Source organism: Triturus cristatus, chromosome 7 (assembly GCF_964204655.1).
Source record: "Triturus cristatus chromosome 7, aTriCri1.1, whole genome shotgun sequence".
Taxonomy (NCBI): domain Eukaryota; kingdom Metazoa; phylum Chordata; class Amphibia; order Caudata; family Salamandridae; genus Triturus; species Triturus cristatus.
In genome coordinates, this window is record NC_140590.1 from 967,762,586 (window position 1) to 968,050,943 (window position 288,358).

General features: G+C 43.7%; 1 protein-coding gene across 1 annotated transcript; it reads left to right on the forward strand.

The window, feature by feature from the left end:
- Nucleotides 1–3,378: 3,378 nt before the first annotated feature.
- Nucleotides 3,379–237,455, forward strand: TGFBI (transforming growth factor beta induced). Its single transcript, XM_085618009.1, has 17 exons — nt 3,379–3,701; nt 28,050–28,148; nt 100,926–100,990; nt 109,209–109,366; nt 143,219–143,383; nt 155,896–156,042; nt 161,133–161,274; nt 165,899–166,111; nt 172,612–172,749; nt 176,982–177,127; nt 185,055–185,191; nt 192,910–193,040; nt 211,110–211,234; nt 215,846–215,948; nt 227,321–227,400; nt 235,771–235,795; nt 236,853–237,455. Exons 1-17 carry the CDS (start codon nt 3,583–3,585, stop codon nt 236,891–236,893), a joined length of 2,034 nt encoding a protein of 677 aa, XP_085474135.1. The 5' UTR covers nt 3,379–3,582; the 3' UTR covers nt 236,894–237,455.
- Nucleotides 237,456–288,358: the final 50,903 nt, after the last annotated feature.

Below are 288,358 nucleotides of genomic sequence, written 5' to 3' on the forward strand. Positions count from 1 at the left end.
TAAGCAACATAAGCCATATGGGTGGGGGTGGCAGGGGTGATGGGCAACAGGTCCCCTGTATGTGGGGGTGGCAGGGGTGATGGGCAACATCAGCCCTATGGGTGGGGGTGGCAGGGGTGATGGGCAACAGGTCCCCTATGGGTGTGGGTGGCAGGGGTGATGGGCAACATAAGCCCTATGGCTGAGGGTGGCAGTAGTGATGGGCAACATAAGCCCTATGGGTGGGGGTGGCAGGGGTGATGGGCAACAGGTCCCCTGTGAGTGGGGGTGGCAGGAGGGATGGGCAACATCAGCCCTATGGCTGGGGGTGGCAGTAGTGATGGGCAACATAAGCCCTATGGCTGGGGGTGGCAGTAGTGATGGGCAACATATGACTTATGAGTGGGGGTGTTAGTGGTGCTGGCCATGCAACCCCTATGGTGGGCTGTTGTTAGTGGCCAGGATGTGGATCCCCTGTGTGTGTGCCATTTTGCGGGTATGTGTCGTTTGTTTATGTGGTAGGTGTCTGACTTACCGCATGTGCAGTCGGCGTCAGTTCCTGAACTGGTCATAGATGTAGAGTACTGGTATGACCTGCGCGATGGGATTCATGATGTGTTCGTGTCGTACACGTTGCTTGTTGCTCCGTCTCGTACCCGCTGCAAGCTGGTCCGTCTCGTAGCCGTGTATTGAGTTGTGGCACGAATCGTAGCTGATATGCTTGTTTTCCGGATGCTGTGACGTGCCGTACGTGGCGACCCGTCCGGCGCTTAGGAAGTACGCATCGTACTTGTCATGCCGGAAACTGCTATGGATACTGCTTCAGGGCGACTCGGTTCATCGTTAGAAGTCACGGCTCGGACGGAGAATGGAGCTTAAAACACAACCTATGTGTCGGTCTGGTTTTTGGCAGTTATGCGCATCGTACTTACTCTACAGGACGGACCGGCTCCGGGTACGTTTCGGTCGCATGGTAAGGCTAGGGACAGCTGTCCGACTGGCTATCGGAATCAGCCCCTAAGTGTTTATTAGTACCCAAACAATCATTTTTAGTATCTTTAGAACAATGAAAAATTGAGAAATTAAAAACAAGGTTTTAAATGTATGCATTTGATTTGCATGCTACCAATCCATGACTAACTAGGCTCACTAAGCCATATTACAAGAAGTGTCTTTTGTGGCCTGCAGGAAACAAAAGATCTCTGCAACAAAAGAAGTAACCCACTAGAGCTGTCAATATAATTGACAAACCAGTGACATGCATGTTACACACTGTGCTTTGCTGCAGGCACACTAAATCTCCATGCTGTTTTATGATGAGTCAAATCTCTGACTAGACTACACTGGGATCTTCTGCTTTAAGTGTATTTACCACCAAGATTATCCTACTGCTATTCGACCCTAGAACTTGCTGGGTGCACAAAGATCTTTGTAGCTGGTACCTTAGACCTGAAAGATGTTTTGATATGCAGTCTGTCGGAGACCAATTAAAGAAGTGAGAACAGATATGCTAACATGTTTACCCTCGTTGCCAATTTCTTCCGAGTTTTAAAAAATAAATATAAAGGTAGACGGCCAGTCCCTGCTCCTCATAAATCCGCCCTCTTTCAGCTGCCAGACCATTTCTCCCAATTTTTGGAATCCCAGAGTAAATGTTTCCATATCGAGGACTGGTGATCTGCATGCATGAACTGTCAGACCTCAGCCCCCATATGCACCATGGTCCGCACAATACAGATGAGGCCTCAAGAAGAGACACTGGTACACAGCAGTATGGGACAGATCTTCATTAATCTGGGTAGAAAGAAAGACTGTAAGTAGTTATTTGCTTGGGTGAAAGTAGTGTAAAACAGTCATGATTACTTTTTCTGAGAAATAACTAGTATGTTTTATGGTATGTCAAAATAAACTCCCTAACCAACCGCACTAATTTGTACTGTCATGCATCTCTGTTCCCCCATTGCGAAGCAAAATAATACCTGGACTAGAAATACCTGTCGCTCAGTGTCTGCACACTTTTTCACACTATTACTCTTAAGAGGCCGAAAGGTAAAGTCAAATAAAATTCCACACAGAAGTTATCCCTTTATATTGGGGGTGGGCAAAAAATTCCACTCCGCTGGCGAAGTGATGGGGAGCGGAGTTTTTTCTCTCGAGCAGCTTACCAACATTAAGTTAGGGAGTGCTCGTGAGAAAAAATTGCGTTCTCGACCCCCTCCTGGCGAGATTTCTCAATGCAGGCGGTCGAAGCAGGTCGCGACAGCTTGCGTTTGGGAAATGTACCTCTCGGGTGGCGGAAGCTGATGATCGTGGAATGTCTATTCCAGCGTCAGAAAGCAGCAATGCCCTCTGGCGGGATGCCAAGTACCGTTTGACTGATTTTACAGCACGGGACAAACTCCTGGTGCTAAAGATCAGTGCGAGGTGCGCGACTTAACAGACTCTGCTGCTAGAGGAACTCTGCGGAGTTTGGCTGAGTTTTTCCAGCACTTCACAGGGTGGAACTCCACCCAGGCCTACTTTACAGGACTAATAAACGTTGCCACTGTTTTCGCTGCTCTTCAAACAGTCAGCCAAACACGAAGTATTTCAACTCGGAAATCTTGGCAACAGTTATCTGGAATGGGATGAAATCACAAGATCTGGGTCAAATATTTCAACAGCTGCATACCAAGCATCCATGGAGACTTACGGGGGATTCAGGGGCACGAGTACCTGTCTCTACTTCTATGAATCTTAGACTACGGCGAGTTTTGGAATTTCAAATGTGTCTTTACAAATGATTTTTTTCAGCAAAACGGTGTAAACCAGAATACAGTACTTTTATTATTGAATCTACTAATGTGGTGATATATTGTACAAGGACAGAGGAGCGCTGTTACCACAAGCGCCACAGAAAGATTCAGCAGTATTTGAAAAATCACAACATTATAGTTTTCGTTTAAAAAAATATAAAAACAAAGAAGAATCTCCTTAAAGAAGTGATTTGCTTTATGTGCGTCTGCATTGATGGAAGATGTCGCAAGCTTACTAATATGCACATGCTCCCACGGCCGTGTTGGCGCTGTTTTTACTTGCCCTGTCCTGTTGTAGATTCTTTTTCAGACAGTGCTCAGCAGTCTGTGCCTGATTCCTTTTGTAAAGAAGTGATAAGCGCTCGGTGACCCGCTGTTATTTTCTAAAGCAGTATGAACAATTCAGGCTCAGACCCTCCTTGCTGTTAGCTTTGCAGTCTGCTTTAGAATGACGGAGCATTCTTGCGAGCGCCTTGTTTATTTTGTGGTTTTTCGGTTCAATCTGCAGGAGTTTCTGGTAGTTTCCTCGATACAGAGAAAGCTCGCAGGGCTCGGCTGAAGAGAAGTGCTCTCTGTTCGCTCTGAAGTTTTCAGAAGCGGTTTTAGACTCGCCAAGAGCTGAGGGGTAAGGAAGCCCCCACGGGTGCAGCCTCGGAAGGCAGTCTCGGATTGCACCGTCGCCGCTTTGCCCCGCCCCCTTGGGCATCTGCGCCTATTTAACACACGGCTCCACTTTTATTGTCTGACTTTGCCTCTGAAGCCCTCCTGGAGATAGATCAGAGGCTGCAAACCACGCGGTACCTTCAAAATGAGTCGCTTCATTTTGCTCAGCTGTGTGGTCGTCCTTCTGGGGGCCTTTGTGTCCTCTGCAAGGTCTCCCTACCAGCAGGTCCTGCAGCACAGTAGAATTCGAGGCAGACAACACGGGTAAGCTTCGAACTGTGTGAAAAATGTATTTATTGGGCATTTACCATGATAGTCATTGAAAGAGTGCATAAAGTTGTCCAGCTGTGCTTGTTGGGTATACATGCACCCTCGGCAAGGTTAAATGAACTACTAAATAGTATATGGTGATAACATTATATGGTGAAGCGCGAGCATTTGGGTGCCAGTGCACTGATATGCAAGAATGAAGTAGCTAATGAAATAACAGGTGGTTATTGCATAGTGCGAACTTTATATGCTGAAGCGCGAGCATTTGTGTGCAACTGTACTGACATGCAAGAATGAAATATCTCATGAAATATCAAGTGATTAATGAATACTGAGAAATGAATATTCTGTGGTGTGATCATTTGTGTGCAACTGCACTGACCTGCAAGAATGACATGTCTCATGAAATATCAAGTGGTTATTGCATAGTGAGAAATGTATATTTTGTGGTGTGAGCATTTGTGTGCAACTGCACTAACCTGCACGAATGAAGTAGCTAATATGTGGAACTACCATTTTTAAAGTAGACGAACATTTATTGTGTGTGTTATATGATATGCTGTTCAGCAGCATATCATATAATACCCCATTATATCATAACGCAATGCTACCGACATATCCACGAAAGACTGTGGTGGTGCCAATGAGTAGCCCGAGTTCTGTCTGTTGGTTTGAGAGGGCCGCTGCGTGAGACGGGTCTTTCTGTCTACACCACACGGGCACTGCGCCGCAGAAGGCATGTCTAATTTTAGGCACTTGCTTCCACTTCAGTGAGTTCCGAGGTGAAGGTCAAGGAGAGTTGGGTCAGAGGACGGAGCTGGGAGAGTTGGAGCCATCTGTGATAGTTTATCGAGAGTTGAACAGCTGGCATTATTCAGTATCCGCAGGGGTAGAAAGACCGACTTACACCACCTCTCATTTCAGAAACGAGGATGGGAGAGAAAAAAAAATCAGAGAACAAAATGCAGTCACGTTATTCTGCTTAGTCTTGAAAACTGCAGCAAGTTTGTTCGTCTGACTCTTGATTGGCGGAGGTGTGACATCGGAAAAAATGACGCATTTTCATTTGCTGTTAGCAAAGATTAAATGCTCCATTGGCTTTGCACATTACTAGGTAGAGCGATTAGTGCACACTGGTAAAGGATGAACACACTCAATGTGCAGATTAACTCTGTGGTCAGACATCTGAGATAACCCGAGGAATTATGTTTCATAATTTCCTTTCATTTTAGTGCAGCTTTACTTTGGCATGCCTATTTAATGTTTTTTTTTTTTTTAAATGAGACAGTTCAAACGGTACTCTGTAGGATGAATGATTAGAAAAAGTCACCCCAGCAGGTACCTTTGAAAATTAACTGTACGTGCTTTTGTCTTTTCCCCGTTAATCATATTGCCTGCCTGATAACAGCAATGCCAAAGATGGACACTTGTGTGGCGATGAATGGACACTTTGTCTTAATGACAACACTTTCTGTTAAAATGCTTGGCATGTTTTATGCGTCCAATTATTTCTTTTTATATCTATGAACACTCTGTAAAATCAGTAAAAACATTATTTGGCCAAGAAGAGAACTAGAAGTTCTTGTCAGTAGCTCTGCCGCTGGCACATTCTTCTCTCCTCATGAAATGGGCTTGAAGACCGTTAAATGGTCACAGATCTGGGATGAGTTGAGGCATGCTGGCAGCCCAGCTCTGTGCTTCCTTTCTAACACGAAAAGCATAATTTAACGAGCTAGTTAGTTTAAGAGTTGGCACAGTATGCTCAACTTGTAATTGAGTAGTCCTTACTCATTAATATTTACCATCACTGGTTAGTGCCTGCATGGATTAACTACTAACCCTGGGTTTCCAGAATAGCATGCTGCTTGGCATGAAGCGCTTCAACACCTTGTCAGAGAGTCATAAGCACTGTATAAATGAAATTAAATAATGCAATAATGCCCCATACTTCAGAACTTAACTCTTAAATGCCGTCTCTCTCCTCCATAGCTCTGCCAAAATAACGATTTATTCTTTGACGTTAGCGGTTTTCTAGTACGAAAGACTGCTTTCTACCAGTGCTTAATTTGAGCCGGTGGTTACTAGTGCTCGGCAGCGGCTCTCAATTGTCAACACCTTTTGACAGTGTTTCACAAGGTGGCGCTGTCTCAGATGACCACAAGAACAGTCAATTATTAATTCAGTATACATTAAATATGACAATTACCTGCCACTCAAGCCATTCTTATAGCTTTCGGGGCCTGGAATAGTTTGAATTGTCCCACTTGTAGGAGTGTGATGGTTATTAGTTTTGTTGATACTGTCACTGGCAGCATGGCAGGGGTCATGTGTGATGTAAGCTGCAGTGTTTTCCTGACGAGAGCCCTAGCACTTATTTATTTACATATTAAGCACTGCTTTATACCATATTCTCCTTTGGTCAGGTGTGCTGTGTGCTTTAATTTAGGAGTTTGTATCGCTCCAGTAACTTTGCATAAGCAATGTCTACGGTTCAGGAGAATCAAATGTTAACACCATACATCTTAGAATCAGGACCACTGGAATTATGAGATTCTGCAGCCATAGTGTTTTCCACATAAGAATGGATTTACTGCATTTGCCACATAATCCGTTATCAGATGCGCAATCCGCATATTGTAGCCCCCAAAATATTTCTAGCTCAAACAAACAAAAGGTTGCTAAAAATGTAGCAACATGTGTTGCCATGTAGTGGAAGACCCTTTGCAAAAGTTGATTGGTTACCTTTTAATTTCTTTTTGCTGTTATTGAATGTCAAACTGGTACTAATGAGATAAAACCGTGCCTGGATAGTGTTAAAGTGGAAAATAATTAAGTAATACTAGCATAAAAGATGCTGCATTTCATCACATACTTTGTTTTTCCTTGCCGCATAATTTGGAAAACCCTGCCACAAAATGTGGTCCTCCTCTGCCGAATAATTCCAGTGGCCCTGCACATAATGACTCCAATTTATTTAATTTTTAATGTTCTACGGTTGCCTGAAGGTGTCCTGCAAGGTAGTGAAGGGTAATGAATTTCTGCATGTGGAAGGATTCAGAATTTTGGCAACCATATAAAGAAGTTTGGGTGGACAAGGATCTAAGGGGTATCCACAAGAAATTTAAAGTAATCTGTTTGTGACATGTTCAAGAGAAATTGAGACGAAGGAATCTAGGTGAATAAGACAAATTGCAAGGAAGCATGGTCTATTTTAGAAATGAACAAGTCTAACGATGGAATAACAATAGTTTTGGTGCAGGGAGGATTGTTGAGCTTTTTACCATCACAAAAAATAATCTTAGTAGAATTTGTGGTGGAACATTTGTGAGTTTGATGATAATAAATACTGCGAGCTTTAACCCCTTCGGCGCTCATGACGGAACGGTTCCGTCATGAGCGTCGGTTGAGCTGTGCTCATGACGGAACCGTTCCGTCATGACCACGCCCGCGCAAGCAGCGCTCAGCACAGCGGGGGAATCCGCCCCGCATGGAAGGGGTTAAAGACAGCCTGCTAGTAATCAACATAGGAGTTATATATATACTGGGTATGTATTGTTAGGTAAGCTGTTCCATAGGAAAAGCATTTTTTTGAGTTGCTAATAACTTTGGCCCCATTTAACGGATCTCCAAGGTGGTATTTTTTGCCTAGTTTGTGCATGGTAGGTTCCGGGGTGAACTTTCTAGTGCGGACCAAGAAAAAAGGGGGTCCCAAAACACAAAATCCTCGTGCATTTTCCCTAGACTTCTTTAAGACGGCTACAGGAAAAACTGTTGAACAGAATTACACCAAATTTGGTAGAAATGTAGATCTTGATGGGCAGATTGGTCATTTAAGATTTAGTGTAATTTTGTTCAGTGTTTTTTAAACATGAAGGGTTAAAAATATTCGTGTATCTGGATGGTTGGGTCCACAAGAGGCTTGAGAGACTCTCTCATGAATGCCAAATCAAAAATAGAGCATTCTGATTTGCCCAGGGAGCTTTATTTTCCTCGGGCCAATTTGCTCCTGCGGGGGCGAGTGCTTTGATTGGCTGCCAGCAACATCGGAAAATGATGCTGGCAGCCATTATATGACTCGGAGACTTAATCCCCTGTTCATAAGTATGGGAAAAAAAGATAAAAGGGGGCCAGATAGGGATACCCTGCCCCCTAGGCTGGATTGGGGGACCAAGAGGGACCCCTCCAGGGCTAAAGCCGGCAAAAAAAGGCAGTAATGTCTGCCAATCTCCATTGGAATTCCCACGGGATCGTAAAAAATAAATAGTGACATGGGGCCGCAATCTTCAATTATAGACTCCAGGGAGCCCACCTCTGGGGACGCATTTCATAAGGGTAGCGGGCCGATTTATTTAAAGAAGAGGGGGCTGCTGGTCCCCTTCCTTGAGCCATTATAGGCCCCAGGAATCTCACCTCTGGGCCAAAACGTCCAGAAAAGGTGTGTGCGGGTCACACAGCCCTCTCCCAGAGCCTTTAAAAGGCCTTGGGGACCCCCATTAGCTGGGGCCGATAACTTTTTTTAAAGGGAGGGTGCAACATAGCCCCCCTCACTGAGCCACTAATGGCTCTGGCTACCCCATCCACTGGGGCCGGCTCACAAACTGTGTCTCGAGGATCGCACCCCTGGGACACAGTCATTTCCCTGCCCGAACCGGTGCAGGAATGGAAAATTGTGTTTGCTTCCCCCTGGCAGGACCATTTTCAAAACTCTCGCCGAAAGCAAGAAAACGCAAAGGGCTTGATTATGAGATCGGTCAGAAAGGCTCCGAATGGCAGTTGCATTCTCCTAAACCATGTCAGAACCTATGTTTCCGATAGACTCTAAAACATTTCTGACCGACCAAGTACGATAGAAGGTAACCGTTCGGACTTTTCGACTCAGTTCCAACCGGCATTCAGAGACTCAGAATCAGTCGGAGCTGATTCCTACAGCTCTATGGACTGCGTTTACGACCGACTTATTACGATGTTGGATTTCAACAGCCTTTGCAAATCAGTTTGTCCAACACAGAATGGCTGTCGGAAACTGACTTTGGGGGCCCATAGCAGGCCCCCCTTCACCGGAGGCCTCCGGTTGGGGCCCGTGGTGGTACCCATGGGACACCTCTTTACAACTATGCACAGTGTGGCAGGGACCATAGGGTGCCCGCCACAGGGTGCAAGGATATCGCAACCACCCATTTTTTCAATCGAGCCTGTGATGTTGGTCGGAACACAGGCTCCCATTGAAGTTAATGGGAGTCCGACTAAACGGTGTTCAGAAACATCGTAATTGGTCAGTCGGACTCGCCGAACCCGAGTTGGTCGGAACCGATTCTGGCAAAGAGTAGGTCAGAATGCTTTCCGATCGACATCGTAATGAAGCCCAAAGTCTGCTACCAGCGGGCAGGAGCTTTGAAAATGCTCCCGCGAGCCGACTTTTCATCTGTTTCCCTGCAAGCAGTTATGTGGGTAGGGAACAGATCAAAATAGTTGCTGCCTGTTGGCGTGAGCAATGCCGGATGCCCTGGGTGGGCACCAGGGTACCAACCATTAATCAATTTGGTCCCCAGGGTCAAAAACAGCCCCTCTCTCTTTAAACAAAAGTAGTGGGCCTGGGGAATGGGGACCCCAGGGCCTGTTAAGGCTTGGGAAAGGGGGCCACATTGTCCTGTCCCATTAAAAAAATGGCCTAGGGTCCCCAGGGCCTAATAATGCTCAGGAAAGGGAGCCAAATAGTACCCCATTAAAAAAAAAGTTTTTGGAGATAGGGTCCCCAGGGCTTAATGAGGCTTAGGGAGGGGCCTATGTGGCACCCCTCCCGTTTAAAATGCACAGGATTCTGGTGTATTATGTCCCCAGGGCCTTATAAGGCTCGGCAAAGAGTGGCATATGATGACCATCCCCTTAAAAAAAAAAAACAGCCTTGGGGGATGGTGTTCCCAGGGTCTAATAATTATCGGGAAAGGGAGCCATGCCGACCTCCCCTTTAAAAAAAAAGGCCCTGGGAGATGGTGTAGTGTAGTTCCTATATTCCTGATAGGCTCTGCGCATTGGAATAATATACACTATAGTTTTGACATAGGACTGAGGTCAGTATGTCACTATTGAGTACATTAAACTTAATTACTTGTGTGTGCCAGCTAACTCAGAGGTCACTACAAACTTCTCAAATAAACAAGCAGGAATTAGTTTCTGACAACCGCATAAACATGACAACTTTGTTTCCCTTAGAATCGGAACAATCTCAGAATCGTGGAAACAATAGATAATAGTTTCACTCAGTCAATCGTGCATGCTTCGTTTCTTCAGAGTTACACAGAAATAGATAGACAGGCGTTTCAATAAAAAGGGTTTATTGAACAGTCTTATTTCTCGTGCAAGAGATATGAACTGCTACAATCGTAAGACAGAATGCGAAGTATAATACGTACAGCGTTAGCAGTAAGATAAAATAATACTGCAATAGCATGGTTTGTAGCTATGACAGATATTCATAAAAATACATACATAAATAACACAGGCGAAAATGTTAATACTCATCTGATGCTTCTAGCTAGTTCTACCCCAGTGTACCTAACCTAAGTGTAGTATGAGGTAAAAAGTAGGTGCTGTTTGTCTATAGTCTAGTTTAGCTATAGTTGCCAAGATTTGCCAAAAGTCCCTCTAGGTTCTAGTCCGCTCCATACCTTAGAATGAGTGAGGTTGGAATCTCTTTTCGAGTCTCGATCTCTAACATCCCACAAGGGGAGTCAGAAACACTGGAGCTGGATTCTCTGCGAGGAGGATGACAGCGTCTGGTCAGTGCGTCAGGCGGGGACCAGTCGGGGGCTTGACTTCCTTCCAAACTTTCCGTGGCGAGCCGCGTCGTGCAAGTAGGCAGCCGAACCGTGGTTTGTCATGGCAAGTGAAGGTATATTTATACCTTGAAGGTGTTTAGGAATGCCAGTATTGACGTAAAAGTTGGGCAGAAGAATGTCATGAATGAACCCCTAAGGAATAGATGTTCATGCATGATAAATGATTTCATGGAGAAATCAATATCCAAGCAAGGGGAAGTCCTAAAGGCTTAAGAGTCTGGTTTTCCAAGAACTCGTTGTGGCGTAGATGAACGGATGTAGGTGGCCATGCCTGTATTTGGTGAGCATGGATAATGCCTAAATAAGGGTAGGATTTCTATGCCTAAATATGGGAAATGCAAATTGTGCCTATATAAGGACATACATCGGGAAACCTATGTACGATATCTAAATCGACACACAACAATGGGGTCCCCAGGGCCTAATAAGGTTCAGGAAGGAGTCCACAGCGCCCCCTTGTCTTTAAAATAAAAGGCCCTGGGGAATGGGATTCCCAGGGCCTAATAAGGCCCTGGGAATCCCAAGAAGAAGAATGACCCCCCCAGTGGTTGAGCAGTGACAGGATATACACAGGATGATGGGACATCAGGAGACTACTCTCAGCTGGTGGCTTTGGACTTCCAAGAGACTAGGGTAGAGGGAGACCCCAGTCCAATCAGGGGTGCCAGAGCACTGTAGGCAAGCTGCACTCCCTTGGTTGGTCCAGGGCTTCCAGCATAGTAAATAAAGCGGGTAACTTTGAGGGCCGGTGATTCTGATACAGTGCCGGGCTGAGCTTGACCAGGACAGAGGGCAACGGCAATCCAAGTTGCAGCTAGGAGGTTCACAGAGTGGAGCAGGTTGCACCAAGCACCGCGGTTTGGATCAGTTAGGTGAGCTGTGAGGCCAGTCATAGGAGACAAGGCAGCACTGGCCACACCTCGCACACGGGCCCAATAATCAGCCAGCACATGACAGGTGCTCACCTTCATATAAGTCCCATGGAGGAGCAGGGATTCGGCACCACCAGCTGACCTGAGCCTAATCCTCCGGCAATGCACATCCAAAGGCACGCCTCATTAAGTGGCCGCCATCTTTTGGGTGAAATGGGAGCACTGGCCAGTACTCTCTCTGCTGTATTCGAGTTACTCAGTCTCCCCCGGTCTCGTCAGAGGGGTCCCTCCACTTCCCGCACTTATCACAGCTGAATACTGTAGCCGGATGGGTCCCTAATCACTAGAATTACAGAGATTTCTTGGGCTAGTGGGAGCACTCTCTCAATCCGCTCCATCCAGTATGGTGGTTAGCTCCGCTCCGTGTGCAGATAACAGTTGATGACTTCTGTCCAGCATATTCCACACACTTTCTTTGCTTCTGCAGCATTGTAAACAGCCTTGAATTATTAAACTGACTTGTCTTAGCATGACAATTCTACATATCCTAGAAGTCTGTGTGCATCAGGTACTAACCATATGTACATGTGCTTCTTTTGTTTTAGAGGATGGGCTATTCATAATGTCTTGACCAGAGCCTGAAGGTTGCAGGTAGTATAGTCTTTATCACCTGTAGATCTTGCCTATTTTAGTTGAATAGTGTCTTTTTGACAAGTTTTGCATAGAGTGTATACTATACTTAGCATAAAACTCTGTGGTGTATTTCTCATGAGAGTTTCACTGTCTGCAATCAGTGGATTACAGAGTAAACTCTCTCCATAGAGTAAACACCTTTTACAGTACCCATTTTTCTTCTCATACCAAATTCATTTCTCAGTGTAGATTCGGTGACTGTAAGGTATTTGCTACAGATACAATCTGTCCGTAATAGGGCATTAATTTTGGAACAGATGTTGAGTATCTTGATGAACTTGGCTTTCTCTGAAAGGCTATATGCAGATTGAAGGCCATGTGCAATAATGGTTTCCATATGTCTGTGGTTGATAGTCAAAGTCAACTAGGTTACCAGTGAAGTGTATGGTATGCGGTCAATGTTACACATAACCCATCTTTGCTACACCCAAATGAGTTGGATCTGTGATGGGATTAATGATGCTTCATATTATGCTAACTTTCAGGCCTCTAATGCTATGGCAGTTTATAAAGCAATGTGTGCAAAAGATGCTTAGATGATGTCATCAGTGAGATCATCAGTGATGTCATCAATTATGTACTTTAAGATGTCATCAGTGATATCCTAAATAATGTCACAGAGCAAGTCATCAGGGATATAATATGTGAGGCCATAAAGATTGCTTGGCAGAGACGCAAGTTATCGTTAGCTCTGCTGACTTTAACTGGTGAATTTATGTGGTTCCAAATTTTAATGTTGTCACTTACATATTCACCAAATAATAATATTACTTTAACCTTTGTTTTTTTTAGTGCATGGCAGCCGCCAGTAGGCAGTTATAGTTAGGGCGTTTTCGTTGACGAATCTCACAAAAGTTTCAGAACTAGTACGCAACTCGCAACAGCTGCTGTGTAGAAAGTTTCAGGGTGATTCATGAAGCACATGCTGAGAAAAAGGGGGATCCCAAAATGCGTTTTCCCCATGCAATTTCCAATAGGGATTTTAGACATGACTACAGCCTAAACTGCTGAACGGAATTACACATATTTGGCACAAAGCTAGATATTTGTCCTGAAAGACTGCTTTTTGTAATTTGGGGCAAAACTCTTCAGTAGTTTTGTAACTTCTAATGGAAAAAGAAATTTGTAGATCTAGGGACACGGATCCACCATGGATCCACCACCATGGGCCCGCAGATCCATTCGCCAACAGCAATGCCATGATTGCCTGGGAGTAACCTGGCAGAAAAGTTGCAGCCACCATTTTATGTATCTGGACACAGTCCCAGTGCCTCAAAATGGAAGTGGAAAGTGATTGAAGCGGTCAGAGTAGAGGTACCTTGGCCCCATGGGTGTGATAGAGGGGTGGTAGAGGGATCTTTGATAGGAAAGACATTATCCAAAAAGGGATTTTTTCACATGTGCCGATCCTTGGATCCACCGCAGCACTCAGCGTGCCCCCCCTTGTGAATTTGCAATGGATACTTGGATCCAGCGCCCAATAAAAAAAATACACCCATTTACAGACCCACTTACATACACTCTATCATACCCCCACACTACCACTCATACACCCAGTCATATACCCATACAGGCACACACACACCCACTCACAGACCCATACATCCATTCACATACCCACCTATCGACCCATACAGCCACTCAAACACCAACTCATAGACCCATACAGTCAGTCTCACACCCACTCACAAACCCATATATCCACTTGCACATACACTTAGAGATCCACACAGCCCCTCACACACCCATTCACCAACCCAGATAGCCACTCACACACTCACTCAAGTACCCACAAAACCCCTCACACACCCACTTTCACACATAGAACCACTCACACACCGGTTCACAGACCCATACTGCCACCCTCACACCACCTCATCAACTCATACTGTCATTCCAACAGTCACTCACAAACCCATATAACCACTTTCACACCTACTCACACACCCATAGAATCTCTCACACACTGACTCACATACCCATAGAACCATTCACACACCAATTCACAGACCTATACATCTACTCACACACCCACTCACAGACCATACAACCACTCTCACACCCACTTTCACATCCATAAAGCCATTCACACATCCACTCACAAACCCATACTTGAACTCAAATACCCACTCACAGATCCATACAGACACTCACATACCCTCAAAACTACCCACACACCTACTTAAACATACAAAACCACTCAGACACCCACTCACAGACCCATAAGTCACTCGCACACCCTCTCACCAATGCATACAGAAACTCAGACACCCACTCACTGATGCATACAGCCACTCACTCATCCACTCCCAGACCCGTACATCCACTCACATACCCTCACATCCACAAAACAATTCACACACCTACTCACAAAACCACTCACACACCCAGTCATATACCCATAAAGGTACTCACACACCTACTCATACACCCACAAATTCTCTACCTCACCCACTCACACATCCACAAACCACTCACACATTCATTCACAGTCCCATACAGGTACTCAAACACCCACTCACTGACTTATATAGCCACTCCCACACCCATTCACATACCCACACAGCCACTTCCACACCGGCTTCCACTATAAAATCCTGTAACCTGTGGTTTTGTAAGTGAATTTCAATGGTTTTTTAACTAGTAGTCACATTTGCAGAGTGGTTGAGAAAGGGAGCGGGCCTTTGACCAGCTCTCAAGTATTCCTCTGTATGGGACTTACTGAAGGTAACAGGAGGGCCTCTTGGCTCCCAAAGTACCTCAGTATCCAAGAGGAATTCATCCCCCTTTCAGTCAGCGGCGTGGTTCCAGAGTGTTGGAGAGGGGCATGGGCTCAGAAGGACTCTCAGCAATCCCATGGTGTGGGACCTACAGGAGGTAACAGGAGGAGCAGTGGACCCCAAGGACAATCAGCAGCCAAGGGGGGGTTCATCCCCCAACCATTTGTGCACCAGCAGGTGCATTTTCAGAGTGGTGGACAAAGGGGGTGTGGCTTACAAGCACCACTCACCAATCTAGCGGTGTGGGACCTACTGCAGGTAGCTGGAGGGGTAGTTGGCCCACAAGGCTCCACAAGAGCAAATTAGACTTCACCCCCCAACCAGTACTGTGCCAGAAGGCACATTTGCAGAGTGTTGGAGAAAGTGAGCAGGGCCTCCAGCGACTGGCCAGTTCAGCTTTCATTTTTTTGTGAGGGGGCCACGTGGCCCCCATTTTCAGGGCCTATTTTGGCACCGGGGACCATATCCATTAGGGCCTGGCCTTTACATTTAAATAAATAAATAAAGGGAGGTGGACAATTTCGGAATCAGGGACCCCACCTCATGCTGCTTAGCCTTTTTATTTATTTTTCTTTTAAAAACAAATAAGGGGAAGGGGCTGCGCTCCCCCCTCTCATGCTGCTTTGAACCTTGGGGACCACATCCCCTGGGCCCAGGTTCTATTGTGTGTACCTTGGTCCCACCCAGTGCACCCACTCACAACTGTTGGGGACTGCGGGGAAAGACTCATGACCTCCACAGTCCCTGTCGGCTTCCCTCCTTTCAAATTTGTAGGACTTTCTCCTGGGAGTTGGTGGTCCCCAGGGCTGTGAACAGAACAGGAAGGGGGCCGCGGCCCCCCTCTCATTAAAAAAAACCACACTTGGCCCCGTGGAGGTGGTGATCCCTGGGGCCGGGGGGGTCCTTTCGGCACCCCCACAATAACTTGTTTATGGCCCCGGAGAGGCGGTGGTCCCAGTGGCCAGGGGAGGTCTGAACTCCCCCATGGAATGCATAAGTCTCGGGGAGATGGTGGTCCTCGAGGCCCCCAATTAGTTGTTTGTGTATGGGCCTGGATAGGTGGTGGTCCCTGGGGTATAGTAAGCCCCAGGAGGGCTGTGCGCCCAACTCCTATATTTGGAAATTGCCTCTGGAACCAGTCCCACCTGGGGAATGGTAAATTAATGAATTGCAGGAGCCCACGCTTCATTTTTAAAAACCTTTTCAGCGGGATCCACCGTTCGAGTCGAAAACTTTTAACAAATGCTTTTTTGGTCCTGCATGGTACCTGTGGAACCCCCAGGAGGCCTAGGGGGTCAGGTTATTTCTACCCTGCCCATTTTTTCTGGGGCTCAGCTCAAGCCAAGTCCCAGGTTGGCTGGCAACACTGCCTGGTTTGAAGTGTTGGCAGCCAGTCAGATCTCAGCACAAGATCGGAGGGGTCGCAGATCTTCCACATCTGTATATATACAATTGGAAATTTCTTTAAATAACTCTGCAACTACTTAACGGATTTACATCAAATCACAAAAAATTCCTTTGCACAACATCAACATTTCTGCCAAATTCGGTGTAATTCCCTTCAGCAGTTCAAGCTGTAGCCATGTCTAATTTCCTATGGAAATTATAATGGGGAAAATGCGTTTTGGATCCCCCTTTTCATGGCCCTCACTTGACGGATCACTTCAAAACGTTCGAGACAGCAGCTAAAGTAAGCATCAAACTAATTTTGAAAATTTCACAAGGATTCACCAAACGATGCCAAAGTTATTGGCAAATGAAAAAACACTCTTCCTATGGAAACTACTTCCAAACTATAACTACCAATTGGTATGTTTCACAAATTTATTTATCTTATTTTCATTTCATTTCTCAAAAGTGCTCCATGCTCATAATTTCCGACCGACGTGTTTCAGCAAAAAGCCTTCTATTGGGCCATCAAGTTTTCTTTGTGCAGAGTGTCAATTTAAAGGGATACTCACCTCCTTTTTCTCATCTCTCAACCAATTAAAATCAATCTCCAACCTCTCTCCAGCCTACACATTCTGGTAAAGTACAGTTCATTATAGAACCACTTTTCTAATCATTGGAGGATAGTAACCACATATAGACGTCACATTTAGCAATATTAACTTATAGTGCTAAATTTGTTTTTACACTTTCCTTTGTTTTCTTGTATTTAATTTAATTATTTTTTTATTTTCTTGGGGATAAAGTACCCATCTCTTTTGCTTTATATCCTCCAACTTCGCTTTCAACAATAGAACTCATTTCAAATTTTTTTCCACATATCTCCATATATATGTATATATTTATATACATATATATATTCACTTAAAAAACCATAGGTTTCACACATGTTATAGTTAGGTGGATATTTCACTCGTAAAAAACCAATGAAATTCCCCCGTTATAGTTAGTTCAGATAACTATAACTCTCATGCCCGCAATCCACTGCTCATGACGTCACACATTACATCACTCATGACATGGTCAATGGCATCACTCATGACATCACTGATGACATCATCCTTGTCATAGAGTGGCGGTCGCGCGAGTTATAGTTATCTGAACTAACTATAACGGGCGAATTTCATTGGTTTTTTACCAGTGAAATATCCACCTAACTATAACATGTGTGAACCCTATGGTTTTTTAAGTGAATTTGCAAGGTTTTTTAAATGCTAATTCCTAACTATAACGTGTGTGAAACCTATGTTTTTTTCAGTGAATTTGTACGGTTTTTTAAATGCTAATTTATTTATGTATTATTTTTTTTTTAATATATTTATTTTACAATAAACTACGTATTAAAAAAAAAAATTTCACCGTGCGCGCACGGTGCGCGCACCCCCGTGATTTTTTTTTTTTTTTAAATATTTTTTATTTTTTGGTTTTTCACTGTGCGCGCACGGTGCGCGCACACCCGCGATTAAAAAAAAATAAAAAAAATTCCGCCTTCGGGGTCCTTCAGGGACCCCCTGACAAAGGCTAGGGGGTCAGGAACTCTCTACCCTGCCCCCTTTCCACATTCGCCACCTTCCTTTTTCACTCTCGCACTGAAAACAAACAAAATGGCGGCCGACACTTCCTGATTTCAACCGATTCGAATGTTGACTAACATGTAACCACCAATCAGAATTGCGCTCGCGCACGGCAGGGTGCGCGCAAGGTGCGCGCACCCTGCGCGCGTATAGATATTTATATGCTTTTAAATGCTATTTTCTCAGGAAATACTGAACAGATTTACACCAGACCTGCAAAAGGCACTTCCTTGACTTTATGGCTACCTCTCTGCCAAATTTCAAGTAATTCTGTTCAGCCGTTCGGGCTGTAGCTGTGTCTAAAGGTCCTATGAAAAAATGCATGGGGAAAACGCGTTTTGGGACCCCCCTTTTTTCTCGGCCCCCGCTTGACGGATCACCCCGAGACTTTCAGGGTAGGAGCTGAACGGAGCGCCCCATTAGTTTTGAAAATTTCGCGAGGATTCGTCAACCGGCGCCAAAGTTATTCAAAATAGAATTTTGAGATTTCCTATGGAAACACGGTCCTAACTATAACTATCTACTGGCGACCGCCAGTAGATAATATATATATACATGGAAAGAATTTTTCAGTGTAAAGCCCTCAGAAATGATTACCAAGTCCCGGAGGGTCACAGAAAGGCAGCACACCAAACAGCAGATCCAGGTTAGTTTTGAGTTGCTCACTTCATGTTTATTTGCTTTTTTCTCTTCTTAGATTTTCAACATGCAAAGTGCAAAGTGCATCAGGTAACAACAAAACGACCTACGCGTTTCGGCCAACGGCCTTCGTCCGGGTCACTAGTAGGTAGTTATAGTTAGGATCTCGTTTCTATTCAAAAAGCGTTTTTTCTTTTGCCAATATCTTTGGCGTCGTTTGATGAATTTTTTGCGAAATTTTCAAAACTAATGGCTTGCTCAGGTCAACTCCTGTCTTGAAAGTTTCAGGGTGATTCGTCAATCAGGGGCCGAGAAAAAAGGGGATTCCCATGTTAATTTCCATTGGAAAAATTGGAACAGGCTACAGCCTAAACTGCTGAATGGAATTACACCAAATTTGGCAAAAAGTTAGCCCTTGGTTCAGAAAGAGAACTTTTTTTTTTTTAAATGGTGTAAATCTGTTCAGTAGTTCCTGAGAGTTTAGAAAAAGAAACGTTTTGATATTTGAGCACCAGAGAGGGTTCGCAAACCCTCCCGGGCATGAGCTCCACTCTGATTGGCTGCCAACACTCTAATCCAGAATGTGTTGGCAGCCATCTTGTGACTCTGTTACTGAGTCACAAGAAAAGAGTAAAAAAAAAGTGAAAAACAAGAAAAGGGGGCAGGGTAGAAACACCCTGAGACCCTAGGCCAGCTCAGGGGGTCCCACAAGGGACTCGGCAAAATTTGCGTTGGGGTCGCGGTTGCGAATCCTGCCATGAAAAAAACCTAAAAATGAAGCGTGGGCTCCTGTGCTGCGTTTTTGAAAGCCCCGGGTGGGCCAGGTCCTGGGGGCCCCCGCAGCCCTGGGGACCGCCACCTCCCAGGGGCTTATTTAATAAACTGTGAGGGGGCACTGCACCTCCCCCACCCCTGGGGTCCGCCACCTCCCCGGGGCTGTAAAAATAAATGCGTGGGGGGTCCCAAAACCCCCACGCTGCCTCGGGGACTGCCACTTCCCGAGGCTAAATTAAAAAAGGGTGGGCTCCCCCACGGCCCTCAACAGAGAGGCCAGGCACCGAGGGATGGGGTCCCCGGGGCCAGAAGTGGCCCGGAAGAAAATTAATTTTTTTCCCAAACCTGAAAAGGCCGGCCCCGGGGGATGGGTTCCCCCGGGGCCATAATTGGCCTGAGGAGGGGGTCCATGCTGCCCCCCTCCCAAAACAAAAATGTAAATAAAAGGCTGGCCAGGCCCTGGGGCCATAATTGGCATCTGGAGGGGGGCCACGCGGTCTCTCTCCCCAAAATTATAAAAAAAAGAAACCAGGCTGCCAGGCCCTGGGGAATGGGGTTCCAGGGGCCAAAAGTGGCCCAGGGAAGGGGGCCACGCAGCCCTCCCTCCGATAACAAAAAAAGGAACAGGCAACTCACCGGAGGCCCTGCCCCCTCCCTGCACCACTCTGGCGTGTTGTAAGGTGGGAAATTAATTCCCCTTCAATCCTGAGGGTCTCTGGGGGCCCAACTAACCCACCAGGTACCGCCAGTAAGTGCCACAGAGCTGCGTTGCAGAGAGTTGGTCTGAGGCCATGCCCCTTTTTACACCACTCTGTAAACGCGACTTCTGGTGCACTGGTGGTGGGGCGATGAGGTCCTCTTGTGTCCTGAGTAGCTCAGGACACAAGTGGACTTCATCATCCAATCAGCAGTGCGCCAGAAGCCGCATTTGCAGCGTGGTGTAAAAAGGGGCGTGGCCTCTGAACTCCTCTCTGCAACGCAGCTGTGTGGTGCTTACTGGAGGAACCTGGTGGGCTAGTTGGCCCCAGGGACCCTTAGGATTCAAGGGGTCTTAATCCCCCAATTTACAACGCACCAGGGGGCGCGTTTGCACAGTGGTGCAGGGAGGGGGCAATCCTGCTGTGTGAGACTTACTGGAGGTAATAGGAAGGGTAGTTGGACAGCCCCAAGATTGACATTGGGGGCTAACTATCCGTCCTGTTACCTCCAGTAAATCTCAGACAGTTGGATTGCTAAAAGGTGTTCGGAGGCCACGCTCACCTTTCTCCAACACTTTGTAAACGTGACTGCTATGTTATAGTTAGTAATTAGCTTTTAAAAAACCCTTGAAATTCACTGAAAAAACCATAAGTGTCAGGGATGTTATAGTTAGAAATTAGCATTTAAAAAAACCTTTGAAATTTACTGAAAAAAATCATAGGTTTCAGGAACGGTTAGTTAGAAATTAGCATTTAAAAAACCTTAGAAATTCACAGAAAAAAACACAGGTATCAGGGACGTTATAGTTAGTTGGACATTTCACTCGTAAAAACCAGAGCAATTCAGCCGGTATAGTTAGCTGTGCTAACTATAACTCACGCCCCCGCAATGCACTGCTGATGACATCACATATTACATCATTCATGACATGTTCAGTGCATCTCAAATGACATCACTGATGACATCATCCATGTGATAATCTGATGCACCTCTTCACACCCTAATATAACCTTTGATACACCCACTCTAAAATGTAGACTACCATTTTCGAAACCATAGGCACACCAATATCAGTTACTACATACCCACTCACTAATTCCTAGGTGTACAGTGTACACACACATCCACTCATTCACACATACAATCACTCATATATGCAGTCACTCATGAATATAGCACTATCATATGCACTCATGCACATATACAAACACTCACACACTGCCACTCATCCATAGAGTTGTTCACACACCTAGTCAGTCATTCAAAGAATCAATCACACTCCCATTTACTCACCTATACAGTTATACACACACCACCTCACTTATTCATACAGATACTAAAACATACTTACTCTCTTATACAATCACTGATACAAGCACACACTCATCCATACAGCCACTCTCACAATCTCTCACTCTCACGTATAGTCATTTATATACTCCAACACTCACATATACTGCCTTTCACATATGTAAGTACTCACACATGTACCACTGAGACATCCATTCACTCACCAACACACCCATACACACACTCACCCACCCATACAGTCCTTCACAGACGTACTCTTGAACACATACTTCCAGTGAATCACCCATTCACACATCTATCCACAGAGTTACATACCCCCCACTCACCCACACAGACACTCAGGCACTCATACAGATACTCAGACAACCAATCAACCCATATAGACACTCATGTAGCTACTCACAAAACCATGCAGCTGCTTACACACCAACTGACAGACTGATACGGACATTCACACAGTTTAGTCACTAACCCATGCATTCAGTAAGACACATTTAATCACTCACTTATGCAGTCAGTCACACACCTACTAAATCATCCATTCACTTAAACACACACTCATTCTTCAATACACCTTAGCATATATCTATATAAAACATATTTAAACTTTACAGAAACACACATTCACTGGATGATATAATCAGTGATGTCATCAGTGATGCCATTTGAGATGTCATGAGTAATGTCATCAGTCATGTCACTGACCATGTCATGAGTGCTGTAATATGTGAAGTCATCAGCAGTGCATTGCGGAGGCACGAGTTTTAGTTATCTCTACTAACTATAACGGCAGAATTTCTCTGGTTTTCTACAAGTGAAATGTCCAACTAACTATAATTGATACCTGTGTTTTTTTCAGTGAATATATATATATATATATATTATCTACTGGCAGTCGCCAGTAGATAGTTATAGTTAGGACCGTGTTTCCATCGGAAATCTGAAAATTCTATTTTGAATAACTTTGGCACCGGTTGACGAATTCTCGCGAAATTTTCAAAACTAATGGGGTGCTCCGCTCAGCTCCTACCCTAAAAGTCTCGGGGTGATTCATCAAGGGGGGGCCGAGAAAAAAGGGGGGTCCCAAAACACTTTTTCCCCATGCATTTTTCCATAGGACCTTTAGTCGAAGGTACAGCCCGAACGGCTGAACAGAATTGCTTGAAATTTGGCAGAGAGGTAGTCCTCAGGTCAGGGAAGTGCCTTTTGCAGGTCTGGTGTCAATCTGTTCAGCATTTCCTGAGAAAATAGCATTTAAAAGCATATAAATATCTATACGCACGCACTGTGCGCGCACAGTGCACGCACGGTGCCGTGCGCGAGCGAAATTCTGATTGGTTGATAGATGTCAGTAAACATTCGAATCGGTCGAAATTAGGGAGTGTCGGCCGCCATTTTGTCTGTCGCACTGAAAAGGAAAGGTGGAAAACGTGAAAAGGGGGCAGGGAAGAGAGTTCCTGACCCCCTAGCGTGTGTCAGGGGGTCACAGAAGGACCCCCAAGGGTGAAAAAAACATTTTATTATTTTTGAAAAAAATCGCGGGGGGCGCGCACGGTGAAAAACCTTGAAAAAAAATAAATAAATAATAAATACATAACTTAGCATTTAAAAAAACGTACAAATTCACTTAAAAAACCATAGGTTTCACACACGTTATAGTTAGGAATTAGCATTTAAAAAACCTTGCAAATTCACTTAAAAAACCATAGGTTTCACACAGGTTATAGTTAGGTGGACATTTCACTCGTAAAAAACCAATGAAATTCCCCCGTTATAGTTAGTTCAGATAACTATAACTCGCGCGACCGCCACTCTATCACAAGGATGATGTCATCAGTGATGTCATGAGTGATGCCATTGACCATGTCATGAGTGATGTAATGTGTGACGTCATGAGCAGTGGATTGCGGGCATGCGAGTTATAGTTATCTGAACTAACTATAACGGGGGAATTTCATTGGTTTTTTACGAGTGAAATGTCCACCTAACTATAACCTGTGTGAAACCTATGGTTTTTTAAGTGAATATATATATATATATATATATATATATATAGAGAGAGAGAGAGAGAGAGATAGATACATAGATACAGATATATATGTATGTGTATATATATATATATATATATATATATATATATATATATATATATATTCACTGAAAAAACCATAGGTTTCACACATGTTATAGTTAGCGGAAATTTTACTGATAAAAAACCAATGAAATTCCCCCGTTATAGTTAGTGCAGGCAACTATAACTCACGCGACCGCAATCCTCTGCTGATGCTAATACTGTATTTAGACACTTATTTGCCCATGTCTTCTTCCATACATTTTTAGCTATACATATATTACAAATATTTTTTTTTCATAAAGACACATATGTCATCAGCAGAAGATTGCGGTCGCGTGAGTTATAGTTGCCTGCACTAACTATAACGGGGGAATTTCATTGGTTTTTTATCAGTAAAATTTCCGCTAACTATAACATGTGTGAAACCTATGGTTTTTTCAGTGAATTTGCAAGGTTTTTTAAATGCTAATTCCTAACTATAACGTGTGTGAAACCTATGGTTTTTTCAGTGAATTTGTACGTTTTTTTAAATGCTAAGTTACTTTACGCCATTCGTGGCGTGCGCGCCCACTTAACGCAGTTCGTTCCGTGCGCGCACCGTGCGCGCACAGTGAGCAAGCGGTGCGCTTCGCGCACCGCGCGCCCACTTTACGCAGTTAGTGCAGTGCACGCACGGTGGGCACGCGGTGCGCTACGCGCACCGCGTGCCCACGTTACGCTAGATGGGCCATGTACGCACGATGCATATGATGCACTTCGATTTGAAAGGTAATATTGTAATTTTTCGTACATTTTATAAGCCATGCACAAATGGTGCCCTTCGGGCACCATTTGCACACGGGGTGGAGAGAGTGTGGATAATTTTTTTTTTTATTATTTTTTTTTTTATATTTTAGTTTATCTCATTTGGAATAAGCCATGCTCAATTGGTGCCCTTCGGGCACCAATTGCACACGGGGTGGAGAGAGTGTGGATAATTTTTTCTTTTTTAAATTTTTTACCGTACGCGTACGGTAAGCGTAATCGGCAAAATTACCGAAAAAATAAAAATTCCGTTTTTGGCCTTGGGGGATCTTTGGGGACTCCCTCAACATGGCTATGTGTGTGGGAGCTGTCTAAACAGCCCCTTTACATGTTTTTGGGCTTTAGATTTTAAAAATCACTCTCAGTGCGAGAGAGAAAATGGCGGCCGACGCTTCCTGGTTTCGGCCGATTCGAATGTTTACTTAGATCTAAGAGCCAATCAGAATTGCGCTCACGCACGCCACCGTACGCGTACGGTAAGCGTACCGTAAGCGCACCGTAAGCTGGCTCAGATATATATATTGATTTAAAGGCTATTTTCTCAGAATCTACTGAACAGATTTACACCAAACCTACAAAAGGCACTTCCTTGACCTGAGGACTACCTCTCTGCCAAATTTCTAGTAATTCTGTTCAGCCGTTCGGGCTGTAGCCCTGTCTAAAGGTCCTATGGAAAAATGCATGGGAAAAACGCGTTTTGGGACCCCCCTTTTATCTCAGCCCCCGCTTGACGAATCCCCCCGAGACTTTCAGGGTAGGAGCGGAGCGTAGCGCCCCACCTATTTTGAAAAATTCGCGAGGATTCGTTGACCGGCGCCAAAGTTATTCAAAATAGAATGTTGCGGATTTCCTATGGAAACGTGGTCCTAACTATAACTACCTACTGGCGACCGCCAGTAGGTAATATATATATATATATATATATATATATATATTCACTGAAAAAACTTAGGTTTCAGGGACGTTATAGTTAGAAATTAGCATTTAACCCCTTCGCTGCTGCGGACATTCCGCTGCAGTGCTGGGGGGGGCAGGGGGGCAGCGCGGCGGGCCTGTGCTCATGACGGAGCCGCTCCGTCATGAGCCACAGTTGAGCTGTGCTCATGACGGAACGGTTCCGTCATGACTCCGCCCATTTGCGTTGTCGCCCCGCACAGGCGGGGAAACAGCGCCGCGCAGGCGGAGCGGCCGCCGATAGGATTGTCATGACGGAACCGTTCCGTCATGAGCACACGGCAACCGTGGCTCATGACGGAACGGTTCCGTCATGAGCAGGGAAGGGGTTAAAAAACCTTAGAAATTCACTGAAAAAAACACAAATGCTTCTTCAACTGTCAAGATCAATATAAGTGTCAGGCTAACCCAATACCTTTTTTTCTTATACTAATATCTCAGAAACTGCTGAACAGGTCTACACAACATTACATAACGAAAGCTTTCTGAGTAACATTCTATATTCATGCCAAGTTTAGCATAAATATTAGGCCTGGGTGGTAAATTCCGTTCCGCTTGCGGAATTTGTGTAATTTCGTATTCCGCGGAGAACGCGGAATTGGCAAAAATTCTGCGATCCGCGGCTTCGCGGAATGTTTTGCTTGTTCACGCTTTCAAAATGCGTGTTCGCGAGATATTTACCCCTGAGCACGCAAACAGTATTCACAAACAGGAAAAAAGCATCGAGAACAGGCGGAACAAGCAATTCCGCGTGTTCACGGTACTCTACGTGCTCGCGGAGATTTTTTACCATTTCGCGGAGCTTTGCGTAGCGCGACTTAGCAAATTCAGCCCACCCCTAATAAACATGTGCAGCTACTGAGCCATGTTTCAATTGGAGCAAAACAGGAAAACAAATTTTTTTACTTTTCCCTTAACTTTTATCCCCTACACAGAACTGCACAAAACAAACCAGAATGGCACCCAGACTTTATTTGCATCAAATGAGTGCCAAAATTGGTGGAAATCTGTTGATGGGGAATAACGTTATAGGCAAATTCAAAAATAGCTATTACAATAAACAGTGGAGATGAACCGATCAACTATGTACATTTGTACAGTAATAAGAGACAAATTGGCAAAATGTTAAAGTAGGCATCCTTCAGTGCTCCTCATTCCATATCACAAACAGTGTTTGACCAACATGTTTTCAGCAAACATACAAAAAAGTAAGATAACGATTTGTATTTTAACCATAGATCCAGAGTTGTGACTAAACAAAGGACATGTTTGCAAAATTGCACCAAAAAGAAACTCTTCCAATTCAGCCTTCCATGAGCTCCACACAAAAAATATAACTGGATGTACTTGGCGAAAAAGCACTTTTACCATTCAAGGTGTGCCAGAATTAAACAACCGATTAGGCTTCAGAAGGAGCCCAAAAGAATATTTACAAAGCTGAATGGTTAGATTTTTTTCATAGAGTATGCATACACTTACTGCATACAGGCACCCACAAAACAAATATCTACAAAGATTTGTATCAAGAAAACAGCATTTTACAGACAGCCATGTACACAAATAACAACACACATATAGCTATCCGTTACAGTAATCTTCATAAATGCAGGTATTCATCTACATAGGACAACAGACATATAGGACATATGAATATGAAAGCACTCTGTAACTCACAGATAACAAACACTGAGATATCTTATACACCTGCATAAATGTATGTATGCAAGAGTCTGTAGATTTATAGGTGTGTAGATGGCTGGACGGCTGTGTGAATGAATGGATAAGTATTGCTGGTTAAATGGATTGGGTGTCTGCACAATTTGGGGATGGGTAAATCTGCTGCAAGTGAGTAAAGGAAGAAAATACTGATGAAGGGATGTGTGTCTGTGGACGTATGTATGTATATGTGGGTAGATGTCTGTGTGTTTATGATGTGCAGATTTTGATGGTTGTATTGGTGGCTGGCTATCTGATTGAATGTGTATGTGTGTGCTTGGTTGGATGAGTGTTCTGTGGGTGTGTGTGAATGAAACAATACAGAAATTAATGAAAATTCAATAGTGGTGGCTGGCATGCATCGAGAGTAGTGGGGCAGGCACAATATGGGTGGTACTAAAAATATAAAAAGAAGGTGCACTTACCTTCCTGGCTTGCCCTACGACATACTCCTCGCTCGAGTGTTCCAGTGTTCTCTCCTCGAGGTTCCAATGTGGGACCCAGGATACTCCATTAACCAATCCTGGTGCTGCTCTCATGCTGTTAACCAGCATGAGAGAAGCGCCTGGATTGTAGCGAGCTGCCTCCCTTAATGCTCTTAGAGAGGTTTAAAATGCGCATGTCTGGCTGGTCGTTGCAAAACAGCCAGCCAAAGAGACATGCACACTTTGAACTTAAGTTCGGAGCTTGATGCTGCCATTCAGCAGCAAAGGCCCCGCCCTGACACTCTGTTCAGGATTGGTTGCTGAAAAATCAAATGGTAATAAATAAACGTTATTACCATTTCATTTTTCAGCTCTGTTTTTTTAGGGGGGGCAGTATTTAGTGAGGCGACTCTCCTTCGCTCTAATGCAGGAGCCGCTCCCGAATTTACATAGGTATGTGTGGACATGGGGTCCAGAGAAGACATTTTTCCCAGTTCAATGTATGATTAGCTTGGTCAGTTCAAGTTTCACTTTTTTAAAATCTTACATGCAGTCCATGTTGGGTTGGAAGTGAATTTTGTAGAAGAAAATGATAAAGGGCTGAGACTCAAGTGCATTATGTCACTGGTGTAATATCAAATATTCAATGCTTGTCCTGAAAATTAATATAGACAATATTTGAATTTATTGACGACCAAAATTGTTATACTTACCTGCCTTCTTTTATTTTCCCTTTCCTCAGCCCTAACGTGTGCGCTGTGCAGAAACTTATTGGAACGAACAAACAATACTATACTAACTGCAAACAGTGGTACCAGAGGAAAATATGTGGGAAATCCACGTAAGTAACGGCAGTGCATCTACTCATTGTTTTACCACATAACCTGGACATCTGAAGCACTGGAATCTGATTTACAAACATTATTTAGCTTGCTAAAAAATTTAAATGTTCTAAAATGCATAAATAAGCCTTTGAAACAAACCAACGTTGCAGTGCTTCGACAATCAATCTCTTTAGTATTCATTGACACGTGAAAAGCAGAAAAGCTATTTTTACGAAAATGAACTCAATAATTAATAATCACAAACACAGTGTTCATGAATTGCTTTTCTTCACTACAGACAAATTGGGTATTTAATGTGTCTGAAAGGCCTTCAGATTAATTTCCTCCAACCTATCCCACTCGAAAAAGCACAGCTTTCTCCATAATTGCGCACTACACACCATTTATTCTGAAAGAATTCACACATTTATTAAAGTGTGTTTCAAACATCAGAGCGATGAGATAGAGTAAGATCAAAAGGGGAAACATCTAGCTAATAATTTGACGTTCCTTTCTAATTTAGAGATTAATATGCAGGTAATGCTGCTTTAAGAACAGATAATTACCGTTTTTGAAAATTAAGATTCAATTAGCCATACATAACACTTTTTCACCAGAATGTTTCACAGCATTAATATTATTTTCCTGCCCAATAGGGCATGCCTAATGAGCACGAGTTTGAGAAATAAACTGCAAACTTTGTGCTTGTGATGATCACCAAACCGAGCATACTAATCGATTTTTAGAGAGGACATAGTTTGCAAAGACCTAAAGTTTACATTCCTGATAAGATCTGCTTTATTTCTGCAATTTACCAAGGAATCAAAATTGTGTCAGATGGCTCAATTGTATTATTAATATGTTTTTTAATTGTCCAGATTTGTTACTGTTCTGTTGTCTTCCTTATGATGCCTCCCTATGGCTCGTGGAGTTTGGGTACTACTGTAAAACCTGGGTACAGGAAGGCAAAGGTATTAACTCAGCAAAGGGTGAGCAGAGGCACATCCTAGTAACTAAGACAGGACGTTTAGCGGCTACTCTAGTTACTTCTTAAGTCACATGAGCACTTCTGGGTGGTGGAAGAGGCTACAGTAAAGAGAAAGAGGATCCGCGGACACATGCTTGGAATGCATGTGAACCACAAATAAGGACTCCTACAAATGGAATGTTGAGCAAGTTTCAACGTGGCTACTTTTATTACTGAAGCAATGTCAAAAGGTGTCATATTAAGTGAGTGGCATTGTTTTTCGTATTTATATAGGATTGATATTTATACAGTTGTGTACTTTGCAAGGAAAATGGAGACAATAAATTACATTTTCAATTCTTCCAAAAGTGTGATGTACATGTACCAAAAGATTGAGACACAGCGAGGGACATACATTGAAAAACATCTGTATTCCATTGCTTACAAAATTGTAGAAGGCTGTGGATGGTCAATACCTAGTAAATTTGAGGATCTAAGTGGATGTTAAAATGTCTGATAACGGCTGTGCATATTTTTTAGCAAGAGATGTATGTTATGTTCACCACTTGATATAGTGCAACAAATCGTCCCCGGAGGAATAAATCAGCAGACGAAGTATAGGACTAGCTTAGCTAACTAAAACAGACATGTTTTTATGAGATCCTCAAAGTTTTCCAGTTCTGTACATATGCAGATTGTTAGGGGAAGTTTATTCCAGTTAAAGTTGGCCAGGTAGGAGAAACACCTCCCACCAAATCTGGAGGTATGGATCCATGTAAATGTAAGTAGAGCTTTATCTGTGGATCTCAGCAATCTGGGCGGGTGATAGTATCTGAGTCTATTTTTTTAGGTAGGTTGGGGCGTTGCAATTCAGGGTTTTAAAGGTAAGGTAGCACATTTTAAAGATAAGCCTTTTCCTCATAGGTAGCCGTTAGACCTGGCATTTGTAGCATGTTTCCCCCCTGTCTTTTTTTGCTTCTGACCTCCTGTTTTTTACTCTGCTGCATTTCGTTTTTGCTGGTTTTAGAACTCTGGGCACTTTACCACTGCTGATCAGTGCTAAAGTGCAAGTGCTCCCTGTGTAAATTGTGATTATGATTGGTTATTCATGATTTGCATATTTAATTTACTGGTAAAACCCTAGTAAAGTGCACTGTGTGTGCCTAGGGCCTGCAAATCAAATGCTACTAGTGGGCCTACACAGCAAAACCAAAGGAAATGATGGACGGAGTGTTGAACATTGCAAGCACTCACCCCCAGTCAACTGATCTGGGTTTAATCCATCACCGTTCTTTAGCCCACTCTGCCACCCCAGTTCAGACATGGCCATATGCAAATCAGTCTGACCCTGTGCCTCATGGGAACAGTCCAGCCCGAACTGCCAAGCCATGTCTTCCCTGGACCGGAAACAAGCTTCCTAGGACCGGTTTCTGGCATTTCAGCCGTCTTCAGCCAGGCTTGCTTGAATCCAGTGGCAAAGTGAGCAAGGGACTCCCGTCTGAGCATACCCTGCCAACTTATGGCGAACACAGCAAAACCAAAGGAAATGATGGACGGAGTGTTGAACATTGCAAGCACTCACCCCCAGTCAACTGATCTGGGTTTAATCCATCACCGTTCTTTAGCCCACTCTGCCACCCCAGTTCAGACATGGCCATATGCAAATCAGTCTGACCCTGTGCCTCATGGGAACAGTCCAGCCCGAACTGCCAAGCCATGTCTTCCCTGGACCGGAAACAAGCTTCCTAGGACCGGTTTCTGGCATTTCAGCCGTCTTCAGCCAGGCTTGCTTGAATCCAGTGGCAATTCGGGCTGGACTGTTCCCATGAGGCACAGGTTCAGACTGATTTGCATATGGCCAGGTCTGAACTGGGGTGGCAGAGTGGGCTAAAGAATGGTGATGGATTAAACCCAGATCAGTTGACTGGGGGTGAGTGCTTGCAATGTTCAACACTCCGTCCATCATTTCCTTTGGTTTTGCTTTGTTCGCCATAAGTTGGCAGGGTATGCTCAGACGTGAGTCCCTTGCTCACTGTGCCACTGGATTCAAGCAAGCCTGGCTGAAGACGGCTGAAATGCCAGAAACTGGTCTTAGGAAGCTTGTTTCCGGTCCAGGGAAGACATGGCTTGGCAGTTCGGGCTGGACTGTTCCCATGAGGCACAGGGTCAGACTGATTTGCATATGGTCAGGTCTGAACTGGCGTGGCAGAGTGGGCTAAAGAATGGTGATGGATTAAACCCAGATCAGTTGACTGGGGGTGAGTGCTTGCAATGTTCAACACTCCGTCCATCATTTCCTTTGGTTTTGCTTTGTTCGCCATAAGTTGGCAGGGTATGCTCAGACGTGAGTCCCTTGCTCACTGTGCCACTGGATTCAAGCAAGCCTGGCTGAAGACGGCTGAAATGCCAGAAACTGGTCTTAGGAAGCTTGTTTCCGGTCCAGGGAAGACATGGCTTGGCAGTTCGGGCTGGACTGTTCCCATGAGGCACAGGGTCAGACTGATTTGCATATGGCCAGGTCTGAACTGGGGTGGCAGAGTGGGCTAAAGAATGGTGATGGATTAAACCCAGATCAGTTGACTGGGGGTGAGTGCTTGCAATGTTCAACACTCCGTCCATCATTTCCTTTGGTTTTGCTTTGTTCGCCATAAGTTGGCAGGGTATGCTCAGACGTGAGTCCCTTGCTCACTGTGCCACTGGATTCAAGCAAGCCTGGCTGAAGACGGCTGAAATGCCAGAAACTGGTCTTAGGAAGCTTGTTTCCGGTCCAGGGAAGACATGGCTTGGCAGTTCGGGCTGGACTGTTCCCATGAGGCACAGGGTCAGACTGATTTGCATATGGCCAGGTCTGAACTGGGGTGGCAGAGTGGGCTAAAGAATGGTGATGGATTAAACCCAGATCAGTTGACTGGGGGTGAGTGCTTGCAATGTTCAACACTCCGTCCATCATTTCCTTTGGTTTTGCTTTGTTCGCCATAAGTTGGCAGGGTATGCTCAGACGTGAGTCCCTTGCTCACTGTGCCACTGGATTCAAGCAAGCCTGGCTGAAGACGGCTGAAATGCCAGAAACTGGTCTTAGGAAGCTTGTTTCCGGTCCAGGGAAGACATGGCTTGGCAGTTCGGGCTGGACTGTTCCCATGAGGCACAGGGTCAGACTGATTTGCATATGGCCAGGTCTGAACTGGGGTGGCAGAGTGGGCTAAAGAATGGTGATGGATTAAACCCAGATCAGTTGACTGGGGGTGAGTGCTTGCAATGTTCAACACTCCGTCCATCATTTCCTTTGGTTTTGCTTTGTTCGCCATAAGTTGGCAGGGTATGCTCAGACGTGAGTCCCTTGCTCACTGTGCCTCTGGATTCAAGCAAGCCTGGCTGAAGACGGCTGAAATGCCAGAAACTGGTCTTAGGAAGCTTGTTTCCGGTCCAGGGAAGACATGGCTTGGCAGTTCGGGCTGGACTGTTCCCATGAGGCACAGGGTCAGACTGATTTGCATATGGCCAGGTCTGAACTGGGGTGGCAGAGTGGGCTAAAGAATGGTGATGGATTAAACCCAGATCAGTTGACTGGGGGTGAGTGCTTGCAATGTTCAACACTCCGTCCATCATTTCCTTTGGTTTTGCTTTGTTCGCCATAAGTTGGCAGGGTATGCTCAGACGTGAGTCCCTTGCTCACTGTGCCACTGGATTCAAGCAAGCCTGGCTGAAGACGGCTGAAATGCCAGAAACTGGTCTTAGGAAGCTTGTTTCCGGTCCAGGGAAGACATGGCTTGGCAGTTCGGGCTGGACTGTTCCCATGAGGCACAGGGTCAGACTGATTTGCATATGGCCAGGTCTGAACTGGGGTGGCAGAGTGGGCTAAAGAATGGTGATGTATTAAACCCAGATCAGTTGACTGGGGGTGAGTGCTTGCAATGTTCAACACTCCGTCCATCATTTCCTTTGGTTTTGCTTTGTTCGCCATAAGTTGGCAGGGTATGCTCAGACGTGAGTCCCTTGCTCACTGTGCCACTGGATTCAAGCAAGCCTGGCTGAAGACGGCTGAAATGCCAGAAACTGGTCTTAGGAAGCTTGTTTCCGGTCCAGGGAAGACATGGCTTGGCAGTTCGGGCTGGACTGTTCCCATGAGGCACAGGGTCAGACTGATTTGCATATGGCCAGGTCTGAACTGGGGTGGCAGAGTGGGCTAAAGAATGGTGATGGATTAAACCCAGATCAGTTGACTGGGGGTGAGTGCTTGCAATGTTCAACACTCCGTCCATCATTTCCTTTGGTTTTGCTTTGTTCGCCATAAGTTGGCAGGGTATGCTCAGACGTGAGTCCCTTGCTCACTGTGCCACTGGATTCAAGCAAGCTTGGCTGAAGACGGCTGAAATGCCAGAAACTGGTCTTAGGAAGCTTGTTTCTGGTCCAGGGAAGACATGGCTTGGCAGTTCGGGCTGGACTGTTCCCATGAGGCACAGGGTCAGACTGATTTGCATATGGCCAGGTCTGAACTGGGGTGGCAGAGTGGGCTAAAGAATGGTGATGGATTAAACCCAGATCAGTTGACTGGGGGTGAGTGCTTGCAATGTTCAACACTCCGTCCATCATTTCCTTTGGTTTTGCTTTGTTCGCCATAAGTTGGCAGGGTATGCTCAGACGTGAGTCCCTTGCTCACTGTGCCACTGGATTCAAGCAAGCCTGGCTGAAGACGGCTGAAATGCCAGAAACTGGTCTTAGGAAGCTTGTTTCCGGTCCAGGGAAGACATGGCTTGGCAGTTCGGGCTGGACTGTTCCCATGAGGCACAGGGTCAGACTGATTTGCATATGGCTAGGTCTGAACTGGGGTGGCAGAGTGGGCTAAAGAATGGTTATGGATTAAACCCAGATCAGTTGACTGGGGGTGAGTGCTTGCAATGTTCAACACTCCGTCCATCATTTCCTTTGGTTTTGCTTTGTTCGCCATAAGTTGGCAGGGTATGCTCAGACGTGAGTCCCTTGCTCACTGTGCCACTGGATTCAAGCAAGCCTGGCTGAAGACGGCTGAAATGCCAGAAAATGGTCTTAGGAAGCTTGTTTCCGGTCCAGGGAAGACATGGCTTGGCAGTTCGGGCTGGACTGTTCCCATGAGGCACAGGGTCAGACTGATTTGCATATGGCCAGGTCTGAACTGGGGTGGCAGAGTGGGCTAAAGAATGGTGATGGATTAAACCCAGATCAGTGGACTGGGGGTGAGTGCTTGCAATGTTCAACACTCCGTCCATCATTTCCTTTGGTTTTGCTTTGTTCGCCATAAGTTGGCAGGGTATGCTCAGACGTGAGTGCCTTGCTCACTGTGCCACTGGATTCAAGCAAGCCTGGCTGAAGACGGCTGAAATGCCAGAAACTGGTCTTAGGAAGCTTGTTTCCGGTCCAGGGAAGACATGGCTTGGCAGTTCGGGCTGGACTGTTCCCATGAGGCACAGGGTCAGACTGATTTGCATATGGTCAGGTCTGAACTGGGTTGGCAGAGTGGGCTAAAGAATGGTGATGGATTAAACCCAGATCAGTTGACTGGGGGTGAGTGCTTGCAATGTTCAACACTCCGTCCATCATTTCCTTTGGTTTTGCTTTGTTCGCCATAAGTTGGCAGGGTATGCTCAGACGTGAGTCCCTTGCTCACTGTGCCACTGGATTCAAGCAAGCCTGGCTGAAGACGGCTGAAATGCCAGAAACTGGTCTTAGGAAGCTTGTTTCCGGTCCAGGGAAGACATGGCTTGGCAGTTCGGGCTGGACTGTTCCCATGAGGCACAGGGTCAGACTGATTTGCATATGGCCAGGTCTGAACTGGGGTGGCAGAGTGGGCTAAAGAATGGTGATGGATTAAACCCAGATCAGTTGACTGGGGGTGAGTGCTTGCAATGTTCAACACTCCGTCCATCATTTCCTTTGGTTTTGCTTTGTTCGCCATAAGTTGGCAGGGTATGCTCAGACGTGAGTCCCTTGCTCACTGTGCCACTGGATTCAAGCAAGCCTGGCTGAAGACGGCTGAAATGCCAGAAACTGGTCTTAGGAAGCTTGTTTCCGGTCCAGGGAAGACATGGCTTGGCAGTTCGGGCTGGACTGTTCCCATGAGGCACAGGGTCAGACTGATTTGCATATGGCCAGGTCTGAACTGGGGTGGCAGAGTGAGCTAAAGAATGGTGATGGATTAAACCCAGATCAGTTGACTGGGGGTGAGTGCTTGCAATGTTCAACACTCCGTCCATCATTTCCTTTGGTTTTGCTTTGTTCGCCATAAGTTGGCAGGGTATGCTCAGACGTGAGTCCCTTGCTCACTGTGCCACTGGATTCAAGCAAGCCTGGCTGAAGACGGCTGAAATGCCAGAAACTGGTCTTAGGAAGCTTGTTTCCGGTCCAGGGAAGACATGGCTTGGCAGTTCGGGCTGGACTGTTCCCATGAGGCACAGGGTCAAACTGATTTGCATATGGCCAGGTCTGAACTGGGTTGGCAGAGTGGGCTAAAGAATGGTGATGGATTAAACCCAGATCAGTTGACTGGGGGTGAGTGCTTGCAATGTTCAACACTCCGTCCATCATTTCCTTTGGTTTTGCTTTGTTCGCCATAAGTTGGCAGGGTATGCTCAGACGTGAGTCCCTTGCTCACTGTGCCACTGGATTCAAGCAAGCCTGGCTGAAGACGGCTGAAATGCCAGAAACTGGTCTTAGGAAGCTTGTTTCCGGTCCAGGGAAGACATGGCTTGGCAGTTCGGGCTGGACTGTTCCCATGAGGCACAGGGTCAGACTGATTTGCATATGGCTAGGTCTGAACTGGGGTGGCAGAGTGGGCTAAAGAATGGTGATGGATTAAACCCAGATCAGTTGACTGGGGGTGAGTGCTTGCAATGTTCAACACTCCGTCCATCATTTCCTTTGGTTTTGCTTTGTTCGCCATAAGTTGGCAGGGTATGCTCAGACGTGAGTCCCTTGCTCACTGTGCCACTGGATTCAAGCAAGCCTGGCTGAAGACGGCTGAAATGCCAGAAACTGGTCTTAGGAAGCTTGTTTCCGGTCCAGGGAAGACATGGCTTGGCAGTTCGGGCTGGACTGTTCCCATGAGGCACAGGGTCAGACTGATTTGCATATGGCCAGGTCTGAACTGGGGTGGCAGAGTGGGCTAAAGAATGGTGATGGATTAAACCCAGATCAGTTGACTGGGGGTGAGTGCTTGCAATGTTCAACACTCCGTCCATCATTTCCTTTGGTTTTGCTTTGTTCGCCATAAGTTGGCAGGGTATGCTCAGACGTGAGTCCCTTGCTCACTGTGCCACTGGATTCAAGCAAGCCTGGCTGAAGATAGCTGAAATGCCAGAAACTGGTCTTAGGAAGCTTGTTTCCGGTCCAGGGAAGACATGGCTTGGCAGTTCGGGCTGGACTGTTCCCATGAGGCACAGGGTCAGACTGATTTGCATATGGCCAGGTCTGAACTGGGGTGGCAGAGTGGGCTAAAGAATGGTGATGGATTAAACCCAGATCAGTTGACTGGGGGTGAGTGCTTGCAATGTTCAACACTCCGCCCATCATTTCCTTTGGTTTTGCTTTGTTCGCCATAAGTTGGCAGGGTATGCTCAGACGTGAGTCCCTTGCTCACTGTGCCACTGGAATCAAGCAAGCCTGGCTGAAGACGGCTGAAATGCCAGAAACTGGTCTTAGGAAGCTTGTTTCCGGTCCAGGGAAGACATGGCTTGGCAGTTCGGGCTGGACTGTTCCCATGAGGCACAGGGTCAGACTGATTTGCATATGGCCAGGTCTGAACTGGGGTGGCAGAGTGGGCTAAAGAATGGTGATGGATTAAACCCAGATCAGTTGACTGGGGGTGAGTGCTTGCAATGTTCAACACTCCGTCCATCATTTCCTTTGGTTTTGCTTTGTTCGCCATAAGTTGGCAGGGTATGCTCAGACGTGAGTCCCTTGCTCACTGTGCCACTGGATTCAAGCAAGCCTGGCTGAAGACGGCTGAAATGCCAGAAACTGGTCTTAGGAAGCTTGTTTCCGGTCCAGGGAAGACATGGCTTGGCAGTTCGGGCTGGACTGTTCCCATGAGGCACAGGGTCAGACTGATTTGCATATGGTCAGGTCTGAACTGGGTTGGCAGAGTGGGCTAAAGAATGGTGATGGATTAAACCCAGATCAGTTGACTGGGGGTGAGTGCTTGCAATGTTCAACACTCCGTCCATCATTTCCTTTGGTTTTGCTTTGTTCGCCATAAGTTGGCAGGGTATGCTCAGACGTGAGTCCCTTGCTCACTGTGCCACTGGATTCAAGCAAGCCTGGCTGAAGACGGCTGAAATGCCAGAAACTGGTCTTAGGAAGCTTGTTTCCGGTCCAGGGAAGACATGGCTTGGCAGTTCGGGCTGGACTGTTCCCATGAGGCACAGGGTCAGACTGATTTGCATATGGCCAGGTCTGAACTGGGGTGGCAGAGTGGGCTAAAGAATGGTGATGGATTAAACCCAGATCAGTTGACTGGGGGTGAGTGCTTGCAATGTTCAACACTCCGTCCATCATTTCCTTTGGTTTTGCTTTGTTCGTCATAAGTTGGCAGGGTATGCTCAGACGTGAGTCCCTTGCTCACTGTGCCACTGGATTCAAGCAAGCCTGGCTGAAGACGGCTGAAATGCCAGAAACTGGTCTTAGGAAGCTTGTTTCCGGTCCAGGGAAGACATGGCTTGGCAGTTCGGGCTGGACTGTTCCCATGAGGCACAGGGTCAGACTGATTTGCATATGGCCAGGTCTGAACTGGGGTGGCAGAGTGGGCTAAAGAATGGTGATGGATTAAACCCAGATCAGTTGACTGGGGGTGAGTGCTTGCAATGTTCAACACTCCGTCCATCATTTCCTTTGGTTTTGCTTTGTTCGCCATAAGTTGGCAGGGTATGCTCAGACGTGAGTCCCTTGCTCACTGTGCCACTGGATTCAAGCAAGCCTGGCTGAAGACGGCTGAAATGCCAGAAACTGGTCTTAGGAAGCTTGTTTCCGGTCCAGGGAAGACATGGCTTGGCAGTTCGGGCTGGACTGTTCCCATGAGGCACAGGGTCAGACTGATTTGCATATGGCCAGGTCTGAACTGGGGTGGCAGAGTGGGCTAAAGAATGGTGATGGATTAAACCCAGATCAGTTGACTGGGGGTGAGTGCTTGCAATGTTCAACACTCCGTCCATCATTTCCTTTGGTTTTGCTTTGTTCGCCATAAGTTGGCAGGGTATGCTCAGACGTGAGTCCCTTGCTCACTGTGCCACTGGATTCAAGCAAGCCTGGCTGAAGACGGCTGAAATGCCAGAAACTGGTCTCAGGAAGCTTGTTTCCGGTCCAGGGAAGACATGGCTTGGCAGTTCGGGCTGGACTGTTCCCATGAGGCACAGGGTCAGACTGATTTGCATATGGCCAGGTCTGAACTGGGGTGGCAGAGTGGGCTAAAGAATGGTGATGGATTAAACCCAGATCAGTTGACTGGGGGTGAGTGCTTGCAATGTTCAACACTCCGTCCATCATTTCCTTTGGTTTTGCTTTGTTCGCCATAAGTTGGCAGGTCTATGCTCAGACGTGAGTCCCTTGCTCACTGTGCCACTGGATTCAAGCAAGCCTGGCTGAAGACGGCTGAAATGCCAGAAACTGGTCTTAGGAAGCTTGTTTCCGGTCCAGGGAAGACATGGCTTGGCAGTTCGGGCTGGACTGTTCCCATGAGGCACAGGGTCAGACTGATTTGCATATGGCCAGGTCTGAACTGGGGTGGCAGAGTGGGCTAAAGAATGGTGATGGATTAAACCCAGATCAGTTGACTGGGGGTGAGTGCTTGCAATGTTCAACACTCCGTCCATCATTTCCTTTGGTTTTGCTTTGTTCGCCATAAGTTGGCAGGGTATGCTCAGACGTGAGTCCGTTGCTCACTGTGCCACTGGATTCAAGCAAGCCTGGCTGAAGACGGCTGAAATGCCAGAAACTGGTCTTAGGAAGCTTGTTTCCGGTCCAGGGAAGACATGGCTTGGCAGTTCGGGCTGGACTGTTCCCATGAGGCACAGGGTCAGACTGATTTGCATATGGCCAGGTCTGAACTGGGGTGGCAGAGTGGGCTAAAGAATGGTGATGGATTAAACCCAGATCAGTTGACTGGGGGGTGAGTGCTTGAAATGTTCAACACTCCGTCCATCATTTCCTTTGGTTTTGCTTTGTTCGCCATAAGTTGGCAGGGTATGCTCAGACGTGAGTCCCTTGCTCACTGTGCCACTGGATTCAAGCAAGCCTGGCTGAAGACGGCTGAAATGCCAGAAACTGGTCTTAGGAAGCTTGTTTCCGGTCCAGGGAAGACATGGCTTGGCAGTTCGGGCTGGACTGTTCCCATGAGGCACAGGGTCAGACTGATTTGCATATGGCCAGGTCTGAACTGGGGTGGCAGAGTGGGCTAAAGAATGGTGATGGATTAAACCCAGATCAGTTGACTGGGGGTGAGTGCTTGCAATGTTCAACACTCCGTCCATCATTTCCTTTGGTTTTGCTTTGTTCGCCATAAGTTGGCAGGGTATGCTCAGACGTGAGTCCCTTGCTCACTGTGCCACTGGATTCAAGCAAGCCTGGCTGAAGACGGCTGAAATGCCAGAAACTGGTCTTAGGAAGCTTGTTTCCGGTCCAGGGAAGACATGGCTTGGCAGTTCGGGCTGGACTGTTCCCATGAGGCACAGGGTCAGACTGATTTGCATATGGCCAGGTCTGAACTGGGGTGGCAGAGTGGGCTAAAGAATGGTGATGGATTAAACCCAGATCAGTTGACTGGGGGTGAGTGCTTGCAATGTTCAACACTCCGTCCATCATTTCCTTTGGTTTTGCTTTGTTCGCCATAAGTTGGCAGGGTATGCTCAGACGTGAGTCCCTTGCTCACTGTGCCACTGGATTCAAGCAAGCCTGGCTGAAGACGGCTGAAATGCCAGAAACTGGTCTTAGGAAGCTTGTTTCCGGTCCAGGGAAGACATGGCTTGGCAGTTCGGGCTGGACTGTTCCCATGAGGCACAGGGTCAGACTGATTTGCATATGGCCAGGTCTGAACTGGGGTGGCCGAGTGGGCTAAAGAATGGTGATGGATTAAACCCAGATGAGTTGACTGGGGGTGAGTGCTTGCAATGTTCAACACTCCGTCCATCATTTCCTTTGGTTTTGCTTTGTTCGCCATAAGTTGGCAGGGTATGCTCAGACGTGAGTCCCTTGCTCACTGTGCCACTGGATTCAAGCAAGCCTGGCTGAAGACGGCTGAAATGCCAGAAACTGGTCTTAGGAAGCTTGTTTCCGGTCCAGGGAAGACATGGCTTGGCAGTTCGGGCTGGACTGTTCCCATGAGGCACAGGGTCAGACTGATTTGCATATGGCCAGGTCTGAACTGGGGTGGCAGAGTGGGCTAAAGAATGGTGATGGATTAAACCCAGATCAGTTGACTGGGGGTGAGTGCTTGCAATGTTCAACACTCCGCCCATCATTTCCTTTGGTTTTGCTTTGTTCGCCATAAGTTGGCAGGGTATGCTCAGACGTGAGTCCCTTGCTCACTGTGCCACTGGATTCAAGCAAGCCTGGCTGAAGACGGCTGAAATGCCAGAAACTGGTCTTAGGAAGCTTGTTTCCGGTCCAGGGAAGACATGGCTTGGCAGTTCGGGCTGGACTGTTCCCATGAGGCACAGGGTCAGACTGATTTGCATATGGCCAGGTCTGAACTGGGGTGGCAGAGTGGGCTAAAGAATGGTGATGGATTAAACCCAGATCAGTTGACTGGGGGTGAGTGCTTGCAATGTTCAACACTCCGTCCATCATTTCCTTTGGTTTTGCTTTGTTCGCCATAAGTTGGCAGGGTATGCTCAGACGTGAGTCCCTTGCTCACTGTGCCACTGGATTCAAGCAAGCCTGGCTGAAGACGGCTGAAATGCCAGAAACTGGTCTTAGGAAGCTTGTTTCCGGTCCAGGGAAGACATGGCTTGGCAGTTCGGGCTGGACTGTTCCCATGAGGCACAGGGTCAGACTGATTTGCATATGGTCAGGTCTGAACTGGGTTGGCAGAGTGGGCTAAAGAATGGTGATGGATTAAACCCAGATCAGTTGACTGGGGGTGAGTGCTTGCAATGTTCAACACTCCGTCCATCATTTCCTTTGGTTTTGCTTTGTTCGCCATAAGTTGGCAGGGTATGCTCAGACGTGAGTCCCTTGCTCACTGTGCCACTGGATTCAAGCAAGCCTGGCTGAAGACGGCTGAAATGCCAGAAACTGGTCTTAGGAAGCTTGTTTCCGGTCCAGGGAAGACATGGCTTGGCAGTTCGGGCTGGACTGTTCCCATGAGGCACAGGGTCAGACTGATTTGCATATGGCCAGGTCTGAACTGGGGTGGCAGAGTGGGCTAAAGAATGGTGATGGATTAAACCCAGATCAGTTGACTGGGGGTGAGTGCTTGCAATGTTCAACACTCCGTCCATCATTTCCTTTGGTTTTGCTTTGTTCGTCATAAGTTGGCAGGGTATGCTCAGACGTGAGTCCCTTGCTCACTGTGCCACTGGATTCAAGCAAGCCTGGCTGAAGACGGCTGAAATGCCAGAAACTGGTCTTAGGAAGCTTGTTTCCGGTCCAGGGAAGACATGGCTTGGCAGTTCGGGCTGGACTGTTCCCATGAGGCACAGGGTCAGACTGATTTGCATATGGCCAGGTCTGAACTGGGGTGGCAGAGTGGGCTAAAGAATGGTGATGGATTAAACCCAGATCAGTTGACTGGGGGTGAGTGCTTGCAATGTTCAACACTCCGTCCATCATTTCCTTTGGTTTTGCTTTGTTCGCCATAAATTGGCAGGGTATGCTCAGACGTGAGTCCCTTGCTCACTGTGCCACTGGATTCAAGCAAGCCTGGCTGAAGACGGCTGAAATGCCAGAAACTGGTCTTAGGAAGCTTGTTTCCGGTCCAGGGAAGACATGGCTTGGCAGTTCGGGCTGGACTGTTCCCATGAGGCACAGGGTCAGACTGATTTGCATATGGCCAGGTCTGAACTGGGGTGGCAGAGTGGGCTAAAGAATGGTGATGGATTAAACCCAGATCAGTTGACTGGGGGTGAGTGCTTGCAATGTTCAACACTCCGTCCATCATTTCCTTTGGTTTTGCTTTGTTCGCCATAAGTTGGCAGGGTATGCTCAGACGTGAGTCCCTTGCTCACTGTGCCACTGGATTCAAGCAAGCCTGGCTGAAGACGGCTGAAATGCCAGAAACTGGTCTCAGGAAGCTTGTTTCCGGTCCAGGGAAGACATGGCTTGGCAGTTCGGGCTGGACTGTTCCCATGAGGCACAGGGTCAGACTGATTTGCATATGGCCAGGTCTGAACTGGGGTGGCAGAGTGGGCTAAAGAATGGTGATGGATTAAACCCAGATCAGTTGACTGGGGGTGAGTGCTTGCAATGTTCAACACTCCGTCCATCATTTCCTTTGGTTTTGCTTTGTTCGCCATAAGTTGGCAGGTCTATGCTCAGACGTGAGTCCCTTGCTCACTGTGCCACTGGATTCAAGCAAGCCTGGCTGAAGACGGCTGAAATGCCAGAAACTGGTCTTAGGAAGCTTGTTTCCGGTCCAGGGAAGACATGGCTTGGCAGTTCGGGCTGGACTGTTCCCATGAGGCACAGGGTCAGACTGATTTGCATATGGCCAGGTCTGAACTGGGGTGGCAGAGTGGGCTAAAGAATGGTGATGGATTAAACCCAGATCAGTTGACTGGGGGTGAGTGCTTGCAATGTTCAACACTCCGTCCATCATTTCCTTTGGTTTTGCTTTGTTCGCCATAAGTTGGCAGGGTATGCTCAGACGTGAGTCCGTTGCTCACTGTGCCACTGGATTCAAGCAAGCCTGGCTGAAGACGGCTGAAATGCCAGAAACTGGTCTTAGGAAGCTTGTTTCCGGTCCAGGGAAGACATGGCTTGGCAGTTCGGGCTGGACTGTTCCCATGAGGCACAGGGTCAGACTGATTTGCATATGGCCAGGTCTGAACTGGGGTGGCAGAGTGGGCTAAAGAATGGTGATGGATTAAACCCAGATCAGTTGACTGGGGGGTGAGTGCTTGAAATGTTCAACACTCCGTCCATCATTTCCTTTGGTTTTGCTTTGTTCGCCATAAGTTGGCAGGGTATGCTCAGACGTGAGTCCCTTGCTCACTGTGCCACTGGATTCAAGCAAGCCTGGCTGAAGACGGCTGAAATGCCAGAAACTGGTCTTAGGAAGCTTGTTTCCGGTCCAGGGAAGACATGGCTTGGCAGTTCGGGCTGGACTGTTCCCATGAGGCACAGGGTCAGACTGATTTGCATATGGCCAGGTCTGAACTGGGGTGGCAGAGTGGGCTAAAGAATGGTGATGGATTAAACCCAGATCAGTTGACTGGGGGTGAGTGCTTGCAATGTTCAACACTCCGTCCATCATTTCCTTTGGTTTTGCTTTGTTCGCCATAAGTTGGCAGGGTATGCTCAGACGTGAGTCCCTTGCTCACTGTGCCACTGGATTCAAGCAAGCCTGGCTGAAGACGGCTGAAATGCCAGAAACTGGTCTTAGGAAGCTTGTTTCCGGTCCAGGGAAGACATGGCTTGGCAGTTCGGGCTGGACTGTTCCCATGAGGCACAGGGTCAGACTGATTTGCATATGGCCAGGTCTGAACTGGGGTGGCAGAGTGGGCTAAAGAATGGTGATGGATTAAACCCAGATCAGTTGACTGGGGGTGAGTGCTTGCAATGTTCAACACTCCGTCCATCATTTCCTTTGGTTTTGCTTTGTTCGCCATAAGTTGGCAGGGTATGCTCAGACGTGAGTCCCTTGCTCACTGTGCCACTGGATTCAAGCAAGCCTGGCTGAAGACGGCTGAAATGCCAGAAACTGGTCTTAGGAAGCTTGTTTCCGGTCCAGGGAAGACATGGCTTGGCAGTTCGGGCTGGACTGTTCCCATGAGGCACAGGGTCAGACTGATTTGCATATGGCCAGGTCTGAACTGGGGTGGCCGAGTGGGCTAAAGAATGGTGATGGATTAAACCCAGATGAGTTGACTGGGGGTGAGTGCTTGCAATGTTCAACACTCCGTCCATCATTTCCTTTGGTTTTGCTTTGTTCGCCATAAGTTGGCAGGGTATGCTCAGACGTGAGTCCCTTGCTCACTGTGCCACTGGATTCAAGCAAGCCTGGCTGAAGACGGCTGAAATGCCAGAAACTGGTCTTAGGAAGCTTGTTTCCGGTCCAGGGAAGACATGGCTTGGCAGTTCGGGCTGGACTGTTCCCATGAGGCACAGGGTCAGACTGATTTGCATATGGCCAGGTCTGAACTGGGGTGGCAGAGTGGGCTAAAGAATGGTGATGGATTAAACCCAGATCAGTTGACTGGGGGTGAGTGCTTGCAATGTTCAACACTCCGTCCATCATTTCCTTTGGATTTGCTTTGTTTGCCATAAGTTGGCAGGGTATGCTCACACGTGAGTCCCTTGCTCACTGTGCCACTGTATTCAAGCAAGCCTGGCTGAAGACGGCTGAAATGCCAGAAACTGGTCTTAGGAAGCTTGTTTCCGGTCCAGGGAAGACATGGCTTGGCAGTTCGGGCTGGACTGTTCTCATGAGGCACAGGGTCAGACTGATTTGCATATGGCCAGGTCTGAACTGGGGTGGCAGAGTGGGCTAAAGAATGGTGATGGATTAAACCCAGATCAGTTGACTGGGGGTGAGTGCTTGCAATGTTCAACACTCCGTCCATCATTTCCTTTGGTTTTGCTTTGTTCGCCATAAGTTGGCAGGGTATGCTCAGACGTGAGTCCCTTGCTCACTGTGCCACTGGATTTAAGCAAGCCTGGCTGAAGACGGCTGAAATGCCAGAAACTGGTCTTAGGAAGCTTGTTTCCGGTCCAGGGAAGACATGGCTTGGAAGTTCGGGCTGGACTGTTCCCATGAGGCACAGGGTCAGACTGATTTGCATATGGCCAGGTCTGAACTGGGGTGGCAGAGTGGGCTAAAGAATGGTGATGGATTAAACCCAGATCAGTTGACTGGGGGTGAGTGCTTGCAATGTTCAACACTCCGTCCATCATTTCCTTTGGTTTTGCTTTGTTCGCCATAAGTTGGCAGGGTATGCTCAGACGTGAGTCCCTTGCTCACTGTGCCACTGGATTCAAGCAAGCCTGGCTGAAGACGGCTGAAATGCCAGAAACTGGTCTTAGGAAGCTTGTTTTCGGTCCAGGGAAGACATGGCTTGGCAGTTCGGGCTGGACTGTTCCCATGAGGCACAGGGTCAGACTGATTTGCATATGGCCAGGTCTGAGCTGGGGTGGCAGAGTGGGCTAAAGAATGGTGATGGATTAAACCCAGATCAGTTGACTGGGGGTGAGTGCTTGCAATGTTCAACACTCCGTCCATCATTTCCTTTGGTTTTGCTTTGTTTGCCATAAGTTGGCAGGGTATGCTCAGACGTGAGTCCCTTGCTCACTGTGCCACTGGATTCAAGCAAGCCTGGCTGAAGACGGCTGAAATGCCAGAAACTGGTCTTAGGAAGCTTGTTTCCGGTCCAGGGAAGACATGGCTTGGCAGTTCGGGCTGGACTGTTCCCATGAGGCACAGGGTCAGACTGATTTGCATATGGCCAGGTCTGAACTGGGGTGGCAGAGTGGGCTAAAGAATGGTGATGGATTAAACCCAGATCAGTTGACTAGGGGTGAGTGCTTGCAATGTTCAACACTCCGTCCATCATTTCCTTTGGTTTTGCTTTGTTCGCCATAAGTTGGCAGGGTATGCTCAGACGTGAGTCCCTTGCTCACTGTGCCACTGGATTCAAGCAAGCCTGGCTGAAGACGGCTGAAATGCCAGAAACTGGTCTTAGGAAGCTTGTTTCCGGTTCAGGGAAGACATGGCTTGGCAGTTCGGGCTGGACTGTTCCCATGAGGCACAGGGTCAGACTGATTTGCATATGGCCAGGTCTGAACTGGGGTGGCAGAGTGGGCTAAAGAATGGTGATGGATTAAACCCAGATCAGTTGACTGGGGGTGAGTGCTTGCAATGTTCAACACTCCGTCCATCATTTCCTTTGGTTTTGCTTTGTTCGCCATAAGTTGGCAGGGTATGCTCAGACGTGAGTCCCTTGCTCACTGTGCCACTGGATTCAAGCAAGCCTGGCTGAAGACGGCTGAAATGCCAGAAACTGGTCTTAGGAAGCTTGTTTCCGGTCCAGGGAAGACATGGCTTGGCAGTTCGGGCTGGACTGTTCCCATGAGGCACAGGGTCAGACTGATTTGCATATGGCCAGGTCTGAACTGGGGTGGCAGAGTGGGCTAAAGAATGGTGATGGATTAAACCCAGATCAGTTGACTGGGGGTGAGTGCTTGCAATGTTCAACACTCCGTCCATCATTTCCTTTGGTTTTGCTTTGTTCGCCATAAATTGGCAGGGTATGCTCAGACGTGAGTCCCTTGCTCACTGTGCCACTGGATTCAAGCAAGCCTGGCTGAAGACGGCTGAAATGCCAGAAACTGGTCTTAAGAAGCTTGATTCCGGTTCAGGGAAGACATGGCTTGGCAGTTCGGGCTGGACTGTTCCCATGAGGCACAGGGTCAGACTGATTTGCATATGGCCAGGTCTGAACTGGGGTGGCAGAGTGGGCTAAAGAATGGTGATGGATTAAACCCAGATCAGTTGACTAGGGGTGAGTGCTTGCAATGTTCAACACTCCGTCCATCATTTCCTTTGGTTTTGCTTTGTTCGCCATAAGTTGGCAGGGTATGCTCAGACGTGAGTCCCTTGCTCACTGTGCCACTGGATTCAAGCAAGCCTGGCTGAAGACGGCTGAAATGCCAGAAACTGGTCTTAGGAAGCTTGTTTCCGGTTCAGGGAAGACATGGCTTGGCAGTTCGGGCTGGACTGTTCCCATGAGGCACAGGGTCAGACTGATTTGCATATGGCCAGGACTGAACTGGGGTGGCAGAGTGGGCTAAAGAATGGTGATGGATTAAACCCAGATCAGTTGACTGGGGGTGAGTGCTTGCAATGTTCAACACTCTGTCCATCATTTCCTTTGGTTTTGCTTTGTTCGCCATAAGTTGGCAGGGTATGCTCAGACGTGAGTCCCTTGCTCACTGTGCCACTGGATTCAAGCAAGCCTGGCTGAAGACGGCTGAAATGCCAGAAACTGGTCTTAGGAAGCTTGTTTCCGGTCCAGGGAAGACATGGCTTGGCAGTTCGGGCTGGACTGTTCCCATGAGGCACAGGGTCAGACTGATTTGCATATGGCCAGGTCTGAACTGGGGTGGCAGAGTGGGCTAAAGAATGGTGATGGATTAAACCCAGATCAGTTGACTGGGGGTGAGTGCTTGCAATGTTCAACACTCCGTCCATCATTTCCTTTGGTTTTACTAGTGGGCCTACAGCAGTTATTGTGCCAACAACGTGAGTAGCCCTGTAACCATGTCTCAAGCCTGCCACTGCAGTGTCTGTGTGTGCAGTGTTGAACTGCCATGTTGACCTGGCAAGTGCACCCACTTGCCAGGCCCAAACCTTCCCTTTTACTACATGTAAGGCACCTCAAAGGTAGGACCAAGTTTGAACCATGGGCAAGGTGCAGTGTATTTGGAAGATAGGACAAGTGCTGGTGTGGTTTACATGTCCTGATAGTGAAAAACTGCAAATTTCATTGTTCACTATTGCAAGGACTATCTCTCCCATAGGTTATCATTGCAGCTGCCTTGTAAAATCTTACAAATGTATCTTCCAATTGGGAAGAGATAGAGATTTGGAGTTTGGGGTCCCTGAACTCACAATTTAAAAGTATATCTTTCAGTGAAGTTGGTTTTTAAAATGCGTGTTTGAAATTGCCACTTTTAGAAACAGGGCATTTTTTTGCTTAACCATACTGTGCCTCTGCCTGCCTGTGGAATCCATGTCTGAGGGAGGGTGACAGGCATTCTAGACAGTCACACAAAGGCAGCTGAAGTGTGCCATGCATATCCTAATGGCCCATCACCACGCTGATGGGTCTTCCTGAGCTAGAGTGGAGGAGGAGTTGTCGCTGACATCTGAATAGGACTGTGCCTGTCCTCACACAAAGCTGTCTCCACCTCCCCTGTAGTGTGTCTGGATGCAGGTCAGGGAAAGGTAGGGTCTTAGGCATTAGAAAGGCTTTTCTTTGACGTTTGCCTACTTTAAAGGCAGAAACTGGTATAAGTACTGAAGCTGTGACACCATAACTTTAGAACACTTCTCGACTAAGAGGAGAATCTGCCTAGAAGAAGAGCTGGATGCTGAAGGAGGGGAACTACCACTCTGCTTGTTGCTTTGCTGTGCTGGCCTACTACTTGCTGCTTCTGCCTTGGACAGTGAAAAGACTGGAGTTTGCTTTCTATATCCTGCTCCAAGGTTCTCCAAGGGTTGTGTGTGCTTGCCCCCTGTTAAGTAGTCTCAGGGCGATCAAAGATGTCATCTGCAGCCCCTGAATTCCTCTGTTGGGCATTCTGACCTGTCAAGGGGTGCCAATTCCAGTTCTGGGCCCTTAGAGGTGGTTTTGTAACAAAGGACTATGGAAATCCATGCATCAACCTCCAGCGCCTGTTTTTCCTGAGGCAGCAGCACCATGCGGCTGAAAACCAAAGCATCGCCGTGGTGCGGCCAAAGAATCGACACAGCGCCTGTCATGCGGCTGAAAGATCATCGTAGCCCAAACAACGTGCCCTCATGGTACCCTCTCCGACTCTGATCCAGGCCCTGCTGTCCGGCTGAAGAAATCGACGCATCACCTGCTTCATGGCTAGTAAATCGACACAGTGCCTGTTCCGCTGCATCAACCCAACGCATCTGGATTTTCCACGCATTGCAACTGTGCGCCAAGTTCTTCATTGGCGTTGCCCAGCAGTAAGGAACTGAGGCAGCGTGTCCAGAAAGCAACACATCACCTCCCGTCACAGTAAGGAACCGACTTATCACCTCCCCTGACAGTAAGGAACCAATGCATCACCTCCCCTGTGCTGCAGTAAGGAACCAAAGCATCACCTCTCCTAGAAGTAAGGAACTGGTCCATTGCTTTGCTTTTCCAGCGCCTCACCCCCACAGCACCTGTTTTAGTCTTTGATTCCTACGCTTCCCAGGTACTTCATGATAAAAGTGGTACATACATAGTTTCTTATGGACTGAACTATTTTTAACCTTTTTAAAAGTGATATCTTGATTTCTGTATGTTGGATTTTTGTTGTGTTGGTCTTGTTTTATTCAGATAAATATTGCTTATTTTTCTGAACTAGTGTGGTGTCCTTTAATAGTGTTTTCACTGTGTTACTGCTTGTGTTTGTACATATGCTTTACAACTTCCATCTGAGATAAGTCTGACTCCTCATGCCAAGATACCAATGGGGTAATCACTTTACCCTGACTACTTGAAAAGGGGCAAACTACTGACAACTAGAGACCCCCATTTCTAACAGTAGCCAATGCAAAGGCTGTAGTATTGGAGCAGAGGGAGAACCAGATGAGAGATTGATGCAGTATTCTGCACTACCTGCAGTTTAGACAATAGGGTCTCATTGGCATCGACAAGTAGGTATCCAATCTGTTCCAAGATTTGTCCTGGAGGTGCAAATAAAACCTGCGTAATTGCCATTTTCAACGAATACAGCACCCCTGATAATACATTGGTGCTTTCAATTGAAAGCTCTGCAAGAAGAATGAAACTGATATATGATCACTTTTTAAGCCACAGGACAAGACAAATAGTCGAATTCTTAGAATCTCTCTTCTAAGTAAGGTTACACATTTTGAACAAGAAACTTGAATGGGGAAATCTATAAATAATAAAAATATGTAATAGTTGGCGTCTAAAGTTAACTGGAAGAACGAAGAATGAACTTGCAAAGGACCAACAGAGAAATAAAGAAGCTTGATCTTGAACTAATTGTATGATTACAGGAGGCAGTGCAGTTTCTAATCTGCAAGTTGATTAGCATTTCACTACTAGTTTGGGTTAATTCTCTTGCCATTTCGATTTCTAGTAACTTCATCTAAAGGCAAAATAAACTGAACTGTATCAGAGTTTATTCATTTGATATATTAGTTGACGTAGGATTTCACAGAAAGCATGTTTACCAGTGGCATCATAGCACAAGAAGTTGTAGCCACAATTAAATGAACTCAAGTGTGGGTGAGATACTGGAGATGCTAGAAGCATGTAGGTGGCCACCATTCCATCAGATGTTGGAGGGGGGACAACAGATTATGACAACCCTCCAGAATGAAAAGTGATATTGATATTTCTAGGTGCATACACAGAGTGAATCTGAACACAACATGTACTGCAGAGCCACACCACTGCCTTAGTGTAAGCAAGTCACTCTTAAGGTCGTCCTCCTAAACCCAGGAGGTAGAGTGCATTACATTAAAGGTGTGGATAAGTATGTTTTACTGTAAGTGACCAGCGGTCCATAGAGTGGGCTATCTATCTAGAAAACTCGAGGTAGCCAGCTCCATAATGGAATGACTGGATTGTGTCATGTTTTGTGTCAAACACTGTTCTTTTTCACCCCGACTCTTGTGTCGAGGGTGAGCTAGCATGCACAGGGGGGCCACCTGAGTGGGTGCCTCCCCGGGATACAGTGACACAGTGCTTTGGGAGGCTTTTGTGAGTCGTTTGCTTCCAAGACAAGAGCCCACACACCTGGTGGGATGTGCTAGCTCTTCCCCAGGATGAAGACAAAGGCCAGGGCAATAAGGAGGCCACACCTCCTCCCTCCCAGGATGGCTTGTGTTTACAGTCATCAAGGCGGTGAGCCTCAAAGGCTTTCACTGCCCTTGATGCTCTAATTTCTTGTCCCCCACTCAAGGACAAAGCCCTTACCACCCTGTCCAGCCCAACAGGTGAAAAATTATTTATTCAGGAGGCTTACACTTCCAAAAGATGAGCCACACCTTTAGGGTGGGCAAGGAGTTCTGTACAGCCAAGGAAGGGTTTTGACTTGTTGAAAGACCCTAACATCTTCCTACTAGCATTAATAAAACTAGTGAACAGTTTTCATTCATTTCACTGTAGCCCGCAGACAGTTGAGAAATAACTCGCCTGTGCGCTTTTCGGGCAGTTTGTGCATACACCATACTGACTGACTGTCATCATATTGACAGACAGATAGAAAGTTGTTGAGATCAGGATACAGGGAGAACAATACTAGGAAACATATCAAGACAGAGAATACACAGAAATATCTGTAACAAAAAGTACTATTGAGGATATGTGGAGGCATAGTGCCAGTACTTAAAACATGCTGTGTGACAAAGACATTCACATAGGATATAAAAATCATTTCTCATACCCGGTTTGGGTGAAGGATTTCAAAGCCTTACCCCATCCCCTTTTAGTGAAGAGCCCATTACCATCCAGACTTAGGCCAAGACTCATAAACTCTCTCTGCTGATTGCTCTAACGAGAAGTCTCGCTTCCCAAATCCGGATCCATTTGCAAATGAAAATATGACTGCACGTTTGCTAGGGGCATTTTACCTCTGGTCGATGCGCTGCTACGGATTTGCGACACAGTACCCTGCAAACCAAGGACTGGAAGAAAGGGACTTCACATTGCAACTGAAACACAATCCCATTTATGACAGTCATACAGGTTAGGCCACAGACTGCAAGTCACGTCCCACAGGGAGCCCCTGCTGTGGGAAAATCCATCATTATTGAATACAGAATGCACCCCAAGGACTGAAAGACACTTACTCATATACTCAAACCGAAGGTTTCAACTCTCTAGTGAAGGATGACAGCATCTACTCAGTTTGGCATCAGAATATCATAAGCAGAACGTTGCCTGACAGAAATATTGGGGCAGATTTATGTTTCCTGGCACATCCCTGCAAATCAGCAGGGATGCGCCAGGAAAGATGCGTCACGCAAATTTACCCCTGCGCCACCACAGATGCGCTGCATTTACAATGCAGCGCATCATGGGGCAAGGATAAACAGATGCGTGACGCATCTGATGGCATAAGGGCGGCGCATTGCTGGAGTCATGTCGCAAGCACGACGCAACTCCAGCAATGCTCAGGGGCTGCCCATACCGAACATGCTGCGTCATGCCTTACGCCTGCTTCAAGCAGCCGCAGGGTTTTGACGCAGCAGCGTCGGAAAAGTGACTCAGTGACATCTTGTTGATTTCACTGCGTCACTTTTCCGAGGCTTTTTACGACGGAACGCCCACCCTGCATACATTAAACCTGACGCAGGTTTAATGTAGCGCAGGGCTTTACAACGTGACGCATCTCCCTAGATTCGTCACGTTGTAAATAAGGCGCAACATGGCGCATGGTTTACGCTGCCGCTGCGTCACAGAAGTGACGCAACGGCGGCGTAAATGTCTCGCAAGGGGCTTGTAAATCTGCCCCATTGAGTCTTAAGTATCCTTTGCCTTGGAATTAATATTGGAAAATATACACCCAATGGACCAGACAAGCGATTATTTTGCTAACATATTCGGACATGAACCCATTTAAGGGCACCTTGCGGAACTTGTTGCTACTGCTATGTTGCTGCTTTACATTCTTGCAACTGTCTTTTAAAATGTGATTACATTGTTTGTGCGAGGGTTAGTAGTTGTTTGAAACTTTTATCTATCGTTTTTTTCATCCTTATGTGTGTCAAGGACTACATGGTATTAGCTCTCGCTATAGAATCAATAGCCCGCGCAGTGATTGTTTGAAACCCAAGATGTCAGTTAATTTTATGACTCTTTGTGCTTTATTTCATCTCATTTACCAGACTTAACCTTACACCACTCTGCAGTTGTGACCTTTTGTAGAGAAGCCTTGCTACAAAACCGTATTGGGCATGTGTGTTTTTTTTAACATGTTGACACAGATGTACACGTGACATTGTGAATGATGGCCTCATGACTGGACCGGTTGTGACTCACTTAGCTTCTTGGAATGACAGATGTTAAATAAATGGATATCCGAATAGGGCAGACTTGTTTTTATAAATATTCATCTATTTCCCGTATATTAGCCACTGTCCCTGAGCACAAGCGAAATAAAATGCTTTTAAAACTGCTTGTTTCCACAATGATGTGGTATTTTGTAGCATAAAGGAGACCTTTCTGCTCTCTGATTCACTTTCAAAGAAGCCACAAAAATAGTCCAAATTGGTAGTCATTGTCAAAGATCATTAATCCTTCAGCCTTTAGATTCCTTTTCTCTGAGTGATCATATTTCTTAAGTGTGACTCAACCCATATGGTGCTGTTTAGTCAAGTCTCACAACACATGCCTGGATCTCCAGCAGTGTCAGTCTGTTTGGAACGATGATGCACTCTTCTTTCTCGCTACTCAAAAGTACCAAAATATGGAGAGGATTCCATTTTATACTGGATTATATATATACAATTATAATGTATTATAATTCAAATATGCATTTTTGCAATTCCCGAGTGTTTGTTGAATGGTAATATTAACATTCATACACCAGGTTTAGAAGATGTTGCAGCGGAAGCTCTTTTCGGGTTTCTAGCACTGGGCCCATGCAGTTTGTTTTTACTAACTTAGTCTTTTCACTCAGATTCTATACTTCACCCACAGACTCATTGGCAGGGCCGGCTCGAGGGCCGTGCGACCGGTGCCACCGCACCAGGTGCTGACTTCACATGGGGGCGCCTGCTTGCTAGTTTATATTGTGCTTAAAAGCACCTGCTGCCGCGTTCCTGTACCATGCAGATCACAAAGTGAATGTAATGTAAACAGGTCAGTGGGTTACTGCTTTTGTCAGAGACTTCCTTTTGTTAGTTTCAGTTTACAGTGAGCTATAAACTGTCAGTTCAGTTCACTTCAAAACAAAGTTTATTTGGACTCAACAGTCCTTAAACATATCAAATCATCATAAATACAGTTCCTGAGATCATAACATTTTACTTAAACTCATCATCTTAAAATTCATGATTTAATCCTGTTCCATGTTTCAGCCGACTCCCCTCAGGCACAGGCAATTAATACATCAACTTGCTATTCTGGATTAGAACCATTAAACCTTCCTTTGAATCATGTATCTTAACCCAAAATGTGCAAACAGGAGGGCATATTAATACTAAACACATTTCAAGTTTTCTTTTACTCTTTGGATAAACCTTCCCAGGGCACAAACTGTATCCAAATTATTCATTTCAGTTAAAAGTTCTGCTGCCTGTGTCCTCTTAGTTATACTATACTTTTTAAAAATTGGACATAAAATGTCCTTCCGTACCTCTAAAACCATATAACTATCCAGAAAAATATGTAAAATATCACATGTTGTCCCCAGGATACAGTTGCACTTCCCATTATTACCAATCAATACTCTTTTTACCTCATTATTCAGATAGTAAGGGTTGACACCGATTCTCAGCCTTAATGCTTCTCTTCTCAGACGTCGACAGGGCAACCTATCAATGATGGGGAAATGAGCAGCATTATGCCACGACAAAGCCATAAAGCATACAGATTTTTTTCCCCATGAGGTACTCCTGGTCCTGGACTCTGGATAATTATTTTCCCAGGCACTTAAGTTCCCTCCTCTCAACTTCAATTTGTAATGTCGAGGGGCTAATCTTGAGTCTCAACAATCTACCTGCTTTAATAAGACAGTCTCTAACCCCTTTGGCCCATGATAAATCGCTCTTCAAGATCTCGTTTCTGCACCATTGGGAAACTTTATATTCCTCATCTAATCTCTGGCCCTGCCAACATCTTTCTAGAGCCATACAGGCTGCTATGCTCCATGAAGTAATGCCTGTTTCAAGCCTCACTGCCTGCACCATTGAGGTCTTTGGCAGCGAAAATAGGTTTTTCAGGGCTTTTCTTTCCTCAGCATCCCAGCCACATCTACCACTCATTAACTGTTATCAAAGAACTTGGTGGAGACTTCAAGGTATAGATTAGAGAGTATGGATTTTTTACCCAGACTTTCATTATTCTAATGTTGCAAAAAGGGTTCTTTTGGGTACAAATCAGTTCTTGTTATTAAAGAGAGCCCAAATCAATTGTGTTACATTTTAAATTCAGAGTTTGTGCTTCTCCAGATCAAGTACTCTTCAACTATACTGCCTACCTGTATGGATATGTGACTCCACCCCTTTTTGTCCTCTTTGTTATGTAACATTTCCTATGTACTGATTTACACACATGATTAATAGTCTCTGTGAAATGTGTGTGTTATGCAAAGTGCTCTGACACCCTTCACTTTTATGAGTGACGCTATAAAATTAATTAAATGCATCTGAGAGGGAGTGGTTATAGAGACTGTTAAAGGGTGGTAGGGAGGGAATCCGTGGCAGAGGTGGTCATTGGGGGGCGCCAAATGAATTGTCGCACTGGGCGCCACCAGTGTTAAAGCCGTCCCTGGTCATTGGCCCTCTGATGGACCTTTCTACATCATAGTTTGAGGGGAGAAATCAGGGTTTTGAACTGTTGGACACCCAATGAGGACCATCAATTGGTAGCCAACTCACAAATTAGAGATCAGGTTTAAGCACACTAATCCAAGAACAATGCTATAGAAATAGAGTATTCCAAGTGGAAGACCCAGCCCTTTAAAGAAGTTCAATCCAATCAGATGCTCTGTTGTTTCTCCACAGAATAAGAGCAAAGGAACCTGATGTTCTGAAAATAACCTATTACTTCCTCTATCATGCATTTAGAAATCAGATAGTTGTAAGTACGGTTTCTGCAGCAAGAACATTAAGACACAAAGACTCAGACAATTTTAGATAATTTAGTTAATGTATTATAGATCCAAAATCAATGCATTTGAGTAACATTTTAAGTAATTCTGTCATGAGTCTTACAGCTCGTAGTATAAAACTGCATATTTAGTCAAAGTAAATCAATTGTTAAATAAAGAAATTCATAAGAGAATGGTTACGGTCAGAGATTCCTTCCACCAACAAAGGCAGAAGTATAGTTCAGAAGAGTTGAGCCAGCATGGGCAAAACAATCAAGTTAGAGTCCACTAGGGAAAATTCCATGGGTATGGATAAGGGGAGTGGGGCAATAATCAGGAAAGTTCAGGCCTGACTTTCACCAGACAGCTCTAAAAGCGTCCAGGAGGTAAGTTTATCAGCAAAGCAAAAAATACAACAAGGGGCATGTAAATATTGTCTGGCAAGCAGGCTGAAGGAAATGGAAGAGAAGCGGCTCCCTTCTCCTAGGAAAGTCACTTTTTATACAACAAATCGTCCATTGGTGACATCAGATGTCACCATACGATGGTCTAACCATCATGTGACCATTCTTCCATTCACCAGGTACACAATTGATATTCCAATATATGTTCTCATTTCGCTCATGAGAAACAACTGTTCTCATTTCGCTCATGAGAAACGACTGTTCATTCCGACCTCACAAGTTAGTTAACAAATAACTTATATACTTTGGGAGGAAGTGGCGGAGCGTGGCATTAGCCTCCTTGGCATAAAACCATGCTCCGCCACTTCTGAAACGTAGGGCTGCACCATATTAATATGATGCAGCCCTGCCTTTCCCCCTGCACTGGTACTAAATTTAGCTGCCTATCGCCAACGCACACACCCTTGCACTATAGTGCAAGTGTGCCTGCGTTGAGGGGAATGATTGTTTATGTGCAGGAAGGGAGCCCTTCCTGCACATAAACAATGAAAGGGCTTTTGCTGTTTCTATGTGTGCTGCACAACGCAGCACACATGAAAACAGCAAAAACGAGGAGAAATTAATAATTCCTCCTTGTTGTGCCTGTTTAAGACCAGGTTTTCCCCGGTCTTAATTTTGACGCTGCCCCATATTTACGCCACCCTTGTAAATATGAGGCAGCGTTAAAACCAATGGGTGTTGCAGTGGAACGCCCACCTTAACACCCATTGGCCACCCCTTTCACACTAAGTATAACGTGAAAGGGGGCTTTATTTACAAGGCAACCTTAAGCTACGTAAGGTGGCTCAACACGGCCTTGTAAATAAGGCAAAGCACATATCGCCACAGGAACATCACTAAAAGTGACGTTCTTGTGGTGATGGGGGATTGTAAATATGCCCCTTTGTTTCTCTTCATGGACTACGTTGAGAGGTCGAGTTCCCACCGTTACACATACAATGAAGTGTTTGAAAAAGTGTCTTGCTGATTAAAGATTGACAAGATGCTGGAGGAAGTTTCAACCTACAAATACCTAGGAGTTTACCTAGACAACAGTTTCAAACAACACTCTCAGGAGAACTACATGGAAAAAAGGGCTGGTGCATTAACTTTCACCTTCAGAATCTTAGCAAACAAATTGGAATGCCTGTCTTTTAAACCTCTATTAGCAGTGATGCCTGCAAGGCTCCTGCCACCACTATCCCATGGTAGTGTCACTCAACATGGGAAAGACTCCACACTTTTAAATACATTGCTAGTCACCATCTATAAACAAACCTTCCAGTTGCCAAAAAAGCATCCCCAGCACAAGTACTGCTGGAATTTGGACTAATCAATAAATCAGTAGGAAGGATGTACTCAACAGTAAAAAGCTGGTACAAAATAAAACTTAATTGCGAACACTCACAAAATCAGTGAAGCTCTTTGGACAGAAGTTGAAACCGATAAAAAATAATCATACAACAAATATCTACACAACGCCCTCCAAATCACCAAGACAGGAGACCTGTGGGACAAAACCCTGCCTTTTTTTAGCTTTTAGATGAATCACTAACAAAATGGCACAACTTCAATCGCTGGTAGAAGATACAAAACACATTCAGCAGGTGAACACATGCATGGATGATAATCGTTAATTATAATTCGTTAAAACAATCACCCTACCTAATCTTCACCTTCTCCATTTCCTTAAAGAAACAACTCAGTTTGGTGAGTTACCGACATTAGCAGACCTACCTAGTTGGGAATCAAATGGTCCAACAACATGTAGATTTTTTTGCCAACCAAAAGAGGATTTCATTAATCTGATTTGCATCTGTGCACATTGTCACATAGCACAAGTCACCTTATTGCTGCCGGACTTTAAAAAGAGAAAAATCAGGTCATGCAGGGCCGCCATCACCCAGTGTCTCAACCCATTGGATACCCAACTGAACTGTAAGCTGCTAACGTTTTTTAAGTATCTCACATTAGCTTTAAAAAATATTTCGGTAGAACTTATAACACAAACTAAACCATTGCATAATACTGAAGAGTAATTTTACATTTTATACTTATGTAATAACTACATTGTGGTGGTTACATGTAGCCACAATTTTATTTCACATATGAGAATGTTTTATGTGTAACATTGTTACGGTTTTAATTAACCAAACAATAAAGTTATTTCATTTCATGATTAAAGATGGTGCATACAATGAACAGATAAAGCAACATTTAAGGAAACCTAACAAAGGTCCATTACACCAGGCTATGAAATAATGCAGCCTAAGGAAAAAGGCAATTCAATGCATTTAAAAGTTAGCATTTCTTATTTAGTAAAATAAACTCATAATTAAGTTCGAGCATAACAAATTAATCGAACAGATCATATATGGAAATCAAATGTTTTACTCTAATTATGACCTTAATAACTTCAAGCACAAGTCATATAACACATTGATTACATGTTTTGGATCACTTTTATTTTGTTATGGTGCATTATAATGAAAATTTCAGCATTAATATTTCATAGTGACTGTCAAAAATATAAGGTAATCTGTTAATAAACATGTTAAATGCATTGTGTTTTATAATCTTGCTATTTCTACATATCCAAGCACACTTTTACGGTGCTGGAACTACAACTGTTCTCAGTTTCAGCGTTGTTTGTCTAAACCTGTGCAAAGTACACATTAGTGTTTTGTTGTCATAATCAGTTTTTGTGTTGTGTTTGAAATAATCAGCTTCTACACTGTAACAATGATATGTGTCAATGGGCTATTCATTATAGAACATACTAAAAGTTACAAACCCTTAACCACTAATCCTGAATCTGATAAATCAATACAGACTTATTTGCTTCATTTTAATTTAACAATTATTAATATTGTGGTTCTCATAAGATACAATAGCCTTTAAGATATGTCAGTTTTAACCTTACCATCAGTCAACAAAATATACACCTGAAATCATCTTGTATTCATCTGTTATGCAAGGCCTTGACCATGTTGTAAAAGCTGCAGTGCCCTCATCAACATTTGTACAGGTCACCTCCCAGATATATAAAATGTTACTCTTTGGTCATGGTTGGATGTTGGAAAGCGGCTTTACCATGGACTCGATGACCAGCAAGTCAGAAAAGTACAATAGTTGAGGGATCTTTCTTACAAGGCTTTGGCTGAATGTACATTTTCAACACACTTTATTTGTGCTCTGGGTTGTAGCAAACGTAGTAAGTACACATACTGTTAAGATGGTAGTTGTTGAATGGGCAAGTGTCTGCAATGAGGGAAAAGCGTGGGCAGCAGAGCAGGCTAAGCCACATGAAGGCTCAGCTCGTTTTGGGCTCTGGGGCCCAAGAAGTCCTCAAGCTGAGCCAGAGCTATTCATCTGGCTGTGGCTCTAGGATGGGCCAAGCCATCAGTGGCTCTTCCACCTCTAACCAGTGGTCAAAAACATGAGAAACTTTAATTGTGCACCACATACTTTTGTGTTCCTAAGTGTCGGATGTTACAGTATTGATTCTTGGACATGTACATTTGGTTCAGAATCACAAAATGAGTATATCTCAATGCAGATCTGTGCATCTCACATTGAATTTATTACACCTTGCTTAGACAGAACACAAGTTTATAAACTGATTATCCATAGACAGCGCCTAAGTACATTCCAACATTGTTTACATCAGATTTAAGGTGGAGCACCTACTCGAAGTGTTGTGCTGCTGTATGGACATAGTGGACAAAATAATTACTGGAATCTGCCCAAGAGTATCTACCAATTGCTGGGATTCATTCAGGCATTCCATCTATCTATTTCTTCTTGGTGGTTGTAGGGTTCCTATCTGTTTGGTGAGGAACACTCAAGTTCTAAACAGGATGACCTTTGTGTTCCCTCTTTTGATGAAACCTAAAATAGTTTATACAATTTCATTTCTATGTGTCAAACAGTATTTATCATTGATTTGTGTGAAAAAGATATTTCTAGATCAACTGATGATTGTATATGAAGTCCATAAGTTGTTTGATATTACAGTTGAGGCACAAGGTGGAAAATGAGGTTATTCCTGCAAATGATCAAATAAATATATGTACAGATACGGATGATATACGAGTGATACAAAGAAAAGCAGTACATAATTATGGCATGGTTTTATCACATAAGTGATACCAATGTAAAACCTTGGCTCAATGAGGCTCAGCCTGAGTTTTGGGCATTCCAATTCTTTCAGTAATAGCAGCAGCAGTTACAAATAGAATTGGCATTCCATGTTTCCATGTTGCCTGATTTTTATCCTCACATACATTCCCCATCCCCAAAATACCAGGTGAAATAAGCTTGTGGAAAGTGTTTGGAATGTGAAAATGTATGCATGAATTGATATGCAAACACCACGTCTCATGGCTAATCCCTACTCCTAAAGGGATCAATTTGTAATGATGCATAAATACCCCATCCTGAAATGTAGGCACCCTGCGTTGTCATGATTTACTGGGTGTAAAATTACCTCAAAGTGATCCTGCCAAGGGGGTCTTCAAAAATGTTGGAATCTTTTTGAATGCATATTGAAATTAAAGATTGATTCAAAAAGCAGCTAATTATGTTAGTGCAACTATATTAACATCATTTCAGAATGAAATTTAATGTTACTTATTATAACATAATGCTATTGGACACAGCTCTTTCACCTGTACATTATAGGATTCCCAAAAATGACCTTCCCTGCCATGCATCCAGTCCTTTAAAGATAATATATAATTCCAAGAAGATTGAACTAACACAGTGACTGTGGGAGCCATTGCCAACAGCATTCATCCTGGAATATCCATTGCCAGCATTAAACTGACAAATAGTTCTAGAGTAAAATATTGATTATTTATTTCCGTTAGTACTGGGAAGGCAAATCGTGTAGACCTTTTTTACCTATGCCGATTTGGCAGGGGTGATGTATGATATCAACGCTTCTGCTAGTCCATTAACATATAAAAGCACCCAATAATTAAATCGGACCATAACCCAACATGACTTTAAAATGCTTATTCAGGCTAGAGAAGCAAATACTTTAATGGAGCCTTCCAGTTGAGTTGTGAATGGAACTGGAAACGTCTTTGGATCATATGCTATAAGTACTTGATTGACATTCTTAGAGTGGCTTCCTCTGTCGGTTCCCTGTAGATTTTTAAGAGGTTGGTTGTCTATTTTCTCCTCAATTCAGGCTGCAAAAATATTATTATTGGCTCATTCTGTTCACCAAGTTTGTTAAAGTTTTCTTCATTTTGTTTGAAAGGATGAGAACACTTAATTTTAGGTATACTCTTGTATTTCGCAGAATGTACCTTTTACACGTGTTATGTCTAAATAGTTCAATTAGTCAAGGAGGTTCCTGGGGCTTTCAAGTGAGGAGCAACTTCCATCGATTGTATGTCGGAACCATGCATTCCTTTGCCATGCATGCCGATATATTGCGGGTATTACAACAAATGTGTCTTTACCACTCATTCCTTTTTCACACATATCGTTACTACAGCATGCCTTGGTGAAAGTGTTGGACTTTTGAGAGGTATAATTTTCAATTCCAACTCCAGTCTATGCAAAAGTAGGGAGAGCATTCGATTTCGAAGTTTAACGCTGCTTTCCCTAAAGCATGTTGTTTTAATGATATGTGTGGTAAAGATTCGCTGTAGCGCTTGTGATGTAAGGACATGCATTATTCATGCGATGTTGTAAATGCTGTTTCCCACCACCATCAATGGTTACAGGCACACTAGCTGCAAACAGGGTGGTGTGACCATTGTCACCACACCGGGTGACGACTTTGAGTGTTTGACTGTTTGCAATATATTATGTTTTTTAAAGCACCTGATGCTAAATTCCTTGCCTCCAGCACTTTTCCAGCAGCACTCAAAATTTCAAGATAACTATGGTGATTAATGTTCTTGCTGGAGAGAAATTTGAGTTTTGTCTAGTGGGAGTTTTGACTCATTGCAAGGTAGCGCAGAGGGTTATTATGCCTGCTTCAAAGAATGTGTACCATACAGATCACAAAGTGCATATAATGTAAATAGGTCAGTGGGTTACTGCTTTTGTCACAGAGATCCTTTTCTTACTTGCAGATTATACGTTAAAATCCTAACATAAAATAGTGAGCTATTATCTGTCATCAAAAGAGCTACATGCAAACTGCATGGTATAGATTTGAGTGTTATGATATTTTTCTGTCTTTCATTATCCAAATGTTGCAAAAACGGTTCATTTGGGTAGAAATCAATTCTTAATATTAAAGGAAACCTCCAACCATGGTGTTATGTTTTAAATGCAACCATGGTGTTATGTGCTTCTCCAGACCTAGCACTGTAAACTAAACTGCCTACCGGTATGGATGACATATGACCCTTACACTTTGTAGTCCTCTGTCTTGTGTAACATTTCCTATACACTGATTTATACACATATGATTGATTGTCTCTGTGTAAAGTGTGTGTGATGTAAAGTGCTCTGTGACCTTACACTGGTATGAGCGGCACTATAAAACTAATTAAATGTATCTGAGAGAGAGTGGTTATGGAGACTTGAGGGTGGAGGTTTAAGGGTGGTACTGAGGGAATCTGTGGCAGAGGTGACCATTGGAGGGCACCAACAAACATTGTTGCACTGGGCACTACCAGTTAGGTCCATCAATGTAAAATACTGCATATCACCATAAAAACTTTTCTATTCCAATGTCTTGCGTTTAACATCAAGAACCTGTTTCGAATCACAACTTGTGACCTGGATTCTGAATCATTTTGCTGAAGGAACCTGATTATAAAATACAGAATCGAATTTAAGTGTGATTATTGTACATCAACATCGCCACATTCATTTCTCCCAGTTACCTTTAACCAATATTTGAAAAAGGTTTGCTCGTTCAAGAACGTATTATCTCATTACTTTTGTACTTAAGCTGACAGTCTCAGTAAACATATTTTAAGTCCTGGCAAGTCAACCAATCCAAACTACCATTCCCTCCATCTGAGTCTCCCGAGTAACGCTGCTAAACAGCAGCAGGCTTCCTTTAGCACAGTTCATCAGACCCCAGAAAAAGTGAAGTATACTTCTTTGTTAGCCCACCACAATAACAGTCCACAAAATGTATTCCAAGGTAGAAGCCAGCACTCACAGTTTGGGACACCACAGAGCGATTGTGATGGAAAACAAGTGTGACACGGATAAATACACCGCTGCTCCAAGAGTTGAGATGCTGCAGGAATCCAAGAAGTGTGCAGCATTCTATCCCACAGGGTCAAGGAGTTCCGGCTACAAGCATCCTTTTTGTCATAAGCATTACCTAAATAGTGCCTGATGTCCAAGTTTCGCTCATCTTGGAAGTCATTTTCTTCAATAATGTCGGAGTCGGGTAAATTTCCGCTGCAACGCAACCACTATCCTTTCTTTGGCACTCATCAACTCGATGAGGCTTTTTAACAGTAACATTTTTATAACTTTTTCCAAGGTCAGGACAATGCCTTTATATTTCCATCAATTTGATCAGGATATAATGAGTGCAGGAGGAGGGGATCTTTTACCTGACTAGTACTAACTATCATGCATGACTGAGCCTTAACTTCTTCAGCATCAAAAGAGACTCTTGTGTGTGTTGCTGTCCCGGTGTTTGCGCAGCATATCCTGAATACTGGTGTGTGTTGTTTCCATGTACAGTTTTACTAGGCAAGTACTTCGGGCTAGTGCATGCCTGGCTCACGTGCTGCAGTCAAATTTTGGTATGCAGAAGAACTTTGCCGCATGCATTATCAAAAACCCTCGACAGCTCAGGTTTGTGACACAAGCATTGGATCTATGATGTGGAACAACAGCCTCATGTCGGTCCTTCTCTACTGAGTAACGGCCCTTGAATAACTGTTTTCATAACATGATAGCTAGCAATTTTTGTTTGCGCGTTGACACTTCTGTGCCGGAAGAAGGCACTTTCTGGTCTGGTTGTCAGAAAGTGCTGCTCTTACATAGCACGAACAATTCTAGTTTTCTTAGGTCTATTGTCTGTTTTGATAGATAATTTTCATGTATATGAGAAACTGTTTAATTATTTCAGGGTATTCAATAGGTACTGGTTTAAGCTCATAAATCACTAGATGCATTTAGAATTGTTTCTAACCCTGCTTCCTTTTTGTTTTGAAACACCATTTGGTTGGCTCAAATCCCACGCCCTCTGTTGCCCCCTCACAATAGCTGTACATTTTTATGTTTCCTCTTTTTGGCAACTTTACTTGCAATGTCTAACTTAACACTGATACTGGGTATGCCTTTTTCCCCAATCTACAACTTAATTTTCAACATGGCCAGCAAATCTCATATTTCGTATCTTAGTGTATTTCACGTAGCTTCTAAATTGGAGAACATACCCAAAACAGAAGGATAGACTGTAGCACTAAAATACATTGGTGGGTCTGGCAAATCTCATCTTTAATTTTCTACCCACAATTTTATAAATGTAAATTTCCAAAATCAGTGTGAATTAATGTTGAACTGATACCAATGACTAATTACAAATGTATGCGATTAAAAAAATAAATCCTATGTGCAAAGCATAAATGGAGCATTTAACTTTTTCTTTTTTCATTTAAACTTGATTATTGCAGTTTGAGAATATAAATAAAGCAGGGTATGTGTTCTTCTTGATCACAGATTTTCTGTGGCTGAAAGAGAAAAGCAGGAAAAGAAAATGATTTTAATAAGATCGGGGATATATGTAATCGTTGTGTGACTAGATGAAAGTTATTTAAATTCCCTAATCAACCTCATGCAGGAAATAGTTTGATAAAAATAGCATTAGTGAACGTCGTTCATTGTGGTCCTGCGACCTTGAGATAAGCAAATATTACTAAACTGTGAAATGTCAAAATTAGTAGCCAAAAAACGCCCTCTTGTAAGAAGTTTAATGCAAACTGGTAATAAAAACTGATTTCACTGAAAACTGTTGTGCACACCCACAACATATTCCTGACAAAAAATGACCAATATTCATGAAGGAAACACATCCTAAAACTTTTGAGGAAGTCAATCATGCTGAGTAGACTTAATGAGTTTTCCGAAGTCAATTTGAAAGGAGCGTTCTGCAGAGAGAGGAAAATGGACTGGTTGGTTAGCCAGAGGTCAGTGAAAGATCTCTCTGTGCAGGTGAATTCCCACATGGAATAGGTTCACGTCTAGACCGAACCAGCCTGGCTCTACTTTGCAGCTTTAGCCAGTCAGACATAAGGCGCAATCTGTTTTGTTTTGTGACTTAGGGGCAAGTATTTATTATGTTTTCCAACTTGTAATGACCTAAAGGTTAATGCCGGCATTCAATTACATCCTCCCAAGGCCAGGAGGATGACATATATGTGCGTTCTTAATTTGGCCTTTCAGCCTTCTTGAAACCAAGGACCCCAGTCAAAAGACTAGTTTGTCCTGTGCCCAACACTCAATATACGGTCTGTTTAAAGGCATGCTTTCAAATAGAAGTAGCCTTTGTGATAAGTATGAGCTTGAAAAACTGCCTCTTTTACAGTCAGTAAAACACCTAAAAATACAACATAAGAAGGAAAATCGGTCATGTTTAGAGTCCCATTGGATTTTATTTGTGGGTTTGGGCATAGTAGTAGAAAGAACACATGATCAGAAATGTCTTTCGTTTCAGTATATCCGAAACAGAGTCGCAGTAATGAAACTAAAGAAACAGCACACGTTTATTAACACTTGATGTTAGGTTAACTTTCACAAAAAGCTGGAACTCGTTGCTCACAGCAGATCTAAGGCCTCATACACTAAATCTATTTGTGGTAACAAAACACCATTTCAAAATATACAAAGCCACTTTTATGAATTAGAAAGAAAGTCTTTCTGATTTGTAAAGGAAGTTTGGCATGCCCTTTCCCTTTGCGAGTAGAAAGGGCCATGAAAGATGGCTCCCTCTCTTCTTTGCTATTTGGAAGCGAATGTATCAGTGATCTGTGGCCTCAATTGCTGTCTGTTAGACCTGGCATCCTTGGTGTGGTTTTCCCTTAATTTCATTCTGCCTTCAACCCTCCTGTTTTGCTGACACACGTTTGCTGGCTTTAGGACTCTACACACTTTACCACTTCTATCCAGTGCTTAAGTGCTTGTGGAATCTCCTTAAAACGTGGCAGGATTGACTTAAACCCAATTGGTACATTTCATTTACTTTTAAGTCCCTAGTAAAGTGGTACTACATGTATCCAGGGCCTGTAAATTAAATGCTACTAATGAGTCTACAGCACTGATTGTGCCACCCATTTAATTAGCCCCTCAAGCATGTCTCAGGACTGCCATTACAACCTCTGTGTGTAATTTTAAACTGTAATTTCAACCAGGGAAAGTGAAACGTTTGCCCGGACCAACCCTCACATACTTAATACAGATAAGTCACTCCTAGAGTAGGCCTTGACAGCTCAAACAACAGGTTGCTGTGTATTTAAAAAGGACATCAACTTTTAAGTTTTACATGTCTTGTAGTGAAAAACACATACATTTGTTTTTCACTATTGCAAGGCCTACCTCTCCCATATCAATCAATCAATCAATCAATCAATCAGTGTACTTGTAGAGCGCACTACCTACCCGTGAGGGTCTCAAGGCGCTGAGGGAGGGGGTGCTGCTACTGCTCGAAGAGCCAGGTCTTGAGGAGTCTTCTGAAGGTGAGCAGGTCTTGGGTCTGTTGAAGGTGGGTAGGGAGGGTGTTCCAGGTTTTGGCGGCGAGGAAGGAGAAGGATCTTCTGCCGGAGGTCGTTCGTTGGATGCGGGGGACAGCGGTGAGGGTGAGGCTGGCAGAGCGGAGCTGGCGGGTGGGGGTGTAGAAACTGAGTCTGCTGTTGAGGTAGGCTGGTCCAGTGTTGTGGAGTGATTTGTGTGCGTAGGTGAGGAGCTTGAAGGTGATCCTCTTGTTGACGGGGAGCCAGTGTAGGTATCTCAGGTGGGGGGTGATGTGGCTACGGCAAGGGACATTGAGGATCAGTCAGGCGGAGGTGTTTTGGATGCGTTGCAGTCGTTGGTGGTGTTTGGCCGGGATTGCTGCATAGAGTGCGTTGCCATAGTCCAGCCTGCTGCTGACGAGGGCCTGTGTCACCGTTCTTCTTGTTTTGATAGGGATCCACTTGTAGATCCTGCGGAGCATGCAGAGGGTGTTGTAGCAGGAGGAGGAGATGGCATTGACCTGCTTCGACATGGAGAGGGAGGAGTCGAGGATGATTCCTAGGTTGCGTGCGTGGTTGGTGGGTGTTGGTGCTGTTCCCAGCGTGGTCGGCCACCAGGAGTTGTCCCAGGCTGAGGGGGTGGGTCGGAGGATGAGGACCTCCATCTTGTCCGAGTTCAGTTTTAGTCGGCTGCTCCTCATCCATTCGGCGACGGCCTTCATTCCCTCGTGGAGGTTGGTTTTGGCGGTGTGCGGGTCCTTGGTGAGGGAGAGGATGAGCTGGGTGTCGTCGGCGTAGGATTTGATGTTGAGGTCGTGCTGGCAGGTGACGTGTTCGAGGGGGGCCATGTAGATATTGAATAGCGTCGGGCTGAGGGATGATCCTTGGGGTACGCCGCAGATGATGTCAGTGGCTTCGGATCGGAAGGGTGGGAGGCGGACGCTCTGGGTTCTGCCGCAGAGGAAGGACGTGGCCCAGTCCAGGTCCTTCTCTTGGATTCTGGTTTCTTGGAGGCGTGTCTTTAGTGTGCGGTGGCAGACCGCGTCGAAGGCGGCTGACAGGTCCAGGAGGATGAGGGCTGATGTTTCGCCGTTGTCTAGTTGGAGCCTGATGTCGTCTGTGGCAGCGATAAGGGCCGTTTTGGTGCTGTGGTTTCTTCTGAATCCGGACTGGGACGGGTCTAGGATGTTGTTGTCCTTGAGGTAGCTGTACAGTTGCATGTTGACGATTTTCTCGATGACCTTCGCCGGGATCGGGAGTAGGGAGATGGGCTGGAAGTTCTTGAGGTCCTCAGGGTCTGCCTTCGGCTTCTTGAGAAGGGCGTTGATTTCGGCGTGCTTCCAGCGTTCCGGGAATGTAGCTGTCTCGAAGGAGGTGTTGATAACCTTCCGTAGTTGGGGTGCGATGGTTGCGTCTGCATTGTTGAATATGCGGTGTGGGCAGGGGTCTGACGGTGATCCTGAGTGGATGGAGTTCATGACCTTGCGTGTCTCGTCGTCGTTGACGTTTGTCCAGGAGGTCAGGCCATTGATGCGGGTGGTGTTCGTAGGGCCGGTGGGCTTTGGCATTGTCGGGGCAGTCATGGTGTTGAAGCTTTCGTGGATGTCAGCAATCTTGCGGTGGAAGAAGGCGGCCAGCGAGTCGCAGAGTTCTTGTGAGGGCGGGATGTCGTTGGCGTTGGCGCTGGAGTTGGAGAGTTCCTTCACAATGCTGAAGAGCTCTTTGCTGTCGTGTGCGTTGTTGTCCAGGCGAGCTTTGAAGGATGATCTCTTGGCTAATCTGATGAGGTGGTGATGTCTGTGGGTGGTGTCCTTGTGGGCTGCGTGGCAGTCCGGTGTCTGTTTGTGGAGCCATTTCTTCTCTAGTTTCCGGCAGGCTTGTTTGGAGGTCTGGAGCTCTTCGGTGAACCAGGTGGCTTTCTTGCTGGTGCGGCTGTTGGAGGGCTTCTTGAGCGGGGCGAGGGTGTTGGTGCAGTCGTTGAGCCATTGTCTGAGGTTGCGGGCAGCGGCGTCTGGGTCGGTGGCATCGGTGGGTGGGTTCTGGTCGAGGGTGATGGTCAGCTGGTCTTCGGTGACTCTGCTCCAGCAGCAGCGGGGCAGCTGTTGGGTGCGTGGTGGGTTTCTTGTAGGTGAAGTGGATGCAGCGGTGGTCGGTCCAGTAGAGTTCGGTGGTGTGGTTGAAGGAGACGTGGGCGCAGGTGGAGAAGGTGGGGTCGAACGTGTGTCTGGCGGCATGGGTGGAAGCGGTGATGAGTTGTTTGAGGCCGAGGTTGGCGAGGTTGGCGATCAGGGTGGCGGAGATGGCATTGTTGTTGTTCTCGAGGTGGAAGTTCAGGTCCCCGAGGAGGATGTAGTCCGTGGAGGCGAAGGCGTGCGTGCTGGTGAGGTCGGCGATGGAGTTGCTGAACTGTGCCTGGGGTCCGGGGGGTCTGTAGACGAGGGTCCCTCGGAGGGTGGTGTTGGGGTCAGTGTGGATCCGGAAGTGCAGGTGTTCGGCGATGCTGAGTCTAAGTGGGTGGAGACCTTGAGGGTGGACTTGTGGATGATGGCTATTCCTCCTACGATTCTGTTGGGTCGGTCCCTGCGGGTGATCTTGTATCCGTCCGGGATGGCTATGGCGATGTCGGGGGTCGAGGATTCATTCCACCAGGTCTCGGTCAGAAAGGCAACGTCTGGGGCGAAGGTGTCGAGCAGGTCCCAGAGCTTGACGGCATGTTTGCGTGCGGAGTGTGTGTTTAGAAGTATGCAGCGGAGGTGGTTGGGTCCGGTCCTTGGTGGTTTGGTGGCTCTGTCGCAGGTGAAGCTTCAGGTGCGGCAGGAGAATGGTCCGTGGGTGCGTTTCGGGGTGGCCTGGAAGCAGCTGTGGTCTCGGCCGGCGTTGAGTGCGTGGAGAGTGCTGGTGTTGTATTGGAGTCTGGCGTTGTGGTGTTCGTGGAGTCCAGGGGGTCTGGCACTGGGCAAGGTCCAGGCGCGGACAGGCACTGACGGGCTTGCCTCTGGCAGGCCTCTGGCACACCAGCGGCGCGGCCGCGCAGTAGCCGCCATTTAAGGTGGTGAGGGAGGGAGGAGCAGCTGGGAGGCGCGAGCGGGGCGGCGAATGGATGGCAAGGGGGCGGGGCCGCAGGGGAGCAGCGGCAGGAAGGAGCGACGGATACAGAAGAGAAAAGGGGGGGAGGGGAGAGAACGAGCTGGGCGCGGGGCAAAACGAGGGCACAACGAAGCAGAATACAGAACTACAAACGAGGGCGCAACAGTACAGAAGCCAAAAAACAGAGAGACAGTGAAATTAACAACTGGGCGCAGCACACAGTCAGCAAACAGTCAGGGGACAGCAGGATCGAACTCACGTTTGGGATCTGGCAGCTGGGGGAAGGCGCTGGCACACAGGATAACCCAGAAGTTTCCTTATTACATTTAGTCAGCTGTAACTTCCAATTGGAAGTAAGTGGACAGTTCAAGTTTGGTGTCTTCAGAATTGTAATTAAAAGTCCTATTGAATGCTAAAGTTGAATTTCTAATCACAGTTCTGAAAATGCCAGTTTTAGAAAGTTCCAAACAACACCAAAATTGCCAGTACTGACACACACTCACAAACTCACTTATATCCACGATCACACAACTAAATCACTTTGATCACCATTTATTTGAACAATTATCACCATTTATTTGAACAATAATTGTTCAAATAAATGGTGATCACAGTGATTTGAGATTTGAGTGGCCCAGCCTTACTAATTGAGGGCCCAACCCTGTTTTGTTTACGAAGTTTTAGAAAGTTGCCATTTTTTTTCCCTAAGCATTTAGTGTCTGCAGCCTGATTCTGGGTCAAATGACTAGGTGTAGCTGACAGTTGGTCTTTGTGCATTGCCTGCATACACCTACCACACCTACACACCACAAAAGCTCTGCCTGAGCACTCTCACAAAGGAGACCTCACTAGTCCTTTGTGACCCCAGACAAGCAGGGGCCAGGACAAGGAAGACAGGGATGCCTGGCACCTCATGAGGTGGAAGTTTTCTGCACTTCAAAGTGGGCACCAGGTATACATTTTGGACCTCAGACCCGAACTCTTCAATACACTTTTGGTCCTGTGGACTCTGCCAGGAGAAAGGACTGCTGTGCTGCTGAAAGGACTGCCTTTCGCCTGGACTGTTGTTCTGAAAGACTGCTGCCCTTGTGTGCTGACCTACTGCCTGCTACCCTCTTGCCTGGGTAAGAAAGACTGGACCTGCATCTGTGGAACCCAGGACCCCAGAGTGACACCAACGGCTAGTTGGCTGGACTCCCGACTAGAGCCTCTGGGACAGAAGCCTCCAACAAAATAATAACCAGCACCAGGACACTGCTATCTGTGTGTCCAACACTGCCAAGTGGTGCCACCCCAGTCCGGGACCCTTGAAAGTGTTCCTGAAGTTGCTCTGACAGGCTATCTGTAGCTTCAGTAAAACCAACGCATCTCCTCTGCTGCATGGACTTCACATTGTCGCCTGCAGCCTCCCAAAACCTGCCACTGCATGTCGAATCCTTAACAAAGATCTTCGCAATGCAAGCCCCTCATCGTTGGCATCCTCAACGACATTGCAGGGGTCAGCATCGAAAGCACCACAGCCTCCTCAGAACCAGCCAGTGATTTTTGTCATTTTGTTCTTCATTTTTTCTATTAATATTGATTATTTTTTTCTAGATTAGTGAGAGATTTTTCTTGCTTTGTGTTTTTACTCTATTACTGTTTGAAGAGCTGCATTAATACGTTCCACATTACCTTTAAGTTAAGCCCGACTGCTCTCTACCAAGCTACCAGAGGGTTGAGCACAGGCTAATTTAGGGTTTGCTTGTGACTTCCCCCTGTTAAGGATTGTGGTTGTTGCTTGAGTAGGGGTTCACCCTCCGCCCCACCTCAACCAGTAAGTAAACCAATTTTCTACACTGTTTTAAAGCATTAAAAAGATATCACACGTCAAGCTGGGCTGTTAATTGCCTAACAAAGAGTAAGCTCCTCCTTCCCCATTCTGATGTGTCCCTTACTGGGAAACAACTTCTCTAAAAACAGCACCTGTCTCTTTAAGGATTATGGACTACTCCCATCTGAAAAACATATGCAGTGATGATGGTCTGCTGTCCCATGCAGATGACCATAAATGTATTTGAAGGCATTCATAGGGGGGCGCAATTGGAACTAACCTAATGAATATTCTTTAGGCGGGCCATTTTGGGACCTCATGCAAATTTACAATTTTGCAATGCAACCTATTAGTATATAGGCCACATTGCAATGTACATCTCCATTCACGAACCAGTCAATATGTAATTTGCCCTTTATTGTTTTGTGAATGATAATATCAAATCAGCCACCTAGAACCTGATGAAATATTCCCATTTGCAAGTCAGAGATGTGCAGTTTGCACACTTGCAGGTTTGTGAGTGGGAATGAAATATGCATGTGATCTAATTACAAATGGGGTGTCCAAAATGCCCTGCCTAATGAATATTAATTAAGCACATCACAATTTGCAACACCATGTGAATGGCTGCAGTACTGGGATGGAGACCTGCAAGAGACAGCATACTTCCATCCCTTCATTTGTATTCCCACATGAGATACATTTAAAAACAAAAAAAAAAGGCTTTGTCCATTGTCCATCTAAGCTTTAAGTGGGCCGGGTCCTTCTGTGTCTCAGTAGTAATTTAAAAAAGACATTAAAAAGGGTACTTTTTGGGCCCTATATTCATGTCCTTAACAATTCATGCAAAAATACTGATCGATTTCTGCACAATGAGTGTACAAAACGTTAAGGTAATCCATGCCGTTACTGCTTATATTTCACATGCTTAACTTAATATTGCATTACCTGTGAGTGTTTTTCCAGGATGTTGTGCTATGTGTTTTTTTCAGGCAACATACTACTTTTGTCTAGTGCATAATTTGAATTGAGTAACATCCAGGTGTTTTTAAGGCTATACAATTGAGGTGTGGCTGAATGCAGTGCGGGTTTCTCTAAGTGCTGGCAGTCGGGCAAAAATGTGCTCAGAATGCATGGTCATCCAATCCTTGGCCTCTCTGCAAAACGCACAGAGAAATGGTTACCCATGTCACTTATAGTTGTGATTCTATGCAAATGTGTGGGTAGAATGGCTCTCTGTGGGACATTTCTCGTATATGTTTCAGACAGAGTCTTAATTATATAGGCCGCATCCCTTTCTGGAACCACCACTGTTTTCATCCCACTTAAAGCCCTGCCCCTCTCTTATTCGTGATTTGGACAGTGATGCAAAATCCCTTTGAGGAGTCAGAAAGACTTTTCTGACTTGTGAAAGGGCTTTTTTAAATGGTAAGAAGGTATTGTGCAGCCACCTACACTGATTTTGTGAATCACAGGTTTTGCGGACGAACAATACCTTTACACATCAGACCTCTAGTGTTGTACTTGGAAACCTGATAGCAGATTCACTGATTTAGGCATCATCAGTGACTGGACGTTTGAATTGCATAATATTAGCCAATTTTTTAGTTTTTGTTTCGTCAAGCTATTATTATGCACACATGAACTCATCAAATATTTATTTAACAAAAAAAACATTAAATCAAACTTTGCTGTTTGCTCAAAGTTGTTCAAGAATTAATAGTAGCGTTCAGGTAACAGCAATGATTTTTAAGTGCTGTTCAGCCAATCATATTTGAAGTTATGGATTTCAAATTATATTGCAGTTCCATATATATTTACAAATATTAATTCCATAATCTTGGGGTTATCTGAAAATGATTTGCTGCATATTTTGTACGTAGTTGTTTTGTCATATGCACAATGTCTAACTGGCCGCTACAGTGCCAGGCACAGGTTTTCGGTGAAGGTGTGAGTCTGGGTTCAGCGAGGTACAAGCACATTTCAGTTCCTAATGCAAGCTATTACATTTTTTTTTGGAGGACTGTACATTCCTAGTTTGAATCAACTCAAGGCATCACTTTATTTCTAAGCTGGGCGTAGTAAAAACATCTTGCCATTGGTAAACATAAACTATTCACTTGCTTACTGTTTCTCTGCATTTCTTTTTATTCCCACAATATTTTGACACTTTGGTGAAGGTTTCCAAACACAGCTCTGAACACGAATAAAATTCCCTGAAGAGGCTATGGTTAGGGCTCCACTGCAGACCTTATGGAGGGTGTGGTTTTTTTGGGCCATGGACACTTAAATTGAACTCCCACTCACCCCATATAATATCTAACTTATGGATAGCGCAAACAGTACCTCCCCTCTCTTCATATCCAAATGCTCTCCAACACGTTGCATCTCTATTCATTTAGTAGCAAGACTAAGGGGTTATTAGAAGTTTGGCGGTCCATCGGACCACCAAACTTGCGGTGGTGTGTTCGGAACTGCTGCACTGGTTGTCTGACTGCCGCAATTATGAGTGCGGCGCTCCCACCACCACCACAGGACTGCTTCAACCGCCGGGGATACACAATCCCTCGGTGGTGGTGTGGCGTCTGGGGCAGCAATATGCTGGTTGTGCCGCTGCAGCACTGGCAAGTGTATTATCACTTTCAAGACCTCCACACATTTCATGGCAGATAGCCCACCATGAAAAGTGTGGCAGTCTTGAAAGTAAGGGCGCCCTACAGGGGCCCTGCATGGGTGTGCATGCAGGGGGGCATATGTTATGCCCTCCAGTCTGTATGCACCCCTGTTCCTGCATGGCATGGACCGCACAGTCCTTGTCGTGCAGGAATGGGCTTTGGCATTCCTTGGTGCTCCAGTTCTAAGGCTCATATGTGAGCCTTAAAACTGCACTGCTGCTGGACCACCTAAGCACCTCCCGCCAGACCATGAGAAACCTGTAATCTGGCGGGCAGTGTGTGGACAGCTTTGGGGGGGTGCGAGTAGGGCACTGGCGTTGCAGCTTGCTCCTACTGCTCTAAAGTTGTATTCAGGCCTTAAATACTAATGCTTGTCAGTAACCAGGAATACTAAGGTGGAGCAGGGCCTTACAATCATCGGAGTTCCATCTGATCAATACAGGTCCATGTCTTCCTGTGCCCTGAAGTAAGAATGAGGAGACAGCACTGTATAAAACTATTATTAAAAAAATACAAACATAAATATAAATGTGGTGTGACTTAGGATCATTTTCTTGTTTTCTTACATGATCCATCGGCAAATGGAGATAGCTTGGTATGCAGAGGGACTGAATATTTTCTGAAGTAGTTAGGATTTAATGTAAGCATACTTGTTTTTTTTTTTATATGAAATGTACACAATTCTACAAATATCCTCTATTAAAGATTTGTGCCTACTCCATGCAGATGAGCATTACATGTGTCCAAACCTCATAGGTCATATATTTTTTACATTTGAAAAATAACTCTACAAAGCCCTTTGCAAGAACCTGTTAACACTTTAACATATGTAACGCTGAGCCTGGTGTGCATAGACACAAACAACCATATAAAGCATACATGCATACCCTTCATTAACAAAATATTCTATACCTATTGTGCAATCCAACAATGAACTTGAGAGCAGATAGTAAAGGTGACAGGATACTGGGTTTGTCCACCTCTTCCTGCCTGTGTGCTTTCCTTCTCCTGAGTAGACTCACCACCTTCAGGGATGCAGGGTGTGTCTGCGCATAACCTGCTGATGTGCCAAGGAATGACCACACAGCTGAGGCCAGCCACTCGAGCAGCCTCCATACACCGAGGGGACGGTGCCAACCTCCCATGTGATAATTGATCCACGACTGTCTCTGTGAATAGAAAGCTCTTGTTTTGCCTAATGTCAGACATGGAGAGTACGTGCCTGATCATTATATTTTGACTAACTATCAAACTTGGAGAATGCCGAACTTGGTGGGGATACATACTATAAGATTGGAGGAGGGTGTGTGCTCTGCATGTCAAGAGAGTTGGAGAAATTCCAACAAATCCCTGTGTTCCTGTATCCCATAGAAGGGGATTCCTTAATATCCATTGGTCCCCATGGTTTCTTATCAAGAAAGGACCTAGTCCCTCACCTAAACTAGGTGCACGTTGCATCATAGAGGCCCCCTGTGCCAGCACTGGAATGGTGCAAGGCGGTCTCATCCTGACATCTTTTGGTTGTTTTCAGGGGGAGTAATATTTCGGAGAGAAGAGTAAAGATTAACATTTTTTTGAGTTAGGATAAACTGTGATGCTTTAGTTCATGCTAAACCCGGTCTCAAACAAGGTTAATAGAAGTAAGGAATGGAGTAGAAAGGAGGACACAGGAACAGAGAGGATTTTTGAAATGTCTCCAATCTTTTGACATAAAGAACCCTGGATTTACAATATCAAATCGCAAGAGTATTGAAAGCTGGAATTGATGGTGGCTCGATAAAATACATCTCTTTTCTCAAGGGTGAATGCAAAAGTTGTTGGGGAGGCAGATTATATTAAAAATAACATTAACAAGCTATAACACCTGGTCAGAAAAGGATAAATACAATTGATTGAACTGTTTTTTATTCGAAATATAGTTGAACTTGTCTGAAAAAACAGAGGTTAATTAGAAAATAGGGCAAGAATTTTTTTTGGATTTAAATATATATATATATCGCTGATGTAAAGTACACAAAGTACAGCACTACCGGGAAACTGATCACCCAGTTTTTATTGGGTATTACAACACAAAAAGACGCGTTTCGGCATCTGCCTTTGTCAATTTCTATATATATACACTTAAAACTTATTGCAGGGGATGACAGCAGTATTTTAAATTATTTATACATTAATTCCTGGCTTGGCGTGAAGAGCTGAAGACACTAGTAGCAGCATTCAGCAACATCATGGAAGGTAAAGAGGCAAGATAGCAGGGTCCAAGGGCCAGACGTGGGCATTGGTTCCATTTCCGAGTGATGGTCTGTCTGAGTTAAGGACAATTCCTTCTTGAAGCCACAGTGCCTTTCCACAATACGTATTATGTGTAAAAGACAGCTGTGCACAGGAAGGGTGGAGGAAAAGCCAGCAGCGCAAAACTTCCAGAAAGTAGAATGGGTGGAGACTGTAATCCTTGAACCCAGAGAAAGAGATGGTTGCAGGATGAAGATGATTCCAATTCTCCCCAAAAAGTTGGGACAAGAAAATATAGGATAAGGAGGCGTTGAACCCACTGTAAAATACTGCAGCTGCATTTACGATGCTTTGAAAAGGACGGGAGGATGTCCTTAAATAGTGTAAAAATAGGAAAAGAAAATGACAAGGAAATCACATGATAATAGCAGTTCCAGATAGAGAAAAAGAAAGATAAAATATTGTGCGCCCCCATCTTGGAACTATATGGCAAAATGCAAACCCAGGACTGGAAGTTACTTCCTTAAAAGACACCTGCAAGCACCAAGGCATGTGATAGCCCTGCCCATCTAGGAAGGCCATGAGGCAGCTGGTCTGCCTTGAGTCAGTGCTCCAGTGTGTCCTACTCAGTAGGCTGACACAAGGAAGTTCAGTCAAGGACCATGGGCCAGATTCACAAAGGTAAACTTAGACCTAAATTCCAAGTTTAGACATGAAATCTAAGCTTAGACCTGAAGTCCAAGTTTACCTTTGTGAATTGGACCCTTAGACCTCAGGTCTAAACTTGGACTTCAGGTCTAAATTTACGAATCAGGCGCCTTGTGTTCAGAATTACGAGTTGTGTGATGATTATGGCGTCCTCGCGGTTATCTCCTGATAAATTCTGGAAGTTCAAACCTGCCAAAATTTATCAGTGGGAGGCGGTTCAGAATAAAGGTAAAAGACGCTGAATTTTAATGTTTTAAAAAACAAATGCTGCAATCAATGCCTCATTTTCCAGTTGAAAACTCGGAACAAGAGGTATTTACCACACGTGGTAAATACCTCACCATAGGATAATGCTATTTACCACGTAGTAAAATACCTCACTGTAGTCCACAAGACTTGTAATTCAGATCTGGATGGGTGCATCAGCACCAGGGTAAAACATTTCTCAATGACCTGTCAAAACTGATATTCATTGAACAATCTACCTTCATGGTGACGACATTATGCTATTATGCACTTTATTTGTACTCGGTTTATTCAAAGAAAGCTCGCCATTGAATGACCGGCGGCAATAGGCAACGATGCAAGTCATTCTTCACATTTGAGAATAGTTCTTGGCTTCTGTGCACTGTGTATCTATATATGAACTTATATAATTTTCTGAGTAAGGCTGGGCTGGCCCACAGAATGTGCAAAATGCTTCTGAATTTCGTTGGTTCTATGCTATTTTATTTGCAAATATGGGTTAAGTAATTGGGTTTCAGAACTCAAAGTATTTTTCACATTGATGGTAACTTTGTTGGAGAGAGCGATGGGGACCTTTAGGAATATCTTGGAAATAAAAAAATAAATGAAGAAATGTATGAAAGACCAGGGGAAGACAAGAGGTAACACAGAAGAGTGAACCGGCAAGAGAAGTAAAGGAGAAGTGAAGAGAGTGTGGGTACAATTGTCTGATTAAACAAAGAAAAACTAAGGAACTAAGATGACAAGGTGAAAGGAGGAAGATGAAAGAAGGCAGCATGAAAGAGTAAGTGCAGCAAGAAGGTCATGGAAATAGGACGGGGAACAGGGAAAGGGTTAAAACAAGGAATAGAAAGCATAGTAAGGAGTCCTACTAAAAATATATAAAGAAATGGCTTAATCTTAAAGATTCATATGAAAACTCACCTTGATGAGAATAAGAGAATTTTCAACATGAAGAATATTCTCCAGGATGGAATCATCAACCTGAAAAATACCATTTATCCTAAAGATAGTAAGGAAAATGGGTGAACAATGAGGATACTTCAGAACTGGTTCCCCCCAAAGCTCCTCACCTGGGACCAAGTAAATATGCTAAATGTCTACCATATTGTGGGAGGCTTAAAATCAGCATGGCAGAGAGGAGTCTCTCATTTGCATGAGCCCTTCCTATTTGGAAATGACGGAATGAACTCTTTTAAATCGGTATAGTCTGATATATTTGGCCATGCCTTTAATATCGTGAAAAGGACCTTGAGTTGCATTCTGTCTTTGGAATATGCTTCCTCCTCCCCACAGATAAATGAACACAGAGCTGAGTCAGCAATCTTTTTGCTCGTCATCTTCATTAATGGGATAGCATTACAAGATTGCCATCACAGCAGAACCCCCTTTTTCAGCACACTTACAATCTATAAATTCATACTTCTCAGCTGTGCAGTTGCTAATGATTATTGAATTTCAAAAGAGAATATAACCTTTCTTCTTGGAAAAACTATCCAATGCATATTTAAAAATTGTCTGATGTCTGCCAACTATGAAATATTGATTGCATATCCTGCTGTATGCAGACATTTTGTGAACCATAATGCACCTTTTCAGTAGTGTTTGATACCCTGAACATCACAAATAATGCTAAAATTGTATTGATTACTTGCAGCTGCTGTGGACTGTGATTTAGTTTAATCCATAAATTATTTACTAGTGATGCAGAAAACTAACTGTGCATACATTTGTGTTATGGATTGCACACAACATTTTTAGTCAAATTTGCATTTTAATTGAAGAAATAGCAGATTGCTATTCCAATAGTTTCAGAGTGCAAGTGAATAGAAACGTTCGTCGAAACTGCAGTGTACTCAGTGTCTTTTTATATTAAAACGGTATCTCTAACTCAAAAAAGAAATTAAAGTCCCCAAATTTCACCTAAACCATTAGGAATTTGGTGAAGGTAAAATGAAGTAGATCCCAGTACTTGGATTTTCGCTTTTAACCAGGAAAAGCGCTCAATCTCTGATGTTGTAAGGGATTACTTTGAACCCTTGGCACAGTCAGTGTTTTGTGATTTGCTGTCAGCTGCTTTGCTTTTACCATTCAGGGTCATATTACAGAATGGGCAGATGACTTTCGCTGAATGCTAACTTAGCAGTGGCGGCTGCCAGCTATAGAGAGTGGTAAGGCAGGTAAATGGGTGGTGGGCGCATGCATGCGCAAAACTATTTTAACTATATTCATGCCAACATGCATTGCTTTATCGTTTTAAGGTTAAAATATTTACCTTTAAAACAGTAATGTAATACATGTCGGCAATTTAGGGCGTACACACACTCATAAAATACGTTAAAAAAAGCAAATAAAAGTCACTCGCTCCGGTGTTCTCTCCTCCAGCACAGGCCCAGCCAACTCCCCTAACCAATCCTGTTAAGCAGCATGAGAGAAGCACCAGGATTGACTGCAGTGGGCTCTCTCAGGGCACTGGAGGCCTGTGCTTGCTCTCAACCCAGCTGTCAAAGATAGACGGGTTGAGAGGTTTAAAGTGCATATGTCTGGCTGGCCATTGCAAGACGGCTAGCCAAAGACACATACACACTTTAAACTTAAAAATGCCCAGCCCATCATCACTCCTCTCTGCTGCTGTCACTCAGCAGCAGCCCCTTCTCGTCCTAACATTCAGCACGGGACGTGGGTTTGCAGAGTTAATGAAAAATAAAATTGAATAATGTTTATTAACATTTTAGTTTTTTTGGGCCGGCGCGATGGAGATCCACGCCTCCACACGCACCTGAGGACTCCCGGCTCCTGACTCCTCCCTTCCTCCTCGAGGCAGTGCAGGTTTTCAGCGGCGGCTGTGGCTGGCGTTTTCGAGATGACTGTTGGATTTGTGTTTGAGGCATGAAGGCGGGAAGCAGTGCAGCACTTTCAGCTTGAGGGAAGCAGCTTCTTCTTTCATTGTGTTCCGGGCGTTTGGAGGCACGAAGGCGGGAAGCAGTGCGGCGCGTTTAGCCTGAGGGAGCAGCTTCTTCTATCACTGTACTTCGGGCGCTTTCGGCATTCTTTCAGCCCTGTGCCTCGCATTGCTGCTCATGTCTGGGGGTCTGTGGATGCGGCGGTAGCGGTAAGAGCAAGCTGGGCTGCAAGCGGCAGTGGCGTACCGGAAAGCACTAAAAATTCCTCTCTCAGCCGCTACGGATCAGCTTTTCTATTCAGTATCCGTTCACAGCAGCATGGCGCAGGCGAAGCTCAAGCTGTCGGCTTACCTGAGGTCCTGGGATTACGTATGAACAATACTTGGTGACAAGGATTAAGGCTTCTTTCTGTTCTACTGAACGCTGAATGTTGGACGCTCAGAGACTTTGAGGTATCTGAGGCTCATAATTTAAGAGAGCCATTATCAATATCGGTCAAAACAGGGAAGAAAAAAGAGGGAAGGAGGGAAGGAAGGGAAGGAAAAAAAAAAGGAAAAAAAAAAAAAAAATTTGTTTTTTGTTTTTTTCAAGATGGGGAAATTATTGAACACCCGTAAGGCGAAGGCTTCGCGTATCCAGGCTAAAGAGGCGCGGAACGCCGCCAAATTATTAAATAAGGGGGCCCTTGGTGATGGTAAGGCAAAGGAGAAAAGTGATAGTGCGGGAAGTTCGGAAGAGCTCGAGGAATCTATCCGTGAGACCCCATCTCCAGTCTTGAAGGCCTCTCATCGTGTAGGAATCGAGGGTTCCTCGCCCATCAAGGATTGGTCATCTACGCAGGCCAGCCCAGTGGAGGTGCTTAAAGGGACTAAATCATTTCCTCTCTTTGAAAAGAAAAGTGCTGCACCCGGCCAAAGGCATTCCGCCCAAGTTTCTCCTTCTCTTTCTTCTTCAATTATTCACCCTCCCAACTCTCTGCTTAAATCCAACACAGGGGCACCTTCTACACCATCTATGCCTTCTACGCCTTCGCCTAAAGATATCCCCTTAGTACACTCCTTAACAACTACGGAGGATGTATGGACTCTGGGAGGGATAGACACAGTGACATCATCTATTGACAAGTCTTTAATTTCCCCCGCTAAATCTGTCTCTAATGTGAATCACTTCAGTCCTTTGCTTGATGTAGATACTGAGACCGTCGGGGAGATTAAGATGTCAGTCAAGGATATGTTAAATTTAATCCTCGACGAGGTCAGAGAGCTGAAGAGGTTTCAGAAATCCGAACTTGCTTTAATCCATCAACGCCTGGACAAAATGGAGGATCTTTTCTCCACATTCCCTGCTCGACTTCAAGAAGCTGAGACCCGCATCTCTAATTTGGAGGATCAAATGATTAAGGTCAAAGAGGATGCAAATCAGCTCTCCCTCACTTCACGTGCACTTGAATCTAAATTGGACGATTTAGAGAATTATAATCGTCGGTCTAACCTACGCATAGTGGGGGTTCCTGAGGGTCTTGAAGGGCCCAGCACGCTGCAGTGGGTCACCTCTTTTTTAAAATCTAAAGTGATTCCCAATCACGAGGGTGACCTGACTATTACACGAGCACATCGCGTTCCCGCTCAACCTTTCCCAAATTCTTCTCTCCCTCAAACAATTCTATAAAATTTTTCTGACACACGGATTAAGGAGATTATTCTCTCAACGGCAATTCAGAAAAGACAATTTTTTGTCAATGAAACTGTGAAATGTCGCATTTTTTCAGACATGTCTGTGTCTGCTGCTCGGAGAAGAAAAGAGTTTGTCCAGATGCTACAATTATTTAAAGCTAAAGGAGCTCAAGCCACAATAGCGCAGCAATCCAAGCTTAAAGTTTTAGTGAAAGGCAAATTCTTTATGTTATCTGATATTGCAGCAGCACAGGACTTGCTTCGGGACATTTCCAACTCTTCATGAGGTTAAATTTGGGAAATTTATGGACTTCTTCTTCTGTGATTTTTGCTTCAAGATATAGGGTGATAGATGTGACATATGTGCTAAGTTGGGAAAGCTTCCCTTTGTCCCCCCCCCCCTTCTTTTTTTTTTTTTTTTTTGTGCTGGCGGGTATGAGTAGGGGGAGGGGAGGATCAGTTGAGCAAGGTGGAGGGCGGAATCCAAGGGGCCCAGGGGGTGCAATATGTCACCCGAATGGCAGGGGGTTGGAACCGATGGTCAGCGTGGGCTGGGGAATCTCGGCCATTGGTGGGGTTGGGGGTGGGGGCCACGGGGGTGCTGCGGGGGTTGTTTGGGGATGGGGGAGAGTGGGGGGGAGTGTTTTGAGTGTGTGGGAAGGGGAGATAACAAAAATGAAGTTGAAGATGTCAGGTTTTTTTGGTTATTATGTATGGGTAGGACGAGGTCTGAAGATGATTACTTATACTCAGTTAATTTAAGATGTTAATGCCAAATAAGGAAAGTTTGAAATTGTTTTCTCTGAATGTTAATGGCTTAAACAATATTAAGAAAAGGCGAGCGGTTGAAATCTGGATTAAGGCAAAAAATCCGTCTGTAGTTTTATTTCAGGAGACCCATATCTCATCTTTCAAGATAGATCAATTTTCAATGTTTAAGTCATGGGCCTCATAATGAATCTAAACGGGGGTGGCGATATTTATAAACAAGAATATACATGCGGAAGTTATCCACTCAGAAATTGGGGGGTCAGGGCGGTGGTGCTGGGTTTCTTGTAAAGTTAAAAATAGACTGCGACCTCTTACTTTTCTCAGTTGCTATGGCCCATTAAATGATGATTGCAATGTTTTTTGAAGAGATGTTTCAATCCCTATTGACCGTGTCAGGGGATATTGTAATTGCCGGTGACTTTAATGTCCTAATGAATCCCAATTTGGACTCATCGTCCCAACAAAAAAAACAACTTAAACCTAAAGTTTTTCAGACCATTTCCAACTATAAAAAATTATTAGATCTTTTGGATCATTGGCGTCAAGATAATCCCTCTAAAAGAGAATATACTTGTTGGTCGAGTAGATTTAAGTCCTCATCTCGGATAGACTTTGTCCTTGCTTCACGTAATCTTAGGTTAGGCCACTCTAATACGGTTCATAATGTTTTTTCTGACCACGTTATGCTTATCAGGGAATTTATCTTGGGGGATACTGCGAGATCTCCCAAAAGATGGGTATTTAATAAATCATATCTCAATGACAAAATATGGGTCCATGAACTAAAAGATTTTATTAGAGAATTTATAAGTCGTAACACTGGCACTGCCCCTATTAGTATTATTTGGGACGCTTTAAAAGCTTTTATTCGTGGTTTAATCATTACAAAAGATGCTGCTATGTCCATTGCCGCTAGGGCTATAAAAAACTCTTTTGAACAACGTATTCAGGCTCTTAGTGAGTTACGGCAACAACATTCTTCTAGAAATATTAAAAATCAACTAGATGAGGCTAAACGGGAATATCGTACATACTTATTTGAGCAAGGAGAGCCGTTTTTTTGTAGTCAATATCAGAAAATCTACGAAGAGAGCAACTTTACGGGCAGATTTCTGGCCTGGCAGGCTAAAGAACAAGCTGCTTCCAATTTAATTTCTGGCCTAATCTGTCCCGTCACTGATCAATATGTTACTGATTCAGAGGGGATAGGTAAGATAATGTATTCTCATTATCACGAAATATATAGTCATCAGCATGAAATTGATCACTCAAAATTAAATGCATTTTTGAGACAAGAGGAGATTCTTTCCCTCTCCGTATCTGAACAATCAAACATGGTTAGGGAATTCTCTCTTCAAGAAGTACAACTGGTAGTGAAAGAACTCCCTTCAGGGAAAGCTCCCGGCCCAGACGGATTACCTGCCGAATTCTTTAAAGTTTTTTTTCCCGCCTTCTCGGATCTTTTTTTACAACTCGTTAACTCGATGCTCACCGGAGCGTCTACTCCAGATTCGTTTCATGAGGGCACGGTGGTCAGCTTTCTGAAGAAAGGGAAGGACGCTAAGGATCCTAATTCATATCGCCCCATTACTCTTCTAAATTCTGACTATAAGATCGTTACTAAACTACTTGCTATCCGGTTCAATTATATTGCTTCCGATCTGATCCATGAAGATCAAAATGGGTTTATCGCTGGCAGACAATTGATGACTAATACTCATTTTCTAGCAGAAGTTTTGGATTATTTTCAGACACTGACGATTCCAGCCCTAATCATGTTATTCGATGCGGAAAAAGCTTTTGATTTGGTGGTTTGGGAAACTCTTTTTATTATTTTGCAATATTTTCACATCCCATTAATTATTATTAATTTTATTCGTAATCTTTACACGGGTGCTAAAGCTAATATTATTATTAATTCATCAACAGTGGGATCAGTATCAGTCAACCGGGGTACACGCCAGGGTTGCCCCTTATCACCAATTCTTTTTGCTTTTTTTATTGAACCCCTTGCAATCGTAATTCGACAATGTGCTGAGATTTCGCCTCCGATTCCATTAATGTCAAAAATAAAACTTTACGCTGACGACATTATGCTCCTTATTAAACCCGATTTGCAGTCTCAAGTTCGTGTATTCCAGCTTTTTGAGGAATTCGAGACTTTCGGGGGATATCATATAAACAAAAAAAAGACTGAAATAATGATCTGTGGCAACTACAAACCTGAATTATATCCGGATCTAAGGAGCTGTATTAATAATAAACCCAAAAGATATTTAGGGATTTTTTTCTCAACCACAGTTAAAGATCTTTTTAGTCTTAATTTTGACCCCCTCCTTCAGAAAGTTGGCTCCATGCTTACTCGTTGGAATAAATTACCACTATCAATCCTGGGCCGGGTCGCTTTGATTAAAATGTCTATTTTACCGCTGTTTAACTTTTTGTTTTCAACGATTCCTTGCTTCCTCTCGGGTAGTTTTTTTTCTAAAGTCGAATCTTTATTTTTGCGTTTTCTGTGGGCACACAAAACGCCTCGTATCGCGCTGAATACTCTTTATGAGGATTTGGACAATGGTGGTCTGGCACTACCCAATGTTAGAGATTACTATAATGCTTACTTTGCTCAGTATTTGACTCGCTTTAAATTTCCAATGTCAAACCCCAATGTATTTATTAGTTTTTTTGTCGATTTAATTTTGTCAGAAAGTCAAATCTTTCCCCCCCTCCAAATTACTAAATCCCCTAAATTGGTTAGGTACAAAATATTTGCTTGGTTTTTTAGGAAACGCACGGCTATGTTAAAAAGATATTCTCTATCTCTCTTTCATTCTTCGTCCCCATTGTTTAATTTACTTTTATCTGATGGACAGCCGTTTGACTCTGAGTTAATAGGTCAATGGAAAAGTGCTGGATTTAGTAAAGTGGGCGATTTTTTACAAAATACGAGATGGATTACTCCAATGGAGATGCGATTAGCTATCCCAAGAAATTTTTTGTTAGTTGGCTCCTATACTTACATTTATCAACTTTTGCAGCGACACGCCCCCACAGCATTAACTCAGACTTCCTCTTTAAACAATGATCTTTTCTTTAATAATAACCTGGTAAGAAAACCTGGAGAGTGGAAACGCTGTCTTGCTCAATCAAGACAAAGGGATCTGTGGGTCAAAGCTGTAAAAAAATGGAGGGAACAAGAAAACCACATTCTGACACTGTCTACATGGAGAACTATTAATAAACTGAATTTTTCTACATTAAGGGGCGCCAACTGGCGTAGAATGATATTTTTTGGAAAGTGGCTTTTGTATCGCACCCCGGCGGGAATAGCCAAATTGTATAGTAGCTATCCATCAAATTGCTTTCGATGCTCAAATTTCTCCCCTGCAAACTGGACTCATGTAATCGCTGATTGTTGTTTGGTTAAAATATTCTGGGATTACATTTTTGCTTTTTTAAGCTCTAATTGCCATACTCATATATCTTTAAATGTAAATCTGATGCTTTATGGCTTTGATTCGCATCTTAATTTATCTGTATCATTTGTTAAACTAGTCTTCATTTGCATGGCCGTTGCTAGATCTTTGTTACTTCAAAATTGGCGTACAAATCAAATTCCATCCTTTTACGAATGGCTTTTCAAAATGCGTAGAGTAAAGAGGAGTGAACGAAGTTACGCTCTGAGGATTGGGGGGGGAGGAAATTCGAAAAAATTTGGGGGACTTTTTTTGATTAACTTTTTTAAATACTTTGTTCGATTGATCAGTATGGGTAACTGTAATATTCATTATTTGTACTTGTTTAGTGATGACAGCAGGATATGTTTTTTGAGAAGATTTTCATGCTTTATCTTAGTCCTCATTGTATGTATATTATAATTCATATTCTGTATATGTATGCCATCATTCAACTTCAATAAAAAAAAAAAAAAAAAAAAAACATTTTAGTTTTTTTGTGGGGGCATTTTCATTAGTGGGGCGATGCTCCTCTGCCTTAACGGAGGAGCTGCCTTTGTAACTTCGATCACTGCAAGAAATTGAACCCACTACTCAGTGTGCCTAGTCTGCAAGAACTTTCTTCTGTCTGAGTACTTTACTCGGCGTTCTCCAGCAAGGGGCCAAATTTGAATTAGGGTGAGGCAAATACTACGCTCTCTTCTAACACTGTCAAAACGCGTTGAAAATAATTCCTCCAATAGTTTATTATGGGAGAGGGAGTAGAGGTTTCTATGTCTCGTCTGACAGCTGGTATTGGCTGTTGCTGGTAAGGGTTTTGTTTATGGTAAAGTGGTTGGAGCCCGCCTATTGTTTTGTTGGCTTCTTTGGCACTCTTCTTTGTTGCTTCCTAATTTGCCAGCACAGGCCAGGTGTCACTTTCTTTTAGTTATGTGGAGCATGGACCAAGCACAGATTGATTCATTCTAATTAGTGTCCTTTGGCTGGTCGTGTTGTTGATACCAGTAAAATATCCCACCTCTCATTGTCCATGTTTCTTCCCTCTCCAACTCCACATTCCTGATGCCCCTCCCACCCTCTCATTGTCTGTGTCCCCCCATACACCATAAGAAAAAGAAAAGCCCTAAGTCGCTGCCAGCGCGGGATGCACCTTAGCATTTATTTTTTACTCTACCACCCTCCCTCCTATTGTTCGTTTACTCCCAGCATTATAATTTGTAATTTATTTCCCGCTGCATACTCATGGGCACCATGTTATAGATGCACTTATTTCTCTATAAAGCACCCTGACACTCCTTTCAGCCTTGTTAGTTGCATGCCCAATTATCTAGATAAGTAAGTAAATACAGCAACTAAATGCGTTTATTTTGTAGACTAGAGCTACTGTCCATACTGGAAGATGATTTGGCTGCTTTTCCATCTTTGTGACCTCTGCTCAATTTCAGTGAATGCATCATTATGTTTCTTGATAGGCGCTGTGTCCCAAAAATACCACATGAGAACAATTTATGCAAAGCAGTTGCTGCTGCTTTTGCTTTCTGTGTTTTTTGCCCTTTTGATCAATGAGTGCTCTGTTCTTGAGACACTTCTAGATGGCGCAGCACCATTTTCTTTTGTTTTTTGCGTCAGTCATGCTCTGAGGCGGATATCACTTTACAAATGAGGAGCGACTTGGGATGGGGGAATCAGAGCAGAAACTGAAGCGAGGGGTTGATTGGTGCCGGTACTCTCAGCATAAGGAGGGGGTGCTGCTGATCGTGACTGGTGCATTGAGTGTGATGCAAGCACAGCTGCTTTTGTGTTTGGAACAGAGAGCTACTCCACGTTTCAGCACAACATGAGGAGACAGACACTATACACTCAGATGCACCTAAAAGCTGAAGGGTACACTACAAATTCTCAACTAATATCTAGGATATCATCATTTACCAGGTTCCTCACCACCTGCCACAAGCCCTCAGAACCCACCACAAGCCCCTAGCACCCACCGCTTGTCCGGAGCACCCACCACATGCCCTCTGCACTTACAAGCTCACTCAAGCATCCAGCTCCAACTGCAAGCCCTCAGCACCCACCACAAGCACCCAACATCCACCACAAGACCACATATGCACCGGCACCCACCACAAGCTCCCTGCACCCTCTTCTGCTCTACCCCCCTTCAGAGAATGCGTCCTGAGATACAATTGGCAGATTTCCCTCTCATATGACAGGCTCTGTCTCAGCCATGGTAGACTCTCAAATGCACTTCGTCGGCCTATGATTGGCATACTTCTGTTTCTTTTTTCCAAGGCGATCCAGGCTTTATGACCCTTTAGAGGCACAAGTGTGTCTCAGTACTAACAATCATTGGAAAACCCAATAGGCTACATCTATGTGATAGCTTTTGGCTTTACCAATGTCTTTTAGCCATGTTGTCGAGCACAGCTTTACAAAGTCGGTCCTAGAGGGTCGGATCCATGCCAGATTATTAGAAATCCCCATTTAGATAAATGTAGTTGTCTTAAAATCTGATATGGTTCTGGTCCTCCAGGAATGATTCTGGAGACCCCTGTTGTAGAGCAGTATGGCTGCTGTGCTCCATGGCTAAAAGTAATTTTGAAAAGTGCTATAAAAGTTATAAAAAAAAGGTGCGAATGCACTGGAAGGTAAAAATAAAAAACGCTTATGTAACATTTAAAAAATAATCCTCAAATCTAAAGATGTCAAGTTTTAACCGTAATCTATATTTGTTGGGTACAGTGAATATATACATGCAGATAGCACAAACCGGATTTATTGAAATTCCATAGCAAGATACACTAAGCGGGGGGTCCTTTGGAGTTTGGCTGAGCGAGAGCATTGCTCTAAGCACCCTGGCACTTTATTTAGAGTCAGGATAAGCCCTGGATTTCAGAACTCAGAATTTCAGGATTTCAGTCCTTTGTGCCAAGGATACTTTGCCAAGTGGGCACATCAGACATTGGCCTCATTGAGCAAAACTTCACTGCCTTCCATGAAGCCGCTGAAGTGGTGGCTTCACTGAAAGACAGGAGATCTTTGTCTGTTGGGGATTTCTAAGTGTGGCAGTCCTCCACCATGGGCCATAGACTCCGCTGACCTGTAGGGCCAGCAGATCACCCCCCATAATCTAAATCAGACCCTGAGTGGGAATTTCCATCTCTTCACTTCCTACTGATATGGAAAACTCCCTGATCCGCACCATGTCAAATTCCACAGCATTGATGATAATAACCCAGAGCGTTTTGTGAGCGTTGTGGAAGAACCAGAATACCGCCTTGTACACACGCACAGATGATGTATGTCCGAGGGACTCTCCTCCCTCGGTCTCCATATTGGAGACTCCATTCAGCCGATTGCAGATGAGGAGTGCATTACAAGCAATATAGCTCGATCCTTTTTACTGGTGGGACTGAGGACAGCATCGCGCATCAAGCAACCTCCAGGTGTTGGCACTAGCTTCATTACTGGCAGTAGTGGTCAAAGAAGTTATGGTCCAGGACTCATAATACTCCATAAAAATCCGGAAGAATCTCGTCTTGGGGTCGTTTGCCTGTTACATTTTTGAATTTCTTTGCATCTAGCAATAGCTGATCACACCGAAGCCACGGTAATTACTCCTAACTTTTTGTTACAAGTGTAAGTGTTACATCATTGCAAGACCTGTGATATATTTAGACTGTTTTCTTCACACTTAAAGACAGATATGTCATTCATCATGTACCTGCAGTTTAATTATAACTTAGAACCCGCATCTTGTCTTCCCCCAACACATGTACCTTCCCGCTGCATTCATTACAGGAAGACAACTCTGCGAAACATTTCAGCAAGGAACGTCTTATATGCTTTGAAACATCTGACAGCATTTCAGTATAATTTGGATTTTTTTTCTATTTTATCGTAAAAAAATCCAAACATGGTAATAATATTATGCCATGAATGACACCGTGTACATGCTTTACATTTTCCTTTCGCTTAATAGGCATTTTTCCATGCAGCAGACACTGCGGCATCTCTGTCTTCCTCTGAGCTAGCAAACCTCGATTCTGGGGAAATCATCGAACGTCCAACCAGAAGTGACATGTTTATGACCAGAAGCAATCCTTCGTACTGCTGGAGTAAGATGCCATCAGCGTTCGTTCGCCATCAACAAATGCTTCATTTGTTTGAAACTTTGAAGTTATGCATTATTTATACCAGTTTCAAATGCCTACTTATATACAGATTGGCAAATGCATTCCGTTGCCTATAATAGAAGAAATGTTTTAAATATCTAAATATACAAGCCCATTTTTTGAAAAATAATTCATACTGAATTGCCGTTGTTTTCCTCGGCACCATGCAATTTAATATTTAGGATTCTGGGGCTTTGTACCCTCTACCTTGTAAACAGGTTGACAAAGTTACCATATTTTCAGGCTCCGAATGAGAAACAGCGTGAAGATCCTAAAAACACCGGGATCTTTCCTGCATCTGTTTTTTGTAAATTGCGAACCTGTTTCAGCTTGCAAATACCTCCTGCCTTTAACAGTTACATTTGTGACCGGATTACAAGGGGTGTTTTTTGGGAGCAAGTCTGGCTAGTGGCGACACAGTGCCCCAACTGAAATTGTCCTGCCCATCCACCCCTTGTGTACCAGATGACAGCTGCAGACAGCAAAAACAGACACTGGCCTCTCAACCTGGCAACAGTGATGGCGTTCCCATTTACTTTTCAAATTTTAGTCAACTAACACTATTTGATTTCATCAGGAATTGGCATTTCTGTTTTTTTTCATGCCACATATGACTCATGCATTGTTCACACTGTGAAACGACCCGCCTCTTTATAATTAAGCTTGTGGCTAAGTGTTTATAAAGGGCCACGATTGTGAGCTGTGGAATCAGGCGACAGTAGAGAGAATTTCTCACATTGCCAGTAAGTGGTTCATAAGATGGTTCTGAATACATGCTCATCCGGTCCTTGGCCTCCCTGCAGAGTGCACAGAGCAATGGTTATATGGGCCAATTGTAAATTCTATTCTATGCCAGAGTGTGTGAGGAAAGTACACAACTGTTGAAATATTCAAAGGGCAGAAGATAAAGAAAAGACAGTGCTTACAGATTAGTGCATTTATGTATGAGGGTAAAGTGAGGGAAAGGAGATGCAAAGAGGGATGTGTAGGAGAGTGCAAAGAGAGTGTGGCAGAGGTAAGAGATGAGGTATGAGATATGAAGATGGGGGATTCTGGAAGATACCAGAAGATAAAGGGCATACAATTCTAACTGAGATAGTGCATATTAAAATAGGCCTAGATTTACTACCGTTTGCATTACAAAAGTGACATAAACCCTGCGGAAAGATTTGGAGTGAGATTTACTATTGAATGCAAATCAATATTTGAATTTGAATGTTCCTGTAAGTTAACACAAAGATGTGGTATGTGCATGTGCTTCTTTGAGTCATGGAGACATTCCATGGATGGTACGGGGCATTCCCATACAACCTCCCATGGGTTTTGACACAAATCTTTATCTACTAACATTCAATGTGCACCAAAGTCTTATGCCTCTTTGAGGTAGGCAAAATGAGGTGAATAGTTTACAATTCTTCTTATTTTTCCAACTTTGCATGTGTGCTGCATTTTACAGCAAACATATAAAGGGGGTCCCCTTCATTACAAAACCTATCCATTTGAGAAAACACCCACCCATAGACTATGGTACAAGAATATGCCCCTTGGCACACAGCTGTCAAAAGTGCGCCAGAGCTGGGGGAGGGAAAAATGTGCCATAACTTAAAGATATAGCACATTTTTTTAACACTACCGTTGACCCAAGGCAGCACAGCAGATTTAGTTACTGTGCTGCCTTGTGATCTATATTAGTAAATATGGGCCAATGTGTTTTGAGGAGAACTGGAGTGGTTTAGGCACTGTGAAGACCTCTACCCATTCCAAAGATCTTAGTAATGTTTAGTTCCTAGTCTGCTTAAAATATTGAAATGTTTTTGTATGTGTTTGTAAATAATGTTATAGTTAGGTGAGAATTTCACTGACAACATTACATTTTAAACAAAATCACTGAAATGCACCTGTTATAGTTAAGTAACTATAACTCATGCTCTAAGGTAACTATAACTTGTGCAGCCAACATGCACTGTTTTCTCATCAACAACTTAATTGCAAGTGTTACAGTGATATTATCATTGATGTCATACAAGATGTCATGAGTGATGTAATATGTAGGGTATTTAGGAGTGCAGAGCTAGGGTGAGAGTTATAGTTACCTTAGGACACGAGATATAGTTACTTGAGGTGACTATAACTGGTTAATTTCAGTTGTTTTGTGCAGTTAAAACATAACATTGTCACTGAAATCACCGGCGGAAGATTTAAAAATGCTCCCACCATGTTGCAGCTCACATATGTTTCCCTACCTGAGCAGATACGGGCAACTTCTATGCCACGGGCTGAGCTCATTAGGATACAGTCTGTGAGCCTGCCGTGAGGAATGTGTTCCCCTTAAACTTAAGAGGCTTAGGAAGAGGTGCTCACTCCCTCTTAACTCCAGTTTGACCCCATGAGATGGGGTCCCCGGTGACTTTTAAGGCTTAGGGATTGGTGCCATGCAGCTTCCCTCCTCTTTTTTATGGAATTCTGCCCCAGGGGATGGGGTCCTCACCTTACAAGGCTCGGGGAGGGGTTGCCACATGCCCCCTCCCCTAAATAAATATTTTGCGCTGGGCCCTGGCGCAGCCTGGGTTTTTTTTATGAGTAGCAGAGGAGCACAAAGTTTTGAAAACATTTTGCCGTGAACTCATAAATCCTCTGCAAAAAACTCTTTTTGCCCCAGGTGGGGTCCTTCTGGAACGCCACCACCAAGCCTAAGAGGTCATGGTATCCATACCCTGCCCATTATACTTTTTGTTACCTTCTTTGTAGGACTCAGGACTGTTTCATTAGTCCTAAGATGGCTGCCGCCACTTTCTGGCGGCCAATCAGATATCTCAATTAGATCTGTTGGCTCTGTGGATCCTCCCTTGCCAACCCCATCCCGTGCAGGTAAGAGCGGTGGGGCTAGGTGGGGGAGATTTCAATGGGTGATGATGAGGGAAAATTAAATAAATTATTTATTTTCCCCAAAATCCTCCCCACCGCCCGCCTCTCTTACCTGCACTGGCCGAGGCTGTCACCGGCATGATATATACAAAGGGCCTCATTTACAAGAAAGTGCAGCAGCGCTGCTCTGCAAGCCCGTTGGCCGCGCCACGTGCGGCACTTTCAAAGCCCAGGTATGCGTCATATCTACAAGGATATGATGGATCCCTTTGCTCTCCCCTGCACTGGTCCACAATTAGCTGTCATGCGCCGACGCAGGCACCCTTGCACCATGGTGCAAGGATGCCTGTGTCATGGGGATGATTGTTTATGTGCAGGTAGGTGTCCCTTACTGCACATAAACAATTTGAAATTGTGTTTTTCAACTTCTATGTGTTCTGCATTAGCACACAAAGAACTTATACATTGTCATTTTTCTTTTAATGATTGTTTATGTGGAGGAAGGGGACACCTTCCTGCACATAAACAATCATAAGAGGTGATTTTGTCGCTCTATGTGTGCTGCAGAATGCAGCACGCATAGAAAAAGGAAAAATACGAGGAGAAATCAATACATTTCTCCTTGTTTTGCCTCCCTACGCATCCTCTGGCGAGGCGTAATAATAAGACACTTTTCCAGGTTTACGATTTTTCGTAAATCTGGAAATGTGTCCGGTTCCATGGGTGTTGCGTGGGAACACCCACAGCAACACCCATGGAACGCCCCTTTCACGCAAAGTGCTACATGTAAAGGGGCCATATTTACAAGGACAGGTAAAGTCACGCAGGGTGGCTTTTAGTGTCCTTGTAAGTAAGGTGCAGGTGTTTTTAGACTGCTCTCAAACACTGCTTACTATACATGGATCTTTCTGTTCTCAGTCTGACTCCTCACTTTTCCATTCAGCTTGCGAGATTCCTGATGAAAAGACCTGGCTTTGAATAGGGCTGTGCAAAGGCAAATAAATCATGCATCGATTACCAACCCTGCTGCTGGGAGAACAATAAAGGTGTTGTTGGGTGTCGTTGCTTCAATTGAGTACAGGCACAGACATACCAGTGCAAATCAAGTCAGGGCCTCTACTTTTCTCTGTTCACAAGGATAAACTGTTAGCTTGCTTGTAGTGGGGTGGAAGCATGACCATGTAATTGTGGTCATCTGTGTGCAAGGAAAAGATGAAAGCGTATGCTAAGATTTTTGGGGGTTAAAACGTATTGTAATCAAGTTTTGGAAGAACACCTGCATAGGTGTTGCTTACGCAGATACCTCACATCCCGCTTGCTTAACTCTGTCCTTAATGTTCAGTTGGATTCATTGTCTGAGACAAGAACCTAAAGGTTAATCCATTTTTGTGTCATTAGCTCTAGTGATGTAAATAGGAATGGCCAAGATTTTCCCACCCAACTGGAGACATGGGCGACAATCAAATCCTTACAACTCCCATTTCTATTTTACAGCCATCTCAGTCTCCTTTGCTTCCATCCAAGGCAAATAGGGTCAAATAATGCACCTGGGGAGTTTCAAGTTCAGGTAGAGCATAAGGATGATGACTCAAAACCCTGATAGACAGGCAAATGTTTTAAGGCTACATAACTCTGCACAAAAAATGAATTCAAGTGTGTGACACTGGTATACGTGATTACTCGTGGTTTCCCTACACATATGCAAAGAATACTGACTGAGCGCATGAATAAGATACAGCAGTGCCTTTGGGATTAGCAAGGTAATTCTTGACTTCCTTCTTATATTGCAGAGCATAAGAGGTCAGCGGTCTTGGAGGTAGACTACCACACATGGTCTCCAAGCCAGGGGAAGCACGGGCATATATCTATTGCTGAAAATAGCTGTCCACTCATCGGAAAGATGTATAGAGGACAGACACAGAGACTTGGTTTTGGTTTCTCTGCACAGATACAAAATGGGTTTTTGAGACCAGCATTTTGAGATCAGCTAGAATCACTGTGAAGCCTACTAGAAGATAGTTAGTCATTGTTAAAAGATGGTGTAGATCTCACAGCTTTGCTAATATAAAACCTGCACAGACAATGAAGCATAGAAGATACAGTAAATCATCCAGTTTAATAATATCTTTTGCCTCCAAGAGGGGGCAAACTAAAGAAAACCTCGGAGTGAAGTGCTGCATCCTGACCAGAAGTCTTATGAGGAAAGGTACAGCAGAATCTATCCAGTTCACGATGAAACTATAAAGTCGAAGTCTGGGAAATCATTCACACTCTCTTTGAGGGATCAGGTGCTCAATTCTCACAAATAGCATATTGGAAAGAAAGAAAAAGTTCTATAGGGAGCAAGATAACCTGAATCCCCAATTCTCCACATCAGATGTCAGGCATGTTCAACAGAGGGAGCAAGCATTGTTCCTTTTGCACTATTGTATGACCATTATATGATTGTTGTTATAATAAGATGGTTGAATTCCAATAAAACTTTTTTCCTGGTACATTCCATGTCATAAACAAAAGGAAAAAAGAGAAGCAATAGAGGGACAAGAAGACACTGGGGTGCCCTCCACTGAAAAGTAACTAAACAAGAACCACCCCCCTGTGTCACACACCCCACATAGAAAGTTCATGTTAGCTCAATGATATGTGGTCCCTGTGGTGAAACTAGTTGTTAGACCTTTCAGCCTTAGGGTGTCTTCCCCCAATCGTTTTGCCTTCCTCAGTTAAAACCCTGCAAAGCCTATTCAGCTTTCCGTCTTTGTGAAGTCAGTAGGTTGAGCACCATTAATGTAAATATTATTAATACTTTTTATATAAAACATCCAGAAATGGCTAAAGTGAGATATAAGGCAATATAAAATTCTTGTTTTTACAAATAAACAAAACGAAAAAGTAAACTCTTGCTAGATGGTCAAGATAGCTAATATAAAATATCAGCTAAACAGTCATTCTCAATCATTACCGTGAACTTCTGATAGCAGTAGTAGAATGATTTTCGACCATTTGCCATCACTTGAAGTTTCAACAAAATGACTTGGTTATCACTATCATTTATCAAATTTCAAGTCAAGATGATGGGAGCATTGCCGTCTTCATGTTTATCCATTATCTACTGGTGTTATCTGTTTTTCCCTGACAAGCAGACGTGTAGCGTGTTCACAACGAACTCTGCTATTAACAATCCTGGTAAAGTTTATCAATAATTTGGTCCTGATCCTGGACATGATGATAAGGTTGCTCTGTACCATATTGTGTACATGTTACCCTCACTCTCCCATGCCCAGGAACATGTCCTATCATAAAGTGGTCTGCTGGCAACATTTCAATATGCGACCTCACAATAAGGTGAATAGTAGAACTGTCACAACGTCATTACTTCCTCGTCTGTCAAGGAGACAGAAAATGGTCTTTAATTGTCCTTCTTTCCTCCTCTGACCCTACCTCAGAGAAGGGTTCCAGGCTTTCATTCTCCGTAAAAGGCAAATGTATCATCCTTACATCCTGAGTCCTACCAAGGTCCTCCTGTCGTGGGGACCTGTTTGAGCTCAAGAAGAAGGCGATGCAGGAGTTGTGACAAGGACGAAGTAGACTTTGAGTGATGGCGATTGCCAATAATTTATCACAACCTTCTTATTTTTAACCATAAGGGAAGAGCAGTTGCGTCATCTTTTTGGTATCTGTTTACGACGCGTTTATGTGATTTTTGTTTTTCATGGATCATCTCTTGCATTATACATTTTAAAAGTAATACATGTTCAATAACTTGCATATTTCCTCATTTATGACAATATTAATGGGAAACAAGATCCTCTCCCATCTATGTGCACAGGATGAAAGATCAACGGGCGGCCTGGCGATGAGCTATTGCTTCTTTATAGTTAGTCCTCCCGTCTCAACATGTGGAACACTCTAGTGATGAACATCACATGAACATCACACTCACCTTGGTGCTGTGACAGTCATGGTACCTGTCAATCCGTGGTTCTAAAACTGTCGCTCAGTTGTAGTTTACAATAAAAATCTTTCCTGATGGGGTGATATTTTTGTAAAAGAAGTTCAGGATAAGATTTTTCTGTCAGATGATATTTTTGCTAATGATATTCTGACATAAAACCAGTGTCATTTCTCATGATCACATCTGACTCAGCAATGACACTAAACATAGGCAGTGCATAGGCACAGAAGCAGAACTGATCTCTGCCAAGTCAGCAAATATTCAGCCGTAATTTATCATTATCAAGCATTTGTATCAGTCACCAAGACCATTACACAGACCGATCGGGTTGTTGGAGAATGAAAACCTATGTGTTAGTCTCTTCTTGGGTGGCTTGCCCTCCTCCTGTGAAATGGAAAAATGATACGCCACATTCGGTTTGTATCATTCAGATCTCAAATGTCTTACAAAGGTAGTTTTATTGTATCAAGCAATATATTTTTGTAAGAAAACTAAATTAGTACATGACTGTGTGTGGGCTTTAAATGATTAAGAAATACATATGCATCAGTATGGTATGGGTATCATGTGTTAGAACAGAAGTCTTATTTTAAAATATCTATTTGACTATTTCATACTTTTCGAAGTTCCTTTTAAATGTACTGTAAACTACTGCTAATTGAATATTTTTTCTGCAAGAAATAAATCTGTATATCTTTCAAATGCTCTCTTTTGTCTTTCAGATTATATTTTTTTGCTCGGCATTTATAATTAAATCAGTTAATATAATTTTAACCTGTACTTATACTCCAGTATTTGACATGTGCGCTTTCAACATAACTTAGTTAGAAGTTAAGACTTTGACATACATATGAACTCAACCCCTTGCCTTAGGAATAGTTACTGTTTTCTAAATGTACAGTAATACAAAAATAGAATGTGTTGTTTTGCATTCTGGACAAAGAGCATGGTATGATAAAAGATATTAGTATATATATATATATATATATATATATATATATATATATATATATATATATATATATATATAATGTTCCACAATGCGCCAAAGCATTAGATGCACTCCTTCCCAAAGAAAGTCCAAACACGATCACAGGGCTTGAAAGTGGTTTATTCGGCAAAAACCAAGCCACACATACCCAACGCGTTTCGGCGTGACCGCCTTGATCAAGGCGTTCACGCCGAAACGCGTTGGGTATGTGTGGCTTGGTTTTTGCCGAATAAACCACTTTCAAGCCCTGTGATCGTGTTTGGACTTTCTTTGGGAAGGAGTGCATCTAATGCTTTGGCGCATTGTGGAACATTATTGAATACAGGGAGCCTTGGACCCTGAGATGGCACCGCGGTACAAGTGTCCCGGTAATTTCTGAGGATGTGGTTTGTCATATATATATATATATATATATATATATATATATGTTATCTACTGGCGGTCGCCAGTAGATAGTTATAGTTACAACCTAGTTTCCATAGGAAATCTCAAAATTCTATTTTGAATAACTTTGGCGCCGGTTGACGAATCCTCGCGAAATTTTCAAAACTAATGGGGCGCTCCGTTCAGCTCCTACCCTGAAAGTCTCGGGGTGATTCGTCAAGCGGGGGCCGAGAAAAAGGGGGGGTCCCAAAACGCGTTTTCCCCATGCATTTTTCCATAGGACCTTTAGTCGCAGCTACAGCCCGAACGGCTGAACAGAATTACGTGAAATTTGGCAGAGAGGTAGCCATAAGGTCAAGAAAGTGCCTTTTGCAGGTCTGGTGTAAATCTGTTCAGTATTTCCTGAGAAAATAGCATTTAAAAGCATATCAATATCTATACGCGCGCACCGTGCGCGCACTTTGCGCGCACCCTGCCGTGCGTGAGCGCAATTCTGATTGGTTGTTAGATGTCGGTAAATATTCGAATCGGTCGAAACCAGGAGGTGTCGGCCGCCATTTTGTCTCTCGCAGTCTGAGGGGGTGAAAAAAAAAGGTGGAGAACGTGAAAAGGGGGCAGAGTGGACAGTTCCTGACCCCCTAGCCTTGGTCAGTGGGTCACAGAAGGACCCCCAAGGGCGAAAAAACCAATTTTTATTTTTTTTAAAAATCTCGAGGTGCGCACACGGTGCGCGCACGGCGAACCGTGGGTGCTCGGTGCGTGAAGCGCTTCGAGCGCCCACTGCGTGCGCACGGTGCGTGAAGCGCACGGTGCGCGCACCGTGAAAAACCTGAAAAATAAATAAATTAATAAATACATAACTTAGCATTTAAAAAAACGTACAAATTCACTGAAAAAACCATAGGTTTCACACACGTTATAGTTACGAATTAGCATTTAAAAAACCTTGCAAATTCACTTAAAAAACCATAGGTTTCACACATGTTATAGTTAGCTGGACATTTCACTCGTAAAAAACCAATGAAATTCCCCCGTTATAGTTAGTGCAGGCAACTATAACTCACGCGACCGCAATCCTCTGCTGATGACGTCAGATATTACATCACTGATGACATATGTGTCTTTATGAAAAATAAATATTTGTAATATATGTATAGCTAAAGATTAATGGAAGAAGACATGGGTAAATAAGTGTCTAAATACAGTGATGTAATATCTGACGTCATCAGCAGAGGATTGCGGTCGCGTGAGTTATAGTTGCCTGCACTAACTATAACGGGGGAATTTCATTGGTTTTTTACGAGTGAAATGTCCAGCTAACTATAACATGTGTGAAACCTATGGTTTTTAAGTGAATTTGCAAGGTTTTTTAAATGCTAATTCGTAACTATAACGTGTGTGAAACCTATGGTTTTTTCAGTGAATATATATATATATATATATCGTAAGAGAATGCATAAGTGATGATTTAGAAACTCAATTTGTGACGTCCCTCTTAGAAGTTGTGAACCCACCCTGCTCATTCAGTGATGTTAGTTTTTCATGAAGATGGGAGTGATATCTAAGGAGAGCCTTGGTATCACCAATAGGGCTTCCGAAAAGAGGACAGTGTGGTGCCCGTGGGTGAGACAAGTCCTTCTGTTTTCTATTCAAGATTCCAGCTCTTTCTAATCCCCCTCAATCCCCCCCTCTGCCACCCGCAGTGTTCATTAGTGGCTGTTGGCATATTAGCAGTGGAAAAGGGCTCAAAAACAACCTGGCAGACTGTAAGATTTAGGAGAAGGGGGTGCAGTGTAGGGCCATGTCTCCCTTTTTCATTGGGCAGGTGGAAGTGTGCAAGGAAGGCTCAGTTACAAGTTTGTGCCATACCTTTTATAAACCATGATCATATATATAATTCTGTTTCTGAAAAAGTAGATTGTGAGATAATATTTCTCTATCATTGGTGCGGAAATGTGTTTACATGTCTTTCAGATGATAAACATATTTAGTAAAATAATATCAATAAATAAAATGTAGCTGAATAATATAACAAATGTGTATCGAGTGTTTCAATGTAGATAATGCATTTACAAAATTTTAATTGTTCTTCTTTACAGAGTTATCAGCTATGAATGTTGCCCTGGATATGAAAAGGTGCCTGGTCAAAAAGGATGCCCAGCTGGTAAATATTTAGATTCTGATTTTTCGTAAGATTGTATGTTTTTGCCACTTTAATGAGTGAGTTGATATGTATTGTGTCTAAAATGTGTCATGAAAATCACAAAATTACCCAAAGGTATCACATAACAATTTTTATACCTTAAAACCAATAGCTTTGGGCCAGCACTTAATGCATTCCCTATGCAAGACCTTTAGTTTCAAGGTGCCACAACACAATTACAAACCAAACAAATCCAGCAAATTCATCCTATTCCCGGTCCTCTTGTAGTTGGTTCGCCTAGAAGGGAATGGGCGTATCCTCTGTCTCTCTTGCCGTTCTTGCTCCTATTGTAAAAATCTGATAAACCAGTTTACTCACGTTTGTGAAGTTGGTATGTTTCCGATTTCTGTGTTTTCACAACATCCCCCATTAGCCCATCCTGATCTAGGTCTGTTGCAAAAGTTAATACAATTGTGAAGGCATGCTGTTGATATCTGTTGCGTTACTGAAAGGGGTTGGCTCCTATTACTGACGACTAGGTAGGGCCTATCAAAATCAGAGCAGCAAATTACCTAGCCATCATTTAAACTGCTGCTTTTTACTTAAACTAAGTCCGGCCATTCAATCATTTGTCTTTTGTGTCAGAATAAGGGATAGACCTCATACTTCCCATAATAAACATACATTTAAATCACATTTTTACAAATTAAAACGTAACAAACAATACATTACATTCAATACATTTGTGTGGAATGGATTACATTCATTAATGAACCAGTCATCATTCCGAATTACCAGCAACCATTATCCCGATTTGTTTATCAGATAGTCATTTTTTAAAGTAAGATTGCTAACCACTGGGAACACTATTTAAGGTTGTCCGGACAGTAATTTATGAGAAGCTCTTCCCTTCTAGAAAGTACAAATCAATTATTGTTTCCCCTGGTGGAAATGATCCCTCGTAGACATCAATCTAGATGGTTTGTTGTTACAATTCCTAGGGAATTATTTGGATCCAGCCGTTTGGATGCAACAAACGAAGCAAGTCAGGAAAGAGTTTGTGGAAAACACCAACAGTATGACAAATAATTCCCTTGGAATTGTAATAATAGACCATCTAGATTGATGTCTACGAGGGATCGTTTCAAAGTAGACAGCAATTTGAGTGATTAGAAACGGAGAACTCAATAATAAGGACAATAACTTGCATGACTAGAGACACAGGTGGCAAAGGGAAACGCAAAGCCATAACAGATTGTACTCAGTATAAGAGAACCCCACGAATTGTACCGGGGCTCGAAATGCGTCGGCAATATTCACCACCAGGGAAAACACTTAATTGATTTGTAGTTTCTCGTAGGGAAGAGCTTCTCATAAATTACTGTCCAGAAAAGCTTAAATAGTGTTCCCAGTGGTTAGCAACCTTATTTAAAAAATGACTATTTGATAAACAAATCAGGATAATGGTTGCTGCTTATTCAGAATGATGACTGGTTCAATAATGAATGTAATCCATTCCACACAAATGTATTGTATGTAATGTATTGTTTGTTACGTTTTATTTTGTAAAAATATGATTTAATTGTATGTTTATTATGGGAAGTATGAGATCTATCCCTTATTCTGACACAAAAGACAAATGATTTAAATGCCAAAAAAAAGGTAAAATGATAAGTAAATAAAAACTACAGACCATTGAAATGATTAAATGGCCTGAGTCTGTTGATATCTGTAGGGCATTGAGATAAGCCTCCTTTAGATGTCTATACTTCAAATTTCTTTTATTAGGCAAAGAACCATGTCACTGAGATTGTTGTTTTTGTTAAGAAATATTTCGTTTTGTCTTCTCCATTGAAGTGCTTTCCAGGCACATGGAACTCGCACATTTTAAGTACTTAATACCCTGATGTTCAATATACAACTTCATCCTCTTCAAATACCATCCTGGACAGGCCTTCTGATTTGCATCAACTTTCATTTGGTTCAGGTGGTTATTTCTGTGAATAGCCACCACAGTTCGAGAGGCCATCTCTGAGGCCCTCAACCCATGAATCTCTCCATCAGAAAGGAACCTACCCTGATCTTTCTTGTTTGCCAGTAATTCTGTCTAATTCTGTCACTGAAGGTGCCTGACAATTTTTGACCAATGACTGGGATAAATTGGCTACACAGGTGCCAGCCTGGGTAAGGCGAGACACTACCTCATCTGCACTGATAATAAATTAGACAACTATGCAGCAGGACCAGCCAAACTTTTCGGCCAATAATGTAACTTCTGGAACTGAGTGCATTTCGATCCCCCTTAGTAAGAAGAGACTGTCTGGCCATGAAGCATGGCATGCAACTATCTCTGGGCCTTTTCCTTCCCATAGAAACATGTCTTTAACTGCTGAATTTACCAGATGCATGAAATTTAAGAAAGATGAGGTTTCTGGAAAAGGTGCACACCCTACTTACTGGGTTGATTACCCGTCTCTATACATCACAAATTATTCCATACATTTCTGGCAGCACTGCACTGTAAATGGGCTTCCTCATATCGTTTGACTCTGCACTGTATACTCCTCCTCGTCTTTATCATCATGCAAAAAGTCCAAAATGATTTTGAGAATGTGGGAGATGAAAAGGATCACTGAGAAGTCACTGAAGGAGGGGAATAGACCACAATCCCTCTCCTCCTCATTTCAAGATATGTCCAAGTCTTCTGGCAGTGCATGTACTAGAGCCTGAAGCAGCACAAGATTATTGTGCTTTTGCAGGATACATGTACCCCTTATGTTTACTCACATCCCTGTAAATACAAAGGAGTATTTTTATTGCTTATGATTATATTCTTTTGAATCCTTCTCCATTTTACATCTTTGAGGAAACATTTTCTGAATGCTGACTCTGAATTGTATAACCTTGCCTCAGATTCCTTAAGTTAGGTGCTATAGAGTGAAAGTGTCAGGCACTGAAGTGTTCTACATAATAAGGTTTTATTTGATGTACTTGCTTGTAGAAGAAACCTCCTTGCAGTGACCGTCCATTTTAAAATAGTATCTGGCATTTCTGTAGGCAGCCACTCAGGGCTTGCATTTTGATTCTCAGCACTATTGCCTACACTTATTATATGTTGTTCATTCTCCTGTCAATTGCAGCAGGGTTTCCTTTCATGTATAGTCTTTGACCCTGCAGATATGTCTATCCGCAAGAGCTGTATGATATCTCACCATGAACACATCTTCCCAGGAAGAAATAGTAGAATGCTAAATCCCACTTTCTGGGTGTACTACTCTTGTGCCTAGCTGCTGCCATCTGAAGAGAGCAGCATATGTCTGGCCTCAGCCCTGTAGACCATTTGAATGAATAAGTTCAACATGGGCTATGGCATAATATTTGTCATATAGGATATCTGTTAGATGTTGGTACAATTGCAAAAAATTCATCAATAATATAATGCAGTAAAGTGTAAAGAAACGTTTGCCTCACATGTACCCTAATTAGGCTTTACCGTCTCATGGAAATGCCCTGCGAACAAATGTATCATATAAAACTATGCCCGCCTCCCCAACATTGCAGAGTGCCTGCCACTCTACCCCTTGAAGTTCAGGGGATCGTAGTTTTGCTGGTTCCACCCCTCTACCCTGTAAGCACACACAATTGGAGCATGGTGCAGCTTTGCTATTATCTGATCATTCTTTGAGCTTCTGCCCTCGTTGATTCCTCCGCCCTGTTATCTCAAATGGTGAACCAAACATCTCAGGCTTTCATGGCTAATCAATCTGCCATTATTGTCTTTTAGGCTGACCGTTGATCACTGCCATCTCTGCCCAACATTCTCTCGTGGCTGCCTGTCCATTCCGCCTCAGGGGCAATTTTGAGCTTTGTTTGTCTCTTCCTTCACAGAGTTCATGTATCTAGGACTGAGAGTCATTTGTTTCTGGCGCCTCCAAGTGTGCTTCGCGCGTCGTCCAGCAGGCACAGTATCTCCAACTTTCCGCCACCCACCCATCCAGCCATTCCCAGGCCTCTTCAGGGTTGGTAAAAAAACATGTTGTGCCTTCCGCTTCTACTCTCAGTTTGGCTGGAAACAGCATGGCATATTGAAATCCCTTTTCCCTGAGGGCCCGCTTGACTTACAAGAAGCTGCGCCTTTGTTTTTGTACTTTCAGTGAAATGTCAGGGAAGAACGTTATGGTGTTGTTTTCGTAAGCCTCAGGTGGTGCACTATGGGCAGTCTAGAAGATGACATCTCAGTCTCTGAAGTTAAAGATCCAAACTAGTATCGTCTGGGGGGGGCTCCGGGTTTCGGCCTTCCCCAGGTACTCTGTGGGCTATTTTTGGAGAAATAATTTAAGAGGCCTCGTGGCTGCAGATGTTTCAGGACTGGATCTTCCACAAAGAGATCTGCTCTGGGTCCCTCTGTGTATTCCGGCACGCCTATGAATCATGATGTGTACATTATTCCATCATGCTCTGCCTTCATAGTCGCCCAACTGAGTTTCCAATAGTTCACTCTTGGCTTGCAGATCGCTGACTTGTTGTTTTAGGAGAGCTGCATCGGTTGACAAGGAGTGTGTTGTATCTTCCACTTCTTTGGCCCTGGTGTCCATTTTGCGCAGATTGCACCATAATAATGGAGTCCAGTCGTTTCTCAAGAGAGGTATGTACATTATTGATAGCTGCCATAATGTCATGCAGGGTGAGATAAGCACGCTCTGCAGATGCCTGCGCTTGTGGTTGAGATGTGTTCATTGAGTTCTCCTGCATCTTCGTGCCCTTTTGTCATGCAAACCTATCCAGTTTAGTCTGATGCGAGGTGCATCCACTTTTACCACCTGTAATGGCCCAATTTCGATGGGGCTGTCTGTGGAATATGGGCGAATCACGAAACCAGCTGGGTACTCCCCGCCGCCTGCTCTGAGGGGGAAGCACCCCTTCTGGCCTGTCGGCTTTCCCCAGGCTCGGATCATTCCCTCCAGTCAAGAGTCTCTTTCTGGGCATTAGCCATGTGTTTTCCCATTAGGTCTCAATTCACCTGGGTTCTGAGGGCTGTAGTAGGCTATGTGGCGTATAGCACTGTGCTTTACCGCTATTTAGGTGTTCAAATAAATTAAGGGTCGGCGCAGCCTGCCGAACTCCAACACGGCCTTACCAGTATCGTTGTTGGGCTGAGGTTCCCAGTCTCTCTCTCCTTCCGTTGTGGTCTGCACAGCCGGGAGTCAGCGGCTACATTGCCCATTTCTCATGCGTCCAGGCTGCACCGCCATCTTAGAGTGTAGTTGTCGTTTAGACCGGGAGTGCAGACATGCATAGGCGGGACTCACTGGGGTCACTCCTCAGTCCCCAGACAGTCGCCCCGCAACAGCAGGCCCCACTCCACTCCAGGGGCCACCCCTACCGCAGCATGGCCCCCGCAACATAGAGCGCGCCCCCGTCTCCTTCACAGCCGCTCTGCTGATGGTCTCCCACCACGTGTGGGAGAGTCGCTTCTGGTGGCTCGCATCATCACAGCACACTCCTCACCACGGTCCTTGATCAGATGCAGCGTCTACCACGCCTCAGCACTACCGGACTGTGGCGCCGCCTTTATCCAGCAGGAAATACACCATGCAGATCCTCTACATATTAGGTCCACACTTTGGATCACATTCCATGCATAGCAGTCATTGCCTTTTTCACGCAGGGGCCATTCTGGTGTTGTCCATCAGCTTATTTAGCTATGCAAATCTAGCTGTTCTGCCCCTTATCTGATGGGGCCGCCCACACGATGTCCTACCACAGTCCGGGAAGCCGCCACCACCCAGCTTCACTCCAGGCACAGGCCCTGTTCTTGATGGGCTCACATCCCCACCAAATCACTTTGTTGAGACCAGGTTTAGGAGCACGCCAGGCAGCGAGAAATCCTTGGTAAGTCTGCTGCACATTTTCAGTGATTATGTAGCAGATGGTACTGGATGTCGGGTGTGGGCCGCAGAAGTCATGTTATTATGTGGCCATCTTTGTCTGCTTCTGGCCAGCCCCCCCCCCCACTGATTACTCATTTTAACTGTGCTTAAAAATCGTTGTCACTTTGTTTATCGTATGTCATTGTTTATTATTGGCAATTCCATAATTGCACAGTTTAAGTGTTTGGAGTTAGCTTAATTTATCCTTATGTTCGGCATTTTATTGTCAATCCACCCCCCTTCCCACCATCTTTTCTGTCTTCTCCTGCTACATCCTTTTGCAATGGCTAAATGTAAGGCCAAACAATCTTTGACCACATCCTCCTAATGTAATAGAACTGTATAGCGTGAAAGTTGACAGGGCATAAAATGTACACATTGAGGAAACAGTGTCATCTCTAAAAGTGGGGAAAGTGGCCTAGGCATAGCGCTAACCCCTCTGACTATCTTGGTTCATTGCCTTTCCATGGCAACTACCAGGGTTTAAGTATTTGTGTGGTGCACAGGCACTCTCTCTTCTTTCAGGCCACTTCCTACTATAAGGTGAAACCATAGCTTTGACATAGTGTACCGTGAGCAAACAGACCTTTGTGGAAGAGACCAGTATTGCAATAAATTAAGATATAGAATTAAAACTGGGGACAAGTTGGTAAAACTTTTAAATGGATTCAACTTGCTGTTGCTCTGAGAAAAGGATTGTCGGTTGTTGTGATCTTTGCTTATGTCATGGAGGAAAGGGTAATCAATCCCTACAGCGTGTTTACTGAGATCTAATACTTAGAAAAATTGACTGGGCTGGAGGTTGCAGACTGTGTATTCATCTATGTGCATTCATCAAATATAGAGATCACTGCTGGCCCAGCATTGATCTCTGAACCTTGATGGGAACTGCTGACATGGCGGTTGTTGTTAATGTACCAAATTATTGGTGAATAGCTGCAGTCTATTTTGAATGCCATTGATCAAACTTTACCAAAGTTTTTGTTTTTCAAAAACAAACCCACATAGTTGGGAGTTTGTTATTGAAATGCAAATAACTAATGACCCCCACACACAGGGACACTTATCCCTGGGTGGGGCCCAGGTTTTACTTGGTGGTGACAGACAGAAAAACAGGACATCACATTGCCCACCATAATTAGGGCAGGCAGTGTAAGGTCTTTCTTCTGACCTCTCATACTCCTTTAGGACCTCGGAGGAAGCTTTTCATTGACAGAGCAAACAGTGGTTCAGTTGGAACATTGGTGGTACTCCTTACACTAAATATGGAGGCAGACTGTCAGATTGGCTGAAAGGCTACTCTGCTACATTTGTGTTTGGGTACCCTGTCTGTCAAACTGTAAATCTGGCCCATAGTCTTTTTACATATTGAAAGAACATTATACCTAGTAGGTCAGCCAGCCTGTTTGATGGTCGAAAGGCTATTGCATCTGAGAAAAAGTCCTAGCTTAGCAAAACATTTATACTGACCAAGGCTCATTGTAGGGAACATTGAGGGCATACGTACAAATCAAAAGTCATCATGTTCCAGGGCAATTCCTACTTTTACATCAGGAATAGCATGACTCCCTTCATGCAATGTTCACAAATTATTGCAAAGATCCCTCAATATAATTTATTTTTAACCTTTGCAAGGTTCTGTCATTGGATGGCCAAATGCAAAATTTTTCTTTTAACGTGTATATGCTGAGGTTCAGGTGAGAAAAAGGTACATTTAACAATTTTTACTGCCCACTTAAATTCCAGATTTTCAGTGTATTTCCTTGATCTATTTTATTTTAAATACATTTTTTATATGACGTTCATTGCCTCAGTATTTAAACAAAGACCTAAGTTAAAGTTTTAAGCAATCCACTGAACATATTTACATAAATTTACTGGAATTACGGATGTGACATCACAGTTAATTTGTTTGCTGAGCATAAGGATGTTATATGATTCAAAATAAATGTCTGAAGTATTTGAAAACACTGAAAATGTATGACGAAATGATGTGTATAATCAAATATGACTATTTATGTGCTGCCTTTCCAACATAATATGAAACCTCAATTTTGGCAATTCTTTTTCATTCTAAAGGCAGTCAGATGACACTTACATCATCGAGCCTGGATTCTACTAAGGCCCAAACATCTGAACAATATAACAATGGCACCAAGTGTTGCATAATTTACGTTTACTTGCCTCATTTGCCACATAATTTAGTCAACTTTACCACATAATTTGGTCCTCTACTCCTGAAACCTTTCAGTATCCCTGGGTATTTTGTTTGTTTCAAACTGAACACAATCGTGTCATATCTTTTGCAGCGCTACCTCTTTCAAATATATATGAAACCCTTGGAGCAGTGGGTGCTTCTACTACACAACTGTACTCAGATCGGGCAAACCTAAGACCTGAAATTGAAGGACCAGGAAGTTTTACTATCTTCGCCCCAAGTAACGAGGCCTGGTCTGCCCTGCCTGCAGTAAGATTAACTATACTTATTCTTTTAAATCATTATTTCTTAACAAGTGTTGTCTTTCTGTGATGAAAATGAGGTTCTGTGTTTAAGCTGAAAAGAAATAGCAACTAATATATAGTATGCAAAGCATGAGAAGGTTTATTCATTCAACTTCAAAGCAGAGTAGAGGGTAAATGCCAGGTTATTTGTTTCACCTCAAATGAAACAAAAACATGGTTCTCAGGACGTGTTTAGGTAGCCACAGGGCAAGCAGGACCTACTGGCTCCTTAGCCTCTAATGGCCAGTGGTCTCTCCTACTATTGCTCTGCAGACTGAGCCTACTGCAACTCCTTCAGCCCTTGACTCTCAGTAGCGGTAAGCAATCATGGACTTTTCAAGGAGGTAGTGTGCTAACTCAGAACTAAACAATCACACAGCAAAGAAAAGCAAACCAGTGTTTTCTTTAAAAAAGATAATGATTTTATTACACATACCTAAAATGGAATGCTACACATGAGCTACTAACGGACACAAATCAAGGAACAGAATCTAAGGCTGCTGTGCCTTACAGTGCTGGCCATTCCCTCCTTTTACCTGGGTGTCCCTACTCTGGTGAAGCTAGGCAGGTTGTCCAAGGGGTTAGATTATCTATGCAGCATGAAACCAGACTCAGTTGCAGATGAACCCTGTACACAGTAAGCAGCACAGTGCCCTTTAAAGTTGTACCACCTGTAGTCCCCTGTGCTCAAATCATGGCTGGCAGGGAACCAGCTACCCACATATTGACTCCCTCCTGTTTCACGGAGGAGATGTGCTGTTTGCAGGAGCATACTCAGTCAATCTAGGCAGGCTGGTGCAAGAGAACACAAGGGGACCACCATCCAAGATCCTCCACCATGAACAGAGATACTTGGAGTTGCAAGAGCCTCAGAGGTCGAGGGATATGTGGTCTCTTTGCTTCTAGGCCACTTCTTGGTTACGTGATGGTACGTTGCAGGTGGCCCAGCCTAAAAAGAGGAGGAGAGGAGTCACAGCACCATAATAGACGGGTTTGGGCCCAGCTCTTGATCATGGCAGGAAGGACCTTCCCGGGTGCAATTCTTGATCACTGCGTTGCGGTCAGCCACACATCTTCACATAGTGATGAGCTTTGACAGAGTTGCAATCTTGGCACAGTGGCAAGGTCAGTCTCAATTGCACTTCTTGGTAAAGAGTTAAAGTCAGCAGTAGATCAACAATTTCAGTCTGGAATTGCACAACCGGTGAAACTGGTGCCCACCATCTCTGGGGCTCCCAGATTGCTCTGCTCTGTCTTCCTTCTCCTGGCAGACCTCAGCAGTACCGCGGCCTAGCTGCTTCTGGTCAAATGAACACCTCTACCTGCAAGGCAAGACCTCAGTTGATGTTCTCTCGCCTATGAGAAGATGGTTGTCAAACAGACACCGGCCCTGATTGCACAGCAGTCCTCTGAGCACTGTGCAGAGCACTCCGCTCCTTGGTCAAAGGGAACTTAAAACTGGAACAACAAAAGGGGCAGTGGTTCCCACATTTAGACAGTACAAGCATGCAGGAGATGCGACTTCACTCTCTGCAATTTGTGAACCGGTTTGAGGAGGGGGTGCAATCCTTTCAAGTGTCCGTTCCAGCTTCCTCTCCAAACACAGTATTTGAATAGAGTAATGCTCCTCACAGCAATATAGTGTTCAGGCACATGGAACAGTGATCAAGGTAAATACAAAAGGATGGCTTCTCCTAAAAGGTCCCTTTTGCCTTCAAGAACAGAGACTGCAGTCCCACACTCAACCCCCACCATCCACCTATTGGCAGCGCTACAGGAAGACTAATCAGGATCTTCACTCATCAAAAGGCCTAATTGAATTTCTAAAGGCGCCTTCTCTCATTTCTCACCCCACTGTCTCTGAAAACAACCTCCATCTCATGTTTTGCATAGGATTAGGTCACAGGCATCAAAAAAGGAACCCGCAACCCTCCATTACTTGCGGTACAAAAGGGGGTGGTGATGGACGGAGCATCAGAACCAATCAAACACTCACACCCAGTCAACAGATCTGGGTTTGATCCATCACCGTTCTTTAGCCCACTCTGCCACCCCAGTTCAGACATGGCCATATGCAAATCAGTCTGACCCTGTGCCTCATGGGAACAGTCCAGCCCGAACTGCTAAGCCATGCCTTCCCTGGACCCTCCATTACTTGGCTCACTCATAGACATAATTCAAGGTCACATACACAAAGACGCACAACATATATTTTGGTTGTTAGCACTATGATGGTTAGGACATAAAAGTAGAACTTTATAGAGATGGATCCGTAGGCCTCTCAAGTGATGCAGTACAAAAGTCTGGTCAAAACTACTAATTCACAAAATACAGTACACTGCCACCACTGACATTTTAAACCCATAACCGGGACAGTAGTTCACTGTCAGCAAAATGAAAGTGTGCTCGGTGCACCGCTCCAGGTAACAGGACAGGTACAGGACCTCCCTCTTGTAAGGGACAGGCCTCTGTGCGCACAGTAGATTAGTGTGAGGTTACGGTCAAAATCCAAAACCATGATGCCAGTTACTCACAGTCAGTCAGTTAAGGCAGTGCACACAACTGTACACCATGCACAGAACATTCAGAACAATGGGACCATCTCCACTACAAAAATAACACATTTGTGCAATTCTGTCATTACATTGAGATTATAGTATTTTGGAATTGTGCTTTTAATTGTTTTAACATAGAACATAATTGGGTATTGAAATTTTTATAGAAAATTTGAGCTACACAGATGTATGCTTGAGTAAAACACTGCTGCAATTGTTACAGAAGAACCAAGTTATTATCAGCTGCTCATTTGTACATTATGAATCAAACAGTGTTCCGAATAATACGAATTTCACTTTTCTAATTTCACTTATACTATAAAGTAGAATTTTGTCAGTGATGTGAAACTATGTAGTTGTGAGTCATCCAAAAAATAGTAAGTCTGAACCCTTAGATGCCTTCCTACAAGCTGGAGCGTATTTGCTACTTTTTGGAAGTCACAAACATTTGCAGTAACACACCCAGAAAGCTGTGCCACTCGCATCTTTCAATGCGACTTGACATTCTCGGGCTTTGCTATTTCCTCAGTGGAGATTATACACAATGCGCAATTCAAATTTGCTGCTCTGCCATACAATTGTGCATTGCTCATTTTTTAAACATTTTTTGTTTTCACTATGATGAAAAGATTTTTCACCATGGAGTAACGCCTTCGCTTACGCCTTGCGAAGGTGTGGGTTATTTGTTGCTCTTCTTACCATAGAATGGAACTTTAGCACCTTGATAGGGCAAATCTGCGTCTATTACCAGGGATGGGCAAGGCTTCGAGAAAACTTTGTGAATGCCCACAAACCCATGGTTGAGGGCATTCACAAACTCTCAACACCAACCAAACCCCCATCTAACCACCAACCATTACTTTTATGCCATTTTGGTATTCAAATAAATGGTACTAATGCATTTATGCCTGTTATTTGTCATTTGGTAGATAACAGGCATAACTTGAGTCCTTTTGGGCATAAATGTAAGTTCAGTTTAAAAAGTAGCTTTGTATTGCTGTTCATAACATGATCTCTTTGACCGGCATTCTAATGTGGGTGCAAATCCAATTTCTGGTGCAAACTCATGTTTGCACCTGAATTGAGTTTCTACCTCAGGTGTAGGTTGCCCATTCTACAGGTATTTGCACGCATGACATTCACCAGGCAAATCTGGTGTTAATTGTGTGGGCAAATTATGCAAAATGTAACTTTGAGCAGCCAGGATGAGGAGACATGTAAGCCTGGGTGGAGTTTGCAGAGTTGCTTTACGCGGAAACTATTCAAAGTGGCAAAAAAACTGTGCTGCGCTACGCTGAGCTCCACAAGCAGCGGAGTTCCATAGGAAAATGCAGTTTGTGGTGATTGCACAGTGCGGATGCTTGTCCTCACTGCAATCATCGCAAACGGCACCTTACTCAAGCCACAGGTTTCTCAACGCGAACAAGCAGTTTCTCATCGCGAGTGGTCGCGAGCATACGTGACCACTCGCAATGAGAAACCTGACCACCCTGCGTTGAGAAATCTCACAGGGATGTTTAATTTCCACGCTCACTCACCAACTTGATGTTGACGATCGCGAATGAGGAAAAATCTCGCCGGGAGGTGGATTTTCCTTGCTCACGGTCACCAACTTGAAGTTGACGATCGCGAGCGAGGAAAAAAACTCCGCTCCGCCACACGAAGTGGAGTTTTTCAGAGCTCCCCGTAACGCTGAGTGTGGGAAACTCCGCAAACTCCGCGAGTGGAGCATAGTTCACCGCCCAGAGTTAGAAACATGTATACCATCCCACAGTCCACAACGGTGTTCAAATAGAGCACTTGCAAAATACCACATTGCATGATATTTATATTTAGAAGGTGAGCATTTTGCACCAGATTAGCGTAGGATTCTGGACTCTCAATGAGCCCCTAACTGTCTGAGACACATTATTGACAGACATGGCAACAAGACCTTTATGCAACTTAATAAATGTATATTTACAGCTTTGGTATGTGTATGAACATAGAGAGACTAGTGGCATATTATACAATTATGAACCAAACTTTGTCTATGATGTCACTTGGAACTCAGTGGAAGAAAGTTCTGTATTCTTGACAGCTTCCAATCTACTTTTACTGGTATTATATACTTCCTATTTTTCCTGTATGCCTATCCCATGAATTAGTGAGACAGAGGTAGTTTTGCGAAACTAAGCACAATACCATCTCGTACCTTTCTCAGCTCCTTTGTCCTGTTCTGCACATTAGTAAATATAACTGCTCTACTGTCTTACTCCCAACACCCTCCTTCCATCCTCCCCACCTTTACAGAAACATAGTGAAAAAATTCATGAGTCCTCTGATCCTCCTTCACCGTTCTTGGCAATCTCCACCACTAACCTAAATATTTACAAAAGAGTCTGCCTTCCTGATACGCTGCCTCACCATAGTTAGTTAGAATTCTCCTTTCACTCTTCCCCAATTAAGGATTCTTTTTGTGACCTTTCATTGTGGTGCAAGCATGCCTGAGTTGGCATTAGGCAGCCCACAGTATGCAAGAAGCAAGGGCGAGCAGAAATGCTCTTTATCTTTGAAAATATAGAGCATTTATGCTCTCTTTCATGCAATGCATGAAGAGATGTGCCCTGCCGGATCTGTGGCTGGCATTGGAAATGATGTCGCGAGTCTATGAAGACCTGAGGCACACATAAATGATACAGAAGACAATGAATGTCATCCACAATCAAGTGCATCTTCGAGTCACTGAAGAACCTCATGATGTTGTGGATCATTCTAAGCTTTAGCACCAGTTTTACTATTCTTAGGTAAAACTTTTTTTAACTGCTCTGACATCAAATCAGTGAATAAAAAGCTTTCAAACGCAGTGTTCACCAACATTGCTCTCAGTGAGAGACATATACAAGATGTTTTCCATTGAGGAGTTCCAGGTGCTAGGGTTTTCTCTGATGTCATGTGGAGCCCCAAAGTTGATGTAATTTGGAAATGGAAACCTCATTATTGTCAGTGGCAAATGAAAAGTTCCATGTTGCGTAGCACTATCAATCTTCTCCCCTTCCTCAGTTGACCCATGGATATATTGTTCAGACATGGTGGAGCTATGGGGCATGCACCACATGTATTCACGTTCTTCACCCTTTTTGCGTTCCATCCCATTTATATCTGATGCCCAGCTACCTGTCTCACCAACCCCTGGCCATCTTCTCCTTTCCCTACCCAAGTATAAAAAAAAGTGCCACCCTTCCTTACACTACAACCATTGTTATTTGTTTTTTTAAACTTTATTTTCCATTTATTTAAACACATATAAAATATGCATATAAGTCACCTCGTTCATCATGTCGTAAAGATTCACCTCGCAAGTTCTACATGTATATCTCGATAACACAATAACAATTGTAGTTGGCACGGCTAGTAGAATGAAACATCGTAGCTGTAAATATCTTTTTCAAGAAGCCTTGCCTCTAGCCCAATCCCAGTTCTTGACACAGATGCACAGGATTCTTTACTCCTTATCTACATTTAGCAAAGGCACATAACAGTACAACATCCCAAGTTTTTGCCCTCAGTGTATATGTTAATGATTCTGATTACAATCACCCCACTCCCTCAGGCACAATACCGTTTTCTGATTGAGAGTTTGAGGCCTGCTTAGCCGCTTCCACATATGCCCGAAATGGGCCCCTTATGTCTTTGGGGCAAGACATGGAAGGCATGATACTGGCATAGGTCTCTGCATTCACATTGCAATAAGCTAAACTGCGTAGCCAGTCTTGTACTTCGGGTGCTTTTTCCCTGCCCCAGTGTATAGCAACCTCACTTTTTGCCATCAGGAGTCCCAGCGACGCAAAGCGTCTGATCTCCTTTGGGAAGTTCACTGTGTACCCCAGCAGTGCCACTTCTGGAATAGGATTGAGAGGCAAGTCGACCATCTTCCCAAGTGTAGAATGGATGTCTCCCCAATAAGTCTGCAATCGGGGGCAAACCCATGCCAGGTGTGAGACATCGGCATGATGTGCCGCGCATTTTAGATTTGCATGTGGCCTAGATACATCTATCCTGTGTGCTTTGGCAGGTGTAAAATAGGCCCGACAAAGAAATTTAAAATGAAGCAGTTTGTGCCTGATGTTAAGATAGATTTCTTTGGTGGCCGCACAGCATTTGGCCCATTGTTCATCCGTTATTGGACTGCCTAAGTCTGTCTCCCAGTCTAGCCAGTGCTTGGCATCACACACCGGTCTCATATTGGCGCTAGCTTTATACATTTTAGAAATGAGACGTGCTCCGTCAGGGTTCTCGATTATTAGTGTGAGTGGGGGAAACGATTCTGGTTCGATTGGAAACAGGGAGAGTGTTGCCCGCAGGGCCGATCGCATTCGGGTCAAAACAAATCGAGTCCTAAAACTGCTGTCAGGGTACCGTGTATCGTCCTCTAATGAAAATACAGGTCCCTCAGGTGCGATCGCAATGTCCGAAAAAAGCCATCGGTGACAGGTATCGGGATGTTATTGAAGAGATATAGGAATTTGGGAAGTACGACCATCTTTAGAATTGCTACCCGACCCGCCAGTGATAATGGTAATCTCAGCCATCGTTCCACCTGTGTCTCCAATGTATGAACAGCTTGCCCGTAGTTTAAGCGTATAATTTGTGTGGTGTCTAAGTGGATGTGAATCCCGAGATATTTTACTGAGTCGGAGCACCATTCAAGGGGATACTCGCAATCCCATGGTTTAGTGCTCACGGTTAAGGGAAAAATTATGGACTTATGCCAACTTATGCCCAATCAGGAGAATCTGCCAAATCGAAAAATGTGCCTAATAAGGGGCACTAAATTAGTTTGGGGTTCCCATGGTATCATCTGCATAAAGGGAAACAAGGATAGGGCCAGTGTTAAACTGCAATCCTCGTTGCAGGTGGCATTCTTGGAAATGCAGAATCAGCGGGTCCATTGCCAATATGAGCAAAAGCGGAGACAAGGGGCAGCCTTGTCTAGTCCCACGGAAAAGTCTTGTCGTGGGACTGCCGTAGAGCAGTGCAGTAGTGGCTATGAAATCCAGTGGCATACCCATACATTTCATCACTGCAAGAATAAATGGCCATTCCAAGGAATCAAAGGCTTTCTCCGCATCTAATAGTATTGCGGCCGCAGGGGTTCCCGGGTTGGTTCTGTGAAGGACTGCAAACAGCGTCCTAAGGTTCAAGGAGGTGGACCAGTGGGGCACAAAGCCAGACTGCACTGGGGAGATAAAATACTCCATTAATTGAGACAGCTGATTCGCAATTACTTTTGCTAATATTTTATAATCTAAATTCAACTGGGATAGTGGGCGATAGGACCCGCAGAGTGTAGGGTCTTTGCTGGGTTTGGGGAGTAGGATGATGGTGGCCTTGCGTAGTGTGAGGGGGAGTGTCTGTTTTTCCAATGCCTCCGCATACACCTCAATTAGTTGCGGGGCAAGAAGGTCCTTATATTCTTTGTAAAAATCACCCATAAAACCATCCAACCCCGGGGCTGTGGAGGCTTGGATGGCGTCGATGGCAAGTGTGGCTTCAGCCATGGAGATGGGCTCCGCCAAGAAGTCTTGCATATAGTTCTCAAGGTAAACCAGTGCGATTTCAGAGAGATAGTCGTCCTGCGCTGTGTTATCAGATCCCATCCTGGAAGTTTACAGTGTGGTGTAATAGTCTAGGAACTCATCGCGAATATCAGATGTAGTGGTAAGTGTGTGTCCAGTGGTGGAGTGGAGTTCAGTGATGTACGATTTGCTGTACGGCGACCTCAGCATTTGCACCAACACTCTCCCTGGTATCTCTCCTTCCCCATAATGCCTGGCTGAGTGGTATTTCCCCAGGTACAATATCTCCCAGTCCGCGGTGTCTTTGTATTCAGACAGAAGGGCTAACCGCTTTGCCTGACCCATAGGGTCCAGTGTCCCCGCGGGGTTGGAGTCAATTGTAGTGATGTCGCGTTCAATGCGTGTCATCGTGTTGCGGAGGTCCCTGAGTACCCCAGCGTGTTTAGAGATACAAACACCACTAATAACTGCCTTGAATCCCTCCCACAGCACTGCCCAGGAGCTCACGGAACCGGTGTTGATCTTGAAATAGTCTTCAATGGCTTCACGTATTTCAGCCTTAAAAAGGTCGTCATGTAGGGCTCGGCTAGGAAAGCGCCATTGTCTTTTCCCCGGCTGTAGGACTTTCAAATGTAACACTATCGGAGAGTGTTCCGAATATGTCCTAGGGAGCGTCGTAAGTGAGTCAAACCGGTCTGTAAATTCAGGGGAGAGCAGCCAATAATCAATCCTGGTCCAGGTGTTATGTTGGCCAGAATAGTGAGTGTATTCAGTTAGAGTAGGGTTTGGTTTCCGCCATATATCTGTGAGTGCTGCTCGCAGAGGTCCCTCTTTGCTCGCCATGCCCGTGGTTTGGTGTCACGGGCCCGTGAGGTGCTGTCAAGCTTAGGGTCAAATAGTAAGTTAAAGTTCCCTCCCAAGAATAACTTGTGAGGCACTTTCTGCGCCAGCTGGGCACTCAAGGGAGTCAGTGTTCGGGGCATAAACGCTAACCAGTGAAACCCTGTGGCCACTGAGGGATCCAGTGACCATGATGTATCTGCCCTCTGGGTCGCGAACAACATCACTAAGACTAAAGGGGGCTCTTTTGTGTATTAAAATGGCTGTGCCCCTAGCATAACTGCTGTAGTTGGCAAAGAACCTGTGCGTGCCCCAGGCGGCGCCGAATTGTGCTGCGTCTGTTGGGGGGGAGGTGTGTTTCCTGCAAATAGGTTATGTCTACCTTGTGTCGAAGCAGGTAGTGAATCACCTGCCGTCGTTTACAATTATCATTGAGTCCCCTAACATTCCACGAAACCAGGAATAGGGCCGAGGGGCCTTCAACGTTACCCAGCCATGCCATCAGAGAAGCGTGTCCAATCAAACTTGGCAGAACAGCGATAAATGTCCAACATTTCTAGCGATAGTGAACAAAGGTGCAAACTAAAACTATTGAATCATACAAACCAATCAACCTCCCCACCCCCACCCAGCCACCTTTCAACCCAAATGAGGCCAAACCTCTTTAAGCAAGCTGACAAGAAGTACAAATCTACTTTAAGCTTGACTGATGTGGCCCAAGCATACTACCCCAGTGTGAAGAAGAACAAACTCAACGGATTCACCATGGGGGGTGGCAACGCTGGGCCGATAACCAGCCAAATTACGTAATAATGCAAGATAAATAACATTTTCCCAATAAAACACATTAGAATGATTGAAACCAAGAAAGTGCGCTAACCAGTGCCTGAGTTAGAAAAGAGTTCTGCACTAGCATCTGAGTCGCTATGTGGCGAGGAAGGGAGGCTTTCTCCCGCGGAGGACTGATTGTTCCATTGTTTATATGTCTGGCAGAATTCTTGAGCCTCCGCTGGAGTGTCGAATATGCGGGTCCTGTCACCCACATCAATTCTCAGTCTTGCAGGGTAGAGCATGCCATATTTGAGGCCTAGGTTTCGCAGAGTGGCGTTTACCCCATTAAATTTACATCGGGCATCCTGAACCATCGATGTGAAGTTCGGATAGAAGGACAATTTCGACCCCTGACAGTCTAAGTCTCCACTTTCTCAGGCCAGCCTCAGCGTTGTATCACGGTCCCTGAAGTTCATGAGTCATGCTATTATGGGTCTTGGGGGAAGACCAGGATTAGGTCTCGGGCCCAGTGACCTATGGGACCTCTCCACCACGAAACCAGCAGTAAAGGACTATTTGCCAAAGAGGTCGGTGAGTAGATTTTCCACAAAAAGGTCCATGTGTCCAGTGGCTGTCGTCTCCGGAACCCCCAGGATACAGACGTTGTTGCGGTGACTACGAGCTTCCAAATCTTTTTATGGCGACTTCCTTGAGTATGCGTTCCACGCACTCCAGCCTCTTGAGGGAGTGAGCAGTCCCATCCTCAATGTTGCAGATGCGAGCCTCCGCAACATCCAGTCTTCGATCGTGGACCTGGATTTTAACCCCTAGTCCTGCAATGTTCTTATCCAGCGAATCAAAACGAGAGTCTAGGGCCTTGAATCCTGCCCTCATTTCTTACCACATGGAAGTAGAGGCCGCCTCAGTGGTCGCAGATTGGTCCATGACGTGTGTGTTGTCGGCCATTTCAGAGGATTCCAGAGGCATTTTGTCTGCTATTTGCTCGAAGGGGAGTGTTCTCTGTTTGGGATCGTTGCGGCCCATGCCGCACTAGGGGGCTCCAGGGACCGGTGTGGCGCAAAGGTCTGAGCGCAAGGTGATGATCTTGAGCATCAGGCCAGTTGCAGAGGGCAATGAGTAGTGGTGGGCGATGAGACTCTAATTGCGCAGGGTGTTCACTAAGAGTTCTGCTTGTGTGACGCAGAGATGGAGACGAGAATGTCCGCTAACAAAATGGTGTACCCGGGCCTTCTCCAACCCTCCGAGTAGTCTGATTGTAGATTTATCGCAGGGACCAGGCGTGGAAGTCCTACAAATTGCCAACACCAGTAGGGACTGCGGGGGGGTCGCAGAGCGTTTGCACTTTCCTTCAATGGGAACCGCAATGACCAGGCTCCGGGCCAGTGCATGCACGCAGGTTTCTTCAATTTGCAGTGTTCAGGCGGCCTACTTTGATGCAGTTTATGCCAGGCGTGACTCTGTAGGCTCTTGAGGAGGGGATTCCCAGGTGCAGTGCAAGGAAGGCCTCAATCCGCTGCGGAGCGGCTGCAGAGTCGAGGCACAGGTGGCCCGCGGTGTTCGCACGGACAGTCACGAGCTCGGCGGGCCGTATCTCTGCAGCTCGGGCTTCTACTCATCATAAATTCATCTCCGCTGGCTCAGTGCACATTCCAGAGACCAGCACTGTGGTTTTGGGGCAATAGTCATTATGTATTTGCGGGAGAAATGTTGATGAGCTGGATCGCCCTCCGGAGCTTCTCTACCAAGCGGCCATCTTCGCCGCCGGCTTGGCCACGCCCCCTACCCTACAACCATTGTTAGTATCTTTACCTCCCCTCTATATATTCCCAAAAATACTTGCCAACCTGCCTCTCTGTCAATCTCAATAACATCCTCCCAGAATTCACCCCATTTTTTTTATAAAAGCATTTTGCAACCCTCTACCTCCACCCTCAATAGCCAGGGGCGTAACACAGGCCCCTGCAACCTCTGCAGTGTGGAGGGCCCCCGAGCTGCAAGGGGCCCCCTCAGCTCAGTACTCAGGCCTGAGTGCTCCAGATTAAATCCAGAGCGGGCGCCCCTCCGAGTACATTGCAGGGGGGGCTATTAAACTTTAGTTACGCCACTGTCAAAAGCTACCTTCCCTGCTCCATCTCAATATTTTGAAAAATTCAGTCATTGCTGTCCTGCCACCACCCTCTGAGCCTTCCCTAACCCCTCGCTTTCTGACGGACCTGCTCTTCCAGTGCCCATGATGACAGCAGCTCTCACTGCGTAGCATCAACATGAATTGACGTCTTCTTTCAGCAAATTTACAGGAGAAAGAGCAGTTGTTGGCACAAAAATGGCAACGCTCATTCCCTTGCCTTCCTCAAGTCTCCAGAGACCTGACAGATGTGAGGGAGAGGATGGCTCATCATCAGCCATTTTACCACTGTGCCGGGTCTTCTTGGAACTTGGTGAAGTGGGAAGGACAGGAAAGTGAGCATCTTCCTAAGTAAACATCGCTAAGTGAAAACAAAACTTCTGGGATGTAAGAACAGAGAATACCCTGGTTTTGAATCCTGTATTCGTGATAGTGGGTTTCAGTGGTCATACCCAGCAACTTATTTGGACACCATCTTCCCAAATAAGCATCTGAGTCAGTGGAATTAATAACTACACATAGCATCGGGCGGTTATTTCCCTAAAAGGAAACACGCACAATATACTACAATATTAATTGTAAATTAAAGCATTTATTATTATCGTGCACACTAAAGTTTTATTTTAAAATGATTATTATTGTGCTGTTATTTCCCTATAGAAAGCTAATAAACTCTGCCTCATGCATTGCCATAGTTTGCATTATTCAGAGGAAAGCAATTTGTTTTAATGATACAGTGACTTGTCGCCTTGGGAAATGGTTACACGGTACCTTTTTTCACAGTGCTAGATAATAAAGTCGTAGCCAGAGGCACTCACGGGTAATTAAGTGGTAAATTGGATTGATGGCAGGACCCTTCACATGTCAATGCAAATATTTGGAAAATTCAGCTAGGTACAGACAGGAGCAATACTATAAATTATTCCCATCACAAAAAGTCCTTTTGCGTGGCACCTCACATTTAACAATAGCTGGGATATGCTTAGGTAAAAAAAGCATGAAGATGACAAATAAAACAAAAACAGTCTGCAGTCATCCCAGAAAGCACCTGTTTGATGAATCTCTGCGAAACTTTGCAGACCTATTGCATCCATTACATTGCTGGAAGATGAACGTTTTGTGGCGTTTGGTAAAAGGGGTGCAAAGTAAAAAGGGGGGTCCCAAAACACACTGGCACTTCAATGCATTTTACATACGTTTGTATTTCACATAGCGCTACAATCCCTGAACAGATTTACATGAAATTTGGCAGGATTAGACATTATGATGACAGATGATTTTTTCGGGTTCTACAGGTATGTAGGATAAGTGTTTTTTAAGCTATAAGGCATTTTCACTTAGTGATATCTGTTGTGGTATTTTCACAAACGTTTGCAGTATTTCGCAGTATTTAGTGCCACTACCATGGTACATAGTGATGACAAGTCTTTACTTGATTGGCTAATGACTGCCTTTACAAACGTTGAAGGCAGCTATGTTGTTTTCATGTAAAGTGTGCTTGTGTTCTGCGTTACGCCTTCAGATCTAGGTAAGAATTAGGTTTGGTATTTTACCCCTGTTATTTACCACTTTAGTAAAGTGGTAATAGTTAGGGAAAATATTTATACGTTTCTATGGGGCAGATGTATCAAAGGGTTTTACCCATAATGTATCTATGGGAAAAGGTTTTCATACATATGGCTCTATATATATTTTTTTAAATGCGGGGTACTGCAGTACTACCTCAGAAGTACCATGGTACCCAAAAAAATGTAAGATTTTTTTAAAATTAGAAATATATTTTAATACACTATATTTTCCAAATTTAGTGCACTAAAGTCTATTTTCAATTTTTAACATATTTATATATACAAATAAAGTCAACAGAGTAGCGCGTTAATGGCTAGAAACAACCACCCCACCTAAAAAAATGTGGGGTTCTCCCTAAACTGCTATAGACATATATGGAAACTTATGAATACATTCTCTACCAATTGCCACTTAAATAAAGTGGTAGTAGGTTGTGAACAACCATAAAACCTAATGCTTACTTATATCTATTAAATGCAGACTGAAGCAAAACTGTGATAAAAACTATATGGCTGTCTTTTACCTGAGGTAAACACAGCCATTAATCAATCACATATTGACTTTTCATCCCCATGTACCACGGTATACCTCAAATGTACCACAGTATACTACAGTTTTAATATAACTAAGTTTGTTATAATGAATAACTTTAACACTGCTTACATTAATTACACATACTAGCAAAAATTAACATTTACACCTCATAATGTAAATTTCTGCTACATAACATTTACATCCGTTCACACACGTTCATGTTTCAATTAACACACTCCACTCTATGCCACTCCACACTATCCTGCTCCACTTTGCGCCACTCCATTACAAAGATGTCTTCATCAGGTTCTGATTAACAGCTGGGGGTATTTGCACCAGCTCAGCCATCTCAGGTTACTGAGGAATCTTTGGAGTGGCAATTCTTTGATATTAGGTGAGGTAGAAATAAAGTTTCTGCAAAGTATGTCACCGGTAAACTTTGCAAAAAGGAGTTCAGCCGGGGGAGCAGAAATACACAGTATAGCATGAGTTCCACAAGTATATGGAGGCACCTCAGATCTATGCATCCACAAAGGGTTGCATGGGCAGAGTTGGCTCATGCTGCAGAGCTAGACAACTCTACAGGGACTTCCACATCATTTGCTCCAGGAGATACTGTGCCTGCACAGGTCCTAAGTGCACAAGCAGACAATGACCCTGCTTTCTTGAATAAAGCACTATTTTGGTTCTTGGGTAAGCAGATTATTTTTTCTTCTCAGCCAAGCAGGTCTGCCCAGGTCAAGCTTGTCCAAGATCCCCCCTAGACAGAAGCTTATTTTTAATCATTTTTTTCCAAATTGTTTCTCCTTTTTCTTTTTTAAGGGGATGTTGTTAGTGTTTGATTAGCACGTCAAGTTGTATGTTTTTGTCCTACCCTGCTAAAGAATTAAAATACATATAAATATTTGAAATATTTGAAAACACATAAGGGTGATTATGATGGCGGACGGACTTCAGTCTGTCCGCCATAGTGTTGGGGAGTGGGACTGCCCGCCTACAAGGTGGCAGTCCCACTGGTGGTATTACGATGCCACTGCCACTGTGGCGGTTGCATCTACCATCTTTAACATTGTGGCAGGTGCTGCTAGCTGCAACACCCGCCGCAATGTTGAAGATGCACTGTTTACATTTCCCTGCACTACACGGCAGGCACCATGCGGTGCCTGCCACTTAGTGTGGGGACATGTAGGGGGTACCATGGTTACCCCCAGTGCACCCCCTATCCCAGGGGGGCCTACAACGGGCCCCTAAATGCAATCCCTGCCAGCCTGTGAATGGCGGTTCTACCACCATACACCTCCTGGCGAGGAGGCAGCATTGTAATTTGGCAGGAGGTGCCTGCTAGGCACCACCACCATTTTACGGATGCTGGCTCCTCTGCCAGGCAATCGGACTGGTTTCCTGTGGCGGATCCATGGCAGGCAGTCTTTGCGTCCACCACGGTCGCGGTCAGATTCCTCCGCCATACTTATTTGGGGGGGGAATCACAATCCGATGGCGGAAGGCCCAGCACCGCACGTCTGGCGGTGGCTGGCCTTCCACCATCATAATCAGCCCTATAGTTTTTTTTTATAGTTGTTGAAAACTGTTAACAAAAACAGTTCTTTTCAGAACTACCCTCTACTTTCATGATATATACTATTTGAACTATGTTTCCCTTTTTTTCCCTTTCCTAAAATCTTTTGTGAGACTCTCTCAAGAGCCGAGCAGGCAATCCCTTGCATGAAGTCTGAGGGGCAGTGCTTCCTGATCTGTTCTTGCTGCCTCTCCCGATATCACACATTTTACAATGGACTTTGCGTTTACACTGAATATATCTGGATGTAGTATGTATAATTGATATACACCAGAATAATAACAGTGTGTTTAGTTTAATGAGCTGCCATCGATTATATAACTGAGAAGAAAAATAAATCACTTAGATTTACAAAAAAATACATGTTTCATCTGCATGAGACCAACACTGGCACATAGCACACATTAACACTAATTTAGTTACTTTAAGGCCAATAATTATTATTAGGAAAAGCTCAATCAATACTTTTTTCACAATCCCACAAACATCTCACCAGATGGTAAACTTTTTTTTAGAAGAAGATTTTACACTTTCCTTTATTACAGTACTTTTGCCTTATATTCCCCATTAGTAGGGTTTGGGGAGAAAGTAGTCTCTCAAATGAGACCTTTCACAGTTTAACAACAGTGTACAGTAGGGTGTAAGGAGATACTGGGATCCCACTGACACCTCTCCAAAACATACTAACTGTGTAGACTATGAGACCTTGCATGAAGGTAACCACTGTGCAGAGTAGGGTGTAAAGAGACACTGCCTCTCCACTCACACCTTTCCCCAGGCTCAGTAGTATGCACTGTAGGGTGGAGAAGGTATTCACCTCACATTGAAGACCTCACTATTCCGTAGTAAGTATAACAAGTACTGGTTTCTCCACTGAGATATCTCCACAGGGAAATAACCAAATATATTAGGATGTGGGAATGGATTTGACTGGCCAGTCACAGCTCTCCCTAGCATGACAGACATGTATATTAGTGTGTAGGGAAACATTATATTCTTCACTAACATCTATCTCCAGGACAATATGGATGTGCAGTACTTTGTGGGCAAGCAATGGCCTCTGTACTGACACCTCTTCCCACAGCAACAGCGATATGCAGTGCTATTTGAGAATGGAGTGAGTGGTCCAGTAACATATCTTACCAGGGTGAGAGGTGTCTGTAGTAGGGTTTGAGAAAAATGTATTTATCTGCTCATACCTCTTCCCATGCTGACAGGTATGCATAGTAGACTGTGGGGAAGAAGTGCACTTTTTGCGTACACATATTTCTTTTTTTTTTTTTCTCTTTTTTTGTGTCCTCATTTGCCGCCAATCTCGCTTTGAATGCACACTCAAGCAGTCCGTACCCTCTCTCAGCTAGCTGAGAGGCGTAGGCGACTAGGAGTTTACAACTCCCCCTACCTGCACTAAAACTTGCCAATGTGTACCCCAAAGCACCCATTGAGATAACTCTGTTTTGCAAGCTTCTAGAGCTAGATGGCCTTTTGTCTTAGGACCTCCACCCCCGCACTGGGAGGGGGAAATTCCCAGACTCGCTCTGAGAGTGTTCAGGCAGCATAATCATAGGACCCGGAAAAAGGGGAAGAAAAAAAAATAACTATTCCCTCAACTCCGGGTTCCATCTTGTTTTCAGTATGTTCCAGAAACGTCTCTTCATTTGGCTACCAGTTCTCAATAAGTCCAATTTAGAGATCGCCAGAATCGAAGATTGCCAGTCAAAAAAAGAGGGAGGGATATAATCTGTCCATTTTATGCATATTTTTCGTCTAGCCAGGAGCACAGCATAAAAAAGTATCGATGTTGCATGACCTCTAACATTATCTTGAAGGTCAAAACAGACCAAAGATAAATCAATATTGACAGGGGTTCCTATTAAGTCTGACAAAAATTTGCCAACACTATCCCAAAAAGAGGTCAAGGCTGGGCACTCTTTGAACATATGAGTGTCAGAAACCGAGGCCAATCCACATTTCTTACAGCGTACAGGCTGCTCTTTATTGATCTTGGAAAGCTTTAGCGGAGTAAAATAAGCCCTATGTATAGTATATAGATGGTTCCTTTTTAACCATGCCGGCTTTACTATCTCGTGCAGGAGTTGGCACGAAGTTTGCCACAGAGTGTCACAGTCTTGATCGAGTAGGACACTTCCCCATAGATCCTCAGCAAGGTTAAACTCTCCGTCCACTGCCTCCAGTACTGCCTGATACCAGAAGGAAACTTCCTTTTTCCCTCGGGGTCTGTTCACAAGGTTGTACTCTAGATCATTACCTTTCCCTAATAGGCTACCCTTAGTCGTTTGTGTCTGAGCCTGAACCCAACTAGTCACCTGGTCCTACCCTCTCACTAAGTTGTTACCATGTTACCAGAGTACCGTCTGAGATCAGGTCCCCCCAAACTGCCAGGCCAGATTTCCTTAACGGTATCGCCAAACTGTCCCTTAGGCATTCTGGACCCCCGGTGGAATCCCATAAGGGAGCCATACTAGAAAAGTAACCAAGAGTGGCCGACCTCCTCAAGTCTGCCCAAGTTTTACCCAGGCCTTGCAAGACCTTGAGCCTTACTTTTTTGAAAAACTTAATATCCCCAAATTTAACCCCTTCAGTGCCCATGACGAGCTGGACTCGTCATGGGCTGCGGTGGCGCTGTGCCCATGACGAGTCCAGCTCGTCATGAACTCCGCCCGCTAATGCAAAGCGCGGCACTGGGCGGGGAAAGGGGCGGGCATGCAAGGGGTTAAACAAAAAAGCCTCCACCGGTAGCTCTGCACCCTGAAGCATTGCTTGAAACATCCCTCCTATTCCAATATTAGCCGGCATTTTTAAAAGCATACGGGCATGGGAGAGTTGAAAGGCCCAAGCATAAAGCTGAATATCAGGCAAAGCAAGGCCCCCCTTCTCTCTTCGGCATCTCAGCTTTTTCCAGGACAGCCGCGCAAAATTATAGCCCCAAACAAAAGAGTTAATCTCCCTCTGAATCTTGTCTAGTTGCGATTTTTCAAAATAGAGTGGGATACAGTTCAAAAGAAAAGTGATTTTTGGGAGAATGAACAATTTAGCCAGATTGACTCTGCCAATAATGGAAAGGGGGAGCGAGGCCTAGGTCTTCATTAGGTTCACACACTCTCTCCCCACCACAGTCAAATTAAGATCAGCAATCTTGGCTATATCTTGCACTATATTTACCCCCAAATATCTCATTCTAGAGCTTATCTGATGTTGATACTGATTTACCTCCTGATTCCAAACCATTACCTCAGTTTTAGCAGCATTGATTTCGTACCCCGATACTAGTCCAAACTCCTGAGCGTGACTAATAACAGCTGGAAAAGCCTTATCTAGATCGGCAGTAAAAAACAAAATATCATCGGCATGCAGGGCTACCTTCCTCTCCCACTCCCCATACATAAAAGTCTGAATGTTATCATCATCTCTTAATCGTTGAGCAAATGGCTCAATGTATAGGTCAAAGAGGAGAGGGGAGAGTGGGCAGCCCTGTCTAGTACCCCTAGATATATTAAAGGATGCCCTGACACTGCCATTAACCAAAAGTCTGGCTGAGGGACTATTATATATAGATTGTACTGTACGACAAAACTTCTTGCCAAGATTGAATTTTTCCAAGACCTCCGACAGGTATAGCCAATTCACCCTGTCGAAGGCCTTGGTGGCATCCAGAGTCATAGCTGCCAAGGGGATGGAGTATGTAGATGCCAGATCTATTGCCCCTATTAGATCATAAGTTAGATGGGATATCTGGCAGCCTTTCACAAAGCCCTTCTGGTCTGAGTGCAGGATATCCCCAGCCACTGTTGCCAGACGAGCTGCCAATATAGAAGTACAAATTTTATAATCGGCATTCAATAAAGATATGGATCTATAAGACCCACAGTTGAATGCCGCTTTCCCTGGTTTCAGGATCAAAACTATAATGGCCTCCTTCCATGAGTCCGGCGGGATCAGGCCTTCTTGTAATATCTGATTAAAAAGTTTGGTCATAATGGTTATAACCTGATCCCCTATTGCTTTATAAATCTCAGAAGGTAGGCCATCTGGCCCAGCGGCCTTACCGTTCTTACTACTGAAGATAGCCTCCCTTACTTCTGCACAGGAGAATTCCCTGTCCAGAGAAAGTTGTTGCTCTAAACTAAGAGAGGGAAGCGAAATATCCTCAAGCCACCTATGAGCACTCTGGCTATCTACGCTACCCTCCTGATAGATGGTTTGAAAGAAGGCCTGAAAAGCATCACAAATTTACACATCAGTAACTAATGTACCCCTTTCATTTCTGATCTCCTTAATATAACTCCTTGCTTGGTCCGATTTACTCTTCCAAGCGAGGAGGTTGCCCGTTCCTTCACCATATTCGAAATGTGAGATCTTACTTGCTTCCCACCTTTGCATGAGCCTAGTGTTCAGAATATTTTCAAGCTGGGCTCTCAATCCACTGATCTTTTCTCGCTTATTCTGCAAGATTTCCGGAGGTACTGAAACTGAGAGATCTACCTCTGCGTCCTTCAACCTGGCTTCAATACCTGTAATTTCTTCCTAATATCTTTTATTCCTATAGCAGGACCTATTAGTAATCTGGCCACGTAGGTGAGATTTCAAAGCGTCCCAGACTGAAGTTATTAAAGCTGTACCCACATTCACCTCCAAAAACCATGCCACTTCCTGTGAGAGAACGGAGACTTCTTCCTCCTCCAAGAGTATGGCACGGTTAAAAGACCAGGTCCTAATTGGGCTGGGCACTTGGCATTCCAAAGTCATAAGGACCCCAGAATGGTCCGAAAGATGGGGTGCCAAATATACTACACTCTTAACTGAGCTCCTTGGTGAATAACTAACCAGAACAAAGTCAATACGTGACTGATGCCCATATTTAAAGTTCCGGTACGACACCCCTTGCTGCTGCCCTGATTTGTCCCTCCAAATATCTGATAAAGTAAACTGTCTCATAGCACCGAGTAAATATTCACAAGACTTGGAAAGGACCACAGCCCTATTGATTGGAGTTTTATCCAGTGCAGGGTTCAAAACAATATTGAAATCCCCTGCCAAGATCATTGGCTCTGGGAAATCAAGTAAGTGTAGAAAAATAGTTTTCAAACTAGAGGGATCATCCTGGTTAGGACCATAATATCCGATTAAAGTTAACAGGGTGTCCATTATTGATAATTTTACAATCACCCATCTGCCATTTGGATCTTTCATATAGGAGCAAACATGGGCCCCAGATGACTTCTTAAAAATAATTGATACCCCTCGGATATTTGCCGACTGATTTGTGCTGACATGGGAGCCCACTCACCTTTGCGGTTTTAACAGAGAGACCATTTCCTCTTCTAATAGATGTGTTTCCTGGAGGACAAGGACCTGCGCAGATGAATCCCGCAAGTACTGTAAGATCTTATCTCTCCATGGTCTAGTGCGCAGGCCATTGACATTCCAGGAAAGGAAATACATCTAAAGTGGTGAAAAATGAGCATTTTTAAAATATTTTTCTCCCTCCCTCCCTCCTCCCACCCCTACCCCAACCCCATCCCCAAACCCATACCCATCTACCCTCCACCCGTGGAGAACCCGACCCCCAATCATCCGGACAGATGTAGTCCAGATAATTGCATCCTGAAATTTCAACCTACATCCTCCTCAAGAAAACTCATCCAGAAGTGCCAAAAAAGAAAAACCCATGCAATACTTACCTGCTTATACCTAAGCCAGCCTACTACAAAGCAATAGATACAAGCCTAACATATAGTGAGAAAAAACAAGGAAAGAAAGCAAGAAGGGAAAGGGGAAAGGCATTATCTGTGACCATCTTGATCTTCTGATGTCTCTTTTGTCTCTTCTCCCTTCTCCCCCTTCCCTATCTTTAAGACCTAGCTATTCCCCCCTCTAGACTTCCTACATCAGAAAGCCCACATAATACTCAAAAAAGTGCCTTGTATTACATTTTTATCCTTGTATTCAAAAGACTAAGCTATCTATAAAACATATAACAGATGAAACGATAGGCACAATAAGGAACCAAAGGCCAAAATATAATGCACACCTAACCTGCCTGTAAATTTGCAAGCAATTCTTCAGCCTCCTGTACCGATCTTACATTGTACATTTTATTTTGGAACATGATCTTCAAAGAACCAGGAAGTTTAAGTTGGGCCACTGCTCCCAGCTTTTTAAAATCCTCCAACTTCCTGCCCAGTTCCCATTGCCTATCTAACGTTACTCTAACCAATCCTAGATATAAGACACACTGAAATAAAGTGTGGCTATTAAAAGGAGCCGGGTTATAATACTCCGTCGAGGACCATGTGCCTGGTAACGCTAAGAGAAAGTCAGGTGACAACAATACATTTAATATCGACACACGCATGAATTTGAGCTCGTGCGATTTGCTATTCAAAACACCATGGAGATGGTTATTTGATTTGATACCTTACTTATGATGTCCTACTTGAATGGTGGATTTATCGAACGTATTTTGAGCCTTGAAAAAGTCATTGTACCTATTTAGTACAGACGAAACACGTGTTGGCTGCTTTGGATACTGGACAGCTGTGTCTGAATACTGGATATTGGGCTGCTTTGGATACTGGACGGCTGTGTCTGAATACTGGATATTGGGTCCTCAAATTAATAAAGAGGAGAATTTTGGAAAACTCTGTCAACTATTGCATCCTGTCCGGTGATTTTCATGGAATATTGTGAATCCTCGAAAGACTTTCCTCATATTATTTCTACACTCATCATAAGAGATTGGCTCTTAGACCAAATGGTATATTGATGGACTTCTTTTACTTATTTTGAAATAAGGGTGTGCTTAAAAGCTGATTCTCTTTAAACAATTGTGTGCATAAGTCGTCTTGTCGACTTGCCAACAGCACTTTTGGGTAGTAAGTGCTTATAGCTTCACTAGCACCCCGTCACATTAACAATATATTGCTAACGCTATTACATTATTGATTGACTGTATATGACAACTCTGTTTAAATTGATGTGCGGTTTTTCACCCATTTTGGGGAACACTACTACTTTACATAGAATTGCAGGACCTTAAAGTATGACCTTAGGGAAGGGTTAATCCTAGGTTTAATATCCGGGAGAAGTCCCTTAACCTTAGTTGGTTTGGAATTCGTTTTTTTTCACTTCTCCTGATAAGAAAGTGGAAGTACTCTTCTTATCTATTTTCCCCTCCTTTTGGACTTTGCCTTCCAATTTGCATTACTACTTTTACCACTACTACTATTACCGTAATCTTCACCGATACTCGGCTGAAACTGATCAATAGTGCTTTTAGTAGATTTAGCTGTTGCAAGCCTTCCACCTCCCCTGTACCTTTTACCCCCTCTTAAACTCTTACTGTTAGTCAAGAGGGAAACAGGAGTAGAGCCAGAAACACAAGCAGAGGCTGAGGCAAGAGCTAAGGCAGTGGGGCTCACACCAACATCAACTGGGACGCCTCCTATCTTAGTATTGGACACCCCGATGCCCCTCAAACCTCCACAGTCTCGTAGCTGAAGAGATGCGTTGACCGGCCCAGTACTGCAAGCCCTCTGCTCCCGATTATTTTTGCTGTTCGCCTCAGTTTCCTCAATCTGCTCCAGGTTGACCGCCACTCCTCTGATGCTACCCCTGAGGAGTCCTCGGGCCGCAACTCTCCGGCTCCTCCTCAGCTCCAGCGCCGCTACCCCCCAACGCGTCGAGCCAAGAGGGGCGGAGGGAGTGAAGGGAACGGAAACAGGACCGGGACCACAGCCTGCACCACCGCCGACGCATGTCCGCAAGAGGCCGAGCACCAAGAATACCCGAATAGGGCCCAGACAAAAGCCCAAGCGAGCACCCCCCACAAGAAACCCAGGCACCTCAATATAAACGTCCAGGAGAACAGGAAATCCAGGCCTCCCAACTTTTCTCGTCCTCCCAACTGTGCCACAATAGGATTTTCGCAGGCAGAGAACAATGTAATTGAGACTGGGCCCCTTAAATCAGATTAAGCCCCATACAAAAATGTCCGTTGCTGGGACTGCTAAGAAAACAGAGCCAATAATCTCCAGTCAGAGTCAGAGTCTATACTCACATATGCTCCTGAAGCGCAAATGATGTGCCTTGATGTGCCTTGGTACTATCTCCAATCGCTGAGATCAAACGGCCGCCGTATCACAGCAGATGTCACAGATGTCACAGCAAACACACTTGTGGTCCCTCCAAGCCTCGCGCCTGATACCCAGCCAGTCACTCTCCCCTCTGCATACAGAAACGCTCCCAGTACCGATGTCCAAGGGAGGGGATGCCGTGTTTTGACCGTTTTGGCCGCTCGTCCGCTATGTGACCCGTGCTGGCTTCACAGACGTGAATATCGTGGCCAAGCCTAGACAACACAGGGGTCGCGAGTGCTGCCGCCTCAAGCCTCCGAGCACACCAAGCGCGCAGACTCTCCGCTCACAAAACAGAATGGAAATAAGCGCCACCGCTCACGCCCGCAGGCTGCTGACGCTACCGAGACCAAACCCCCGGGACCAAACCGCCGCCACCACTCAAAAATAACAGAGCGGCCTCGAAGGCAAAAAACGGGAAAAGAGCTGAAGAAAAGGCCGGAAAGGGTGGTAAGAATCACTGGTCCGTGTAGAAACCTCCGCACTTCATTACCGGGCTAAACCAAGCATAGGAAGAGCGGGTAGGATTTCAGGTGCAGTGGCAGCTCAGTGCGCTACCGCCATGTTCTCCGTACACATCTCTCTTGTATGATAAGTCTTTGTAATACAGTGTAGGGAGAGACTGACATGTGCCTTGGATGATGGGTGTGCAAATTAGAGCTTACCTCTGGGGACACAGCTCTCCCCAGCATGGTAGATGTGCAAGTAAGGTGTGGGGATGAAATTACCTCCATGCTGAGACGTCTGTCTTAAAAAAAAACTATAGAGACTATGATGTATAAACACATCATCCTGTCAGCAGCTGAGAGAACTTCCCAAAGTAATTATATGTGCAAAGTAGTATGAGGGTTGTAGGGTATAGTAATAGAGTCTCCTCTCTGCTGAGAACTGTGTCTTAGTTGATTGATGTGGTTAGTTGAATGTGGTGACTCTCTCCAGATTCACTAGTATGTATTGTAACATGTGCAAAGAAATTGCCCTCTCCACTATCAAATATCCACAAGCTGATAGCAGTGTGTAGTAGAGGATGCGCTGGCCTCCGTGCCCAAACCTGTCTCTTGTAAGAGAGGTCAGTACACTACAGTGAGCCCAAGGACTGATATCTCTAGTCAGACCTCACTGTTTCATGAGAAATCACCATAGTTGGGTATTCAAATAATTGGCTTCTGCAATAGTAATTCACTGTAGCATAAAAGATGTGCATAGTACCATATGGATATATATATATACATGCAGTAGCACTTCTGCCCTGAAGATGGAACTGCCAGTTTTAGTTAATATTACAATACTGTAATAATATTAAAAATCTTTAACAACTATTAAGCAAATAAATCACTAGTAACTTTAAACTTTTGCAATACAGAAAAACTATTTAACAACATAACAAAACTACAACAACTACATTAACAAACTATATAAAAAACTATAAAACAAACAAAACAACCAACTTTACTAATATGTAACATTTTTTCTGATGTTCATCAGCAGGCGCTAATGTCCCCCCTCCTTTTTTGCTTTGTTTGCCTACTGGATTTTGATGTATGAAGAGCTTCTTTTCCTGCCACTTAAGCCTGCCAAAGAGTCTTGGGTTTCCTCTTATTTGATAGCAGGCTAGGTGGAAAAATAATGTCAGCAAAGTAGCACATCTAGAAAGTACAGTTTTTTTAAGAGAGCTCACAAAGGATAGCCCGTCAGTGTTAGCTCATGCTGCAGAACCGTAAAGCTCTTCAGGTCCTTCCACACTGTTTGAACCTAAATATACTCTGCGTGCAGGGCCAGACTCTCCGTAGCGGGCACCTGACGTTCCTCCAGTGGGCCGCCAGGGTGGGGGCCGGTTTGGACCCCTGAGGGCTGATTTTGCTACCGAGGGTCGGGTTTGCAGCATAGCTGCAATATTGGCCCCCTGTAACAAAAGCGGCAGTGGTGAGACGAAAGTGGTGCTTCCAACTAGCACCCCCTCGAGAGGCCGGCTTAGCTGTTTGCCAGTCTGGTTTTAGTTCCCAGTCCAGCCATGTCTGACTGGCCAGTTAGTAACTGCTCAACAAGACAATAATCCTGCTTCACTTAATAAGGCTCTTTTTTACTGCTTATGTAAGCAGATCATCTTTTCATTAGAGACAAGTAGACCAGCACAGGACAAGGTTGTGCAAAGCCACAAATGACCCCCGACATGATAAGAACATAATCACTTTACCAATTCATTGTTTTTTTCCTGATTTTCAACATAGTTATTCTTACCTGTTTTTTGAAAAGTGAACACTTTTTCTTTTTCTCCTCCATATATTTTTGGGAATAGTACTTTTCTGCTTCACAATCTGTGTAATTCCATTTTCCTCCTACAAAAAAAGAAAATAACCAAAAAAATCAAAAAATTACATACTAGTCAATAAATCACAATAGGTATTCTTTATTATATTCTGTAAAGTTTTCGACAACTTTCACCCAGAGTTACATATTTATATCTAGTGTACCTGTAACCTGTTAGTCCTTTTGTTCTGACAAATTCCACACCAACAGCTAGTGCATTGTTTCACAATTAAATTATAACATTTAATCAAACCTGAATTCATAAAAGTTTATAAAGGAACACATTCCTCTTGAGACACCGTTGCTAACACTGAGCAGTGTTTCACTCTAAGAATAGCAATATCACCACTCACACATCCCATAGGGACAAAGTGCATATACAGTGAGGTTTATAAAGCACAAAGGGCTTGTAGTAACACATTCCACATTCTTTGCTTTGTAAATTAAGAAACACTGCCTCCTTTACTTATAAGTACATGCAGTTGGATTGCTTCATATTTTTACACAATCTGCAATGCTTGCTGATATCTCTCTAAATTCTAACATCTACCTCTTAAAAGCTAAAATTATATTAACAGGCCTACACCTCCCCAAACATCTTTTCACTCTGTAAGCATGCTGTAGAATAAGTTAAGCAACATTCGCACACTTACTGACATTTCACAACAAGGATTATAAAATATATAATTAAGTACCTGAAATTGGAATTCTTTCTTTTATGTAGATGAAGACAGCAGTCTCTTTCAGCTCTGAATAAATTCACTTCTGCTGAGCACAACTCAAACAGGCTTCCTTCTCCTCCAAAGCACCAAGAACAAACTAAGCTATCTCTGGTTCTGCACCCAATTGCATAACAGCATTTCTTCAACCATATACTAACAATGGTAACAATTGGTTGAGCCTTGGCCCCTTTTTTACTTCACCCCATATGATGTCACGAGACTCTTGTGGGATCATAAAACACCTTGTGGCAGGCCCAGTCATTTTCCCTGCAAGTCTTGCAAGATGCTTTCAACAACAAACGCTACTTTTGCGAGTCTCTCATGAGATTGCAACATAATTGTAGGACAACAGTAGTATATGGAAGGTACTTGCCTCCCATTGAGAACCCTTTCTTCATAATAGTTGTGCATACTAGGGAGTGAGGAGGGCCTACCAGCTTCTTTTAAAGCTCTCTCTTGAATGCATAGTAGTATGTGGAAATAGATTGGCATCTACTTTCACATCTGTCTCAGATCGCAAGTGTACATAGCAGTATGTGGGGAGGGGCTGCCCTTTCCTTTCAGACCTAGTAGGGTGTGTAAATGGACTGATATCTGCTGTCAGACCACTCTCTCAGATGAATGGTTTCCCTAGTAAGGTGTGGGGAGTGACCACCTCCCATTCCAGACCTCTTTTTTAGATGACTGACAGGCATAGTAGGGTGTGTAGAGAGAGAGACTGGTCTATCCACTAAGACCTCTCTCAGATGACAGATGTGCATAGTAGTGAGTGGAGAGGGACTGCCATTTCCAGTAAGACTTCATTCTCAGATGATGGTGTGTATATTAAGGTGTGTACATGGACTGGCCTCTTCTGTCAGACCACTGTCTCAGATGACCGGTGTGTGTAATAGGAGATCTACATGGACTGCCCTCTCCTTTGAGAACTCTCTCTCAGGTGACAGTTGTGTGTAGTAGCATGTGTACATGGACTTGTCTCTCCTTACGGACCTCTCTCTACAGATGATGGGTGTGCATATTAGGGTATGTGCATGGAGTGGCCTCTCCTTTGACACATCTCAGATGACGGATGTGTGTAGTAGTGGGTGGGGTGGGACTGCCCTTTCTTGTCAGAACTCACTCTCAAATGACAGGTGTGCGTAGTAAGGTGTGGGGAATGACATGCCTCTGTTTCCAGACCTCTTTCTCATACGATGGGTGACCATAGTAGGCTGTATGAATAGACTGGCCTCTACTTACAGAACTCTTTCTCAAATGATAGGTGTGCTGAGTAGGGTGTGGAAAGAGAGACTGGCCTCACCACTAAGACCTCCTTCTCAGATGACGGGTGTGTGAAATAGGGTGTGTACATGAACTGGCCTCTCCTTTGAGGCTTCTCTCTCAGATGACAGGTGTGCCTAGTAGGGTGTGTGGATGGACTGGCCTCTCATTTGAGACCTCTGTCACAGGTTATGGGTCTGTGTAGTAGGGTGTGTTGAGAGAGACTGACCTCTCCGCTGAGACCACTGTCTTGGATGAAGGGTGTGCATAGTATGCTGCATCCAGGGCCTGTCCCACCCTCTATCACCCCATTCTTTGATGATGGGTGTGCATAGTAGGGTGTGGGAAGAGCCTTAATTCTACTCACAACTCTTACCAAGCTGATGGGAGTAAATAATAGACTCTGATAAACACCATCTCCAATAAGACTCCTCCCTGTAGTAACAAGTATACATACCAGAGTGGTTTCAAAAACCACCTACTCATTCCTACATTTCACGGTCCGGTGGGAGTCTCGCAAGATTGTAAAATAAAAAAAAGAATTAACATTCTAATCATCGCAGTACTTATCTCTTACACACTTCCTCTCAAAAATAAGGACAACAATATTCATTCCAACTAATAGAGTGTATTGAGAACTCATCTACTCTTTTTTTCAACTCACTATCTCGCGAGAGTCCAGTGGGATTGTAAATATTAATTAAAAACAATATACATTTATATTCTTCAAAATATTTAGCCCTTAGACAACTTCTCTCTAAGTCTAGGGGGAGAGCAATGCATTTCTGCTGCCCCCTTTTGTAGCTTTTTCCTTCATTTCCACAACACCTCCAATTTCTCACAGAAAACTGTAATGACGGCCATTTCATTTCTAAAATTCCAACAGCTAATCAATCAGGGTGCTTGCTCTAGCGGGACTCACTGTAGCCTCTAGCACCTGGAGAGCGTGTAGGCTCACACAAAAAAACATCCCTCTAGACCAATCAGAGGGTTCAATTTTTGAATTTGTTCTTCCATGAGGGACCCCCGTTGGAGTTTTGCCAGCCCAACTGCCAAAATATCCAATTATATTTGACCCTCAATATCTCAAGAACTACTGAATGGATTTGCACTAAATAACAGCAAACATAATCTACGGACCAAGATTTAGCTTCCTGCAAAATTTGGTATAATTCTGTTCAGCAATTTTTGCTATAACCTGTCTTAAAGTTTATAGAAAATGCAGGGTGGCTCTATGTTTTGGTACACCATTTTTTCTCAGCCCCGGCTTGACAGATCACCCAGAAAGTTTCCAGGAAGGGGCAGAGGTGGACGAAGTTCTTTTTTGGAATGGTTTGTGAAGTTTCGTCAAACAGAGCCAACAATATTAGCAAACCCAAAAACTTCCTTTCTAAGGAAAGACAGACCTAACTATCTATCTATATCTATATATCTACCGAAGGTTACAGGGACGTTATAGTTAGGAAATAGAATTTAAAAACCCTTAGAAATTAACTGACAAAACAAAAGCTTGTAGGGACTTTATAGTTAGACTCAGATTTCACTTGTACAAAACCATTGTAATTCAGCAGTTATAGTTACCTGCGCTAACTATAACTTACTCCCTTGCAATGCACTGCTTATGAACTCACATATTACAATACTCATGACATGATCAGTGACCTCACTGATGACATCACTGATGACATATCAATGACATCACTGAATACATCATCCAGTGAGTGTAAGTGTTTTTAAAAGGTTAATAACACTTTACGATATATACCAAACTGCAGCATAAGTTAAATTATTATTCTTTATGTACTACTAATGACTGATACTGTTTCTCACATGTCACCTGAGTGGCTATGTGAAAATCTGTATCAGTGTGTAAGTGGGTGTCTCACTATATGGGTGTGTGAGAGGGTGTGTGATTGGCTGTATGGGTCTATCACTGGGTGTGTGAGTGGTTGTATAGGTCTGTCAATGGGTATGTGAGTGGCTGTATGGGTCTGTGAATGGGTTTTTTGTATGGCTTTCTGGGTGTGTGAGTGGCTGTTTGAGTGATTGAATGGGTGTGTGAGTGGTTGTATAGGTGTCTGAATAGCTGTATGGGTGTGTCAGTGGTTGTGTGAGTCATGAGTTTGTGAGTAGGTGTTTGAGTGGTTGTATGGGTGTGTGAGTGGGTAGGTGGGTGGTTCTGTGGGTATGTTAGTGGGTGTGTGAGTGTTTGTGTGGGTGTGTAAGTGGGAGTGGGAGTGGGAGTGGTTGTATATGTCTATGAGGGATTTTGTAGGTGTGTGAGTGGTTGTGTGGGTGTGTTAGTGATTGTATGGGGTGTGAGTGGGGTTGTGAGTGGTTGTATTGGTCTGTGACTGGGTGTGTGAGTGGTTGTGTAGGTGTATGAGTGGGTGTGTGAGTGGTTGTGTGGGTACGTGATCGGGTGTGTGATTGTTTCTTTGAATGATGTCATCAGTGATGTCTATTGAGATGTCATGAGTGATGTCACTGACCATGTCAAGAGTGATGTAATCTATGAGGACATTAAGCAGGGCATTGCAGAGCATAAGTTATAGTTAGCTAAGGTGACTATAACTGCTGAATTTAAATGGTTTTGCACAAGTGAAATCTGAGTCTAATAATAACATCCCTGAAACCTTTGATTTTTTCAGGGACTGTCTAAGGTTTTTTCAATTCTTTTTCCTAACTATAATGTCCCTGTTAACTTAGTTTTTTTTGTGAATTTCGAAGGTTTGTTAAATTTCATTAAATGGTACAAAACAAAAAACACTTTCCCTACGGACAGTAGGTCCTAGCTATATATATATCTCACTCCAATAAATGGCACCAAAATAACTGCCAAACACTTTTCAGATTGGGAGCTTCCTTTTCGCGATGATGGCCGCTCTTTTAATAATTTGAATTAAAACACTTCAGCTGGAGCAGGAAGGAGCACTCACGGGTATCTTCAAATCACTTTATAAAAAGGGAGATGCATTTCAGCGAGAGATGACTTTATCAATGCCAATTTACATGCAGAGTGTTCTACGGTCCTTTAAATCTCGCTGGACTCACTCTGATTGGGGGATGACTTATCTCCAACAAAAAAGGACCGTTCCTTGTTCATATATGATTTTTTTACTGACTAGCCGCCATATTTGAATGATGTTAACCGACTCTCAATAGTCACTCATGGTGCAAAAGTCTTTTGTTACACAGTTTAGCCACATAGTTGTATGATTTTTATGGCACACCTTATAAATCAGGGGGAATGTAAAGTTTGTAAATGTCTTTCTTACCCCAAGCAGGCAAGTCATACACATTCAAAGAGCATTCCATTACCCTTTGTTTGGCCACACAGTGCATTGTTACTGTTTCATCATATCCGCATACAGAGGGTTAGTAATCATAGGCAATTTAGTAACCATAGGCAATCCATTTTGTAATGTCGACTATTGTCAACGAATATGATCAGAGCTGCAGGCTAGCAACGGTTCAAGCAGAGTACTTAAATCACTCCAAAAAATGCCACCAAAATAACTGCCAAACACTGTGCAAAACGGGCGCTTCCTTTTCGCGATGATGGCCACGCGTTTAGTAATTCAAATCAAAACACTCCAGCTGGAGCAGGAAGGAGCACTCACAGGTAGCTTTAAATCACCTTATTAAAAGGCAGAAACGTTTCGGCAAGAGACGCCTTTATCAATGCCAATTTATACGCAGAGTGTTCTACGGTCCTTTAAACCTTGCAGGACTCTCTCTGATTGGGGATGACAACAAAAATAGGGCTGTTCCTTGTTCATATTTGACTTTACTGACAAGCCGCCAAATTTGAACGATGTTAACCGCCTCTCAATAGTCTCACTCAGAGTGCAAAAGTCTTTTGTTACACAGTTTAGCCACATAGTTGCATGATTTTTATGGCGCACTACATGGTGCAAGCCACACCATGCAGGAACGTTCTGCTGGCGCGGTCATAACGGTGGTCTTCTGTCAAGGCTCTCCTATGAGCCTTAAACAGCTGCCGCAGTGAGACTGCAGCAGCACCTCCCACCTGCAATGGATTGAAGCCATAATCCGGCAGGCAGGCAGGTTCAGAACAGGCTTGTTGGTCCTCCTGTTGGCGGAGCTGGTGCATACCAACAGGAGGACTGCCAAACTCGTAATCAGGCCCTTCGTCTAAGAAAATAGCCTATCAGCATCTGACTCCATGATGTGGCACTGAAACACAAGTGTGTGACTACACAAGAGATCCAACACTGTTTGGATTTTTAAAATAATCTCTGAACATCTACTGCTTCAATGCTGGGGAACAGAATTGTGTGTTGCAGATGCAGAGTCAGGTTACCCATTTCTTGTATATCCGAGTATTGCTGCAGGAATGATGTATAACTCAGCAGTCTCCTACCCCATTGATATTGCAAAACAAGTTCAAGACTGTGTGAAATACTGATGGTGAAGAGGGAGAAAGGGTTAGGGGTATGAGAGAAGGCCCACAAGAGATGTCAGGTTGAGTCACACAGCTAGTCTTATCAAATGAACGCTGCCTAATGTGTTCTGCAGTCTCTCACAAGTGATTGCTCCTTTGTACTAAACAGAACACAAGCCTACTATTACTCTGTAACCTTACATCATTTTTTAATTTTGTGCATTTTTTCTTATACATTAATTACACATGCATAGTAGCATTCTAAAGCAACTGAAAAAAGATATACCCAAGAATCACTCTTCCAATAGTAGGAAATCCAGGGGAGCATATCTGGGGGTCAAGCTTTAACAGGGATATCCTTCTACATAAGGGAGACTGTAGACAATTCTCTTGCGTTCGAACAAAATTAGCACATTCGCTTGGCCAGCAGATTATTGGGAGGAAGGTTTGACACACAACAATATAAGCTTTGCAATTTCTGTATGTGGAAAATGTGTGGTTGTGGTGTATTTCCATAGCACCCTAGAGCCATGGGTAGTGCTTGCATCTTAATAACAAGTACCCTAAAACAGCATTTCTCTATCAGTCGTCCAAATTTCTGAAGTACATAGCACCCACTCTATCTCCTCTGAACAGCCTGCACCCATAGAAAAACCCATACAAATCTGGGACCACAAGAGACCACTCATTAGAGCAAGAATATCACAGTTGGAGGGGGGTCCAGTATTGGTGGGAATATGTTTCTGCATGAGGGAGACTGAGGAGATGTTTCGTGTTTGAAAAATGAATGTTAACAAACCAAACTATTCCTTTGGTTTTACAGAAATACATAAATCTTTAATGCAGTCCTGAGTTTGATATCTGTCGACAATTAAACCATGCACTATAAATTATTAGATCTTTATTTCGCCATCTGTATTATTAATATTATATAATTGATTGTGCAAACTACGTTTCCTAGAAACACCCACAAATATTTGGTATTGATGGACTCCAGACATTCAGGGCAACATTTCCTTGGTCAGTGTTTTTGGATTTATTTTTTTGTCATTTGCAAGATGCAACAAAATATTTAGAAAATATGTAAAAAAATTAAGATATTTTCACAATTTACATTCTATCTTTAGGATGCAATGAATTATTGTTGTGGGTGGCGTTTTTACAATTAGATACAAATGAAACGCAAAATCACTGCAACAGTGAAGTTGTGTCATTCAAGTAAAATATTCATCAAAGATTTCCAAACCTTTCAATGTTGAGAAAATATTGATTATTGTCCAAGGCAATCTGTATAATGCCGATATATTTTGCTAATCAAATTAAATGTCCTTTCTCTAATCATCTATCTCATGCATAGATTGACATTATTTAATCAAGTTGCAAGTATAATATTTCATATTATTTTATGTTTTCAGGAAATTTTGGACAATCTTGTCAGCAATGTCAACATTGAACTGCTAAATGCTCTCCACTATCATATGATTGACAGACGACTTTTAACAGATGAACTCAAACACGGAATGACTTTTCCTTCAATGTACCAAAATCTGGATATCCATGTTCATCACTATCCAAATGGAGTACGTGAGTTTTACTTTTACAAATTGACACTGGGAGATATCCTGTATCTCATTCTTAAGAGTCTTTTTTTATAACATGAAATATGATTTTGTACCTCATTTTTAAAGAATGTTCATGAGTTGAAATTTGCTACATTGTGTGCGCCAATTTAATTCATTCTTAAAAACCATTTACAATTGACCCTATTATTAAAATATTAAATTACTTTTGTAATATGTTACAACATATTTAACTGACAATTCATATAGGCATACAAATAAGGTGAGGAGCTCATTGACAGAGGAAAAAGAGGCGCAGATGCTCAGTGTACAGTGGTCAAGTTCTACAACTCATACATCCGACTGTTTGCACCAAAGGCTAGCCCAAAGTTCCTTTATTTAGTCCATAGATCTTTATTTGAAAAGTTTGATAAAGCGCAAACATGACTAAGTGGTAAAGCACAAATACCCGACAAACACACCTGTAATGTAGATTAGGTACTGACCTTATGTATTGTGTGAAAGTTATAAATATGTTCTTATTTTCCCTATAAACTGTGATCTATTTTTGCTGTAATTGGGATTTGAAACGTGTTTGTTGCGATAACTTGTTTTCATTTATTTGGTTTTTTTGTGGTCCATGGCAACTTGTGGCAATTCAGTATGAGGTGTGTGCTTCATAAATAATATAAAGAATTATAGAGTAAAAAAAATGGATCAGGCAAATATTGTGCAACTTAAACCTTGTAGGCAATGTGGTCAGGTGGTCTGGACAATTGCTTATATACAGTCTGAACTGACCTAGTTAATTTCATATTCTTATGAGAAATGAATTTGTCCTCGCCTTAAGTAAGCTAAAGTGGCTTACATAAATCACGGCACCTTTCGTTGAGGAGAGCAGGCCCTTTGTTTTCCCTCTTGGCTTCAAAGAGATAATGTACAAGAGAGGCGCTAGCAAGGGGGGGCGCTAGAGAGCCAGTGTGCAAGATTGCCACAGTGACATGAGGCTCCAGCATTCCGGGGCAATCATTCACCATTATCCTGCTTATCTTGGCAACATCTAGGCTTATACACAGGCCATTGGCTGTGAGGACACTGTGGTGGCATATTCTGTGCCATCGTTCGACAGAATTATGCCGTACAGGTGAAGCGGTCCATGCAAGGAGACACACACTGCGAGGAGATGATGGCAGCCACATTAGACGCTAAGGTGCCATGCTGTGCTGCGGAGCCACGTTGAGTGACAACAGGGCCACAACTTGGAGACATGTGGCCCCTACTGCAACAGCCCAGTGGCTATAATTTGTTTTCACACCTAGAGTCCAGTCTGGCTGGAAGAGTGGGAGCTTAGGGCCTATGGGGAACTGGACCATACTGGTGATCATCCTTCTTGAGACAACGCACACCTGGGAAGCACCCAGGCGGACGCAAGACCTTGCAATATCATCCAGGCTGACAAGATGGGTAAGCATACCTTGTGACAAGGAGTGATACTGCGCACTCCTAGTTCACTTCAGTATATCTGGCTGTAAGCACTGTTCTCTAATACTAGGAAGTGCTTGATCCTACACAACCTAGGGGATTTACTTTGAATTGAATTACATTCTTATAAAGTGCACTACCACTCCAGAAGGAGTATCCTGGCGCTTAGCAGAAAAAAGGAACTCACTCATGCGAAAATAAACTCAAGGAAGGAACTAGATCAAAGGATAAGAGAGTGACGGACTGTATCGGGGTCTGCAAAAAGCCATGCCTTCAACTGCTTTTTAAAATTTGCTTCAGCGTCAATTAATCTTAAAGCGCTTGATTCAAAGCCTTAGTGCCTAGAGCTGAGAAGAATTTGCCACCTCGTGTTCCGAGTCTGAAGGAACCAGGCTTGAGGAGGTTTGCTTAAGAGGATATCAGGGCCTATTAGGGGTGTAGTGAGTACATCTGGCTGATAAATATCTCAGTCTTGTGGATCTATAGGCTCTGACGGTTACTTATAGAATTTTTTTAAGCACCCTCTTATGGCCTTGGCCCTCAGAGCTGCTGAGGCAGATGAACGTCTAGGAAGTTTGTATACCAACCTGGCAGCCGCATGCTGCACACCTTGGAGTTTCTGGACAGTCTGGAGGATCCAGAATACAGACTGTTGCAGTAGTCCAATCTGGAGGTTATTAGTGTGCAAGCCACCTTTGTAGCCGCCAGTGGGAGATAGTCAAAACATGTCTTCAATGATTTTATTAAATGAAAACACATCCCTGCAACTGTGAGGGCTTATGGGCGGAAAGACAGAGAAGCATCACATTTTACTCCCAGATTTTTAACGACCTCAACAGTGGTGGGTAGGGGGGCTGCCGAATCAGGCTACCATTTGACTGGGCAGAAATGTGACTTGTCAAGCAGCATAATTTCCATTTTATTGGTATTACATGTTGAAAGATTTGAATAAATCGACCGGATAACTGATTTTCCTTCAAGCAAATATGGGGGAAAATGACAGGTGGCAGACCAAACTACAGTTCAGTGCTCAGAGAGTTATTCACAGCACAGTCTGCTTTCCTGACCAGCCTGGCACGGAAGACGCATCCCTGGAGACTCCTAGTGGCGGAGTGGATAAGATATCACTTCTTCTGGCTATGCAGCAAAGCTTGAAGACAAAAATGGATACCTTGTACTCAAGAATGGACTCTATTGCGAATAATTTGGAAAACATGACGTCACATAGCTGAAGCTGACCAAGCAATTTCCACTGTCAAAGATACTGTCTCAAACTGCAGTGAACAATTGCTTGGAGAAAGTGCTGAAGCTTATGTCTGCAAAAATGAAGACTTGGAGGCAAGGTCTCGCAGAAATAACCTACCGATACTGGGGATGCCAGATTCTACAAACACTGGGAAAATGGAGGACTACTTAGAGAGACTGCTTGTCATGCTCTTTGGTGCAGAATAATTCTCCAAAATTCTCATTGTCAAATGTGCCTACCAAGCCTTGAATGCTCGCCCTCCACCTGGTGCCCCAGCAAGAGCGATCCTTGCTAGACTCCTGAACTATCGTGACCGAGACACTGCCCTCTGATTGTCATGTGAAACCATATGCCCAGATTTCACCATAGCTGTGCAGGAGACGCTAAAGAAATGTACTTCCATCAAGCAGTGACTGAGGACAGCCGCCATACCATATGCGATGCTTTGCCCGGCTCATGTTCGCATTTCCTTCCAAGGCATAGACAACATCTTTGTGTCCCCTCAGCAAGTAGGTAAATTCACTTGCCAAAATGTTATATGATTACCTCCAGCAAAATCATAAGCCACAACATCCAGATCAGCATCACCACTATCGGAGCCTGGCTGATTATTCACCTCAGAAACCTCCACACGCGATTTTAAATCTAAGCAATGATATTGCGCTGTTACACCTCGGGCATACCCTGACTGTGCCACTCCTCTCTGATGACTGGTGGCCAACTCGCATATGACCTATATGACTCTCCTTTCTACCTTTTTATTCTTTGTTGACCCTACTCTCTCTCTGCAGTGACCATGTTGGAGAGCGGTGGACCAGCTTAGGCAATTCATACTCCCACCCTGGACACTCTAGTGTATATCGATAATGAACCTGTGTGGCTCCCATGGGAGATCCCGTATATCACTCAAGTGTTAAAATATTGATTTGGTGTTTGTGACCTTCTCCTAGGTGTCTAGACTTCTTTTTCTATCACACCCACCACCTTCTCTACCCTTCCTCTCTCTCACCCCCACCCTTCTTTTTGTTCTTCCCATTTGCTTCTCCTTTCTCTCTTAACACACAGGTGATTTCATCACTGTACTGTTACCATGGATGTTGCTATGCTCATTGTTTTGTGGGAGGGAGGTATATACCTGATGAGTTTGGGTCGTCCGTGTGGGATGAGGGGGGATGTGGGAATGTTTAAACTCTTAATACGTGCACATAATCTACTTCTGATGATGTCATACTGCCCATATCGCACTGACTTGTGCCTCCACATATGGCTTGTCCCATACACATCGAATTACCCGCTTTGAGATGACTAGTACTCTCACTGATTGGACTAATGCAACACCTCTAAAGAACAATTGCATATCTTGGATTGTCAGAGGGGTGACCCCAGAAAACGTAGACATATTTCTGCCTATTTAGAGAGGCAAAATGTCCATATCACCCTCCTCCAAGAATCTCATCTAAAAGATTAGGCTCACACAACATTTGCTGCCTGCTGGGCATCCCACAAGTACTTTTCTACATTTTCCTACAGAACACTTGGAACTATCACCCTTATTCGTGAAGGTGTGCCGTACATGCCGCTGGGCACTCTAAATGTTGACCAGGAGCGATATACATTGATGTGGGGTCGACTGGCCTCAACAATAGCTGATATTGTTAATTGCTATGGGCCTAATGTTGACTACCCGGCCTTCTATGATAGACACTGGGGGTGGATTGTGGACATCGGCTCTACACGTGTCCTATGGGGTGGAGACTTTAACGTTGCACTGTGCAAGGTATTGGATAGGTCACACGCCCCAGCCATATATCACGGTGCTGCAGCAAGGCACATTCGAGACATTATGAAAGAGTACAGTCATATTGGAATGAGATAGGAACAGCACTCTCTCTCACGATAGGACAAACCATTACCCTTACCCTGCTCATAGCTCTCTTGGGTCAAGTAGGAGGAGTAGAGCACAGCAATCGGAAGTATGTCACCATCAGTCTCCTGTTGGTGAAATGTAGAGTCGCCTGTAGGTGGGGTTGGGGAAGGGTGCCCAAATTAAAAAACTGACTCAACTATCTCATTTATTGTCAAGACTAAATGACCTCATACGCAGAGCTCTTGCCCAAGGTCTCATCCTATAGACATATGGGATCCCTTACACGCCTAACTCCTAACTCAGGCACAAGACGGCTGAGGCTGAACCCACAGGTTTACATTGTACTACCCCAACCCCACTTAGTATACCACTCAGGGTCATACACGATACAATGCACACATTTACGTGATACTACCTCAGAGACCCCAATGCTATAACAAGTGATGGCAGGCAATTGTACGCACCGCCGATCTATCATTAGTGTAATGTAACATGGGACAAGGCATGTGAGATCACAGGCTAACACACGTGCATGCAATTATTTGCGAATGTTTATTTACCACAGACAAATATAGAGCGGTGTGAAACAGATGTTGGCACGATATACAGGATTTTAACAGCACTTAGATATCACACAGTTGAATACTGTTTTCTTTGCTCCTACTGTTATGTGTATAATATGATTGAAAACTTCAATAAAGAAATGTACCAAAAAGAAAAAAGAGATAATGTACAAAACACAGGAGATGGGGTAGCAGTGGACACAAGTGCAGTGCTGTTAATTACAAATCTTAGCCGTGTGTGGTGGCTGAATGGACTAATGCGTCCATTGTAGGGCCCTCTGTTCGACCTCACGCTCACAGGTTCCAATCCCAGCAGGTCAACTCATCCTTCTTAGGTTGATAAAATGAGTACCATTGAGTTGGGTAACAATAAACATCTGTTATTTATTGCCAAAATACCAGTCTGGGTGAACGTGCGCTTTCAAATACACGTTATGTTATGCATGTGCTATCACTCAGCTCTTTTACATGCAGTAGTGCATCCACAGTTTCTGCACCTACAAGAGGGTTGGCAAATCGGGTTACGGACAGGCCCATACCAAGGCAGAACCCATATTACACTGATGGAAAGGTATAAGGATAGACCTTTGGATTAGTTAGTGATCTTGTCAAGAGTCATGCACCAGCGAACACTTGCTCGACTGACTATCTCAGGGTGTGAGAGGACTGTGGAAAAGATGGAGTCCTCCCTTGAATGTCATTCTCTTCTCCTCAGGACTGGATGAAACTATTTACTGAAAGAGAACATCCCAGTCGGCCTGAGAAGGTCTTTCTTTGTGGGGGACTGAAGCTGCCTGCTGGGTGAAGCTGAAGAAGTCCAACAGGCAGCGAGCCTGGGAAGACCCAGACCCGTCTAGAGTATTCAAATTACATGGTTGCCACTGGGAGAATGCTGAGAATAATGTAATTGGCATGCCAACTTGTACACGAGCACCAGCAAAATCACTAATTAGAGAATCTCCCAACTAGCTGACCTACATTATAACTGCAAAAAACATGGATGTGCAAACTCACTATCTTTTCCCAAAAAATGTCTGCAGTTACAGGATCTTGGTGGTTGGAAGTTGGTGGCATTACTCAGATAATATATCCGGTAGATGAGTCCACCTTCTTTTCGCGTCTTTGTTTCTTCTCTTCGAATTCTCACTGTTTCGTTTTGATGTTTAGCGCGTCTCTTATCTCCTTTGCATGTTCAGGGTTTTATTGCTAATCTGAATTATGTTTACCCTGTTCGCCCAGACGTTTATAGTGTTGTGCTTGTGGAGAGCATACATCACCCTTGACATGTACTTATTCCCAGGCCTGCAAGGGATGTTTTCAACCTTTCTTCCAATGCCTTCGAGCATGTTACAGACACCAAGAGTTGAACAGCGTGCTCCATTGTGACACTGCAATAGAAAACCACAAGAATTATTTGGAGTTACATTTTTACTGCTGCATTCTGATTTATTTTTGGCACTTTTAGAAAAGTTGGCGAGTATGTATTCGCTCACAATGCTCTCGAGCATTATTGCATTCTCCATCATGTTTTATCCATTTTATATTCAGCATGTGTCTGAATTGAATTGAATGTGATTAGCTTGTACGTGTTCTGGTTATCATGTGTTTTTTTCAGTACTCGTGTTTCATTTATGCAATTTTTTTTCTCAATACGTTTTAGGCTGTACTTTACTAATAACATTAAATCTGCTATTTCTTCCATTTTGTCTGTACATTTTTACAAGGTTTGGTTTTTTATTTGTTTTGCCTATACCCGGCATTCACTTACTGTTTTTTGAGTTGTGTGTTTTTCTTGTTGTGTAATGACTCCTATTTACCTATCGTCCAATTTGGCCATTCTCTATGTCCCCTTGCTATACAGTTTTCATTGTGAAGATTCAATACCGAATTTCTTGATCTTCAGGAAGTCCTTTCTCAGCAATGTTTTAATGTCCTCACCCACATCTTGTTCTTGGTCATGCAGATCTTGGCCCATCCTAATTCATCCCATTCCTTGTTCTGCATTGCACTGCTCGTCAGGAGCATGGATTGTGGCTCCCACTATCTTTATTTTGCTCTTTCTTAATATGTGTGGTTCGAGGCTTTAATGTTGAGTGGCCAATAATTAGGCGTGGACAAAATTTAATGTAGGCCAGCATAATCAAGTATAATTTCCTGCATTTTGCGCTATGATTGTTATCCAAACTGCCTGAGATTATACTATTAATTATACCAGATTGCGTAACTGAGACTTCGTTGGGATAAAGATCCTAGTGTGCAGGAAGTATGCAAATAAACAGAACATGAGTGGCTGTTGTTCATATCGGGCTTTTCTTTTTTTACTTTTATTTAAGCGCGAAATGTTCCCTCATTGCAGAAATGGCTGCAAGGATGCATTTTGCACCAAGCAATAGTGGTAAATGGACAAGCTGACATTTTGCTTAATAACCCAAAATTGTGATAAACCGAGAAGTTGACATTTTGCTTAATAACCCAAAATTGTTTATAACGTTTGTGGCATTTTGTGTAATTTTTAGCAAAGAAGATTACGCAAACTGCATCCAGGTATATTATAATGTCATTCCCAAAGCTGGCAGCTGCCCGGTTAAGCTGTAGGAAATTCATCCACCCTGCACCTCCAGATTTTGCTTATCATTGACTGGATTGAAATCGATGGCTCGTTGGTTAGTTGCACGCAGGCTCCCTTTCTAGGTCGAAACCTACCAGACAGCACAACTGTCTAGTTTGCTATATACATCTTGGGGACATTCAGCAAGTTTTCCTGGGGATACATTCATCCCGTTACTCACTATTGGCTTTGTGGTGTGTAACTCACTTTTCCCAGCTTTCTATTTGCTGTCCTTTATTTGATTTAGGCTGTCCAGATTCAGTTTGTTCCTCCCAAGAAGCAAAGCCTTTTCACACTACCTCACCTTGTATTCTTCCACAAGTGCTACTTTTTGCAAACAGGCTTGAAAATCCTCTTATCTTGTCACATCTGCATGTGCATTAAAAGAAATAGGTCTGATAGACTTGGCATCTTTTGGCGTGTTTTCCCTGAGTTTTTGCTTTCTGACCTCCCGGTTTTGACTCTGTTTGTGCTGGCTTCGTGTTTCTGCACACTTTTCTCACTGCTGATCAGTGGTAAAGTGCAAGTGCTCCTGTGGTAAAATGTAATGGATTGGTGTTTCCATGATTGGCCTATTTGATGTATGTGTCAGTCCCTAGTAAAGTGCACTGTGTGTGCCAGTGCCTGTAGATCAAATGCTGTTGGCGGGCTGCAGCACTGGATTGTGCCACCCACCCAAACAGCCCGTAAATGTGACTCTGGCCTGCCATTGCAGAACCTGTGCACAGTCTGGTACTGACATGTCGACTTGGCAAGTGCACTCACTTGCCAGGCCCTAACCATCCCTTTTCTTATATGTCAGCTACCCCTAAGGTAGGCCCAAGGTACACCTGTGGGAAAGGTGCAGTGTACGTGAAAGGTAGGACATGCCCTGGTGTGTCTGGCATGTCCTGATAGTGAATTACTGCCAATTTCGTTTTTCACTATTGCAAGGCTATCGGTTCCCCATAGGACAGAATGGGAAGTTTGTTTATAACCTCTTATAAACATAACTGACCCTGGGAACTAAGTTGGAAAATAAAGTTTAGTATGCCCAAACAGAATCTAAAGATGCATCTTTTAGTGAAGGTGATTTTTACATTCTGTGTTTGAAAATACCATTTTTAGAAAGTAGGTATTTTCTTGCTCATTCATCCCGTGTGCCTCTGCTGGAATGTGGTTTGCCTGTCTGGGTTCTGGATGACAGAAGGCTGGGGAGCAGGAGTGGCTCTCGATAGTCTAGGTGGGTTAGGAAAGGGCTGAATAGACCTGGGCTGCAATTTGGGAAGGGGGAGGAGATTTCCTTGCACCTCAAAGGGCCTGGTCTGCCTCTGACAATGCTGTCTCCCCCCCCCTGCCAGGAAGTCACACAAGAGAAGGCAGAACTGGTTCTGGCTGGGCACAGACACTCTCTGCCTAAGAGATCAAAGGATTTTGGGATATAAATATTGGGGCCCAGACCCCTGAACTTTGAACTCTTTTGGATCAAGAAGACTGCCAAGAAGAAGAGCTGGAGAAGAGAAGCTGTGTGCTTTGCTGTGTTGGCCTGCAGTGGCTGCTTCTGTCTTGGGCAGTGAAAGGACTGGACTGAACGTTCTGCAATCTACTTTTGGGAGTTTCTCCAAGGGCTTGAGTTAGAGCTTGCCCCCTTTTCAAGAAGTCTCAGGAACAGCAAAGACGTCAAGCTCTTCTGCCCTCAGCACTGAGGACTGTGTGTCTTGTGCTGCAACAAAGGAAAAAGCAACCCGCCTCCATCTATGCCGCCGCTGCTGACTCCGTGTGCTGAATGCACCGCAGAGAGCACCGCCGGAACGCCGCACCGTGACCCTGGGATCTCTGGCGACGCCTGCTGATGCCGCACCGAGCCGTTACTCACAGTGCGACCTGTGGGCATCGCACTCCACACCGCCTCGCTTCCCAACGACGCCTTGGTATCCCCGACGACACCGCTTCAAGCCGGAATCTACGCCGCTGCTTGCACCATGGTTCGAGGGCACCGCTCGTAAAGTTACACAATGCACCACCCTCATCCCGCACCGCAGCCTTGGCCTACCGACGCCGGCGCCATCGAATCCAGTTCATCAGCCGACGACAGCGCTGCAGCACGACCACGATGCTGCTTGCCCCGCAACCTGACAGCAGCCCGACGAGCACAGCATTCACTTCGCACCGCGACCCTGGTCTCACCGACGACACCATCAGATGCCGCCATCGAGCCGCTGCTCACACTGCAACCTGAGGGCACCGCATGCCGCTCCGCTGCACTTTGCACCGCAGCACTCGACGCCTGCCGACGCCAGTGCTCCTGACTTCATCAGAGAGGAGTTCGATCTGCAACGCGTGTGAATTCAAGGGCCCGACGACTCCTGCCCCGACCTCCGGAACCGACACCTGCGGACGCCGTGCTTTCAGAAGCTCAACGAGATGTTGCCGACACCCTGCATTTCTAAAAAGGTACTGTTTGCGGGTCTTCCCGACACCGCAGCTGGCCCGCAATGCTGCGGTCAGCCAGAACTGTTTGGATTTGTTTGTTCACGACACCACGATAGCCCCGGACAGAGCTTTCGACATCTAGGAACTGTTTTTAAAGCATATTTTGATAACTGAAGATTTTTAAGTACTGTATTGTGAATTTTTATTGTTTTTGGTCTTGTCTTAGGTATATAAAAATATTGGATATTTTTCTAAACTGGTGTGGTGTCCTTTTGTAGTGCTTACACTGCATTACTGTTCGGTATGTGCAAATGCTTTACTCACTGCCTCAAAGATAAGCCTGACTGCTGGTGCCAAGCTACCAAGAGGGTGAGCAGGGGTTATTTTAGGAGTGTAACTCCCTTATCCTGACTAGAGTGGTGGTTTCTGCCCAACTTTGGCACATGCCCTAGCCAACCAAAAATCCCATTTATAACAAGGTCAAATCTCAGACTCTGTCTTCCAAGGAAGCTCGGTGCTTACATTTCAATCTCTGACTCAAAGTCGAGGATTTATGTGACAATCTTGTTGGATACTGGGGGTAGAAGAAAGGGTTTTTTTCTAGTACACAACAACATTTAATTAAACCGTGCAAGTATTTCAGAATATATTAGAATTAGCAAAGTGCAAATGAAGCATATTTTTTGTTAATTCTGAAGTGTGTTGGAAACCAATACTTTAATATGACTAAAACAAATCAATACACTAGGTGATGCCATTTCCACACATATTCGTTTCTGCGCTGTATAGTTTTATTGGTAAAACTGTATGTCTGTGCAAATGTAATGACCATTTCAATTGAAAAGGTGTTGTCTGAAATGGCAGTGTGCTACCTCACCATGCACTCAAAGCCACTGCACTCTATGCCAATACACTAATACACTCTACTCTGTACCACTCCACTCTACGCCCCTGCTTTCAATGCCAATATACTGTATGCCACACTAATCTACTCTGCACCACTGCACCTAATACCACTGCACTCTACAATCAGCCCCCAGTAAGAAAACCAGCCCAAACAGCTTCCAAACCTACCCCCATCCTTCCAGCCTCCTCGGGAAACACCCGCTGCCCGCTGCGGCCAGTCCAACCCTGAACACAGCACTCTACACCTCTGCACTCTACACCACTGTAGTCTACGTCATTCTTCTCCAATGCACTCTATGCCTCTCTACATCACTGCACTCTACTCTGTAACACTGCACACTCCGCCACTGAACTCTACAACCCACTACTCTGCACTACTGCACTCTACACCACTGCACTCTGCAGCTCTCCACTGTATGCCAGTGCACTCTATGCCACTCCACTCTAAACCACTGCACTCTATGCCACTCTACTTTGCACTACTCTATGACTCTGCACTCTATTCCACTTTAGACTGCACCACTATATTTTACTCTGCACCACTGTGCTCTGTGCCACTGTATTCTATGCCACTGCAATTTTATACCACTCTACTCTGCACCACTCCATTTTGCAACACTGCACTTTACACCACTGCACTCTACAATGCACCACCTTAATCTATGCCACTGCATTCTACGACTCCGCATAGTAAGCCACTGAATTCTATGCTGCTGCACTCTACGTCACTATACTCTGTAGCACTCTACACTAGTCGAGTCTACTCCACGCCAATCGACTCTATGTCATGCTATTCTACTGCACTCTGCTCTGCATCACTCTACTCTGCATTACTGCACTCAGCACCACTGCACTCTACACCACTGCACTGTACACCACTCAGCACTATGAAACTTTACTCTGCAACACTGCCGTCTATGCCACTGAACTCTACACCACTCTGTTCTGCACTACTGCATTCCATGCCAATGCACTCTGCAGCACTTCACTCTATTCCACTGCACTCCCTGCCTTTGCACTCTACAGAACTATACTCTACTCTCCACCACTCTCCTCTGCACCACTCTGTGCCACTGCACTCTATGCCACTCTACTCTACTCTGCACAACTACACTCTATGCCACTGTACTCTTTGCCACTCTACTCTACACCACTCCACTCTGCAACACTGCACTCTACGCCACTGCACTCTACACTCTACACCACTACACACTACAATCTATGCCACTGCATTCTACGAAGCTGCATTGTATGCCGCTGAATTCTATGCTGCTGCACTCTATGTCACTTTACTCTGCAAAACTCGATGCCAATGCACTCTACACCAGTCCACTCTACTCTACGCCACTCCACTGTACACCAAGCTACGCCATCCCACACTGCCACTCGAATAAACAACACTCTGCGCCAATCCACTAACAGGTGTTCTTGTGTCTGCTCCTCCTCTAGATTGTGACGGTGAACTGTGCCAGGCTGATGCAAGCGGACCATCACGCTACAAATGGCGTCGTCCACGTCATAGACAAGGTCATCACCGCCGTCACGAACAACATCAACCAAGTCGTCGAGATAGAGGAAAGCCTAGAGACCCTCAGAGTGAGTTGAGCCTGCATTATTCCTCATTTTCTCTGCAGAGCGCTGCTCAGCCACATAGAAGCACGCGCGCCTGCCTGCATATTTACACGAGCACAAGAGAGCTAAATAAAGGTTGCAAAGAGACCACGAAGCCTTATTCTAACCATCTATGGAAGCCTGCTGCTAAGAAGTGCGAAGCGTGAAATTAATAGTCATGCGTCAGTACCAGCTCTGTGTCTCCAAGTGTTTGCAGTGTTTGTAATAACACAGTCGTAGGGTGCTGGTGGGTTTCCAGCGCTCTGTTCAATGACTGGCACTAAAATATGGCAGCGAGCTATTTAAGCTCTAATTCCGCTAATGCCAACCTGGGCCTCGCAGTCTAACTTTGAATAATAATGGCATTGTTTACCGCACTAAAGGTTTACAGAAGCTGATAAGGTAAATGGAAAAAAATAATTCATCACCAAGGCTTCATGAAACGCTTTGTTATTTTTTAGGGAAACTCTTCCCTTAATTTCCAAATACCCAAATAGACAGTATGCAAGCTCCTTTTTATTACAAAAAAACGCCAGTTCATTTTGAGTAGTGCTACTGCATATTTCATCTTTATAAGGTACATTTCTGGAGCTCCTCTCTATTGAAGTAATGGCATGTGTTGGATTTATTTGTCTGCATTCGGGCATGTACATTAATCGGTCATCTCTTTGTCTGTGCAGCTGTCTGCCTGGTTTCCATCTTATGGATGCAGCCAGCAGCCATAGAGGGAAAATAAATGTGCGAGGGACCTGGAATCACGCGCTCATCTACAACGAGCTATATATAGCAAACCCAATAGGTCGCGCTAAACTTGTCTTTAATATGAAACGGCTAAGTCGGTGGTCTAGCTTTTTGTTGGGGGAGTTGTTTGGTAATAGTTGGGTATCTCATTTATTTTGTGTGTGAAAAAACTGTAAATCCAACAGCATGTTATCATGAGAGCAAAGTAGAAGAAATTAACTTAGTAAATAGATTTAAACAGTCGAAAATAACTTTACTCGGTCTAAAAAAAAAGACTATAAAAGTGAATAAAACATGGATGCATACACCAGTCAATATAAAAACACCTTACAGCTTGATTCACAAATGTATCCAGTGCTTTAAATGGGCCGGTACTCACTGGTACCGAGTACCGGCACTTCCGAATTTTTTTGCCGTCAGTACCGTCACTTCTCTGTAGCCAGGGAGAGTACCGGTACCCTGATACACGGCAGGGCAGTCTCGGTTTCTCTGCTCCAGTGCAGGGCAGAGGTCGCTCTGCCTCCGAGGAGCTTGTAATTAACTTGGCTGAAGTATCCTTTTACAGAGTTGCTGGTGAAGATTCCAGCACCGCCCATTTAATTGTCCACAAACTGTAGGGGGGGTGAGAGGGTTTGTGTCACGCTGTGATTAACAGGGCAGGGTCTTTAGACAGACCCTGCACTGTCAATCAGGTGCGCAGCGACCATTCGGGAGAAAGTGCCATCATGACTTTCATTTTGTGTTATGAGTTAATCTGTGTTTTTTGACATAAACACATTTCTCGTGTTTTAATATGTGCTGCAACTAGTACAGAAGTCTCTATGTATGATGTTATTTTGCCCTTAGCCCCGCCCACTTGCCACACCTCTATTGTAATGAGTACCTGCACTTATTTTTCCCCATTTAAAACACTGAATGTATCTACAATTGTCTTCACAGTAATCATTATATGTCAATAGAAAACAAAAAAGGACCTGGTATGCATATTCAGGAGATTAAATAATCATTTAATTCAATGATGTATAATACAAAGCAACCATTAATCGCCCCACAATAAACCTAATCGAACGGCAGTCCTAGTTTCAAGCGCCATCACAATTAAGCTCAGCTAGCAGCAAGTCAAACAAGCATATTGTGCATGAGTAGACAAGTGAGTAGACATATGAAAATAGAAAAAAAATAATAATAATTAAAAAAGACAATAAAACATTCTAGAAATTCACAGTATAAGAAACTGAACTCCTCACAAGAGCGCCAAAAAATACTCAAGAGACGTATTCATGTGCCTCATCAACCGTCTTTCTAATTCTCAATGAAAATTCAAGAACGCAAGCTGCAGAATAAGTTGTATGTATTTCCAAAATAGCTATAAGTACATTAGGGCAGGCTTAACATGAACAAAATGCAATGGTTTCAGCAAATGCAATAAAAACTTTCTTCAAGGGATATCTTAAAATCAACAAAAAAACAAAATGCACAAGATCCTTGGGGGAGAGGGGGAATTGTCAAATGTACAGTAAAGCAGCTTTGTAGCCTACCTACAAGGTTAAGGAAATGCCAACAGCATATGAAACTGACTGAACCTAAATCTTGTCAGGAGAAATCGACGATGAACATTAAAAATGCTAAGCAAATAACATTCAATGGCTGGGCTTGTTCCAATCAATGCATGTACACGAACCATGGGTTTCTCTGGCTCAATACCCTCCGTCTCAGTTTTCCTCCATTTTAGGAAATTATTACGGGCTAAGGGGATATCAGCATTCAAAATGGTAGAGGGCAGCTCAAACGGGGCGGGTCTGCCTAGTTTGGAAAAATAATTCTGAATGTACCTCAGCCATTTGAATGACGTCCATCCGTCGAGCTCTAGGCAGTCCTTGACCATCTCCCTGCTTAGGTGATTTTCTGGTTGCACCCAAAAAGTGAGTCAACGAATCAGGGGGTGGAAGGCAATGAGATCCGACAGGTAAGGCAACCCTAACTTCTCATGAACCATAAAAGCAGAGGTTGAAGTGGGAACTGCCAACAATTGCCTGCAGAACCTGTTTTCCTCCAGCTGAAGCTCCCTTGAGTTGACAGATCCCCATACATCTCTACCATAGGTGGGTACTGGAACAGATTTGCCCTGATAGATTTTAGTCAGGGCACCCAATGGTTTTCTACCAATTCTAGCAGAAAAAATGAAAAGAGCCCCTATGGATCTCGACAGAGCTGATTTCTTGGATTTTAACAGCTTGTCATAGACACAAATACTTCATACATAAAAAATTAAAAGGAACTAGCCAAAAGTGTGGATTTGCCAGCGTTTATACCCGAAACTGAACAGCATCAGTAAAAAGAAAACAAATGTTTTTTGCCAATAGGAAGCGCCATCAACAAAATGGTGCCTCCCCCAGCATCATGCTATATATATTGGCATATATCACCAAGAATGACCACATGCGCCATGATGCTGGTGTCATTTTGGCATTTTCTTAATTTACTGTTCCGGGATGGTGTATGTTTAATTCCACTCTCAGGTGCCGGCACTGTTCATTTCCCCCCCAGGGCATAACAATCCTACCGCAGGGTAATACGAAACATTTATTCTAAAAGAATCAGCCATACTATGTGAGCTGTTGAAGTTTAGAATCTTATGAAATGTGCTTATAATGACATCAAAATAGGCCACTACACATGCACCGTTCCCCTTTCAAACATTTTTATCATTTTTTGCGTCTTCAGAAAGAAATGAGTGTTGGCTATCAGGCCAATGCTCCAGGTATAATACAACGAGAGTGAATCGGCTGCAGTTGGATTTTTCTTTTTCTACATTATGCTCCAGTGCATATTCTTTTATCTTGCGTTTATGTCAGTGCACTATGATGGTTGAAATCATCTTTTAATTTTTCCTTGGTGGAAATGGCAGTGAATTTATAAATATTTTGCACACAATGAATCTACAAGCGCTTAGTTCCTTCAGGTACTTATATTGATGCTAGAATTGTTTTATACATTATCCTACAAAAAAAAACTACATTTGGCTTTCCCAATCAACATTCAATTCATAAAAGTAAAAAAAATCCGAACATTCTAATTTTATGCAGACGAAAACTTCAACAATCTCTCCTTTCAACATACAGAATGTTTTTTTTTTTTTTAAAACAATGTTCTACAATTTTGTGCTTTTAACAATAATTATGTTCTCTTTTTTTAACTTCAGACAACTAATCAGTATAGCTCATCAATTCAGACATTGTTTTGAATACCTATTTCCATGTTTGAAAAAAACACGTACAAGCTAATGGCCTGAAAAAAAAAATGTAATTTAAAAAAGCAAATAACTTTTAATTTTTGTGCTATACTGCTATATTGTTAGTCTGGTTCCTGGTGACATTAGTTCTCGTGGTTTATGATGTCATAAGAACACCTCGGTGGCAATGTAGGACCATAAAACATAGTTACTCTTTAGGATCCTATAAACAAGAAATACTTTTCCCTATATATTGAATGTAGGAAAATTGGAAAATGTGGCTCTTTGGCAGCTGCAATGTTCATTAGACTAAGTATTAGATCCAACTTGAAAGAAACACACTGCCTGTTATGAATTTTACCTCTACCTTTTTCTTCTAATGCATTTAACATGACAAATATTTAGGATCTCACTTTTCTTCTGCCTTAATTCTCATGTTGAATATAATCCTTAAAAACTCACTCAATCTCCAATGTCTCTATAGGAGACCTCTTAATATATACCTCTCTAGCATGGTTATTTGGGGGTCTTGGCCAACAAAGTATACATTCTGTCTCACTGATCTCACTTTCAACCCATCAAAAACATAAAACGAATGGAAATCCACCCACTGTGCATTTAGGAGTTTTAAAGTTATACATCACCATCTCCCTCAATCTGTTACTTTTCTATGGAACAACTTTATTTTTTTTTCTTTGTGGTTTCAGGCTTTCAAAGCAGTTAGCACAGGCAAGAAGTTTGGGATAAAGAGGGCATGGTAATTAGATTTAAAGCTCTCCCCTCTAGATCCACATAATTATCATGTAACCAGAACTCCTTGAAGGCATCGACCTAAATATTTGATTACACTTTATTTATCGTTTATGTACCTAATATTTTCATGTTTTAATGATCAAACAACAAACAGTGGTGCTTCCATAATTCATTGACATGACATATCATCCGCAAAATTTACATTTCCATCAATAGCAAATAAAACAAAATAACGTACTTAACAAAAAATTTAGAAAATTAATACATTTTCAGCTCAGATAAGGATTATGATTATAAGTGCTCTTCAAATATATGTGAATTTCAGTGTGCTGGATGTTTCTATTTTCAGGCTGCTGTTGCTGCTTCTGGCCTTACCACAATGTTGGAAGGTGATGAACAGTATACACTTTTAGCTCCGACCAATGAAGCCTTCGAGAAGATTCCCCAGGAAACACTAAACAGAATTCTTGGAGACCCAGAAGCTCTGAAAGGTAAATCTGAAGTGTTTGCAATGAAATGTTATTCTGAGGATGTGTAACAAATCTGTAGGTGATATTCTGCTGTCTTGGCTTTACAAACTCATAGAAATAAATGAGAAAATCAGATAATTGATCATCATAGAGACTTGGGGGAAAAGACGCACAAAGACAACAACTCTACTGTCATGTACAATAAGGGCAATGGGCAAAAAGAGGCATAGATACAGGGAGGATGGAGACACAGAGACTGTCATACAGGGTGAAATTATGCCAGGAAATATCAGAGAGGGAAACAAAGATAATGGATTTAACATTGAATTTGAGAAGAAGAGAAACAGAGTAATAAGGAGACAAATGTGTCATACTATAAGGTAACAGTAAAATTAGAAACCAATTTGTCTTTGGCTCCGTCACAGTTTATATGAGGATCAGTATACCTGAGGATAGAAACAGAAGAGTGACTGATTAAAAAATGGTGTGATGAAATTCAAATATTTAGGAAGTTGTGGGTACAAAATCAATCCGCAGGCATGACAACACTCCCAGAACTGACTTGGGTTAGGTTGAGGACCATAGGTCCAAACTCTCATGCTAAGCACCTCTGTTCTGAACACTCATTACATAATAAACTCACTGGGGCTAGGTCATGGGGTCACAAGATGTTCTCCCGTGAAGCAAAACTCCACCCCACAAATCACATTATCCACAGTTGACCAGTTTATTTGAACATTGAATATCACTTCACCCTGTGAGTGTATCCATCCAGAAAAACAATTCTACACATCAGTCTGCCCAAAGAAGCTTGGACCATGAAGAGTCGCTATTCAAATACTACATCATATAAAATAATGATACCATGGTACACATGAAGTGTGGAAGCAGAAGGTTTCCATAGCGGAGAGACAATTTTCCCCAAGTTCTCTTCTAAGTACCGTGTATGGAATGTGATATAAAAACTTGTTTAAACACATCGGGTCCTAGAATGATCCATTTGCACCTAGATATACCTAGATGTCGATGATTTTGGCGTTTCCCTGAAGTCAACTAATAAGTAAATATCCGAGACAAATGCATTGATGCTCCTGCAAAAGTACCACTTCAACCTTGATTTTTTGGATCATTAGAGGAAACATTTCTGAATACATATACATGGTGTGAAGAACAAACAGCATACGAATTTCTGAACTGCTACTTCCACCTTCCCTTTATTTGCAAACATAGCCACTAATTCCCTCAACTGATATGTGTGCCCTGAGGAGAATCATCAAGGTAGGCCTGTCACAGAACTAGTGAACCAGAAAATCCCCCCCAGAAGCAAGAAGACCAGGAAGGGAAAACTGTTAAAAGTGGCTGCCCACAAAGAAAGGTGGGAGGACAGGGAAAATCAACTTGAGAACTAGAATTGTCCATTTGCCCCTGGATAGGGGCACAAGGAATGGACTTAAATGTAGTCTCTACCAAAATGCTTGTCGATAGGACAAAGATATAATGAGCCTCAAACAAAGACATCGTTTATCTTTACAGAGGATTTGAACACCGTGTGTTCTGTTCATACCATGACTAAAAAAATCAAAAGGGAGGCAAACTGCAAGAGAGGGGAAGATATTTCATCCAATGTTGTACAGTTGAAAGACCATGCAGCTTTCTGATGAAACCATTTCTATTGATTAACAAGGGAACCCTGAGAGGTTTGTCCACCTACTCCACTTTCATTGAGGATGAAGAACTACAGGGATGGAGAAGAAACACCATTTACCGAAAAGGAGAATGACCAACCTCTTTAGAACTGCATGCCAGCCAGAATGGGTCATTGGTACCAAGTATTCATATGCCTCAAATTTTGGCAACTAACGTGTCAGAGCTTACAAATTAAAGTCAGGCCTTGCGTCAGGAATACATCCAGGCAGACTACTATTTCCAGTGTTCCACTTAATAATCCCTCGTGAATGTCCTGTCCTGCTAAGGAAAACAGTAGAAATAAGATAACTTGCTTGTACATATGCCAGGTAAGAAAATAGAATTGCTGAATCAGCCGAAATGTAATCAGACTGAATAGAATACTGTAGTATTGCTACACAGCACCCATCTCCTGGGTAGTCTGAGGCAACTAGTAATGAGATGTCAAATGGATCAGCAAATCATTTAACTATGAATAAATGTGAATACTCTTCTCATAGAGGATACTAACCTTCCAAAAATTGGATGCAATAAAGAACTCTAAAGTTTCTTTCTTGAATGTTCATAGAGAGGGGACTTCTTCCACAAGCCTTAGTTTCTCCCTGAACCCCTCGTTTGACATTTATCCACTTTCCACTCTTCCCGCCTCTGTCCACTGTCCTCCCAGTCTGGCGCTCCAGGCAGCCATTGGAACAGCTCTCTGACAGGCTGTGGCTGCAGAGATTCTGACACTGATATAGCGGAGTGGGAGAAGATTTCTTACCATGCATTGATCATGATGACCAGAGAAGTGTTGTCTCCTCTATGGAGATGGACCCCCGCAAATATGGCACAGTCTATTGTGAGGCTCCTGCACAGGTTCAACACCACCTAGGTAAAATCTTGAGTTACTGATTCATTGTTAAAAGAAAGAACTGTAAACAAGGAACATCAGCCTTCAATTCCAAACTTAATTCAATGCTGGTGGAGTGGAATTGGACATGGAAGTAAGCACTGATGTCTTGAATTCCCTGCAACTAGTAATAAAGTGCTACTTTGAAGAGACTCTATTGTAAAGGCAATAATCTTCATAAAACACCTGGCCCTGTTCATATTGGAAAATTCTTAAAATGTTCCTTATTTTACCTAAACCCAAAACACAAAGAAGTAGAAGCCAAGGGCATGTTTATTTGGAAGTAAAAAGGTTACAGTCCTGTTGAAAAGAGTAAATCAGATGATGGTGGGAGCTTCTTTGTCTATAGTTCTTTTATAAGAAAGGAAAATAATACTTATAAGGCTAAAGGCTTGCAAACTTGTGATCTTGTCTGCTAGGTAGAGCGTTGTGTTGTAAGTGACATTCCTAACTGTGATGAAGTATATTTCCCGGACGGCTCAGATTTGAAGAGGGAGCCAATAGAGTACAGGTAGCATGATAAAGTTGATGCCTGGAATACCTGAGAGCAGGCCGTTGCTTCTGTTTAGGTGAGGCGGCTGCTATCCACATATGACTGAATAAGAGCGATGAATTTCTTCAACAAGCATTGGCATAGCCAATAGGTCTCGCCTTTGGGACCTTATAAGTGTTTAGCCATGCAACAGTTGCATAACTAAATACTTATAAGGGACCTATTGGCTATGCCAAGCGGCCGTGCGGCCGCGAAAGTGAAAGTGATCCCGATCAAACATCAAAGCGACCGTGCGGCCGCGAAAGTGAAAGTAATTGCGGTCAAGCGCGGTGCGCGCGCCCGCGAACTTGCACTGTAGCTCTAGGCTGGCCTGGTAGCACTTTTTGGAGCCCTCTCAAAAAGTCTCCCCAGACCAGCGCATGCGCTGGGTCAGGCAAGACCTAAAAAGAGGTGCATGAGTGCTGTCACTCACCTAAAGGAGCAGGCCTTGAATAAAGGGTGTGGCTTACTAAACTAAACAAAGCGATGTTGCATTATGCTGTGATTAATGACATATGTTTACACTAACACAGTAAAAAGAGAAGAAAAGAAAAAAGCACATATATTATACATAATGGTCATCATAATTTAAAGGTTTTCTTTTTATGAGCTCGAGAACTTACAAGATATTAGTATACACAAATTAAGATTCTCAGCCTTTTTTCAGGCTAATAATTCTCAGTATAATTCACTTCTGCCAAAATGACCTTTCGCCGATTTAGTCACATTCCACTTTTGACACCACTCCCTTTCCATATTGCAATGACCCTTCTGTACTATCATAACCGAAAGACAGCAAAACTACATAATATGTCGAAATGTTCCATAATGAAGTGCATGAAAGAACTGTCCAATGATTAGAAAGGTGAAACCAAATGGCAGGAATCCACAGAAAAGTTCAGCTAAAATACTTAATACTATTTAGCCCCTTATGAATTAAGGTAGTAGATCTGAAAAAAGTAGTGGAAGTCTTGAAAACCTAGAGTACGTACCAAAGACTGTAATCCTTTACCGAAGGATGGTTGGGACCAGGGGTGGCTGGCATGGCTCGTGGGTGGTGGGGCAGGTGGGTTGCGGGTCACGGGGGATCTTATGGGGGGTAGCCCTGGGAGTGGTCATGCATATTAAAAAAAACATTTTAAAAAAATGTGCCTTTGCGCCGGGTCCCGCATCTCCACTCCTGCTCTTCTCCGTCTTGGACGGAAGCACAGCCAGGCCCAACTGACGAATCACAATGCTGCAATGCAGCGCATATGCATATAGCATATGCAGGTGTAATACGCAGCTCTGTTGATATTAAATAATTCCATATAAAGAAACCGTGTATGAAAAACATCTGTTCAACAGGGACATTTATTGGACCAGTCTACAGTCGACAGAGGCGCTGTAAATATATCTTGGAAGGATTTAGCAATGTGTGAAAGTAGAAGATATTTTAAAGATTGTGAAAATGAGTATTGCAAAGTCAGGGTGGAAGCTGTGGGGCTCTTTGGGCTTCTAATGCCCTCGTGCACTAACCGGTGGCTATTTTGCAGATCTTTTAAACCACCACATCCTGAGGTCGGCTCAGTGCGCCGAAGCCATCATCGCCAGCAACTCCATCGACACGCTGGAGGGCACGCCCCTGGAGGTCGGCTGCAACGCGGACAACATGACCTTGAACGGAAGGGCCATCATTTCCAGGAAGGATGTTCTGGCCACGAACGGCGTGGTGCATTTCATCGACGAGCTGCTGATTCCCGACGCAGGTAGGATTCAAATGACGTCTGAAGCGTTTTGCATAATTGAATTGAGGGCCGTGGGCTGCTTCGGGAAAACAAATCCAGATCTAAATCGCTTTGATGAAAAAAACGCATTTCACAGGCCCAAGTCCTGCTAAGCATAATGAAAAGGAATCTGCAAGGAGATGACTCTCTATGGCTTTCAAAAAGGACACTGTCCAACAGAGAAAAGCCCCTTCATTCACCTGCAGTCTGTATATACAAAGCACTGCATTTAAATCAAAAAGCACATTATATGTAGAATGCTGATGTCTTACATAGTTAATAGTAAACCATTATACATTATTTTTGTATAGTGCTAAGTACATATGTGTGCCATTTCTAAGCACCCTACGTAGCAGATGTTATTATTACCCCAAGGTAGGGTTATAATGCAATAACTACCATGCCATCACACACATAAAATCTAGAAGCATGGCACTGTGGAATAGGGCAGTGTCGATCTGTTACAGCACGGTATGCATCACACAGTGTGTGTCCTGTAAAAGAATGGCACCCATCACAACAGCATACATTGTGCTTCTGCATGTAAATGGGGCAGAGCAGAAAGGAACAGCTGCGGATGCTGTTGGCATAGGGTGGCAGGGCGCCCCCACTGGCCTTTGTGGGATCTCTTGCTGTGGGAGGTGTGGTCTGAATACGCCCAGGAGAAACATATGTAATTTTGTTTATGCAAATTACGAACAATTGCAAAACATTTACCAAAATTATCCATTATTGTGCGAAATATCGTGCGTCTGCCAAAGAGAACGTCTGGAAATTTGTATCTTTGTCAGATCAATACATTGATTTTCCCCAATCTTTTTCAGCATGAAGGTCTACTGTCCAGTAAAACCGCACACTGGCCAAGGAAATCTGCAATTGGGGTTTGCAGACTTTAATTCCTGCAAAATAAAAAAGCTTCTTGAGGGGTAACGCTCACCCTGCTGCTGTAGGATGGGTACAGGAGTGGCGGTGCAAGGGCTGTCCACTGGGCTCTCGGTCTTCTTTGTCTTTCTTTGCTCTCCACAGTTCTTAAGTCACACAGACCCCAGGGAACTTGGGGGCATATTATCAACGGCCAGCGATAATTATCGCTGGCCGCTCTTAGCGTTAAAATGTTTAACGTCTTCTATCGCAGATAATTATCGCCATGCTAGCGCTGTATTAACAACGCTCAGCACAATGGCGATAATTATCCTAGCAATAGCAATGTTTTCCATGGAACATCGCAGGTTTTCCAGCGATGTTCCATGGAAAACTGCGATATCCTTGATGATAGGGGCCTGTGGTCTTAGCCACACAATCCACCCCCCCATGTTAAGTATGCCTTAGTCAGGAATTTAACAGACGTTTGAAAGACGATTGAAAAAATTGCTACCCTTCCTTGATAATATCGCGAAGCTGCCTTTGCGATATTTTCCCCCGGTTGGTTTCACAGCCATGCCTACTTTGCATCTCATTAGCGATGCAAAGTTAGGCCTGCTGGAAACGGGGGCTAAGTCGGCAAAACACGCGCTAGCGTGTTCTTGCTGATTAAGCGATAAAGTTATCGCCGCTTTATGCCCGAAAACGGACGCTAAAGCGGCAATAAGTTTATCGCATGGCCTTGATAATATGCCCCTTGGACTTTCATCAGCACATAAGGAAAAGGCAGCAGCGAGACTACCTCTATGACCCTAGGAAATGACGGTGTAGTTAAATGCGGTCATAAGTATCAGTTTAGCAGTGTCAGGGGAGCTGGCTTTCAACCTGCACAGTGGGCTGAGTAGAAAGGCTAGGCCTCTGGCCTCTATGACATCACCAGAAGGGACCACTCTGGAACCTTAGTCCTGCCAACATAGCCCTCTGGACCCTGTAAAAGTCCACTCCTCCTTTGGAACATGTGGTGCTCCCTTTCCTAGGGCCAGTGGCGTAGCAGGGGTGGCCCCGCTCCTTCCCAGTCTTACATGAGTCTGCCGCGGGGGCACCAAACGCAGGAATCATTGCCAGCACACTCCCCCATCCCACTCTTCAGCGCGGCCGTCGTGGGGCGGCAAAGGCAGGGACCGCCATGGGTGGCAAAGTCCCTAGCTACGCTGATGGCCAGGGCCCTTGTTTGCTCTCTTGTCGTGGCCCCGTGCTGCGCCCCACCTCCACACTCCAGATTCTTGGCATTGCTCCTTGCCCCCAGGACCCTACACCGCTCCCCTACCTCTACCACATAATGGGGGTTGTACTACCGCATGTCACCTGCCTGCATCTATATCCATCCCTCTCCCTCTGCCTACAGATCTGAGACGCGCACTGCATGTTTCCCTCTGGATTAAATGAATTATTTAAACAAACGATTTATAAATATGAACTCATTAGATATTTATATGGATTTAGCCTGAGTCAAAGCCTGTCTTGCTCAGGTTTAAACACATTACACCTGCTGAAAGAAACAAAGAGATAGTCTTTAAAAATACATGAATAGTTCAGTCTGGCACCTCGTGCTCATAAGAAACGTTTTAATTTGGTCCATTTGTTAAAACGCCTTCGTCGAGATATACAGCATCACACATTCTTAAAAACTGATCCTGTCTAAAGAATAAAACAAACAAAATGCAGCGACAGATGACAGCCCTAGGAAGGAGGTGGCAATTAACCCTTGAAGGGTTGCCTGCACACATGAACACATCCTGTTTTTCTCCAAGTCAACTATGCATTGAGAGGGAATAAAGCAACTGCATACACACATGTTCCTTCCAGTAGCTGTGTGTGAGCTGCAGTCTCTGCTTTACAGCCAGTCCTAGCAGATGAGGCCAGAGAATGCCAGCAGCAGATGTGTACAGGGGCGCTGGAAGTAGGTGTGCAGCGCCCCCATAAGGCTTGAACTAGTTTATGTGGAGAATGAACAACAAAGGGCTCTACCGATGTGTGTCTTCTGGCAGCGTTAGCTGTGTTTTCAAAACCTGACTGTCACTATAGAAATGCAATTACAATACAATACATAAACACTGTGCTGTTCGTGAGGTGACCTTATTGGCTGGCACCCCCTCTCTAGGGTTTGTCCCAGTACCACCGGATCTTTATTTTTAGGAAGTCCCTCGGCGAACAACTGTGCATACATGATTTGCCTGCTCGTGGTGGAATGTAAAGGTACATTTCAGGCTTTTAAATTCCGAACATAAAAAGATGCTCCTCAAAGGCTGTTTTATAGGAAACCTCTTGTGATTCAGGATTTGGCCCAAAGAACCCGGCGAGGAGGTTTTTGGGAACAGGAAAATGTACGACAATCATGTACGTGAGCCACTCACCCCTTACATGAGTGTTGGGGAAGGTTGAAGTCCACAAGACCCCTTCCGTTTGAATCCCACTACCTGTAGTAGAGACGCACTGGAAATTAAGATGAACCACGACTAATCTAAGCAGGCGCGGTGCGTCCATTGGGGCGTGGGGGCGTAGCCCCCCCGCCCGCGCCCGCGCCCGCAGCTCCCTCTTAGCTCCCTCCTCTGTGAATGTCAGTCAGCATGACGTCGGACCGTGGGCGGTCCGGCGTCATGTTGACTGACATCATTGTCAGACGCCTTTGAGAAAGGCAGCACAAGTGCGCATGAGTGGGCATGGAGCTTAATTTTTACTCCGTGCCCAGTCATGCGTACTGGTGTTTTTGCTGCCTTGCGCATGCCCATTAGGAGCCCCTCGGTCTCCTAATGGGCAGGCGGCGGGCGAGGAGTAGGCGGTGCCGTCAGCCAATCCTGGCGCTGCTGCAGCGCCAGGATTGGCTGAGGGCCGGGTTGCAGTCACTTGCGTCACGTCACGTGGACGTGGTGTTCCGGACCGTTTGAAGGGGCAGAGAGGCGCCAACGCGGACAAGGAGAAGAGGCGGTCAGGTAAGTGTTTTTTAATTTTGGTTTTAGGGTACATGAGTCATAATCGGTGCGGTTTGAGGATTCCTGTTCCTTGTGCTGTTGGTCAGCATCATAAGTGAAAGAAAGCCTATCATTTATGTTCTGTTATAGTACTTTCCTTTTTCTTCAGTTTTATTCTGTTGTGCTTCATTATGGGCTTTTTTGGATGTTTGTGTGTATATACTTCGTGTCAGAAAAGCTGAGCATCAGCCAGTTATGGGAAGGGAAACGGTTGTGGGACAAGTTCACAATGCACACACTTGGCTAACCTGATGACAAAACAACGTAACTGCCCTAGACAACTGTAATCGAATTATTTCGCTATTTATTTTAACTTCATAGGGTGTATGCGAATATGGGAAAATCAGAAATTAATTGATGAAACTGAGTACAATGTTTCGGCTTCAAGATTCAGGAGGCTGTTTTCAAACGCGTAAAACATAAAGGTGTGAAAAATATGGGATTTTTTCATATAGATAAAAGGTATTAAACAGCTTAGACTACATGGTTTTGTAGTGGTCTGAATAAATGTGAATGTATTAATGAATGTGTGGGGTAGTTCACCAGGACAGAAGAGGTCTGTTCCTCCTGTGAGGCTGTTTCTTTTCTTGGATGGAGTTATCACACCCGCAGGTGGGGTGATTGCATGCCGTAATATCTATCAAGCCTGGTTTGTTTGCACCCCTTGCAGTTTCCTCCCATCGTATGGGGGTGCTCCCCATGGCTACTTCCAGGCTCGTTATTTCAGCTTCGTTTCATCTTTCTTCACTTCTGAAGACCCTTTTTTTAATGGGAAACTTTTTGTAAGAAACGTAGTGAAGTAGTATTTCGAAAATGGTTTTAGTCAAATGCATTCCTTCTTGGTTTAGAACCGATACCATTTCCCGCGTTTTCCAACGTTCCAAGGCGGAGTTCATCTGTGGAAGAAGTATGCGTTGTAAATTCGCATTCGTCGTTTTTTGTGCTTCTGGAATTGAAAAAGACCGTCTCCTGCACGTGTTAGAAGTCTTAATCAGGAGCGGCTGGTGACATTTGAAAATGGCGGGATATGTACTTAGCTGGGATCAGAGTTGGGAAGGTCTAATTTTGATTGCAAGTGTTTTGAAGAAAATCCATGGAGGGGAAGGGGTGGTTTGGTCCTAGTTTGAGAGTGCGTTTTGACGCGACTTTGTTATGGGGCACTTTTACGCCCCGCCATTTTCAAATGTCACCAGCCGCCACTGAATCTAAGATGTGTCTATGGGCATTCACAGGCCTCTTGGTGCTAATTTCCCACACAGGGTACACAGGTGTAATGGCTTCTCTTCAAGGCTGGAGTAGGCATGTTTCTCTCATCAGAGTGGGTTAGTTCTAATCCCAGTCTTCCCTGAATGATTTAGGTATTTGTGAATCCCTGAAAATTCAGAACCTTGCTCCAGAGTAGGATTACACCTATACAGCTATAGGAGGAATATCTGACTTCTCCAACCGTCCCTCTATGGATCTGGTTGTTAAAGTCAGCAGAGACGTTTCAAGGCATGGGGAAAGCGGGCTCTGGCCCCGGGCCCCAGCCTTGCAGAGAGTCTTGCCCTGATGATATTCAAAAATTCTGAAACAGATTGTTGCAAATAGATTTTTCCTTTAATTTATTTTTTAATCTGGTTAATGTTCGAGAAAGCATTACAGGAATTTTGCAGACAAATATGTTTATTTTTCATGCAACACCTATAAGAAAAGTTTCTGTTAAATCCAAACAGTGTCTCACATATGAGAAATGGGAGGGTGTCACAGAGATTATTTGCAGTAACATTAGTGGGCTGCTGCTGTGGTACAACATTGCAAACACACATCACTACCCCTGAATTTTGAACCCGTTTGCTTGTGCACCGCCAGTGACCTGGCCAAAGAGGGTATATGAAACAGCTGAAACTGGATCATACATTCAAAGCTGATCCGAACAGGGGGCCCCAAAATACTTTGGGCCCAGGGCCCCCAAAATCCCTAAAATGTCCCGAAAGTCAGCTGAGAAAAGTATTCTTGCCCTTCTGAAATCTCGAGTGCACGTGGGAAGCAATCACATTTAAAATGACGCCTTTCAGTGCCAAATGATCTGTTCAGACCGCGCCGTTAGTTTTTATTTTCATGTGTAAGGTTTGTTTTGCTTAACTTCTGCTTCGAGACGGATCTTAGCCGATGAAGAGCGTTGCATAAAGACACGTTATCCATAGACACACAAGGTGACTCGAATGAGATGTCTGTGTGCGTCTCGTGCGAATGCAGGGCTTTGACCCCAGAGGTTATGAAAGGATTGCGAGGCCTTCATCTGTACAGGACTTCTCTTAAACGGGCACTCATTCGGTTTGGGTTGGCACCGAGCCTCTCTCTTGCGGCCTGAAACGTCTGCGTCATTGCAAAGCAAGGAGAAATGTAAACCCTTCTGAAACGTTTCAGCAATCAATAACGTGGTTTTACAGCAGTTCAAAAGAAAATGTACAAAAACACATACGATGCAATATTATATAACACCTCATACTTTGTATTCGACAAATTAAATGCATTAGATATGTTGTTTGTTAAACTCTGTAGCTGCCTCATGCGATCAGTTTTAACACTCATTCTTTCCTTTCTTTGCAGCTAAGACTTTATTTGAGTTGGCCAAAGACACCGATGTTTCAACCGTTATCGACCTCTTCAGACAAGCGGGCCTCAGTTCCCACCTCACGGGCAGCGAGCGCGTGACTGTCCTGGCTCCACTGAATACAGCGTTCAAAGGTAAACAATGAAACTACTGCCCGGGGTTCACGGGGCTCTGCATTTCGGTGCTTAAATTACTCATACTCCTGAACATTCTAGGTTTTACATTTACACCCATTTTAAGATTTAAGCTTTACATTTTTTTCTTTACGAAGCCCATCATAGCCAAACATCACAATTACAGTTCTTGATATCACAATGTTTTATTTATTTAAACTTTGCGAATCCAAAATATGATTGCTTGGAGCCTTACTCAGAATTGGGCAGAAAGTGAAAATTTCGGGACTAACACATTTTGTGCTCAATTTTGCATTCATTATTAGATAAGTGTTAAGATCCCTTTTTTTGCATGCCCAATTACCAAGAAATGATATTAAAACTGTGCGGTAGGTGTTAATACTGTGCACAAAATCAGATGAAACCATTTTGAATACAGCAAACAAAAAATGGATACGAAAGAGGGCTAACAGTAATGGGATTATGTTTACTTAATATAAACATGCAACTCGTAATGAGGCATTTGGTGCCTGCCACAATGCCTCAAATTTAGGGTGGAAGAAAGATGGAAATCCTTACCTGAAAGGCAAAATTACACCTATTGAAGCAAATAAGAAAAGAGTGCTCTCCAAGTCAAACATCTTGCAATAACATCTAAAACAGTATCAACTTCAGATGCTGCTTGCCACAGGCACATTTTATGCTCGTGTGTTTGAGCGACCACTTCAACAGGACAGTCCGAGCCCATTAGAATGGGAGAATTCTCATGTCCTCCACAAGGAGAGAGGGATATTATTTGAGAGCCCACAAATCTGAAAATGCAATGCAACAACACATGAAAAGGGCAGGAAAGGGGCAAGGAACTATTGGGTGGTTGAAGTTGCCTTTTTGTGAACTATTATTTTATCCCAACCAAGGATCCCAAAATAGTCCATTCTAGATCAGGGACATTCTGGATAGGTTCTTTATGATGTGGGATGCTTCTGCCAGTCAAGAAGGTCCACTTCTCTTCAATGTCTGGCTGGTAAAACACTCAAGTCTTATGGAGTTTTAACTTCATTTACTCATCATGAGCTTTGTACACAGTCTAGCAGGGGTTAAATGAAGGCCAGCTTTTCCTCAACATGCTATCTGGACTATTTCTTTTAAAAAACATGCATGTCATAGGCACGGGTCCAGTTTATCCCCTTGAGTTCATTGCCGTGGCACCATCCTTTTTGTGGTGGTGAAAGGTCTGTGGAAGATGCATTGTTCATAAATTAATTGAACCCATGCGCTTCATGAAAACTCCATGCAGATCTGGGGGGCTTTGGAGGTTTGTTTCTTAAATAAAAGAAATATGCATACTCGCTACCACGACAGGGTGACTGGTCGGCATTACTTTTTTCTAAAGGTTCTCCAACCTGTTCTGGCTTCCATCTTTGAAAACCCACTCCAGGTGCATTGATCTAGCCAATGATAACTATGCAATGATGTACTTGGCCAAGCAGTCAAGGCCTTCAGGTATCCAGCTATGGTCTGCCTCAATATCTTCCTCATCCCAGCGCTCAATAGTGCTTAAAGTTCAGTCTAGAATCAATCAATCTTTAGTGCAGCAGTTGGGTGGAATAGCAGAGTCTTGATCACACTGTTTGTTGATCTCCTTGGCTTGTGAATAGTAAGCAACACAACATCAGTATATCAGGCCATGAGGTTTGACTGTCGCCCCACTCAGTGCTTAATTTGTGAAAGAATAAGTGCCAGGCCCAAAGTATTGCTTCGAAGCCCGTGGCCAGTACGGCTGAATATCGGGGTGCTGAATACTAAGTCTTGATTCTACCTCATGCCTCTTTCAACCAGCATGAGACACTCCCTGCTTCTTTATATCACTGTTCCAGGGTTTTTTCATGCTTTCTTTCTTTCTTTGTCACTCTTTTTCCATCTTAATCTTCCTCCTTCTTTGCCCCATGTGCATGTTTCTCTTTATTGCTGAGATCTAAGTCTGATGAGGAAAAATAAGTTCTGGATCCTTAAAGATTTGTGCCGTTGGACCCCACCTGCAACCACGGCTCAAACTAAGCACTGCCTCCACTACAGCACAAAAGTCTGCATGGCACTCCATTATCTGTGAGCTCATTGGCTTTATGGCAACACCAAATGGCATCAACAACAGTGGACAATACTGACTAACACCCAACAGCAAAGGAACATCAAAGAACACAATACTATTTGTATGGATAGGCTTTGAGTCACATCATACTCTATGATATCAATGAAACACATCTTCAGTTTCCTCGGGGTTTTATCATCTAGCTTTATGTAGTAGTATCAGAAACCAACAGTCATCTCTAAATTTAATGTCGATCCCATCTCTCGCTCTTCCTTCAATTTCCAAGAATTTTATTATTCCCAATTTAACTTATAGTTTTTTTGGTGACAATATGATCCGCTCTTTTGGTTAGGAAATGGATGTCTGAGATGGGTGGAAATTAGAAAATTATTGAATCTAAAAGAGTCAGATGTGCATATATATTTAGGAAAAAAGTATATGAAAGTAGGCCTGGGCGGTGAACTTCGCTCCGTTCGTGGAGTTTGCAGAGTTTTCTGCACTCCGCACTTCACGGAGCTCGCGGAGTGCAGAAAACTCCCTTTGCGATATGCAGTGGAGTATTTCCCCGCTCGTGATCACGAACGGTAAGTTTGCGAACGTGAACGGTAAGTTCGCGATCGTGAACAGGAAGTTCGCAAGCGCGAGCTGCCGCTCGGGTAGAATTTCTACCCGAGCAGCAGGAATACCAGCACAAACTGCAGTTCGCAGTGCACTCCACCACTCGCGGAACTTTGCAGAGTTTTTTGTAACTTCGCAGAGTTCCACGGAGCAAAACTCCATGAACTGCGCCCAGGCCTTTTCGCACAAATCAGAATTTGGGGGTCATATATCTTGTTCAGTAAAATATTTGAAATATGGCTAACATCATGTGCTATGGTTTAAAATAAACTGTTTTGGAATAAAAGATGAACAGAGTTAACTACAGAAGGTCCTACTTTTGTTGTACTTTTGAGGGATGCGTATAGGCTCATGTTGATAAAAGTGCATTCCTGGTATCGATAAGTTTTTGGATAGTGCCTCTGTAGATTTTGTGCACATTGATTGTGGCCTGTAAAGCCAGTATTTTATTGAGAAAAATTATTGTATTTTTAATTTATGTCAAGATTTCCTTTCTTTAGTGTACACTGTATCAAAAGATAGAAGCTCCCATAGCAAATTGCGCAGTTAGAAAAATGCAAATTACGTCCTGATTCTCCTCCCAAAAACCGGCCCGCTGATGAATAATGCACACTGGATTAATTCCAATGATACTTTTGACATACTGGGACAAATTCACAGAGTATTAGTAGAGGTCCAAAAGTATCTAATTTGTGCCTGCCAGTTACTCACCAAAGGATTCCTGCTAGGCATAAATGTATTTACTACTGTGGATTTCTCAAGTACGAGTGGGTAGAATTCTGCCTTAATCAAGGGGTGTGAATTGGGTGTTACAAGGTGTGGTTTGCCCACAAACATTATCACTTGTGGGCATTCACGTCCGGAATCGAAATGGTAGGAAAGTTACTCCAGCCAGGTGTTGGATTACCTCTCCTTCCAAGATGGGAAAAACGGATGACCCCATACTCACGGAGAGTGCAGGGGGCGAGCTATCTCATGGGTATTTTATTTCCACACATGGAAACAATAGTCATAGTGAATAGGCAGCCTTTCATAAATCACATGACAGGTAAGCTAGTAACCCTGGAAACCTGCACAAGACCTAACTTTCCAGATGTATTATTAAACCTGTTTTGAAATATCAAAAAAGTTTATAAGTAAGTTCAGACTCAAACTCAAACATAGGACTCTGCCTGCACTTTTTTAGGTGAATTTGGCCCTTTTTCAGAGTCCTGTTAAGGGACGATGCTGCATTTTTTGATGTGATGTTTTTATTTGTTTTGGAAAACTGCTGCTATTGAGGTCACAGAGCAAGTAGACGATAACTGATACTTAGTTGCTGCCAAATATGCTGAAATGCTACTTTCAAGTTCCAATGTATCACTGTCTCCAGTGTGTTATGACTCCTCTGCTAGCGTGTGTGGGACTATGAAATGCCAGGTATCTATGCAGCATTGTGCACAAATTAAAATGTTCAGTAGACCGTCAATCCATCAGAATGCCCCAAGCACAGGCTCTGATTGCTGGTGTACATCACACACAACTTCTTATTTCTATGCTTTTGCAGGCGCATCACCTACCGTTGACAGGAGAATGACAAATTTGCTTCAGAATCACATCATTAAGGACCAGCTATCTTCTAAGTACCTTTACCATGGTCAGACCTTGGATACTCTGGGTGGCAAGAAGCTGAGAGTTTTCGTATACCGCAATGTAGGTACTTATTTGTCATCTTGAATTTTTACATTAAAAAATGAAAGCTACTCCCCCTTCCCCCCTTATGCTCTAACGCTTTTCTCTTCTTTTGCTGGGGTGTACACACCTTTTTTCCTCAATGTTCCTATTTTATGAAATCTTTGCTGTATTTGTCCCCACATGGTACATCGTCTTAAGGTAATTTTCTGCAATCTTACAGACATTGCTCTCTAATAGACACGTATTTTTGCTCCTCTCCCTTACATAAGCCTTTCCATTTTTAACAAAATATTACCTGAAACGGTGTATCTTTATTCAAATTAAATTTGAAGAACAGTTCTGTTTTAAATGGTAAATGCATGAAAGGCAATTAAATCTAGTTCCTTTTTTAAAACCGGTTTGGCACAAAAACTAATATAAGCTTAGACTGTGACTGTTAGTTCTAGAAAAGTGCAGAACGTATGTACGTATAGTTAATGACTTCAGTGCAGATATTAGGGATTTCACACTCTAAAATATCTTATTATCCTAAATCAAGAGAGGGAAACAATGAAGTAAGAAATGCATTTTCATATTTTAGTCTTAGACTTATCCATCAGTCAATATGTTCCAGCAAGTTAGATTGCAGAGTACAGGATCAAGTCATGCTTTTCACGATAGGGAAGGTCAGAATTCAATTAAACACATTTTTCCGTTGCAAATATATTGAAAAGCATTTGAAAAACAAATCATTTTTACTATTATGTTTAGTAGGAGTGTCTTTAAAAGAATGGTTGAAATATTTGTCATAGAAAGGTAGTAGGGTGCCTTAGTTTAAATTGATCTTCTTTTGTCATTCTTCACAGGTCCAACTGTTCATAATGTTATATGTCTACAGTATATTTAAGTGAATGCATGAAAAGTATTTTATGAAATGTTCCATATATGACTGTGTGAATGTTTGGAAAATGTATTCAGGCTTGTTCATTGAAATCGGAGAGACTGTACTCTTGTCGTCATAAAATTCAAGATGTTAAAGGGTTTATTTAAGTCCAGCAGCAAAGTGGAGATGGGAGGCGACCACAATCTTAGAGCTAATATGCCCTACAGCAACCCAACTCTGTTCTTCCCCCAACCTAGGCCATCTTAAAATGATTGCGCATTGAATCTAATTATTTTCCCCTTAAAGTCATTCGAAGTCGTACGAAGTAAGGACATTTTACCCTCCTAGGAGCAATGGCGTCGCTTCAGGGGGTGTTTGGGGGGTAGCATCCCCACAAATAAATGTACTCTTGGCTCCAGAGTAGGGTCTAGGGGCTCTAAGTAGGTCTCTGTTGCTTTTTCTCATCATTCTCATTTAGAGAAGAGGTTTATACCAGCGCGGCTCCTCCGCAATGGCGGAGGAGCGTCGCCCCACTGGTTCAGAGCCAGCAGTTGAAAATAAAAACAATATTTGAATATCGTTTTATTTTCCAGCTGCTGGCTCTGAGCCAGCGTGTGCAGGGAGGGGCCGGGCCCTGGGAGGGAGAGGAGAAGTGGTAGATGTGCACTTTTAAGGGTGCATGCTAGTTTGGCCGACCATCTCACCCCAACCAACATGCCCACTTAGGTTTCTTCAACCCAGCTGTATTGCTCAGCCGGGTTAGAGAAACAGCATAAATTCCCTGTGTCTGAGCGAGCGTTGATCCTGCCCATCCAGGCAATCCCCACTCTCATGCTTTAGAGCAGCGCGGCTATTGGATGGAGAGTCCGTGTTGTTTGCCCAGGGACTGCTGGGAACAAGGAAGCGGCACCATTCTCAGTTTTCCAAACATACTAATGGCAGTCAAATACCCAAAAGGTGATGCAACAAATTCAAATAGTCTAACCATTGACAACAGCTTGGGGTATCATTCCAACACATTGTATTTCTCCCAATGTACCACTCTAGACAGAGGCCCACCTAATGAAAATTTGTAATGAGCCTGTACCTCATGTGAACAGTCCATCTAAAACCTTGGTCATTTAACCCCGCCACACTGCCATGCTGATTTTTAGTTGGTAAATTTGAGAGTAACACCCCCTCCCCCCCCCCCAATCTCACTGACTAAGATACGCCCCTGCCGAGGAGGCAAGTTAAATTCTTTCACGTTATCATGAAATTAGGACAACCGGACAAGGGAGAAGGAGTAGGTGGTGGAAAAGCAGGCCAGCAGGGGAACTAGGTATGGCAGCGGGTGTTAGTGAGGGTATTTGGGAAAGTGGCTTTACAATGGGTAAATAAACAACCATAGGCATCCCAGGAGAAAAGCAGTCCAAGGGGAATTTGAGAGGGATGCTTATAGTTTAATATGGGCGCTGTCTTAGAAATTGCAAAAATATATTTTCTATATTGGAGTCAGGGACAAGAGAGTATGCTGGGACATACTTTCCTCTCTTCATAACAAAATGTTGATTTATAATGCTTATCAAAAGATTGCAATTGTCAGAAAAAATATGGATCAAAATAATTTCATCAATTTAATGCAGAGTTAATAATATTTAATTTCTTTAGATGACTGTTTTTCCATTTATCCTTTTAATAAACATTATTTCTTTGTTTAAAATTGTAACACAAATCCACAAATTCAAGCTCTCTGCACAAACAATTGCTAGCATCCATTCCATAAGGGCAAAGGTCATGAACAGCGGGGGTTAGAGTCAGGGTCAGGTCTTTGGCCAGAGAATGTGTCCAACCTGCACGAGATGCTCAAACTGTGACATCCAGCCAACTCCTACTGTACTCACCTTTTCTGGGCAGTAGTGATTGGTTGCAGGGACTGTCATTCGGCAAGGGCCTGTACCCAAGGCATGACAGGCAGTTTTGCCATGCCTAAGTGCTAATTTGACAGACATTTGTTGGTGGTTGTCAAAAAAATAAATTTGGGGTTTTTACATTTTTTTTGCTTTTTTATACTTTTCTTTTATAATTATTATGTAAACAGCCACTTATAAACCTGTTTCCCTTTCCCGCTGTTTAAAAACAAATTCCTCCATCTTTTCTGTCCCAATTTATGGGTTCTGATCTATGCACTATAAATTGGTCATGCAATACAGTGTGAAGATTTGCAGTGCAGATTGTTTCTCTGTTTTACTTGCTGCAGCCCCCCTGCATGAAATTTGGGCAGAGTTTCAACGCTCTCTGCTTCAGTAGTAGATCACTCCCATTGGCATCTCAAGTACTCCCTCACATGCTTTTAGTTGAGGTTTCTTGTCTTAGCTGCAGTGCTGAAGGAGTAAGGTTTCTCTGCCCCATGCTCAGCATCTGCTCAAACATCTTGAAGGTGACTTTTTGGACTTGGCCCTTTCTGCAGTGTCATCCCCAAACTGATTGTCTTCACTCTCCTGTTTTCTGAACCTGTTTGAGTTGTCTTTTAGGACTCAGCACACCCTACCACTGATAACCAGTGCTAGAATGCTTGTGCTCCCTCCATTAGATGTGTTGGAATTTGCTTATGTGAACATATGCACATTTAATTTACTTGTAAGTCCCTAGTAAGGTGGCACTACATGTAATGAGGGCCTGTACATTACATGCTAATAGTGGGCCTGCAGCATTGATTGTGTCACCCACTTAAGTAGACTTTTAAATATATTTCAGGCCTGACATTGCAGCCCGTGTGTGTATTTTTAAACAGGCATTATGACCTGGCAAAGTAAACTTTTTGACAGGCCCAAATCTTCCCTTTTAATACATATAATATACTCCTAGGGTATGCCCTGAGCAGCCCATGGGGCAAGATGCAGTGTTTTAAAAAGTTGGATATGTGTTTTTAACTTTTACAAGACCTGGTTGTGAAAAACTCCTAAATTGTTTTTTCACTACTTCAAGGCCTACCTCTCCCAAAGGATAACATTGGGTTGCCTTATTAAATTTAATAAGTGAGAAGTTTTAATTGGGAGTAAGTAGGAATGTCAAGTTTGGTGTCTAAAGAATTGTAATTCAAAACCCTCTTTAATGATAAAGTTGCACTTTAAGTCAAAATTCTGAAAAGCCCACTGTTAGAAAGTTGGCATGTTCTTGCCCCAACCATTTGATGCCTGCAGCCTGTATCCTGGGTCACATGACTAGGTGTAGCTGGCAGTTGGTCTTTGTGTATTGCTCCCAGACAGTGAGGCAAAGGGGGGGAAGGCGGTGGCACGATAGGCCATCTCTGGTTTAATAGGAGAGCAGAGCTGTCACCTACCACATTTGCACATCACAAAGGCTCTGCCTGAGCACACTCACAAAGGTTTTGGCACTAGCCTTTTGTGTCCCTAGACAAGCTGGGGCCAGTGCGAAGCAGGGAATTACAAGCACCTTTGGGGGTAGAACCCTCTAGATTATTCTCCTATTTCAAAGATGATACCAAGGATAAATAGAGGACCCTCATACTTAGCTCTTCACTCAGTACACCTCTGGACCTGTGGATACTACAGAAGAAGGACTGCTGTGCTACTCTGCTGTTGGAAGGATGACTAATCTGCTGCCCTGCTACTCTGCTGCCCCATTTCCTGCTGCACTGCTTGCTGAGAAGGAAGACTGGACCTGCACCCTTCATCCCAGCTGGAGTGACTCCAAGGATCAGCTGACTGACTTCCTGTTCTGAGCTACAGGGACATAACAAGCTCTGGAGGCCTCCCTGCAACTGCCCAGTTGATCTGGTGCCTGGGCTTGCAACTAGACATGCAACTGGACCTGCCTGAGGTCTGATAGCCTCTGCTGTAGTGAATCCCTGACATCCTGTTATGAGCAAGAGGGGCCAAGAGGTGGCCCTCATGTCCTGGGCATTTGGTGTGGCATCAGTTTATCTCCCTCCCCAAGAAAAGGAGAAGTCCTGATGTTTTGGGCTTTTCGCAACCATGAACGGGTCTGTTCATGCCAAGATCTTGTCGCCTGCTCTGACTGCCAATGCTAAGTTCCACTTTAAATATAACTCTTCGTGCTACAGCAACCACAAGCAACACCTTACAAAGTGAAAGCTGCACTACACACTGCAACATACACAGCCCGCAGTGACCGCCAATGCAAATCTCCAGCATCGACCATTCGTGACACCCAACCACATGTTCATGCTACAGGGACGACTGTCCGCGACACCTGGTCTGCTCTACCTGCTACCTCGACGGACATCCGTGATGCTCTCCCTGGACATTTGAAGGTAACTCTTTCAGTCGGACTAACCTGGTCCCTGTATCCAGCCCACGCTCTATCGCAGTGAGCCTGAACTTGTGACTTTCACCCGGTCTCGCACGACCAGACAACCGTGAGAGGCACTTTGGTCTTTTAGGTGGTCTACTTACCTTAAATCATTGAAATTGCATATCCGCTTCTACTGATTGCGATTTTGTTATTTTAGTCTTAAATAATTTATTACATTTTACTCTATTTTTTTTATTCAAGTTGGATTTTTCTTGTTTTTTTTGCTTTTACTTTATAACTGTCTAATATGCTGCATAAATACTTTACACATTGCCTTTAAGTTAAGCCTGACTGTTTTCTGCAAAACTACCAGCGGGTTAAGCACAGGTTAATTTGGGTCACTCTGACCAGAATGATGGTTTCTGCTTGAGTAAGGTTTCACCCCTCTCTACCAGTGACCCAATTTCACTGTGACTCTCCTGCATTCAGCGTCTTCTCACCTGATGATGTAATTCAGCATCAGCAGATGCTGATGCAGAAGACGGTCCTGCAGTATCTTCCTGGATATTGTCTGACATTGCTCACAGCTGGAAAAGAGCAGCCATATTAAATATCAACTTTTCAGGTCTCCTGTTCTTTACAAAATGATGCATGTGCCTACTTTTGTTATGCAATAGATACTTTGGAATGTGGTGGGAGGTTACCTGTACTTTGAGCCAGTTTAAGGCCTAGAAGGCTTTGTAACTTAGACTTAGGAAGATTGTGGACTTTAGTTGATGTCCTGCTCCTTTTGCTATGGATACCCATTCCATTACAGAGGCCCCTGCATCCCCTGTGGTGCAGGGGTGCCCCCAACACTTTAGGTGACCCACACTGAGCCTAAGACCAACAAATACCTGTGACATATGGGAGACTCATGGACCCCTCATCCCATGCTGCAGTCCACCAACCTCATTTTGCATTACACTACTGCCCCTTTCTGCTGTCTTGAATTCAAAGACTGTGGACTCAGCACATGTTTAAAAAAAGTGAATTAACAGAGAACATCCCCCCAAAATAGAATCTGATGTCAGGCCACAACTAAATGAAGCATTTTATCAGGAAAAATGTAATGTAAAAATGTTCAACAATCTAAAATGCAGGGCTACCCATCATATTTGCCAACACTCATACTCGATATTCTTAGAAAAATTATGAAAACCATGCAATAATACTGGATATGTTCACAGACCAAGAGTGCCAAGAACCAAGCATAGTCCAGGCAATGATTAATTGATCTAATCTCACCATTGACCAAAATTTGAAGTAGAAAAATCTGCTGAATCATTTAAAATATATATCAGAGACAAATTGCACACTGAGCTGAAATCCAAAGGACCTGAAAATATTCTAGCGATAATGGAAATATATAAAAATCCATCTTTGTGCTCATTATCACCATAAGCGACCCTTGCTGTCACCATATGTATCGTGCTTGCTCTATAGCAGCACCTTTTTCAGATCCGAGGGCTCATTGGAAACATTTACTGAGTGCTAGCCACTTCAAGTATGATAATTTAAGACTCAAATCAAAATCCAAGAGCTTATCTGTTCTAAACTATACCCACTGAAAAATAGGTCATGTGTTAAAGTGTTTAATATCATACTTAATCCCACTACATTCAGTTCCTTCATAATCTGTGCATTAGTGATACCTGTAAATAAAACAAGTTATATTCAGAATTCCAGGAACACTGACAATTGTTGCTCTATGATATGATATAAAGATGCCTTCTCCAACTCTTCCACCTAAACTGTTCAGCTCTCCAAGACCAGTTAATGTCCCTTAATAAACTATTGTCCAGGCCCAGAAGTTTGACCTTTCGCCTCATCCACTACAGTAGCCTTTCCATTCTGCTGCCTCTTTACCCAAGGGATATTAGGCTCCCAGAAACTCTTCTTTGCTGTTCCTGTCTGATATCATCCTAGCACCATGCGTTTATCTTGTAATGAGCTCAAGGGCTCTTGTAAAACGTAACTGATCTGATAGAATTTACCTGTCAAATATCCCATTCAAACACTGGGCCCCTTGCTGCCCTACCAAACTTTGGGTCTAATGTAATGTTTGTCTGATTGAATAATTCTGTTACAAACGTGACTGATATCCTGTCCACCATATTACAAGTACCATAGGATATAATGCCAAACTCTAGAGCAGGTTCTTTGTCGCTATTAGCAGGTGTCTCATTTTTACATTTGTGGTGCAAGCAAATTAAGCAAGCAACAAGATACGATGGGAAAAATAGTAGTACACTCACTGAAGTAGTACTGGGAACATCAGAACCTAGAGGGCAATGAATGTTTTAAAAACCTTAGTTCAAGGCGGAGAGGACAGGATTTCTAGCTGTTCATTTAAGAGGAGGAAATGGTAATTGTTGTAAAAAATCAATGCTAAACATACCTCTACCAAGCTTCTCTAAACAACAGCATGCATCTACCACGAGCCTAGTCGAATACTAAATTAAATAAATATCAATAAGAAAATGCTGCCAGGTAGTCAAAAAGTCCATGTTGATATGATGTAATATTGAGAAGAAGAGCCTTCCATGTGGTAGTTAGATGCCAAAGCAGGTTTAATTGTATCAGAAACAAGGGCCAATACCTCCTGCTCCTGGTGTGTTTTCTGATTCACTTTACATAAGGTGGTAAGAAGAACCAGGGTTCCCATTTAACCCCATGCCTCGTGTGAAAATACAACCAACAACCATGTGCTCCACTGGCAGCACCTGGTGCAAACTTAAATATTCCTTATAACATCAATATCATTTTAAATCATTTTTGTTGCAGTCGCTGTGTATTGAAAATGCCTGTATTGCTGCCCATGACAAAAGAGGACGATTCGGAACTTTGTTTACCGTGGACAAGGTGTTGACTCCTCCAGTGGGAAATGTCATGGATGTTCTGAAAGCTGATAATCGTTTCAGGTACAGTACAGTACAAGTATACATACTTTTGAGTAGCCCTTATTGTGGGAAGAAAGAGAGTCATATTTGTTATTGCACATTTTGCATGTATTTTCTTAAAGACTGTTGGAACATATCAGATTGCACAATTAAAAGAATAACAAGTAACAGCATGAAAGAGGTACTTCATAATGTTACATCTTTTAACAAAATGGCAGCAGCATTGAAAACGAAGATTACATACTCTTCAAAGAGTACATTGTTGCAACCAATGCATATTCAATCTATTCGTAGTATAATGCCATAAATTAAGAGATTTGAAAAAATAAACATTGGTAATAACAATACCATTATTTTATTGTCAGAGATTTACATAGTGATTGTTACAGTTTTAAATTAATATATACTATTCCAATTTAACTACTCATTTCATCAACTTTAAATGGAGGAACGATTTACTAGTCCCCACCAAAATGTGAAAATGATAGCTCAGGAACTAATCTTAGCAGTAACTCTTTACCTTAATGAGAGGCTTTACCGATTTTGACAATTGCTTGAGTAACTGTGCCTGCCTGGGCACGGTAAAACGAACTTTGATGGGGAGGGAGGGCGAATCTGAGGTCGTCCCTGAGCGACCATGAAGAGATTCCATCAGACAACTATGGCCTTCTGCATAAATTACTGTAGAGAAACTAATAATTTGTAGATTAAAAGCGAGGATCAGGACCCTTATTAGACAACAGAGTCATGTGACAGAGGTCACCCACCAGTTCACTTTGCCCATCATTTCACTAAAGGATCAGTGGCAGTCCACCTACAGTGAGAAACGTCTGATAATCCAGCATATCAATTTCACAGTGATGTTTCCACTCTATTTTATTGAACTGGATAACATCATAACAGTGTCACAAACCATGGACTCAGCTTTTGATTTTTTGTCAAGCGAGGGAGCGATCACGGCCAGGGCTTTAGGGCTTTATGGGCACTCAATGGGCCCATATGTGCCAAAAACGCCTGAGAGGCTTATAAACAAAAACTTTAAACACGGTTTTCAGAAATTAGCTAGTTGAGCTTAAATGAACCTGATAATGAAAATCTGCTCTTGACTTTAATATACAGAGTCTACACAGTACAGAAACTCCATGGGCAAACACCATAGTGACAATGACAATGAGTGTGAATGATAATAATACTAAAAATAAACATAATAATAATAATAATAATAATGATGATGATGATGATAATAATATTAATGATAATAACAATTAGAAAGTTATTATATAGTGTTTGATACTACATTTGTATCCATTGCTTTGGACTGTAAATATCAGTTGTTATTATTACTCACTGTAATGGTGCCAACATTATCACCCTCCAAAGGATTGAAGGCAGAATTGCTTATCCCATAGTTTTATCTAAGTACCTCTTCACCTATATAGAGAAGCTGAAAACTCCTGGACACATCTATAATCTCACAATGTGCCTGGATAGAGTAGCATAATATTAGCCCCTTTGAATAAGGATATCATACTTCTACAAATGAAACTCATACTACTTTAGAAAGAGCTTCTAGCCATGAAGCCAGAGCTATCTTTGGTTTAACAATTGATGGCTTTAATAAACTGGTAGTTCAAACAAACCAATAATAAATTGGTACATATGCATCCTACAAATACCATAGTACATTTGGTTAACAACACTCCTCAAAATAAAGTACACAAAAGCATAGAAGGTTCCACTGGTTTCTGGTGAAGGCACAACACAGTTTCCAAATCATTATTAAGACATAAATCCTTCAATAGATCTGTTCTAATACACCTTCAGAACATTATAAACATTATAAAGCCATTTAATACAAACTGCTTCTTCCTGTCTAGTATAAAAAAACTCTACCAGACCACCAAAATTTGAGATCAGTTGTGCAAGGTTCTCATCCTCTATTTGCCAATCCACTGAGTTGTGGAATGTATTGCCAGCCTATTTTTGGGACTCACAGCTGTTGCTGCCCTTTGTGAGGTGATTAAATACCCTTATAAGTCATCTTTGCTGAAGGTCCTCAGCAGTTGGATGCCCCACATGGACATTTAGCTAAAGTATGCTGGTAGTCATAAGTGCAATCTCTCATGAACATTTACCACCTGGCTTTCAAACTCGAACGCTAAACATCCTGCCTGAAAGCTGCTCTATTACCACTACTTTATTGTACTCATGTTACATCGAAGATCTATGACATATGATTGCTAAAGGAGCGGATGTGCCCCCGGTTTCGTTATCTGTCTGCTCTTCTCAGGAGAACAAATATGATGATGGAATAGGAGGTAACACTAGTGTATTATGTGAGTGGTCAAAAGAAAAGTTCCCGTGATGTCTCATCTGCTTTTGGATACATTTTCTAACCAGCTATTCAAAAAGTTGAAACTTCTGTGCCTCCAAAATTGATTTGCTACTGCTCTACTTCAAAAGGCTTTTTTAAAGTTTCAAAATCCCTATAATGAATGGGGTTTTTACTAATATTTATTTTTATGAGCAGCAATTTTACTTGATCAAAGATATTATCTTAAAGATATAAGAATGTGAGTTTATTACTGAAACATTATTTTCAGCATAGATAGTAAGCCTTGTTTGATGTTGGTTTATGATCAAACATGTACTATGAAACTGGATGCAACAGTTTTGACTCTTTTAAACATTGGAATCTGTCTGGACTAGCTGGTTAGAGCTCTTGACCTATGTTAGACATGCTAGAAACCACCTCTCTCTGCTACAGAAAGTGAAGCCATTCCTCCCAGAAACCAAGGGCTTTATTACATTACCTCAAAGGCTCCACATTAGCTATCTTTAAGAACGTCCTACAAAATAAATCATGCCATATCAATGGCCTAAATAAATACAACCCATCTAAACTTAATGAAAATATGAAGGCTTCTCTTGCCACTCCATATCATCTTCAAATTCAGTGGCATCATCAACAAAGCCATCATGAGAGGTACCCCTGCCTATCTGACTAACATGCTCACCATCTCAGTTGGTTATCAGCCCACCCACAGCTAAGATTTCATCAGCCAGGAGAACACTAGATAGAAATACAGTTTACCACTCCACTTCCCCTTTGAGTACCCAGCTACCCATCCAATGACTCATTTATTGATGCATGCTATGCAAACAAATGATGGACGGAATGCTGAACGAATCATACATCCACCCCCAGTCAAGAGATCTGGGTAAAATCCATTGGTCTTTTGCTCACCATGCCACCCCAGTTTAGACCCAGCCATATGCAAATCAGTCTTGACCCTGTGCCTCATGGGAACAGTCCAGACCGAACTGCCAAGCCAGGTCCTCTCTGGACCAGAAACAAGCATCCTGGGACCGGTTTCAGGGTATGTCACCCTTCATCAACCAGGCTAGCTTGAATCCAGTGGCACAGTGAGCAAGGGGCCCACGTCTGGGCATACCCATCCCACATAGGGTGAAAAGTGCTACGCACACAAATGATGGACGGAATGCTGAACGAATCATACATTCACCCCCTGTTAGAAATGGGGGTCTCTAGTTGGCAAGGGCTTGCACCTTGGTCTAAATAGGGACCCTTCTTCTTAGACAGGATAAGGGAGTTACACTCCTAAAATAACCCCTGCTCACCCCCTTGGTAGCTTAGCACAAGCAGTCAGGCTTATCTTAGAGGCAGTGTGTAAAGCCTTTTCACATAACCTACAGTAATACAGTGTAAGCACTACAAAAGGACACCACACCAGTTTAGAAAAATATCCAATATTTTTATATACTTAAGACAAGACCAAAACGATAAAAATCCACCATACAGTACTTAAAAATCTTCAGTTCTCAAAATAACCTTGTAAAACAGTTCCTTGAAGTCGATAGCTCCGTCCGGGGCTATCATGGCGTCGTGAACAAACAAATCCAAAGAGTTCTGGCTGACTGCGGTGTCGCGGGCCAGCTACGGCATCGGGAAGACCTGAAAACAGTACCTTTCAGAAATACAGGGCGTTGATGACCTCTCGTTGAGCTTCCGAACACACGGCGTCCGCAGGCGTTGGTTCCGGAGGTCGGTACAGGAGTCATCGGGCCCTCGAAGTCACACGCGTTGCAGATCGAACTCCTCATTGTTGAAGTCAGGAGCGCTGGCTTCAGCCAACATCAGGTGCTGCGGTGCGAAGTGCAGCGGTGCAGCGTGCGGTGCCCTCAGGTCGCGGTGTGAGTAGCGGCTCGGTGGCGGCATCAGATGGCGTTGTCTGTGAGACCAGGGTCGCGGTGTGAGATGAAGGCAGTGCTCGTCACACTGCTGGCAGGTCACGGTGCAAGCAGCGGCGTCGTCGTTGCTGGAGTGCTGTCGTTGGCTGACAAACTGGAGTTGATGGCACCGGTGTCGGTAGGCCAAGGCTGCGGTGCGGGATGAGGGCCGTGCGTCATATAACTTTATGAGCGGTGCCCTCGAATCACGGTGCAAGCAGCGGTGTTGATTCTGGCGTGAAGCGTAGTCGTCAGGGATACCAAGGCGTCATCAGAGTGCAGTGCCCACGGGTCGCGGTGCGAGCAGCGGCTCGGTGACGGTATCAGCAGGGTCGTCGGTGAGACCAGAGTCGTGGTGCGGCATCACAGTGGTGCCCTCTGCAGTGCCTTCAGGACATGGAGTCGGCAGCGGCGTCGTAGACAGCACCGAGTTTGAAGTCTTTGCTGTTCCTGAGACTTCTTGAACAGGGGGCAAGCTCTACCTCAAGCCCTTGGGGAAACTCACAAAAGTAGATTGCAGAAAGTTCAGTCCAGTCCTTTCACTGCCCAAGACAGAAGCAGCCATTGCAGGCCAACACAGCAAAGCACACAGCAAAGTGGTAGTTCCTCCTCACAGCTTCTCCAGCTCTTCTTCTTGGCAGTCTTCTTGATCCAAAAGAGTTCTTTGAAGTATTTTCTATCCCTGAGACTTCCAACAGGAGGCAAGCTCTACTTTAAGCCCTTGGAGAAAATTTTAACAGCAGGATGATGAAAACACAGTCCAGTCCTTTCCCTACCCAAGACAGAAGCAACCACTGCCGGCCAACCCCACAACACGCAGCATAGGGGCAGTATTCCTTCTCCAGCTTTCCCAGTCCTTCTTCCTGGCAGGTTCCTTAGTTCAGAAGTAATCTAAAGTTCTGGGGTCTGTGCCCCAATATTTATACCACCAACTCCTTTGTCTTCTTAAGGCAGAGGGTCCTGTACCTAGTTCAAACCAGTTCTGGGTGCATTCTGCCAGTGTGCACCTTCTTCCTTTGTGAGGGACAGGAGGTGGAGCCAGCATTGTGGAAGGCAGGCACAGCCCTATTCAGACCCAGGTGCGACTCCTCCCACCCATCTACATGCAGATAGGTCTATTCAGCCCTGTGCTGACTCACCCTGTCTCCTGGAGTCTCCCCCAGCCCCTGTCACTCACAGACCAGACAGATTATACATAAGCTAGTAGGGGCAGGCTGGAAGGTTAGGTAAGAAAATACCTACTTTCTAAAAGTTGTATTGTCAAACACAGAATGTTAAAACCATCTTCACTAAAAGATGTATTTTATCATTCTGAGTTCAGGCATACTAAACTCGAATTTCTACCATGTTCCCTGGGTCAGTTAGGATTATAGGATGTTATAATCAAACTGCCCATCCAGGCCTATGGGGAATAGGTAGCCTTGCAATAGTGAAACACGAAGTAGGCTGTAATTCACTATCAGGACATACCACACACACCAGGGCATGTCCTACCTTTCACATACAATGTACCCTGCCCACAGGGGTACCTTGGACCTACCTAAGGGGTCATTAACATGTTGAAAAGGGAAGGTTTGGGGGCTGGCAAGTGTGTGCACTTGCCAAGTCGACATGGCAGCCCCAGGCTGCACACAGGCTCTGCAATGGCAGGCCAGAGTTACACTTTATGGGCTGTTTGCGTGGGTGGCACAATCCAGTGCTGCAGCCCACCAACAGCATTTGGTTTATGGGCCCTGGCACTCGCAGTGCACTTTACTAGGGACTGACACATAAATCAAATAGGCCAATAATGGAAACACGAATCCATAACACAGTTTCCACAGAGAGCATATGCATTTTAGCACTGGTTGGCAGTGGGAGGGGCAGGCCGAAGAAGTTACCCGCATTCCACATAGCTACACGTAGGCCGGAAGTGGTGAATACCTTCTTCTATTTGGGGATCCCTTTTCATAGGTAGCCAATAGAGGGTTATTACTAGAAAAAAGCATAATGGCCATTTTTAGCTTCATCAATAAACTCAGGGACAAACCAGTACCGGAAATTAAGAACGCATATATTGTCAAAGCAATATCAGTGGCCACTTATGCGGCAGGGGTGTGGGGAATGGTAAATATAGACCCCCTGCAGTATATAGAGGATGGTTTTTCCAAAAGGGGCAAATTTCAACTGTCACAATGCAATTGGGGCTCCTTTCTTTTCTGAAATGATTAGTTTAGTGCCAATTATACTCTGGCACTCGATTTGGAGAAGGGAGAGAGAAGAGAAAGAAACCTCTTTAAAACCTCTGTGAGGTCCCCTCCCAATCAATAGGATTTTCAGTCATATTTAGCCATGGTATCGAATCCCCAGCTTTGTTTCATCTTAGTGAGATTTCGCCTAAATTGCATTCTGTTGATGCTGGGCTATCCACGTAATGTGCACTCCGTAGAAGATCTGTCCACATGTCTGTGCCACGTATCCTCTTCAGAAACAGACTTAAATATAATTTTTTGTAGATTCAATGAAGCACAAAGAGAAATATTTATTTTATCTCTCCTACACAGCCATGATTTTAGGCAATGTCGAGTATCTCTCTATTTTATCCAAATGTTTGTTGATCCTTTTGTGTGTTAGTCCCTGGTGTCATTCTTGTGGTCTGCCCTGAAGAGTAGGAGAACCCAAATTAACAGTGATCCTATAGATTCCTATAGAATCCAGACAAATATTATGAATTATTATATCATGAACTTTTAAATAGATCCATGTGTTATTTTAACATGTTTTATGCTGGGCAGATTAAAATGGAACTTGTTAAACTATAATGTGTAATTATAACAATTTTATATGATTGAAAATGTATATATTTTATGTACTTTATATGCGATAAACATATTGCAAAATAAAGGAATTTTGATTATGATAACTGCCTGCTGCCTTTCAGCTAATTTCCACTATACAAACATCGCATACATGCATACATTTTAATAGAAGTACATTTTTGAGACATGCTATTATACATACCTACATATTGTCATCCCTTATGACACTTGCATGACTGCATTGGTGTATAGATTAACTTCGCAAATAGTGAACTTTGGGAAGCTAATACAGGCCTCACTGGCAATTATTTCAATTCAAGAAATTGGCCCAAGTAGGCAAAAAACTCAGGTGATATGTGAATAAAGCCTATTGGACTCTTATAATGTCAACTGGAATGTTAAGTGCATTTCTGTAATTCATTTGCATATAGTAAAGTGTTTAGCTAGTTCTTCATTACCTTCCCATGACTTTGAATTTACTGGACATATGACTCTTAAATAAGCTAACAATAGTTTACACATTTGTGACACTAGTATTGGGTTCTGTGCTGTTTGATGAATGAGTTGGATTGAGGTTGAGGGGATGTCTCCTCAGATAAGGCACAGCATCCACTGAACGTTTGCAAGAAGCCCAGACTCTTTGAGGTAATCCCTACTGAGTATTGATGAAATAATATCTTGCTGTTGCAGTATGCTGGTGGCTGCCATCCAATCTGCAGGGCTTACAGAAACATTGAACAGAGAAAGCTCTTTCACGGTCTTTGCACCAACAAATGAGGCTTTCCAATCCCTCCCACAAGAAGAACGGAATAAACTTATGGGTAAGCACACTGCTGGAATTGTGTTAAAACAATATTTCTTTTCATAGAAACATTGCTGGTCCTGCCGGGCGACATTTTGAATATACAGTAAAATGCAGTAATACCACTGATCATTTGGACATTTATCTGCTCTGTTGTTTTAATGACTATTTGCTTTCCTAAAAATGTAATTCTAATTTTGCAGATTGTCCCTTTATTTCCTCTGCACTTGAATTCACTGTTTGCTTGATTTGGAGACGGTAATTCTCGTTTTGGGCCCTTAACTGCTCCTACCTAGATGGCCCTTGTCGTATGATAGGGACTTTACATGTACCCTAAAGTGAGGCGCAATTATGTAAAACTCTGGTTGCCTAAGCAAGATGCAGCCTATAAAATATCACTTAGGATGGCAACAAAGATATTTAATGCTTGTGTTCATGAACAAGCCGAAAATTACTAATTTGATATTTTAGTGTATAGTTTATCATTTTCAGCAAATTCTCCAACAAAGATACAATTTAATATTAATGTATCAGTAAACAAGGTTTGTTTCAGAATGTACAGTAAACCTTAAAGAACACAGAAAACAATATGCATCACAAATTACAAATCCGCAATCCGTCATCATGATCAATAAACACTAAGTTGATTATATCATGCCTAACAAATGTAGTTCCCCTATTGTAAGAATTACTCATTAATGTCAAAACATGTACAGGTGAACTCATATTTTAGCATTTCAAAATTTGGAAACAATCCACATTTACAAGTGAGAGGATAAAAATCATTCTCAACTGCTCAATGTTAGTCGCCAGTGAGTCTTCTTTCAGATAGATACAAATAACAGGGGAAACAACCGTTTGTGTAGGCCTGCAAGCAGTATAAATAACTGAGGCTGTATTACATAAAGTGCCCCGGAACCTAGTGGGAGCTTTGACTAGGATTCTATGTCCTCTTAAGTGTCAGCATATTTATTTTGCACTTGACCTATTAATGTCAGACACCATTTCGGGAGCCCATAGGACAGACACAGGCTCCTGGTTGAGGTTGTTTGCCACTGGTGTCCTGGGAACCATTCTACTATCGCTCTGCAAACTGGGTCAAGTACAGCCCATTCCACACTTGACTCTCAGGGTAGCAAGAACAAACAGTCATAGGCTTCTGAGGGAGGTAGTGTGAGGGACATGAGCTCAGAACCCTATCCTTCCTCTTCATGCTTTCTCCCACCTGGGTAGCACTATCCAACATTGCCACCTAGCAAGCTTTGATAGACCCATGAATAAGGTTCAGGTGCAGATTATGATCCCCTAAAAGTCAAGTGTGAAATCAGTTCACTGTTCACTTTTGTTCTTACCCCCGTTGTCAACATGAGCAGCAAAACTGTCTCAAGTCCTCACCTCAGAGTATTATTACCAGTGGCTCAGTCCAACCACAGGTGTGTGACTTTAGTAAGAGCCACAGGTGAGGTGTCTTCTCAGAGTGCAACCACCATGGACTGTCAGATGCCACTGAGCAGCCTCTGGTGCTGCTGTGCGGACATGCGTGGCATTTATAGCCCACGTCTGGGCTGATGAACATGCATGGCAAGGCAGGCATGTTGTGATCCATGCAAATGTATGCAACAAAGCATTTGCAGCCCAGCCTGGCCTGGTACTCGCAGTCAGGCAGTTACAGCCCAACATGGGGCTATACACACAGCACAGCAGTTGCAGCCCTATCCTGGGATGATACATGCAGGTAGGCAGATGGAGCCTCCCTCAGAACAACGCACATGAAAATCAGTTGTAGCCCTTACCTGACCCAGCCTGGGCCATTACAGAAACCAAGATACAGTCCCCCTCTAATCCATGTATGGATGTGCATAGCCTTTCACTTTTCTGTTTGGGAACCATGGAGAGAGACCAGGAGACCCTCTACAGCATGGGTCGCTCTTGGTTTCGCTCTCTCAAGCATTCCTCTTTCTCTGGGTGTTCCTCAGGCCAGGGCTTCTCTTCCTGAACAGTCTCTCTTTTCACAGGACCAAGCACACTCCCTCTCTCTGGGAGAAGGCTTCTATGCATTAGCTTCTCCACCAGTAAAGTGATGTACCCTTACCTCTAGGAGACTGCACAGGCAGACACAAGGCTGGTCACTCCGAATTCTCAAGTACTCTGTGGAGCACTCTCATCTTACTTGGTACTGGAAAAGTGTAGGCTTGGTTGGATCCTGCTTTTATAAATATTTTATATATAGTGGATATGAATCCCTATCTGAAACTTCAGAACCAGTTTGGTGTGTTATTCTCAGGCTGCTTCTCAGACACAGCCTTCTGGTAAAGTTATGCTTCTCACAGCTGGTAGTATGAATAGCACTCGTTACATCGGATAGAAATACTACGCATGCCTTTACAATGCGGGTATTACTACGCAACGTCAATTACAACGATTACCATTACAACGCGATATTTTACCATGACTATACCTTCACCACAAATGCCATTACAACGCCAAGGCATGCGTGGTAAAGGTATACTCATGGTAAATGTTTGCAAGGTATGTGACTCCAACCTACCCTACCTTAATCCCTAATACAGCTCTACTGCACGACCCTCCCCTGACCCCCAGTCGTCTTCCTACAATAACACTACACTCCCCTGCACAACCCCCCAACACTACACTAATTCCCCGACCCTCTCCCGACCCCCAGTCCTCTCCCTACAATAACACTACACTCCCCTGCACAACCCCCAACACTACACTAATTCCCCGACCCTCTCCCGACCCCCAGTCCTCACCCTACAATAACACTACACTACCCTGCACAACCCCCCGACACTACACTCATTCCTAAAACACTACACTACACTACCCTACACAAACACCACAACACTACCCTAAATCCTAACATGCTACCCCCTGCACGACACTTCCCCTACCCCCAGTCCGGTCCCTACACTCTAACACTACCCTGCACGACCTCTGACACTACCCTAAACCAGAAAACATTACCTTACTCTACACAAACACCACAACACTACCCTAAACCCTAACACGCTATCCCCAGCACGACCCCCTTCCCCAGTCCTGTCCCTACACTCTAACACTACCCTGCACGACCCCCTACACTACCCTAAACCCTAAAACACTACCCTACACTACACAAACACAACATTACCCTAAAACCTAAAATACAACCCCGCACAACCCTCCCTCTACCCCAGTCCGTTCCTACACTCAAACACTACCCTGCATGACCCCAACACTACCCTAAATCCTAAACCACTACCCTACACTACACAAATACCACACCACTACCCTAAACCCTAACACGCTACCCCCAGCACAACCCTTCCCTTTCCCCCAGTCCTGTCCCTACACTCTAACACTACTCTGCATGACCACCCTGCATGACCCCCCTACACTACCCTAAACCCTAAAACACGACCCCCAGTCCGGCCCCTACACTCTAACACTACCCTGCATGACCCCCTCAACACTACCCTGAACCCAAAAACACTTCCCTACACTACGCAAACACCATAACACTACTCTAAACCCTAAAACACTACTCCCAGCACGTCCCTCTCCCTACCCCCAGTCTGGTCCCTACACTTTAACTCTACCCTGCACGACCCCCCCGACACTACTCTAAATCCTAAAACACAACCCTACACTACACAAACATTACTACACTACTTCGACACTACCCTAAACCCTTAAAAAGTAACCCCCAACCCAAGCACAATCCCCCTTACCTCTTTCTCCTCATGGTTCCTCTCTCCTGGTTCCAGCATCAACAGAGGGGCGGTGCATGTTGTTGTGAGGAAACGGAACAGCCCAGTTTTCTCACAACGATGTGGATAACCATTACATCTCATGCGTTTTAAAAGTGCATGCAATATAATAGCTTGCTTTGTAATGGTAGTCGTTGTTACATCGCATGCGTTGTTACGCATGCGATGTAACAACTTGCGTGATAACAGCCTTGTTGTAATGGCTGTTTACCAGTAGTACTGGTACTAATTTCAAACTGGAGCACCCATGATGTGGGCACAATGAAGTGTGATTTTTCTTCACCTGGCTGTTATCAGCTTCTCCGAAGCAGTAATCAGGGACAGAGACAAGGACACACCTGACCTAGACACTTTCTCATCTTGAGCAACAGACACTGCAAGTCCACCTGTCACCTCTGCCATAGACCAAAAGGCAGTGAGTGCTCAGGAAGGAAGAGCTAATCAGCAGCCCCTTGCTAAGAAGAGCTTCCTGAACCTCCTGAAGGTACCCTATCTCCATCCTCCACTTCAGCATCTGGGTCTCCACCCTCCAATCACAGGAATACAGGCAATGGGGAAGCTCTCTGTATCCTCCATTGTGAGTCACGCTAACCCAGGGGCATCCAACTATAACATATACCATACGCACACATGCACTCGACATACAGGTTTCACATTGCAGCAGACCTTTACACACAAAGGTGTCAGGAGGTCACACTCTCATTGACACAGCTGTCCTCTGTCCACTCTGAGGACATGCTTGGTCTGTCCTTCCAGGTAACAGGACAAATCGTGAACCTCACATAATCAAAGAGAGATCTAGGTCATTGTGTACATACTACGTTAGTGAGACACCAGGCCCCAAATAAAAGCTAGAAAACTAGATATACATTTAGTCAGGTACTCAGGGCAGGGGTACACGTCTGAGCACCATGCAGGGATGCATTCTCATCCCAATAATTATTGCGTAACGTGTGTTTTGAGTCTGCAGAGATGCTTATTTTGCTTTGTCTTACAATAGATTTCATATACTGGCCTTGTTTTCTATTTGAATTCATACAGCCTATGGTAATACTAGTTTTTTTCTCACAGCACGGTTAGCTCATCCTAGGAGGATTTCGGGGGTATGAGTATATGGACTGGAAGGATTTTGGTTGGTGTAACCTATGTGTGGGACTGGGGTTGATGTGTGTAAAGATCAGAGGAACTTGAGTCATGTCACAGCATGTTTGACTCAGTGCAATGCACAGAGTGGGACATTCATTCTGCAGTGAGTGCTGAGATCAGGTATGCAGCCTAGAGGCCTGTAAGAATAACAGAAAAATCCTTACAGAAGTAAGCACCATATGATAACCAGGACAGGGAATGGGTGCTGAGTGTATATTTAGTTGCCACACATGAAGTTCAGAAATAAGTTCCCGGCGTGGTGTGGCGTTCATGATGCACAACTAAGGGGCAGATTTACAAGCCCTGTATGCCACATTTGCTCCGCCGTTGCATCACTTTTGTGATGCAGCAGCGGCGCAAAGCCAGCGCCATGCTGCAGGGCATTTACAACGTGACGCATCTAGGGAGATGTGTCACGTTGTAAAGCCCTGCACCACATGTGGGCGTTCTGGCGCAGGGGGGGGCGTTCCGGAGCAGGAACGCCTCCTAAAAGTGGCTGAGTGAAATCTACAAGATTTCACTCAATCAGTTTTACCGCCATACTGCGTCAAAACCCTGCTCCTGCTTGAAGCAGGCATAAGGATTGACGCAGCATGTTAGGCATAGGGGCACCCCGAGCCTTGCTGGAGCTGCATTGTGCTTGCAACGCGACTCCAGCAATGCATCACCTTTACGGCAGCAGATGCGTCACGCATCTGTCTATTCTTGCCCCATGGTGCGCCACTTTGTAAATGTGGCGCATCCATGGTGGCGCAAGAGGTGTCTGCCGTGACGCAAAATAACTGGCGCATCCCTGCTGATATGCAGGGATGGGCCAGTTATTGTAAATCTGCCCCCAAGAGTTTAGATGGAAGGTTCACACTGTGGTACATTCAAGGAACTAGCAGCGACGCTCACTTCAAATCCATGGAGTTAAATGTAGTCACTTTTAAAGGAGACATCAGGGGAACAGTTTAGACATCGAAACAAAACACTCTCTCAATCAACAGGCAACATTTTGTGCCCCCGGCTGTAGAGATGGAATGTGTAACAATCAGTGCTTGAACGGAAAAGCTTTCAGGCCAGGCTAGGTTTTCACCCCCTTAATGAGGTGGTATAAAATACTACTCGATCAGGGCTGAGCCCCCCCCCCCGTTAGACTCAATAGTTGGTGAGCAAAAATGGCACCAATCATGGTTTTCATATAATACTTTACTCACCACAGAATTGAAATAAATTAGGCTCAATATTGAACCTTTGGAAATGTTATGAAACACCTCTCATCATATACAAATTGTGCAACTATTACCTTTCTTTTTCTGTTGCACTCATTTCAACCTCTACATATCATTCCACAGATGTTCTGAAATCCCACCTACCCTGAACGATAAAGAAGCCTTTTGTACAGCAATGTATCAAAATATAGTGAAAAGTTCACATATATAACATCAATCCATATACTCCATATGGGTTTTATATACCATCACATAACTATTTAATAGGTTTATTTTGGTCATAGCAGTAGGTTTATGCTGATTCATAGTATGCGATGTAAGGTATTCCTTAATGAATCGGCTCCGTGGTTTTTCCTTAAACAGATGTCAAATGTACTTGACTTTGTTCTCTTTTAATGTATTGGCAACCGTTTTCCCTTCCATACTCACCAGGTTCCAAAACAGATGTGATTCAGTTTCAGAAAGTGTGATGGGATCTGGCCAAAAAGGCACTTAGCACCTTAGGAAGTTGGGAACATCCCATCTGGTTTTGCAGTTTTATTTGCATCAATTACCTCAAGCTATATTCTCACTTTAAGGGAAAGCAAGGATAATTTAATTGCAGTGTCTATGAACATCGCTCCTTCAAATGTTCCTTCATGAGTAAAATGGTATTATTCAATAAAGTCTGATGATTAAAAAACATTAAACTGAAGCCATTTCTTCCTCACTGGTTAATGTTTTTGTTTATGAAGTTCTGCTCAGATCTTTGTTACTTGTATTTTTTATAACTCGTAAAATTCATTTTACATTGCATTCGTCTGATCAATGAACAGTAATAAATCATGGCACTGCTAGGCCTCTTAATTGTGGCATGGTTAATTTGAATTTCATTTACTTGGAAAGTATTTTGTATAAAATGTTGACTTTGATCCAAAGCGGATTGATTTTAACCTTTATCTTCAGTGAATTTCAGTTTTTTTAGTAAGCTTATTAACATACCTAACTATAACGTCACTTTAACATTAACGTTAGCAATATCTAACATTAAGATATATAGTATTGGAGATGAGAATAGTATACTTATACATTGTGCATGACCTGCACAAGTAATAGGTCTAAATTTGTCCTCCACTGGGAACGAAACTCCCCATTGTAGCGCTCGACCCTCATAGGATAGTGTTGCAGAGTGGTACAAGGCCGACTCAGGGAGAACGTAGGGGCTCGTAACCACCATTCACAGACACACAATAATGACACTCAATAAATGATTGTCCAGCCTGTGTTTTTTCTTTTGATTAAGGAAAAGTACATTTATTGCACACACACCACTCAATACTATGCAGCAATTTACAAATGTACATAAGCTAATGGAAATACTTCTTGATGACATTGCGTAAACACTCTTAACCCTCCCTACGGGGGGTGGGGTTTAGTACCTCAACTCATATGTCTAAACATTATGTGGTCCCTAAATGCCAAGACTTGAATATAACTTGGAGTAAGAGTACTTAATACTAGCACCGAAGCACGTGCCTGTCCACCTCATTATTTCAACAAGCATTTAATTATAGGAACAAATGCAGGTATTACATATAACCATGACTGAGAGGCCTGAATACTGGCAATAAAGTAGGCAAACTTTGATGACAAGTGGCTCTCAGTCTCATTATTTAAATAAAGCATTGCACGTGGGAATGTCTATCATGACTGGGACATCTCGGGATTCATCAGAACTGCCATCATGAATAATGAACTTTAATCACATTTATAATTACCATAGTATGCAAATATAGTCATTCACCTTGAATGTGCTTGCAGCATAATCTGAAATACTTCCAACATACAACAATGCATTTTAAACTTAGTCCCTAAAGGACACCAATCCTATCATCTCTACACATATAATTGCAGCCTTTCACCCCTAGAGGGTGTTTGGCAATATAAAAACTCATGTTACATCATTTCAGGCCACCAGAACTGTAGCCATAGTCATCAGCCCTAACGGGAGAATCGCCCACCACTGTAAAACAAAAGTTCCAGCTTGGAGAGCACTTGGAATCCCACCAAAACTATTAAGGGTTACCATTCTTGAGTCACCCTACACGTAGGGTGAGAACTTTACAGTTCTGCGTTGGTGGGCAAGTCTACGCTGCTCCTGCAGCTCACCCTGTACTTCTGCATATTTTTGGTGAAGATCTCGTTCTCCTGAGGTCCTCACAAGTGAGGGAACAAAAACCAGCAGTCAAGTCCGGCGGGGTATTATAGGGTGCTTTTGGTGAATTTTGAAGCAGCGGCTTTTCCTTCGGTTTCTCTTTTTGATTATGCGGCCTTGAGCTGTGGATCATTTTTCGTCTGAGTGCCCAGTCCCATCCAGGCACCCCGCGTGCACTTGCAATGTGGGAGGACAGCCTGGGGAGCCCACCACCGGCTGTTCTTGCTGGCTCCCCACGCGAGCAAAACTCCTATATGCTGCAGCGAGAGCTGGCAATAACACTCTAGTCTGCCCACTCCGGCGGGCAGACGTGCACTTGTAGTTTGGCCTTCCCGCTCCCCCCAGATTATGGCACAAAGAGCAGGAAAGGCACCCCTCGGGGGACTGCAGCAGCACTCCCTCCTGTTCTAGTCCTGGCATTGGGGTCCAGGAATGGTTCCTGGCCCCCCCCAACATCAGCAAGGGAGTACGATGGCGCTCCCTTGGCCAGTTTTCTTCACAAGGTCCGGCAATGGGGTCCAGGGCCCCTTCCTTACCTTGCCAGGGAGCCCAATAGTGCTCCCTCAGTTATTTCTATCCCGGGGTCCAGGGATGAGGTCCTGAGCCCCTTCTCATTTGTGGGGAGGGGGCGTGAAGGCCCTCTCCTGTATTCTACTCTTCTCAGGGTCAAACTAGAACCGGTGGCGAAGCCCCACACCCTTCGTGCCTGCAACAGAGGTCAAAGGTTTGTAGTTATTTGCAAATCATTTCAAATAAATAATCATCATGTTTAAAAACATCACTCATAAGCTAAGATTCCACCATAACCAGAGCTCAATGGAAAGTCAATGAACAACCTCTAGAGGAAAAAATAGCCTATAAATCCACCTCCTATGAAAAATAGGAAATAAAACCAATGGAATGTAGAATGGAGCAGCCAGGGCCAAGTGCATCACAGATCAATAGCCCCCCAAAACCCTTAACAGCCAGAGTCCCAGGGGAAGAGGAAATTCAGATTCAGGGCTACAGTTATGAAACACGGTGCATAGCTGGGAAAAACCAGTCATGCATCACTCTTCATAGCGCCTTCCTTGCAACACCATGGCAGCCAATACCTTGAAAGAAGGGAGAGTACCTGGAGGCCTTGCTGGCCCTGCGTCTGTGACCTGGAGTGGGAAGCAGAGGTGCTGTGGAATTGCTGGGCCTTGGCGGTCGACATTGAGGCATCGGCGATTGCCATTATCTGGTGGTGAAGTCTGGCAGGTCGCATGGAGACATGTTGCTGACCTGTGTGAGAAGACCTCCTGGCGCACCTTGAGCTGTGAATGGTAGAGGCGCTCCTGTGCACCAATGCAGGGAGGTCTGCATCGCATACCAGGAGCCAACACTACACCAGGGTGCATTGAAGAGATTACCAATGGTGGGCCGCGCCTCTGTGCATCACAGGTCGGAGCATGTTGCGCTGGCTGGATGCTGTGGAGGGTGAGGCCCCTGAGATGTGCCAAACGTGTGTGGTGGTAGCACTGCAACTTCACGCCTAAGAGCATCACCTTCATCAGGAAGTTCTCCAATGGACTTGGTGGCGACTGCTGTACCCAGGCTTGTGAAATCCCACCTGGATGAGGTTCCTGCCGGCTAAGTCACAGATCTGGAGAGAGTGCAGCGCATTGAGCCCCAGTGTCAATGTCCAGGTGTGGAAAAGGTAGGACGCGTAGGGGAGGAGGCTCGGGGGTGAGTTGGGCCCAGGCCTAGCACCCATGGGTGATGCACACCATGCCCTGAGTAGTCCGTGCACTGCGGCTGACCTACATCACCGAGGGCACTGCACAAGACTGGTGGGGGACTCCACTAATGGGCTCAAGTTGCTGAGATCGGCCATTGGTGGCAGTGGGTGCCATGGGCACGGGGGCCATTTCTGGCCTAGGCCCTTGGGTATGCAGCTTGATCCGCCGTTACTCGCCGGGGAACACAGAATCTGGTGGCCATTGTTAGATCGCAAGAGGCAACCAGGTTATGCTGCCTTTCCTTGCCCCCTGTTAGTTTGCTTTTGAGTGAACGGGGGACTAACCCTTAGTGGATTTCCTCTTCCCACAACGCTGCACCATCTGGTTGCTGCTGCTGCTGTCCCCATCTGCTGCTTCTGGTTACTCCTCCAACCTCAGGCTCCTGCCTACGCCTCATCCCTGGTGGTACAGTGGTAGAGCGTCAGTGACTGCAGCTTGACTGCCCTCCTGTCCCTCTTTTTGACCGTTCCTGTTAATGTTACTGCTCTACTCTGTTGTTTTTCTACCTTTGTCTTTTTTTATCATTGCTTTGTTTGGCTTTGTTTTTCCGGTGCTTGTTTGCAGTACCTTTTTCCCTATCCCTCTCCCTCATTGCCGCTGCAATCCCCCACCTCCCTGCCCCCTCCTGTGTTCTTTCCCACGTTTCCCCCATCCCAGCTGTCCAGCCCATCTGCAACACTACCTAATGGTGGACGCTGTGTGACCATGCGCAGTGGGCGTACCACTGGTGCACGGAAGGCAAACCAAAGGCAAGCCTATCTGCGTCTGTCTGTCCGCCCCTGTACCGTTCCCAGCACCAGGGACCCTGCCTCTAAGACACTCCACTGCTACAACGCCAGCACCCTCCTTGCCCTCAACCCTGGATGCCATGCCACCTGCCATGCCACCTGCCATCTAGCATCACCAAAGAATACCCTTGCACCCTGCACCCACCAAAACTGCAAATGCACCTCCTGCAACATCAGCACACCAGCGCCTCTTGCCACCCAGCCGACCAACAGCGCACCCGACTAGCTCAGCTGCATCATCCTCAACGTGTAGTTCCTCCACAAATAGGCCACAGGAATCTGGAACCTCCTCAATGCCACCCCTTCAGACATTGCCTTCTTCACGTAAACCTGGACCAACATCTGCTCTGGACAAGACATCGCCATCCCCGACGGCTACAAAATCACCCACAAGGACCACCCTGACCGTCCAGGAGGAGGCATTGCCATTGTCTACAAAAGCACACTCAACTGACCACGCACTCTAATGACCCAACGGCAACCATGGAACACCTCCACTTCCAGCTCCGGACCAACCCCATCACCAACCTGCGCGGCACCCTCGTCTACAGATCCCCTGGGCCATGAACTCCCATTCATTGATGTCATTGTAGACCTCATCGCAACCCAGGCTCTCCCATCTACCGACTATATCCTACTCGGAGACCTCGAGTTCCACCTGGACAACCCCAGTTACCAGAACATCACCCCCCTCCTGGGGAACCTCACCAACATCGGACTCAAGCAGCTAGTCACCGCACCAACCCACGTAGCCGGACACGCACTCGAGCTCGTCTTCTCCGCCAGTGGGAACTTCAACTACAGCCACACCACAGAACTTTCCTGGACTGACCATCATTGTATTCATCACGCCCTCACCACGCCCACTTTACACCACCGCCATCATCACCCCCCTGTCGCAGCTGGATCAAGGCCACCGAAGAACTTCTCATGAACTCTCTCAGCGCCACCACTCCACCAACGCTTAAAGACGCCAACAGCGCACAACCTCCACCGATGGATCTCCAACTGCGCCGACACCCTGGCACCCCTTCAAGAAAAGACGAGGCAAACAACACTCCAAGAAGGCCAACTGGTTCACTCCCGCCCTCCACTAGTCCAGACGCACCTGCAGACGTCTCGACAATCAACTCCACAACATAGTCACCCTTGCACCATGGCGCAACGTGCCTGTGTGGGGTGCATGGCGGCCATTGTGCGCCATCATAGGGGAAAAAGACAGGGGGCGTAATCCTGAGCCCCTTCCGGCAGTTTAACGCCACCGATGCATCATTTTCTTGACGTACTTGCAGAGTGGATCTTGCACCATGTTGAGCCGTATTTACAAAGTGACGCATCTAGGTATATTCATGACCTTGTGAAACCCTATGCCACATTGTACCTGCATCTGGTATGATTTATGCAGGGTGGGCATTACAATGCAACAATTCCTCGTAGGATTAGCGCAGTGAATTCTCTCGGATTTCACTGTGATAATTCTAGGACACCACTGCATCAAAACCTTAAGCCTGCCTCATGGCAGGCGTAAGGGTGACGCGGTGCCATAGGGATAGGCTAGTACCATGCATTGCTGGGGTTGCGTCATGCTTGCAGCACAACTGTAGCAATGCGTGACTTTAGCGCTGCCAGATACGTCAGGATTCTGGATGTATCTGTCAATGATTGCCAAATGAAGCGCCGTACATTGAATACGGCGCATCCATGGTGTCACAAGGAGGGCGCATTGCAAAGTGTTGCAAATCTGTTTTGTCACAGCGATGCAACACTTTTCATGAATGAGGCCCAGGAATCCGCCCTATCTTATTGATAGCGGGCATTCCTGCCCTTTTGTTTTGTCGCAGGGCAGCACAGCAACGTTCCTTGCAGCGCTGTCCAGCACCAACACCTCTGAAATGAGGCCCCAGTGTTTGCACCAATTTTAAGACAAGTTATTTTCTGGTCTTAAAAAACTGCCTCTAACTGGACTTAGTGGCAGTTTTGGTGAGTTTTCACCGTATGGGAATTTCATTGTAAATATTGCGAAGTGGGGTTAGCAGCAGGTTTCTCATGGGAACGCCCACCTTGCATCTCATTTTCATTCAGTCCCACTAACAGAAGTGGCGATCTTAAAAATTCATGTTTACGCTGGAAAAGTGCAGCTAACTGTAGTTAGCGGCAACATGTAAATACGGCGATAAAAAAAAGGCGCCGTAACGTCAAAAGATTGACACTACAGCGGCTTTAAGTTCTTGTACATATGCCCATAGGTTTTTTTAAGGATCCTGACTTAGCGGCTCATGCTGAGTGCATGTATTTCAGAAAACTAACTTTCTGGACAACTTGTTGGTTACTCACTATAAATTTCATCCTGATCTGGGCCGGTGATGTATTATGTGGCTGTTGAAACAACAACCTAAAAATGGAGCTTTATGCTTTATTAGTAAAGATACAAAATCTCCCTGGAAATGCCCTGAAAATGCATCTGTGCCATATGCCTGCATGGGAATTAATTTTGCGCTGATCACCCTCAAGATGGTTTCCAAATTGCGCCGCTTAGTTGATTTAACATGGTTTGAAGGCAAAATGAAGAGATGAAGTTTTTGGTTTTAGTGAAGTGAGATGCATTAAGTGTCCTCCTTTGCCATCCAGCCAACATACTTCGTTAGGGGTAGACTGGAGGCAAATACAAAGCTAAACAAGCGGGGAATTCAGGAGCAATGAGGGCAGAATGGAAACTGCTGTGGTGTCAAATTGCAAATCTGAGTTTAGTTTTATCTCAAGGGGCACAACAACAACTAGGACCGAGAACTGGTTTAGTCCATATACCTACTTGGGTGCTCCCCAACTGAAACAGCCATATAATATGGTTGAAACATTCTTATAAGAATGACAGACAAAGATTCTCATTTCAATGCTTTATATACAGTAGCGGCTGGTGTGGGGGCGGAGTGGCGGTGAGGGAAGGACGACTGGGAGAGGGAGGAAAAAGACAACAAAATATAGTAATTAAAAAATACAAAGAACTTACCTGCAGCCCAATGAACTTTTCTGTATCCTCACTGCCGCAGGCTCTGGGTGCGGTCTCCTTCCTCCTGGCACATTCCTCGGCTCGGGCGGAAAGGGAAGGACTTGAACCATAGAATGCAAAACCAGCCAATCCTATCCCAGTGGTGATTTTGAGGCTGGGGGCGTGCGGCTGCAATCCCTTGACTGTTTCTCAGCCTTGGGATTGCAGGCTTTGAAGTACACATGTGAGATTGGTCAGCTGTAGGTATCCAGCCAATCTGACCTGCACTGGCAGGGGGCTGCATTAGTAGTGCAATCGCACTGATCAGCCCCACCCCCAGCCATTGTATTGAGCCTTTAACACATTAATAAAATGGTATTCAATACCATTTTGATAATACATGTGTCTGCTGCACTCACAGCAGGCGGGGTGATGCTCCTCCGCCATAATGGAGGAGACGCCCCTGTTTATATAAGAGTTAATAGGCGGATTACAATAACGGTAGCATTAGCAAGATTAAGCAGCTAGGCGTAAAAATCGTAAGTACAAAGAACTGCAGTCCTGAATGAAATCCGGCATAGATTCGTCTTGTGAGGAGGGGAAAAATTGGTCTCGCTTGTTACAGAAAACCACAACTCTTTATAGGACTTTGAACAAATAATTTCATACACTTTGTGGGAATACATAGTTCTCAGGGTTTTCACCATGGGGAACAAGGTAGAAGAAACAATCTGAGGATTCTCTCAGGATAGTAAGGCATTGTGATTCAATCATTCTCACAGTTTTGTCTGTATAGTTAAGCTGATACATTGTTTTAGCATAAGCCTGGGACGGTGAGAACCGTCCTTGATTAAGCACAATGAGAAACTTCTCTCAGAACAATTTCTGCTCACTCAAGTAAACAATAGAGACACTTTATTTAGAACAGGAATCAGCAGTAGTAATCATGTGATATATTGTGACATTGAAGCGAGATGGAGAACAGTATAAACACTGTTTAATGTTAGCATAAGCACAGTTCTTAATGGTCTTTTTTGACAGAAAATCAACTATCCCAGTGGATTGTTGTCAAATAATGCAACCTCAGTGTAACACGTGAATCAAAGGGCATAAAAATGGTAGTTGGTTGAAAGAACATGCAATGGTAATGAAGGCCATTTTCACCCACCTTCCACATTGTCCTAGGGTAAGTAGAATTTTCATGGTCTGCGTAATTTGCGGGGCTTCTGGAAATGACTTCCATACTGCCTGCACTATTTACGCTATCCTATCCTATCCGAAGGTAACAAACTTACCACATGCATATAGATCCCCAGCTATTGAACACCCTTCTCTCCTCTCACCTTACAGCAATATTCCTAAACAGAGAAACATACAATAGTTGCATGTCCCTTGCAAAGTAGGGGGCACCTCACCACCACCTTGACCTCTCTTTGCCATATTTTCTTCCCTTGCTGGATGACATATAGAGCACTAGCCAGAATAGTCTTACCCATCAAAACTAGTTCTGAGCTTGGATCTCTACTATCTGCCCTCTTCAAGAGACAATTGTCCAGTGGTCCCCTTCTGAAAGCCATTTTGCTGCATGCTGCAGTTGCGATAATACAGTTGTTTGTCTGGATGACCGGAGCCTCTCCTTTTCCAGGGCAGTTTCGAAGTCTCAAGTCGCACTCTGCTGCACCTACCACAACATACCAGTGAGACCAGGGCCTGGTCCAGGAGAGTACATTGATGTTGTACAACTGGGAACATAGATCCCTGCTGGATACATGGCCTGCACAATAAAAATACCATTCTAGTAAGGAAACCCTGCCCATCACAAACAGGGGCAGTGAGTTCCTGAAATTAAATGAATGCGTCAGCGCACTCAGTCCATATGAAGAGAGTGGGGTGTCTCATCTTCATGAGCCACGTAAATGCTCAATACTGAAAATTATCAATAGTTCTCAACCAGAGCCACCCTTTGAAAGTCATGTCTAGGCATCCCCCAATCACATCCTAGGGGGAATAGCTTGATTTTGCCCAGTTAGATCTTAGATCCAACATATCACAAAAGTGGGACAATTCATAAAGAAATGAAATCTAATGATGATAAAGACACAAAAATGACAACAGAATGGTTGAAAGCAACAGGAAAAAATGTGCACGGGCAGTGTGATGTGCGATATGTGTGGAAAGTCAGAGGGGAAGCAGGAATATGAGGCAAGTGAGGGACTGCTTACTCCACTACAATGATACAATAAAGAAGGGACCATTGTCAGAAATGTATTCATAAAATACCTTTCCTCCTAGGAGATGTTGATACTTTTGCGTTTGTACTCTCCACACACATCTATCTGCTCAAGAGACAGTTCAGCCATACATTTGTCCTTTTTCCTCACATTCTTCCAACAATTATTTTGTTTTGTCTCCTCACTAATTTTGGAACTAGATTGTAAGTACAAGTCAAGCCACAGAATAGGGCCTTGCCTTATATGGTTACTCTTGCTTTTCGGCCCACAACCTAATTAAGAGTAGATTCATTTGCTAAAGGATTCATGTTAATTAACAATTGGCTATCAGAATGTTACCAAATTGCTTCTCATAAATCTCAAACTCAGTCATGAAAACAAAAGACAGCAAATAGTTCAGTGCAAAACAGCAAACCCAGCCCTGAATGAATGTTTCACATCAAAGAGCGCCCACTAGCAGAAAAGTAATAAAAAGGTCTTTCAGAATGTCCCCAATGATCTCTCTTGTACATTGAAAGAATCAGGAAAGCCCCTGACACTGACCCTGTGATTTCTTTGAAGATAAAATGGATGGCATAGGTTACAGTGTTGCTAATGACTCTTCTGAGTCTTTGTGATGCTGCCTATTCCCACTCATTTTCTATACATGTTACAATGCATGAATTCAAGTCTCTAACACCCGCTAAGATAATCGTATTGTTAAACGATAGTTGTTGCCCTGGCTCGCAGAAGTACCTCTGGTTAGCTAACAGAATGAAGGATTTCACAGACAACTTGACCTTCAATTGAAACAGCAATCGAAGTGGACAGTGTTTTAAATCCCCATGCTATGAATCCAGGACAGGGTCATGGTGGAAATGATGTCTTTGCAGACTATATTCCTGCCTATCGGATAATGTCTTCTGAATGCTGCATAGGAGCACTGGGTAGTAATGTGTCCACTGTAACTCACACAAAAAGAGAGCTAGAGATCTATTTGCTATACACCTTCCAACCTGAAACTGAGAACCACATCACATGTACGGCAACTTATCGCTTCCTGCACTCTTTTTGGAAGAGAAAAACTATATATAGGGAAAAACAAGAAGAAAAAAAGATTTGGACGGCTCTGTAACGTGTCCTCTGTCAGAGAGTGGCACATGGTTCAACCCAGCAGAGAAGGCATCTGTAGCCAGCTCCTCAGTGGTGGATGGCATCCCCTGGTTTGCACCCACATGAAAGCAGTAAACAGACCTACCATTGCCCCTGAATGCATCACCCTAGAGGGAAGGGGAAGAAGTTGCCTGGAAAGGGGGGGGCATTATATGCTCCCCACATACTTCAGAAGAGGGACTGAGAGGATTTAGGGACAAGGCCGGGCTGCACTAGCAACCCCTATTACCAACTGGAATATTTTTGTCCTATAAAATCGAATCCAGTGTCTTCCAGACCCGGGCGACCAAGGTGTGGGAATACATAGCCACTTATAGATGGGTGGAGTGGCATCCACACCCAGGGATACCATTCCAATCAACTCATGATCAAGGCCTGGACAGTAACAACAGGGATCCTCTTACCATCCTGAATGCACGCTGTTGTAGACTAAGTACACTAGACATATAGTGCAGATGAGGATAGGTGAAATAAAATCAAATGGTAGTTTTTGTAAGGTTGCCTGCTACTAAAACCTTCAGTTATCATGTTGCGTTGACAGCAATATAGGGTTCAGATACGCATGGAAGAGAAACTAAATATCTATGCGGTTATGTTTCAAACATTGTGCGCTCATACCTTGTAATGATAGGGAGAGACCTACAGGAACATTTTTGACAGCATATAATTTAACTCAACTGAAAGATTGATTTCAGTTTGCTGAGTGTATTCTAAATGTATTCTCCTATTAGCTAGCAAGGCTGTCATATCATTACAGTATATATATATTACTTTCCTTTCAAACTTGACATTTTCATAAATTGAATACGTTTTTTAAACTGTGTGTATGTTTTTTACAACCTAGGCAATGCGAAAGACCTTGCCAGTATTCTGAAGTACCACATTGGTGATGAAATCCTGGTCAGTGGCGCAGTCGGTCAGCTTGTACGGTTAAAATCTCTCCAGGGAGGGCGATTGGAAACCAGTTCTGTAAGTGTTTTCCCCATGTTTGCTTTTGCACTTTAATTTTGATTTTTCTCATTTTATAGCATTAATGTTAGGTTGCATTCATGGGGAGTGCCTTCAGACCTATCACATTATATTGCAGCACCCCCTCGAAGACACACAAGAGTGGTCTACGTGTTGCCTCCTACTGACTTTCAGCCAATAACCAGCATTTAACTGGTGCCCTGGGACCCCCCAGATTTCACATTGCCAGACTTTGTGTACGTCTACAGTCTCCACACACATATGAAACATTTTAATGGAGGAGAAAGGCAGTACTGTTTGTGTAATTACATTTGAAATGAATGGCATGTATACATTTTTCAAAAAAAGCACAAATCCCACATTTTTGCCAAGTAAACAAGAACTGTATCAGCAAGCCAATCTTTCTTTGCAACGTTAAACTCTCTGTCTTTTGTCAGTGCTGTATGCAAGTCAGCTCAATGTCATAAAAGTGACCATTCAGTTCTCAAAATGTCAGCAAAGAGAGACTGAAATTGGAAACTGTTGGCACGCTTAAAGTTGTGGCGTTGTGCACCGTGACATCCATACAGTTATGCTATAGAAATGTTTATACTGCTTGATTCTGTAGAATTAATTTTCCTTCTGAAAGGGCACGAAATCGCTGATCTTTGTATGCTGAACACAAACGTCTGCAGAAAACTGCCAAATATAATCCATTTGGAATATGACATTTTAAGCATATTTGTGTATAGTCGGGTTCTTCAATATAATTCCAACAATAATAAAAGCCTATTTCAAAAGTAATACTCTGTCATTTAAATTTAATAGGGGCTAATGAAGTATACAATGGCCTCAACAAATATATTATTCACAAAATGTTAATACATTGCATATATAAGAAGACCCTAGGAACCGTTGTGGGGCAGAAATCCTAATATTTCAAGCAACGCAAAGCAGCAAGGCAGCTTGCTGTGTTGTGTTGCATGAAAGGGGCAGAGCAGAAATGATCAACATCTACCAATATATGACGCACTGCGTGATGCCTAGCGCCAACGCAGGCACCCTTGCACCATGCTCCAAGGGTGCCTGCGTTACATGCAGGATTGTTTTTGTGCAGGAAGGGATACCTAAGAGATACCTAAGGGTACCTAAGAGACAATTTCCTCTTTGTATGCATGATGCAGAATACATCATACCTAGAGAATGGAGGTAATGAGTAGAAATAATGATTTTTCTCCTCTTTACGCCTCTCTGTGTTAGGCGTACCATTTTAATGCAACCCCAGATTTACTGCCTTTAGTAAATCACTAATTGTGTCAAATGCCAAAGGTGAATGCATGGAAAAGCCCATGCTCTACCCATGGAACAATTACCAGAAAAAAATGTAACGCAACGCAGTGCAAGCCGCTGCATTGCATTGAGTTTAATTACAAAGTCACACAAGGAGGCATAAATAAGCTCCTTGTGTTGCTTTGTAAAGCCCATTTAAGGATGTGTGTTTCCTTGCATCATGCAAGGACAATGCAAGGCCTTAGTAAATCTGCCCCTACATCTCAAAGATCATATTCTCAACTACTGTTTGTGTTTCACCATATAGTCTTGCTGATAATTACTCAATATGATACAGCACTATGCAAAGTAAATCGTTTGTTTCGCTATACTGTGAGATATCAGTTTCCGTGAATTGCCAAGAAAAATTACATACATATGTTTACTCACTTGTCAAAACATAACTGTATAAAACCTGATGCCTGCATCACAAACAGTTAACATTAGCAACAAATTAGGCCTTTAATTAAACAACATAATACGTGAAATGTGGCCTTAAGCACGTACATTTGTGTCCAATCTGACCACACATTACATCATGATGTGTACAGTGCGCCCGAATGACTTTTACTAGGATATTGCACTTTTCAAACATCACAGTAGCTCCCAGTATCACTTGGACGTATGTATTTTCTTATTGCAGCCCTAAAGCTCTGCTTGCTGAGCATTCATGCTGCTTGACTCTGCACTAAATATACTTGGAAACCCTCACAAAGATGGCTCATGTGTGATATACACTAGCAGACTCTGTGCCATGTAAAGTATTATACAAAGACCCACATCAGACATGATCAGCCTCAAGCAGTAGCCAAGGAGCAAAGGGCTGCCTCCATTTTCGAAAGTGTTAACTGTGCACCTATGTGCTAAATCACATAATAATATTCAACATTAGGTTAATAGGCTGAGAGCATGCACTCTTATATCGCCATGTTCTCTACCCAGATAGTTTTGGGGATAATGCTGAGAAACCATAAAGGATTTATAAACCAGGCATATAAGTGAATAACAGTAACACTGCTGGAAAACCAGTCTTGAGCTCAGAATAGGAGCCAGATATAATACTTTACTGCTGGGACTGGTGCTTAGCACCAGCCAGAAAACTGGCAAGCGAAGACGTATTAAAAAGGCAAGCCTGCCTATTTTATCAGCAAAGTTATTCCAATCAATAAAAAGGCTACTTTTAATTGGGTAAGTCCTCCAGGCGAACAGACAGACAGAGTAAAATATGGGTAAAAACAGCCTCATGCTTTCGCAAAAATTCCTGATGTCACCAGGATATTGTATATTCAGTTGTGATGTCTGGTACAGTGGGGTATCCAGTGAAGGTTCTCAAATGGTTGTCAGCATCTCTGACATCTTGCTTTATGGTAGAAACTATGATTCTCAAAGTGGTATGCTTACAGTAACGTGCAAGGGCGCCATGAGCCCTAATGCAAGTGAGGCAATGTGCTCTCCACGCCTCTGGTTGGATAAGAAAACTGTGCACATTTGGGATGCAGTGGGCCGGTCACACACATGGGCCCCATTGCCACTGCACATTCTGCACCATTGATAGCTAAGCATCTGTATGCTTGGATAATCACTGAGTCTGATAATAAAAGCATTATTCTACAGCTCTTCAAGATCTAAGACATTTGCATTGGGTATCTCTCAGATTTGGGTTATTGTTCTAGAAAGAAGAGCAAGGAGCTCCTGCGGAAATATATAGCATATGGAACCACCTGCTGTATATTAAAAGGATTTTGCAAGTCAAAAGGGAGTTCCATGACCTTATAGAGGAATGAGGATGAAGGCTGAATTCCAATGTGACTTGCAATATCCTTATAATACACAGCAGGGGGTACTTTATTTCGAATAATACATGGCCAATAATACATGACCACACCAGCACACATCTCAAAATCCTTGATGTATTGCTCTTTCGTGTGAAGGAGATAAAATGTTTGTAAACATAAAGAATGCAATTAGAATCTTGAGTGCAAAATTAAACACACCAAAAAGCAGTTAGTTATTTGTTGCAAAAAGATATTATAATCAGTTTAATAGAAGTCAGATTAAAAAAAAAAACGATGAAGCTCAGAATATGTAGAAACCTTCATAGGCAATCTACCTTTCTCATAATTACATAAAGCGAAATATAAACATGTCTGCACATCTAGAAAACCAAACAGAAGATGCAAAAGCCACGTTTTGTTCTCATGTCTGAAGCTGTAGCTTTAAGGATGCTGTGTGACTTTACTTTCCATCCACTGCAGGTTCTGGCAAGAGGCATTGCGATGTCAGAACTCAAAAGTAGGAAGTTGAGCGGCTACATCATTTCTTTATTGCTGTCGACTAGGGGGCAGATTTATAACGGACTTTCGCCACTTTTACGCCGCCGTTGCGTCACTTTTGTGACGCAGCGGCGGCGCAAACCCTGCGCCATGTTGCGCCCCATTTACAACGTGATACATCTAGGGAGATGCGTCATGTTGTAAAGCCTGCGCCACATGTGGGCGTACCTGCACAGGAGGGGGCGTTCCGGCGCAGGAACGCCTCCAAAAAGTGGCTGAGTGAAATCTACAAGACTTCACTCAGTCACTTTTCCGGACATGCTGCGTCAAAACCCTGCGCCTGCTTGAAGCAGGCGTAAGGATTGACGCAGCATTGTAACGATAGGGCACCCCCGAGCCTTGCTGGAGCTGCGTCGCGCTTGCGACGCAACTCCAACAATGCACCAACCTTACGCTATCAGATGCGTCACGCATCTGTTTATCCTTGCGCCACGATGCGCTGCATTGTAACTGCGCGTTACAAAAGGGGGTGGTGATTGTAACTGCGGCGCATCTATTGTGGCGCAAGGGTAAAATCTCGTGACGCATCTTCCCTGGCGCATCCATGCTGATTTGCAGGGATGCACCAGGGAACATAAATCTGCCCCTAGGTGTATACAAGTTGCATGTAATAAGGAAATAAGAGACTGCCTTTTAAACAGGGATTGCAGAGTCCATGTATTATAATTTGATATTGTCCAAGGAGGTATTGGACAATAGTTGCTAGGTATTTTTTTTAAGATTCCACTTAAACTCTTGTCCCTGATGTAAATTAATGTATATACCTCAGAAACATAAAGGGGCCATAAAGGTTTTGTGCGTAATTCTGCAACACAGAGATGCTGTTTGAATATTTATTGTGTGTAGATATTGCTAATAGATCCCACGAACCCACTTCATTTTAAAATCACTGTAAACCCCCAAATAAAACACTCTACTTGTGTGTCACATTCTATTTTGATTAACTTTATCAATCTCTTAATCTTTGCAGAAAAATGCGACATTACACGTCAATACACATCCTGTTTCTGAAACTGATATAATGGCCACTAACGGTGTCATCCACGCTGTGAACAAGGTTTTGCAACTTCCAGGTAAGATAATATATAGAACAGTAAGTGCTCACAATGAAACTGCACATCAATATTAAGTGATCATCAAAAATTATAAGGTACGTAAGAAACTTTAGTACAAATGCATTAGCAAGTTAAAAATTTCAGTGCTATATTTGAGTGATTAGCAGCCCAACCAGCACAGCTCCCGGTAACCATGGCAGGTCTGTTGAATTTGCAGTCATTATTATGGAGATTACAGAAAGAATTGTGACCTAAGATTTGTGGTCATATATTGTTTTGTCTCCTGGACTGGGGAATGACCGTTGGAGGCGCATTACGATGTAAGTATGCTATAAAACCATTTTAAATTCGTTTTTTAATAAGTCAATTTATATACAGCTCTTTAGAAAATGTAAACCAGCAACGGTCCATTAGGAAGTGTAAAGCATCAAGAGGGCATTTACACTCTCCAGATTAAACTGTTTAGTCAAACACCAAAGAAATCACACGTAATATGGCTAACTGTATTGTAATGAGGATTGGGGAACAGTGTCAAATGCAGCTGTACTAGGCTGCAAAGCTCAGATCTGTATTAATGTAGTTGGAAGCATAGAAGTGCGAGAACTCTTTTACTAGCATGTGGCTAGAAGTAAATTGGAGATTTAAGGTGCAACCCACTGATATAAGTGCTAAGGGAATTGTTTTTCACCCATGCATGTGGCAGTGTAAGCACAAATCTGCCAAAGTCTGCCAAAAAATGTTTGGCAACTTAAATATTATCTGCATATAATCAGGCAGTAATTATGCATATTTCTTGGTCATCAATGCTGTGCCAGAAACTGCTGTTATAACTCTGCATGTGATGCATGTGTTGCTCACAAAAACATATGCCTTGCAAACCCACTGCCTAATGTTTCTCATCTTCAATGGCAAACTTGTCTCCGAAAGAATATTGTACGATTAATCAAACACTGAAAACTTTTTCTCCATACTGTGTACTAGTCTATGTAGTAATTCCTAGTGATAGCTGCCTTTCTTGGATAAAAAACAACTACCACATTTGGCATCTGATAAAGAGATCTTCTCTGTCCAAAAAGTAAGTTCAGAATGCAGAGAAATCTAGAATGGGAACCATAGCTCTTTAAAGGTGGTTATCAAGAAAATTCCTTACCACAGTGTAAAGCATGAACTCCTGGATGTTAGTGTTGCTACCGGATTTGTAAAGAGAAGAAGAGCACTCTTATATTTCTAATTTACTTGTATTTTTCAGACTTCAATGTGGATTTCCATATGTGGGATTTCCTCACTTTGGGGATGATTACGATGGTGGGCGGACATCATAGCGGGGATTGGGACCGCCCGCCTGTCATGTGGTGCCTGCCACTGAGTGCATGGAAATGCAGGGGGGTACAATGGGTACCCCCCCCAGTGCACCACCTCCTCCCCCAACACGAGGAGGGCCTGCAACAGGCCCCTGAAACCAATCCCTGCCAGCCTTTCCATGGCAGATTCGCCACTATGGAAAGGCTGGCTACAGCCAGCATCGTAATTTGGCGGATGGTGCCTGCTAGGCACCACCACCATTTTGGGCATGCTGATCGATCCGACAGGCAATCGGTACGATTGCCTGTGGTGGGCGGTCTGTTCGCCTGCCACGGTGGGAAAGCGATTCCCCCCACCATCTAAATTTGGCAGGGGAAAATTGCTGTCCGATGCGGAGGGCCTGCCACCGCACGGCTGGTGGTGGCGGACCCTCCGCCATCGTAATCACCCCCTAATTTAGAACTTTTCCTGAAATGCTCATTATGTTTCTTCCAATTCTTTTCACACTTATAAAGCAGGGGGTACCAGAATAAGTGGCAATGGTGACAGGTTATTAGAAGGAAGTATACACGAAAATCAGGAAAAGCCTACTTATAATTTTTCTGCTCTTCAGAGGACTGAACAGGTCATGAAAGTAGGACACTGCCTCCAGAGGAATGTTTGGGTGTTTTCATGATGGAAAAACAAACTTCTCAGTCAAACTTGTTACTTACAGTAAGTCACAACACTTTTGTTAAGGCAGTGAAGAGCAGTCTAATTGCATAACATTTCACAAGGAACCAAGAATAGCAGCAGCTAAAAGATTTTTTTAAGACAGCTCTCATGGGATTACCCCATTGCACTAGCAGGTAAGGCAATGGAGGCAGGGCTACACTTTGCACATATGGAAGCTCTATGAGATGAGGAAAGATGTGGCACTTGTTGTGTATGACACTGGCTGACAAGAAGCTCATTGCCATCATTGCCACATTTAGAGATTGCTGTCATGACCAGGTCTTCCACCATTATAGCAGAATGAGGTAGGGGAAGAATGGCACTCACTAAGATCACACAGAGCATGAAAAAAGCTTGGAGCAGTTGCACTCAGTGTCCTACTGCAAGGAAATGAAAACCACACGACTTTGCCTGGTACTAGAACCTTTGCTGCTTATCAGACAGAACATATGGTGGCATAGCTAACCCTGGGCGTCGTGCTCCGCTTCGCCCACGGAGTGCACGTAGCGCTGCCTGCTTCGCCATTTACGAAGTAGACGTAGCAGGCAGCGCTACGCACATGCCGCAGCGAAGCAGAGCTGCCCACCTCCCGCCTCTCGCCCGCCCTCATTTTAAAATAATTTAAAGAAGGTTAAAGGTAAATAAACCACCTTACCTTCAGTGCGGCGTCCCGGGGCTCCCTCTTCTTGCTGGACGGTAACTTCTTCACGCAAATGCGCATGCGCGGACGCCTGCGCATGCGCATTTCTCACGGCGGGCGGCGCGTAGTGGGGCTACGCGGAGCGCGCGAGTGTGCGTAGATTTTGCCACACTATGCGCTGCTTCACGTAGCCCCACTACGCTCACTACGCCCAGGCTTAGGCATAGCACCAGATAATTCTCTCAAAATCTCTGTGTAATTATTCAGTTGCTTTATTAAATATCAAATATCTTCTAAATGCAAATGCCACAATAGTCCTTTTTGACATAGAAAGAGATATTAATAAAGCGTAGGAGTCACATGATATTAAACTGATTTAGTTGACATTGAAGTCCAAGCTCTTGGTTGGCATCCTCTACTTTTACAAATGTTTGCTTTGCTACTGTTAGTTGATGCAATGAAGAGAAATGTGAATATGTCTAAGAAGAATACCTTTGCATGAAAATGTGTTAGACAAACCCACACATTTCCTTTTTTTCTGTAATTTTTCTGGATAATTTGTGTTCTTGAGGGTCAACTGCCGAGAGATTTGTGAAGCATGACTAATTGGCTGTATCATCAACCACTTTAACATTAGTGTGCCTCCCAGGAATTTGTGAGTGATCTGAAGGTTCCAGAGAGGGTGGGAGTAGTCACAGACTGCACCCACCATTGTAGAGATCTAGATATAACAGGAAGAGGTGCAGGCTACCTCCACACAGAGAAGCATGTTGGCCCCACTCTATGGAGGGTTTGGACCCACATATAGTCTGTGAGAGCCTACATGCACTCTCAAAAGGATCCCTCAGTAGGGCTGGGCATTTTTCTTTCTTTTATTTAAGTTTAAGATTGTTTTATTTAAATAATTATATCCAAAAGGAACATTTTAATAGCACATGTCTAATATCTGAAATGAAGTATAATAAAACATAGTAATGCAGAGAGATACAAAACATTTGAAGCATTGAAAAGAGTGAAATAATGCATTTTAAGGACTACAGACCAATGAAGAAAAAATTTGCAAAATTGTACCATATTATTTAATGCATTTTATAATATTATGTTAAAAGGAAAAGGAACAGAGAGGGAAAAAGGAAAGAGAGAGAAAATAATAAAGAAAACAATACATTTAATAATACATATAATCAAGTTTATAGAGAGCAGTTATTATGAATAATCAAAAGCATTGTATACAAGGATGGCAGCAATTAATAACTTAAACATATTATCAACAATACATGAAAAGTTCATGGCGGTTGAAGAATAAAATTACTGTCCTGAATCTGTGCAGGAGGAATAGATAAGAAAGTGGTAAGAGGTGACCAAAAAATATCCATCCATCTGAATAAGTTGATATGTGGAGGTGGTAGAAGCTCTGTCAAGTCTATGATGATGACATAATAAGTTCCACCATCCAGAAAAAGTAACTTTGGTAGCATCTTTCCAGTTTGATGTAATGATTTGAAAAGCAATAGCAATGACAAATCCACAAACTTGCCCAGTTTACGAGCACAAATCCATATAGTTGATGAGCTACCCAGAAAAATAGGCTTAATCTCAAAAGTAAAGTTAATAGAACATATAATTGAAATTGTTCTACAAATCCTCTTCCAAAAAGAAGCAATATAAGGACAATGAAAAAATGAGAGTAAATATATGCCTGGTGTATTTGCACAGGTCTAGCATAAGTTCGATAAGTTTGGGTTGCAGTTCCAAATAGAGGAAGGAGGTAAATAAATCAATGACAAAAGTAATATAATGTTTGTGTAAGGCTAGCATTGCATGAGGTGTGGTGAATTTTTATCCAAATGGAGTTCCAGGTTTGCATGGAAAAAGAGGTTTGTAATTCTGATTCCCATAAAAGTTCTATTTTGTATTTGGAACAATTAGGTGTAAAATAGTGGAGATGTTTATATATATCTAGGAGGCCTTAAAGGGCGGGGAAAGAGCTGATTGCACTGGGAACAATTGGGAGTAAAGGTAATAGCATGAAAAGAGAAATTCTGTGGGATCGAATTTTTTAATGATTCATATTTGAGAGTGGAGGCGGTGGAGAGGCCAAATTTGGTTTGAACATCAGATAAAGAAAGGAAACGTGTGCCTTGAAATAGATGTTTGCCCTGAATGATTTCTTCAGCAACCCAATCTTTCTAAAAATAGTGTGATTTGATACCTTAATAGATTTATTGTGCTATATAGAGGACTCTAGAAAACATGCGGAGATGCGAGAGATCTGGGAAGGAATGGAAATAAGGTGGATATAGAATTCATAATGGTAGGTGATACAAAAGGGGGCGGGGGAAATGAGCCAGAGACTGAAAAGGGAAAGAGAAAGAGAAAATTAAATGATCCTTCAACTGACGCCAGACCGTTGAATGTGTCTCAGTAGCTGAGTGATTTGTGAGGTAAAAAATTTTCATTAAAAAGGAGGAATGATACTGTCGAAAGTTAGTAAAATTGACTCCACCCATACTCAGGTTTGCACAAAAAAGATGAAGAAGTACATGCTTTCCTTCCATTGTGTAAAAATGTAGACATCAAAAATTCCGAAGGGATTTTAATTGGTAGCGCGGCTGGATAAAAACTAACAACGGGGTGCATCAACTTCTTTATTGTAGCTAACATACTCCACCAGGATAGATAAAGAAGAGACCATTTCTCTGATACATGAATAATTTTTTGAAGGACTTCATCTAAATTAATCTGGATGGTGTTCATAATTGAGGAAGAGTATTTGATCTCTAGACTTTTAATATTGTTGGCATTCCATTTAAAACCATTTCTGCAAACAACTCTTTCAAACAGAAGTTATTTAAAGGGAGGACTTCAGATTTGGAAGATTTTTGTTTGTAACCTGATATACTGCAGTGGGTATTTAAGAGACCTGTAAAAGCAGGTGTGGAAGTTTGTGTGTCTGAGACCTGTAAGATGACATCATCTGCGTAGACTGTGAATTTTTTTTTTTATTTTTTTGTACATTAAACCATGAAAGGAAGGTGAATGGTGCAGAGTATGTAAAGAGGTTTCCACAGATAAAATAAAAAGTGATGGTGATAAGGGGCAACCTTGTCTGGTATCATGTTGGAAAGGGAAATTGGGGGATTGGGTGCCATTTACAAAAAAAGAGAAAGTTGGAGAAGAGTAAAGCAAATTAATATACTTAAACACTTTGGGGCCAAAACTTGACCATTTGAGTGCTGGCATCATAAAGTGCCAGTGTACACAACCAAAAGCTTTTTCTGCATCTAGAGTGTTGGCATCCATAGTGGCAGAATTTGTAGAGGCAAGGTGTATAATGTTTAAGAAAGCTCTTGAATTGTCAGCTATATGTCTACCCTTAACAATCCTTGTTTGCTCCATCCCAATCAGGTCTGGAATGAATTGATGAAGTCAAGGAGCTAATATTTTCATGAATTCCAAATTAATGAGAGAAATAGATTGATAGTTGGCATAGGAGGAGAGATCTTTTATCTTTTTTAGGAATCAAGCAGAGCCTTGTTATTGAGATATACAGAGAGGAGATGGGGAAGTAGAATCATAGGCAAATGTCAGTGGTAAAACCATCCGGTCCGGGAGCTCGGGCTTTGTCTTTGGGTAATTTGGCTAATTCAGACTTTAGATCTACAAAAGATATACCCATGGCAAATGGGGAGTAATCCTGAGGCTTCAAAGAACAATGGGGAAGAGAGTCAAAATAACAATCTAGAACGGCATCTAATGGAGAAGATTCCGGCGTAGACAAATTTTGACAAAAATCTGTCATCTATAACATTTACAATTTTGAACTTTGAGATTTGACTTTAAGGTAGTTCACCAGTAACTTTCCTGCTGAATAAAATGTAGAATTAATCTTTAGTAGTACACCGGAAGCCTCCTCAATCTATTTTTAGTTAAAGACAAATTTGGCCTGGACAAGATGCTTAAGAGTGATTTCATTATTAGAAGTATAGTATTGATGTTCAAGTTGTTTGATAGAGGAGAGTAAGAGTGCAGATTCTTTAGAGGATGTTTTCTTATTAGCTATAACGTAATCAGTAACATGACCTCTAGCCATAGCCTTAAAGGCATCCCTTACAATATGAAAAGGTAGATCAGAAGTAATGTTGGGGTCAAAATATTCCTTTACAAAAATTCAAAAATTTCCACATAGTTTGATCCTTAAGTAAATAATTATTGAAGTGCCATCTTTTAGGTTTAGAGGATTCAAATTGTATTTCTATATCAATAAAAACAGGAGCGTGATAAGATATTAATATAGATGCAATTTCGGCATGAATTAATGTGGGAAGTAATTGAGGTGTTATGAAAATATAATCAATTCTAGATTTGGAATTATGTGTGGAGGAATTAAAGGTAAATCTAATATTTTCTGAATTAAATCTCCTCCTGGCATCTACCAAATCCCTGGATTGAATAGTGTTTTTTAATGTTTTTAGCATTTTATTAGGCATGTATCTGTTGATGAAGGGATCCATAATTTGATTACAGTCCCCTCCATCAAGACAATTTGTGGTTGGACAGGACAGTACAATGAGATAAATGTGTTCTCAAAAATGTACGTCTATGTCAGTGGGGCCGGGCAATGGGAATATTATTGCTAGTAGTATGAAGAAGCCATCTCCGTCATAATCTTTCTTCTCCTTTTCAATTGATACTGCAATTGATTTATGAAATAGGGTGCTCACCCCGTTTTTATTCTGTTTTGTGGGGGAACAGAATACCTGCCCAACCCAGTGCCTCTTCAATGAGTTTATGTCTTTGTCTGTGAGGTGAGTTACTTGTAACAAAACAATGTTACATTGTAATCTAGCTAAATGTGCTGCTTCCTATTAGGGCTACATCATTTCTTTCACGTTCCAGGACACTATTCACATATTTTTAACTATAAAAAGGTGGGAACAGCTCTACATCCTTAATTTAAAATAAACAATAAAAAATGAAAAAGATAACCAAACTGAGAAATAGAACAGATAGCTTGTGTTTGCTCGGTAAAATACAGATAAACTAAAGTAAGAAAAAAAAGGAAAGAAAAAGAAAAGTAAAAAAGAGAAACAACAGCTGTCAGAAAAAGAAAAGACGGCAAAAAGTCAAATGGCTTCGGCCATAGCAGAAATGGGACACATACAGTGTAAAAACAGTAACAGGGAGGAGAGAAGAAGCGCAAAAAAAGATGGACAACAGACTTGTGAGAGCCAGAGATGAAAATCAGAATCCACAGAGACAATGCATATTAACATATAAAGTAAGACAGCAGATTGGAAATGAAAAATAAGTCTAAAAGAGAAGAGGATACCAAAATAACAAGAATACATAAATGACTGACAAAGAGCACTTACTGACAAATGTAGAAAAGGTATATAAATAGGTCACGGATAGGAAACACATGGAGTAAAAAACGTATCAGAGGAAGGGGTCCGGTTAGAGACCCCTGTTAAAAGGAAAAATGCTATTAGTAGTTGAAGAACATATCTTAGAGTAAGTACAATACAAATTACTTCATTCAAACAGAGAAAATAAAAAGGAAACAATAACTATGCATTGCATTAAAAAATAAATTTACTAGGCTGTCTGAAAAATCAAATGAGAAAGTTCTCTCCTTCTAAGTCACTTTGAAGAAACAAGGATGCACAAGACCATATCTTGCATTCATAGAGCGTAACGCAGGATGGAAGAATAGGAATTCCTTTCGGTGGGCAGCAGTAGCATGAGACATGGTCTGTGAGAAAAAGAGCCTTTGGCCGGACCAAAGAATATGCTTCAGCTGCATGGCTATTGAAAAAACCAAGAGAAGCTCAGTATATATTTTTTTTAAATGTACTATTAAACTTCTTGGATGACGAGATGAAACTCCCAAAGATTTAAGGCCAACTCTATGAGCATGTTGCAGATCAAGGTTGGTATTCTCCTTGAGCCCCACTATCTTTGGTATTTGTAACTTGAGAAAGGCAAGAATCTCAGAACCCTCTGCACCCTCAGGAATTCCATAAACTCTAAGATTGTTACGTTGATTATGATTTTCTAAATCTGCAGTTTGTTGCTTTGGAATTGCAATCTGCTTGAATATGCCCTCAGTCTTGGCTGACGCGTCCTGTACATTGCTAAAACGATGCACTACCTCTGACACCCTGGATTCAAGATTAGTTTATTTTTCTTCTATCCATTGAAGTGTAGAGTTGGTCTCCATGCCGAAAGGTTTCAAGATTTTCATTGCTTCCATGAGGCTTCCAGAGTCAGCAGTAGTGGAGTCTTTGCCGGAGATCCAGGGTCTTTCTTATGTCATTTTGTAGAGGTGGTGATGTCTTTGTGGGCAGACAGCATATTTACAGATAAGGTGAAAATGTTTTGACCAGAAGATGACTCTATATATAAGAAATAGAACAACATCTATGAGACAAAAGGAAAGAAGCACAACCTTGGTAGAAGACTTACCTGCACATGGAAAGAAAAACGCAACAAAAGGTTCCCCTGTCACGAGCCAGTGACTCCACCGAATAAAGCAGATGTTAATGTATTCGAAGTAAACTAGTGAGATGAAAGCTGCTCAGTATTGTGTCCACAATATAGCCAGGATTAAGCGCATCCAAACAAGATAATTCTCATGTAAAGTCATGTAAAGTTCCTTATTCATAAAGCACTTGATGGTTAAATATTGATCAAAACATTATGTGAATTCTGCGTCAGATGATATGTTGGCAAAAGGGGCCCGTAGGATAGCCTCCAAGAGCTTCAGCAGTATTCTATGCTGAGATAAGGTAAAAAACAGTTCACTTGAGTTCCACGTGACATAAAGAGGCAGATAAAGTGGACTTTAGATGCAATAATAACCAAGATAGAGAATATCTGCAGGCAAAAACAAGGCTTATATTGTGGTGTGAAGCATTAGGCAGGCTGGGCAGAGCAAGAGCAATGAAAATGCTACTGCGCTCTTTGTATGCAAAATGCCGACTGAGACTGCCGAGGGTGAGGGGAAGAGATGCAGGGCGAAATTTCAAGTAAAAGGACTCGTAATTCATCCAAAAGCAAAAATCCCTGATTACACCGCAGTCGCACAGATGTTCCCACTCAGCTCATGTCCGCAGGCCAGAAATTGCTGCCTTTCATTGAAGAAGTTCTCTAGAGTGGCGAAGAGCTTCGAAAGTCTGCTTGCTGGTGGTTCAGCCATGCCCAGGGCATTTTTATTTCAAAGGCAGTGGCAGATGCAAATTAAGTGGGAAAGTAGCATGTTCTGGGGGATTCACATACACTTCTTGCTACTATAAAAAGGAAAGGGAAATCATGGTCTTCTGTCCAAAATTACCTTTGCCCAGCCCCTTTAGAGGGGGGCGTGCAATGATACTTACAGGACAGAGGGCCCCTGCTGTGCTTTGTCAGTGTCAGAATTTGCAAAGGCACCTGCAAGGGAAGCATATGCCGCAGTTGTCAGTACTAATGGAGACAGCTGCACATTAAAATATGGTGGGGAAGACAGAATATGGCATTAGTGCAGATCCAGTTAAATATTTTGCATACATTTGCAGTATTTGCAATTTCTTGACGATGTTTTAGTATTGTCTTACCCATTATACAATTCACAAAGCTCTTTCTGAACCACAAAGCTCATTCTAAATGGTAATTTGGATGGGGAGGGAATAGAGCATTCCCTCCTCTTTGGAATTTGCAATGATGTGTTCATGGTTTGCGACCACAAATGTGTGTCCCTAAACAATTGAAGTGTTACCCACTCCCTAAAAGAACTGGTAACAGACTCACAGAGGGGAAGCTGTTGGTTGTACCCCAGATGAGCAGGCAGTGGTCCGGGGTACCCCTGCCTGCTGACTCCTGCATCTTCCTAAACGGGAAAAAAATTCTTAAATTAGTACCAGTCCCTTTAAGGACCAAAGGCTGCTTTAAAAAAAGAGTTTCCCATTTGGAAATGCACACACAGGAATGGTAATCTGCTGTTCCTTGTAGGCCACCATCTCTTTGTTTTAAGGCAATCACCTAGGGTCGGAAATAGCAACCTGCCTAATTCATATAATTTACTGGCAGGATCTCTGCACTCCCTTGTGAGACAGGTAAAAATGGTCAATGCTCAATTTGTGAGAGCTATTTTCATCCTGTATTTTTGTATAGCTGGCCCCACATTTATTGTCATTCGCAGAATGTAATTCTTAATTCTTTGATTCCACCATCATTCATATTAGCCTTTCAGGAGACAATTCCCTGCAGCCCTATGTCTCGCTCATGAGGGGCGAATGTGCAACTTCAGGGAATTGTTTATTCTGCTTATACCACTCAGGGTTCTCCTTAGCCACATTTGGAAGGATGGAAAGGCGCTATTGTGTATACTCCATTAAAACCCCTCCCACTGACAGTTACTCTGTAGGGAGTGGGACTTCCAATCCAAAAGTAATGAGACATGAGTAAGGCAGCAAGTGGCAGTTTGTGGCCCAGCAATGCATTTACTCCATTCTCAGAAGGCTCCACTGTAAGCTGCATTCACTGTGAAGTCTCCAGAGTTTTTCTAAACAAAAATAGGCTTTGCAACTTACAACACGATTTTAGGTCCTAAGGATACCCTGCCTTATGAGTAAGATGATTTAGAATTGTTTTTTCAGCTATTGGTTCTGCTTGCATTTGTTTAACAATATACTTTTTTTTTTTTTAAGTATTTGATTCAAAAACATGTCTGTTGTTTATCTTGTGTTTAATACAGTAACGAAGCCTCATGAACGAACTGATGAGTTAGCAGACTCTGGACTAGAAATCTTCAAACAAGCATCTGCATATTCCAAGGTTTGGTCATTTTCTTATTTAACTCATAACTGAAATCTGCTTTGGATGCAGTAACGCATGGATATATAAAAGCACTATGACCCTTTCTGAAATGTCCTGTTTGGTAACGGAAAGTCCACTGCATGGCAAGAGACGTGTACCTCTGCCCTGAGTTCCCACCTGTATGGTTGTCTGAATCCTGAATGCTGAATGTTTTTTCAAAGGACAACATGGATCATGCGTGTGTGCCATGACATAGGCCTGTTTCACAGATTGTGGTCTTGATGGACTGGGAGGGGCACCCAAGGTGCTACCCTCAAAGTGGTAGAAGGCTACCGGCTCCACCAGGAATTAATAGCACAAGCACGGTGTTGACAACACACTGTAGTGAGCAGTAGTTGTGAACAGGACATTTTCACCTTTTGTTACAGAGGTGAGGGCTGCAGGATATGTGGTATTGCATCGTGCCGGGGTAGTGACTCTATGCTCAATGTATGCATGTCTGGAAAGGGTACGGTACAGGGATAGAGCTGTAGCACATGTGTGCATAATACATGCACCAAGTGTATGTATGTCTGAGAGGAATATATGACATGAGAGATGTCTTACCATGCTGTATGTGCGCAGGGACCGCATGCACTGCATTTATGTGTGCTTGCTTGAAGTACAAAACATGAAAGGTAAATCGTAGTGTAGTGCACATATTGGGTGTGTGTGCTGGCAGTGCATGTGTTTTGAAATAACACACCCTGCTTAAAGACAAAAATCTTCAGTGCTGAACCATGTGTGCAAACTGAGGGAGTGTGTGCTGAATGAATGTGTACATGCGAGGTACAATGTATAGAGGTATTAGTGCTGAACACAAAGTGTGCTCTGAATGTACCTGTGATTGAGCCTGCAATGGTACAATGTATGGAGGACACTTGGTTCCATTTTGGGAAGCCTGGACCTGCCTAGCAAAAGCATGAGGAGGAGAGGAATCCCCCAAGACAGATTTGTGGTTTGCTGTATGCCTGAGACCTGGTGGGAACACACAGGAGGGAACAGACTCCCATTGCAATTCAAAGACTGCTCTTCAATTCAGTGATAGATCACAAGGAAGGGGTCTGGATATATCTCAGGAAGGAAGATGGGGCTGCTAAGAGAATCATAAAAAGTAGGACTGAGGGCCTGGGATTAACCCTTTGATGCACATATCACTGTGGAGGCCATCTATATGTAAACTCTGGTCACTCCCATAAATTATGTTATGGACAATCAGTTTCAGAGGTGTGACCCCACTGTCAGCCCTCTTTCATGAAGGAAGATGAAAAGGAGATGTGCATCAGAATGGGAGGTTGAGTCCCCAAAAATGTTTCATCTGCCAAGCAGCCAGATGGGCTGTGTGGGGAGGGGAATCTCTGCAAGACGTCTGCCTGTTACCCGGATTGGAGGCCAAGGCCTGCTAGTCCCCCTACTGGGTGAGGGACATCATCCAGAGACCCCAAAACCACTTGCCCAGAACCTTAAGCATCAGCACCTGCCAGCTTGCCAAGACCAGTGTGGCTTGTGAAGAAGAAGAGAGCATTGGAGGGAGCAAGGGCCATTGAGGAACCCTGCTGAGAGAAATTCCTGAGCAAAGTGTGAAAAGAGCAGCTGCGCACCCATCGGGTGATTGCCCTTGTGCAGGAACAGTCCGGTGATATCTATATGCCAGAAAAGGGCTGCCATGATCTTAGTCATGTGAAGTGCACCACATGAGAAGCACCAGGCCTGTGCCACTATGCCACGTGATCCTGTATGCCAGAAGGGGCCACCGATGAACTTAATTGGGCTGAAGTGTCTGACATTTTTTAGAGCAGCCGCCCCAAAGAGTCTACCCCTATTAACGAGCCACACAGCAGCCCGTACGGCAGATGAGGCTGCCTATATTGCTGTGAACAACTGCTGTGGCTCAGACAAAAGGATTACTGCTGTGATCTATGGGTTTAGCACATCAATTGAACCTGACTGTTTCCCTGAGAATCATGGGACACCATTGAGGACATTGTTCCCTCACCTGAGTTCCAGTCGGGAGCAGAGGAAGTCCCACCCACCCTTTTTGCTAGGGGAAGCACAATTTACCTTTTGTTAGCACCGAGCGCAATCAGCTCTGATCGCTGGAAACTGACCAGCAGCACTTCTGAACAGGAAGAGCATGTGTCATCGGGTGCTGCTGCATCCATCGCAAGAAGCCAGACTTTGCCGTACAGGATCCGAACTTGGGTGCACACCAAGAGAGGGCACTCGCTGCACCACTGAACACTGTCTTACCGCCGATATGGGTAAGACTGACATCGGTACTTTGGGCCCCTGGGGTACTGACTACTGAAAGTGCTGTGGCACCATAGACACTTTTGACTGCAAGCCTGAAGAGTCAAACGGGAACTCTTGAGTATGCCCTAATAGTCTGCATTCCCTGATGCAGCCTCCAGTAAATGGTGAATAACCCTGAACATGTTACACAAAGGAAGGTGGAACAGGGATTAGCACAGAGGTCTTCAATCTGTGGGCCGCGACCCCCATGGGGGCCGTGGAGGCATGAGAAGGGGGTCGCGCATGCCCTGGCGTCACTTCGGCCTGGACTCTCGAAGAAAAATAAAACGCCCCTGGACAGTTCATTATGAAATTAAAATACTAAAAGCTGCAATGCCATTCAGGGATTTTGTGCTGTGAAACCGGAGCTGGTCAGACAGCTAAACAAGTTTTCCTTCCAGGATGCCTGCTTGCCTGAAAGGAATGGAAATATGCGCTACAAGTTCATTTGAAAATGTAAAGGGCAATTTGCAGCTGAAAAGAATGCTTGGGAGCTGGCTTTCATTCATCGAATCACTTATGATCTGTTAAGTGCATGCTTCTGATTGTGAATATATTTACGAATCACTTAGTATCCCGGAGGAGGTGTTGAAGGCCAGTAAGGAGCAAGAAAAAAAAAAGAAAGCCGTAGGGCCGGCAGGCTGGAAAAGCAATTGTGGTGAAATGTGTTGGAAGAATAGGAGTGTTTTATACCCAGAGAATTGCCCAAACACCTGGTAATATGCATTACAGATTGCTTCTGTTAACTGTCATTTACCTGGCAGGCACATTGCGAATTCCTATTCTGACTTTTCTGTAGCTGACTTTTTTATCAGCAGATCAGTAGCCCTGATGCATTTTGTGGGATCTGACAATAAGTTAAAATGTTGGGGTACTTAAGTTCCATGTTCAAATTAATTTTCACAGAAAGTATCAATGTACTGAAACAACTTGCTAGAAAAGGTATTTCTGAGTGGACAACTGAGCTCTGAAGTGCATGCTTTTAATTGTAATTGTATTTACATAGCACTTACTATCTCTGAGGAGGTGTTGAAGGGACAGTTATGTATAAAAATTGCTTTGCGTATGGTCTGGGTATTACTAAAGTCTATATTTTCGAAGCACCATTTTATCGTAAAACGGTATGCACTTTTTGTAGCAGTTTATCTTATACTGTGTGTAATGCTAGTATATTAATGACTTACATATTCATAGTGCTTTATGTCACAGGCTGTGACCTAGTACACAAATCATTATTCTCCACTGCACCAACCAAGATTTAATTCAGTGGCTCTCTAGTCACACACAGACTGATTAGTAAGGTGGATTAACTACTAGAGGTTTAATAATGTACTATATTGCATTTCCCACTGAGTAGCACTTTTTTATTTATTTTTTATTTAAGCTAACCCTTAATTTACATGTAGCTACCTGATGGTGAAGGACCTAAAGAACGTACAGAATATTTTGTTTTTAGCCAAACCTTTGACCCACCCAAGCGCTTACACACTGAAGGCCCTCCAGGCGGCCCCCGAAAATGACTGAACGAAAATTAAGGGACCAGTTCCTCCCCTATAATTAAAGAAAGCATCCTACTTGGACCGTACAGTTCATCCTTAATGACTGAAAATTGTATGTTTCAATGATGATGAATGATGTTTAGCAACCTACAGTTCCATGCAGCTGTAAAAGCCAAGCCAGCAGCATCCCATGAAATATAGTGTGGTTCTCTTCGGATGCCATGCACTAAAATTGCAGTCCACGCATTACAGCCATTATACCCAGGGCCACTGGGATTATGCGATTGTACAACCGCAGCGATTTTCACATAGTCAATCGTATGCCACATAATCTGCTGATTTTAACAAAAAAATGTGTTTAAATCTCAACCTGTTCTCTAGTTAATAAAAAGCAGCAACAAGTGTTGTTGCGCCCTAAGGGCCATTTGCAATCACAGATTGACCGTCTCTCTGGAGAAAAACAAGCACAATCACCACTTTAGTTCAGAAAGGTGTTATCATCCAAATAAGTTTTGCCAAAATATGTTTTATTTGTGAAAAAGTACCATTGTGAATTTTTGGGTGAATAGTTTTGGAAACTTTTTGTTTTTTACCTGTGTAGTAAGGCTCTGATACTAATCCACAGTCACCCACAAACTTTTGATTTGCTAAACACTGTTTAATATTGTTTCCCCACCATAGAAGTGATTTGCCATGGGGATTGGGGCCGATTATGGTTGTCGAGGATGAGGAGTACCAGGTCCCAGAAGTTTTTTTCAGGAGTGGGTCCTTACACCTAAAAATGTTGACTGGGGGGTCTCGGCATTAAAAAGTTTGAAGACCTCTGGAATAGCATGACAACTTCTAGAGATCCAACTTCAAGGGGATTGTGTTATTGTAGTTACATGTTGCAACTCTTTGAATGTGTAGGATTAGAAATCAAATCCTACTTTTTCATATAAAAGCAAGTATTTGGCTGGACAATGATTTATTTTTCATACTGTTTGCATTTTGAGTAATGACTTGTGTTCACTGACATGAATCTAGATCTCCCATAAAGAGCCTTGACTGCTCAACCACAGCTACCACTGAGAGTCAAATGCAGAAAGGGTACTTGGCCCAGTTGAGCAGGTTCCATAGAAGGTCAGGCCCCGGGACATCAGGAGTAAAAGTCAGCAACCACCATGTTTGCGCCAGGGAGCCCCTGCATGCCCCATAGCCTTCTGAAAGGGGATCTGGCATCCTGCAAAATATAGAAACCAAACATTCAGGAAGGTCTCCTGCTAGTTAATAAGTGCAATACAGCTCTGCCATCAATCAACATTGGTTCCAAACGGCATATACTTGACATACAGTATCTGCTACCTTTCAATACAGTTCGTGAAAATATATGTTTCATCGAATAATTGTGCCTCAAAATACAAAACATATTTTCCATTGTTGTCCCTGTTTTATTAACATTAAAGACAATAACATTTTTCACAACCTTTCCATGTCTGGTATGCCAGCAAAATCCAAGGTAATCAGCATTTAAGTATGTGAAGCATTACTGTGATAATGTCCTAATAAAATAGGGATTACTTTTGTGAGGTTAGGTCTCCAAGGGAAGGGTCTTTCTTTTGAGGCATCTGAGGGTGTGAGCATTTTTTGAAGTCTTCCACTCGGCCAGCCTATGGCAGGCATTGGGTGATTGAGTTTCCTTCATTTTTTTGTGCCTAACCTATTTAATCTTGCCTCTTTCCTGTCCTTCTAGGATTTTGGATTTTTTTGTTCGATTCTTTCCACCCACTTGTGACTGACTCTCATCGCCCTTAAGGCTTAAGTACCCTCGATTAGAGTCGTTTTAGAGCTTTGAGTAGGTGTTTTGGTGACATGAGCCTCCTGTGTTTCACCTTTGCAATGATATTTTGTTGCTTAATCCTATGAGGAAGGCCTTGGTCCCTTGTTGGGATTTGTTGTGAATTCCGTGACATCCCCCTTTGAAGATGTTGCCTGACATTCCCTTTCTCGTTATGTATTATAAAATTGTGTTTTTGGTTGTCGTCATGCCATTTAGGCATATGAGGAATCTGGGTTCACTTTTCCATGCCCTACCTTTTCTGATCATTCTACTGCACTAATTGGTCCTGCATCCTTGTCCTTCTAAGGGATCCGAAGGATGTGGCTGGTTCATCATGGAAGTTCCTAGATAGTCACAGGGTGATGCATTTCTACCTAAATCATATTGCTGAGTTTAGAGATCTGACTTATTGTTTGTCACTGTAGGGTCAAATAAGCATCCCTCTTAGTCACTATGGGGCATATTTATGTGGGGAGTTGCGTTGTGTTTCCATGTGATGTATTAAGCTACGCACTCCACCTTGTGTGGCCCTTAGTAGGTTCATAAATCGGAAAAAACACAACGCAGCACAAATCTCTGCATTGTGTTACTTTTCCTTGAGAAGACATTACATGGGTGTTACTTGGGTGTTCCAACACCAACTCCCAAGGTTTTCGGTTCATTTCCAGATTTACCAAAGTGGTAGACCTGAGAATGCGTGAAATAATACACCTTTTCGGGAGATGTGTAAAGAGGAGAAATATCTTTCTTTTTCCTTGTCACTTCCTCTTTCAATGTGTGATGCATTCTACAGCACACATAGGAAGAGGAATATGCCTTTCAGGGTTGTTTTGTTGCAGGAAAGTGCCCCTTCCTGAAAAAAAGCAATCCTGCATTCAACACAGGTAGGGGTGGGCGGAATTTGCGGAATTAACCTTCGCAAATTATCGCGAGAATGTTTAAAATTATCGCAAACAAGCAGAAATATCGCGAAGATGCGGAAGTTTTTTTCCGGCATGTTCGCGAGATTTTCTGCATGGTTGCGGGTCGCCAACTTACCCATGTGGTTGCTTGCGGGCGCGGCCATCTTGTTTTGAGTTGTTCTCGCGGTGCATGATCGCGAGAAGAAAGACGTGATCGCGCGACGCATGACGTCACTGCGGGCGCGAACTGTCGCGAGACAGCGCAAATGGCTAAAAACAATACAACATCTCATGGAGAACGCGACCGGATCAAGAAAACTTGTCGGCGAACGCAGGGATTCAGGTAAGGCGATCGCGCGCGCGCGAGAATGTATTATTTTACAGCGCGAGCAAGAAACAAATTATCGCCAAGCTGCGAAACCGGAATTTTTGACATTTTCGCGCTCTCCGCGGAACGCAAAAATGTCAAATTATCGCAATTTCCGCGAACGGAACGAAATTTTTGCCCAGGCCTAAACACAGGCACCATTTCACCATGGTACAAGGGTGCCAGCGTTGGCCCAAGGCCAAAACAGCACCAGCGCAAATACAAAGGCTGGTATTCTTTTAAATACAGTGCATTCCTGCCCTTTTCCTGTCACGCTGTGCAGCAAGGTGACTTACTGCGCTGTGTGACTTTTTCATAAATATGTGCCTACATTTGCACTTTAATAGTACAAGCTTATCTAATTAATGGGTGATATCCATCTTTCCCATTTGTGAAGGGATGGTTGATGAAGGGAATTGGTGTCTCTTGGGCTTCCATCAAGCTCATTCAACTTTAGATATTTATATGGCTGACAGGATGACTTCTCTATTTTTTTTCTGACCCATCATTACCTGATGGTCCCTGATGATTGTCTGTGGGTCAGTCTCTTGTTGATTGTATGTGGTTGTGATTGTTTGAACCTTTTATTAAGTTTCTGTGCTGTATTAGAAAAGACTCCATGGTGTGATGTATCCTGTGATGCTTTTTTATTTATTTATTCTGCCTCCTTCAGTCTCTTGGCTTTGGTATTTCCCCACATGTTGAGGGACAAGGGAATTGATGGTAATTATAGATTATATTGGGTATTCTTCAATACTCCCCACTCTTCCTCATACCTTTTGTTGCTCCCACTCTCTCTCCATGTTAGAGGCCTGAAGGAGATGATATTTCTTGGTCTGTTTGGGAGGTGACATAGGGTTGTCTTTCATGGGGAGGTGCTTCATAGGACCTCACCAGAAGGGAGAAGCCTTAAGGAAGGAGTGAACATAAAGATGAAAGAAAAAAGAAAAAACTAAAGCCAAGGCCTTCAGGGGAGTTCTGGTGGGAGGCGGATGTCTCATCTACTGCAGTAAGGTAAGGTAAGTTGTCAGGTTTGGGTTGTTTTTTTATAGTGATGTCCTTTGTGAGACATCAGTAGAAAGGAGAAGCCTTTATGAAGTAGTGAGCAAGAAGATACAGGAATAAAAACGAAATCCAAGGGCTTCAGGGAAGTTCTGATGAGAGGTGGATGTCTCAGGAAGGGAAGGCAAAGCAAGGGAAGGGAAGGCAAGGGAAGAGGTTAAATTGATATTGACCATTACATCACAACGCATCATTTCTGAGGATGCAGTCATAAAGTGATCAGATTTTAAAAAGACAGATTTTGTCACTTATAGCATGGATTTCAACATATTTTTGTGTCAGTTGTATTGAAACAACACCGTGCTGAATATTCACTCGGGTATAAAAAAGGAAAATGTAGGAAAATATCAGACTATTCTTACATACAGAAAATGTGAGCCAAAAATAAAGTGTTCTATTTCTTTTCAGGTCACTCAGCGACGTGCTCGATTAGGTAAGGAATTATAAATATTAATTTCCTCCATAATGGGTTTGTTTAAAGATGATTTGCCAATTTTGTTTTCTGAGAAACGAAGTCACCTATTGAGTAGGGGGCCATAAAACATGCTAGTGGTTCGGGCCTGCTACTACCTCCTAATGTTGAAGTGACTTTAACTTTAGTGCAGTGATCCCAGCCAAACTACAGTTAGAACATCACAATATGTAGTCACACCGATTCTGCCACTGCAACCAGTGGCAGCACTAGAAAGATGGAAATCCACTATCATCAGTGAGGGTCAGATTGTGTCATAAAAAGGGGTGGAATATTTGCGACTATCCATTCCCTAAACACTCACAGCATTCTGAGTTCCAATGATATATCAGGATGGATAAATTATGCATTTTGAGGAGGTTCTCATTTTTTCGCTTGTAAAAACCATGCAGTATTGTTGACATTTTAAAGTCCCCAAACTATAATTTTTTCAGCAATGTCATGTTTTTCTGCAGCTCAACATCCCATTTTTTGTGGTTTGGTTTGAGAGCACAGCAGTTGCCAGACAATTATGTTAGCAACCCTAGAGAGGACGCTTTGCCTCCGCCCACATGTTGGGATTCAGGAGTACATGTTTTGGTTGGGCAGGAGTCTTGTGCTTCCACAAAAAAGTGCTCGCCCTCTACACAGCTGTGATAATCTTGTTTATTTATCTAGCATCTTTGCTTGAACTTTCAGGCGCACACACATGACATTGGAATGCTATTAAAGTGTCTTAGATAATTTATGTTAATTTACTCTGGAAGTAGCACAGATGGGAGGAGGGCAGTCATTATCATACATGGATTTTGGTTGTGGTTTATAATGCTTGACATTGTCATACAATATTCTTTTAAAGTTAGTTCTATTGGCATTGCCAATGCTTGTTATATTCTGGTCATCAAACAAAAATAGGTTTTTCTTATCTCTTTGATTAAATTTGTCTTATAAGTGACTAGGAAACTATCGTAAATATCTTGAAATATTTTCTGAAGAATAATAGTTTAAAATATATATATATATTTCTTCCCTCCTACAGCTCCTGCCTTCTCCAAAATCTTGGCAAGAATGAGGCACTAAAAACATATGAATAGTCAATAAGAACACAAGGAATCTTTCACCACTGGTTATATAACCGAAGACTAAAAAAGTGCTCAAACTTTAATTTTGATGGAACATGCAGCATGAGACATATTCGAGTGCTGTGCCCTTCTCACTTGTTTGTGAAATGTATTTTTTGCACAATAAGGGCTGAAAGCATACGTGGAATAATTGACAAAGTGGAAAATTGTACGCTGTAATTTAATGCAATGATTCTTTAAAATATCGCAACCCTGTAATTCAGTGGACACGTACTGTGACTGATTTCTAAGAGCCACGTGGGTGCAATACCCACGACTACATTAGCCTTCAGACGCAGAATGTGTGTCCTGCATTCGTTGTACGGGGAGGGGGGGAGGGGTTGATTCAAGTGGATGGAATAAGCTATAAAGTGTAGGGTTTATTTTTGATTTTAAAATGAGAACTGTCTAAATGACTAGTTGCCTTTTATCTCAATGCCAATGTTCTTGAATTAAGTAGGTCAACTGTTCTCCACTGACAGTATGCAAATCTGGCAAATAAAAGGTACATTTTAAAGATTTTTGTATTTGTACTGTTTTCCTTTTAATAATGGTAATAGCAGCATATTTGCATTTTCGCCAACCATTCGCCGCACGTAACTCATCCCTTCCAGATGAAAAGCATTTTTGATATTAATTATTCTCGCTCTTTCGATGACACATGGATCATAAATTGATACATGAGAGTTTGGAACCATTGGTGCGGGTGGAGGTGGAACCTTAACAAAGATGCGCTCCTTCCTGTTGGACTGAGTACAGTCAGCTCAGCTAGGGTGAGTCAGATCTGGGCCCTGTGTATTCATTAAAGTGTGAAGCTCCTCAGGGCTTGGCCTTGTCAGTGCTTTTGCTTAATATCTACATGATCCTCTTGCACGCCTGATCATGGCTCATTGCCTCTGGTATCAAATATACTGTCATGGCACCCATTGTGTAGACCTGAATGAGATGCCATCACATGTGTCAGAAAACAGTTATGCTTCAGGCATTTAAATCTTGCTTGAAGGGACAGTGGAATCAAATCCAAATTTTTGATCAGAGGAACATAGGACTTCCCAAGAAAAAAGTTCAAGCTGTAAAAAATGCAGCGATAGAATCTGACGTAGAATTATCATTCAATAAGCAAATTGTGGTAATTTCAAACTATGCACATTGCTACATATGTGCTTCCATCTCAGGTAGCACCAGTACCGCAGACCTGTCTCTCATTTTACTAAAGCAGTTAATGGTCTTTTCTAAACTTCTTCATTGTGTTAGTTTGTATCCGAATATCACACAGAGTAACCTTAGGTTACAAGCCTTTCACAGTAAGGCTCTCAAACATCCTGTAGCTTGAAAAAATGGGGACATTTGTTGGCGCATTGGCAAAGTTTAGACTGGCTGCCCATTATGATAGAAATCAGGTTCAGAGTATTCGTTTTGTTCTGAAAAGGCAGGCATGGTTGGTATGTGCCTCTTCTTTTAGGAAATAGTTTTCTCGTTAAGGACTATTTAAGAAATCGGTATAGAACCAGAATTATAACCTCTTCATGCAGTATGGTCAGTATAGATGGAATGACACAGGGAATGCTCCATCAGCAAATATTCAACAACGTTTTCCAATCACAGCCCTTAAAAAGAGACAGAAACCACCAGTTAAGTAGACAGAAAGGTTTCCTCAATATACTGTATTAGGCAACTGACTATGGTTGTTGTATACAGTTTTTTTTTTAATTCGATATGATAACTTTGTTATTTATTTATGCCTTATGTATCAGCAGTATTGAAGCTTTGGCATTTTGTACCACAAAGAAGGGCCACCAGAAATATTATGCAACATGGGAGAAACAATTTAAGTGGCAGGGTTGATTAAATTATATGGCAATAAAAAGCAAATCATGTGGTGTAAGGCAACACATATTGTGGTAGTATTACCTCATCATTTTGTAATTTTGAAATTTTCACACATGTTAACACCATCTGGGCAAAGGGTCCCCCTCATTAGACCAGTTTGACACCCAAGCAACAGAAAGGTGACCAGTAAACTTTCCAGTCAAGGTGATTTGCAAATGGCCTTCCAGGAGTCATGTTTCCGGACATACACGACCACTATCAGCATGGAAATAGCTCTGAAACACCTTGGAAGTATCATAGGAATTCATTTGGATTTTACTTCGCAATGATTTTTGCGAATACGGACTGTTTGAATAATGCATGAGGAATTGTTAAAACCTGTATTTTTTGCTTTAAATAAGTTCCGTATGATTATTATTGTCAGTATTGATATGTTGCATCATTCCATTCAAAGTTGGGGATGTAGGGGGTTTAAATATTCTGATTAGGACAACCCACAATGTATTCTGGGAATCGTAGGATTTACAGTCAATTAGTAGTATTGCGGGTGAGTGCGTATTACATGAAGTCCGTTACTCAGTTTAGTTTTCACTTTAGGACACGTGACAAATCACCTGCGGGGAGCTTGAGGGGTGATAAACGACAGAGCAGGCCCAGAAATAGTGGATTCAGCCACTATTGAGAAGGGAAAGAAGTGCAGGTGCACTCGATGAACAATTAATGTGACCAGGCGTAACTTTAAAGCATTGCTGAAAACAGTTGGAATGGAGTAGGCGTCTTAATGATCATTGGCGTAAAGGATTTAAAAAGAGGTTGTATGGGTCAATATGGGGTTAAAAACACCGTTAACAGATTGGAGGTTTGAAATCTGATAGATGTGATGGTTTTGTAAAGGTCGGGGTGTACAACAGGGATTGATGTTTTAGTTGAAAATGAACAGCAGAATAGAATTGCGGTTGAGGAATGAATTCGTGTCGTTTTGCTTACACAGTGTTTTTCAGTGAAATTAACTTTGAGGTTAGGTATGCAGTGCATCACAGTCAAATCAATTTTAAGTAAAATAGATGTTTTAAGTTCGTTCATCTAAATAGGAGCGTAACAGCTATGCTGATGGTTATGTCTATGATTTTTTGGTATTTTAGACGCCCCTAAAGAAAGGAAGTGTCCCGAAATGCATTGGGGGAATTTTAAATAAAGTCGTGACATGAGGAAACGTTGATGACTCCCGTGTTTTCATGAAATGGTCGTAGAAGCATGTGGATGAGTAAAATGAATTCATGAAACATGGTAAAAGTTGAAAAGAAATGGAGAAAAAAGTGGAGAATATTGAAGACTAAAACATACAAACTTGATTTGTTTGATTCATTCAGTTACGGAAGTGGCTGTGCAGCTTGATTGGGAATCAGATGAGGTTCCTTTGTGTTTGTTCTTCTAAGGATGGCAGCATGTTTTTCAGTGGTTTTAGTAAGGTTTAATCAGTTTCATCTAGAATTACAATTTGTTTTATTAAAATCTGCAGGTTATGCAGGAGATGATGGATTGTGTGGCAAAGTCAGCAAGTCCATAAATATGCGGGAAAACCACAGCTGCAATACCACATAATTCCTGTGGGCCTCGCAACAAACCAACAGAAAATAGCACACTGAGGATGCTGCTTGTTAGACCTGTCACCCTTACAGTGGTCTTCCCCCCCAAACTGTTTGCCTGCTTCCCTCCTTTTTGCTGATTCTTTTTGTTGCCCTTAGGACTCTGAGCACTTTACCATTGCCGACCAGTGCTAAAGTGCTTTTGCGTCTCCCCTAAACATGGTAACATTAGTGTATACACAATTGGCATATTTAATTTACTTGCAAGTCCCTTGTAAAGTGGTACACCATATACCCAGGGCCTGTAAATGAAATGCTACTAGTGGGCCTGTAGCACTGATTGTGCCACCCACACAAGTAGCCCTTTAAACATGTCTGAGGCCTGCCACTGCAGAGCATTTGTGTGCAGTTTTACTGCCACTTTGACTTGGCATTTAAAACCCTGTGCCAAGCCCTAAACTCCACTTTTATTATGCCACCCCCTGAGCTACCCTGCTGCCTGTTGCTCTCTGACCCTGCTGAGGGAGAGCTGGACTCTGCCTTACAACTGAATTGATCTCCAAGGGCTTGTTGGCTTGCCCCCTGAAGCCTTAGACTCAGGGCTATCAAAGTCTCTACACCTGCTCCTTTGTCTGGTTCACATGAAGTGGACCCAGATTCTTGAACCAGAGAAATCATAGCATCTCCAGTCTGCATGTAGCAGAACCATCGCATTGACCCTGTTGTGGGAGTAGAATCAGCACATCGCCCTTGGAACCAACTCATCGCCTTGAGAGCCCGATGCATTGGAACCCTGTATCGCCACAGAAGCTGTTTGGTGAGATCAACGCATCCCCTCGACTGTGTGGAGAACTCAGGTGCATCACACTTTGGAACTAATGGATCTCGGTGCTTCGGTCAGAACAAATGAATCGCCAACACTGCATGGAGAAAATCAACACATCACCTCAAGTGGGGTTTGACATCGATGCATCGCTCATCTGCACCCCACATCTTGCTGGTGCAACCAGGATCAAGGTACTCTGTTCACAGAGCATACGTGGCTCTTGTCTCCGGCCTGCACTGCATCGCAGTCAGTCTGAACTGTTGACTTTGCCCCGGTCCAGTGCGACCAGATAACCCTTACTGGTTCTCATTGTTTGTTAGCGCTAGAACTCTTTTTATTCTTTAAATATTCATATCTCGACTTCTACTTACTGGGTTTTTGTTGTTTTGCTCTTGATTTATTTAAATAGTCATTGTCTCTTTTTTCTCAGCCAGTGTGGTGCATTTTTGTGGTGTTTTCATTGTGTTACTGTGTGTGTGTGTTTCACAAATACTTTACACATTGCCTCTTGAGATAAGCCTGGCTGCTCTGTACCAAACTACCAGAGGGTGAGCACAGGTTATCTTTTAATGTGTATCTGACTTACCCTGTCTAGGATTTTGGTTCCTGCTTGGACAGGGTGCATACCTCTGCCAACTAGAAGCCCAATTTCTAACGTTGGTGATCAGTGGTGAGGATGGGACTTGTGTTTGTACAATACCATAAAGTAATTTGTTGTTTACTACTACTCTATACTAAAGACCAATTCGAACCCTTTTTCAATTCTCCCTAATTGGCTTTTTGATTTTTTGCTAAAACCATGTCTCTCTCTGGAGAAGCAGAATCTGCACATGCATTTATTGATTTGATGAAGACACGCTAGAGACCTACACTGTGGTCCAACTCAAAGAATTTGAAAGGGAGTTCAATTGTTCACTAAAGGCTTCACCCGGAATGTGGAGCTGCAAAAGGAACTGACAGCCTGGGCTGGGACCCCAGAAGAGGAGGAGCAAGATATTGAGGAGGAGGATGAGGAGAAGATCCTAAAATCTGAGAAGGATCTGGGACTGCCTATGGAGGGGACCACCATCTTGCTTGAAACTGTGGTGGTTCCCAGAGCATGGAGAAGCATCTCATCTAAGAATCTGCCCCTAGAGGAGAAGCCGGCTCTGGCTGAGAGGAGATTAGCCCTTGAGGAGAGGAGAATAACCCATGAGCAGAGCACTTCAGGTGGGGTCCAGCAGTAATGGTGGCAACATACCACTAATGAATCAAGGATCTGCATATCCAAAGACTTGATGCCCAGTTATGTGGTGGGGGTGATATAGATAAATGGTTTGCAACCTGTAAAGTAGTTCTAAGAGTGCACAAGGTCCCTGAGGAGTCCTGCGGTGGTAGTTTGTTGAGGTACATGCCTACAGTGGGGGGGATACACTCTTGACACTGGAGGTGGGGTAAAAGGCACGCTACGCTGCAAGGAAGGTCACCTTAGAAAGTTAGGACTGACCCATGAAAAGTATAGGAAGCTGTTCAGGGTCAGCCACAAGATCTCATCACAGACATGGGTGGATTTCTCAGATTATGCTAGGACCGTCAGCACCAGAGTGGTCAAGAAGGCATTGGGGGGGGGGTCTCCCAAACGGGTAGTCAAGTTCCCATCAGAGAAAGAGAGGGGAGATAAAAATAACCAGTTCTCTCAAGGCCCCCATAGCAACTCACAGGGGAAAGGGTCCCATTCCCAATCTGTTCACCAGAAGAAAAGCTTCCCGAAAAGAGTCAGCAGCCAAAAACTCCCAAGTGCTATGAGTGTTTTGAGTATGGGCACTACCATGGGAATCCCAAGTGCCCAAAAAGAGCATAACCTCCCACTGGAGGAAATGTCCCAGGAATAGTCAGTGTAGTGCTAGGGGAAGGGCTTGTCCTAGTAAGTAGGGGGTTTAGGTTGCCTTGGTGTCCCAGGGTGACAGTGAGATGGTTCCTAAAATCCATGTGCCCTCTAATATTGCAAAATATAGACAATGTATTATCATCAATGGGCAAGGTGTTGAGGCTCTGAGGGACACAGGTGCCAGTTTGTCTATGGTAAGGAGTCAGCTGGTGTCCCCAGAACAGGTGATCCCCAATGAATTCCACCAGCTTGTGGTGGATTACAACATAGAGGGTCACTATCCTGAGGCCCTTGTTCCATTTGAGTGGGGGGACTAGAGCCAACCTCTTTCCTGGTCGGGATACGCTCTCCACCCTGCACCTCCCATGACGCTAATGAATTACACGCAAAGAAACGCACCGGACGAGGACGAGCGCGACGCATTGTGCACGAGCGAGCGCCGCAAGCCACGAGGGCACAAACAAGTAGGATTTGTGCTTGTTGTGCTCGTTAAGGGAGAGTGCTGACATTGAAGTGTGGTTTACGGATTGGTGATCCGCAAAGCTCAGAAGAAACAGCCCTCAGGGCCCAGCAACGGAGGATGGAACAACGGAGGACAGAGGATGGAGCAATGGTGATAATTTGGTAGGAGAGCATCTTCCTTGCTATCTTCCTTGCTAGCCAGCAGGAAATAGCGTGTTCCAAGCCTGTATTCTTCCAAGTAGACACCCAGGGAGCCTCCGTCACAGTACTGACACTGCAGATCTACAACAGTGACTCTGTAGTAGTGGGAGTACGACAGAGAAGCGGAAGTACTGCAGTGGAGCAATGGTGCAGGTTCTGCGGGGAGAGCGTACGGCCATGGAATAGAGGTAAGTGAAATAGGTAAAGCTCTGATAAAAGAGGAAATAAAATAGTCCTAGACAACAAACGAGTAGTTGTAGTTGTTAAAGTTGGCGATAAAGAATATTAAGGGCGAACAAGGAAAGTAGACGAAAAAGGACACCTGGACTTGCTCTTGCTCTGTATTTGAAAAAAGGATCTCAAGGGCAGTGGGTGCCGTGGCAGAAGTAGAAAAAGGAAAACAATGGCACTAGGGAAAGCTAAAACCCGGAAAACCCTAAACAATGCCAAAAAAATCTGAAAATAAAGATCTTGGGGCGGAGATTATGGCAGAAACACATAAAGAATTGGGAGAGGCGAATGGAGTTATGGCAGTACCGATGGGAAGAAAACAACCCGCACAGAGAAACTCCCAATTATTTAACTCGACCCCACAGACAGTAAAGATAGGGGGTGTAAAAGGAGAAACATCAGCCTCTAAGGCGATCAAGGACTTTTTGGGGAAACACTTCAAAGGGAAGGATCCGCCTGAAAAGGAGTCAAGTGTTGAAGAGGTCCTTCAAACCCCCGAGAACCCGGTAGCCCTAAGTTTGGATTCCCCAAATCAAATACATTTTAATATTTCTGGGATTCCCCTAGATCCACGTCCATTCTCCTTTCCAAGGCTATTCCGTCCTTCGTTTGACCAAGAAATGGAGTTAGAGGTGAAAGAGGATCTTTTTGAAGCCAACAGAGCAGGGAAAAGGTGGGGAAAAAGCTAGGAAACTGAACCCCCTAAATAGTTCCCAACTCCTCTTTTCATTCTCAAAATGTGCATGTCTACGTTATGTTACCTCAGAGGACCTCAAAGAAGTAGGGTTTATGGCAAACAACAAAAGGGGTAAAGTAACTAAGGTTCTCCTTTACTCAGCATTAGTAAAAGCAGCACTGGAAAATGCAGAATTAGAGTTACTAAAGGAAGGTATTAGTTTAATAAAAAGGGAGGAAATACTGTTTAATAAGCAGGAAAAGTAATTTCTTAGAAATCATACTGGGATGGGAGTACGGCAAATAAGAATTATTAACTCGTGTTGGGGTAACAAGGAAGGACTGGAAATTACCATATCCCCTAAGGAATTAAGGGATGATGAAGTAGACGTGTTAGCCGGGAATAGCTATAGAGCCCTAGCATACTCTGAGTATGAGGAAGATGGGCGCCTGAGTGAAATAGACTAGGAACTGGGACATTACACAGCCTGGCCATACTATCTTGAAATATACATGCATATAAAAAAATAGGGTCACAAGAGCGTTTTAACAACTTCCTTAAGAGAAATGACATAGTTTGTTTGCAGGAGACTTGGCTGTGCCACGAAACCCTAGTCACTGAGGGGTTTGCCCACCACCTGAAAGCAGCAAAGAAGAACCCTTTTGGTAGACCCTCAGGAGGACAATTGACGCTGGTATTCACAAAAAATTGCCAGAAAAATAGAACACCTTGAATTAAAATGTAAATGGACACTGAATGGCGACCCTTGCTATGAAGGAATTTGTATCATTAAGGTATATATCCAGAAGGGAAAGGAAGATGTTTATAAGGTGGACCTGGAAAATTTAAAAAGGACATAGAGACTATAAGTGACACCTACCCGAAGGATGTGTTTCTGATGATGGGTGACTTTAACCATAGACTAGATCCCCGAAGGACTGATTCATTGTGTAGAGATTTGCTAAGAGCCTACAATATAGAGATCGCTAAGTTCCCTTGTGTGACATTTCGCCCCAAGATGTAGCTCTGGGTCAATTGTTGAATTCCATGGGCTTGATATGTGTAAATGGTAGAATGGAGGCTGACCAGACGGCCAGGCGCACATTTATAACAGGTCAGCAACCATGTCCGATAGACTACGTGTTTACACATGCTTGGAGCTTCGAACTAATCAAGCATTTTGAAATAGTAAGGGTGGAAGGTAGTGATCATTACCCCTTGTTGACTAAACTATATGCAAAAAAGGGTAGTCTGAGAGAGACAGTTCTTCAAGTACACGTAGACTACCCAAAGGGGCTCACAACCCGTATCTCAGAAGAGCATTTTAAAAAAATAAGTGCAGTTCAGCAGGCTCTCCCATTAGAAAAATTGCCATCTGAGGATGATAACGCCTGGTATGCAAATACAATAAATCAATTGGTAGAATGCCTAAGGGTAAAAATTAAATGTGGTAAACCAGGGGCAGCCAGTAATAAAAGATCACACATCAGTAATAGACCATGGTTTGATGAGGAATGCCTTAAAACAAAAGCTTGTATCAGGCACAAAAAAATGAAGTCTTAGAGGAAGGTTCAATGAAGAACAGTTATCTAACCTTCGGAATCTATGGATAAAATATAAAACAATCATTAGGAATAAGAAAAGATCTTATAAAGACAGATGCTGGACAAGCCTGCTAGAAGTAATTGAAGACAAAAATGTGAAAGGCTTCTTGCGCCTGGTACAAGAAAGCTCCGGTAAAGTGTTAGGGTCTCTGCAGTGTTCAGTTCCCGAGGATAAATGGGTGGATTAGCTAGAGGAAATCTATGGGAAGTGGCCAATGAAAGATAAAGTAAGTACAATAGCATGGCCTGGTGTGAGAGAAGAGATAAAAGAACGCTTTAACCCCAGCCACATTAGGCAGATAATATCTAGCCTAAACTTAACCCGTGCATCTGGCCCAGATAATTTACCGGCGGTAATTATAAAAACTAAGCCGGAATGGTGGTCAGAGTTTCTTGTGAATATGCTCCAGAGGATTCTTAATACAGGGATTGTGCCAAAAAATTGGAAAGGAGCAATCGTAAAACCAATCCACAAAAAAGGAGATGTTAATGCCCCAAAAAACTACAGATTAATAAACCTACTAGACATAGGTGAAAAAGTATTCGCCAAAGTAATCTTGGGATTACTTAAGGACTGGGCGGAAGAAAAACAGATTGTGCCCCCAGAACAGGGAGGGTTAAAGAGGGACACTCAACAGTGGACCACTGTTTCGCTCTCTGGGAAATTGCGCGGAAGTCGATCGAGCAGAGGGGTAGTCCGTTTTGCTGTTTCGTGAACTTCCGCGCAGCATTTGACCTGGTGGACAGGGAGCATCTGTGGTTGACCTTGATAGGGTGCAACATCCCGGGGGATTTATTGGGCTTGTTTCGAGCCCTGCATATGGAAAATTGGGCCCAGATAATTTTGGATGTAGAAGGGAGTTTATCTCGGAAAATCCAAATTGGAAATGGGCTGATGCAGGGGCGCATACTGGCCCCGTTGCTTTTTTCTCTGTTTTTTGCAGACTTGCCCCTAAACTTAGGAAACGCAAGAGGGGCAAGCCCGAAGCAAGGTGGGAAACATATCTCATGTTTACTTTACGCAGATGACCTGGTAATCATGGACCAGACAGAGATTGGTTTACATATAACATTAAACATGTTTAAACAATACTACCAGATCAAAAAACGTATTGTTAACATGGAGAAGACTAAGATCTTATGTTTTGGTAGAAGAAAAACTGGGTTTTCTTGGTATCTGGGCATGGAGAAGCTAGAAAAAGTAACAGAATATAGATACCTGGGGATGTGGTTCGAGAGAAGTCTGCAATGTCATACCTATCTCGATGCATTAAAACTGAGGACATCTGCTTCAGTGAAGGGATTAAAAAGATTTAGTAGTGTATATGGTGAAATGTCCGATAGACCGGTTTTAAAAGCTTATTCAGCAATGGTTCCTCTCCAATTTTTGTATGGCGCAGAAATACTTTATTTGAGTGGTAAAAATAGGTGGGACATGGAGGAGGTAAATAGTCTGAAAATCTATTCTCTCTGCCTAAATCGTCAATGGCACAGGCAGCGAGACTAGAATTGGGAAACACCTCATGGGGTATAACAGCTTGTATGGCACTACTACGCTTTTGGCAGAATTTGGGATCGGGTGATGAACATAAAATCTCACAAATGTGCAGGAACTAAATTGTAAGTAGTGAGTTAACTTGGGCAAAAGACATCAGCGCTACCGCCAACAAAGCGTGTTGTATGTTAAAGCTTAAGCTGTGCCCCAATCCCATCAACACAAGTTTGATAAGAGGGAACTTAGGATCCTGGGAAAAGAAACCTCTTGAGTACAGGACCAAGACTACCTCTTGAGGAAAAGCTCAGTTCTCCATATGGCCACAGCGTGGCAAAAGGAACTACACTTCCCCTATATTGACAGGCTACCAAGCTGTCCATTAAGGCGAGAAGTGTTTAGGCTAAGAATTGGGGTAGACACATACTATGCGAACAAAGCGGTAAAAAGTACCATGATAAATAATAAAGGAAAATGTACCTGCACCTTAGGAACAACATGTGATATCATACATATTTTATTGGATTGCCACAAGGTTTTAGAAATTCGAAGAACGTTTTTATGCCTGATTTTTAAAAGGTATGATATTAAAAATTGGACGCAAGCAGTAAACCTTTTAGTGGAAATGATTAATTTAGATATAGCTTGCGCCATGGGGAAATATATAAAAAAAGTTAAAGAGTTCCTTAAATGTAATGAGCATTGAGATGATTAGGTGTTAAGCGTACAAGGAGAATGAGCCATGAAAGGGTAAAAGATATGTGGTAAGAAATATACGCTATGAAAATGTGTGTTTTAGAAATTTTTAAAATAATTTTAAAAAGACCTGAGGGTTACTGGCTTTAAGAATGTGTATAGATTATTTTAAAACTCTTATATATTTATTTTATTGATTGCTTTGTTTCCTATTTGTATACTTTTATGGTTGTAAAAGACCGAATAAAGGTTCTATTGATTGATTGATTGAGTGGGGGGTTTCAGGTCTTCTGAAAGTTGCAGTGAGTCCTGCCATTCCTGTGGACTGTTTGTTAAATAATGACATTGAGCAAACCACCTGGTAGGAAGTGGAGCTCAAGGCTCACCCGGAGATGTTAGGATTACCTGAGTGGATCTGTGCAACCACAAGGTCCATGGCTGCCCAGGATGGGAGTCAAAAAGGGCTTGAGCCTGGAAAAATGGCCCAGTCAGCTGCTAAGAAAGGGAAAGGCAGGGGGTGTTAGAAACCGGCTCTTGAATGTCTTCCGAGTTAGGTGGATGGGGCACCTATGGTGGCTGCCCCAGAACCCACTGAGGAGGGTATTGCTTCCCTTGGTGACCAGACAGAGCTTTCTGGAAGGAGGTCCCACCAAGGAGAAGTTATGTAGGGCACAGAGTGACTAACCAACTCTTGAGGGCACGAGGCAACAGACTGAAGCCCAAGCAGCAGGTGAGGCCTCTGCAAGTCATTACATTTACTGGGAGGATAACCTCCTTTACAGTGAGCCTAAGGCTCCTGTGCATGGGACAACAAGGGCCCTGGTGGTCCCCCAATTCTACAGGGCATTCCTACTGGAGCTGGCTCCCAAAATTCCATGTCTACTTTTATTGACCTAGGATCAAAACTTCCTCAGATGCGTTCTGGAGAACTTGTGTCTCGTGTTACCTGCCAGGCCAATGGGAAGTCAGGGTAGAGGTAAAAAGCCCCCCTTAATCCCTTGTCTGTCGTTGGCATATGCTTTGAGAGGGTGGGCATCAACATTGTTGGACCTACTGACCCCCAAATTGCTTTAGGCAGCAGATCTATCCTCGCTCTAGGTACCAGGGGGCCTTCCCACAGAGGACCATGACTACACTTACAGTGGCTAAGACCCTAATGGGAATTTTTACCCAAGTGGGTTTCCCCAAGGAAGTGGTATCTGACAGGGGCACCAACTTCATGCCTGCTTATACACAGTCAATGTGGAAGGAGTGTGAGGTACAATACAAGTTCTTCACCCCTTACCATCCGCAAACCAATGGGCTTGTTGAAAGGTTCACCAGACCTTGAAGGGCATGATTAAGAGCTTGAGGCATAAGTGAGACGTCCTGTTGCCATACATTCTCTTTGCCTTCAAGGAGGTACCACGGAAGGGAGTGGGGTTCAGCCCTTTTGAGCTTCTGTACAGGCACCCTGTGAGAGGACCACTGAGTTTGGTGAAAGAAGGGTGGGAGCAAGCTCCCAGGAAGATTCCTCAGGATGTAGTGAGCTACATGCTTGCCTTCAGAAGCCAAGTTGTGGAAGCAAGCTTCAGACACCTTAGACACCAGTCAGGCAGTGATGAAGCAGTGGAACGGCCAAAAAAATTAAAAAAACATAAACGTTTTGATAGTAAAAACAATGACCTACGTTATCCAGGGGCTCATGATAACATAACCTTTAGCATGAAACTGGGTAGGGGGTAAGCTTTAATACCAGATGAGAAGTGCAGATGTGACAACTTCACCATAAAGTACTAAGATGAAATTGAACAGTATCAGCTGGACCACTAGCTCGTAGTTCCTTCTTAGGCAGCAGTGTCACCTAATGTTCTCTTGTTTCTCAGTATTTTTCATCATGTCTTATACTGCCTCTTCCATGCTGCCAAGTATAAAGTGCAGATGTCACAGTACAAAGTTTGTTCTTCCTTAATACCAGATATGAAATGCAGATGTGACAGTAAAAAATTCTCTATAATTTCCAAGATGAAATTGAACAGCATCAGGCTGGACCACTATCTCGTCGCTCCTTCATGTGCAGCTTTGTCATCACATATTTTATCTTGTTTCTCATTATTTCTCATCATGCCTTACATAACATTGCCTTTTCCATGATGTCAAGCATAAAGTGCTGATGTGTCGGTTCAAAGATGGATATAAAATACAAGAAGCGCATTGAATGGCATCAGGTTAAGACATTTACTCACAACCCCCTTCATATTGCTACAGCTGTTAGTGGACCTTTGTCTGACAGTAATCTGTCCACTTCTTTGATGAATTTTATAAAAGCTGCAATCACTTGAGGGCATTCACAATTTAAACAAAAAAGTAGCATGTGGCGACATGTTCTGATCCAATCTGATTAAAACATTTTCCAAGTCTTAGGTTTATTCAGAAGCTTAGGGCAAATTAATTCAATGTGAGTCAAACTTTCTTTATGTTGATGACAAAGTCTGCACTTGAAAGAAAGAGGTTTCGACTACCATTTTGGCATGCAGTCTAGAGTTTGACACAAACCAAAGCGCAGGTGTAGCAACTTGGTATTCCAAAATGTATCTAATTAAAACTGTTAAATATAACTGCTGACGGGGTTGTTTATAAAAGCCAATAACGATCCATGCATGACTTCTTTTGCTAAACTCATTCTTGTTTTTATTCCATGAGATTCTCTTTAACTAGAGATGTTTTAAAGGGGGTATGTGATAGTGTCGATTCCCAAAATTAATTTGCCTCTAAGTCATTCAAGGCCAACTCAAAAGCCTGTGTCCAGCTGTTTGTTTTTGTTGGAGTAGCAGTTTGAGTTTCTTTCGATACCCAGGAACTCAATGTCGCCTGATCAGACAGTCTTAATAGTGACATGCACTTAAGTAACGAGCCGAGTTGAGCTAGTGCTTGATTCAGTAAGACAAATTTCAGTCGTATCTGGGCCAGTGATGCATTTTGGGGGAGTCAAAAGAGAAGGCAAAATGCCTTGTCTTGTGCAGAATTGAGAGAGGACCCAAACCTCCCTGGAAAAACCTTAGTGCCAAAACTAATTGTTGGGATAAACGTGGCCTTTATCGCTGCAAGAAGAGGCACCAGAGTTAGACTTTGCAATTTGTGATGTAAGGGTTGTAGAGCTGCAATTAAGGAGGCAGTCTTTGGCTTTAATGAGTTAAGATGTAAACGATAAGACAGTCAATCCTTCAGCCAGACACCAAGGAGTTCATAGCAAGAGCTTCTTGATACTGGCAGGCTGCGTAGGAATCAAAAAAACAATGGTGGCGAAGGGACCCGTTTGCCGCACAATCACGTGTTGCTGGAAGTGTCAAGTAATAAGGAAAAATCACAATTGCCCACCTCAAGAAATGGTTCACCACCAATTAGAACCACAAATAATTCTACATAATTCACAAAGATCTGAGAGGCAACCAGATAAACTTGTAGTGAAATAACGGCAAAATTGCCAAGCATATTCGAAGAGAGAGATTATCATTGATATTTGATCCTTTATTTCATATTCTATGGAGAATTAAAATACAGCCAATGCATTTCGCCCGTATCTGGGCTTCTTCAGGGCTATACGGCTTGATTTCCTCCGCACAGGTAAACTCCAAAATCATGGACGTTAAAAATCTTCAGTGAAGAGCCGTGCGATTAGGGTCCTCCGCGCACGTATGTAATTTTAAAAAGCTGTAATCAGCATCGCCAGGATAAACCGTGTCCGGATCTGGTGTCGGAGCGTCAAAGCAACGTGACCAGAGATATGCAATGTTAAAAGTTTCAGATAAGTATAGTGCTAAAAAGTACAAAGCGCCACTCGTGGTTATCTGGTCGTGAAAAACCGGGTGAAATTCACAAGTGCAGGCCAGCTGCGCTTTCTACAGGGACCAGGTTAGTCAAGCTGAAAAAGTTTCCTTCTAAAGTCTAGCACAAAGAGTTCCACCCACAGTGGAGGAGGATGCGAAGAGCTGGGAGACCATCACAGATGATCCTCACTGTTGCGCAAAGAGCAATCCGGGAATTGCAGATGGTCATCGCTGTAGCACAAAGATCCTGTCAGCCGTTGGGGTGGGCTGTTGCTGAAAATTCGTTTTTTTTGGCTCACATATCCTTTTCCCTAGACTAGAGGGTTCATTATCTAAAGATAACGTTAATTAAGCAAAGGTGCAGTTTCAATTAACTTACTACAGACACTCAAAGCCCTATTTATGAAGGCCTGTGTCAAATTTACGCTGCTGTTTTGTCTCTTTTTGTGACGCTGCAGCAGCGTAAATAATGAGCCATGTTGTGCCAATTTGTGAAGTGATGCATCTAGGCAGATGCGTCACTTCATAAACCCCTGAGCTACATTATACCTGCGTCATGTATAATGTATGCAGGGTGGGCCTTCCCCCACAAGAAAGGGTCGTAGGAGTGGTGCTGTGAAATCTATAGATTTCACTGCACCACTTCTAGGATGCCAATGCGTCAAAACCTTACGCCTGCCTCATGGCAGGCATATGGGTGACGAATGCCCTTTCACATGGGGCTTGCTCCATGTGAAAGGACACATTGCTGGAGTTGCATCTGCTTTCAGACACACCCCAGCAATGCGTCACTTTCGCGCCCAAAAATACTGATGTATTTGCCATTCCTTGCAAAATGATGTATCATGCAGGAAATATGATGGATCCATCATGTCGCAAGGAGGACACACTGAGAAGTGTCGCATCGCTGCTTTCATGCCCTCAGGGCATAGTTTATGAGAAGTGTTGCAATGCTGCTTGAAAGGAGCGATGCAACACTTCTCAGTGCGCTCTCCTTGCGACATGATGGATGCGTCATATTTACTGTCTGACGCATCATCTCGCAAGGAATGACACATACTTCGGTATTACTGACGTATCTGTTGGTGCAAAAGTGGTGCATTGCTCGGGTGTACCTAGAAACACATGCAACTCCAGCAATGTGTCCTTTCACAAGCCCCATGTGAAAGGGCCTACATGACCCTTTCGTCTCCCATGTGGCAGGTGTAATATTTTGACGCATTGGTGTCCTAGAAGTGGCGCAGTGCAATCTTATCGATTTTTACGTATGTATTGCCCATAACGCATGCTTATTAGTCGCAGCGTCTTTTCACTTGTTTTTGCACCGGAATTAGGTCTACTAGGAGTGGTACTTGCACTGGGCTGGTCCCAGTGTAGTCCTGAGGAAGAGCTGGGGAAGCTCGAAACTAGTTGACCATATGCTAAGTACACTTACCCATTATAGTAGGTTATTTTAGCGTATTACCCCCCTTTTTTAACCAATTAGCTAGGAGCAAGAATAAAATATATTTGGCCCACTAGTTGATTATTTTAATTCACTTTGTTCCACTCCATACCACTACACTTGCACCACACATAATTTGTTTTAGTGCTCCTACGTAATCCGCAAGTTGCAGCACGCCTCAGCCCGTAGAGGACTGAGAGGACCCCAATGATGAAGCATGTCACCGTGGGGAAACCCTGGTGAGTGAGGGGACTCAAGAAAGGAAGCGATCTGCCCCTTTCTTCCTCTTTCTTTGGGTGTTCTTCGGGAAACAATTGTCCTCCTTACACCCCCAGGTTAGGTTCTTTTAACCTGAACGTTCAGGTTATTCAATACCTGGGTAAAACTGCAGCTGTCTTAGCCAATTAAGCCGTTCAAAACCAAAGTTAGTCTTAGCGAGGTGAACACTATTTGCAGGTTTCCAGTTCATCCCAGGAAAAAAATGGTAAGCACACGGAGTCCAGCATGCTGAATCTTCGACACGTAGCGGTCTGACATCCCTTGCGGGGTGTCATCCTCGAAGAAGAGACGGGGTCCTTCATTTTCTACCATAAGGTGAGAGGGATGGTTCTTCCCTAGGGGTTTCTTGGCTATACATAAGCATATACATGCTACACATACATTTCTAGGCTACGTACATTTAGGCAAATTGCTTAAGCTGCGCATTTTAGGAATATGCAAGTGCTACTGTTTTTATCTGAACTGCTTATGTTCATCTTATTAGCACTATGGCAGAAATGTATCTACTGTTTACTATATTGGTACTTTCAATCTCCTTTGTATGCTTCTGTCTCCTGATTGTTGCAGCTAATATTTTTTACACAAGATTGACGCTGGACCAATAAATACTTATTGAAAAGTCCTAATCGACATCTTCTGGGAATAAGTGAGCACGAGTGACTTAGCAAAAAGTACTGTACTGTTTTTCACGATCCCTGAGGTATCAGTGGTTGCCAGAAACTACCTACACCACTGTAAGATACAAGGGGTGGTAGTGGCACTGTAGAGCTAGCTGGTCTAAAGGCTGACATATCCTGTGGCAGTTTCCGGAAGCGGTTAGGACACCAAGCTCTCAGTTTAGGTCATCTGAAACACGCAGGTCCTGGGGATTCCTAGGAACTACAAGACATGGCGCCACCAACGTTGGTTTGGTTCTTATATTAACAGTTAAAATCTGAGTAGTTCACTTGTGCTTTCTCAGAAAGCCCTACTCACACCTTTTCAGAGACGTCTGAAGTGGGCAGGGAATCCGCCTGAGCTGAGCAGATATACCCTGTGTATTGGCTGAAGGTTTAAAGAAGCTTGTAAGGATGAAAGGTTCCCACATTGTGCAAAAGCATAGCTCTTAACTTTTTTCTTTTTCCTCTTTTCTCTTTATAAAATGACTGAGTCCACGAGTGGTGGTTCAGGCATGGGGAAAGACAAATTTGCTAATGCTCTCAACATTACAGAGAACTGTAGAAATGCAGTAACTATTAAGTTGATAGAACATGGCATACCTGCAACAGATGGCTGTGTTACCTTCATGATTGAGGCACACAAGGTGTTTGGATCAGAGGTATTCTATTCTTGGGTTCAGTTCCCGCCTGTAGATCCACAGACTAAATTGTCCAACACATACATTGTAGTTGAACCACCAGAAGAATGCATTCCATACGAAGACTTTGAAGTCCTGTTAACTTACCAACAACACAGAAACTGGTTTAAAGGTGTCCTCCCACACACAACATCTGTCATGAGACTCGGTCCACTCAACATAGAAAGAGCGACCTGGCCGGTCTTCGCAACATACACTTCACATCCTGAGATAGATACACTGCCAGTGGATGAATTCCGTACAATATACAAATACATAGTCCGACTATACAGTCACATTGTCCAGTTCGTCATGCAAACATTAACAGTACAACCTGCGAGAAATGCTTCAGTTCGTCCACATCAGACCACACCTACAATTAATCCACAGACACTAAAATCAGTGATGGGAACAATTCCGTCCAAACGGGAGCAAATTCAATTCTGGATAGCACAAATAATAGCACAACTGGAAGCAGTATTTCCCCATACGGGTCAGCAGGAAAAACATAGAATGCTAACCATTTGCTTGGCAATGGGGATGGTTCCCTCAATTGAGGACTGTACCACTTGGGGAACAACCTTTGCTGCTGTACACATCAAAGTACACGGTACCCCATCCATAGCAGTTGTTCCAGAGGTATTGCAACAGATACAGAATGAGTACGGGGCAGGTCCTGCCCTGGACATGGGAATGAAACTGATAGGTAACTTTGCTCATGTCTTTGCAATCATGTTGAGCAACATAAAAGGGGAGGCAGCAGCAGTAGCTATATACCACCACCTAAGGAAATTACTTCCTATAATTAAGGAGCTGAAATTACCAAAAATGATTGAAGAAAGCTATGCTGCATTAGGTAGAGATAGTTTGGGAGCCAAACCAGGGAAGATACCAAGGTGGGTGGTCCCAACAAGAACAACTCGAAGCAACCACCCTCTTCTTCTAAAAAAAAATGGGAAAACAAAAAATCGAAAAATAACAATTCAGAAAAGAAATCACAATCAAGGGGTGGATCTTCCCAACAGGAGTCTTCTGAAAAGAAGTACAACCTTAAGAATTGTGACAACATTAGGAAACCTGACAGTTATCAGGACACTGATACACATTCCTTCCATTTCTTTCAGGGTTAATCAAAAAGCTAGGGGAGGGGCGGGCGATCAGAACAAAAGCAAGAAGATCGACCAAAGACAAAAAAGGAAACACACCGTAATTCAGATTATATTATCAAACAGGAAGAGCAACCTAAGGCAAAACCTCAATTCAAAAAGAAGAAAGTAGCTGGCTTGAAAATTAGACATGCCCAGGTTACTGAGGACTGGGGCAGAAGTAACAATAGCTTGCCAGAACCTGAATGATTTTCAGGTGGCAGGAGTATTGAATGAACATATCACACAGTGGAAACACCTGGAACGAGCTACCGGCAGACAACAGATGCGCCCCCTCCCTGAACACCTTCAGGAAGACTCTCAAGACCTGGCTCTTTGGCTAAACAGATCTGCAGTCCCCTCCCTCTCCTCAGCGCCTTGAGACCCTCACAGGTGAGAAGCGCGGTTACAATTCCCCTGATTGATTGATAGAGAGTTAGTGTCCCACATCGATTACACAAAATTAAACTCCAGATAGAGGGGGATAGCTCAAGAAAAGTTAAAGGTCTCTTTTGGGAGAACTTAACATATGGCTATGACATACTGTTAGCAGAAAAAGATTGGGCACCTGAGTTTGTGATGGATTGCCCAAGAGGGGAAAGCATCATTGTGCCTGCTTTCTCCGACCTCGTTCCAGAATCTTCAAAACATTCATACTCACTGGTGTGGGCGCTAGCTCCGGCATTATACCACAACCATGCAGGGTGGGATGCGGAGTCTACTCATCACAACATACCATTAAAATCGACTCCAAATCCACAGAGACAGTGCCCTATTAAAAGTGATGCAGAAAGACAGGTCAAAGAAATCTTAGACCAACTTGAATGAAACCTGACAACACATATCGTCTAGTTTTAGATTACAGCCATTTAAACTCATGCACACAAACATTTGCAGTTCAAAACGCACACAGTGCCTCATTAATGAATAACATTGCGTGGAAGAAATATAAAACAACATTAGATATCTTGAATGGATTCTTCTGCCAAAATATGGCTTCAGAAAGTAGATATTTGACAGCATTCTTGGCCCTCAGCACTCAGCGAACCTGTTGACGTTTGCCCCAGGGGTATAAGAACAGCCCGGGGCTATTCTCGGCAAGAATGTCAGAATTATTACAAACATGCAATGAGGAGGCAGTGTCCTATGTAAATGACATCTATCTGACGGCCGATTAATTTCTTGAACACTTAAGCAGGGTGAACATCATAATTGTGGGTTTCGCCAACTTGGACTACAAATTTAATTTTAGGAAATCAAAGATTGCCCAACTCAATGTCCTATTTTTGAGGTATGAGCTCTCAAGTGAAGTCAAGAGCCTGGCAGCCAACGTTTTCGAAAAGTGCGCACTGCTCCAACTTCCAAAGACTCTCAACGGTTTGCAATCCATTTTAAGATTTTTGAATTTTGGCAGAACATACATTCTGGATTATGCAGAAAGAGTAAAATCTTTCTACAACTTAATCAGATCTGATTTCACATCACATCAGTGGACATACAGATACTCTCCGTTCCGTTCAGGTTGACATGATAGCATCAAAACATTTGCACACAAGTGTGAATACTACCAACTTGGTGATCCGGGTGGTCCTGGGTTTATCGGGATATACATACATCACTTTCAATGAAGGTGAAACAGTCCAAATTGCATACGAATCACATTTATATACAAATGCTGAAATGTGATTCGCAGCCACAGGAAAATATTCTGTAGTGAGAGAAAGAGCACTAGCACAGGGGAAATGCATAATAGTTGTTACCCCGGTACCAACTTTAGAAGCTGTTACCAAGGCGAGTATTCCAAATGCGAAAGCACTGCATCCACGATGGATACAATGTGCTAATTCACTCACTGCACCAGATGTAGATTACAAATACAATTCTTCACTAAAAACACAAGCGTTCCTGCAGTACAGACCAGAATACCCTCTCCCGAATGAAATCTTGTCTCTAGATAAATATGAATACATCATTTATACTGATGGTTCTGCTCAGCCTGCCATAGGAAGTAAACAACAGTATAGCGCAGCATGTGCTATAGTAAAGGGACGTATGCAGACAGTAAGTGCCATCCCAGCAATACGACTATGCAATATCTAGGTGATTGTACAGCACAGTTGGCAGAGCTGAAAGCCGTGATACTAGCACTACTATATGCGGATCGGGAATACCCCACACTGATAGTGTGCAATTTGTTTTACTGTGTGTAGTCTTATAATGAATGTCTTCATTACTGGGGCCAGAATGGGTTTAGAGATTCCAAGGGTAGCACAATTAAACATAAATTGTTATGGGAACAAGTGGCAAAGCTGAAAGCATGCCTGCCACAGGCTCAAGTTATTCACACCTTGAGTCAGCAGCATGTTGGAGTACACATTGAAGGGAATTCACTGGCTGATGAAGCCGCCAAGGATACAGTGCTAAATGCTGCTGTTGCTGCAATCACTAGGATATACAGAGACATACTGATAGCTGTCAATGCCTCGAGGAACAGCTCTGCTGTGCCAAAGGGCTTTCCACTCAAATATTCCTATAAATTAGATGCACAAAACACACCGTATGCTCAAATTCCAGGAGTGGGGGATAGAGTTATACCAAACATGGATCGCAGATTAGGTTTAATTCTAGCTGTACACGATGGTCTGGGCTCAGCACATGCAGGAGTCACTGCTACAATTTCTTTACTGAAGCAGCGATACTGGTGGCCAAGTTTTTCTAAACAAACAAAGGCTTATGTCTTACAGTGCGACATCTGTCAGCAGATGAAGGGTTCCACCGTAGCACGGCCACTGCAAACACCATTACTTATTTCAGACAGACCTCTCGCATGTGTCTATTTTGACCACTGTGGCCCCTTAAATTCAGATGAGGCTTACAAGTCATCTTGGTGGCAGTGGAGTCATGCTCTAGATTTCTATGGGTTTGGCCTCAGCACTCGGCTGATGCTCAAACTGTTATAAAGGATTTGAGAGTCTTCATCAGGACATGCGCAATTGGCACGTTACATTACGACCGCGGCCCTGCGTTTAGCTCACAGGCTTACAAGTAAGCCATGGAAAGTATGGGCGTGGCCTTGCGGTACTCCTCCCCCTACCATCCCAAGGGTAATTCGGTGGTGGAGAGGAAAAACCGAGATCTAAAGCAATCATTAACTTCAAGAGCATAAGGTGCGGGTGGTAGTTGGGTCAATCACCTATATGGGGTCCAGAGGGCACTATATAATATGCCAAGAAAATCCTTGGGAGGACGTACCCCCTGTGAGCTCCTGTTTGGGACAAGAATGTGGGTACCTGACCTTGATTGTGCCAGCACAGTGGCAGATGTAAAAACATTTAAATTGAATGATCGTTTGGCTGTTTTACAGGAACTCAATGAATTCCGGGCATAACAAAGCAACGTCCAAGTAAAACACACCGCCACTGGGGGAGCTGACACCGGTACCAGCAAGATCTCTATGGGCCCCGAAGATTGGGGACCTGGTCAGAGAAAAGAACGTGGACAAGAAGGAGTTTGGGCCATCCTAGAGAACACTACACCTGTCGTGGTGGTTCAAGGAACGAGAACAGTACTTCTTCCACCTCTTGCCGGCAAAATGGAAAGAAGTTTCATCTCCATTGATCTGATCCAACTACACTATGTGGCCGATTCTCAACAGTAGGCCATGTGGAATCCTGGGTAGCCACAGATCTCCTCTTGCTACTATACAGGAAGTTCAGATGGAAAGACTAATAATGTTTCAAGACTCCTCAGTGCAAGATGCCGGAGTAGCAAACAACGGAGTATGAATTACACCTGTTAAAATTGAACAACATCTAAATGCACCTGAAACGCAAATTGCATTTCGGCCCAACAATGAAATCTACATCAACATGCCATCACAAGAAGCACATGCCAGTTCTAAAAACGCTGCTGAGCTGCCAAAGATAGATTGAACTGCATATGGGAACTTCAACTCCGATGACTTTTCTGCAGATCCAACTGAACCTGAGCAAACGCCACCCATTTCTAAAAAAAGAAAAAGGCTGAAAATTCTATCTTTGGCTGAAAAAGACTTACTTTGTGTCCCCTTTGGTTACATCTTTGGTTTGCATAAGGGATTCTGTTCCTGTTAATTTGGATTGGTATAGTAACTGTCTTTTTCCTACTACTGAATGGACAACGAAGTTTTATATAGCGCAAACTTGACCTGAAGGTATCGGGTATCAGGGCGCTTTACATAGCACCAGCTGCGTTACATGAGAACACATTCATTTTTTGTTAGGCATGGGGAGATTAAGTGATTTGCCCAGATTCACAGGATGTTCAGTGTGATTACCGAGACTCGAACCCGGTTCCCCAGATTCGAGGTCAACAGTCCTAGCCATTATGCCATCTCCTCTCCAAAATAGGACATTGCCTCCCACAATGCTCTGCTGTGCAACCTGTGAACATGGTCCTAAAACCACATACGCCATCAAACCGTGAACATTACAGCAGTACCGGATAGTATAGTCTGGGATAGGGTTTGATATTATGCATTTGGCTCTACTGAATATTTGAAGATTCCACATGTATTTAAAATTTCATTGAATGATTTCATCACCCCAAGTGCACTCTCTGATGATTGGGATATTGAGATAAAAACACTATGCTCTCAGATCTAGAACAATCTACTGCATTCTCTTACAGGGAATTGTATGAAAATACACCTGACTTCGACAGTATGTATTGTTACCACAATTATGGTCATCATTTTTTGCATAAAGCGAGTGTCCCATGCACTGTTAACACTTACCATCAATGGGAACATTGCCCGACACCACCAAAAGGTAGTTCTGCCACATTCGCACAAAAATGTGCATACTTTACAGGGTTCAATACATCAGACCCAGAGTCATACTATTACAAGCTAGTACAAACAAATACCAAGCTTATATATTCAGCACCTTTTATCTCCCAACTGTCTATACAAGGTTTCGACTATTGGAGGGACACAATAGACACAAAATTCATCTGGGTGACGAAAGATTGACAGGTTCAGGGAACAGAGACTTTATTTAGTAGCTTGCCTCATTCCATTACAGATAATTTTCCTGAACAAAACAGTGTAACACACTAACTGCTACGAGTTTGCGAAAATAAAAGACCTGAAAACACCACACATCCCCTTGCCTACACCTAGTGAAGGTATATTAAATGACACATTGATAAGTGAGGAGATGCTGGGTGCAGTGATACAGAATGGTACATACAATTCATCAGCTCCAAATTGGAAGGGTTGGTTGGTTTGGCCGATCAACACTATTAAGTGTCAATCAAGATTCAGGGATACCACCGGAGGGTTTAGTATCCATAGGCCTGACCCACGCTATGTACACACAGATGACCCAGGGGTAGTGCCTTCTTATAATGTTGGGAAGTTAATCCTAGAATGGCTAAAAACCTCAACACTTTTACCGGTGAAACAACACTTATATCTTCTGTCAGACAACATGGATCTTAGGGATTTCTTGCTAGGTCCCAAGAAACCGCGCAAAAAGGCTTCTTATATGCCATCTACAATGAACTATGGATAGTCTCCCAACAGGATGCTGCTGAGATATTGGTGAGATTGATAGAATAAAGATAGAAAAAGCCTTAGCTGTGGTAGACAATGGAAGGACCTCACTTTCCTCGTATTTATTCACTGGGCAACACTGTGTCCTCAGCAATTGATATAATGGAACAAGATTTGTCTATTCTACAACATGGGCAATCTCGATTGTGCTCCATTGTGCTTTTGAGCTGGACGCTACAATCATTGCATACAGGAAACCTGGGAGTTACCGTACAGATATAGGTGTAGAAATAAGGACACTGAAGTTTTCTTAAGTGGTACAGACATTGAGAAGGCTTTAAGTGGGTTTTTAGTGTGTAAGGAGGTCTTCCTTCACGGAGCATATAATGCTTTAATTGTGAACCTATCTTGCTACTTGAAAGGCTCCCCAGCTGCAGTGATTCATCCAGTTTTTGAGTCACTCTCAAATGGGAGTTATTTATTGCTGAATGATCAAGGCTGTTGCCGGAAGGCGCCAGGCATCGCATGTCTTGTCACAGTAAACTCCAGGGTTATTTGTTGTAAGCAGGTATTGTTTCCCTGGCTCGCCCAGTTAGGGAGGCACCACTGTGGCCTTCGTTGCATGTTTCCAGTATAAGGCTTCATTCGCTGAGCAGACTGAAAGCCATATTGTTTCAAAAACATGTGGCCTTAACTTCTGCCTGAAAGACTTTTGATCTCCGGGTTGCAAGGTCTTTAGCAGAGATATAGGCCCTGGTTCGAACGAACTTCCCGATCCATTTTTGAGAAATTGTTCATCGTATCTTTAACATGTCTGATACTAGTGGGATCGTACACTTATTTCAGAGTCTTGGATCTGGTCTCTTAACCACCTTTCAGGCCATCTTCGGGGTAATTCCAGCTTTAATACACTCCGTGCTTGGAAGCGTTTTTGGTGGGCTTCCTTTGGTCCTGCTATCTTTGGCGGGCATCCTGATTTTAATCCTGTTGATTCGCAATGGATGTCTCAATCCCTCAAGACATGGAGAGAACCCTGCTGGAACGATGTTGTCGTGAGCGTATGGTGTTCTACCTGACTACGCCTTGGCTTCAAGAGCTGAGTGAGCATTGGTTCCTGTCTTGTAGACCAGTCTGGCTAGACTGCGTCCTGCCTGTGTCCTGCTGCCTCTTCAGCAGATTCGGATGCGTGTTGGATCTGTGTGTAATACTTCCATTGGTTGTGCCTCCGAACATAGATGTGCTCCTGGAGCCCTTGCAGGCTCACGTATACAGTTGTCCACAGCATATTCCCATGTTGATGGCATTTCTAGAGCTTCCAAGGGATGCTTCAGCTCCTGTTGGAAGGGAAATCATCTCTGCTCCAGAGGTTCGGGCATCGGTTCCAGGCATACAAGCATCTTATTCTTCCCCCTCGGCTGCTGTAGGAACCAGAGATGACCATCTTTGCTCACTTTACATTTTATTGGAAGTACTGGAGGGATTTCCACCTGCAGATGCAATGTTCAGCGATGTTGAGTCTTCGGCACAGGATTCATAAACAATCTGGCCTTTCCTGTGCTGGGAACTATTCGGCCTTTTTTAAACATTTACAAAATTGAAGGTCGTAACTGACTTTGTTTAATTTTTCACCTTCTCTTCTCTAACTGAGCATAATGGCTTTCAAGGTGCTCAGTTTAATAATAACCACATACACAAGTTTAGAGGACCTTTTGAACGTTTTTAGGGAAAAACTGACTTTTCTTTAGTATTTTTATTGTAAATGATTTTTTATGTTTTAATAGCCTTATCATTATCTAGATGACCCTGTTGACCTTTTGATGAGGAGTGGGTGTCATGACCTTTAGACTAGTCCTGTCATGTATGCCCCTTTTCACATACATTGTCCCATCCACACGACAATAATGGTTATGAACAGGTGACCTTTTACCTAGTACCTTGCTCCTGTCTCTTCAACACCAGGCTCTTAGCAGTAGAGTGGAGTAGCATAGAGTGGAGTATCCATGTTGTGCTAGTGCCCTGCCATTACAGACAACACATTTTCAATTTGAAATTACCATTACTTTTGCACAGACATAGAGTTTCATTAATAAAACTATACAGTGCACACACTAAAATGTGTGGAGATTGCATCACCTAGTGTAAAATTTGTTTTGATCATATTAAAGCATTTGTTTCCAACACACTTCAGAAATAAAAAATGTGCTTCATTAGTGTTAATAATTCTGATCTATTCTGAAATACTTACACAGCACATTTAAATGTTGTTATGTGCAAGACGAAAAAACTATTTCCTACCCGTAGTATACAGCAAGATTGTCACATAAATCCTCTCACTTTGAAGTCAGAGAAAGAAAAGTAAAAACGCACCGAGACGAGATAAGAATAAGGTTTACAGACCTGTTTACAGACACAGAGGACTCTGGAAACAAGGTTCGGGCAATGGGAGGGACAAACTCAACCTGGAGAGCCTTAAGTAATTAATATCAGCAAATAGAAAGCAAGCAAAATGTGAGTTACAAACCACACAGCCAATGGCAAGCAACTGGCAGAATGCATTCCCAGAAAAGGTTTCTGGAACTCCCCAAGATGTCATAAGCAACCCAGACAGCTACACTGTCTATTAGGCTGCGACCTAAAAACGTGTGCACTAGGTACAGCCTGAGTGCGATTATTAAAATCTATGTTTTGAAAGCACTATTTTGTCTTTAACCTAAACATTTCTGTGCATTTTGCCAGCCTATTTTACACTGTGAGTAATGTAAGTTTGCAATTGGAACTTACATATTCCCAGTACTTTCTGCGACAGGCTGGTGACTCATAGCACTAAACATACACAAGTAGTTTTTCCCCACTGCACCAACCAGGATTCAGATCTATCGCTGTCTGGTTACACACACAGACATCAGTAGTGATCACATCAACCAAAAAAGGCTATGTATATACATATTCACTGAAAAAAACAGAGGTTTCAGGCACGTTATAATTAGAAATTAGCATTTAAAAAAACATTGAAATTCACTGAAAAAAACATAGGTTTCAGGCACGTTATAGTTAGAAATTAGCATTTAAAAAACATAGGTTCCAGGAAGTTCTAATTAGTTGGACATTTCACTTGTATAAAACCATAGAAATTCCGGCGTTATAGTTAGTTCAGCTAACTATAACTCGTGCCCCCGCAATGCACTGCTGATGACATCACATATTACATCATTCATGACATGGTCAGTGACATCACTGATGACATCGCTGATGACATGTCAAATGACATCACTGATGACATCACTGTTGACATTATCCACGTGAAAATCTGATGCATCTCCTCACACCTGAATATAAGGAGGAAGGGAAGTGCAAGGAGCGGCGCTGTGCGATATTCTTACCAAGAAGGCTTCCTTGGTATTGGCAAGACCCCCTCCCCGCTTCGGGCTCAGCGGCAAGAAGCTACACCCGGCATATGCTGGGAATTGGTGTTTTCACTGAAACGAGCAAGTCGCAGACAGCCCCGGATATCCGTGACGAGGCTCAGCATCCAGCGAACTAACGGCGGACGAGTCGGAGGACGCAACACCGGCTACAGAGCAGGAGGTAGGAGCAATTGGAATTAATCCGGTAGGGGAGGTGTGCTAGATCGAATCATTGATATTTATCTAACGATTCGGCTTCAAAGTAAGCTAACATAATTCAGCCGCCATGACCACCAGCACGCTACGGAGTCGAGAATCGGCAGCGGAAATGATGTTTGATGATGCCCCACAGCTACCCCACAGCTACCACTCAAGGGCCAGTACAAAGTGGCATAAACAATGGGGGAAATTCTAATATATGGGAAAAATAAAAAAAGCTGGAGAAATTAATGAGAAGTGAACAGTCAAAATGGTGGTAACACAAATCCCTTGATAGATATCTACAAGAAGGGGGCATTCCTCGGTGCTTGCGTATAATGATAGCCCCAAGTTATGGAAGCCCTGACCCACAAATGTTAAGTGAATGGGCCGAGTGCAATTTTGACTCCTCAACAAAACTGGTGAAAATTTTAGTTAGATACGCAGAAAGCGACTGAGTGAAATATCAACAACAAATTGATGAATTGGAAAGTGAGATTAACAAACTGGAAATAACACAGATAATAACCAAATATAGGGAAGACATGTTGAGTAGATTAGCATAAGAGGAAGAAATAATAAAAAACAGAAAACAAATAAATTACTGAGGGACAAACAAGATTATGAATTGGCACTGAGATTGACGTTTGCTAAAAACTTTTAACCATTTAAAAAGCTTAAGAAAACCTCCACTCCCAGCAATGCCCAAATGAATAAAGGAGAACAACCAACATCATCGACATCAGTGTCTGAGTCAAGCTCGGCACCCAAATTGAATTGTCAGCAAGATTGGGGATTCACAAATTCACTATGGCGGAGGAGGTAGATTGCCTGAGAAAAGATCGGAAACAAACATTGCGCCCACGAAAACAGAACCAACAAACAGACAAAGGTGCAACATCACGCGAAGGGTGAGACGGAAATTCAGCAGAAGGAGGGAAAACAATCAAAAAACCTTACTTCAAGAAGAGATGGGAAAGGAAGCAAACGTAGTAAATACAACTGTTACCAATACAGTCGTAAACTTGTCACCCATGGTTTTAAAGAAAGCTGAAATTCAATTGTTGGAACTGGGTCTGTCTTATTGTCCAGAGAAGAGCTTCAGTTATGCACAAAACCGTATGGACATATTCAGATTTATTCGCAAATTAAAACTAAAAAAGTATTATGAAACCAATTGCAAAGCAAATAATGCAACCACGGGTATAGTGGCAGAGCCGCAATCAGGCGATTACAATTTCACTGCAGGGGATGCTGAATTACTGGCAGATCTACAAGGACTAAGACAAGAAAGCAGTAGTGAAAATGTTATGCCGACTAGTCCAAGCAATACATCCTACGCAACAGTAGCTACGAAATTCAAATTAAAATCCAAGTTCCAACCCTTAACAGCACAAGACTCTTTAGACATTTTTAGTGAATCAGTAACCAGTGAAATTAAAAATCTCAAAATACAATCTGAAAGAAGGCGCAAAAAGTATAACTTTCAACAAAGTGCATATTACAGACTTATGAAAAAACTTCAATCTAACGACCAGATAATCCTTAGAAACTCGGACAAAGGAGGTAATCTGGTAATATGGCCAAGGAATATGTTTATGGCAGAGGCTGATTCACAACTGGGCGACAAAAACTGTTATAAAAGAAGCAATGTTCAAACAGTACGGGCATCATGGAATGAATATTACTCTAAGTTGAACGGGCTTACTTAGCAAAGATGAGTTCAAATTTCTAAAAAATGAAAATCCTGTGATGCTCGTTATATATTTTATACCAAAGCTGCATAATAACACTACAACACCGCCAGGTCGGCCAATAATATCGGCTAGGGGCAGCCTTTCGGAAAATTCATCAAAATATATAGACTTCTTTTTACAGGACTATGTCAAAAACTTGCCATCGTTTGTACAGGACACCAGTGACTTTTTAAGACATATTAATGATTATGTTTGGCAATCAGAGGATTTACTAATGTGTTTAGATGTAACATTGCTATACACAAGCCTATATCATAAAGATGGTGTACGGCCAGTGGAGCACTACCTGAATTCAAGACCAATACAACTTGCCCAACATAACAAAATGCTAATAACTATGATTATGTATTGTCTGAACAACAACTATTTTCTGTTTCAGAACCAAATCCTACAACAAACTAGAGGAGTAGCTATGGGGGCATGTTTTCCCCCCAGCTACTCCTGCCTCCACATGGGGTGGTGGGAGGAGATAGTTCTGAATAAAAAGCACAAGCAAATTGTAGACAAGCATATAAGACTATGGCTACGCTATATAGATGATTTGTTTGTTATATGGCGTGGAACAAAAGAAACAGCAGAAGAGTTTGTCAAAAATATTAATCAGAATGAACCAAATCTCTATTTTACAGCGACTATAAGCTACTGCTCAGTATACTTCCTAGATTTGGAAGTGTACATAGAAAAACAGAGAATTGAAACCCGCCTATATCGTAAACCAACAGCGGGCAATAGTCTTCTACATGCCACTAGTCATCACCCTCAGCATTTGATAAGTAGCATGCCATATGGAGAAATGCTGAGGATTAGAAGAGCATGCAGTAATGACAAAGATCTAAGGGAAGCCCAACAACAAAGTAAACAGCGGTTTATAGAGAGGGGTTACAAAGCCAATATCATTGATATAGCGAGAGACAAAGCAAATCTATTGAGCAGACAAGCGTTGTTAGCAAAGAAAGTCAAAGAACCCAAGGATCAGGACAAGGAGAAAAGGGATGATACTAGGCTTATATTAACATATAGCCAACAGCATAACCCGCTGCACAAGATTGTGAACAAAAATTGGTCAATAGTGCGCAGTGACCCGTTAATTGGTAGGAATATGCCAAAACATCCTAGCATCACCTTCAGAAAAGCACAATCCATGAAAGATTCTATAGTGAGCAGTAGTCCTCAAATTAAACCATCTGCAAATTGGTTAACTGCTCACAAGGGGTTTGTGAAGTGCAACAATTGCCGTGCATGTAAATGTGGGATCAATAAGACTGTGTATAATAGACCATTTTCACAGCATTCCATTAAGATATCTAAATTTATGACATGTCGTACGGAGTATGTGGTGTACGTGTTGGATTTCCCTTGTGGACTGCAGTATGTGGGCAATACCAAGTTACAGGCCCACAAACGTATACTGCAGCACATGAGGACAATTACCAACGGTGACCCCACATACCCGGTGGCACGACATTTCAAAGAGAAACATGATAACCAATTGGACTTATTAACATACTTTTTAATTGACTGTATTCCAATGTCCAGACGTGGAGGTAACCGAGAGGCTAAACTTCTTCTCTTGGAGACTAAATACATATTAGAGTTAGATACAAAGACTCCAAATGGACACAGCTCTTGTGAAGATTTTGATACATGCTTATAAATAAATCAAAGTGAGCAGTGTGATATAAAATATATATATATGATAAGTAATATATATCAAATATTTTTCAAGCTTTTTTTCGCCGCCATGACATTAGGTCATAAAGACAGTAAAGCAAACATTTTAACAGCACACGTTTTTTATAAACATAATTTATTGGTAGCACTATTTATTTATCTTTAGCACTTGCACTTTATTTTAGGATGTTCAGCATATAGAGAAATGCAAATACGTGGTGAAAGCAGAAATTAGTATCATTGTGCACTTCTTTAACAAAAATGTTAAAGAAATCTACAAAGCAATGTACAACACAATAGAATCAATATGCAGGTCTATTTGAGTGTAATGAATGAGGGATGGTTAGTTAAACATTCCAGAGTTGACAGTTGGATAAACATAAGAGGCCCAACTGAGCAATGAAAGGCAAAGAAATAATAACACAACCCGTGATAAAGCTTGAAAGGATATTAATCCCAAATGTAGGGTACATAGCGTGTTAAGAAGTTATATGCCATTTTTGCACACAATATATACATATACAGTCAATGGAGGCCAATAGTCGTGAGGACTGCTTAATATGTTGTATATACGAAATATAAATTGCTTTTTAAGAAGGATTTTTTAGTATAATGAAGTTGGTATTTTACCTAAATTATTCTATTAAATTAAGTTTATTATTTAAATCTATTTTTAAATAAGTTAAATTCTTATTTTATGGCAGGATGTTGCACATTGACAATGCGGAATTCCACTCAAAATATGTTGTTTATGTCTATGGAAAAATGACATCACATTTGGTTACACTGTCCCTTTAAAATAATATGGTAACTCCTTAGCGCGTTATGTGAACAAGGCCGAGAGGCCGAAACGCGTCATGATGGACAAGGTGGCTAAATAAAATAAAAAATTGCAGCACAAAGTTGTGGTCTCGACGTCCGTTTTTCCTGGAGGAAGGGAAATGCAAGGAGAGGCGCTGTGCGCTACATATATATATATATATATATATATATATATATATATATCTATCTATATATATATATATATATATATATATATATATATATATATATATTATTTTTTTTTTTTATTGTGAATAATTTTTAGTTAGGAAAGCTATAGTCAATCTTTTTGAACAAATATTATACAAAATTCGCGCACCCTTTGTGCACCCTACACGATGGCTGCGCGCATTCTGATAGCCATTTTGAAAAGTCGCGCCGGGGTCGCGACTGCGGCGTAATTTGTAAAGTATGAAATATCTTTAAATTAATTAAAAATAAAAGTTTTCCTTTAAGTGTTTGTCTAAATTTATTGATAAAAGTATTTTTAAAGTATTATTTTCAATATAATTTAGACAAACAATTATTAGATTATTATTGGATTCAGAGGTTAGGAGGGATGGCCATTTTGCTTGATCTATTTTGCAAGATTTTTTGGTCTAGTCAGGTGGACACCCTCCTCCGGGTGAGGTACGGCTTGGGGATTCTATTCAAAAGGTGATTAATCCACAGACAGAAGTATCCATCAGAAGAACAAGTTAATTACCTTCGGTAACACTTTTTTGTGGTGGATACAGTATCTGCCTGTGGATTCCTCACTGTCCCACCCGCCTCCCCGTTGTCCACATGTTTCTACCAAAAAGATGCTATTACTGTTTGGCAGGAATGTTTTTAATATGTCTTAATCATGCGTATGTTTTAATAGTGAGAAATGCTTGATCTGTTGCTATTTCTTTATTCCTTTATTGGTTATGCATTTGTATATATATATATATATATATATATATATATATATATATATTCACTGAAAAAACCATGGGTTTCAGACACGTTATAGTTAGGAATTAGCATTTAAAAAACCTTAGAAATTCACTGAAAAAACCATAGGTTTCACAGGCGTTATAGTTAGCTGGACTTTTCACTCGTACAAAACCATTGAAATTCCCCCATTATAGTTAGTTCAGCTAACTATAACTTGCGCGCCCGCAATGCACTGCTGATGATGTCACATATTACATCACTCATGACATGGTCAGTGACATCACTGATGACATCACTGATGACATCTCAAATGACATCACTGATGACATCACTGATGACATCATCCAGTGAATGTGTGTTTTTCTGAAAATTACATATGTTTTATATATGTATATCTCAAGGTCGATGGAAGAATAAATGGGTATATAAGTGTCTAAATGGATGATTTGTTTTTGAAAAATTGATTGTATAACTGACTGATTAAGTGCATCTTAGTGAATACATGGCTTAGTGAGTAATGTTTAAATATGTAAATATCTGTATCAGTGTCTCAATTTATGTATAAGTGGCTGCATGGGTTGGTGGGTAGCTACATGAGTGTCTATATACGTTATTAGTTGTTTTTTTAGTATCAGTATGAGTGTCTGAGTGTCTGTATGGTTCGGTGGGGGAATATTACGTAGTGCATAGGTGCATGAATGAGTGACTCACTGTTTGAATGTGTTGAAGACAGCATGTGTGCAGGACTGTATGGGTGGATGAGTGTGTGCATGGGTGTGTTAGTGAGTGAATGACTGTCTCAATAGTGTCTTTATGAGTAACTACATATGTTTTAAACTAGTATATGTGACTATTGGTGTATATAAGTGAGTATATGTGAGAGTGAGAGATTGAAAGAGTTCCTGTATGAATAAGTATGTGTTTCTATAAGTGCTTGTTTAAAAGACTAAGTATGTGTAAGTTTCTGTAGAAGTAAGTGTGGTGGTGTGTGTATAACTGTATATGCAAGTAAATGGATGTTTGATTCTTTATTAGCATGAGTGACTATCTGTGTGAGTAACTCTATGGATAAGTGGTGTTGTGTAACAGGATGTATAGGTGTGTGAGTACATATGATGAATAAGTACATGTATGAGTGACTGTATAGGACTGTTGGTGAATGAGTGGATGTGTATGTGGATCTTAGAATTACTGGATAGGTTCTTGTAACTGATATTGGTATGTCCATTGTTTTGAAAATTGTAGTTTCTATTTTTGAATGTGTGTATCAAAGGTGGAGAGGAGGTCTGCCACTTTATCACAAGGATGATGTCATCAGTGATGTCATTAGTGATGTCATTTGAGATGTCATCAGTGATTTCATGAGTGATGTCACTGACCATGTCATGAGTGATGTAATATGTGACGTCATCAGCAGTGCATTGCGGGCGCGCGAGTTATAGTTAGCTGAACTAAATATAACGGGGGAATTTCAATGGTTTTGTACGAGTGAAAAGTCCAGCTAACTATAACGCCCCTGAAACCTATGGTTTTTTCAGTGAATTTCTAAGGTTTTTTAAATGCTAATTCCTAACTATAACGTGCCTGAAACCTATGGTTTTTTCAGTGAATTTCAAAGGTTTTTTAAATGCTAATTTCTAACTATGCCTACAGAGATAGGACATGTGAAGAAAGAAGAAAAAACGCACGGAAAGAAAAAAACAGAAATGCAGAAAGAAGCAACAGAAGACCTCACAGACGAAGAAAAGTGCAGGAAGAAGGATAACGTGCAGAAAGAACAAACAGAAGAGCAGAAAGAAGCCTTGTTGCAAAATCATCCTGTACCCTCAACTTTTTCAAACGGATACTGGTGGTAACTGAGTCTGACTAACCAGTCCTTAGAGCCAGTGCTATGTTAAAAGACACTCAGAATACAGTGAAAACACCTACATACACTAGGGAACACTATTTGTTGGGGTCCCCCTGTGATCAGCATGACCTCCTCTGTAAGCCCCTAGTATATAATAGGGCAGGGGATTAAAACTACCTCTTAAAACACGCCACAGGGCGTGTTTGCACACATCACCTCAGGCCCCATCCCCTCACTTCCCCACTGTGTAAACACGCCCTGTGGTCGTTTTTAGTTGGGAGATTAAGTTCATTTGAATCCTGAGGGTCCCTAGGGTCCAACTAGCCCACTAGGTACCTCCAGTAAGCGCCACAGAGCTGCGTTGCAGAGAGGTGTACAAAGTGGCACGGCCTGGACCACCTCTCTGCAACGCAGCTCGGAGGCGCTTACTGGAAGCACCTGGTGGGCTAGTTGCCTCCAGGGGCCCTCAGGATTGAAGGGGAATTATTTCCCCAACTTAAAACGCACAATAGGTCGTGTTTGCACACGTCAAATCAGGCCCCGTCCCCTCCCTTCCCCACTGTGTAAACGCACCCTGTGGCCGTTCTAAGTTGAGAGATTAAGTCCCCTTGAATCCTAAGGGTCCCTAGGGTCAAACTAGCCCACTAGGTACCTCCAGTAAGCGCCACAGAGCTGCGTTGCACAGATGTGTAAAAAGGGGCGTGGCCTCAGAAAACCTGTCTGCAACGCAGCTCCCTGGCGCACACTGGAGATACCTGTTGGGCTAGTTGGCCCTCAGGGACCCTCAGTATTGAAGGGGAATTAATTCTCCAACTTACAACTGGCCAGGTGGCGCATTTGCAGAGTGCTGCAAGGAGGGGGCGTGGCCTCCGTCGCGATGCCGGTCTTTTATTTATTTTATTTTTTTAAGAAGGATGGCTGTGTGTCCCCCCCTTCTTTTTCTAATTTACTGGCCCTGGGGACCCCATCCCCCAGGGCCTGCACCCTAATTTATTTTGTTGAAAAAAAATAAATTTGGCCCTCCCAAGGCCTTAATTGGCCCCGGGGACCCCAACCCCCGGGTCATGGCCTTTTTTTTTTTTCTTTAGGAGGGGGCTGCATTGCCCCCCTCCTCAGGCCACTTATGGCCCCGGGGACCCCATCCCCCGGGGCTGGCCTTTGTTTTTTATTATTTAAAAAAAATATATATTTTTAGGAGCCTAGCGCGCAACCAAGATGGCCGCGTAGGTGCGAGGCTCCCGAAGACCTCCGCGACCTCCTACATTTATCCTGTCTTCATCCTGATTCGGTTGAGGGGACTGTGTTGGTGAACCTGAGCCGAGGTGGTACCCGTTTTCCGTATTTCAATCGGACCCCGTGTGCCGTGCTGGGCATCGATTGAAGTTTGCGGCCTGCTCCTCTCCTGACCCCGGACTAGAGTTGGGGGGTGATCCAGTGGAGAAGTGAACAACAACGGCGGGACGAGCCTGGCGAGACGCGTACCCCACACTTTCACTTTCGCTTTTGAGCCCTCTTGCCATTGTCGCGAGTGGGATCACGGCCCTTCTGTTTGTGGTAGTTGCCTCGCTGGGGGACCCTGCCTGTCCTGCGGGGACCTGCTCCGCCTTTCTGAGGCGACCTCTGGGGTCCTTGGCCTCGACTGTTCGCTCTCCGCGGTAGGACTCGTGGGTGTACGGGATACAGGACGATGGCGGCGAAGCAGGATGGCGAGAGGCCAAAGGCCAAATCGACCCGGCGTGGCGCTGCAACTCAAGCCAACATTATGGATCGCTACACCCTACCGAAGGCATCTCCCGGTGGGTCGCATAAGTCTCCTGAGTGCCCCGCAGATGCCCCGGATTTGCCGACGGATCTGACTTTGCAGGACATCATGGGCGCCATCGCGGAGATGAAGACCTCGGTGGGTCAACAATTTGATACCCTGGCGCACAAACTCGACGCGGTTCTCATCGATGTTAACCTTGTCAGGGCGGATCTTTCCAAGACAAATGACAGGGTGGATTCTTTGGCTCACACCGCGTCGGGCCTCACGACTGAGGTGGCGGCCCTCCAGACGGAGGTACGTCGGCTCCGGCAGGCCAGTGCGCTCACGGATCGGCGACTGGAGGATTCCGAGAGTTGGGCCCGGAGGAACAACGTTCGCATTATCGGGGTGCCAGAGGGACTGGAGGATTCGGCGGCGGATCTCTTTGTGGAGGATCTGATTTCTAATCGTCTGCAGCCTCGAGGTTTGAGTAAATTCTTTGCGGTGGAGAGGGCCCATAGAGTTCCTGGTGGCAAGCCGAAGGTCGGAGCTCCCCCGCGGCCTCTTATTGCCCGTATCTTTAACTTTCGGGACAGGGATGCGATTTTACAAGCTTCTAGAGTGCAGGGGCCGCTTAAGCTGGAGAACGTGGAGGTGAACTTCTATCCTGACTTTACTCAAGCGGTCCAGAAGCAGAGGCTGGGTTTCATGGGCGTTAAGCGGCGGCTCCGAGATATGAACTTGAAATACGCCATGCTTTTCCCGGCCAGACTGCGTGTGGAGTCCGAGGGTCGCTCTCATTTCTTTGACCGTCCGGAGACGGCCGGGGACTGGTTGGACACTTTGCCTAGGGGACATGATCGAGAGGGTGTGGGGGCCGCGGGAGCAGAGTGCCCACTGGACCGGGCCAGCGGTATTGATACTGGGGCTAATTCCTGATGATGCCACATTTCGGCTGTGCTCAGGGTTTCTTGACTGTCGTGCTTTGCTCCCCCTCCCGTGGAGGTTGTGGTGTGTCTCGAGGGGGTTCTCTTTCCTCCTCTAGGGGGTCTTTGTAGTTTAGTTCATGCAGGGGCGACAGGCACACTGCAAGTTGGGGGGGCTGTTTGGGCTCATGCAGGGGTGCAGGGAGGGGGGAGTTTTGTTTGGAATGTTGGGTTGGGGTTGGGTATTGTTTGTTTGTACCACAAGGCAGACATATTGTTGTGTTCTATTCAAGGTGCTCTCTGGGAGGGGACAGATTGGTTTTGGCTGTGATGGGGGGTAGGGGACTGAGACTTCTTTCCTGGAATGTTAACGGACTGGGGGACAGGATAAAACGGGGGGTGGTCCTGCAGTTCTTAAAACGGATTTCACCTGATATTGTGTTCTTGCAAGAAACACACCTTATTGGTAATTCCTTCTGTGCTATGAATAGGCGGGGCTATCGCCTTGTGGCCCATTCGGGCTTCACCTCTGGTTCGAGGGGTGTGGGCATTATGGTTAAAACCTCGCTCCCGTTGGAGGTTGATGAGGTGCTCCATGATGACAGGGGGCGATATACGGCTCTGGTGGGTAGATGGGAGGGTAAAGTAGTTGTTTTGGTTTCTGTTTATGTCCCGCCGGGGTTGCAGACGACTACTTTTGCTGATTTGGGGCGCCTTCTTCTTGGGCTGCCGGAGAGGATCTTAGTGGTTGGTGGGGATTTTAATGCTGTGGTCTCCGGAACTGAGGATCGTCACCCACCCAGGGATCTCCCCCGGGCCCAAACTTGGTTGTCTGGCCTCTTAGATACCCTGGGTCTGGTGGATTGTTGGCGGCTAAAACATCCTGCGCAGGTACAATACACCTTTCATTCCGGGGCTCATGGTAGTCTTTCGAGACTTGATTATGTTCTGATGCCAGCGGCACAGGCGGGGAGGGTCGGGGAGGTGCGGCATCTTGCTCGGGGTATTTCAGACCACTCCCCTCTCTTGTTGCACTTTGATATTGTCCCGGGGATGGAGGGGAGGGTGGTCCCGATCAACCCCTGGTACCTGCGTAATCCCGCAATTCGCGCAGATTTGATTAAATCCCTTGAGCAATATTTTGGAGATAATGTGGGCTCAGTGTCGTCTGCTGTTTCTCTGTGGGAGGCGTTCAAAACGGTACTCCGGGGGGAGGCCCTGTCCCTCATTTCCCATTCCAAGAGGTGTGAGCGGGAGGAGGTGACCCGTATCGAGTCTGAGTTAACTGAGTTGGAGGGTGATCTGGATTGTGGTGTCACGGACGACAAACTGCATGCTCTCAGGATCAAACAAGCGGACTACAAGGCCCTAGTCACCGAGGCGGCCAGGGGCCTGAGTAGGGAGCAGCAGGGGCGACTGTATGATATGGGTGATAAAGCTGGAAAACTGATCGCGTGGCTGGATAAAAAGGAGAGAGCGAGTCGAGTTGTTCCGCTGGTTGAGAGAGTGGAGGGTGTGTATGTTACTGATCCGGGTGAAATTGTTGATTGCTTCGCAGAGTATTTTCGCGGGGTGTATTCCCCGGTATCTTCTCGCTCGGAAGAGGATTCCCGCGACCTGCTTAAAGATATTGCGTTGCCTTCCCTTTCGGAGGAGGATAAATCGTTGATGGACGCGACTCCGACGTCTGAGGAGATCGCTCTGGCCATACGTTCAGTCGCCTCTGGCAAGGCCATGGGTCCTAATGGCCTTCCAATTGAATTGTACAAATTGCGGCCGGATACATTGGCGCCGCATCTTCGTGATATGTTCCTCGCGGCCCGGGCGGCGGGTTCCCTCCCGCTGGACCAGCGTCTAGCCACTATTGTGGTTATTCACAAGGAGGGGAGGCCGCGTGATCGGGTCACTTCTTACAGGCCCATTTCGCTTTTGAATGCGGAACCGAAAATTCTGGCCAAGGTGCTGGCTAATCGGCTGGTCAGCGTGGTGTGCGACCTGATCCATCAGGACCAGTCCGGTTTTATCCCTCATCGCAACACCGCGCTTAACCTGCGGCGTCTGCATGGGGTGCTCTCGAGGGTTCCGTTCATACGTGAGCCAGCCATTTTGGCGTCCCTGGACGCTACTATGGCATTCGACACGCTTGAGTGGCCATATATCTGGGCGACGCTGGAGAAGTTTGGGTTTGGCCCGGGATTCATTGGCTGGGTGAAATTGTTGTATTCCGGACCGCTAGCCCAGGTGGTGGTGAATGGTAGAGTGTCGGCTCCTTTTGAATTGGGTAGGGGCACGCGACAGGGTTGCCCGCTGTCGCCTCTCCTCTTTGCGCTCGCCTTGGAGCCCCTGGCGGAGTGGCTGCGGTGGCACCCTTCGATTTGTGGTCTCCGATGGACTCCTGAGTATGAGGATCGAGTCTCTCTCTACGCGGACGATATTCTTTTGTATCTTGCTTCCCCGCGTGAATCGTTGATTGTGTTAGTGGATGTGCTGAATTCCTTTGGCCGTAACTCAGGCCTAGTCATCAACTGGGCTAAATCCTGTGTATATTTCCTCTCAGGGGAGGCCCCTATCCTCCCGCGGGGTTGTCCTATCCAGGTTGCTCAACAGGGATTTAAGTATCTGGGTATTTTTATTACCCTGGACTCTGCGGCCCGATACACACAGAACCTACTCCCCCCCCTCCAAAGTTTGAAGGCGGATGTGGCGCGTTGGAGGCGCTTGCCGCTCTCGCCGCTCGGCCTTGCGGCGCTGTTTAAGATGATGTCGTTGCCACGGTTTTTATATGCCTTGCAAAACACGATGGATGTCGTTCCGGCTAGTTACTTTCGGGAGGTGGAGGGTCTGCAACGCCAACTGTTTTGGGATGGGAGGCCGCGGATCGCCCTCGCGAAGCTGACGCTCCCGTGGTACGATGGGGGGGTCGCCCTCCCCGACATCAAACGTTATTACTGGGCCTCCCAGCTGGCTGCGATAAACCACAGGCTTTATGGGCCCGCCCTTAATCCGGCTTTTGAAATGGACAAATTGTTGTTGCCGGGTGGCGACTACAATCGTGCGCTCTACTCTAGATCGCTCGACGCACGTTTGACTGGTCCGACACGGGTCGCGGTACGGGTGTGGCATGCGGCAAACTCGGCGATGGGGTGGAAAGATCGGTTGACCCGGGCGACGCCACTGTATGCCTCTGAACGACTGGGTTGTTTGTGGACGACGAAAGGCTTCGAGAAGTGGGACACGATTGGCATTAGCAGGGTGGGCAATCTTTGGACGAAGGGGGGATTTAAAACGTTTGATGTGCTGAAAGCGGAATACCAGTTACATGACAGGGAGTACTTCCGGTATGTACAGGTTCGCCACGCGTTGTCTTCCGTGTTCCCGGAGGTCGCGTCCATCCCGGAGTGCTCCCCTTTGGAAGATAGAGTGCTAGATGGGCATGTACCGGATGGCACTATCTCATTGATCTATAAAAAGCTCATCAACGATCGCTCGGGACTGCTGGCCGCCCTCCGTGAGGCATGGGTCGCTGATGGATTGGAGCTGGACGACGAGGATTGGGTATCTGCGGTGGCCTCCCCGAAAGAGGTGGCCATACCGGCCCGCCTTCGTTTCGTCCAGCTCAAAATACTCCACAGGGTTTACGTTACGGGACCGGGCCTGATGCGCATGGGATACGCGGTGGATGGGATGTGTAAGTGTGGGTGTGGCATGTTAGGGACCTTCCTCCACATTTTGTGGGAATGTCCGGAGGTGACTCGATTCTGGCGTGGTGTGCATGAGGTGTTGCGAGCGGTCACGCATGTTGCGCTGCTCCCCGAAGCTAGGAGGTGTCTGCTGAATGTGTGGGAGCCGACTGATTATACGGTGACGCAAACGTGGTGGGTGACATTGGGATATATGGTGGCCAAGCGTGACATAGCACAATTGTGGGGCTCCCAGAGGTCACCCACGATTTCGGTATGGAAGGAAAATATGGATTGGTGTATGTTCCGAGAAAAGGTTGTGTATGTGGCGAGAGGTAAGCCTGGGAAATGGGTAAAGGTGTGGGGCCCCTGGAACTCCTACCGCGGCGGGATCTGTACCCCGCCACTGACGCCCGACTTGGCGGCGGCCCTGTCTCCCTAGTCTGCACATTCTCTTGATTCTGTGTTACCGTAACCACTTTGTTTCTGCCCCTGCCCTTCCCCCCCTCTTATTCTTGTAGGTTGGTAGAGCCCTCCCGAGGGGAGCACATACTGTTGCCTAGATTTTTGCCGCCTTGTGGGTTTGTTTCTCGTTATTCATTTAAAATGAAACCGCCATTTGGGATGTTTGGGCAATGTGGCCGCAAATGATATTTTTGAGCTGGGGAACTTTTTACTGCTTGCTGCTTGTGTTTATGAATATGTTTCATGGTCTCACTGTCTACTAGCGGCCGGCCTGAAGGTTGTAGGCCCATACTTGTATATCTCTTGAACTCTGTAATAAAGGTTTCCAAAAAAAAAATATATATATATATATATATATATTTTTATAGAAACACCTAGGAAATGCTGGACAAACCGTACGTACCTATCACCATGACGATTTGCGTGATATTCATTAAAAGGTGACTATGCATAGAATGAATCCACATGGAATGTATTTACACCGCTAGTGAAGCTCTGACGTGTCTGACGCCCTACCGTGCCTATTCCCAGTGCCCCCGCCGGTGGGTACTCTCCAAGTAGACACCCTTGTCGTTTATTTATACAAACATGGGTAGCTATTGACGGGCACATTTAATATACAAGCACACCAAGCCATTCAAAGGGGATTTGCCAAAAATTCAATGAAACTATGCAAGAAGCCCCCCTCACGGTTAATAAAATACACATCCACCGCCGGATGTGTAATTCTTTTTATTTTACTCTCTGGAAAGGAGACGAACCTCACTTGAGAGTCACAGCGTGCTCCTGGCTGAGCCCAATGCTGTGTTACACCCACCAGTGCCCGCCGAGTGCCTCACACCTGTGTGTTGTATTCCACCAGCTAGTGCGTATGCTATGACACTCTCTAGCCCATGTGCACTGTAACACCACCCCGTGAATATGTCATGCCACACTTGCCTTCGCACGGGTTATATTTAGGCCTGGGCAAAAATTTCGTTCCGTTCGCGGAAATTGCGATAATTTGACATTTTCGCGTTCCGCGGAGAGCGCGAAAATGTCAAAATTTCCGCTTTCCGCAGCTTGGCGATAATTTGTTTCTTGCTCGCGCTGTAAAATAATACATTCTCGCGCGCGCGCGATCGCCTTACCTGAATCCCTGCGTTCGCCGACAAGTTTTCTTGATCCGGTCGCGTTCTCCATGAGATGTTTGATTGTTTTTAGCCACTTGCGCTGTCTCGCGACAGTTCGCGCCCGCAGTGACGTCATGCATCGCGCGATCACATCTTTCTTCTCGCGATCATGCACCGCGAGACAACTCAAAACAAGATGGCCGCGCCCGCGAGCAACCACATGGGTAAGTTGGCGACCCACAACCATGCAGAAAATCTCGCGAACATGCGGGAAAAAAAATTCCGCATCTTTGCGATATTTCTGCTTGTTTGCGATAATTTTAAACATTTTCGCGATCATTTGCGAAAGTGGATTTTGCAAATTCCGCCCACTCCTAGTTATATTGCCCCATCTAACGTGCCTTCCTCGATGCCTATGTTATAACGCACAGCGCTATGCCATACATATTACAATCTGGGATCCATATCTTTGTCACAGTGCATATGCAACGTCACCCTCCCCAGCACATATTTTATATTACAACTTTAGAGACTAGTTAGGTTACACAACACTGCCCTGTGCATATTACACTCCAAGGCGCATATCGCATAGCACGCGCTAGTGCCTGTGCTATCTCGCGCTCTCCAATGAATCTGTCATTGCGCACAATGTATTGCATATTATATTTCACGCCCCGGTTCATCTTATATCACACTTTTTGGTGCATAGTTTATACCATATACTATATCTAGTTTTCATTTTCAATCGTGCTCTCAGGACTATGTTCTATTTAACACTGCGTCCACCTACCCTTTTCACGGGCATTACATTTTGCAATGGGGGGTGGAGGGTCAGGGACTGTTTCTGCCAAGTGAGCCCGGAGTCACAGTCACAAACGTCCTCTTCTTCCTGAATAAAAGTGAGATTATGCTGCATACTTGTTCATATTTTAAGTAGTTCGCACAGACACACATTTTAAAAACAATAAAGTTCCTAATACCCACCTTCTCTGAACAGTTAGCTTGCTGCCCCATCCACCTCCTCCCTATCCTCTGTTGTCTGAATCCATGGACTAGTCTCCTCCCTCCTGCCATGCATGGTCTGATGTGCTGCCACTGCCCTCCATTTAGCATGATGTACCAGTCCCCTCCTCCTGCCCTCCATTGCCCAATTCTATGGCCCATCATTGACCTCCTGCTTACCCTCTGTGCTTAGCTTGCTGCCCCTATTCTCCTTCCCCCTGCCCTCCGATGTCTTTGTGCATGCCCCTGCTCCATCCTTTTTGCCCACCATGTTCCATGGACCTGCCACTCCTATCTACTCTGAGTGTTCTGTTGAGCTGCCACTCCCCTCCCACCTGCCTAGCATTGGCAGATGACTGTAACCTGTCCCTGCCACCTCCACCCTGCCTGTCCACATGCCATGCCCCTATCCCCTTACTCCTGTCCTCCATGGTCCACTTTACTGCCACACCCTTCTGCCCTCCCTGGTCTGTTGTGCTGCAACTGCTTCTCCTGCCTGCCCCACGTGGTCTGTTGTGAGGCCCCTTCCCCTGAACTCTCTTGTCTGTGCCCAGGTCCTGACCCTCCCTTCTATCCTCCATGGTCCTTTGTGCATGCCCCTGCACCCTCCTTCTTGCCCATCATAGACATTGTGCTGCCACTAACCCTCCCGCTTGCCATGCATGGTCTTCTGTGCTGCCATTGCCCCGCCCACCTTCCCTGTGTGGTCAGCTAGCTGCCACTGACCCCTCCCACCTTCCCTCCATGATCTGTGTGTATGCCATCATAGTCTCATTGTTGCTCTCCATGGTGTGTTTTGTTTCTAGTGCCCAACCTGCCTGACCTCCATGGTCATCTTGCTGCTCCTGCCTTGCCCCCTTGCCCCCAGCCCTCTCTTTCCATGTGCAGACCCCTATTCCCTCCCTCCTGGCTTGTCTGTTCCATTGTAATGCCCCTGATCCGTCCCTCCTGCCATTTATGGTCTGTTATGCTGCAGCTTTCTCTCCTGTCTGTCCATTATGGTCAGCTAGCTACCATTGCCTCTTTCCCCTCTGTTCTCTGTTGTCCATGTGCATGGTCCTGTCCCCTCCCTATTGCTTTCTATGGATTGTTGTGCTGCACCCCCGTCCCGCATGCGCTGTGTGGTGTATTATGCTGCTGCAAACCCTGATGCCTGCCCTGTAGGGTCAGTTTGGTGCACCTCTCCATGTCCCTCCTGTCCTCTGTTATCCGAGTCCATGTCCCTACCCCAATTCCTCCTGCCTGCCATGATCCAATGTACCATACTTGCAAACATTTTGAACTTGGTAAGAGGGAGATTTTGAAAAAAAACTGGGGTATTGATTTTCCCCTTTGAGTTACATTGAAAAAGAGGAGATTGTAGACAGGAGACAGATCAAATAAAGCCCATTTGAGCTTAAAAACATTGGACGTTTCCTGGCTGAAACGGGTCTGTTGGCATGTATGGTTGTACTACCAGTGCCTCTTCCTTCTGCCTACAATGGTCTATTATATTGCCACAGCCTCTCTTGCCAGTCCTGTATTGTTGGTTTGTTTCCCCTGCCCCCTTTCCACTGCCCTCCATAGTCTGTTGTGCTGCCACTGTCCTTCCTGCCTGCCCAGTGTGGTCAAATTGTTGCCTCTGTACTCTCCTACCTGCCTTCAATTTTCAGAGTCCGTGCCCCTGGCCTCTGCCTCTCAACAGTATCCCAATGAACAACTAGATTGCTAACATTCTATATTTATTACAAAAGTGTGGAACGCCTGACGTCATCTTGATGTAATCAAAACTGTAATACCTAGAGTATTTCCTTTAGAAATTACATATATGAGAGGGTCTTATTTGCATCAAAATTATGGTTAGTGCTCTAAAAAACTAAAATGAGGACATCTTTCCTGAGTTTTCAAATAGCGACAAAGAACTTTTAAATTATTTGTAATCTTTATGTTTTTTTATCCAGTTGACCACTCGATTAAATGTTGCACCTAGGGGAGAGGATGTGGTGTTACTTCCAGAGCTGCAGACTTTGCAACTGGGGAACCAGGTTGGAGTTTCTATTTCAGCTCAACATTCTGTGATTCTGGTCAAATCACTTAATCTCCCCATGTCTACAAACAAAATGAATTTGATCTTGTGTGATTTCACCAATGCTCATGTAAAGCACTCCAATACCTGACAAGTCTGCACTATGTAAAACTGCAAATACACAAAAAATAAGTGTTTTGCACACTTCTGTCATTGGGCTACATGTGGGCTACATCTGGGTGATATTTGTGCTGCATTTGGGCTCTTTTGTCTCTGGTGGCCATCTTGGGAGATGTATTTGTTATGAAGTTTCCTAATTTCCTCATTTACTGCAGTCTCTTCAGAAGGAAATGCTTTCAGTTTTTTACTTTGATTCCATCAAGAAGGTATTCAGATATGTCACACATTTGCCATGAATTCTGAATGTTAGCACTCTAGTTGCTCATTAGATCACTGTAGTAAAGCTACTGCTCATCACGGAGGTCTGCTGCTGGTATTAAAAGTGCATGTTTCAGTCTGCATGTCAGAATTTGTTTATGAAATAGAAGAGGATTTGAGAAGTCAAAATGTGCCCTAATTTTTCTTTCTGCAGAACTAATCATAATTTCTATGGCAAAATGAACCCCCTCATTTTGTTCCTTTGTAAATTAAATGTTTTAAGTGTTACCACTTTATTCCAATCAAGATGGCTTCAGGTGTGCCATACATTTGTCATAAGTAAGACTGTTAGCGCTCTAGTTGTTCGTTAGAACACTCTGGGACATTCTGTCATTGGGCTATACTTGGGCTACATCTGGGTGATATTTAGGCTACATTTGGGCTCTTTTGTCTCTGGTGGCCATCTTGGGGGATTTATTTGTTATGAAGTTTCCTAATTTCCTCATTTACTGCAGTCTCCTCAGTAGGAAATACTTTCAGTTTTTTACTTTGGTTCCATCAAGAAGGCATTCAGATGTGTCACACATTTGCCATAAATTCTGAATGTTAGCACTCTAGTTGCTCATTAGATCACTGTAGTAAAGCTACTGCTCACCACGGAGGTCTGCTGCTGGTATTCAAAGTGCATGTTTCAGTCTGCATGTCAGAATTTTTTTATGGAATAGAAGAGGATTTGAGAAGTCAAAATGTGCCCTAATTTTTCTTTCTGCAGCACTCATCATAATTTCTATGGCAAAATGAACCCCCTCATGTTGTTCCTTTGTAAATTAAATGTTTTAAGTGTTACCACTTTATTCCAATCAAGATGGCTTCAGGTGTGCCATACTTTTGTCATAAGTAAGACTGTTAGCGCTCTAGTTGTTCGTTAGAACACTCTGGGACATTATGTAATTGGGCTATACTTGGGCTACATCTGGGTGATATTTGGGCTACATTTGGGCTCTTTTGTCTCTGGTGGCCATTTTGGGAGACTTATTTGTTATGATGTTTCCTAATTTCCTCATTTACTACAGTCTCCTCAGTAGGAAATACTTCCAGTTTTTTACTTTGATTCCATCAAGAAGGCATTCAGATGTGTCACACATGTGCCAAATATTCAGAATGTCAGCACTCTAGTTGCTTATTAGATCACTGTAGTAAAGCTACTGCTCACCAGGGAAGTCTGCTGCTGGTATTGAAAGTGCATGTTTCAGTTTGCATGTCAGAATTTTTTTTAATGAAATAGAAGAGGATTTGAGAAGTCACTCAAAATGTGCCCTAATTTTTCTTTCTGCAGCACTAATCATACTTTCTATGGCAAAATGAACCCCCTCATTTTGTTCCTTTTAAAATGTTTTAAGAGTTACCATTTTATTCCAACCAAGATGGCTTCAGGTGTGCCATACGTTTGTCATAAGTAGGATTGTTAGCGCTCTAGTTGTTCTTTAGAACACTCTGGGAAGCTGCAGTAGAACACAAAGGAATCAACTGACAGTCTCTGCCCTTGTTGGATGTACATGTTTTACTGAGAATGTCAGACTTCATTCTCACATGACTGAGAAAGATAATGTGAATTTACAGAAAATATGCTCTCAGTTTAGCTTATAGATCACCTTCCAAACTTCTGTGGGAAAAGGATGAGAAAATAGTTTTCTCTCAAACATGATTCATGATATCACAGTAGAAGGCTTTTTCACATGGTAAAATCACCTTAGAACACACCACAATTCCTAAAATGAGTATGGTACCATCAACAAATGATTTATAATGTAACTAAAGTCTTAAAACCTTCTATTAACTGCAATGCTTTTTAATGAGGTGCTATTATGTATATTGGTCCCAAGATGGCTGCCAACACTTCTTGGATGAAGTGCTGACAGCCAATCAGATCTCACAATGAGATGTGTGGTTAGGCTCCGCCCAGATATATATGTGATTTTACTTTTGATTTTCTCAGGAACTACTCAACGCATTTACACCATTTCAGCAAAAGGCACGAGTCTGAACTGAGGACTACCTCTTTGCCAAATTTGGTGGAATTCTGTTCAGCACTTCGGGCTGTAGCTGCGTCAACAGGTCCTATGGGAAAATGCCTGGGGAAAACGCGTTTTGGGACCCCCCTTTTTTCTCGACCCCCGCTTGACGAATCACCGTGAAATTTTCAGGATAGGAGTGGACCAGAGCTGGCCAAAAGTTTGGAAACTTTCGCGAAGATTCATCAATCGACGCCAACGTTATTCCAAATAGAATGTTGCGGATTTCCTATGGAAAATAGGTCCTAACTATAACTATCTACTGGCGACTGCCAGTAGGTAATATATATATATATATATTCACTGAAAAAACCATAGGTTTCACACATGTTATAGTTAGCTGGACATTTCACTCATACAAAACCATTGTTCCCCCGTTATAGTTAATTTAGCTAACTATAACTCGCGCGCCCGCAATCCACTGCTGATGACGTCACATATTACATCACTCATGACATGGTCAGTGACATCACTGATGACATCTCAAATGACATCACTGATGACATCACTGATGACATCATCCAGTGAATGTGTGTATTTCTGAACAATTTTCATATGTTTAATATATATAGGGAAAGGCCTGTTGAAGAATAAGTGGGTGTACAAGTGTGTAAATGGATGATTTTCTGTGGTGTGTAACTGACTCTATAAGTGAGTCATTGAATGTATCTTACTGCAGACTACTGACTAAACTGTGTAAATGTCTGTATGTGTCTGTATGTTGGTGTATAAGTGGCTGCATGGTTTTGTGAATAGCTATATGAGTGTCTATATGAGTTCTTGATTGCTTGTCTGAGTATCTGTATGGGTTCCTGAGTGTTTGTGTGGGTAGGGTGTGTGTGACTCTATGCATAGATGTGTGAGTGGGTGATTCTATGGGTGCATGGTTTTAAGAGTGCATCTGTGATGGACTGTATGTTTGAGTGAGTGTATGTATGGGTGTGTTAGGGATTGAATGTATATCTCAGTGGTACATTTGTGATAACTACATATGTGAAAGGCAGTATATATGCATGTAAGAGTATATAAGTGGGTAGATGTGAGAGTGTGTGATTGTGACAGTGACTGTATGGATGATTGTGTGCTTGTATCAATGATTCTATAAGAGTGTAAGAATGTGATACTATTTTTATGAGTAAGTGAACTTGAGTGTGTTTAACTGTATAGGTGAGTAAATTGGACTGTGTTTAATTACTTGCACGACTGACTAGGTGTGTCAGTACCTCAATGGATGATTGGCGGTGTGTGAGTGTCTATATAGGTGTATAAATGCATATGATAGTCTTGTACGGAGTGACTGTAAGTATGAGTGACTGTACAAGTGACTGAGTGAAGGTGTATGTAGACCTAAGAGTTAATAAGTGGGTACGTATTTATTGGTATTGGAGTATGTATGGTTTTGAGAATGGAACTCTGAAATTTTGAGTCAGTGTATCAAAGGTTATATTAGGGTGTGAGAAGATGCACTAATTTATCACATGGATGATGTCATCAGTGATGTCATGAGTGATGTCATTTGAGATGTTATCAGTGATGTCATGAGTGATGTCACTGACCATGTCATGAGTGATGTAATATGTGACGTCATCAGCAGTGGATTGCGGGCGCGCGAGTTATAGTTAGCTGAACTAGCTATAACGGGGGAATTTCAATGGTTTTGTACGAGTGAAATGTCCAGCTAACTATAACATGTGTGAAACCTATGGCTTTTCAGTGAATTTGCAAGGTTTTTTAAATGCTAATTCCTAACTATAACATGTGTGAAACCTATGGTTTTTTCAGTGAATTTGCAAGGTTTTTTAAATGCTAATTCCTAACTATAACGTGTGTGAAACCTATGGTTTTTTCAGTGAATTTGCAAGGTTTTTTAAATGCTAATTTATGAATGTTTTATTATATTTTTTATTTATTTATTTTACAATATGCTACCTATGTATATAATTATAGATTTACTGTATCCTGCAATATGGAATGGCTCACCTTTTTTTTAATTTTAGATATAGTTGAACAGCATAGTTAATATCTTCTATAAACCTCTAATCATTTCTTTTTTTTTTAAGGGTTTTGACCGTGCTCGCACCGTACGTGTACCGTACGCGTACGGTACGGTACGCGTACGGTGCGCGCACGTGGCTTGCATGCGTACGTGCTCCGTGTGCGCATGAGTACGTGATTTACGTGCGCATGCGTACTTCGTGCGTGATGCGTACGCGCCTGCTTCGTACGCACGTGCTCCGTACACGCATGCGCGCGTCCTATGTATGCGCATGCGTGCTTGTACTGTGCGCGCACCGTAAGCGTACGGTGCGCGCACGGTAAGTCATGTGATCAAGAAACAACACTTTTCATTGGTTTATAGTAGTTTCAGTTCCAGAAACTTCCAACACCACACCCACTCCCC

What these genes read in the sequence shown, in the direction of transcription:
- TGFBI (XM_085618009.1), top strand. Translation starts at nt 3,583, where the DNA reads ATGAGTCGCTTCATTTTGCTCAGCTGTGTGGTCGTCCTTCTGGGGGCC. An exon ending in CCTGGTCTGCCCTGCCTGCA is followed by an intron (nt 109,367 to 143,218) that starts GTAAGATTAACT and finishes TTATGTTTTCAG; the next exon opens with GAAATTTTGGACAATCTTGT. An exon ending in GCTGCTGATTCCCGACGCAG is followed by an intron (nt 166,112 to 172,611) that starts GTAGGATTCAAA and finishes CTTTCTTTGCAG; the next exon opens with CTAAGACTTTATTTGAGTTG.